This window comes from Rhinoraja longicauda, chromosome 15 (assembly GCF_053455715.1).
Source record: "Rhinoraja longicauda isolate Sanriku21f chromosome 15, sRhiLon1.1, whole genome shotgun sequence".
In the NCBI taxonomy this organism is placed as follows: domain Eukaryota; kingdom Metazoa; phylum Chordata; class Chondrichthyes; order Rajiformes; family Arhynchobatidae; genus Rhinoraja; species Rhinoraja longicauda.
Genome location: NC_135967.1, coordinates 47,352,567 through 47,609,081, shown reverse-complemented (window position 1 = coordinate 47,609,081; position 256,515 = coordinate 47,352,567). Strand labels below are relative to the sequence as shown.

At 44.1% G+C, this 256,515-nt stretch overlaps 3 protein-coding genes across 6 annotated transcripts; all 3 read right to left on the bottom strand.

Annotated features, from left to right (window-relative positions):
• Positions 1 to 46,460: 46,460 nt before the first annotated feature.
• On the bottom strand, positions 46,461 to 50,168 carry LOC144600446 (type-2 angiotensin II receptor-like). Its single transcript, XM_078412054.1, has 2 exons — positions 50,131 to 50,168; positions 46,461 to 48,367 (listed from the first exon to the last, which is right to left on the bottom strand). The coding sequence occupies exon 2, from the start codon at positions 48,325 to 48,327 to the stop codon at positions 47,209 to 47,211; it is 1,119 nt and encodes a 372-aa protein (XP_078268180.1). The 5' UTR covers positions 48,328 to 48,367; positions 50,131 to 50,168; the 3' UTR covers positions 46,461 to 47,208.
• A 5,813-nt stretch (positions 50,169 to 55,981) lies between these two features.
• LOC144600707 (U2 snRNP-associated SURP motif-containing protein-like) lies at positions 55,982 to 102,205 on the bottom strand. 2 transcript variants are annotated; one of them, XM_078412616.1, is made up of 26 exons: positions 102,050 to 102,205; positions 92,509 to 92,589; positions 91,557 to 91,671; positions 90,575 to 90,699; positions 87,131 to 87,198; positions 86,279 to 86,400; positions 85,902 to 85,981; positions 85,634 to 85,799; positions 83,694 to 83,902; positions 81,379 to 81,422; positions 79,178 to 79,282; positions 79,026 to 79,092; positions 78,755 to 78,924; positions 75,062 to 75,224; positions 74,693 to 74,772; positions 74,525 to 74,612; positions 73,271 to 73,399; positions 70,152 to 70,317; positions 66,381 to 66,476; positions 64,868 to 64,931; positions 64,351 to 64,422; positions 61,863 to 62,034; positions 59,997 to 60,107; positions 59,144 to 59,394; positions 57,962 to 58,126; positions 55,982 to 56,493 (listed from the first exon to the last, which is right to left on the bottom strand). In XM_078412616.1, exons 2-26 carry the CDS (start codon positions 92,584 to 92,586, stop codon positions 56,358 to 56,360), a joined length of 3,042 nt encoding a protein of 1,013 aa, XP_078268742.1. In that variant the 5' UTR covers positions 92,587 to 92,589; positions 102,050 to 102,205; the 3' UTR covers positions 55,982 to 56,357. The 2 variants fall into 2 exon arrangements, with proteins under 2 accessions (XP_078268742.1, XP_078268743.1); XM_078412617.1 differs by lacking the exon at positions 64,351 to 64,422.
• A 14,161-nt stretch (positions 102,206 to 116,366) lies between these two features.
• LOC144600711 (plastin-3-like) lies at positions 116,367 to 197,125 on the bottom strand. Of its 3 annotated transcripts, none has more exons than XM_078412621.1 (16): positions 196,990 to 197,125; positions 152,275 to 152,388; positions 150,354 to 150,517; positions 144,006 to 144,135; positions 142,775 to 142,907; positions 139,484 to 139,565; positions 136,734 to 136,899; positions 133,614 to 133,756; positions 128,361 to 128,456; positions 127,122 to 127,317; positions 124,944 to 125,022; positions 123,427 to 123,541; positions 123,209 to 123,342; positions 122,688 to 122,811; positions 122,011 to 122,135; positions 116,367 to 118,954 (listed from the first exon to the last, which is right to left on the bottom strand). In XM_078412621.1, exons 2-16 carry the CDS (start codon positions 152,342 to 152,344, stop codon positions 118,822 to 118,824), a joined length of 1,890 nt encoding a protein of 629 aa, XP_078268747.1. In that variant the 5' UTR covers positions 152,345 to 152,388; positions 196,990 to 197,125; the 3' UTR covers positions 116,367 to 118,821. The 3 variants fall into 3 exon arrangements, with proteins under 3 accessions (XP_078268747.1, XP_078268746.1, XP_078268748.1); XM_078412620.1 differs by lacking the exon at positions 196,990 to 197,125 and adding an exon at positions 196,796 to 196,874; XM_078412622.1 differs by lacking the exon at positions 196,990 to 197,125 and adding an exon at positions 196,608 to 196,713.
• Between the last annotated feature and the right edge of the window lie 59,390 nt (positions 197,126 to 256,515).

The following is a 256,515-nucleotide window of genomic DNA, read 5'->3' as shown; positions in this document are numbered from 1 at the left end:
CATTGAAAATAAGTATGCAGGTACAGCAGGCAGTGAAGAAAGCTAATGGCATGTTGGCCTTCATAACGAAAGGATTTGAGTACAAGAGCAAAGAAATCATTCTGCAGTTGTATAGGGCCTTGGTGAGACCACATCTGGAGTATCGTGTGCAGTTTTGGTCTCCTAATTTGAGGAAGGGCATCCTTGCTATTGAAGCAGTGCAGCGTAGGTTCACGAGGTTAATCCCTGGGATGGAGGGACTGTCCTATGAGGAAAGATTGGAAAGACTACGCTTGTATTCACTGGAGTTTAGAAGGATGAGAGGGGATCTTATAGAGACGTATACATTTATAAAAGGACTAAGTTAGATGCAAGAAAAATGTTCCCAATGTTGGGGGAGTCCAGAACCAGGGGACACAGTCTAAGAATAAAGGGGAGGCCATTTAAAACTGAGGTGAGAAGAAACATTTTCACCCAGAGAGTTGTGAATTTGTGGAATTCTCTGCCACGGAAGGCAGTGGAGGCCAATTCAGTGGATGAATTTTAAAGAGAGTTAGATAGAGCTCTAGGGGCTAGTGGAATCAAGGGATATGGGGAGAAGGCAGGCACAGGTTACTGATTGTAGCTGATCAGCCATGATCACAATGAATGGTGGTGCTGGCTCGAAGGGCCAAATGGCCTCCTACACCTATTTTCTATGTTTAACAGAGGGGAAGAAGAAGAGGAAGATTCTGAGTGGTGGAGTGCTTTCAAGCTTCTGTACCTTCTGCCAGATTTGAGCAGGGAGAAAAGGGAATGACTGGGGTAGAACAAGTATTTGATTTGGGCGGCACGGTAGCGCAGCGGTAGAGTTGCTGCTTTACAGCGAATGCAGCGCCGGAGACTCAGGTTCGATCCTGACTAAGGGTGCTGCACTGTAAGGAGTTTGTACGTTCTCCCCGTGACCTGCGTGGGTTTTCTCCGAGATCTTCGGTTTCCTCCCACACTCCAAAGACGTACAGGTATGTAGGTTAATTGGCTGGGTAAATGTAAAAATTGTCCCTAGTGGGTGTAGGATAGTGTTAATGTACGGGGATCGCTGGGCGGCACGGACTTGGAGGGCCGAAAAGGCCTGTTTCCGGCTGTATATATATGATGATATGATATGATTAAGCATTGCTATTTTATGTGTGTCTACCATCTGCCCTGACAGTGCATTCCAAGTATCTACCAGATTAGAGGGTAGCTTGATTTCTTTGCATTGGTTTTCACCAAGGAAACTGACATGGATGATAGACAAATCAGTATGGAATACACAATCCCACAGCGTTTTACAATCAAGGAGGTGGTGTTGGGTCACTTGAAAAGCATTCACCTGTGCCTGAAGGGATCTATGCCAGGTTATTGGGAGAGGTAAGAGAGACGATTCTTGGGCTGAAGATGGGTCTCGACCCAAAATGTCACCCATTCTTTTTCTCCAGAGATGATGCCTGACCCGCTGAGTTACTCCAGCATTTTGTGATACCTGTGGGGCCTCAACAAAGATCTCTCTAGCCACAGGCAATGTCTCAGAGGACCTGAGTTCCTCCGATCCACTGTTGTTCCTTTGTTTAAGGAGGTAAATAGTGATAATCTAATAAATTATAGGCAAATCAACCTCTCATCAGTGGAAGGGACGCCATTGGAGACTATTCTTCAGGATAGGATATACCTGTGTTTGGAAGAGAATGGGCTAATTAGGGATATTCACACATGGTTTTGCGTGCAGCAGGTCATGTCTTGCAAACGTGACAGATTTTTGAGGTGTATGAAGTTAGTTGATGAGAGTAGGCCAGTGGATGTTAGTAATTAACATTCAGATTAACAAACTTTAGTAAGGCATGGCCATGAAAGTTTGTGATAGAGAGGTATTAATCTGTCTGGAGTTTTGTAACCAGTCTGCAGTGTCCAGTGCTGGGACCTCAGTTTGTGATACATATGAAATTTGGGCAAAATGTAGATAGGTTGATACTTTGCAGGTGACACTGAAATTGGTGGAGGCACGGACACTGAAGAAGGTTAGAAACCTAGAAACAGAAAATAGGTGCAGGAGGAGGCCATTCAGCCCTTCGAGCCAGCACCACCATTCATTGTGATCATGGCTGATCATCCGCAAGCAATAACCCGTGCCTGCCTACTCCCCATACCACTTGATTCCACTAGCCCCTAGAGCTCTATCTAACTCTCTCCTAAATCCATCCAGTGATTTGGCCTCCACTGCCCTCTGTGGCAGAGAATTTCACAAATTCACAACTCTCTGGGTGAAAAAGTTCCTTCTCACCTCAGTTTTAAATGGCCTCCCCTTTATTCTAAGACTGTGGCTCCTGGTTCTGGACTCGCCCAACATTGGGAACATTTATCCTGCATCTAGCTTGTCCACTCCTTTTATAATTTTATATGTCTCTATAAGATCCCCTCTCATTCTTCTAAACTCCAGTGATTACAAGCCTAGTCTTTTCAATCTTTCCTCATATGACAGTCCCTCCATCCCAGGGATTAACCTCATGAGGCGGCACGGTAGCGCAGCGGTAGAGTTGCTGCTTTACAGCGAATGCAGCGCCGGAGACTCAGGTTCGATCCTGACTACGGGTGCTGCACTGTAAGGAGTTTGTACGTTCTCCCCGTGACCTGCGTGGGTTTTCTCCGAGATCTTCGGTTTCCTCCCACACTCCAAAGACGTACAGGTTTGTAGGTTAATTGGCTGGGTAAATGTAAAAATTGTCCCTAGTGGGTGTAGGATAGTGTAAATGTACGGGGATCGCTGGGCGGCACGGACTTGGAGGGCCGAAAAGGCCTGTTTCCGGCTGTATATATATGATGATTATGATGATGATGAACCTACGCTACACTGCTTCAATAGCAAGGATGCATCAAATTAGGAGACCAAAATTGTACACAATAGGCAATCGGTGCAGGAGTAGGCCATTCGGCCCTTCGAGCCAGGAACCACCATTCAATGTGATCATGGCTGATCATTCTCAATCAGTACCCCGCTCCTGCCTTCTCCCCATACCCCCTGACTCCGCTATCCTTAAGTGCTCTATCTAGCTCTCTTGAATGCATTCAGAGAATTGGCCTCCACTGCCTTCCGAGGCAGTGAATTCCACAGATTTACAACTCTCTGACTGAAAAAGTTTTTCCTCATCTCCATTCTAAATGGCCTACCCCTTATTCTTGAACTGTGGCCCCTGGTTCTGGACTCCCCTAATATTGGGAACATGTTTCCAGCCTCTAACGTGTTCATCCCCTTAATAATCTTATATGTTTCGATAAGATCCGCTCTCATCCTTCTAAATTCCAGTGTATACAAGCCAAGCCGCTCCAGTCTTTCAACATATGACAGTCCCACCATTCTGGAATTAACCTAGTAAACCTACGCTGCACGCCCTCAATAGCAAGAATATCCTTCCTCAAATTTGGAGACCAAAATTGCACACAGTACTCTACTCTCACTAGAGCCCTATACAACTGCAGAAGGACCTCTTAGCTCCTATACTCAACTCCTCTTGTTATGAAGGCCAACATTCCATTGGCTTTCTTCACTGCCTGCTGTACCTGCATGCTTCCTTTCAGTGACTGATGCACGAGGACACTCAGATCTCATTGTACGTCCCCTTTTCCTAACTTAACACCATTCAGATAATAATCTGCCTTCTTATTCTTACCACTAAAGTGGATGACCTCATCCACATTAAACTGCATCTGCCATGCATCCGCCCACTCACACAAACTGTCCAAGTCACCATGCAACCTCATAGCATCTTCCTCACAGCTCACACTACCACCCAGCTTTGTATCATCTGCAAATTTGCTAATGGTACTTTTAATCCCTTCATCCAAGTCATTAATGTATATTGTAAATAGCTGCGGTCCCAGCACCGAGCGTTGCGGTACCCCACTAGTCACTGCCTGCCATTCTGAAAGGGACCCATTTATCACCACTCTTTGCTTTCTGTCTATCAACCAATTTTCTATCCATGTCAGTACCCTACCCCCAATACCATATGCTCTAATTTTGCCCACTTGTCTCCTATGTGGGACCTTGTCGAAGGCTTTCTGAAAGTCGAGGTACACCACATCCACCGGCTTCTCCCCTGTCAATTTTCCTAGTTACATCCTCAAAAAATTCCAAAAGGTTAGACCAGCATGATTTCCCCTTCGTAAATCCATGCTGACTCGGAACGATCCTGTAACTGCTATCCAACTGCTCCACAATTTCGTCTTTTATAATTGACTCTAGCATCTTCCCCACCACTGATGTCAGACTAACTGGTCTAAAATTTCCCAATTTCTCTCTCCCTCTTTTCTTAAAAAGTAGGATAACATTAGCTATCCTCCAATCCACAGGAACTGATCCTGAATCTATAGAACATTGGAAAATGATCACCAATGCGTCCACAATTTCTAGAGCCACCTCCTTAAGTACCCTGAGATGCAGACCATCAGGCCCTGGGGATTTATCAGCCTTCAGTCCCATCAGCCTACCCAACACCATTTCCTGCCTAATATAAATCTCCTTCAGTTCCTCCGTCACCCTAGGATCTCTGGCCACTAGAACATCTGGGAGATTGTTTGTATCTTCCTTAGTGAAGACAGATCCAAAGTACCGGTTCAACTCGTCTGCCATTTCCTTGTTCCCCATAATAAATTCCCCTGCTTCTGACTTCAAGGGACCCACATTTGCTTTGACTATTTTTTTCCTCTTCACATACCTGAAAAGGCTTTTACTATCCTCCTTTATATTATTGGCTAGTTTACCCTCGTACCTCATCTTTCCTCCCCGTATTGCCTTTTTAGTTATCTTCTGTTACTCTTTAAAAGACTCCCAATCCTCTGGCTTCCCACTCTTCTTTGCTATGATATACTTCTCTTTTATTTTTATGCTGTTCTTGACTTCCCTTGTCAGCCACGGGTGCCTCTTACTCCCCTTAGAATCTTTCCTCCTCTTTGGGATAAATTGATCCTGCAACTTCTGCATTGTTCTCAGGAATACCTGCCATTGCTGTTCCACCGTCTTCCCTGCTAGGGCCTCCTTCCAGTCAAATCTGGCCAGCTCATGCCTCATGCCTCTGTAATCCTCTTTGCTATACTGTAATACTGACACTTCCGATTTTCCCTTCTCCCTCTCAATTTGTAGAGTAAAACTTATCATATTGTGATCACTGCATCCTAATGGCTCTTTTACCTCGAGTCCCCTTATCAGATCAGGTTCATTACACAACACTAAATCCAGAATTGCCTTCTCCCTGGTAGGCTCCAGTACAAGCTGTTCTAAGAATCCATCTCGGAGGCACTCCACAAATTCTCTTTCCTGGGGTCCATTACCAACCTGATTTTCCCAGTCAACCTGCATGTTGAAATCTCCCATAACCACCGTAGCATTACATTTGCGACATGCCAATTTTAGCTCTTGATTCAACTTGCACCCTATGTCGAGGCTATTGTTTGGGGGCCTGTAGATAATTCCCATTAGGGTCCTTTTACCCTTACAATTCCTCATTTCTATCCATTCTGATTCTACACCTCCTGATTCTATGTCACCCCTTGGAAGGGAGTGAATATCATTCCTTACCAACAGAGCGACCCCACCCCCTCTGCCCACCTGTCTGTCTTTTCTATACGTTGTGTACCCCTGAATATGCAGTTCCCAGCTCTGGTCCTCTTGTAGCCATGTCTCTGTGATTGCCACAACATCATACTTGCCAATGTCTAACTGAGCCTCAAGCTCATCCACTTTATTTTCCATACTTTGCGCATTTAAATACAACACTTTAACTTTGGTATTCACCTCCCCTCTCACATCGGTCACAATTGGCCCTGATTATCCCATCTAGAACTTCCCTTCCATTTATTCGAGAGTCCTTTGCAATTTCTCCTGTATTTGCTTCCCATTTAACTCCATCTTCATATTCCCAATTTGTCATCCCCCTCCCCCCCACTACTTAGTTTAAAGCCACACGTGTAGCACTAGCAAACCTGCCTGCCAGAATGTTGGTCCCCCTGCTGTTCAGGTGCAACCCGTCCCTTTTGTACAGGTCAATCCTACCCCAGAAGAGATCCCAGTGGTCTGGAAATCTAAATCACTGCTCCCTGCACCAGCCCCTCGGCCATACATTCATATCCCCAATTTCTCTGTTCCTGCCCTCACCAGCACGAGGTACAGGTAACAGTCCAGACATAACCACCCTCGATGTCCTACTTCTCAGTCTTCTTCCTAACTCTCTAAACTCACGTTGCAGTATATTCTTCCTCTTCCTCCCGACGTCGTTCGTGCCCACGTGCACAACTACTTCCGGTTGATCGCCTTCGCTACTTCCGGTTGATCGCTAGGATGTTCTGAAGCCGGTCCGTGATGTCTTGAACCCTGGCACCAGGGAGGCAACAGACCATCCTCAAGTCCCGCCTGCCACCACAGAATCTACTGTCCGTACCTCGGACAATGGAGTCACCCACTACTATGGCTCTTCCTGACTTCGGTCTCCCCGGTCGAGTCTCCTTGCCTGGATTAGAGCCGCCAACCTGCCCGCCGCTCGGACTGGAAGTGTCTTCCGCCCCGACAGCTCCCAAGAGGGTGTACCTGTTTGCAATAGGCACAGCTACCAGGGTCTCCTGTAGTCCACATGCACTCCCCTTTGAAACCGTCTCCCACCTTCGCTCGACCTGGACTCTTGGCGTGACAGCCTCACAGTAGGTCCTGTCCAGGAAACTCGCAATCCTGGATGGCCCTGTGGTAATCAAGCTGCTTTTCCAACACCACCACATATTCACTCAGGAGCTGCACCTGGACACAGTTCTTGCAGGTGTAGCTCCCAGAAGATCCAGCAGTGTCCCTACCTTCCCACATCCTGCAGGAAACACACTCCAGATGTGGTCTTACCAGGGCCCTATACAACTGCAGAAGAACCTCTTTACTCCTATACTGAAATCCTCTCGTTATGAAGGCCAACATGCCATTAGCTTTCTTCACTGCCTGCTGTACCTGCACGCCAGCTTTCAGTGACTGGTGTACAAGGACACCCAGGTCTCGTTGCACTTCCCCCTTACCTAACCTGACACCATTGAGATAATAATCTGCCTCCTTGTTTTTGCCGCCAAAGTGGATAACCTTACATTTATCTATATTACTAGACCGAGTGGGCCCGTTGGGCCCGTCCTCGTAGGGTTTCCATTGTAACCGGGAGGATGGGAGGGAGGGAAGTGGGAGGGAGGGGGGGAGGGGAGGGTGGAGTGGAGGGGGGAGGGGAGGGGGAAGGAGGGGAGGGGGATGGGGAGGGAGAGGGGAGGGAGGGGGGTGGGGGGAGGGTCTATTTTACTTTAAAATAAACAGCGTTCTTTGTTGAAAAGGAAATAAACTTATCTATAGAGCATCAGCTTTTTTAAAATAAATAAAATCAAACTTAATGAAAATCACATTCATTTTAAATAAATGTCTTTGTTATAAATGAAATCAAACAGCGGGAGAGGCGACGGCGACTACACCTCCCGGCGGTCAGCGCTGCTGGGACGGGAGGGAGGGAGGGATGAGGGAGGGAGGAGAGTGGGGAGGGAGGGGTACCTCCCCTTTTCCCAGTACTCTTCTTTCCCAAACCACCAAGCCCCCTGTTGTCCCCCTCCCCAGTCCCCATTCTCAGACCCCCCCATTCTCTCTCCCCCAGATACACTCTTACTCTCCCCCCCCCTTTCCCCAGCACACCCCTTTCCCCGTTGGGCCCGTCCTCGTAGGGTTTCCATTGTAACCGTGAGGCAGGGAGGGAGGGCGGAGGGAGGGAAGAGGGAGGTGTGGAGGGAGGAGGGGAGGGGGAGGGAGGGGGAGGGGGAAGGGGGGGAGGTGGAGGGAGGGGGGAGGGAGAGGGGGAGGGGTGGGGGGAAGGGGTGAGGGTGGAAGGGGGAGGGAGGGGGACCTCCCCTTTTCCCAGTACCCCTCTTTCCCCGTTGTGCCCGTCCTCGTAAGGTTTCCATTGTAACCGGGAGGGGAGTGGGGGGAAGGGAAGGGAGGAGGGAGGTGTGGAGGGGGGAGGGGAGGGGGAGGGGGGAAGGGGCAAGGGGGAGGGAGAGGGGAGGGAGGGGGTAGGGAGGGGGGAAGGGGGGAGGGAGGGGGACCACCCGTTTTCCCAGTACCCCTCTTTCCCCGTTGGGCCCGTCGTCGTAGGGTTTCCATTGTAACCGGGAGGAGGGGAGGTAGGGAAGGGGGAGGGAGGGAGGAGGGAGGTGTGGAGGGAGGAGGGGAGGGGGAGGGAGGAGGGGAGGGGGAGGGAGGGGGAAGGGGGAGGAGGGAGAGGGGAGGGAGGGGGGTAGGGGGGAGGGAGGAGGGAGGTGTGGAGGGAGGAGGGGAGGGGGAGGGAGGGGGGAGGGGAGGGGGGAGGGAGAGGGGGAGGGGGAGGGAGGGAGCGTGTAAGGGGGAGGGAGGGGGACCTCCCCTTTTCCCAGTACCTCTCTTTCCCCGTTGGGCCCGTCCTCGTAGGGTTTCCATTGTAACCGGGAGGAGGGGAGGGAGGGAGGAGGGAGGGAGGAGGGAGGTGTGGAGGGAGGAGGGGAGGGGGGAAGGGGGAGGGAGAGGGTTAGGGGGGAGGGGGAGGGGGGAGGGGAGGGGAGGGAGGGGGACCTCCCCTTTTCCCAGTACCCCTCTTTCCCCGTTGGGCCCGTCCCCGTAGGGTTTCCTTTGTAACCAGAAGGGGGGGAGGGAGGGTGGAAGGAGGGGGTAGGGGGAGAGGGATGGAAGGGTGGAGGGAGGGGGGGAGGATGGAGGGAAGGAGGGAGGGGGGGGAGTTAGGGGAGGAGGGGTGAGGGAGGTGGGGAGGGAGTTGGGGAGGAGGGGGGGAGGGAGTGGGGATGGAGGTGGGAAGGAGTGGGGAGGAAGGGGTTGAGGGGGGAAGGGGGGGGAGGGAGGGAATAGGGGCCCCATGCTGATCTGTGTATGTTAAGTGACTCGCACAACTTTAAAAAACTGGCAGTTGCTTTTCGCAACAATGTTGCAAACCATCTCACACAAGCATTGTGACGTCACAAGCTGAAGACCTTGAAAAAAAAGGTCAGAAAAAAAATTATGTAAATTTAAAACCGAGCTGATCTCTCATTGGTGCACGGGTGCCATTGTGACATCACGCGCTGAAGCCCCTTCAAGAAAAGGGTTAGAAATGAGAAATTTTAACTTTAATATCTCTCTAGCTTTAAAAAGGTAGCTTCAATTTGAACGAAAGTACTTACAATAGTTGCCCATGTTAATGGTGAATATGGCGGTACAAAAATCGTAGCGCTTTGGTGTACCGTCTGGGAGGAGTAGGGTTTGTAAGTTATGGACAGAAATCTTCGGAATCTTCCGTACAAACATACGGAATCTTCCGTATATACATACGGAATGTTGGACATCTGAGTTTTAGTAGTATACTAGACCGAGTGGGCCCGTTGGGCCCGTCCTCGTAGGGTTTCCATTGTAACCGGGAGGGGAGGAAAGGGGGAGGGAAGGGGGAGGGAGGAGGGGAGGGAGGGGGGGAGGGGAGGGGGAGGGAGAGGGGAGGGAGGGGGGTAGGGGGGAGGGAGGGGGGAGGGAGGGGGGAGAGGGGGGGATGGGAGGGGGGAGGGGAGGGGGGGAGGGAGGAGGGAAGGGGGGGAGGGAGAGGGGAGGGAGGTGGGTAGGGGGGAGGGAGGGAGGGGGACCTCCCCTTTTCCCAGTACCCCTCTTTCCCCGTTGGGCCCGTCCTCGTAGGGTTTCCATTGTAACCGGGAGGAGGGGAGGGCGGGAAGGGGGAGGGAGGGAGGAGGGAGGTGTGGAGGGAGGAAGGGAGGGGAGGGAGGGGGGAGGGGGGGAAGGGGAGGGGGGAAGGGGGGAAGGGGGAGGGAGAGGGAGAGGGGAGGGAGGGGGGATGGGATGGGGGAAGGGGGGAGGGAGGGGGACCTCCCCTTTTCCCAGTACTCCTCTTTCCCCGTTGGGCCCGTCCTCGTAGGGTTTCAATTGTAACCGGGAGGGGGGGAGGGAGGGTGGAAGGAGGGGGGAGAGGGATGGAAGGGTGGAGGGAGGGGGGGAGGGATTGGGGAGGGAGGGATGGAGGGAGGGGGGAGTTAGGGGGGAGGGGGGAGGGAGTTGGGGAGGGAGGGGGAGGAGGAGGGGAGGGAGTGGGGATGGAGGTGGGAAGGAGGGGGGATGAAGGTGTTGAGGGGGGAAGGGGGACCTCCCCTTTTCCCAGTACCCCTCTTTCCCCGTTGGGCCCGTCCTCATAGGGTTTCCATTGTAACCGGGAGGGGGGGAGGGAGGTGTGGAGGGAGGAGGGGAGGGGGAGGGAGGGGGGGAGGGGAGGGGGGAAGGGGAGGGGGAAGGGGGGAGGGGGTAGGGGGGAGGGGAGGGAGGGGGACCTCCCCTTTTCCCAGTACCCCTCTTTCCCCGTTGGGCCCGTCCCCGTAGGGTTTCTATTGTAACCGGGAGGGGGGAGGGAGGATGGAAGGAGGGGGGAGGGGGAGAGGGATGGAAGGGTGGATTGATTGGGGGAGGGAGGGATGGAGGGAAGGAGGGAGGGGGGGAGTTAGGGGGGAGGTTTGAGGGAGGTGGGGAGGGAGGGGGAGGGAGTTGGGGAGGGAGGGGGAGGAGGGGGGGAGGGAGTGGGGATGGAGGTGGGAAGGAAGGGGTTGAGGGGTGAAGGGGGACCTCCCATTTTCCCAGTACCCCTCTTTCCCCCACCACCAAGCCCCCTCCGCAACGACCCCTGTTGTCCCCCTCCCCAGTCCCCATTCTCAGACCCCCCCCCATTCTCTCTCTCCCCCAGACACACTCCAAGTGCTGTTTCGCAACACTTGCCCCGGTGGCCCACGAGCATAGAGGCCCCATGTTGATCTGTGTATGTTAAGTGACTTGCAATAAAAAAGACTACTTGAAAACAGTGGTTTAAAGTGGTTTAAAGTGCTGTTTTTGCTACATTCGCGGTCATTTAGTGCTTCTCACGACCACGGTCATTTAGTGCTTCTCACTGCGATCTGTTAGTGGTGCTTTTCGAAACAATGTAGCACCCATCTCAAACAAGCATTGGGAGGATGGGAGGGAGGGAAGGGGAGGGAGGGAGGAGAGAGGTGTGGAGGGAGGAGGGGAGGGAGGGGGAAGGGGAGGGGGGAACGGGGGGAAGGGGGAGGGAGAGGGGAGGGAGGGGGGATGGGATGGGGGAAGGGGGGAGGGAGGGGGACCTCCCCTTTTCCCAGTACCCCTCTTTCCCCGTTGGGCCCGTCCTCGTAGGGTTTCCATTGTAACCGGGAGGAGGGGAGGGAGGGAGGAGGGAGGTGTGGAGGGAGGAGGGGAGGGGGGGAGGGGAGGGGGGAAGGGGGAGGGAGAGGGTTAGGGGGGAGGGGGAGGGGGTAAGGGGAGGGAGGGGGACCTCCCCTTTTCCCAGTACCCCTCTTTCCCCGTTGGGCCCGTCCCCGTAGGGTTTCCTTTGTAACCAGAAGGGGGGGAGGGAGGGTGGAAGGAGGGGGGAGGGGGAGAGGGATGGAGGGAAGGAGGGAGGGGGGGGAGTTAGGGGAGGAGGGGTGAGGGAGGTGGGGAGGGAGTTGGGGAGGAGGGGGGGAGGGAGTGGGGATGGAGGTGGGAAGGAGTGGGGAGGAAGGGGTTGAGGGGGGAAGGGGGGGGAGGGAGGGAATAGGGGCCCCATGCTGATCTGTGTATGTTAAGTGACTCGCACAACTTTAAAAAACTGGCAGTTGCTTTTCGCAACAATGTTGCAAACCATCTCACACAAGCATTGTGACGTCACAAGCTGAAGACCTTGAAAAAAAAGGTCAGAAAAAAAATTATGTAAATTTAAAACCGAGCTGATCTCTCATTGGTGCACGGGTGCCATTGTGACATCACGCGCTGAAGCCCCTTGAAGAAAAGGGTTAGAAATGAGAAATTTTAACTTTAATATCTCTCTAGCTTTAAAAAGGTAGCTTCAATTTGAACGAAAGTACTTACAATAGTTGCCCATGTTAATGGTGAATATGGCGGTACAAAAATCGTAGCGCTTTGGTGTACCGTCTGGGAGGAGTAGGGTTTGTAAGTTATGGACAGAAATCTTCGGAATCTTCCGTACAAACATACGGAATCTTCCGTATATACATACGGAATGTTGGACCGCAGAGTTTTAGTAGTATACTAGACCGAGTGGGCCCGTTGGGCCCGTCCTCGTAGGGTTTCCATTGTAACCGGGAGGGGAGGAAAGGGGGAGGGTTGGGGGAGGGAAGGGGGAGGGAGGAGGGAGGGGAGGGGGGGAGGGGGGAGGGAGGGGGGTAGGGGGGAGGGAGGGGGGAATGGGAGGGGGAGGGGGGAAGGGAGGAGGGAAGGGGGGGAGGGAGAGGGGAGGGGGGAGGGAGGGAGGGGGACCTCCCCTTTTCCCAGTACCCCTCTTTCCCCGTTGGGCCCGTCCTCGTAGGGTTTCCATTGTAACCGGGAGGGGAGGGCGGGAAGGGGGAGGGAGGGAGGAGGGAGGTGTGGAGGGAGGAGGGGAGGGGAGGGAGGGGGGAGGGGAGGGAGGGGGGTAGGGGGGAGGGGGAGGGAGAGGGGAGGGGGGAGGGGAGGGGGAAGGGGGGAGGGAGGGGACCTCCCCTTTTCCCAGTACTCCTCTTTCCCCGTTGGGCCCGTCCTCGTAGGGTTTCAATTGTAACCGGGAGGGGGGAGGGAGGGTGGAAGGAGGGGGGAGAGGGATGGAAGGGTGGAGGGAGGGGGGGAGGGATTGGGGAGGGAGGGAAGGAGGGAGGGGGGAGTTAGGGGGGAGGGGGGAGGGAGTTGGGGAGGGAGGGGGAGGAGGGGGGGAGGGAGTGGGGATGGAGGTGGGAAGGAGGGGGGATGAAGGGGTTGAGGGGGAAGGGGGACCTCCCCTTTTCCCAGTACCCCTCTTTCCCCGTTGGGCCTGTCCTCATAGGGTTTCCATTGTAACCGGGAGGGGGGGGGGAGGGAGGAGGGAGGTGTGAAGGGAGGAGGGGAGGGGGAGGGAGGGGGGAGGGGAGGGGGAAGGGGAGGGGGGAAGGGGGTAGGGGGAGGGGAGGGAGGGGGATCTCCCCTTTTCCCAGTACCCCTCTTTCCCCGTTGGGCTCGTCCCCGTAGGGTTTCCATTGTAACCGGGAGGGGGGGAGGGAGGGTGGAAGGAGGTGGGAGGGGGAGAGGGATGGAAGGGTGGAGGGAGGGGGCAGGGAGTGGGGGAGGGTGGGATGGAGGGAAGGAGGGAGGGGGGGAGTTAGGGGCTGTGTGATGATGGAGGTTGGGATTGAGGGGGGAGGGAGGGGGGGAGCGAGTGGGGATGGAGGTGGGAAGGAGGGGGGAGGAAGGGGTTGAGGGGGGAAGTGGAACCTCCCCTTTTCCCAGTACCCCTCTTTCCCCCACCACCAAGCCCCCTCCGCAACGACCCCTGTTGTCCCCCTCCCCAGTCCCCATTCTCAGACCCCCCCCATTCTCTCTCTCCCCCAGACACACTCTCAGTGCTTTTTTCGAAACACTTGCCCCGGTGGCCCACGAGCATAGGGGCCCAATGCTGATTTCTGTATGTTAAGTGACTTGCAATAAAAAAAAATACTTTAAAAAAAGATAAGTGCTTTTTAAGTGCTTGTTTTGAAACATTCGCGGTCACATAGTGCTTCTCACTGCGATCTGTTAGTGGTGCTTTTCGAAACAATGTAGCACCCATCTCAAACAAGCATTGGGAGGATGGGAGGGAGGGAAGGGGAGGGAGGGAGGAGAGAGGTGTGGAGGGAGGGGGGAAGGGGAGGGGGGAACGGGGGAAGGGGGAGGGAGAGGGGAGGGAGGGGGGATGGGATGGGGGAAGGGGGAGGGAGGGGGACCTCCCCTTTTCCCAGTACCCCTCTTTCCCCGTTGGGCCCGTCCTCGTAGGGTTTCCATTGTAACCGGGAGGAGGGGAGGGAGGGAGGAGGGAGGTGTGGAGGGAGGAGGGGAGGGGGGGAGGGGAGGGGGGAAGGGGGAGGGAGAGGGTTAGGGGGGAGGGGGAGGGGGGAAGGGGAGGGAGGGGGACCTCCCCTTTTCCCAGTACCCCTCTTTCCCCGTTGGGCCCGTCCCCGTAGGGTTTCCTTTGTAACCAGAAGGGGGGGAGGGAGGGTGGAAGGAGGGGGGAGGGGGAGAGGGATGGAAGGGTGGAGGGAGGGGGGGGAGGATGGAGGGAAGGAGGGAGGGGGGGGAGTTAGGGGAGGAGGGGTGAGGGAGGTGGGGAGGGAGTTGGGGAGGAGGGGGGAGGGAGTGGGGATGGAGGTGGGAAGGAGTGGGGAGGAAGGGGTTGAGGGGGGAAGGGGGGGAGGGAGGGAATAGGGGCCCCATGCTGACCTGTGTATGTTAAGTGACTTGCACAACTTTAAAAAACTGGCAGTTGCTTTTCGCAACAATGTTGCAACAATCTCACACAAGCATTGTGACGTCACAAGCTGAAGATGTAAATTTAAAACCGAGCTGATCTCTCATTGGTGCACGGGTGCCATTGTGACATCACGCGCTGAAGCCCCTTCAAGAAAAGGGTTAGAAATGAAAATTTAAACTTTAATATCTCTCTAGCTTTAAAAAGGTAGCTTCAATTTGAACGAAAGTACTTACAATAGTTGCCCACGTTAATGGTGAATATGGCGGTACAAAAATCGTAGCGCTTTGGTGTAACTTCAGGGAGGAGTAGGGTTTGTAAGTTATGGACAGAAATTCTTCGGAATCTTCCGTACATACACATATACATACATACATACGGAATGTTGGACCGCAGAGTTTTAGTAGTATACTAGACCGAGTGGGCCCGTTGGGCCCGTCCTCGTAGGGTTTCCATTGTAACCGGGAGGGGAGGAAAGGGGGAGGGTTGGGGGAGGGAAGGGGGAGGGAGGAGGGAGGGGAGGGGGGGAGGGGGGAGGGAGAGGGGAGGGAGGGGGGTAGGGGGGAGGGAGGGGGGAATGGGAGGGGGAGGGGGGAAGGGAGGAGGGAAGGGGGGGAGGGAGAGGGGAGGGGGGAGGGAGGGAGGGGGACCTCCCCTTTTCCCAGTACCCCTCTTTCCCCGTTGGGCCCGTCCTCGTAGGGTTTCCATTGTAACCGGGAGGGGAGGGCGGGAAGGGGGAGGGAGGGAGGAGGGAGGTGTGGAGGGAGGAGGGGAGGGGAGGGAGGGGGGAGGGGAGGGAGGGGGGTAGGGGGGAGGGGGAGGGAGAGGGGAGGGGGAGGGGAGGGGGAAGGGGGGAGGGAGGGGACCTCCCCTTTTCCCAGTACTCCTCTTTCCCCGTTGGGCCCGTCCTCGTAGGGTTTCAATTGTAACCGGGAGGGGGGAGGGAGGGTGGAAGGAGGGGGGAGAGGGATGGAAGGGTGGAGGGAGGGGGGGAGGGATTGGGGAGGGAGGGAAGGAGGGAGGGGGGAGTTAGGGGGGAGGGGGGAGGGAGTTGGGGAGGGAGGGGGAGGAGGGGGGGAGGGAGTGGGGATGGAGGTGGGAAGGAGGGGGGATGAAGGGGTTGAGGGGGAAGGGGGACCTCCCCTTTTCCCAGTACCCCTCTTTCCCCGTTGGGCCTGTCCTCATAGGGTTTCCATTGTAACCGGGAGGGGGGGGGGGAGGGAGGAGGGAGGTGTGAAGGGAGGAGGGGAGGGGGAGGGAGGGGGGAGGGGAGGGGGAAGGGGAGGGGGGAAGGGGGTAGGGGGAGGGGAGGGAGGGGGATCTCCCCTTTTCCCAGTACCCCTCTTTCCCCGTTGGGCTCGTCCCCGTAGGGTTTCCATTGTAACCGGGAGGGGGGGAGGGAGGGTGGAAGGAGGTGGGAGGGGGAGAGGGATGGAAGGGTGGAGGGAGGGGGCAGGGAGTGGGGGAGGGTGGGATGGAGGGAAGGAGGGAGGGGGGGAGTTAGGGGCTGTGTGATGATGGAGGTTGGGATTGAGGGGGGAGGGAGGGGGGGAGCGAGTGGGGATGGAGGTGGGAAGGAGGGGGGAGGAAGGGGTTGAGGGGGGAAGTGGAACCTCCCCTTTTCCCAGTACCCCTCTTTCCCCCACCACCAAGCCCCCTCCGCAACGACCCCTGTTGTCCCCCTCCCCAGTCCCCATTCTCAGACCCCCCCCATTCTCTCTCTCCCCCAGACACACTCTCAGTGCTTTTTTCGAAACACTTGCCCCGGTGGCCCACGAGCATAGGGGCCCAATGCTGATTTCTGTATGTTAAGTGACTTGCAATAAAAAAAAATACTTTAAAAAAAGATAAGTGCTTTTTAAGTGCTTGTTTTGAAACATTCGCGGTCACATAGTGCTTCTCACTGCGATCTGTTAGTGGTGCTTTTCGAAACAATGTAGCACCCATCTCAAACAAGCATTGGGAGGATGGGAGGGAGGGAAGGGGAGGGAGGGAGGAGAGAGGTGTGGAGGGAGGGGGGAAGGGGAGGGGGGAACGGGGGAAGGGGGAGGGAGAGGGGAGGGAGGGGGGATGGGATGGGGGAAGGGGGAGGGAGGGGGACCTCCCCTTTTCCCAGTACCCCTCTTTCCCCGTTGGGCCCGTCCTCGTAGGGTTTCCATTGTAACCGGGAGGAGGGGAGGGAGGGAGGAGGGAGGTGTGGAGGGAGGAGGGGAGGGGGGGAGGGGAGGGGGGAAGGGGGAGGGAGAGGGTTAGGGGGGAGGGGGAGGGGGGAAGGGGAGGGAGGGGGACCTCCCCTTTTCCCAGTACCCCTCTTTCCCCGTTGGGCCCGTCCCCGTAGGGTTTCCTTTGTAACCAGAAGGGGGGGAGGGAGGGTGGAAGGAGGGGGGAGGGGGAGAGGGATGGAAGGGTGGAGGGAGGGGGGGGAGGATGGAGGGAAGGAGGGAGGGGGGGGAGTTAGGGGAGGAGGGGTGAGGGAGGTGGGGAGGGAGTTGGGGAGGAGGGGGGAGGGAGTGGGGATGGAGGTGGGAAGGAGTGGGGAGGAAGGGGTTGAGGGGGGAAGGGGGGGAGGGAGGGAATAGGGGCCCCATGCTGACCTGTGTATGTTAAGTGACTTGCACAACTTTAAAAAACTGGCAGTTGCTTTTCGCAACAATGTTGCAACAATCTCACACAAGCATTGTGACGTCACAAGCTGAAGATGTAAATTTAAAACCGAGCTGATCTCTCATTGGTGCACGGGTGCCATTGTGACATCACGCGCTGAAGCCCCTTCAAGAAAAGGGTTAGAAATGAAAATTTAAACTTTAATATCTCTCTAGCTTTAAAAAGGTAGCTTCAATTTGAACGAAAGTACTTACAATAGTTGCCCACGTTAATGGTGAATATGGCGGTACAAAAATCGTAGCGCTTTGGTGTAACTTCAGGGAGGAGTAGGGTTTGTAAGTTATGGACAGAAATTCTTCGGAATCTTCCGTACATACACATATACATACATACATACGGAATGTTGGACCGCAGAGTTTTAGTAGTATATAGATAGATAGATAGATAGATACTGCATCTGCCCACTCACTCAACCTGTCCAGGTCACCCTGCAACCTCCTAACATCCTTTTCGTAGTTCACACTGCCACCCAGCTTTGTGTCATCCGCAAACTTGCTAGTGTTACTTCTAATTCCTTCATCCAAATCATTAATATATATGGTAAACAGTTGCGGCCCCAACTCCGAGCCTTACGGCACTGCCTGCCATTCTGAAAGGAACACATTGATCCCCACTCTTTGCTTTCTGTCTGCCAACCAATTTTCTATCCATGTCAGTACCCTACCCCCCCAATACCATGTGCTCTAATTGTGTCCACTAATCTTCTATGTGGGACCTTGTCGAAGGCTTTCTGAAAGTCTAGATACACTACATCCACTGGCTCCCCTTCATCCATTTTACTTGTCTCATCCTCAAAAAATTCCAGAGGATTAGTCAAGCATGATTTCCCTTTCATAAATCCATGCTGACTTGGACTTATCCTTTTACCGCTATCCAAATGCACCGTTATTACCTCTTTAATAATTGACTCCAGCATCTTCCCCACCATTGATGTCAGGCTAACTGGTCTGCAATTCCCCATTTTCTCTCTTGCTCCTTTCTTGAAAAGTGGGATAACCTTAGTTATCCTCCAATCCACAGGAACTGATCCTGTGTCTATTGAATATTGGAAAATTATCACCAATGCGTCCACTATTTCTAGAGCCACCTCCCAGAGTACCCTGGGATGCAGACCATCAGGTCCTGGGGATTTATCAACCCATCAGTCTACAAAATACTATTTCTCACCTAATGCAAATTTCTTTCACTTCCTCTACCCCCGAGATCCTCTGTCCTCTAGTACATCTGGGAGATTGTTTGTGTCTTCCTTGGTGAAGACAGATCCGAAGTACCTGTTCAACTCTTCTGCCATTTCCTTGTTACCCATAATAATTTCACCAGTGTTGCCTTCAAGAGACCCACACTAAACTTTGCTACTCTTTTTCTCTTAACATATCTAAAGAAGCTTTTACTGTCCTTCTTTATATCCTTGGCCAGCTTCCCCTCGTACTTCATCTTTTCAGCCCTTATTGCCTGTTTTGATATCTTCCGTTGTCCTATGAAAGTTTTCCAATCCTCTGGCTTTCCGCTACTCTTTGCTGTGTTATACATCTTTTCTTTTAGTTTTATTCCATCCCTAACTTCCTTTGTCAGCCACGGTTGCCTCCTACTCCCCTTAGAATCTTTCTTCCTCTTTGGAATGAAATGATCCTGCGAATTTCGGATTATGCCCAGAAATTCCTGTCACTGCTGTTCCACCGTCATTCTTGCTAGGATCCCTTTGCAGTCGACCTTGGCCAGCTCCTCTCTCACGCCTTCATTGTCCCCTTTGTTCAATTGCTACACTGACACTTCCGATTTAACCTTCTCCCTCTCAAATTGCAGATAAAAACTAATCATATTATGATCACTACCTCCAAGCGGTTCCTTTACCTTGAGTTCTCTTATCAAATCTGGTTCATTGGACAACACTAAATCCAGAATTGCCATTCCTCTGGTAGGCTCCATTACAAGCTTCCATGAAGCGAGTGCTTGTCAATATGTTCCAATATATGCTAATGGCCCAACCCATTTTGTGAATTCACACCCTGAAACATGCCATTCGCATTTAATGATATAATAAAAGCAGTGTCTGCAGTTTGGAGACGTGCAAAGCGATCCATAAAACTTTATTTTGGAATGCGCAGGTAGTCTCACAGGTCCCCCGGCAACCGGAGCTCAATTCTCTGATGCTGCCTGCAGTTTAGAGATTCTCCCCACAACCTCATGAGTTTCCCTGGGTATTGCAATTTCCACCAAGATTACGCTTGTTCTTAAGTTAACTGGATATTGCAAAATGCACTTCAAGTAATCGGTGGCAAGAGGATCAGGGTAATTAATAGGTTTGTGTGGGAGAATTAGTTGCACAAAATAAGTTGGTACAATGGGAATACTTTAAGAGTTAGCTCAAACGTAACAAGCATATGGCCTCCTTGTCATAGGGAAATACGAATGAGAGTTGAGACATAGCTTTTACGAGGTCATTGCCAGGACTTGAGGGGCTGGGCTACAGGTTGAGGTTGGGCAAGAGCTAGGATTTTATTCCTAGAATCACAGGAGGCTGAGGTGTGATCTTATAGAAGTGTATAAAATCATGATGGGAAATAGGATGAATGAACAGAGTCATTTATCCTGAGCAGAGGAATCAAAAACAATGGGACATGTGTAATGTGGGATGAGCAAGATTGAATAGGAACCTGAGAGGCAACTTTTCACAAAGGGTGGTGCCCTGCCAGAGGAGGAAATTCAGGCTGTTACTATAACAGCATTTCAAAGACACTTGGACAGGTACATGGATAGGAAAGTGTGGAAGAATATGGGCCAAAGGCAGACAAATGGGACTAGTTTAGATGAGGCATCTTGATCAGCATGGACAGGTTGGGCAGAGGAGTCTTTTTTCATGCTACATGACTCGACAGCTCATAAACTATGAGAAGACTGGTTAATAGCCTGAACATCATTCAGAATTCAAGGAATATATCAATCACAAACAGCAACATCCCATAAATACAATGCCACATCACACAGCAATTCACGGCAAACAAAATATCAACCATATTACAATAGTACACACCAGATGCTGTAACAAAGAAACATAGAAAATAGGTGCAGGAGTAGGCCTTTCAGCCCTTCGAGCCAGCACCGCCACTCAATATAATCATGGCTGATCATCCAAAATCAGTACCCCATTCCTGCTTTTTCCCCATATCCCTTGATTCCATTAGCCCGAAGAGCTAAATTTAACTCTCTCTTGAAAACATCCAGTGAATTGGCATCCACTGCATTCTGTAGCAGAGAATTCCACGGATTCACAACTCTCTGGGTGAAATTTTTATTCCGCATCTCAGTCCTAAATGGCCTACCCCTTAATCTTAAACTGTGACCCTTGGTTCTGGATTCCCCCAACATCGGGAACATTTTTCCTGCGTCTAGCCTGTCCAATCCCTTAAGAATTTTGTGTGTTTCTATAAGATCCCCTCTCATCCTTCTAAATTCAAGTGAATACAAGAACAGTCGATCCATTCTTTCATCATATGTCAGCCCCGCCCTCCCAGGAATTAACCTGCTGAGGGTACACTACACTCCCTTAACAGTAAGAATGTCCTTCCTCAAATTAGGAACCCAAACCTGCACACAGTAGTCCAGGTGTGGTCTCATCAGGTGCCCTGTACAACTGCAGTAGAACCTCCTTGCTCCTAAACTCAAATTCTCACACAATGAGGGCCAACATGCCATTGGCTTTCTTCACTGCCTGCTGTGCCTGCATGCTTACTTTCAGTGACTGATGTACAAGGACACCCAGGTCTTGTTGCACCTCCCCGTTTCCTAATCTGACACCATGCAGATAATAATCTGCCATCTTGGTTCTTGCCACCAAAGTGGACAACCTCACATTTATCCACATTATACTGCATCTGCCATGCATCTGCCCACTCACCCAACCTATCCAAGTCACACTGCAGCCTCATAGCATCCTCCTCGCAGCTTACACTGCCACCCAGCTTGGTGTCATCTGCAAACTTGGAGATGTCACATTTAATTCCTTTGTCTAATTCATTAATATGTATTGTAAGTAACTGGGGTCCTAGCACCGAGCCTTGCGGCACCCCACTAGTCACTGCCTGCCATTCTGAAAAGGACCCGTTAATTCCTACTCTTTGCTTCCTGTCTGCCAACCAGTTCTTTATCCATGTCAATACCCTACTCCCAATACCATGTAATTTTGCACACTAATCTCTTGCGTGGGATCTTGTCAAAGGCTTTTTGAAAGTCCAGATGCACCATATCCACTGGCTCTCCCTTAACCATTCTACTTGTTACATCCTTAAAAAATTCCAGAGGATTAGTCAAGCATAATTTCCCCATAACACAATGAGGCATGTCAACAATCACAACTGCCAGTTGTACATTGCCTGTAAAACAGTAGATTAATCTGCACCACATCTCAGGAATATGATTGCAGAAAATATTGTTGACAAGGGATTTAAGTAAAAAGTAGACTGGACTGCCAGAAACTGTTAGAACCACCCATGCTCATATTTCTCACACCTTCTATTTGAAACATTCGGCTGTCTGCAAAATACATTAATAACAATCATATGCTGAAATACATAATTGCGATTACACCATTGAAATGAGTCTTAATATGATGCATAAGTATCCCCAAAGGCACTGAGAAATGCAGACTGAGCAACATATGAATCACATTTATTGCACAATAAAAAACAATGGTTGCTATCGCACCATGAAATACATCAAGCCCAATGCAATACAATAGACAATAGACAATAGGTGCAGGAGTAGGCCATTCAGCCCTTCGAGCCAGCACCGCCATTCAATGCGATCATGGCTGATCACTCTCAATCAGTACCCCGTTCCTGCCTTCTCCCCATACCCCCTCACTCCGCTATCCTTAAGAGCTCTATCCAGCTCTCTCTTGAAAGCATCCAACGAACTGGCCTCCACTGCCTTCTGAGGCAGAGAATTCCACACCTTCACCACTCTCTGACTGAAAAAGTTCTTCCTCATCTCCGTTCTAAATGGCCTACCCCTTATTCTTAAACTGTGGCCCCTTGTTCTGGACTCCCCCAACATTGGGAACATGTTTCCTGCCTCTAATGTGTCCAATCCCCTAATTATCTTATATGTTTCAATAAGATCCCCCCTCATCCTTCTAAATTCCAGTGTATACAAGCCTAATTGCTCCAGTCTTTCAACATACGACAATCCCGCCATTCCGGGAATTAACCTAGTGAACCTACGCTGCACGCCCTCAATAGCAAGAATATCCTTCCTCAAATTTTGAGACCAAAACTGCATACAGTACTCCAGGTGCGGTCTCACCATGGCCCGGTACAACTGTAGAAGGACCTACAAAACTTACAATTCTTGCAAAACATCAAATCCCTCACCTTTTCCTATGAAAAGTATGATAGATAAAATTGATCTGCTTCTTTATCTATAAATATTTCCACGATACTTGTAATACTGGTAAATACTGGAATTTGCACATTTACTTGTACTATTTACAGAAACATAGAAAATAGGTGCAACAGTATGGCATTCGGCCCTTCAAGCCAGCACCGCCATTCAATATGATCATGGCTGATCATCCAAAATCAGTACCACTTATCCCTTGATTCCGTTAGCCCTAAGAGCTAAATTTAACTCTCTCTTGAAAACCTCCAGTGAATTGGCCTCCACTGCATTCTGTGGCAGAGAATTCCACAGATTCATAACTGGGTGAAAAATGATTTCCTCATCTCAGTCCTAAATGGCTTACCCCTTATTCTTAAACTGTTGACATGCACCTGGGAGGTAGAACAGTCAGGCTTATATTTATTGCATTTAGAGGACAAACCAAGGAACATGAGAAGGTTTGGTGCAGAAACTGGAGCAATCAGGAAATAAATAAGACAAATAAAAGAGGGCAGAGAAAAAGAAAGGCAATTAATTCTGTTAATGAGAGAATTGGTCAGAGGAGGTGATGGTTCAAATTCCAGCTTTTCAGAAAAACCCTGTATATACCCTGCAAGGTATTCGAAGTTTTGAAGTAATCCACCTTGTGCATTTAGAATGATGATGTCCAGATTTTGCTGAAGTGTGGATTGACAGATTGTGGGGAATTTCACACAAAGACATTCTTTACTTGCATGATGATTTAAAATTTAATCTTATGATAGCATACCTTTTGGGGGGGGGATAACCGAGACAATGTATTTGCACTGTTTAAAGCATGGATTCTTCAAAAAAAAAGGACAGTGGAAATTAAAAAAGACATTCTAAACGATTAAGGATTTAAAAAAATTCATACACTGGATGTGGACATTGCTGACAAGTTCACAGTTCCCTCATTGCCCTTGGAAAGATGTTGGTGAGTGCCTTTGTGAACCACAAATATTTGATGAGCATACAAGGAAGTATGCAATTCATCCAATGAATTGGCCACCACTGCCTTCTGTGGCAGAGAATTCCACAAATTCACAACTCTCTGGGTCAAAATGTTTCTTCTCACCTCAGTTTTAAATGGCCTCCCCTTTAGTCTTAGACAGTTGTCCCCTGGTTCTGGACTCCCCCAACATTGGGAACATTTTTCCTGCTTCTAGCTTGTCTAGTCCTTTTATAATTTTATACGTCTCTATAAGTTCCCCTCTCATCCTTCTAAACTCCAGTGAATACAAGCTGTCTTTCCAATCTTTCCTCATATGACAGTCCCTCCATCCATTCTATGTTTCTAAGCTACAGAAAGAATGTGATTAAGCTAGAGATGGTGCAGAAAAGATTCACAAGGTTACCAGTTTTTGAGGGTTTGAGTTCTAACGGGATATACTGGAACTGTTTTCCCTGTAGTGAAGGAGGCTGACGAGTGACCCGAGAAAGGTTTATAAAACCATAGATAAGTTGGATGGTCACTGCCTTTTTCCCTGTATGGGAGTCTGAAAATAATAAGCATAGGTTTAAGGTGAGTGGGGAAATATTTAAAGGAGACCTGAGGGGCAGGTTTTTCACACAGAGTAGTGAGTGCAGGGAACAAGCTACCAGAAAAAGTGATAGAAGCATCAACAATGACAACATTTAAAAGACATTTAGATATGTTCATGAATCAGAAAGGTTTAGAGAGTTATGGGCCCAGTACAGGAAGGCACCTTTCCATGTTGTATAACTCTTTGACTCTTTGATCGAGGCAGATGCAAAAATAGATTGAAAACTTGACATTTTCAGAGCCATTCTGAAGTATTAAGAGAGTGGAATTAAGTAGAAGCAATTTTAAATAAAAATTACTATGGATACAATAAGTCAGTGGCTATTTTTTAAATATTGTTAAATTTTTGTTTTCTAAGAGGTGGCACAGTGAATGATAGACATCATGGGTAAATGTTAAATAATCCCACAAATTGGATATGGAGGAATGGCAGAGGTACGATGGGTCAGACAGTAGGACCATATTGCTAAATTTAAGGATGAGGTTCTAAAGAACACCTCAACCATTGACTGAGCAATCTGGGGTCTGGAAGCTCTGACAGTAGCCTACTGAGACACAGGAACAATCCCCTACTCCCAATTCCTCCATCTACACTGCATCTGCGCCCAGGATGACGTTTTCCATACTAGATCATCGGACATGTCCTCATTCTTAAGCGGGGGTTCCCCTCTTCCATTATAGATGAGGTTCTCACTAGGGTCTCCTCAATATCCCGCAGCTCTGCTTTTGCTCCCTCCCCCCCCATTCGCAACAAGGACAGAGTCCCCTTTGTCCTCACCTTCCACCCCATCAGCCGTCACATACAGCATATAATCCTCCAATACTTTCACCACCTCCAACGGGATCCCACTACTAGCCACATCTTCCCATCTCAATCCCGGTTTCTGCTTTCCGCAGAGACCATTCCCTCTGCAACTCCCTGGTCAACTCGTTCCTTCCCACCCAAACCACCCCCTCCCCAGGTACTTTCCCCTGCAACCGCATGAGATGCAACATCTGTCCCTTTACCTCCCCCCCAACTCCATCCAAGAACCCCAACAGTCTTTCCATGTGAGGCAGAGGTTCACTTGCACCTCCTCCAACCTCATCTACTGTATCCGCTGTTCCAGGTGTCAACTTCTGTACATCGGCGAGACCAAGCGCAGGCTCGGCGATCGTTTCGCTGAACACCTCCGCTCAGTCCACCTTAAACTACTGATCTCCCGGTTGCTCAGCACTTTAACTCCCCCTCCCATTCCCAATCTGACCTTTCTGTCCTGGGTCTCCGACTACATTCTGTCTCTGTACCGCCCACTCCCCTGACATCAATGTGGGGAGTGATGTCGACCCAAAACGTCACCAATTCCTTCTCTTCAGAGATGCTGCCTGTCCCTCTGAGTTACTCCAACATTTTATGACTACCTTTGATTTAACCCAGCATCTGCAGTTCTTTCCTACACACAGGAACAATAAGTTACACTTGCCCTAGCAATACAAATCGTTTGGAACATTCTGTGGTCTGGAATTTGGAAAGGCTGTTTTTGATGCTTTGCTGCATCTTTGGAACATTTATACATTAGAACTCTGGGGATCAATTCATGTTTATAATTTTAATTGAACATCTATGGTGTAAGCTGTGACAACATATGCGACAAAACAAACACTCCTAAGGTGCTCACACAAATCCCTATTTGGTTGCCAGACACAGAATTGCACAAAACAAGTTAATCATTTTACTCCGCACATGCCATTGGTAAGAGTCACTGATTTATCCACATGTAGTCTTGGTGGCAAAGTGTCATTCTGGTGTCAGTACATTTCTTTGTATTCTTCAACAGAGCCTTTATTCAGTACTTTAAAGATAATTTGTTCCATGATATCACAACTACGTGGGAGGTATTTACTCATCAAGCTGTTTAGATTATCAATTTGACTATTATCTACCATCAAGCATCTTGCAAAACTGTTTCATTTTGGTGAGGATGTGGATTTGACGAAAGGAAACTATGTTACCACTGTCACATACAGTAAACACCTTTTTCTGTTGGCTGAACTATTCCTACAATATGCCAAGGCTTTTTCAACTGCACTCTAAAAACTGCAATCCCCAGCACCTTGGTAGCTTACAACCCAACAGTATGAATATTGAATGCTCCAATTTCAAGTAACTAACCTACAAACAACCCCCCTCCCCTCCCTGTGTCCTCTGTCCCATCTGGATTCACACCCATTCCCACAAGCAGCTCCTGTACAAGCTCAACCAAGTAGGAATAGACAGCAACCTCCTAAAATGGATAGAGATCTTTTTAACAAGGAGACACCAGCAAGTTGTCTTGGAGGGAGAGACGTCTATTGAAACTCCTGTGACATCAGGTGTGCCACAGGGGACTGTCATGGGTTCATTGCTCTTCCTACTGTATATCAATGACATTCCAAATGCAGTTTCGTCCAGAGTTCGACTCTTCGCAGATGATGCCATAATTTATAGAGAGATTAAAACACCAGAAGACAGCTTGTCTTTACAGAAGGATCTGGATGCTCTCTGTGAGTGGGGGAAAACCTGGCAGATGTCATTCAATACAACCAAATGTCACACCATGCATGTCTCACACAAGACTAAACCTCTTTTATTGGAATACAACATGGGTAGCCATACATTACTTGCTGTCGACCATCACCCATATCTAGGAGTCGAATTAAGCAAAGATTTAAGTTGGGCGACGCATATTGGTCAAGTGTCTAACAAAGCAAATAGAACGCTCGGCCTTCTTAAAATAAATTTCCACGCATGTAGTACATCCGTCAAAGAGAACGCCTACAAGTCCTTGGTCAGGCCCAAATTGGAGTATTGTGGAGCTGTATGGGATCCTTTCAACAACAACAACAAGATCACCCTGGAGAAAGTAGAATGCCGAGCAGCTCACTTCGTATGTAATGACTACAAGTGCAAATCAAGCGTGAATAATACGCTGACCTCTCGGATGGGATACCCTAGAGCTCCGCAGAATCAGGCTAAGACTTATTGCAATTTACAAAGAGATTCACAAAATCACGCCTTCAAATCTCCCGTCATCCCAGAGCACCAACTGCCATGAAACAAGACAAAATACCGGTCCCAACATCATCAACCCGCTGAATTTCAATAAACTTTAATAATAATAATAATAATGCATTTTATTTATATAGCGCTTTTCATATACTCAAAGACGCTTTACAGAGATTTTGAGAACATAGGGAAATTAATAAATAGATAAATAAGTAAATAAATAAATGAACAGAGAAAGGAGACAGAAGGTGAGGTGACCTTCAGTGGTTGAAGGCAGTACTGAACAGGTGAGACTTCAGTGATGTTTTGAATGTGGTGAGTGTGGAGGAGTCTCTAACGGTTTGGGGTAGTGAGTTCCATAGGGTGGGAGCAGCGATGGAGAAAGCCCTGTCCCCCCAGGATCTGAGTTTGGTCCGGATGTGGGGGGATAGGAGATTGGCAGCGGCAGAGCGGAGGGTGCAGGTGGGAGTGTGCCTGTGGAGGAGGTCGGTCAGGTAGGATGGGGCCAGGTTATGGAGGGCTTTGTATGTTATGAGGAGGATTTTGTACTGGATTCTCTGGGGGATGGGGAGCCAGTGGAGTTTATAAAGGACGGGGGTGATATGGTCATGGATCGAGGTGTGTGTGAGTAGACGGGCAGCGGAGTTTTGAATGTATTGAAGTTTATTGATGATTTTTGAGGATGCGCCATAGAGGAGGCTGTTGCAGTAGTCCAGACGGGAGGTGATGAAGGCGTGGATGAGGGTTTCTGCAGCTGTGGAGGAGGGGGATGGACGGAGACGGGCAATGTTTTTGAGGTGGAAGAAGACTGTCTTTGTGATGTGTTTGTCGAAGGAGAGGGTTTGATCAAGGATGATTCCAAGATTCCGGATGTGAGGTGAGGTGGAAACTGGGAGACCATCAATGTTGAGGATGAAGTTTTGGGTGGATTTGGTGAGCGTTTTTGGACCAATGATGATGATTTCAGATTTGTTGCAATTGAGTTTGAGGAAGTTTGATTGAAGCCAAGATTTTATTTCAGTGATGCAGTTTGTCAGTGTAGAGTGTGTGGTGGGGGAGATTGACTTGGTGGAGATGAGGAGCTGGATATCATCGGCGAAGCAGTGGAAGTTGAGACCATGACGGCGGATTAATTGACCAAGGGGGAACAGGTAGAGGATGAAGAGGAGGGGGCCAAGGACTGAGCCTTGGGGGACACCTTGGGGGAGAGGAGCGGTGGGGGATTTACAGTTGTTAACGGAGATGAACTGGTGTCTGTCAGAGGTAAGATTTGAACAAGGATAGGGCTGTGCCGGTGATGTTAAGGGAGGTTTCAAGTCGGGTGAGGAGAATGGAGTGATTTATGGTGTCAAAGGCGGCGCTGAGGTCAAGTAGGATGAGGATGTTGAGGTTGCCAGCGTCGGAGGAGAGGAGAATGTCGTTTGTGATTTTGAGGAGCGCAGTTTCAGTACAATGGTTTGAGCGGAATCCTGATTGGAAAGTTTCATACAGGTTATTGGTAGAGAGGTGGTATTTGAGTTGGGAAGCTACAGCACGTTCCAAAACTTTGGACAGAAAGGGTAGGTTGGAGATTCCCTTTACCCTTTGACGATAAGGGAATGGAATGTGTTACCACCCAACACACTGATGTTCAGTCATTTAAAAAGGGGATTGAGCAACTAGATCTCCTCAACTTGGTCAAAAAGGCCCACTTCAAAATTTAATCACTACTCCACTCACTCCGACCTGCGCGGGATAACCACTTATGAGGTGTTTGTGCAGTAATCAACCAGAACCAGATTTTTCCCCTTTCACCCTCCCCCTGTCCTCTTCCACCAATATTCCTTCCTCTGGCTTCATAGTTTGTACCTCTTCAATCCTTATCTCACCCTTTTGGTCTTATAATTTCTGGCCTTTGTCCAACCATCTGCGTATCACATCCCCCCACCTGCAATTTGCCAGACTTTGTCCTGCCTCCTCCCCCTCTCTTCCAACTTTCTTCCTCTCTCCTCCACAATCAGTCTGAAGAAGGGTCCTGATGCAAAGCATCACTGCTCCATGTTAGCTAGAGATAGACAATAGACAATAGGTGCAGGGGTAGGCCATTCGGCCCTTCGAGCCAGCAACACCATTCAATGTGATCATGGCTGATCATTCTCAATCAGTACCCCGTTCCTGCCTTCTCCCCATACCCCCTGACTCCGCTATCCTTAAGAGCTCTATCTAGCTCTTGAATGCATTCAGAGAATTGGCCTCCACTGCCTTCTGAGGCAGAAAATTCCACAGATTCACAACTCTCTGACTGACTCTCTGAAAGGTTTTTCCTCATCTCCATTCTAAATGGCTTACCCCTTGTTCTTAAACTGTGGCCCCTGGTTCTGGACTCCCCCAACATTGGGAACATGTTTCCTGCCTCTAACGTGTCCAACCCTTCTTCAGACCAGTCAGGTTCTTCAGATAGCTCTGCAGAAGGGTCTCGACATGAACATCACCTATTCCTTTTCTCCAGAGATGCTGCCTTACCCTCTGAGCTACTCCAGCTTTTTGTGTCTATCATCAGTGTGAACAAACATCTGCAGTTCCTTCCTTCCTTCCTGTGCAGAGTGGATGAGAGGATACTTTCTCTTGTGTGAGAATCTCGAACTGGTGATCATTGTTTGAAAATGAGAAGTTACTTAGTTAAAACAGGTGAGATCAATTTGTTTTTCTCTCAGGGGACCATGAGTCTTTGGGGCCCTCTACCTCAAAAGAAGAATGGAAACAGTCTTCAAATTTTAAGGCAGAGAAAGGAAGATCCTTCGTAAATAAGATTAGTAAGGGTGGACAGGAATATGGAGTTGCATACATGATACTTGGTATGTGGCTTTGGAACCAGTCAGCTTCAGCCACTTGGATCGGCTCAAGGACTGAGAACAGCAGAGTGATGCAGCTGGAACAGTGGCTGCTTCACAGCTCCAGGTACTCAGGTTTAATCCTAACCATTGTTGTTTGAATGGACTTTGCATGTTCTGTTTTTGACTATGAGTTTTCCTTCAGTTGTTCCAGTTTCCTTCCATATCTTAAGGATCACAACCCAAAACATCATCTGTTCATGTCCTCCAGAAAAGCTGCCTGACTGCTGAGTTCCTCCAGCACTTTGTGTTTTACTTCATTCTAGCATCTGCGGTTCCTGGTGTCTTCCATATCCCCGACTCTCTGATTCTATAAAATGCCCTGGTTCACATGAGTGGTAGATTTGGGGGGTGGGGGGTAGTTAATGGGAAATGTGAGGAGAGTTAAATGGGTTTAATGTAAATGGGTCAGTGCAGACATATGGGGTGTGTTCATACCATATGATTCGATGATTTTGGTGGATTAAGAGCAGAGAAAATATAAATCCATACAATAATTAATGGACGATAGCATTAGGAGTTTAAAGCATTTTGGTACAGGAGCAGCTAAGGAATAGGAATCCTAATGCTAGTCTGTTTTTCTCTTTTGATAAAGTGCGGCAAGCCTTTAGAACACATTACAATTGGTTTGGGGAGTGTTAATTCTCTGCACATCTTCCATAGGGAGCCGAACCTGATCATAACAATAGAAATCCTGGTGAGTAACATATGGTCACGGTAATCTCCTGAATTACCTGAGGGAGTTGGGGAAATTGGACTAGCTGAAGGCACAGAGGCCAATTACAGGACAACTGTATATTTGTTGTTTCCCACAGTAACTATTGCTCCATGTGTGTTATTAAATTTGCAAGACTTCAGGGTATTATAATGGTCAATAGTGCACTGTAACTAGATAACAATGACATCACAAGACAATTCCATAATAACAAAATTGAATATAACTTCTGTTGATTCTACTCTACTTTACTGTGGTTGAAGATTATTTAAATTTAAGTAAATATGTGCACTAGGCCTTTCATACCTATAGTGAAACAATAGGAGTTTGCTTGCACGGTTAGTGTTGCTTATGTTTCCATGGTACCTGCTGATTTTGTTTCCATGGTAACTATTCACCATTGGAAATAACTTGACTGACTTTTATTTCATAGTTGTTAAAAAAAGCATGTAGAAATTCGCTGCTGTGCATCGAATGACATTCTAGACTAAATGCGGATTATGCAGAGTAGAATAGATAGCTGGGGTAATACAGTATGAAACATTTGTACTGTAATTGTACAATAAATGCAACAAAACTTTATGCTGACCAATTGTAAATGGGTAATATATAACCTCATGTCTGAAGAATGGTCTCAACCCGAAACGTCACCCATTGCTTCTCTCCAGAGATGCTACCTGACCCGCCGAGTTACTCCAGCATTTTGTGTCTACCTCATGTACTTTTGTCCCTTGTCAGCTCGAAAAGATTTATAAATATAACACCAAAAACAAGAACAGAAAAAAAACAAGAAAATGCTGGAAGTACTCAGCAGGTCAAACAGCATCTTGGAAGAAAAGTAGAACCTGTTTCCAGTCAAGGACCCTTTCCAATCAGGATGGAAAAAATGAGAAAATAAACACGTTAGGTTGCAGAGAGAGGGAAGGGTGGAAAGAACAAGGGGAATATCTAATGAGTTACACATTAAAATAGTTAAAATAACAATTATTTTAAAAACCAAGGGTTGGAGCAAAAATCAAAAAAAGATCAAACTGAAATAAGTTCAGCCCACCAAGTCCTCGCTGACTATCAAAAATCAATTTATGCTAATCTTGCAGCAATCCATTTATTTCCATCAACCCTCCCCAGATTCCACCACTCATATAAGGCCAATTTACAATGGCCAATTACCTACTAACCTGGAGTGGATCAGCTGGGCTAAACACACAGTCACATGCAAACTCTACATAGACAATATCCAAGGTCACGATTGAATCGGTGTTACCGGAGGTGTGAGGGGCAACAACTCCACACCCGTGGGGACAGGTTAAAAACAATGATTCGCTTTCTAATTTTCTAGCATTCAATGAAGGCCCCTGAACCAAAACCATGATGCTGTTGGATCTGTTGAGTGCTTCCTATATGTACACTTTTTATTTAACATTTTCACCATCTACAGTTTTGCTCAATTACACTACAAAGGAGAGACATTCATCTTTGAAACCACAATATAAATACTAAACTACATTCACTCCTTTAAAGGACTATTGTAACATGGTCATCACTCCACATTAGCAAGATTGTGATTCCACCAAGACTCTAGAAATGCTAAACTATGAATCCCTTCCAAAGAACCCCAAATGTCACCTATCCATTTTCTGCCTAACCTGTTGAGTTACTCCAGCACTTTGGGTTTTGCACTGTGACACTTTTTAATTTCCATTGTTGTCAGAAACTGCTATTTCCCCCCATCCACAGTCTAAGTAACTTATTTACTCCCAACTGAGGGCGGCACAATGGCGTAGAGGTAGAGTTGCTGCCTCGTAGCACCAGCGACCCAATTTTAATCCTGACTATGAGTGTTGTCCGAGAGGAGTTTGCGCCTTCTTCCTGTGACTGGTTCTGGGTTTCTCCCATATTCCAGAGGTGCGGATTTATAGATTGATTGACTTCTGTAAATTGCCCCCTAAAGTGTAGGGTGGAACGTGATCGATGGTAGGCCGAATGGCCTGTTTCCACGTTGCATCCGCGAAACTAAAACTCCAACCAGAAGAGAGGTCTCCTTTGCAAAATAACTTACATTGCAACAACCCAGCCAACTCCTACAGGAAGTGAGGAAGACTACAAAGATAATGTGGGGAAGCTTCGAGTTCAACCGCCGAGGTAAGATTTAATTTCTCCTTAGCAACAAAATATTTTTGCGGTGGGTAAATGTATTGAAGGACAGGCTTTCTTTGTCACCAATTTCTGTTTTCAAAAGGCAAATGGGTGGAATGTTCTGTCATCCCTGTAATTACACTAATAAATCACGGTGTCACAAAATGCTGGAGTACACATCTAGACCCGAAACGTCACCCATTCCCTCTCTCCTAGATGTTGCCTGACCCGCTGAGTTACTCAGGCATTTTGTGATACCTTCGATTTGTACCAGTATCTGCAGTTATTTTCCTACACATCCCTAATAAATCACGAGTCAGTACTGGGAACAAGCAGCCGTGAGCTCTGTTGGTCAAAGCAAAACTCCCGCTTTGGAAGGCTTATTAAAAAATATTAAAAGGTTTCCAGTTGTCTGACACAAGAAAAAAAAAACCTACAGCTCCTGGAAGGTGAAGTGAAAAGATTGGCCACGTACACCTTTTAGGCATCTTTTCTAAACAAGAGAGGCCTAATATATATTACTAGTGTATACCCTTCATTCCAAATGGGGTGGAATAATTTGTGGGAATTGGGTGATACATGTTACAGAAGCACCGCTTGTCGCCTCTCCCGGCAAATAATGGCGTCAGACCAGACTTCCCCAGTGCTGACTTCAGGCGACATGGTGGTATCTCAGTACTCTGGGAGAAGGAGTGGGAATTCTGGCCCTATTTCCTTACCTCCACCGTCTTCACCTGCCTTCGAATCAGGAAGAGGAAAAACACTAACAGACCCATCCCGGTTAACAACATGACCCGGCCAGGCAAGAACTCGGGGAAACGGTGGTCTTCTATTGTTGAGTTTTCCTCGAAGACACTTGGCGAACAGTATGGAGAGTTAAACAACTCGTCACTTCCATTGATAGGGAAAGCCATCTCCACACGAGCAGTGAGTGATGCGGTGAAGCCTGTATCGCTGGGGCTACTAGTGAAACCTACGGGGTCTGGGCCTTTAAACTGGGCTCAAGGCACCTGCAACGTCACAAGTGTTGAAACTGCACAACAATAATGTCATTAAAATATGTTGAAGCGGGTCACTTTCATGAGCTGTTTGTGAGGTCCTTGTTGAAGGAAGATTAAATGAGACCCTGCTTTACACGTGTTGTTAGTTTTAGCCGCTTCCTGTTGACCTTTTGTAGCAATACCCCCCTCAGAACCACGAAGGTATCTCACTAGCTCTGAAACTCCAGATTGTTGGGAAAAGAAACTGCCCATTTTTTTGTGCCGGTTACACGCAGGCAGATTTAATTAAGCAGTCACCGGAGTTGTTGGGTGAGGGTGGGGGTGGGCTTGGGATATTTCACCTGTGTCTGTACCTGTACTTCAAGACGTAAGAAAGGACCATTAAACAGAGGACTGGTAAATGGGTGTTGGTGTATACCTGGCACGCCCTGTGCTCCAGAGGCTGCGGTTAGGTTTTGGATTACACCCATTGTCGCAACAGAAGAGATCAGGGCAGCTAACGCGGTCACAGCGTTTTCCAAAAATTGCTCTGAAAATAATGAGATTGTTTTTGACTTTTAGTCACTGATGTTTGCCTCAAACATAAATGTGTGCCGGGACACCAGGTCTGCACCGACCAGTGATCCCCGCTCATTAACACTATCGCACCAATTTTTACATTTACCAAGCCAATTAACCTACAAACCTGTACGTCTTTGGAGCGTGGGAGAAAACCGAAGTTTTCGGAGAAAACTCACACGTGTCACGGGGAGAACGTCCAAACTCGGTACAGACAGCCCCCGTAGTCGGGATCGAATCCAGGTCTCCGGCACTGCATTCGCTGTAAGGCAGCAACTCTACCGCTGCGCCACCGTGCTCTTACCTCCTGAACTTATCTCCTGAATAACTCACTAAACTTCAGGATCAGCCTGCAACTAAAATGTCTGGGGTTTTCTCCACTCCAATCCTCCTTCTGACCCCTCCATCCTCATCTCCAACAATGATTGGCAGCAACTCAAGAACTTCTTTGATATTAAAGTTGGCACTATCCAAGGCAGCTGCCCCCCCCCCCCCCACCCTTTCCATAGCCCACGACGGCAAAAAGTGTACATAACCCACACTTAACAACCAAAGCTTCAAACCTTCCAAGTTCTTTCACTCTCCAGTCCTCTCCTTGCATGAGGAAATAAAACCTATCACAGGTCATTACTTAGACAGTGAAGATGACAGTGAGCCTTAAAAGTTTTTTTAAATGGCGAGAGATGAAAGGTGTTGGTGTTCAGAAAAACCTGGGTCCTTGACCATGTATCACAGAAAGTTTACAATACAATACATATCTTTATTGTTATTGTACAAGTACAACGAGATTAAGAATGCCACTTCCATATCGATGTTATAAAATATATAAAACACGGCAAAAACAAAAACAACAAAAGAAGGGGGGGAAAAAAGAAACACGGTTCATGCAGGGTCAAATGTGCCAGATGACCATGGGGGCAGAGACAGATCATGGGGGGCACTCAGCAGGTCTGATTCAGAGCAGCTGTAGCTCTATTTCTTAGTCTGGAGGTGCGGGCGTAGAAGGCCTTGTAACGTCTGCTAGATGGAAGTAATTCAAACAGACGGTGTCATGGGTGTGTGGAGTCCTTATAGATGCTGGTGGCTTTACTGAGTGGCTTGCGTTGTAGATGTCCTCCAGGGCTGGTAGCTGTATCCCAATGATCCTCTGCGCTCTGCAGACGACCCGCTGAAGAGCTCTCCTATCCGCTGCCGTGCAGCCGAGATACCACACATAGATGCAGTATGTCAGTATGCTCTCTGTGGTGCAGCAGTAGAAGGTCATCAGCAACTGTTGGGGCAGACCAGTCTTTTTCAGCGTTCTCAGGAAAAACAGCCGTTGCTGTGCTTTTTTCACTAGTGCAGCAGTGTTAGTGGACCATGTGAGGTCCTCTGAAATGTGTGTGCCCAGAAACCTGAAGCTGGACTCTCTCACCACTCTGTCCCTGTTGATGAAGACAGGAGAGTATTCCGCATTCTGTGACCTTCTAAAGTTGATAATTAGCTCCTTGTTCTTAGCTGTGTTTAGGGACAGGTTGTTCTCTGAGCGCCAGCTCGCCAGGTTTTGCACCTCCACTCTGTATGCTGATTCATCGCCGTTGATCAGCTCGATCACCGTTGTGTCATCCGCAAATTTGACTATGGTGTTGGTGGCGAATGCAGGAACACAGTCGTGTGTGAGGAGGGAGTAGAGGATGGGGCTCAATACACAACCCTGTGGTGTGCCAGTACTCAGTGGTAGTGGAGGACAGGTGGGGGCCCAGTCTCACTGCCTGAGGGCACTCCGAGGGGCCTCATGTTGTCGACCTCCTCGTGGTGAGCCCTGTCAACTGACCCCAGTCAGGCGAACGACAACAACAGAGACGGCAGAAGCAGAAAAAACAACTTGCAGCCCAAATGCAACCTCAGTCACTGCAGCTTGGCGCCAACCCGGAGCATGCGCCCTTCTTAGGCGGGCATCTACGGATGTGGAACCGGATGGCATCAGCTGAGTGCGGAAGGCCTCACCAAGGCAAAGACCACCATCATTGAACGTCTGCTACAGACCCACAAAGTCACTGCAATCCTGCTCCGAGACTCACAAAAGTGACAGCTCCCACCTGAAGATCCCTGGTTATACCCTGGCCACCTACACTGAGAGCGACACCCACAGCAAAATGGAAAGCCACTGCAGCGTCCCCTACTGACTCCGACGTGGAACGGGCGGCAACGCAAGTGGAAGGTGTCCCTGTCATCAATGTATACAAGCCACCTTCTACCAGGCTTCACAAAGACTCTATCCCCACCTTTGGTTAGCCCTGCATGTACGCTGGAGACTTTAATTGCCACAGCACCACCTGGCGCTACCGTTCAACTAACCCAGATGGCGCTGCACTAGAAGACTGGGCCTCAGCCACTGGCGTTCAACTCCTGTACGACACAGCTTCCACTCTGGCAGATGGAACACCACTACCAGCCCTGCCTTGGCTTTTGCAAACCTGAATGGACCACCCCCACACTATCACACTGGATCACTTCCCAAAATCACAACATCGTCCATCTCTGATTATCCCGGACAACCCCATCGAGCCGGTCCCAACCAAACCTGTGAAGAGATGGGATTTTCGCAAGGCCAGGTGGGACCAGTTCACAAGTCTGGTGGACCTCTGGATCGACAGTCTTCCCACCCACACCCCCACCAACCTGGACAATGCCTACTCAGCCCTCTGCAAACTCCTCATCCCCACCCCACCCCCACCAACCTGGACAATGCCTACTCAGCCCTCTGCAAACACCTCATCAGGGCAGCAAAGAGTTCCTTTCCTCGCGGCTATCATCGCCGGTACATCCCCACGTGGGACGAAGAGTGTGAAGTCGATTCTGGAGGGCGTTACATCATTTCTGCTGCCTCAAACGCAAGAAGAAGAAGGGCACTCCATCAGGAAATTTAGGATCCAATTGCATATTGACGAGCTGAGGTCTAGCTGGTGGAGTTTGGAGGTGAGCAGGGCCGTCTTTACAGCACTATGGGCCCCGGGCAAAGCAGTGTACTGGGGCCCCTACGACAACTACTCACAGTTGTCCCCCTCCCCAGTGCCCATTCTCAGACCCCCCCATTCTCTCTCCCCCAGACCAACTGTTACTTTCCGCCACCCCCCTTTCCTCAGCACCCCCATTTCCCCCACTCTCTCTTCCCCCCCACCACCAACCCCCACCCTTGCTGTCCCCCTCCCCAGTCCCACTCTGCCTCCTTCCACCCCCACTCTCTCCTCCTCCCACCCTCCCCGTCGCCCCCACCATTACTCTCCCCCACCCCCCTTTCCCTACCAGCCCCCCCCCCCCCCAGTCGTGCCGGCGAAAAGCACTTACCGAAAAGCACTTCGCGATGGACTTAGGGTGCTACATTGTTGCGAAAAGCACTTACAGATCGCTGTGAGAAGCACTTGGGGATGGAAAAGCAAAGCACTTAGGGAGCTAATTGTTGCGAAACAGATCGCTGTGAGAAGCACTTAGGGATGGAAAATGTTGCGAAAAAAACACTTGGGGACCGAAAATGTTGCAAAAAAAGCACTTATTGAACCTACATTTTTAAAGTAGTATTTATTTATTGCAAGTCACTTAACATACACAGATCAGCATGGGGCCCCTATGCTCGTGGGGCCCCGGGCAAGTGCCCATCAGGCCCATGCGTTAAGACGGCCCTGGAGGTGAGCTTGGTGGGGATGACAGTATTGAAGGCAGAGCTATAGTCTATAAATTACATGCTAAACTAGGAATGCAGTCTATCAGAATGTATTACAAGAAGATTTAAGGACAACTGTAGAATCATCTCACTCCAACTATATAGATCTGGTGTGAGATTACACCGGAATATTGTGCACAGGTCTGATTTACCCACTCAAGGAAGGAGATATTTATAACCAAGGGAATGCAGTGAGGAGGATTTGATTTCTAAGATAGCATGAATGAGATTGATGAATGAGGAGATCACTCTGTTGAGTCCAGACTCTTGAGTGTAGAAGGATCAGCACAGAAATCATTGAAACATAAAATTTTGCAGGACTTGACAGAGTAGTTGCACAGGTGATAGTTTTCCTTGGACTGGCCATTCGACTGAAATGAGAAGATATTTCTTCACCCAGTGGGGAGCGAGTATTGAAACTCTGTCCAAAAGTGTTGTTGAGGATCAAATGCTAAGCATATTCAAGTGTAAGCATCAATAGATTTTCAGGTAGTAAGAAAATCAAGTGATATGGGGTTAGAGCAGGAAAGCAGTGTCGAGGTAAAACTGTAATCATAGTAAATGGTGGAGTTCAAACAAGGAGTCAAACCCGTGCTTTTTTAACACCCTTCTAACCCAAACTCCAGCCGTTGGTCATTTTAATTCACGTAGTGTGTATGCAGAAGCATCAGAATGTATTGGAAACAGAAGGTTAAAACATCTATGTACTAAAACTCTCATTTGTTTGTTTGTTCCTGAACTACAGCCAAAACGGTACACGATAGTGCGACAATTTTAGGCTCACCTTACTCACCGTCGTCCCTTTGGTGCTAATGGAAGAAGTTTCATTGAAATCGGTGTTATATTTTTAAAGTTATTCACATTTTAAAGTTTAAATCAATTTCCCAGGGAGGGAGTGGGAGGGAGGAAGGGTTGGAGGGTGGATAAGGACGATTGAGGGGGATGGAGTGGGGGGAGCGGAGGGGAAAGGGGAGGGAGGGAGCTGGGGGGAGGGAGGGTGGGGGGTGAGGGTGGGGAGGGAAGGGGGGAGGGGAATGGGGAGGAGGAGAGGGAGGGGTGTGGTGGGAGGTGGAGAGAGAGGCAGTGGGGGGAATGGGGAGGGTGGGGGAGAGGGTTGGAGAGGAGGGGAAAGGAGGAGGGAGGGGGGAGAGGAGGTGGAGGGACCTAGGGGAGGTGTGGGGGGAGGGAAGGAGGAGGGGGCAGGGGGGATAGAGGGGGAAGGAGGAGAGGGGCAGGGGGGATAGAGGGGCGGAGAGGAGCAGGGGGGAGGAGAGGGTGCTGCACCAATGCAGGAGGAGTTTGGTCCACTTGGTCTGGTTGGTTATAACATTCACACAGCTGAAGAAGGGTTTAAAACAACTCTCACCAACTTCTGCAGATGCACCAAAGAAAGCATTTTATCAGAATGCATCACAGCATGGTTTTGGAACAGCTCCATCCAAGACCGCAAGAAATTGCAGAGAATTGTGGACACAGCCCAGACCGTCACACAAACCAACCCCCCTGCCATTGACTCAATTTGTTCCTCATGCTGCCTTGACAAGGTGGGCAGCATAATCAAGGATGAGTCGCACCCTGGCCACTCCCTCTTCTCCCCTCTCCCATCGGGCAAAAGGTACAGAAGTGTGAAAATGCCCACCTCTCGATTCAGGGACAGTTTTTCCCCAGCTGTTATCAGGCAATTGAACCATCCAACCACAACTTGAGAGAGGTCCTGAAGTACTATGTGCCTCATTAGAGACCCTCAGACCAGGGCCGTCTTAACGCATGGGCCTGATGGGCACTTGCCCGGGGGCCCACGAGCATAGCGGCCCCATGCTGATCTGTGTATGTTAAGTGACTTGCAATAAATAAATACTACTTTAAAAATGTAGGTTCAATAAGTGCTTTTTTCGCAACATTTTCGGTCCCTAAGTGCTTCTCACAGCGATCTGTAAGTGCTTTTTGCAACAATGTAGCACCCTAAGTCCATCGCTAAGTGCTTTTCGGTAAGTGCTTTTCGCCGGCACGACGGGGGGGGGCTGGTAGGGAAAGGGGGGTGGGGGAGAGTAACGGTAGGGGCCCCAGTACACTGCTTTGCCCGGGGGCCCATAATGCTGTAAAAACTGCCCTGTCTCAGACTACCTTTGACTGGCTGGCTTTACCTTGCACTAAACATTATTCACATTATTCCCTTTATCATGTATCTATGAATGGCTCGATTGTAATCATGTATTGTCTTTCTGCTGACTGGTAGGTGACAATAAACGAAACTAAATAAACTAAACTAAAGCCTCTCCAGTAAATTGCTCAGATATCGCTCGTGGCGAAGTGGAAAATTGTCTGGTTCTGCCTCAGGTGATTTTGTCTCAACCATCAGAACAAAAGATGTTATTGTCCATTATATCAACCTGCACTGATTCACCCACAACCTGCTCATTGATGACATTAAAGTCATGAGGGAAACGTTCTGTTTTGGACCAGTGACCAGATGCCAGAATTCCAGTTCCACGGATATTTTGACATTTGCAAGTGAGTCAACATACAGGAATGTTTTCAAAGCAATTCCAAGACATAGACATGTCTATTTATCTCCCAAAAATAAATGCCATCAAAATTTCCATGCCTATTTTAAGAAGCTCTTACAATTGCCACGGTTTATGTTGCAGTAATAATGCATTGCATTGACTTGGAGCATGAACACTTGAGGTTGGGTTTGGATCAACTCATGGTCACACCTAGACACATTCAGCAACATTGTCACACCTAACCCGGTCACCGCACATTTCCCAAATTAGCTCAAAAATAATGACAAGATATTGAGATTTAAAAAAAAGATTTAGTCACTCATGACTGACACTGTATTGGTCGATACAGTGTGGAAACAGGCCCTTTGGCCCAAACTGCCCACACTGGCCAACATGTCCCAGCTACACTAGTCCCACCTGCCACCATTTGGTCCATATTCCTCCAAACCTGTCCTATCCATGTACTTATAAGAAAATAACTGCAGATGCTGGTACAAATCGATTTATTCACAAAATGCTGGAGTAACTCAGCAGGTCAGGCAGCATCTCGGGAGAGAAGGAATGGGTGACGTTTCGGGTCGAGACCCTTCTTCAGACTGATGTCGGGGGTGGGACAAAGGAAGGATATAGGTGGAGACAGGAAGATAGAGGGAGATCTGGGAAGGAGGAGGGGAAGGGAGGGACAGAGGAGCTATCTGAAGTTGGAGAAGTCAACGTTCATACCACCGGGCCGCAAACTGCCCAGGCGAAATATGAGGTGCTGCTCCTCCAATTTCCGGCGGGCCTCACTATGGCACTGGAGGAGGCCCATGACAGAGAGGTCAGACTGGGAATGGGAGGGGGAGTTGAAGTGCTGGGCCACCGGGAGATCAGTGGCGTTAATGCGGACCGAGCGCAGGTGTTCAGCGAAGCGATCGCCGAGCCTGCGCTTGGTTTCGCCGATATAGATGAGTTGACATCTAGAGCAGCGGATGCAATAGATGAGGTTGGAGGAGGTGCAGGTGAACCTCTGTCTCACCTGGAAAGAATGTTTGGGTCCTTTGATGGAGTTGAGGGGGGAGGTAAAGGGACAGGTGTTGCATCTCGTGCGGTTGCAAGGGAAAGTGCCCGGGGTTAGGGTGGTTTGGGTAGGAAGGGACGAGTGGACCAGGGAGTTGCGGAGGGAACGGTCTCTGCGGAATGCAGAGAGGGGAGGGGATGGGAAGATATGGCCAGTGGTGGGGTCCTGTTGTAGGTGACGGAAATGTTGGTGGATGATATGTTGGATCCGCTGGCTGGTGGGGTGGAAGGTGAGAACGAGGGGGATCCTGTCCTTGTTGCGAGTGGGGGGATGGGGAGCAAGAGCGGAGCTGCGGGATGTAGAAGAGACTCTAGTGAGAGCCTCATCTATAATGGAGGAGGGGAAGCCCCGTTTTCTGAAAAACGAGGACATCTCGGAAGCCCTAGTCTGAAACACCTCATCCCGGGCACAGATGCGGCGTAGACGGAGGAATTGGGAGTAGGGGATAGACTTTTTGCAGGGGACCGGGTGGGAAGAAGTGTAGTCCAGATAGCTGTGCGAGTCGGTGGGCTTGTAATAAATGTCCGTCACTAATTTTTCTCCTGTGATGGAGATGGTGAGGTCCAGAAACGGGAGGGAGATGTCAGAGATAGTCCAGGTATATTTAAGGGCAGGATGGAAATTGGAGGTGAAGTGTATAAAGTCAGTGAGTTCTGCATGGGTGCAAGAGGTAGCACCAATGCAGTCGTCGATGTAGCGGAGGTAGAGTTCGGGGATGGGGCCAGTGTACGTCTGGAACAGGGATTGTTCGACGTACCCGACAAAGAGGCAGGCGTAGCTAGGGCCCATGCGAGTGCCCATAGCTACGCCTCTGGTTTGGAGGAAGTGGGAGGAGTCAAAGGAGAAGTTGTTGAGGGTAAGAACCAGCTCTGCTAGGCGGAGGAGAGTGTTGGTCGATGGGGATTGGCTGGTTCTACGGTCGAGGAAGAAACGGAGGGCTTCGAGACCATCCTTGTGGGGGATGGAAGTGTAGAGTGACTGGACATCCATGGTGAAAATGAGGGAGTGGGGGCCTGGGAACCGGAAGTTATCCAGGAGATGGAGAGCGTGTGAGGTGTCTTGGACGTAGGTGGGGAGGGATTTGACCAGGGGGGATAGGATGGAGTCGAGGTAGGTAGAGATAAGTTCGGTGGGGCATGAGCAGGCAGAGACAATGGGTCTGCCGGGACAATTGTGTTTGTGGATTTTGGGTAGGAGGTAGAATCGGGCCGTGCGGGGCTGGGGAACTATGAGATTGGAGGCACTGAGGGGTAGTTCACCGGAGTGGGTGAGGTCGGTGATGGTGCTGCTGATGAAGGTCTGGTGTTCATCGGTGGGGTCATGGTCCAGGGATAGGTAGGAAGAGGTGTCTGATAGTTGTCGTCTGGCCTCGGTGCGGTAGAGGTCAGCACGCCAGACTACCACAGCCCCTCCCTTGTCAGCGGGTTTAATTATTAAGTCCGGGTTGTTGCGGAGTGAGTTGAGGGCATGTACTTGTCTAACTGCCTTTTAAAACGTTGATAACTGCCTCTTAAATGTGGGCTACGACTTTGGATAATCTTTCGCCCAAGAACCAAGATGAAGATGAACATCGCAAGATGAACATTTCTTCACTGTTTTCTTTGCCCAATCTCTACATTGCGTGACTTCTCATCCTTACTGATGTTATCCTGTCTCAATGCACAATCCTTCCCCTCAACCGCCCCTCCCCCTCCCCCAAGTTTATTTCTCTCCCATCCTCTGCGGTTTGGGTGGAACAATCTTTGATTCACACCCACACCCCAACTTTCCCGTATACCAATGACTGCATTGTCTTTGCTTCCAGCACTTGTCTAGAACTTGAAGTCCACAGTTCAAGTTTCCACCACCTTGCGTTCACTGCCATATGCTCCATTCTAGCTCTTCCCTTCCTGGAGCTCTCCATCACCACCTCAGTGAATAGGTTAGCTCAAACACTCACCGCTAGCCCACAGGTTCCCCCAGCTATCTCCATTATTCTTCCTTACACTTTGCCCCCTGTAAGGACCATTCTCTATTGTTCCATTCTCTCCGTCTCCCTTGGTGAGACATTCTGCACAGGAGTCTCCCAAATGTCTTGTTTCTTCCACAATCTTGGTTTCCCGTCTACCTTCGTGGTCAGTGCCCTTGACCACATTGCATCTACTTGCTGCACCTCTGCTCTCACCCATTTTCCGATTGAATAGGGCAGGAACAGTTCCTTAGATCCTCCTCTTTTGTTCCACCTATCTCCACATTCAACAGATCATCCTTCACAATGTACACCAGCTCCAGCAACATTCCACACCAATCACATTTTCCGCCCCGCTTCATTTTTAGCATAAGGGATAGGTCATAAGGGATAGGATAGAATTAGGCCATTCGGTCCATCAAGTCTACTCCGCCATTCAATCATGGCTGATCTATCTTTCCCTCCTAACCCCATTCTCCTGTCTTCTCCCCATAACCTATAACACCTGTACTAATCAAAAATCTCTCTGCTTAAACAGGGTTCGTACACTTGGAAGAGCAAAACATTCAAGGACTTAAGGTCCAAAAATCCAATTTTCAAGGACCATGAGCGGCACACATCTCGATGGTGCTGGGCGGGGGGGGGTGGGGGGGGAGAGAGAGAGAGAGAGAGAGAGAGAGGGGGGGGAGAGAGAGAGAGATGGGGGGAGAGAGACAGAGAGAGAGAGAGAGGGGGGGAGGGGAGAGAGACACAGAGAGAGAGAGACGGGGAGGAGGGGGGGAAGAGGGGGTAGAGAGGGGGGGTAGAGGGGGGGGTAGAGAGGGGGGTCGAGAGAGAGTCGGGGTAGAGGGAGCAGCGGGTGAGAGCGGGAGCGCGGGGAGGGGGAGGGGGAGGGTATCAGAGGGTCCGGTGAAGGAGTGCCGCCACTTGTAGGGACTGCTCCATCCCCCTCTCTCCCAGCGCCAGCAAGATCTGCGCCGCTCCTCCACTTTCTTCCCTGCCCCTGTCTCCCACTAGCGCAGCAAAATAAGAACAAACACAAGTGTTGTTGTTCAGAAGCCCCGGGGCGAGCGACGGCGGCAAGGAGGGACAAATAGGCGACAAAGACAAATATGTCTAACTATGTTTCCCGACTTTTAATAAAAATACTCATTATAAACGATGAAAAAACGCCACATTACTCTGCATGAATTAATACTTTTATCATAAAAAGTGAATTTTCAAGGACCTTTGACAAATCCGACTTAAGGCCTTGAAAAACAGTTTCAAATTCAAGGACTTTCAAGGACCGTACGAGCCCTGTTTAAAATCATCTACAGCCTCCACAGCCTTCTGTGGCAAAGAATTCCACAGATTCACCACCCTCTGACTAAAGAAATTTCTCATCTTTCTAAAAGAACGTCCTTTAATTCTGAGGCTATGACCTCTAGTCCTAGACTCTCCCACTCGTGGAAACCTCCACATCCACTCTATCCAAGCCTTTCACTATTCTGTATGTTTCAATGAGGTCCCCCCTCATTCTTCTAAACGCCAACGAGTACAGGCCCATTGCCGACAAACGCTCATCATACATTAACCTACTTATTCCTGGGACCGTTCTTGTAAACCTCCTCTCCAGAGCCAGCACATCCTTACTCAGATATGGTGCCCAAAATTTCTCACAATATTCCAAATGCGCCTTATAGAGCCTCAGCATTACATCCCTTTTTTTGAATACAAGCTATTTTGAAATAAACGCTAGCATTGAGTTATCTCTCTTTACTACCGATTCGACTTGTCGATTAACTTTTTGGGAATCCTGCACCAGCACTCCCAAGTCCCTTTGCACCTCTGGTTTCTAGATTCTCTCCCCATTTAGAAAATAGTCTGCGCCTTTATTCCTACTACCAAAATGCATGACTCCACACTTTGCTGCACTATATTCCATCTGTCACTTCTCTGCCCACTCTTCCAACCTGTCCAAATCATTCTAACCGTCTTCACCTAATAGGCAACAAATCTTTGGAATTCTCTTTCCAAGAGGGTTGTGGTGGTCTGATGCAAGATTTCGACCTGAAAATGGTGATCATTTCTTTCCATCCACAGATACTGCTTGACCCACTGAGTTTCCCTAGAGGGTTGTTAGTTGCTCTGGGTTCTAGCATCTGCAACCTCTTGTGTCTCCACTCATAAATATGTGTTAAGAGACTATTGGATAGGGGCACAGATAGGCAGGGAAAGGAGGGATATGGATTATGTGCAGGCAACTAATGGTTGGTATTGGCATCAGGTTCAGCATAGACATTGTGGGCAGAGGACCTGTTCCTATGTTAACTGCACTCAGAGAAACCATGGTTTTTACAGCAGGATATCATGCTTTCAATAAAACAATGGACCCATTCAGAAAGAGAGTTAGAAACTGAGAAAGAGATAGAATGTGTCAAAGAAAAGGCACTTTTCATTTGCCAATGTGATTGCAGTTATCATACAATCCAAGCCAACCTTTCACTGGAAGATCACCAACTCACAAATTACAAATCATTTCACTGCCATCTGCTGTTCATGTACTGTGACACCCATTGTTTGTAAAATTGCCCTGTGCTGTGTACTATCACCCCATCTAGTGGACAGTACTATTTTTACATTCTATTTGGAGACTGATGGGGTGAACAATAAGGACCAAGGGAGCTCTATCTGTTCAGTCTGGGAGTGGTGAAAGAGGTTGAGAGCTCAAGACTAAGGAGAGTTCTGACCCAAAATGCTGCCTGACTCACATTCCAGCACTTTCTGTTTTGCATTATATTTCCATGGGAAAGTTGAAAGTTTTAGTAACTTTTAAACAATTATAAAGCTGTGTTTTCAAAACTCCAACATTGCAGGGAGGGGGGGGCCTCTAGAGGGCTTGCTGGCAAATATTTACAGCATTTTTATTTTTTATTTCATTATTGTATTTCCAATATATTTAGAAATCATAGGCTAAAAATTAAATTGCAGAGTACACTTTTTACACGCTGCATCACTGGACTGAGTTGAAAAGTTAATTGATGAGGCCGATTGGGGACTGTCTCTCACCCAATATTGGAGTGCGTGGGAGATGGGAGACCAGCAGTGGCATCAGACATAATACAACACCCAGAGCCAATGCTGCAAGAGGATACATGGTGAAAGAAGAGCTTGGACCATGCACAGGAATGCAGATTTTAATAGAAACAAGCTAGCCAGGGTATCCTTAAGGCAAAACACTTTGTCTACATGGTTCTGAGGCCATGCAGAAGACATCAATGTATCCAGTTCGGATGCGGTGTAGGAGCATTTCTTAGCGTGATGCCTTTTATTTGATGGAGGGTCAATAGGTGCTCCAATTCTCTAAAGCTCTTGCCACCTTTTCAATCTACCATTGGAGAAGTTGGGTTTCCATGGCTCTCCATGGCTTTTCATGATGGGTCTCCCAAGTTGAACTCTGGCTTCCAGCTACAAGTTCATTTGAGAAGCGGCACTTTGAGACCTTCAGCCTTGGCAGGTATGATGATGTGGCTTACTTCATGGTTTATAGTCAACTTCAAAAGTATGCTGAGCTAATTAGTAAAACCATAGAATCTTCTCATGGCAACATACTAAAATCATTCCTCAGTTGCTCTGAACCATTTGGCAAAGATCCCCAATGCAGTGACATTTTAATGCTGCTTTTGTGTGAATGTAATTCTCTAACTCCACGTGTTTTATTATTAGTTGCACAGTTCCATGGGATAATAACAGAACTTTAGCTCAGTGTCATTCTTGTTTCCTTAAAGCTCACCTCTCACGAAGGGTTAGGTCCAATATCGTTGGTGTCACTGTTCTTGCAAGAGGTGGCGGTGACCCTGGTTGCTGAGCTTCTCCGGTTGTAGAGACTGATGGACCCTCTACGAGCCATGTCAGTGAGCTGCGTTTGGAACTGGTCTCCCAGGAAGCAGTAGATAAAGGGGTTGACACAGCTGTTGGCAAAGCCGAGGCAGATGCTGACTGGCATTGCTGTTCCAATTATCGTGACCATTTGGCAATCAGTGAAGAAGTTTAACTTCCACAATGCATTCATAAAAGTCAATACATGGAATGGCAACCAGCAGATGAGAAAGGCCAGTACAACTGCAATCTGCATCCAGAGCACCTTATTGCGATTGCATGCGTTTCTGTCCGATACTTCCATCCTCATCAGATGACAGGCAAAAGAGCCATAGCATATACCGATCACAGTGAAGGGAATGAAGAAGCCCAGAATATTTTCCATCAATGACAATGCGGCAGACCAATGTCCAGCATTGATGGGGGGATATACCATTGTGCACATTGTGTTTTCCAGCCTTTTGTTATAAAGGGGACCTTGAAAATAAACAGTTGGAAAGGTTGCAACTAAAGCCACAGTCCATACAAGGATCATAATGCAGTGAGCTTGGCACAGAGCCCTTTTTGTCTGAGAATCAATCGGATGCAGGTGTACCAGGTAGCAATCAATACTCATGGACATAATAAAAAATGCTCTGGCATATAAATTCAGAGATACAAGAGAGCTGCATAGTTTACACATCACTGCCCCAAAAAGCCAGTTGTACCCGGTGGCATAGTAGACAGCCCAGAGGGGAAGTGTGGACAGGAGGAGCAATTCAACAATTGACAAGTTGATGATGTAGATGTTAGTGACAGTTTTTAAATGAATGCGGTGGCAAAGGGTGGCGATTACCACACTGTTCGCAATGAAGCCCAAGATAAAGATGATACTGTAGATAATGGGGATGAAATTGGAAAGAAACCGAGATGAGACGATGAAGTGGCATCGTTCGTTGGACACGTTATACAGGAGAGGTGGAGCAAACTCAGAATATGACATGTCAACAATTCCAGAGGTGTTGACAGGAGAGGAGCTGGAAAGCAATGGGTCCATCTTGAGGTCTCTGCTGGGAATGTTTCCCTGCGTGTTGAACCTGTGACATAAAATACATGGCAACACTTAATACAGGGAGTAAAGATTACAGAGCTCTGATGATAATCAGACCTCCCAACATTTGATTTTACAAATTCATAATTTTGATGTCCAAAATTCAGAATTTTACATCAAAATTCATAATATGGCACGTAATGCAACCTTTCAGCAAACAAAAGTACACACGCCAAATGCGCATATGCGTTGCGCTACATTCATGTGTGAAAAACGACTATTATTTCCAACAGTCTGTAGTTCTTGGACTACATGTAATGTCAGGCCTATCGTGAGTATATTCTGCTATTTATAAAAAGGTCATTGAACAGAGATACTTTTTACAACACAAAAAAAAATGGTTTTGTTTTGTTTTTTCTATTTTGCGTTTTCCTTACTCATCCCAATTCTCTTGGTATTGAGTAAAAGAACAATGGTCATCAAATGTATGAATAAGTTATGAAGAATTTCATTTAAAACTGCGCATACCTAATTTAATTGAAGACATACTATATTCTTGCCATAGAGGGAGTACAGAGAAGGTTCACCAGATTGATTCCTGGGATGGCAGGACTTTCATATGAAGAAAGACTGGATAGACTCGGCTTGTACTCGCTGGAATTTAGAAGATTGAGGGGGGATCTTATAGAAATTTACAAAATTCTTAAGGGGTTGGACAGGCTAGATGCAGGAAGATTGTTCCCGATGTTGGGGAAGTCCAGAACAAGGGGTCACAGTTTAAGGATAAGGGGGAAGTCTTTCAGGACCGAGATGAGAACGTTTTTTTTCACACAGAGTGGTGAATCTGTGGAATTCTCTGCCACAGAAGGTAGTTGAGGCCAGTTCATTGGCTATATTTAAGAGGGAGTTAGATGTGGCCCTTGTGGCTAAAGGGATCAGGGGGTATGGAGAGAAGGCAGGTACAGGATACTGAGTTGGATGATCAGCCATGATCATATTGAATGCCGGTGCAGGCTCGAAGGGCCGAATGGCCTACTCCTGCACCTATTTTCTATGTTTCTATACTTACTCCAGCAGTCTTCAACAGCAAATCAAAATGGTCCATGTCCCCCCCACCCACCCCTCCACTACCCACCCCACTCCCCCACCCTCCCACTCTACCCCCTCCCCTCCCCACCCTCCCCTCTCTCTGCCCCCAGACCCCCACACCCCCCTCCCCCTTTTGATTAAAACAAAAATCAGTCCAGTAAAGTCCAGATATAAATCGGAGGTTGCATTTAACAAACCCAGAACCTTGTTTAGCATAATCAACTTCCAAATACTGTACTGAATACCTTTGTTCTAGTTCTTCCCACATATTTCCAGCATTTTTGGTTTCTATTACTTTGGTGTCTGTTGTTTAATTGAAGCCAGCCCTCCCTCAGATAGTTTTCTTGTGCTTTTTACTGTTTCTGAGGTTCAAGGCAATCTCTGATTAATAAACTTACACTCCAAAGCTCATTTGTCGGTATTTGCCCCAAATTTAGTTCTTGACATCTTTATACTTTAAAAAATCAAGCCAAATTGCTTCCAAAGTTAAACTTATTTTAAGTATCCATACATTATCATATCATATCATATATATACAGCCGGAAACAGGCCTTTTCGGCCCACCAAGTCCGTGCCGCCCAGTGATCCCCGTACATTAACACTATCCTACACCCACTAGGGACAATTTTCACATTTACCCAGCCAATTAACCTACATACCTGTACGTCTTTGGAGTTTACTCTTTACAAAGTCTCTTTAATTTATACTGCTTTAGCTTACCGGCAGCCGAGATGGGTGTGTTGAAGTGATTTTGTATCTCAGTGCAGATTTGGTTGCAGATGTCCAGCAGAGTACTTGTGGTCCTTTTTATAATCTCACAGAGAAATCACATGGAGTCCCTGCATCCAGATGGGTTTTTAATTCACATGGGACAGAATCTTTGGCAGCATTTGTATTGACAAAGAAATCACTTTGTTATTATGTTCCTCTTGAACCTTAACCCTAAGGCAAGCGAACATTTCTGAACTTCCAAAAAAAAGTATTGGTTTACATCTTGTAAACCCTTTTAGAATAAGTGGTTGTAGTCTGAGTCAACCTATTTCACATTTTCTCACGGGATAAAACTTATTTCAACTGTTTATGTTTAAGCCAACTGCAATATCTTTACCCATAGCAAGTAAAGACATTGTACATTGAACTCCAATGAAAATTAAAGGCAGAATACTTTTGATTATTACATCAATTTACCAAATGCATTGTAAGAATGTGCCAACTGTGCTCAATAAACCCTTCCTGCCCAGTGCAAAGACTTGTTTTGGCTGTTGGATAACCATGAGATAATCAGACTGCAAAAAATAGGACACCCCAAATATTTTGCACTAAGTTAGAAGCTTGTTCACCTTGGTAAAGCGAAAACACAATGAATTTTAGCACATTATGCCAAAAACAACAGTTAGTTGCCCATCTAGTACATCCTGGAACGTTTTTACAACGTTAATCAATCTAAATATCAGCCAACTCGTTAACTATTTATTTTTCAAGTAATTGTTGAACTGGCTTTAAAGATAATTCGGAGGCAGTTTCAACAGTGGCTAGTGGCATTGAATTCAGGATTTTATCAATAAACAGGTTGGAGTAGGCCATTCGGCCCTTCGAGCCAGCACCGCCATTCAATGTGATCATGGCTGATCATCCACAATCAGTACCCCAATTCCTGCTCTCTCCCCATACCCCCTGACTCCACTATCATTAAAAGCTTTATCTAACTCTCTCTTGAAAGCATCCAGAGAATTGGCCTCCACTGCTTTCTGAGGCAGAGAATTCCAGATTTACAACTCTGAGTGAAAAAGTTTTTCCTCATCGTTCTAAATGGCCTACCCCTTATTCTTAAACTGTGGCTCCTGGTTCTGGACTCCCCCAACATTGGGAACATGTTTCCTGCCTCTAACGTGTTCAATCCCTTAATAATGTTATGTTTCAATAAGATCCCCTCTCATCCTTCTAAATTCCAGAGCATACAAGCCCAGTCGCTCCAGTCTTTCAACATACGTCAGTCCTGCCAATTGTGGAAATTGTTTTTTGAGACACATTTTGATAATCTAAAGTTTGTGTTCTCTCATCGACATCGTTCCCACAATTTAATGGATCTGTTGAGACCTGTCATTCTTTCACACGTTGCTTGGCAACCTTTGAACATTTTGCCACTTACCTACACCAAGGAGTAATGTACAATAGCCAGTTAACCCTACAATACATCTTTGAGATACAAGAGTAAATCAGAGAATCCAGTGGAGTCCCAGTCAGAGGAAGAACATGCAAAATCCACGCATACAGTACTGGAGGTCACAATTGAAGCCAGCCCCCGGAGATTGCCACACCAATGCCGTAATGCATGGTTCCCTTATAATTACATCCAAAACATTTTTGGAAAAATGTGTGATTTGGCTGTTGTATGTTTTGACTACATGAAGCAGCCTACAATACAATATATCTTTATTGTCATTGTACAGGGGTACAACGAGATTGGGAATGCGCCTCCCATACGATGCAATAAATTAATTAGCTAGTCAGTATAAATTTAGACAACCCAGTGAAACAAAATTAGAAACAGTTTTAAAACAGAATAAAGTTCAAGTAGGTTTGTGCTGGATCACTGTGCGATGTGACCATCCGGCTCAGCAGGACCGGTTCATAGCAGCTATGGCCCTGGGACTGAAGCTGTTCCTGAGTCTGGAGGTGCGGGCATAGAAGGCCTTGTAGCGTCTGCCCGATGGTAGAATTTCGAACAGACTATTGCAGGGGTGTGAGGAGTCTTTGTGAATGCTGGTGGCTTTTCTGAGGCATCGTGTGTTGTAGATGCCCTCCAAGGCTGGTAGCTGTGTTCCCAGTCTTCTGGGCTCTATGGACTACCCGCTGAAGAGCTCTCCTCTCTGCCTCCGTGCAGGGATGTCATGCGTTAGGATGCTCTCTATGGTGCAGCGGTATATTTACATAAATGATTTTGGTAAGTGCATCAAAGGGATGGTTACTAAAATTATTGTTAACAAAGGTATAAATAGAAATGTAAGTCATGAAGAGGACCCAAGGAGATTGTCAAGTTAATTTAGAAAGATGGTGAGTGGGGAATGGTGAATGGTGTATATTGTAATAAAATGTAAAGAATACTATTTTAATAGATAATATACTTTGCTTTTATTATTCCAGTGACAAGAGATGCAGAGGAATCTGGATGCCCCTGCAAGACAACTGTGGAGTCAGCTTGTCCATCCGGGGAGCTAGGTTAGAAAACGACGGAAAAACTCAAAAACTCAAGTCCAAATTCTGTGCAATCTTTCAGTTGTTGGTCTAACCAAGATAGCACTACACAGCAGTTCACTATTTACAAATTCTGGCCCTCGAGTAAAAGTACATACCCAACCATTTCACTAATTCCATTGGCCAGCTGCTAAGTTACCAATGTTAGTCTGGACTACTGTGTACTTGGCTGGCTTACATGAAATCAGATCTGATCATCCCTCTTGGGCTTTCACAACAACATATTACAAGAGTAGAAATTGTTTCATGCTGATGCTTGCATTAATATTAGTTTTTTTCAGTATAAAGAGTCTTTGGTCAATTGTTTGCAGCATGTTACTCTACAAATACCAAATTCCTATTGCAGCAATGGCCGCTTTGACAGTGCAGGACAAGTAGATTTTCTGGACTATTAGATGTTATTTATATTAATACCACAAGCACTTATATTTTTAACTTGCTACACAGTAGTAGTAGATTTTTTTATGGTGAACCTGGTAAGTTTAAAGGGAGCATGAAATAGAATTGGGTGAGTTTTACCTTGTAAGTTTCTGCCGAGATGTTTCACATTTACCCCGGGTATTCCCGAACCCAAGTCTGGTCCACACTGCATTGGGACCCACGCCTCTTGCCACACATCCCTCACAGCTCCATACATCACACTCAGATTAACGAGTCAGCCAGATGCCAAACGTACAGGTGTGCCAAACCAACAGGCTGCCAGACGTTTGGAGTCTTGTACATCAATGCCACCTCAGTTGTCACAATTATCAGTGCATAAAAGTGCAAGGGTGATTTTCTCATGATTAATATATTTAGCAGAGAAACCTCAAAAATAAAATATTCTCCATTTCGCTTTGACCTACCCAGAATCAGTCAAACTTTAATTAATTCAATTGTATCTGTTTAAAACAACATCTGGCAACACTGAAGGGTCAAGCCATCTCACAAATTCCCACCTTGGCGTCATCAATCACTGGCATAATTCCATAAGATGTCTTCTCATGCACATTGGCTATATTTGACCTGGGCTGTAGTCCAGAGTTTATATTTAAAGATCACATCTGAAGATGTGGGAACCAGTTTCAGTTTAGTTTAGAAAGAGCCAGGCAGCCAAAACACTGGAATCCGTGCAGTCTTCAGTTCAATTGTTGGACTTCTGTTCATACAATGCATTGGAAAAGCCTAATCCAAGCAAGGTTGAACACCAGTTATTTTTTCATATATATATATTGTTATATTGTATACACACATCAAGCATGCCAAACTGACAAAGATTTAGAGAACGAGTCCATAGAAGGAAAGACAACTGACAGGACTGATATTCCAAGGAACAACTTAATGTGGCTAATTAACTGTCTGTGGGATGTAACCGATGCACCCGGATGAAATCCATTGGGTCACAGGGAGAATGTGCAGACTCCACACAGACAGCACCCGAGGTCAGGTTTGAACCTAGGTCTCTGGCACTGCAAGGCAGCGGCTCTATCAGCTATGCCACTGTTATCTTTGTGCCATAATTGATTACTGAGTATCGTGAAATAGACAATAGGTGCAGGAGTAGCCATTCGGCCCTTTGAGCCAGCACCACCATTCAACGTGATCATGGCTGATCATTCACAATCAGTACCCCGTTCCTGCCTTCTCCCACATCCTCTTATCTTAGACTCTCCCACTAGTGGAAACATCCTCTCCACATCCATTGATCTTCTGTTCACAATGTCAGATGATCTGTACAGTCCAGGCTCATTGACACGCTATCATTTCTAATTTTTGAAAATTTGGGAAGCAATCTGCTCTCATGATTTCTAGAAACTGCAGTCTGTACATTCCTAATTTTGGTGTCTTCAGTGTTGAGTTATGTGGGAACACTGCACAGACTGTTATGTTCCTCACATTACCACTTGAAAGGCTTTATTCATTTGGCTTAAGTACATTGAGACAAGAAGGCATCATATATTGTCCCAAGGGGTGAAACAGTAATCAAGGAACTCTTAGATCCATGGAGCTCTTCAGGCAGCAGGGATTCCACAAATCGTCTGAAAGGACTTGCTGATATGCAAATGCAGGTGTGTTCTCATCTCATGTTAACATTGCAAAGAACTTTACATAATCCATGCATTTCCTATCACATTTGCATGCAGTCCCACAGAGATGTGGCCAAATGCCCTGTGATCACAAGGTCACTGTAAACACATTTATATAAAACTAAAAACATTATTTTTATCCTGGGAAAGTTTGTGAAAAAAGACCACAAAATACCATTATATAAATAAATGGGAAACCAAATGTAGTAAGAACCCTGAGAATTCTGTGGCAGAATAATGCCGATCTTTGCAGTTTACGTGATATACTGGCATAATTACAGTAAACTCTTTCTGTTAACTGTTCTTCCATGGCAGTTAAATACCTCGTTCCAACCTGAGCAATGGAAGAATGGTTGGAATTCTAATTTCAGCTACATGCAAGGAAAACCAGAACAGGGTGTTCCATGGAAGAGGCTGAGCAACGGGAGTGGAGGCCACCTTACTCCCAGGCTTTGGGTGTTAAGTAAATGGTGCAAAAAATCATTCCCCTTCATCACCAAACAAGTGACAGGCAACTGAACCATCCTATCACCAACTACAGGGCAGTCCTGACCTACTGTCTACCTCATTGGAAACCCTCAGACTATCTTCTATCTTTAATTGGACTTTACCTTGCACTAAATTTTATTCCCTTTATCTTGTATCTGTACACTGTGGATGGCTTGAATATAAACATGTATAGTCCTTTCACTGATTGGATATCATACACCAAATAAGCTTTTCACTGTACCTCAGTGCACGTGACAATAAATTGAACAAAAAAAAAACATTTTAGTTAGCAGTGGTGGCCATATTCATTGTTCCTCCCACCTGTTCTTAAACAGATTTTCAAACTGCACCAGATAGGCAAAACAGCGGCATCAAGACCTGCTCAGATACTGAATATAAAACTGCAGGCTCACAAGATGATGTACAGGAACGTGGCAAGTACAACAGCCTGACTGCGGGAGAAGACGGCAGGGGAAGAGAAAAGACATTCTGGCCTTCCATCACAGTGAGGAGGGGACTGGAGGAGACTCACTGTGATGGATGTTTCTTTTTTTTGTGTTTTGTGTTGGTTGGGGTTGTGTAATTTGCTTATTTTATTGCTCTATTGTTGGACTGTGGGTGACGAAATCTCATCCAAAGACTTGTTTTTTGGATGACAAATAAAAGTAATTCTGAATTCTGAATTCAGGAAATGCAAACACTAACTGCAACACGATTATTTGAGTACAGAGTGAAAAAAGCCACTGACAAAGGAGCCACAAAACTTTATTTAAATGTTGTGATAATTACTGAACAGAGATGCTTTGATGGGTCATAAAGAAAAATACTGGCCCTGTAACTCTATCTCTATATTATATTAAAAATCACAATGCTTGAATTGAAGCCAAAGCAAAACTAAGGGTACAGAGGTGAATTCTTTACAGTGGAGTTGACAACAGTTACAGAGATGGTTTCTAACTGATTATTTTCAGATCTGAATCACATTCCCATTTTAAACATGAGTTGCAGTCATCCAAATACAAAAGAAAGTATTTATTCCATCTATAAAACAAATGGAAGAGAGTAACAAAGAGCAAAACAAAGTACAAAAAAATGCTGCATCATCTTTTATGTACATAAAACAAGCCTCACGGATTGTCAGCGTTTGCTCTTCTTTGACTTTTTGTGAGACCGATGAGGAGTTCTGGAGCGTGACCGCGATCGTCTTGATTTCTTTGGAGAACTTGAGCGAGAATGCTTTGACTTTTTAGGAGATTTTGATCTAGACCAAGATCTACCAAAAATAGATAGAAATAGAAAATATAAACGTACTCCTGAGATTTGAACCCAGTTAGAATCCAACATATTAATGCACCTAAAATGTAGACACAAGGAACTGCAGGTGCTGGTTTACAAAAAAAAGACACCAAGTGGTGGAGTGTCTCAGTGGGTCAGGCATCATCTCTGGCAAACATGGAAAAGGTCACGTTTTAGGTTGAGACACAAAATGTCATCTATCCATGTCCTCTGGAGATGCTGCCTGACCCGTTGAGTTACCCCAGCACTCAGTCTTTTTTTATATTAATACACCTGCCTAGCATTAGTTTGGTGGTTGTAAGCCTGGGGCTTGCCTGAATCGGGCATCACTCAAAAGAACTACAGCACAGACTGGACTTTGAAAAGAGCACCAAAGCACGGTGCCTCAGTGCCGGCTCAGGAGACTATTTCTGTACTCTTGCTAATCGAGGACGTGCTTCGGATGGCAATACTGTAGTGGACTGTATGCAAGGAAAATAATTTCACTGTGCATTCCTATACATGACAATAAAAGCACCATTGAACCATTAATGGAAAGTCATTAACTAGGTGCGAGACGCATTATGTGTATGAAGGAACAGCAGATGCTGGTTTAAATCAAAGATAGACACAAAATGCTGGAGAAACTCAGCAGGACAGGCAGCATCTCTGGAGAGAAGGAATGGGTGACGTTTCGGGTTGAGGCCCTTCTACAGACTGATGTCGGGAGTGGGTGGCACATAGATAAGGAAGTGTACAGATAAGGGAGTGGAAGGTGTGAAAACTGGAACATGTAGAATATATAATTGTTAGTTGGGAGAAGGTAATAACAAAGCAAACAGAGATAAAATGTAGTCGGAGAACTGGGGGAAGGGGATCGAGAGAATGCTGGAGTAACTCAGCAGGACAGGCAGCATCTCTGGGGAGAAGGAATGGGTGATGTTTCGGGTTGAGTCAAGTCAAGTCAGTTTTATTTGTATAGCACATTTAAAAACAACCCACGTTGACCAAAGTGCTGTACATCAGTTCAGGTACTAAGATCGAACAGACAATGGCACACAAACATAACAGCACATACATAAACAGTTCACAGCGCCCCCTCAGAGGGCCTCAAACGCTAGGGAGTAGAGCCTGGACTTAAAGGAGTCGATGAAGGGGGCAGTTCTAATGGGGAGAGGGATGCTGTTCCACAGTCTAGGAGTCTAGGGTTGAGACCAAGCAATTATCTATTCTACATTTTCCTTGATCTCCATACCCTTTGTCCTGTTTTCACTCCTTACACTGCCTTATCTATATACTTCCTTATCTATGTACAGCCCACTCCCCTGACATCAGTCTGAAGGGTCTCGACCAAATCGTCACCCATTCCTTCTCTCCAGAGATGCTGCCTGTCTCGCGGAGTTATTCCAGCATTTTGTGTCTATTGTGAAACACATTATGTCTCCTTCTTTGATAAATGTACCCACCTTTTTTTCCGTTTGCTACTGTGCCTCGGAGACTCCTTGTACGCTGGAGACGGTGACCTGGACAGCGTGTTTTCTTTAAGCAGTGATCTCTCAGACCAAGGTGACATGGATATTTCACATCGGATGCTTCTGGAAGGACTTGGTGAGCTCGTACACCTCCTTCTCCTGAAACACATTGTAAACATTGTTGTTTAATTGTCAGGTGTACCAAAATGGAACAATTAAATCCTTACTTACTAAATATATACAGATGCCAGTTTTTCCCCCCAAGGATTGCAAAATGTGTGTGACAATGTCAATCAGTAATTCTCTCTTCCGTGAACAAGTTAAATAGAAATTAAACAAAGCCACTTTCCTGGATACATTTGAAGTACAAAGTGGTGTTGGAGCCTGAAGTCCCACACCACCAGGTTCAGGCACAGCTACTTTGCTGGCCAGATGATTGGTATACAATTTCGGAATCCATCCAGACTCTATCCAAGCCAGGATTTTCTGACAGTTTAAAGCAGATCTGACCTCTGCCACTGAAATGTATGAGGCCAGCAAGGAGTAGCAGGAGATGGGGAATGTATCTTGCTGGAACGTTGTATGTTCAAAGCAGGTGTAAAAGGTGTTGAGCTCATCCATTAGAGATGTGCTATTGCCAGGGATCACCCCCAATTACGGCTTATAGCCCATGATGGTACTCCCGCCACTACTGAAATTTACCAAAGTGTCTTGCAATTACTTAGTCCATCCCTTCCTTCTTTCGATTAGTTTAGAGAGACAGCACGGAAACAGGCCCTTCAGCCCACCAAGTCTACGTCGACCAGTGATACATTAATACTATCCTACACACACTAGGGACAATTTGTCTTGATATCAAGCCAATTAACCAACAAACCTGTACGTCTTTGGAGTATGGGAGGAAACCAAAGATCTCGGAGAAACCCCACGCAAGTCATGGGGAGAACGTACAAACTCCACACAGACAAGCACCCGTAGTCAGGATCAAACCCGGGTCTCTGGCGCTGTAAGGCAGCAACTCTACAGCTGTGTCACCTCCTTTCGTCAGAACGTTTACATCATTAGTAGCTCCACAATCATCTGATGACTTGTAGACAACTTTACTTTTGTTTCAGATGCTATTAGAATTCCAGGGACACTTTCATCTTTATTCCTTCACACTTTTATTTTACTCACCTGGAAGGTGACAAGGAATTTCCTTTATCTCTGTGCTTCTCTTTTGGCCGTGATCGATCTTTATTGCGTTCCTTTTCCTTGATTTTTAGCTTGTTCTTGTCTTTTTCTTTGCCTTTTATTTTATCCTTCTCCTTGATCTTTTCTTCAGTTCTATCTTTCTCTTTTCTGTCTTTTTCCTTGTACGTTTCTCTTATTCTCTCTGTATCAAAAACTTCTTTCTCCAGGTCTTTATCTTGGTCTTTTTCCTTTCCCTAAACAGAAAACATGGCACTTTTGACCCCTCAATGCAAATACTTGACAGGGTGATCCAGCACCTTCAGCCCATCGAGCCCGATCTGACCATCATCTGATCTACATTAATCCCATTGTTTTAATTCTCCCCACATTCCCATCATTTCTCCCCAGATTCCACAACTCAGCGACACGCAAGGAACAATGCATAGTAACCAATTAAACAACCAGCAGGTATTTGGAATGTAGTTATTATTAATGTTTCCAGATATGATAAAATAGTACAGCACAGGAACAAGCCCTTTGGCTCACAATGTCTCTGCTAAAACATGATGCCAAGACCAACTCTTCTCTACATATAATCCATATCCCTCCACTCCCTGCATATCCATGTGCCTATCCAAAAGTCTCTTAAACACCCTTGAGAAATAACAAATAATATTAAGAAATAACATTTACTTGTTACATATGAAATCAAGGATTACTACATTGATAGTACATAGTGGCTATCTTTTTGTCATTTACAGTTTTTCAAACCTGTACAATATCAAAACTTATAAAATGCCAGTTGCCGACTGCATTCATACCCAGAAAACCAACCAGCTACAGCTTACAATCTTACCTTCTGCAATAATTTACTCCTATAATGCTCAACCTGTTGTTGAAAGGTCATTCCTGACTTCTTAGTCCTTTTACCAGATTCCAATTCGTCCTGAAATTTCATTACTTTCAGCTAGAAGATAAAAAGCTCTCAATTTAAACTATTTGAAAAAGTTAGAAATTAACAAACATAGCAACATCACAATAATATTGCCAAACTGAATATAGTGTTATAGAGAATAAGATTTCATCTCTTTACACCCCATCATCAATACAATAAAATTTATACTAACAAAATTTACATAGATGAGACAGGCTGAAGACAACATGGTGTGAAAACTATCAGTGATGATAAATCATGCAAATGGGCAGGCAGGCAGGCAGTCCTCTCTGCATGGGGAGACTGACTTGGGAATAATGCCACAATGTATAACATTTTCACAGGGAGAGAGTGTGAATTATTTATTTATATTTCAGACAATTGCATAAAACTATTTTTAAAACTTAAAAAAAAGAAAACTGGCTCTTCATGCAGTCTTTTCAGAAAGAAACCGTAAAGAGTGCAGTGAAGTTTTACGAGGATGTTGCCGAGTCTAGAGGAGGTGGGCTATGAGGAGAGGTCGGGCGGGCTAGGATTGTATTCCTTGGAGTGCAGGAGGCAAAGGGGTGATCTTATTGACATGCATAAAATCATGATGGGAATGAATAGGGTGAATGCACAGTATACTTTACCCAAGGTAGGGGAATCAAAAACTAGAGGACACATTTTTAAGGTGAGAGGGGCAAGATTTAAAAGGAGCCCGAGTGGCAACCTATTCATGCAAAGGGTGGTGGATATTTGGAACGAGCTGCCTGAGCAGGTTGTTGAGGCAGGTACGATAAATGCATTTAAAAATCACTTGAACAGGTACATGGAGGGGAAAGGATTAGAGGGATATGGGCCAAAGACAGGCAAATGAGACTAGCTTAGATGGGACATCTTGATCAGCATGGATGAGGTAGGTTGAAGGACCTGTATCCGTGCTATATGACTGACATCTTCCACTGCCAACAGTCAAGAAGCTGAACACAGTGCCTCCCTCTAAATCCACCATGCTTGACGTACAAGCACTGCTCCCCACAGATAATGAGACTAAATTCTGGCAGGCAGGCTGTGGCACAGATGGCAGTTCAAAGAATCTTACTGGCGTCGTGCTGGTTTATTAAAAGGGATCTTTGAAAGTGCATCACCCGTGACTGTAACAGTTCTGTGCCCAGCAGGTCTGTGCATAACACACCTGCACCTTGAGCTGGTTATGTAGAAACATCATAAGCAGCAATATAATGCCCCCCAAATTTGCTCCAATATTGGCCTCTATGCTCATAACCTTCAGTCCTGCTCCTATTCTTTTTTTTAAAAACAATGGTACAGTGATATATCATTTTTAAACTGGTTCTCCAAACCAACAGTAATTTAATATGACATTTAATTGACTAGCTGCAAAAATATGAAGGGTTAAACTACACCCAAGATCTAAAACGAGCACGCTTCAGCGGAAGTACTGACCCAAAACTTTGCCTGTGCTTTCTGTCCACAGATGCTGCCTGAGTTACTCCAGTACTTTGTGTTTTATTCGCAGTTCAGCACTTGGCCACACACGTACAGGTGCGAGGGTGGGGGAAGTGATTGGGAGATACGAGGGATAAATGAAAAGGGCTGGTGGTGCCAGTGGTGAGGAACGAGAGGTGGCTGTGGTAGCATGTCAGGGTCAGAACATGGTCGAAGAGTTTATGTTTAGTTTATTGTCAGGTGTACCGAGATAGGGAAGAGCAAGAGAGCAGCAGGAATCACAGAAGGGGAGCAGTGAGAGCGTGTCTCACATTGCTCCCAGAGATGAGGCACACTTACTTCAATTTCCCGCAGTCTGGCACGTTTCTCTTCAGACATGTCCAACATTTTTTGACACTTGGAATCAAAGGGCTCTTCCTTCAGTACTTCCTCGTCTCCCATCACGCAACCATCCACATCTTCCTCTTCCTCCTCCTCCTCCTCCTCCTCCTCCTCTTCTCTTATTTCCTCCCTACAAAACAGAAACAGATAACTGAAGTTTACAATAGTCCTATAAATCCATTGTTTTTAGGTAAACCATTGGTTTGCAGGAAGATTTATTTTCCAGCAATATATTTAACAGAAATATATATTTATTTTGCCACTGACTGCTGCCTTTTTAGATCTATCTATTTATCTATCTCTCATCTTGTTTGTTCCCCACTTCCTGTGCGTTTGTGCCGTATCTTTGTTCCGTTAGTTTGTTTCTTTGTGCGGGTTTCATCCAGAAACAAATGGTACACAACTGTACACGATAGTGTGATAATTTTAGGCCCACCCTACTCACCATTCCCCATGGTCTGAATAAATCCACTTTCGTCACTTTTTAACATTTTACCGAATAAACTTTAATAAACGCGCTCCCCCCACCCCCCCGGGAGGACCGGCGCCCATCCCGGCTTGCCCCACCCCTGACCTTCTTCCTGCCCCACGCCTAACCCTCTGCCGCATCACGGTGGCAGAGGGTCCAACAAGATGGCCGTCGCCGGGGTTCCCCGTCGCTCGCCTTCCATCGTAGCGCGCTGGACACACGGAGCCGAGGTCAGTGGCTTTTCCCTGTCCCCCCTCGCTCGCCCAAGACCCCAGGGGATACTCCCTGCCCGGCAACGGATCCACGGGGTGGCGGGCCCGCAGGATCGTCAGTTGCAGGAGAGTTGCCCGGCCCGCAGGAGAAACGGGGTGTGTTTAATTGCCTCCTTAATGCAGGTATAAGGGAGCTCTCAGCACCTAGTCTTTCCTCCAGTCTTTCCATCACCTTTGGAAACTTTTACTGCTGTTTATCAACATGAGGACCAAAGTTGTGCCAATGATAGTCAAAGAAGCCGTTATGAGATTGAGAAACAAGAATAAAACGATTAGAGACATCAGCCAAACCTTAGCCTTACCAAAATCAACTGTTTGGAAGATCATTAAGAAGAAAGAGTGCACTGGTGAGCCTACTAATCATAAAAGGACTGGCAGGCCAAGGAAGACTTCCACAGCTGATGACAGAATTCTTTCTATAATAAAGAAAAATCCCCAAACACCTGTCTGACAGAACAGAAACACTCTTCAGGAGTCAGGTGTGGATTTGTCAATGACCACTATCCACAGAAGACATCATGAACAGAAATACAGAGGCTACACTGCAAGATGCAAACCACTGGTTAGCCGCAAAAATAGGATGGCCAGGTTACAGTTTGCCAAGAAGTACTTAAAAGAGAAACCACAGTTCTGGAAAAAGATCTTATGGACAGATGAGACGAAAATTAACTTATATCAGAGTGATGGCAAGAGCAAAGTATGGAGGAGAGAAAAAAACTGCCCAAGATCCAAAGCATACCACCTCATCTGTGAAACACGGTGATGGGGGTGTTATGGCCTGGGCATGTATGGCTGCTGAAGGAACTGACTCACTTATCTTCATTGATGATACAATTGCTGATGGTAGTAGCATAATGAATTCTGAAGTGTATAGACACATCCTATCTGCTCAAGTTCAAACAAATGCCTCAAAACTCATTGGCCGTCGGTTCATTCTACAGCAAGATAATGATCCCAAACATACTGCTAAAGCAACAAAGGAGTTTTTCAAAGCAAAACAATGGTCAGTTTTTGAGTGGCCAAGTCAATCACCCGATCTGAACCCAATTGAGCATGCCTTTTATATGCCGAAGAGAAAACTGAAGGGGACTAGCCCCCAAAACCCACAAATGCCAAAGATGGCTACAATACAGGCCTGGCAGAGCATCACTAGAGAAGACACCCAGCAACTGGTGATGTCCATGAATCACAGACTTCAAGCAGTCATTGCATGCAAAGGATATGCAACAAAATACTAAACATCACTACTTTCATTTACATGACATTGTGTCCCAAACATTATGGTGCCCTGAAATGGGGGGAATTATGTATAAACACAGTTGTAATTTCTGTACATTTTCTGTACATTTCTGTAATTTTTATTCATTTTGGTGAAACCAAAATGTATAAAAATGGCCTTTATTAATTTTTGACAATATGCACTTTAACCACATGTGATTTTTTCTATTATAAATCTCAAATTGTGGAGTACAGAGGCAAATAAATAAATGATGGGTCTTTGTCCCAAACATTACTTCACTGTAAGGGCACTGTACTTTATTTTGTTGCAGAGATTGCAAAGGTATATCACAACTAATGCACTGGCAAAATAAATATCAGGATTGAATAACATCTTGAATTCTCAAAATCTTTGGCGATTGCAGGTCTGCAATAGGAGCTGCAAAAGCTGGTAATGCTAGCCAAACAAAATAGTTCAAGTTCTAACCTGCAGGAACCTCCTTTTTGGCTCGAGTGATGTGAACTGGTCACTTTGCTATGTGGACTATTTCTCCAAATCCTGCGAACAGGCCACAATTAAAATTCTTTATCAGTTTTCCAGTTCCTACAATTCTCAGTTCTGATGCAAACCATAAATGCAGCATTTCTAGCTACAAAATATATTCCACTAGACCATAAATGTGACCTTAAAAGTGAATAGTTAAACATCATATATATAAAACTATAAGCTGTAACTATGTAGCTTAGCAGATTGACGAAAATATACAAGATAGCTTATAAATTACAGGCCCGCAGAATACTGGAAATATTTGTAGAGTTCTTGGTTGACTTAGTTTTATTCATTCAATACAGAATCAGCAGGTACTGTGTGCAGTTAAATTAGAAAATGATTTATAGAGCAAAGTTACAAAGGCAAGTGACAAAGAATATCAAATTTTGCAATTAAGAACCTGCACTTTATTTGAAATGGTTAAGGATCCAAAATATTTTTCAAAACAACTTACTTAATCTCATCCTTTTCCTCTGATTCTGTATGGTCAAGAAGGTCCCACTTTGATGTGGTAATTGCTACAAAATAAAATTTGATTTTTAGATTTCATATGCAAACTAGAATTGGCGAGTGAAAGCATAACACCATTTCTATACATTACCACAATCTGTGCATTTTAATTCTTTCATTTTTCAACAACCATTTAAGCTACAAAAATATCATACCAATTATTTCATAGTTATATATCAAAGCCTAAGACTCATTAACTGGCTATAAACCACGGATCTCTCAATAAAGATTCCAATTCCATAAACTGCACTTCTTTAATTTCAGCATTTCAAGCTGAAGATGAATTGTTTTAGCAACCTAACGCATTTTAATCATTTAAGCCTATACTTGATTCAAAGCTGCAATATCCCACAATATTTAGATATGAAGTATCTTTGAGCAATCAGCCAAGTGCAAACATACTTTAGATGAAAGGATGAGTGGGAATCTTATAGAAACATATAAAATTCTTAAGGGATTGGACAGGCTAGATGCAGGAATAATGTTCCTGATGTTGGGGGAATCCAGAACCATGGGTCACAGTTTAAGAATAAGGAGTAGGCCATTTAGGACTAAGATGAGGAAAAACTTTTTCACCCAGAGAGTTGTGAATCTGTGGAATTCTCTGCCACAAAAGGCAGTGGAGGCAAATTCACTGGGTGTTTTCAAGAGCGAGTTAGATATAGCACTTAGGGCTAACTGAATCAAGGGATACGGGGAGAAACCCGATTTTGGATGATCAGCCATATATTTTTAATTTATTTATTTTCCGGTCAATACAATACAACAAATTGACCATACAGATGTGAAAGTTAAATAGTGCGAAATCATTGTATCAAAAATAAAACATTATAATCACACATGATATTTTCTGACCAAAAAAAAGGTGTAGGCAGAAGCCAAAGCTTATTGTGCCTACCCTTAATTCTTAACAAAATATAATTTAAAAAAAAATACAACATCATAAGTCAGAAGCAGATAAACAAAACATAGAAACACAAATATAGCCAAGAACCATCATTTCTATCATGTCAGTCATTTCTCAGTGCTGATCGCATATTTTGTATCTTTCAAATATAATAATTTTGGACATTTTATTGAATTTACACATATTACTACTCTTTTAATTCATTGTTGCAACTATTCCATAAATTGACCCTTTAACAGTCACATATCTATTTTTTACATTTGTTCTTGCCCTCAATTTTTCAAATATATAATTACCCGAGCTGGCCGAATGGTCTACTCCTGCACATATTTTCTATGTTTCTATAAAACTTTGCAAATAGAAAATCACAAAATATCCAGGATATTTAAAACATAGCATGTCACATCAAGATTCGAGAGCTTTACTCTAACACTTGAATCCCAGCCAGGTTCAATAAAAATAGTAATTAAAAGTAACAGAATTCACACTGGTTTGTGGTGGAGTAGAATGATAAAATCAACATCAAGAGCGATAAATTAAAAATTCATACCATGAGCTTCCAACTCCGATTCATCCACAGTTTCCCATTTTGAAGGAGCAATTTTTAAGAATGGTTCTTCCTTTTTATGCACTAGATTGTCTTCCACTGTGAAATTAAATTAATTATTTTTAAAACTATCACCAAAAGATCAAATTGATTGGAGTATCTGGGTTTTGGGTGGAATTGAGGAAAGGATTTCCATGATGTGAAATAAATCCAATATTCATTTCCATACCTTGTACCCTAAGTGGCATTGACATGTCAATCTATTATCAGATTTTTTTCTAATTTTAGTTTTAAGAACCCTGATATGGAAATATTGAAGACTACTTATCCCGTGACAGTCAGTTATTTTTTTAAAATTTCATTAACTATAATGCGCTTTGGATTGTTAAGAAATCCAGAAAGTCACTGCCCAAATGCATGGTATTTATTTTGGGAGAAATGTTAGGCTGTTTGTGTTAATCCCTTACCAGCAGTTATGCTGGAAAATGCTGACTACTTCCACCATGCGGTACAACTCAATCGCCAATTCTACTGTACAATGAATCGAGAGAGCACAAATGTTCTCAGTATAGAGGGTGAATGCTCTTTGTACCTGTCCTCTCACCTGAATACCAATTATGTTTAGCGTAACTAGAGAGACCCCACTCACTTAGCCATGTCAAAATCAATTCCACGCAACCAGCATACTTATCAATCTTTATTTTACCACGTCTTAACATTTTTAATTAGTGTGTAGGAAAGAACTGCAGATGATGGTTTACTCTGAAGGTAGACACAAAATGCTGTCAGCAGGTCAGGCAGCATGTCTGGAGAGTAGGAATGAGTGACGTTTCAGGTCGAGACCTTTCTTCAGACTGATGTCAGGGGAGTGGGCGGTACAGAGATAGAATGTAGTCAGACTGGTGAAACTGGTGGGAGTACTGGGAAGGAGAAGGGGATGGAGTGAGAGGGAAGCATATTTGAAGTTAGAGAAGTTAATGTTCATATTGCTGGGGTGTAACCTACCCAAGCAAAATATGAGATGCTGTACCTCCAATTTGCGCTGAGCCTCACTCTGACAATGGAGGAGACCCAGGACAGAAAGGTCAGTGGGGGAATGGGAGTGGGAGTTAAAGTGCTGAGCAACCAGGAGATCAGGTAGGTTTAGGCAGACTGAGCGGAGGTGTTCAGTGAAACGATCGCTGAGTCTGTTCTTGGTCTCGCCGATATACAGGAGTCCACACCTGGAACAGCGGATACAGTAGATGAGGATGGAGGAGGTGCAAGTGAACTTCTGCCTCACCTGAAAAGACTGTTGGGGTCCTTGGACGGGGTCAAGGGACAGATGTTGCATCTCCTGGGGAGGGGGTGGTTTGGGTGGGAAGAGACCAGGGAGTTTCGGAGGGAACGGTCTCTGTGGAAAGCAGAAAGGGGAGGAGATGGGAAGATGTGGTCAGTAGTGGGATCCCGTTGGAGGTGGCGAAAGTGTTGGAGGATTATATGCTGTATGTGACGGCTGATGGGGTGAGAGGACAGGGGGGACTCTGTCCTTGTTACGAATGAGGGGAGGGGGAGCAAGAGCGGAGCTACGGGATATCGAGGAGACCCTAGTGAGAGCCTCATCTATAATGGAAATGGGGAACCCCTGTTCCCTAAAGAATGAACACATCTCCGATTACCTAATTCTGGGCGCAGATGAGGCGTAGAAGAGTCTTTACAGGAAGCAGGGTGGGAAGAAGTGTAGTCTAGATAGCTATGGGAGTCAGTGAGTTTGTAATAGATGTCAGTCGATAGTCTGTCTCCTGTGATGGAGACGGTGAGAGGAACGGTAGGAAGATGTCGGAGATGGTCTAAGTGAATTTGAGTGCAGGATGTAAATTAGTCGTGAAGTTGAGGAAGTCAGTGAGTTCTGCACAGGTGCAAGAAGGAGCATCGATATAGTCGTCAATGTAGCGGAGGTAGAGTTCGAGGGTAGGGCCAATGTACGCCTGGATTGTTCCTTGTACGCTACAAAGAGGCAGGCATAGCTGGGGCCCATGGGAGTGCCGATGGCAATGCCTTGGATTTGGAGGAAGTGGGAGGAATTGAAGGAGAAGTTGTTAAGGGTAAGGACCAGCTCTGCTAGGTGGAGGAAAGTGTTAGTAGACGGAAATTGGCTGGTTCTGCAGTTGAGGAAGAAATGGAGGGCTTTAAGACCTTCGTGGTGGGGGGATGGAGGTGTAGTGTGACTGGACATTAATATTAAAGATGAGGGAATGGGGACCTGGAAATCGGAAGTCATTGAAGAGACGAGGAGAGTGTGAGGTTCGAAGGGCCGAATGGCCTACTCCTGCACCTATTGTCTATTGACATAGGTAGGGAGAGATTGGACCAGGGGGGATAGGATGGAGTCGAGGTATGTGGAAATTAATTCAGAGGGACACGAACAAGCAGAAACAATGGGTCTGCCAGGGCAGTTCTATTTGTGAAATTGAGCGAAGATAAAATCGGGCTATGCAGGGCTGGGGAACGAGAAGGTTGGAGGCTTTAGAGGGCAGATAGCCAGAAGTAATGAAATCAGAAATGGTGTGTGATATTAAGGTCTGGTGCTCGTCTGTGGGATCATGATCCAAGGATAAGTAGGAGGAGGTGTCCGAGAGTTGTTGCCTGGCCTCGGCTTGGTCGAGGTCAGCCTGCCAGACTACCACAGCACCTCCCTTGTCGGCGGGTTTTGATTCCAAGTCGGGGTTGCTGCAGAGTGAGCGGAGGGCTGCTCGTTCGGGGGGGAGAGGTTGGAGTAGGTAAAGGGAGTGGAAAAGTTGAGTCGGTTGATGTCCCGCAGTTGGAAATAAAAAGGTCTAAAGAAGGTAGAGGGCCATCCGGGGGAATCCAAAAGGAGGGGGACCGGTGGAGAAGGGGTCATCCCTGGGTGGTGAGGACTCCTTCTCATAGAAAAAGGCATGGAGGCAGAGGCATCAGAAGAAGAGCTCTACGTCTTGGCAGACCCAGAACTCGTGGAGATGAGGGCAGAGGGGAACAAAGGTGAGGCCTCTGCTGAGGACAGGCAGCATCTCTGAAGAGAAAGAGAATAGGTGACGTTTTGGGTGAGAACCCTTCTTCAGACTTTACCCTACTTTTAATTAATGTTAGGATTTGAACTACCTTTAGCATATTTAATATTTTACATTTCTAAAAATGATCGAACTTGATTTGCATGTATTTAAATATCTTTTATCAGAGATAAGTAAAATGGCTTAAAGACTTTGGCAAAATGGCAGGGCGAGTGAGATATTCCACCTGAAGCCCAGTAACCATTCCTGGCACACTCTAGTTTATAAGATAACCCTCTACATCTAGATCAGGTTAGTACAGCAGGTGGGTACAGCAGCAGAGAGTTTGGGAAGTGTGCTGGATTTAGCATGATCCAACTGTTCTTTCCTGAAACTATTTCATAACAGAGATCAGCAAACACCATGAATGCATTAAAACTGTGTAGTGAACGCTGCTAAATATGATGCCAATTGCAAATGAATTGTTTTAAAATGTACAGTGAAAATGAATTCAAATCAATAGTTAACATTCACATAACAACCTTGAAGTTTTAGCAATATTACATTTTTCAAAAAAATGATTACTTTAATTGGCACAGGTGCCACAGATGATCCAACATTTGCATATGCGGCAAGATTTGGATTTAATGCACGACAGATCATTGTAATTCATGTTTCAACACAATATAATAAACAAGCCAATCCAAATTAAAACCAAATGCTAACCACAGTAAGTCAGATGTGCTTGTATGGTCAATGTGCTTACTTGGCATGCCATCGAGGTCATCATCAACCGATTTCAAAGGAATCCCGTCAATGTCATCTAGAAGTACTCCATCTAGTGGAATTCCATCAATTGGCAACCCATCAACATCGTCCAATGGAGAAATGTGGCCATCCAAAATTGGTGCACCATCCACATCATCAAGCACCTTAATGAAAACACATTACAGCAACACAAGGAATAAATGATAAATCATTGACTGGAATACTGATAAATATTCCAGGTTTTACTTGCATGAAGACATAGGAGTCATTTTAGAAGGACAAGAGAGATTGTGGAATTATGAACACTGATTTGGTTAAATGTACGTTCGATAAAATTTTGTGAAAAAAACCATTGTGATTCAAGGCATAAGGTGCTTTTCTTTGGATTGATATTTTATATCCAAACCTAATTCATGAGCATTCTAAAATCCATGCCTTCATGAAAGACACACGCATTTATTTACTCAGTTTCAATTTTATATTTTAACTTTATTTTAGTGGATCCAATCAGGAGCTTTGATGACAAAGAATAAATCCCCAGCTTGGTTTTGTGCATGAGCACTCAATGGGTTCATGTTGTTTGGTAATGCTGGAGACAATAGACAGTAGGTGCAGGAGTAGGCCATTCTGCCCCTCGAGCCAGCACCGCCATTCAATGTGATCATGGCTGATCATCCACAATCAGTACCCCATTCCTGCCCTCTCCCCATACCCCTTGACTCCACTGTCATTAAAAGCTCAATCTAACTCTCTCTTGAAAGCATCCAGAGAATTGGTCTCCACTGCCTTCTGAGGCAGAGAATTCCAGATTTACAACTCTGAGTGAAAATGCTTTTTCTCATCTCCATTCTAAATGGCCTACCCCTTATTCTTAAACTGTGGCCCCTGGTTCTGGACTCCCCCAACATTGGGGACATGTTTCCTGCCTCTAGCGTGTCCAATCCCTTAGTTTCAATAATATCCCCTCTCATCCTTCTAAATTCCAGTGTATACAAGCCCAGTCGCTCCAGTCTTTCAACATACGTTTTAGGGTACTGGGGCAGGGGTTGGGGAGGCAAGGATGCTGAGAGAGGGCTGAGGAGGGATGCAGGTATATAGGGACAGGAATTAGTAAATGGCAGAATACTGATATATTCATGTAAAGAGTAAATGGGAATTGGAGAGGAAGGAAAAATTGCATTTATATAGTGTGTTTCCCATCTTTGAAAATGTCCCAGAGTATTTCAGAAGCAATGAGTATTTCTCAAGTATAGTCACCATTATACAGTTGGAAAAATGTGTTCTCATCTGCACTTAGCAAGACCTAACAAACACCAGCAAGTAACCAGATAACTTATTTTAATAATATTGACAGGGATAAATATTGGCCAGGACTTTAGAAATCATTCCTTTCAAAGAAGTAGCATGGAAACCTGTAATATTCACTTGCGACAGTAAACAGGGCTTGCGTTTAACATCAAGATAGGGCAGAGAAGCTGGGGGAATAAGTAGTGTGATAATAATTATGTATAGGATGCTTGGTCGTGGAATCATTCATTTGTTCCGACAGACCTATAATTATAGTATTGAAGTACTACAAACGAGGTTCAGATTCAGATTAGTTTATTTTCATACACATCAAGGTGCAATGAAATTCCTAGTTCACATGAACGTCATGGAGTAAACAATTAACCCACCAATAAATGAAATGACCATTACAAAGCAGCGGACTAGTGCAAAGACTGCAATGAAAACTGTAGTACAAAAAAATACTAAAACGTAGGAACAGAATAACCAAATAAGATAAGAGTTAAGAGTACGTGACAGCATCACGGGGAAGGGAGTGTGAAAGAGGTAAATGGTTGAAGACAGACACAAAAAGCTGGAGTAACTCAACGGGACAGGCAGCATCTCTGGAGAGAAGGAATGGGTGATGTTTTGGGTCGAGACCCTTCTTCAGGAGTCTGATAGCCACAAGGAAGAGATTATTCTTATATTCGTATGACCAGGCTTTCAAATTCCTGTATTTTCTCCCAGAAGTAGAAGAGAGAAAAGGGAATTACCAAGGTGCATCACGCTAAATGCAGTCTTCCTGATGCAATGCACTATGAATGGAAAGAAGCGATGAGCTTGCAATAGACTGGGCTCTGTTCTCCAATTTCTGCAGGCTCGGGTATCATGAGCAGAGCCTTAGCAAACATCGCTAAGAGCAACAATTTCATATGTGGCAATTCACGGTGTGACAGAAGCCACCAGACACAAGGCTCCGACTAAAAAGTAAACTAAAAAAAATTATAAAGCCAAATGGGGCCCAGGTGGAAATCGGAGAAAATATCATGTTCATTAGTGATAGGAACAGATTTAGACCAAGTCAAGTCTACTTTATTCAACCATTTATTTAACCATTCAACTCATCAAGACTACTCTGCCATTCAATCATGGCTGATCTAACTTTCCCCCATCAACCCCCTTCTCCCCAATACCCTGACACATATACTAATCAAGAATCTATCTATCTCTGCCTTAAAAATAGCCATTGACTTGGCCTCCACGGCCTTCTGTGGCAATGAATTCCAGATTCACCGCCCTTAAACTTAACTTGGGAAACACCCATCAATTTTTGGAATATCAAGCTGGAGAAAAAGCAAGAAGATAGGTATATGCAGAATACAAACAACTGTCAACAGGAGTAAGATTATATTGAAAAGTTAAGCTTCAATGACCCATTGTCATTTTCTTATTTCTGATGTTATTTTCTGAACTAAATATCTTGGTTTAAAAAAAAAAAACCAATATTTCTATTAATGAACAAAATGTTTCGAATGTTTCCCATCGCTGAAGGCAAATAATAACTGTGCAAGTAAGCTATCAGATAAAGGCTCAAGTTCATAGTTACACGGATAATAGAACCAGTTATTTCAAGAATCAATATGAAATTAAAGCTGACCTTCAGCAATGGCTTGTGTCGCTACAGGGAAATCAGACGTGCCTAATGTACAACAATCACTAATTATTGATGTTCTAACTCAGTAACGACAATGTGATCTCCAGTGAGGTGCAAATAACTTGAAAACCCCCCTAAAGATGCTCATTCCTCATTTAACAGCATTATAAAAAGTAAGGAATATCAGCTCATACCAGTGGCCTTTCCAATCCATCCTCATCCAATTTCATTAGTCCAAGGAATATATTCTGTAGCCTAATGAGAAAAGGCTCTGGATAGACAGCCCAGTCTTCCCATGCTCGAAAACATGTCATTATCTTTTGCTAAAGAGAAACAAAATTAAAGTTTAAAAGATCAATATTTTTGTCTTATTCTTATAAATGAGTACTGCCAAGGTAGGCGTGTCAAATATTAGTATACGAATACCAGCTGTGGAGAAACGAGTTATTTACAAAGCATCACTGCTCCAACCAGTGTGCAGTTATTGCCAGACGAGTAAAATGACACAAAGGACAAATCAGATACAAATTAAAAAATAACTTCTCTTATGAATGGATAGACTATTTACAAATATTTCTATAACTATACTGTAAATTTACTTTGAACCAATTAAAATCCCTCATAATGAGAAATAGAAATATTTTAAACTGCAGTCAGACTGGACAGATTATACAGTACTGCTGCACCTATCAAAGCTGGATATGAATCTAAACAAGATATTAAAACCAACTGGAATTAGTGACAGGAAGCAGAAAACTAGCAAAAAAGGGCCAAGGACTTTTTTCCTTCATAGATGTTTTATAAGGATACTGTGACAAATAAATTTGAGCATATGGGAAATCGAACTGCAGATGCTGGAAATCTGGAAAAAAATGCAGTGTGCTGGAAATAGTCAGATCATGTAGCAAGTGTGGAGAGAGAACAAAGTTAACTCTTCAGGTCAATGGCACTTCATCAGCACTGGTAGTTCCACCATTCTGTTTTTTTTCTAATCACTCTGAGCCCATTTTCTAATTGTTCAGAAAGACAATGCACTTTGACACAACTTTGCAAGCAACAATTGGACAGGTACATGGATGGGACAGGTTTAGAGGGATGTGGGCCAAATGCGGGCAGTGAGACTAGTGTAGATGGAACATATTGGTCGGCGTGGGAAAGTTGGGCCGAAAGGCCCATTTCCACGATGTATGACTCTATGACAGATACCTTAAATAGTGAACATAAATAGGGAATTTAGGAGATTAAAAAAAACTGATATTGGCACAACAGCTTCAGTTCAGTTAAAGGAAATTGTCATCACAAATGCGTTGGATTATCGCAATCCCCCCCCACCCCCGACTCCCATAAGACACGTTAGCCAAAAACATAATTTCAACCCAAGCTTTAGCATTTTTTTCAACAAGTTTGCTCTGTACTTTCATTCAATTTTAAATTTTCCAAAACCATACCTTGAACTGTTCTGCTTGAAGCCTCGCTTGTATCACTTTGTGGGCTTCGTGTAAATCTGTAAATATCTGAGGCAGCTTGGTTTCAAAACTAATGAAAGAACAAAACCCCAAGTTACATGAGCAATGGCTTCTCAAAAATAATTTAATATCTTACAAGATGAAACTCACTATTTCCTATAATAAGATGCATTGGCAACTTTTGCACAGGAATTATACAGGATGTCGGACACCAAGTACAGTCTTGCTATCTGCAATGGAAATTGAAATATCATAGTGTTAGGTTTTTTTTTTAAATTCAAAAGCTGTCATTTATTATCAGCCATTGCCAAGTAAAATACAAAAATAAATGTCATTGTCTAAATTACTAAACATATTAACAAAAACAGATTTGTCAAAAACAATTTTAACTGCACCACTTTACCACACAAGGTTGACAATATTTTGTTACACAATTGGTGACATACCGCCTGCTCTAAATGACTGCTAAGTTCTAACATACGTTATCAGTATATGGATAATCAAATTTTTAATGTTTACCTTTTTCTGCAGTGGAGTTTGTAAAATAGACAGAGATTCTGCAATACAATCCACTATTTCCTCTGCAGCCTCTGCATTATTCAAACAGAAGACCATCGCATCACCAATGTCATTGCGATGAGGTGCCAAACCTCTCAAGACATTCTCCAATTTATCTCTTTGCCTGCAAGTTTTAGAGTGTGTTAGCTACACGTTATAAATTTACCCAAATATGCTTAATCTTGACCTCAATTTTCAATACAAACAATGATCATAACATGAAATAAATCCCTAGTTTACTCTCATGGAACCTAAAGCAAACATGTTATATTAAGTCTGAAGAAGGGTTCCGATGCAAAACGCCACCTAATCATTTTCTCCAGAGAGCATGTCTGACCCGCTGAGTTACTCCAGCATTATGGCCCGTCTCTGTTTATTCGCTTAAAGACTATAAACTGGAACAATTATGTAAAAATATATATTAATAGCAAGATATTCATAAAGTAATTAAGACAAGAACCTCGACTGATAAATTGGACTTTACCTCAATAATCTAAGAAATGACTGAAAATTGCAGAGTAAGATTCAGATTGCAACTGGTATTCTTATGAATACATACAAAAATATAAATCCACATTTTGTTGTAGTAAACAATGTTGCTGGAATGCGGTGTATCATTACACGTGGTGTCAGAGGTTATGGGGAGAAGGCAGAAGAATGTGGTTAGGAGGGAGAGATAGATCACCCATGATTGAATGGCGGAGTAGACTAGATGGACCAAATGGCCTAATTCTGCTCCTATCACTTATGATCTTATGGTTATTGTGCAAAATGGCCAGTAACGTGATGAGAACATTTTATGTCATTAACTGCCAAGCTGCTTATTAATTGTCAACTGCTTTCTCCCTTATTTAAAAGAAAAACATGTTGATAATTTTGCCAAATCTGCCATGTTGTAATCACTGCAAAATGATTAGTATGTGCCAGATTTGTCATTTCACACGGTCATAGGATAGGAATAGAATTAGGCCATTCGGCTCATCAAGTCCACTCCGCCATTCAATCATAGCTGATCTATCTCTCCCTCTTAACCCCATTCACCTGCCTTCTCCCCATAACTTCTAACACCTGTACTAATCAAGAATCTATCTATCTCTGCCTTAAAAATATCCACTGACTTGGCCTCCACAGCCTTCTGTGGCAAAGAATTCCACAGATTCACCACCCTCTGACTAAAGAAAATTTTCCTCATCTCCTGCCTAAAAGAAGGTCCTTTAATTCTGAGGCTATGACCTCTAGTCCTAGGCTCTCCCACTAGTGGAAACATCCTCTCCACATCCACTCTATCCAACCCTTTTACCATTCTGTATGTTTCAGAGGTCCCCCCTCATTCTTCTAAACTCCAGCAAGTACAGGCCCAGTGGTGACAAATGCTCATGATGGGTTAACCTACTCAATCCTGGGATCATTCTTGTAAACCTCCTCCGGACCCTCTCCAGAGCCAGCACATCCTTCCTCAGATATGGTGCCCAAAACTGTTCACAATATTCCAAATGTGGCCTTACCAGCACCTTGAAGAGCCTCAACATAACATCCCTGTTTTTGTATACAAGCCCTCTTGAAATAAATGCTGGCATTGATTTTGCTTTCTTTACAACTGATTCGACTGGCAGATAATATTTTGGGGAATCCTGCACCAGCACTCCCAAGTTCCTTTGCACCTCAGATTTCTGGATTCTCACCCCATTTAGAAAATAGGCCTTTATTCCTACTACCAAAATGTATGACTCCACACTTTTCTACACTATATTCCATCTGTCACTTCTCTGCCCACTCTCCCAACTTGTCCAAGTCCTGCAGAGTCCCTGCTTTCTCTACACACTTGCCCCTCCACCTATTTTCGTATCACCTGCAAACTTTGCCACAAAGCCTTCAATCCCCTCGTCCAAAATTATTAATATACATCATGAACAGCAACGGACCCAGCACTGACCCTTGCAGAACTCCATTAGTCACTGGCACCCAACTGGAAAAAGCACCCTTTATTGCCATTCTTTGTCTTCTGCCATCCAGCTAACCTGCTACACTTAATGCAACATGGAAATCCTATAGTTGCCATCCTCAATTAAACACTCTTTTTGCAGGCTGTGGTCTTTCAGTTTAATTACGGGAAATCAACCGATGAGAAGTTCATCCGCACCAATCTAGCACTGATGGGACTGATCGTCACAAAGACAATATCCCATCTTCAGACTGTGTACATTTACTTAATAGATTAAGAACGATATGGCAGTCCACAGCCAAGTTTCCATCAGTGTTGTGGCTATGTCACTGTAGAACTGTTCTGCACCACAATCTATAGGACCATGGCTCTGTACGCCGATGAGCCAAAACATTGACCTGAAGAGCCAAAACATTATGACCTCCTGCCTAATATGCTGTTGGTCCTCCGTGTGCAGCCCCATATGCAACAGGGTGCGATGCACTGTGCATTGTGACACATTCCTCCCATGACCACCATTAAATTTTTCTGTGACTTGTGCCACAATAGACCTTCTGTCGTTTCGGACCAGATGGGATAGCTTTTGTTGCCCTCGCATATAGATGAGCCTTGGGCGCCCAACACCCTGTCGCCAGTTTGTGGTTTGTCGCTCCATGGACCCCTGTCGGTAGCTACTCACCATTGCTGACCGGGAGCATCCCACAAGCCTTGCCGTTTCAGAGATGCTCTGACCCAGTCGTCTGGCCGTAACAATTTGGCCCTTGTCAAAGTCGCTCAGGTCTTTACTCCTGCCCATTTCTCCTGCATCTAACACATCGACTTCAAGAACTGACTGTTCACTTGCTGCCTAATATATCCCACCCCTTGACAGGTGTCATTGTAACAAGATAATCAATGTTATTCACTTCACCTGTCAGTGGTCATAATGTTTTGGCTCATCGGTGTATTTAGGATCATTGGCTTAATTGTAATGGTACAATGAGAGAGATAAGTCAATGATTCAGACTCGTTCAATAAGTGCTCAAGGGCATGCCAATAGCAGCACCCAGATAAACTTAAATGAGAGGTCCCAAGCAACTTTGCAACACAAGTCATCTTTAAAGCCAATTACATAGGTCATGTCATTTATTTCAGTCACGATTAGCACTGCAAAATGAACTTCATTTTGCTGCAGTTAGTTTTTAAAATATGAAAAGTAATTTTCCTATATTTTTCTGCAAAAAAGGCATTAATAATCACAAATTAGATCACAAATCATATCAATTGGGCTATTTCTGGCACAGAGCATGTCCACTATACATATGCCACATTGGAAAATCAAATGTCTGGTGTTCATTAATAAAAGGTAATGGGAACATTGCCAACGTCTCCTTGAAATGTTGTTATTATTTCAAAAAAGGGCATTTTGAAGCAGTGCTCTCCCCCGTTTAACTAATGACCTGTCACATCTAGTTGCTGTCTGTCAGATAAACACCATGAACAGGACCAGGTGTACCACAGAACCAAGTGCAACCCGACGGAACTGCCAAATAGCGGAAATCAACAAAAACGCACCATTCCAACCTGCATTCATGAACAGTAACTGCTTCAGACAAGTTGAATTTTGAATTAGTGAAGATAGTTAACTAATTGGTAAGACACCTTTAACAATTCCCTACAGTCAGTTACGTTAAAATTTCTTCAGTCAATTGGAAATCCAATTATCAACTTACTCATCTTTCAGTTGCCCTTTCTTCACTGGCTCCTCGGGTTCCACAGGCACTTCTCCTTCTCCGTCCTCAGGCATGCCTTGCAAATAAGGATTCATGGGTGGAGGATGCCACACTGAACCACACTTGAATATCCGGAAATCCTCCATCCGCCATTTTGTTGGGGAATCACCCTAAATACCAAAATAGCATAAGCACCTCACACGTGAAAACTAATTAAGCTTATTGCTTACAAAATATTGATATAAAATTATTAAAATACGTTATTTTTTACCTGAAGAATAGAAAACAGCTTCCACCGATAATAAATGTGTGCTGGGTCCTTGTTCTCAAAAAGGAATCTGATGAAATTGTTGAAAGGAAAGAGTCAGAAATGTCATCACATTAATAGAAAAGGAAATTAAAAAAAATATTATTCATATTTACCTAAACTGGGAGCTATTAATTTCTCTATTCATAATTATAGCTTCAAAGGCTGGACCTTCACGAACTACAAATTCGATCATTCGATGAATTAGGCACAAAAGATTCCTGATAGAATAAAAGAAAATTAAACACTGTTCAAAAATAGTCAGTTAAATATAATCCTCAAAACAAGCAAATGACGAGGTACTTTTAAAAGTGGAGTCCTTTTGACATTTCAATCAACAGAAATAAGACAAGGTTCGATGTTGATGCTGTTCCCTTTCTCAGTGTAATCCACAATCTTAAAACAATTGGGGCTATGTTCCAAAATATATAAATCAGATCAACAGTTCAACAGAAAACTTCAACAACTACAACCAACTATATTTTTACCGCATTGCTTACTACTATCAGCTACTACAGGCAATATTCTTGCAAATGCATTGAGAAGTTTAATTTTTTTTAAATATGTTGCACTAATTTTGTATATATTGGTGTGAAAGACTATTTCTGGGGAATGGAATCAATTTCTATTTTGGGCACTCAGGATAAGCACCGGGGCAAGTATAGGAAAGTTGGAGTAAAGGTTCCTCTTCTCTGTTCTGCTCAAACACAGGACTCAGCCAAAGATTCAACAGCAATATCTATTGTAGGATTTTTATTGCCAGTTGAAATTCCAGTTCATTACTTTTGTTCCAAACCCACTGGGAAACATGTTACGATTGTCCAAACCTCACCACCTTGCACCAGCAGGCAAACGTGACTGATCTGGATTTAAATCCTTATCCCTAAAGATGATGGAACTTTTCACTATACTACTCAACCTTCCCCTCTGATAACTTTAAACTCATTGTTTCTCCTAACAAACATGTTTGAAGTTTTTTTGGGCAAATTTTCTTGGTCATTTGCTTATTTTCATTTTATTTATATCAAGAACCAAAAAACTGAGAAATCATTGTGTAGAAAATCAGGAGCAATGTCAAATATTAACACCATTCAGAGCTCAATGTAACCTTTTAAAGCCACAATATACAGCTGTGATTTATTTGGCAGTAACTTTGGTGTTCTGGTGCATATGCAAAGTGCAAAATATTGATACATTCGCAGAATGGAAACTTCAATTTAGCCAATTGTTTCTGATAACTATTGCTTAATGTTCTAATAAACACCACTCAATGATTACTTGCTATTATAGAGATAAGGTTATTGAAGAAACACGTGGACAATGGATGGATTAATCCATTGTTAATCTAAAATTAACTAGTTGAATGCATTTTATTCCTGCTGTACATATTCAGGACAAAACATTTTGCTCACATACTGGATGTTCAGTGTTTTACCATCATATATTGCAGCTTTAAAACAAAATTGCTCTTATATTCACAACCTTTTAGAATGTTATAACAAAATATAACAATATCTGAAAATAACAGATTAATGTTATAAGTTGGTTTCATAAATCCAATGTAGTTGCTACATAAGTACAGGTGTAATTTATAGTGTAAGTATTACCTGAAAGTATCAAGTGTCCATAAATTCATGTGGCCGAGTTGATTACTAACAGTAAAAGCTACCCAACAGTGAGGAGCTAACAGGCTCAAACCGTGCTTGTACATCCTTGTTATCCCGCGAAGCCTTGGTTGTTCGCACGGAACAGTGAAAACCAGCACCAGGCTCCACTCATTTCAGCGTTCTGAGGCACCAGCAAGCCACCACTTCAATCCCCTGTTCCTCGGGTCCATTCATTGCGCTGTGACTACGGCACACTCTATCCAGAAATCTATTCCCTGAGTTTTGATTTAAAGCTATTACGTACCAAGAGTCCCCATTCCTCTGAGCAAGATAACACAGCACAAACTCAACCAATTACGTAGCAACAACAAAGCAGAAGTCTCCTCTGCAACAACATTTTAGCTTCTAAAACCTCTACTAATATTAGTTTAAAAAACCTAACTATAATTAATGAAACTATGTAAATACTGTACAGATGTAATAGTTAACTCTAGAGTTATTTTAGAAAAATCATCCCTATGTATTATTAATTCCACTCTCAGATCATGAATTAAAGGAACATTTCTATTGTTGCTCGCAGAAATGGGGTTCATCTTTTCAGGCACGTAAGCACGTGTAGAAAAAAGTCCTTTTGTTTAACTAAATGTCTTGTTGCAAATAGGCTGCTTAGTCGTAGTAGCAGTAGTAGTAAGAATGAACTGAAAGTGTACCTTTCTGTTGGGATAACCACTTTGACTACGGCTTCGGACAGAGTCTGCACATGAAGTCACATCAAATAGTAAAAATATAAAGAATGTGAGTATTGGCTGGTGAAACACTGCAGGACATACAGCATCAAGAACAAAATAAAAACAACAGTTGATATTTAAATGCTATGTTTAGCTGACGTTTAATTCAAAACAAAACAGACGTACAGCAGCAAATATTCCAAAACAGCTTACTCACCACGGCATTTGGCCTAACATAAAATCTATACATCTGGATTCTGATAAAAGCTTGCTGTTCCCTTGCTTGTTCTGCAGCACATATTTACTCTACTGAGTGTTGCTGGATTCAACCATCAGTTGCTGGGCCTCATGAAATATTTCTAAAATATCACTATATGGATGTATGCAGAGATCAAAATGCACACTAAAATATCCTTGGAATCGTGGGAATCAGGATGTTAAATAGAAATGATAACAGTTATGATCAACAATGTCCAGCAATATTGCAGATTTCTTTTAACAATGTGGTCAATAGCATATCTGCACTCCAGAAGATAACACAAAAAACTATTATTTTTAAAAAAAATCTATCATGCAATAATAATACAAGATTATGTTCACATAACACTGGGAAAGAGTTATCTGCAAAGAATGTATTCTGGATGTTCTGTAGGTTATATTTTTGATTGAGGGAACAATCTGCCAGGATTAGCATCTAACTAAAAGCTTGGTGCTGAGAAAACATTATCTCTCTCTTCGTCACAGAAGTAGTTATTTAAATAATCACGAAAACTGTAACGGCGCAAAATGTGGATCTTTGTTGTATTTTAGTCTATATGTACAATAAAAGTTGGCTATTAGTAGTAGAGCTCAAATTTTGCACTTTAAAAAAGTGTCTCTATAAAGTGTGGGCATTTAGTTAGCAACTGAAAATCTTGAAAATACCGCAGTTACTGTCACTCTATTGGAATAATGATACAAAGTAGAAGGGAAAATGCAAAAAGAAAATGACATGGTTGTTTTAAGAACTTAGAGAACAATATAAAGAAAGGTTTACATCCTGATTTAAAAAGTGCTAAATTATGATTAAGCAGAGGACATTAAAATTAAAAGTAATTTGATGGTCCAAATTGAAGAGAATGCTTCCACCTTTAAAGCGTATTAATCTAGAGTCCGTAAACACAAGACAAGATATAATCATTTCTATGAGGAAGTTCTAGGGTAAATAGCAAAGCTGCTTTCAAGTGGAGGTAGAACTGGGATGAAGTATATGGGAGGTGGCTTGTGTTAAGTATTAGTTTTAGCACACACAAACTAAGCCCAAAGACATGTTTCTGTAAATAAAACTATATAATAATATTGGATTATCACAAAATCAGTTGGATTGACTAGTACTGATTCTGAAGGCCAACTTATAATGAATAAAAATATACAAAAACATTACATATTTCAGATGGGCTCTTAAGATGTAGAACTGCTTTTTGAGAAATCTGATGAGTACTTGAGTTAATAATTTTAATGTGCAACAGAAAATGCTAAGGAGACAGATGCTAATTGTTTTCATGTCTAATTATTGATCGGTCCATTAACTTTATAAGTTAAAGATATCCCTAAGGATCAACAGACTGGAGAAATATTTCCATCAACCTTAGGAGATCAACATGGAAATCACAAAGTATTATTCTCATAACCAATGGCTGCTAAATAACCCTGTCAGAAAAGTGCCACCAAGAAAAACGGATAAATGACTGTAAATCCAACTTGTTCAAAGGAGTTTATAATCTTGGCAAGGCCATCTTCCATAACAGAAATGTTAACTTTGAGCTGAAATGAATTGCTGAGATGTCAAGGTTCAAAACTTACAATAAGGGTGGTGAATCTGTGGAATTCAATGCCACAGATGGCTGTGGAGGCCATCATTGGGTATTTTTAAGGCAGAGATTGAGAGATATTTGATCAGTAAGGGTGCCAAGGATTATGGGGAAAAGGCAATTGAATGGGGTTGAGAGGGAAAGATTCATCAGCCATGATTGATTGGTGGAGCAGACTCGATGGGCCAAATAGCCTACTTCTGCTCCTATGACTTATGAAGATAAAATGAATCCAAGTTTCTTTCTAGTTTGACATTTCACATTGTAGCAAAATGCCACTTGCAGACACTCCAAAAACTACTGTAATCTATAACTACAAAAAGCAGAGAACAGGTAATGAAAGTCAACATTCAAACAAATGAATACTTACAACACCAGTAACATCTTTAAACACGTATTTAACTTTTGATTCTCTAGCATGCACATAAGTCATTCATATCTTTTTACCTTCTCAAATTCCTCCTTGGAGTTTGATGGTGGGAGTGGCATATCAGGGTTCCTCAGCCTCGCTCTAGGCTGTGCATTAAAAGGTAAACCCGATGGAGGAGGAGGAAGAGTCAATTCCATCATAGCTGGTGGAATGTATATAGGGTATGGAGGGGTGGGCACTGCCTTCCCCCAACCCAGCTTCATTTCATAACCCATTATAAATTTCCCTGCAAACATGACACCACACTTGATCTTTAGCACATCAGAGAGTTTAGATTCCCTTTTAAGTATTAATTTTAAACCTTTAACAGAAAAATCATCACAAATGCTCAAACAGATGTCATTTCAAACCATCACAAATTGCTGTCTTAAATTGCTATCAGCCAATTATCGTTTTTCTTTAAATGTTCCATAAAATTAAAAAAGAACACTGATACACAAAACATTCTGCATCAGAAATTGCTGGAAATATCACATCAGGTTCTCAGTATCTACCACTATTTGTGCAGAAAAATCCCAGCTAATCGAGATAAGATAAATGTCATGAAATGTGTGAATTGCCATGGACAATTTGACGATTGTTTTCACAACTCAGCTGATACCTTTGCAAAGAGGAAAGCTACTCCATAACCACCTCACAAAGTGTCTTAGAATTTATGCCATAGAAACTAATGAAAATCTCAGCAGATATCTGGATCGGATATGCAACGTAAAAAATGTCATTAATGGTTTATGGCATAAACAAAAAGTGAACAATTAAGCACTAAGTTGCATCTGCAGCTATTGTTAACTTTATTTTGACTTTGTTCTTACTCCCTTCTATTCTTCTGAATCTAATTTAATTCTAATTTACTCCAGTTCCCTCTTCATTCTCTCATTTCCTTTTCAAACCTTTACTTAGTTAAGGAAATTAGACAATTGTTCACGAGATCACAGATGACCAAGCATTTTCCCATCTTATTATTAATTACTATTTCCAATAACTTTGAGTGAAAAAAGAATACAATTCGAAGACAAGGTAAATGTTCATTTCCACCGGTCTTTGTCAGATGGTGCACTCCAGCAATTTCTAGACCACTGGTTACCTACTATTTTGCCCCATTCACAAGAGCATTTTCTAACACTTAAAATAAAATTACATTCAGTCACACCTAAAAATCCTGTGATATTTAAATCAAAGTATGTCTTCGCCACGAATTGAACATCATTTGGAAAAGAGCACTCAATCTTGTAATACTCCCGAGTACTATATCTGTAGAAACATAGAAAATAGGTGCAGGAGGAGGCCATTTGGCCCTTCGAGCCAGCACATTGTGATCATGGCTGATCATCCACAGTCAGTAACCCGTGCCTGCCTTCTCCCCATATCCCTTGATTCCGCTAGCCCCCAGAGCTCTATCTAACTTTCTTTTAAATTCATCGAGTGAATTGGCCTCTACTGCCTTCTGTGGCAGAGAATTCCACAAATTCACAACTCTCTGGGTGAAAAGGTTTTTTTTCATCTCAGTTTTAAATGGCCTCCCCTTTATTCTTAGACTGTGGCCCCTGGTTCTGGATTCGCCCAACACTGGGAACATTTTTCCTGCATCTAGCTCATCCAGTCCTTTTATAATTTTATGTTTCTAAGATCCTCTCTCATCCTTCTAAATTCCAGTGAATACAAGCGCAGTCTTTCCAATCTTTCCTCATATGACAGCCCCACCATCCTGGAGATTAACCTCGTGAACCTACGCTGCACTGCCTCAATAACAAGGAAGTCCTTCCTCAAATTAGGAGACCAAAACTGCACATAATACTCCAGATGTGGTCTCACCAGGGCCTGTACAACTGCAGAAGGACTTCTTTACTCCTTAACTCAAATCCTCTCGTTGTGATGGCCAACATGCCATTAGCTTTCTTCACTGCCTGCTGTACCTTCATGTTTATTTTCAATGCACTTTCAAATTTATTTTACTCACCATTGAGAGATTTAAGGGCTTTATCTGCATGCTTTCTGTTCATAAAGGCAACAAAACCACAATTTCGGAGTCGAGCTCGCTCTTCCTCGGTTCTGGGCCACATAATTTTTACACTTGCCAAAGGTCCATATTTACCAAACTCCTTGCAAAGCATTTCTTCGTCCATCTAACAGCGAAACAGAAAAATTAAAAATACGTTGTTAAAAGAAATGGAGTTCCACTAGTCAGGTATATTTAGAATTACAAACTAACAGAAGTTTGACGATACCTGTGGGTTTATGTTGCCAACATACAGGTTTGTAGTATGGGGATCCCCTGAATCATATGATCCTGGAGTCTCATCGAGCACTAGATACAATGGAGAGAAATGAATCTCATAACAGCATTTTTATTTTTGCAATGTACAAGTGCTTTTCTTGTGCCTACAATGTTACAATGCTAAAGTTGCTTAAATTACAAGATATTTCATACCCCGATAAAAAAAAATGCAACTCAGTTTGGATACATTTAACACAAATTAAAAAAGAGGCTAATTCTTTTGATAACTGGTATTCAAATCAATGTCACACTACATTTAACTTTGCTTTTGAAACACTATACCATTAACAGTCTATTGTGAATCAAAATAGTCAGGTGAGGACTTACAGACACGTCTGTTCATTTGTTGTTCAACTTCAGCAGGCATTGGCTCAAATCTACTTGGTCTTAAATTTCCTTCTTTAACCTTTTTCTTATTTTTATGTCTCTCTTCACGCTCTTCTTGAATCCTGCGGGTAATTAAAGATACCACTCTAAATAATGTGTCATCAATACTCACTTCTATATCTGTTAAAAACATTTCTATTGATAAGAGTATGGGCTCTCCTGGCACAAAACTTTACGTACAGAAATCCGATTTGTAATATAATTCTTCCATATATTTCTATAGAATTTTTCAAGCTAGCAAAAATAAAAAATGGTTTCATGGTATCCATTAATGACTGGATATAGTTTAATTATGGGATAGTAAGATAATTATTCAATGAAGTGAAATAATTAATATGTATGTGAAGCAGTATGATAACAAAGATTCTCACAAGGAAAAAACAGCTTACAGATATTTCTGAGTAATGCGTCACTTAGACAATCTGGGGATTGCCAATGTTGGGGGAGTCCAGAACCAGGGGCCACAGTTTCAGAATAAGGGGTAGGCCTTTTAGAACGGAGATGAGGAAAAACTTTTTCAGTCAAAGAGTTGTGAATCTGTGGAATTCTCTGCCTCAGAAGGCAGTGGAGGCCAATTCTCTGAATGCATTCAAGAGAGAGCTAGATAGAGCTCTCAAGGATAGCGGAGTCAGGGGGTATGGGGAGAAGGCAGGTACTGGTTGAGAATGATCAGCCATGATCACATTGAATGGCGGTGCTGGCTCGAAGGGCCGAATGGCCTACTCCTGCACCTATTGTCTATTGCCCCGCCTTCATGAGAATATGACTAAATACTCATTTCATTTGACTTACTGCTTGAGCTCTTCTTTGAATATTTCCAAATTACTCTTCTTTTTTTCATCTTTTACTTTTTTGACAATCTAAATGAACAAAAGAAAATAAGTCGCTCTTGTACAGAATTATAATGAAATATACTCAAAGTAAATGGAAATCAAACATCAATCAGGTACTGCAAATTTGAAATAAACAAGGAAATGCTAGAAAAACTCATCAGGTCAGACACCATCTGTGGAAAGAGAAACAATTAACTTTCGGTATGTTCGGAAATGCTGGAGTAACTCAGCAGGACAGATAGCATCTCTGGAGAGAAGGGATGGGTGAAATTTCGAGTCGAGACCCTTCTTCAAACTGATTAACAATTAGCCTTATATGCTTGGGATTCTTCATCAAAACCAAGAAAAAGAGAAAACAATTAATCTAGCAAAGAAGGTGTGGAAAAGTGATGGGGGGAACAAAAGATTCATCCCAATAGGGCTAAATAATGCTCCCCTCCCCGTGAGCTTGCCAGACACTACAAAATAAAGAAAAAAAAGGAAGGGCCAGTTCTTGTACAAATGGATAGAAAGTGTGAGTTATGTAATGTTAACGTGGTATTTGACATTGAGCATGCTGCAGCCTGCCGGGCTCAGACAGAATATGCTGTACCATAAGCATGCAGTGGGCTTGTTGCAACATTGCAGGAAGCCAGATAGAAAACTCAGGCTGGGACTGGGATAATGATTCAAAGTGGAAGACAACTAGAGGCTAAGGATCACCTCTGCCAGCTTAGTTCATGTGCTTCAGAAAACAATCATCCAATCTACCTTTGGTTTTCCAATGGAGGCCACATTGTGCACACTAAATACAGTATACTAGATTGGAAGAAGTGTAGGTAAATAACTGCTTTACTTGGAAAGATTGTTTGATCCCTGGATCGTGGGAAAAAGAGACGAAGATGTTGCATGTTCTGCAGTTGCTTAAGAAAGTGGCATATGACAGGGAGCGAGAGGTAAGGAGTGAGGGTGGACCACGGAGTCAATATCGCAATCTCTTTGAAGTGGTGTAAGGGGAAGGGAATATTTCCAAAAAAAGAGGGGATTGAACCTTTCTTTCGAAGACAATCTGCCTAGTCCAGGTATGAATCTAGCAACTCTTATATACTTCAGTGAAACCACCAGGAGTCAGAGCTCCAGATGTTGTCCGAGGAATACCTTCTATAACCGAAGCATTACCTCCCTACATCAAAAACTTAAGATAAATATATTATTACAAATAATCTAACTCTATCCTCTTGTTCACCATTCCCTTCATCCCTGTGCTGGCTTCTAATCTGTACATTCAGGAATTAATCCTCTACACCTTTCTCCTTTAAAAACCACCTCTTTGACCAAACTTTCTTGCTCCTCCAGTATCTGTTTTGGCAGAATACACTGAGAAGACCATGCCATGAATTACACCAGCCTACTTCTCATGGACAAAGCTATGTCACATAGGTCCAAAACACCTCACACGCTCTCCATCTCTTCAATAACTTCTATTTTCCAGGCCCCCACTCCACCATATTTTGCTTGGGTAGCTTACACCCCAGCGGTATGAACATTGACTTCTCTAACTTCAAATAGCCCTTGCTTTCCCTCTCTCTCCATCCCCTCCCCCTTCCCAGTTCTCCCACCAGTCTTACTGTCTGACTACATTCTATCTCTGTCCCGCCTACTCCCCTGACATCAGTCTGAAGACGGGTCTCGACCCGAAACGTCACCCATTTCTTCTCTCCAGAGATGGTGCCTGTCCCGCTGAGTTACTCCAGCATTTTAAAGGCAGGAATAGGGTACTGATTGTGGATGATCAGCCATGAAGACAGTGAAGGTCGAATGGCCTACTCCTGCACTATTGTCTATTATTGTCTATCTTTACCATGGATGTCTGCACCTCCATCCCCCACCAGGAAGGTCTTAAAGCCCTCCGTTTCTTCCTCGACTGCAGAACCAGCCAATTTCCGTCTACCAATACTCTCCTCCACCTAGCAGAGCTGGTCCTTACCCTCAACAACTCCTTCGACTCCTCCCACTTCCTCCAAATCCAAGGCGTAGCTATGGCCACTCGCATGGGCCCCAGCTATGCCTGCCTCTTTGTAGGGTACGTCAAACAATCCCTGTTCCAGGCATACACTGGCCCTATCCCCGAACTCTACCTCCGCTACATTGACGACTGCATCAGTGCTGCCTCCTGCACCCGTGCAGAACTCACTGACTTCATCAACTTCACCACTAATTTCCATCCTGCATTCAAATTCACTTGGACCATCTCTGACATCTCCCTACTGTTTATGGATCTCCCGTCTCCAGACTATTGACCGACATCTACCAGAAACTGACTCCCACAGCTATCTAGACTATACTTCTTCCCATCATCCTTCCTGTAAAGACTCTATCCCCTACTCCCAATTCTACACCGCATCTGCGCCCAGGATGAGGTTTTCCATACTAGATCATCGGAGATGTGCTTTCTTTAGGAAACAGGGGTTCCCCCCTTTCATTATAGATGAGGCTCTCACGCGTCTCCTCGATATCCCACAGCTCAGTTCTTGCTCCCTCTCCCCCATTCGCAACAAGTAGAGTCCCCTTTGTCCCCCGCCTTCCGCCCCATCAGCCGTTGCATACAGCACTCCAACACTTTTGCCACCTCCAACGGAATCCCACTACTGGCCACATCTTCCCATCTCCACTCCTTTCTGCTTTCCGCAGAGACCGTTCCCTCCGCAACTCCTGGTCAACTCGTCCCTTCCCACCCAAACCACCCCCTCGCCAGGTACTTTCCTCTGCAACCGCAGGAGATGCAACACCTGTCCCTTTACCTCCCCCCCTCGACTCCATCCAAGGACCCCGTCTTTTCAGGTGAGGCAGAGGTTCACTTGCACCTCCTCCAACCTCATCTACTGTATCCGCTGTTCCAGGTGTCAACTTCTGTACATCGGCTAGACCAAGCGCAGGCTTGGCGCTCGATTCACTGAACACCTCCGTTCAGTCGGCCTTAACCAACCTGATCTCCCGGTTGCTCAGCACTTTTAACTCCCCCTCCCATTCCCAATCTGACCTTTCTGTCCTGGGCCGCCTCTATTGTCAGAGTGAGGCCCAACGCAAATCGGAGGAACAGCACCTCATATTTTGCTTGGGTAGCTTACAACCCAGCGGTATGAACATTGACTGCTCTAACTTCAAATCGCCCTTGCTTTCCCTCTCTCTCCATCCCCTCCCCCTTCCCAGTTCTCCCACCAGTCTTACTGTCTCCGACTACATTCTATCTCTGTCCGGCCCACTCCCCTGACATCAGTCTGAAGACGGGTCACAACCAGAAACGTCACCCATCCCTTCTCTCCAGAGATGCTGCCTGTCCCGATGAGTTACTCCAGCATTTAATGTCTACCTTCGACTTAAAACAGCATCTGTAGTTCTTTCCTACATATCCTATTAAACTTACAGGTTTCTTTGCTTCAGCAGAAATAGTTGGTGTACAAGGTTCTTCTGGCTGTGAAGATTTTATTTCACCAAACTTAGCCTTAGGTTTATAGAGTTTTGTTCTTCTTTCATTTCTTTCATTTTTATCTGAAAATTTTAAAAATTGAATTTTAAAAATGCAGATTTACCAAATATGTAGAATGTCCAAACATTCAACGTAGCAGTCAAGTTTAATGCTGCAGTAATCTTGCAAACAAATCCCGAACGTTATGTCCCTTTAGCAATGCAATGGAGCAAAAATAAGTTATAGCACTTTTCCTATGACATCTAATCGGAGAAAAAACTCTCAATGTGCAAGCTTAAATATATGTCGACATTCTACTCGTGAACCTCTTGCTAAGCATAAACATTTCTCAGGACACAATCAACACAACTCTATTTTTTTCACTTGGAGCCACTTTGCTTTCTGGTGTGAAAGAACCAAAAAGGCTATTCATGTACTCCAGGGATGCTGCCTGATCCGCTGACTGACTTCGTGTTTTTTTGCAAATCATCATCTGCAGTTCCTTGTGTCTCAATTTATAATTATTACTTAAATTTAATCAGGATTCAAAATGAACAGCAATAAGCTATGATTCAGAGAAAGAACATCCAAATATATTAAAAACTAATTTTGAAAGCGAAATAACTACCTAGAATAAAGATAAAATTGTTCCAAGGATATAGAACATTAATGACCCGAATCAAACAAGTCAGCATTTGATTTGACCAATATAGAAATGCTAGCTGAGATCAAGCAGAGTTGTCAGAGAGAACAGAAAACTGTTTAATATTAAACCTGACAATGCAAAAATAAACAAGAGCTCGTCTGTAAAATCACTGATAACCTGACCATGTCTCTAACTTGCAATTTATTTCAATAGTCAATACAATTATTTCATTCTTGTAACCAAAAAATTGTTGCCGTATTTTAACACGATCAAATTAAATTATAAAAATATTACCTTTAGCAGCATTTACAATGCCACCCCTCACAAATGTTTTTACGTTGCCTGTCCCACCCGAGTCAAACGAGGCTAAAAACTCTTCATAGATTTCAGCCGCTTTTAGCTCCTCTTCCTGTAAAAATAGTAATTTATATATTCTCTTCCAAATAACATTTCCTCATCATAAAGCAACAGTCGAACAGTTTTCTAATAGGCATGCAATTAAAATTCCGGCATTCTACTGATCTAAACCATTACCCCAACTGAAAAAAATGGTTGGTAGATGAATAACATTCTTTACACTTTACAAAATTTAAACCAAAGAACGATCTTGAAGGCATTCACTATATCCATTTACTCTCCAAGCTTCCATTCTTTAACTGGACAGTAACATCTTCAAATGAGGCTTGTCCCATTACACTTTTTTTTTAAAACTATTTTTCTCCCAAAGTACTTCCATTGATATTGAATTTCAATAAAGCCAACTCAAAAATTCTAACTAACCAAATTTTTTCTTATCCCATTAAGTCTGTTGAGTACCATGAAGATTGAAAACTGAATTATTGTGGAACGTTATCTATTTGGGATAAAACAGACATTTAAAAATAGAAAAAGACTAGATAATGTTGGGGACCAAGGTATGAAAATGCACAGGTTACTGTCGATCAACATCAGGCCACTTCTTATTCTATTGCTTTTGTTCGTATGAGAAATAGTATTTGTGCACCCATATTTGTGTACCTGTGATGCCTGACATTGATTGTGTCCAACGGTACGTATTTCCCGAACTTACAAGTTCAATGTAGATATTTTCTACAAATTACAATTCTTAATTATTGTACATCAATCCAATTTATATATTCACTACTAAATTGTTGGAGCACGTCAGATTTACTTTTCATTACATCACAATCGTCAACCGATAGAAAGAATCCACAAAATACTATCAACTTGAAAAAGCAACACAAACCTTCTTTCTTTGTTCTTCTTGTCCCTTTTTACTCAGGGTCCTCTTTGAAGCCAAGTTTTTCAGCTTGTTTTCTGCCATTTTCTACAAACAAATTAAAGCATAATTTTAAACGGTTAAACACTTGATTTAACATCAAGAATGCAAATTGCAAAACTTGGTAAATCATCAAGTGCTCTAATGTAGTTCCTACGTAGGTCATGACTGAAAACTAATGGTTAAAGAAATACTGCAAATGCCCCCAATGGAGTCCCAAGCAAAAACATAGACCTGGTGCACGTGACTCAAAAAAAAAGAATTGCCAGGAAACGTTTTGATCAAACAACAAAGGGCTGTTTTTAATGGTTATTGTATGGTAATTCAAGTTTCTGAGGGAAAAACTTACACTCTTCCCAACTTTCGACAGTAATGATGTGCTAACTGTTCTCCTTCAATGTTACAGAATTCTAAATACACAGAATTTAAGACATGCCAATCATTACTACATTTTTCAAACGATTTACATATATTTTTTGCATTAGATGATTGGATGCAAGGTCGATTCTTGCCAAGAATGCATATTTCTTCCAAGAGAACCAGTATGGAATAAATTTTAAAGGAATCATTTCATAAGTTAGGCATATTTTTACTGATTAAAAGAAATGTAGTTATTTTTTAAAAGTAGAATACCAGCATTAAATTACTAAATTTAGTCTCTATAGTTAGAGCAAAGAAATCATCCTGTACTTGAAAAAAATCTGTTTTAGTAGCAAAAATGCATGATTACATCTATGACATCAACACATCACGAGCAAACAAATGTTCACATCACTTACACCAACACATTCCCCTCCAGACATCATTTGCAACATGGAGAGAGAAGCAGATGCTGTGCAAATTTGAACTTTCATATAATAGCTTGACTTATTCGCGTCTGACCTAATGACTTCACCTTACATCTGCCATAAATTTTAATCTTTCCTTTCTGGCTAAGTAGTTGGTATTAGTCAGTGCATTTAAAGAGGAGACACAAGGAAGTACAGATGTTGGAATCTTGCTCAAAACAATGCTGGAACAACTCAGCCAGTCAGGCAGTATCTGTGGAGGGATGTCTCAGGACAGGGTTGAAGACACCTGTCCATTCCCTCTATAGATGCTGGCTGATTTGGTAGCAAGAATAGGAAGGCAGATTATTATCTGAATGGTGTCAAGTTAGGAAAAGGGGAAGTACAACGAGATCTGGGTGTCCTTGTACATCAGTCACTGAAAGTAAGCATGCAGGTAGAGCAGGCAGTGAAGAAAGCTAATGGCATGTTGGCCTTCATAACAAGGAGTTGAGTGTAGGCGCAAAGAGGTCCTTCTGCAATTGTACGGCCCTGGTAAAAGCACACCCGGTGTGTAGGAAAATAACTGCAGATGCTGGTACAAATCAAAGTATAACAAAATGCTGCAGTAACTCAGCATGTCAGGCAGCATCTTGGAGAGAAGGAATGGCTGAAGAAGGGTCTCGACCCGAAACGTCACCCATTCTTGGAGTTACTCCAGCATTTTGTGACACCTGGTGTTTTGTGCGCAGTTTTGTCTCCAAATTTGATGAAGGACATTCTTGCAATTGAGGGAGTGCAGCGTAGGTTCACAAGGTTAATACCCGGGATGGCGGAACTACCATATGTTGGAAGAATGGAGCGACTGGGCTTATATACACTGAAATTTAGGATGAGAGGGGATCTTATTGAAACATATAAGATTATTAAGGGATTGAACACGCAAGAGGCAGGAAACATGTTCCCAATGTTGGGGGAGTCCAGAAACAGGAGCCACAGTTTAAGAATAAGGGGTAGGCCATTTAGAACGGAGATGAGGAAAAACATTTTTCACCCAGAGTTGTGAATCGGTAGTAAGGAAGGCAAATTCAATGTTTTGTTTTTTCTATTTTGCGTTTTCCGTTCACATCCGAATGCTCTTGGTATTGAATAAAAGAACAATGGTCATAAAATGTATGACTAAGTTATGAAGAAAGAGTTTCATTTAAAAAACTGCACATACCTAATTTAATTAAAGACATACTTGCTCTAGTGGTCTTCAACAGCAAATCTCAACGGTCCATTTCCCCCCCAACCTACTCCCCCCCAACCCCCCTCTCCCCCCCTTTCCCAACTCCCCTGCCACCCCCACTCTCCCCCTCCCTTCCTCCACCCCCCCCGACACCCACTCCCTCCTCCCACTCCACTGCCCCCCTCCCCCGCACCCCAATCCCCCCCCCCCATCCCCTCTCAACATCAACGGGCCTCACGCTCCGCAGCGAGGCTAGGCCAACGGTGAGGCCGGGCCAGCAGTGAGAGGCGAGGCCAGCGGCGAGAGGCAAGGTGAGGCCGGGCCAGCGGCCAGGCAAGGCCGGGCGAGTTGCGAGGCGAGGCGAGCGGTGAGGCCGGGCCAGCAGTGAGAGGCAAGGTGAGGCCGGGCCAGCGGCCAGCGACAAGGCAAGGCCGGGCGAGCGGCGAGGCAAGGCTGGGCCAGCGGCGAGGCGAGGGCGGGTCGAGGCATGTGTTTTGTGGAAAAATGTGAGGCAAAATCAGAATGGCGGAAATTAAATAAGCGGAAACTTTCCGCCAAATTCGGAAGGGTTGGGAGGTCTGCAAACATTATGGTGCCCTGAAATGGGGGGACTGCTGTAATTTCTACATGGTGAAACCAAAATATATAAAAATGGCCTTTATTAAAATCTGACAATGTGCACTTTAACCACATGTGATTTTTTTCTATTACAAATCTCAAATTGTGGAGTACAGAGGCAAATAAATAAATGATGGGTCTTTGTCCCAAACATTATGGAGGGCACTGTATTTAGCTGTTAACACAGAAATATAGAAAATAGGTGCAGGAGTAGGCCATTCGGCCCTTCAAGCCTGCACCGCCATTCAATATGATCATGGCTGATCATCCAACTCAGTATCCCGTACCTGCCTTCTCTCCATACCCACTGATCCCTTTAGCCACAAGGGCCACATCTAACTCCCTCTTAAATATAGCCAATGAACTGGCTTCAACTACCTTCTGTGGCAGAGAATTCCACAGATTCACCACTCTCTGTGTGAAAAAAACCTTTCTCATCTCGGTCCTAAAAGACTCCCCCCTTATCCTTATCTCCCGAGATGCTGCCTGACCTGCTGAGTTACTCCAGCATTTCGTGAATAAATCGATTTGTACCAGCATCTGCAGTTATTTTCTTATACCCCTTATCCTTAAACTGTGACCCCTTGTTCTGGACTTCCCCAACATCGGGAACAATCTTCCTGCATCTAGCCTGTCCAACCCCTTAAGAATTTTGTAAGTTTCTATAAGATCCCCCCTCAATCTTCTAAATTCCAGCGAGTACAAGCCGAGTCTATCCAGTCTTTCTTCATATGAAAGTCCTGCCATCCCAGGAATCAATCTGGTGAACCTTCTCTGTACTCCCTCTATGGCACGAATGTCTTTCCTCAGATTAGGAGACCAAAACTGTACTCAATACTCCAGGTGTGGTCTCACCAATGCCCTGTACAACTGCAGCGGAACCTCCCTGCTCCTATACTCAAATCCCCTCGCTATGAATGCCAACATACCATTCGCTTTCTTCACTGCCTGCTGCACCTGCATGCCTACTTTCAATGACTGGTGTACCACGACACCCAGGTCTCGTTGCATCTCCCCTTCTCCTAATCGGCCACCATTCAGATAATAGTCTGCCTTCCTGTTCTTGCCACCAAAGTGGATAACCTCACATTTATCCACATTATACTGCATCTGCCATGCATTTGCCCACTCACCTAACCTATCCAAGTCACGTTGCAGCCTCCTAGCATCCTCCTCACAGCTAACACTGCCCCCCCAGCTTCGTGTCATCCGCAAACTTGGAGATGTTGCATTCAATTCCCTCGTCCAAATCATTAATATATATTGTAAATAGCTGGGGTCCCAGCACTGAGTGCCTGCCATTCTGAAAAGGACCCATTTATTCCTACTCTTTGCTTGCTGTCTGCCAGCCAGTTCTCTATCCACATCAATACTGAACCCACAATACCGTTAATACCACATCCCCCATCACCTACAATCAGGTTAACCTATTTATAGCTCCTGTTCTCCTTACTTTACAACTAACAAATCTCATCCAGCTTCATCCTTTATGAAATCCTCCCCCTCCAGCTTTTTTTATTTTCCATTCAGCTCGACTGGATCTTTTTGGGCCTTGTCTTATCTTTGCTGCTTTGTTGATGGCCATTCCTTCAACACCGAAGCACCAGGATCTGGGATGGTTGCCCTAAATCTTCCTTCTTTTACCATTCTCATTAAATCCAACCCCCAAGTCAGATTTTGGATGTCAGCTTGATATCCAATTATGAATGAAAACCTGGAGAAATGGGTCAGGATAGTTTGGAAAGTTGATTTAGTGTTCATATAGATTTCAGGATTTCAGTGGCACTGGATTCTACTGACAAAAGTTTGAAGGATGAGTGAGCTAGATATCTATTATGTTTTTGGCGGCCTGATATTGTTGCACTCGCAGAATCATCCCTTCCAGGCAATGTGCCAGACTCCTCCATTACAATCGGTAGGTACGACCTGTTCCCACTGGTAGAACAGGACCAACAGAAGTGGCAGCACGATGGAACCCTTGGAGTCCTCAAGATTAATTCTAGACCTCATGAATTCTTATGGCAGAAGGTCTGACAAGGGCTGGGAACCCCCCCCCCCCCCCTATTGATTACTAATTACCAGCCTCTCTCTGCCCATTAGTGGATGAATCAGTGCTCGCTCATGTTGAACAATATTGAAAAGCACACAATAACATGGGTACAGAACGTACTCTGGCTGAGGTACTTCACAGGTGCCTTTCTAGCATCAACTAGTAGTACATTCGTAGTGGGTAGAGTGAATTTAACCTATTACTCACCAATTTACTAGGCAGATGCATCTGTCCACAAAATCAAAAACAGTACAACTATAAAAAGCTTAAAAATCAAGACGTCAGATGGCATACTAACAAAATTCTTCAGCTGGTGCAATCCTAAGCTTAAAAAAAAGCACATTCCAAATCAGTACAGATAGAAATAATCAGTAGTGAAACATTTTTTTTAATTTAAAAAATTGGAAACTGAAGCCAAAAACTTTGGCTATCTTGCAAGTCCAGCACAATTGAGCAATAGATACAAAAAGCTGGAGTAACTCTGCGGGACAGGCAGCATCTCTGGAGACAAGGAATGGGTGATGTTTCGGGTCGAGACACTTCTTCAGACTGAAAACGGGTCTCGACCCAAAACGTCACCCATTCCTTCTCTCCAGAGATGCTGCCTGACCTGCTGAGTTACTCCAGCTTTTTGTGTCTATCTTCAGTTTAAACCAGCATCTGCAGTTCCTTCCTACACAATTGAGCAATGTCAGCTCAACTCAGACTGGGAATTAGACATAATCTGTTTCGTCTCATGCCCGGTGGCAAATTTAATAATACAACTTGGAAAGCCAAATTAATTCTTCAAAAACACATTTCAACTGATACCAAGTTACTGTCTCAGATAATATGAGGTCCTGGCACTATATTCAAAACTCTGATGAAATGCAAACACTATGCTGATGGATAGATTTTAAATTAAATTGGCAGGATGATGAGGACTCTTCAGGACTGGTGTAGAGGGGAGAAGCTGGCAGGAAGAGGTGAGGGGAAATGGTGGGGCAGGAGTTCACAAGTGATCCAATAAAGGATATGTGTCAGGAGGGAGTGAGAAGGGTGGCAATAGTCAAGGGGCTGCAGATGGTGGATCTGCAAGTCAAATCGGTAGTAAGGAAGGCAAATTCAATGCTAGCAATTATATCAAGAGGAATGGAATACAAAAACAGAGATATAATGCTGAGGTTCTATAAAGCGCTGTGCAGGCCACATTTGGAGTACTGTGAGCACATTTGGGCTTACATATCTGAGGAAGGATATGCTGGCGCTGAAGAGGAAGTTTACAAGAATGTGGCCTCATGCTGGCAATGGAGGAGGCTAAGGGTAGGCAGGTTGGTATGGAAATGGGAACTAAAGTGACTGGCAATCGGGAGCTCCATTTGACTCTGGCAGACAAGAGCACCTGACAAAGCAGCAGCCTAGTCTACATTTAGTTTGGCGAGAAAGTGGAATGAAATTGAGAATCTATGCTGATAATTATTGTACTTGGTGAACTTATGGAAATGACAAGAAATAATGAATTGCAGTTGAAAGATACGAGTTCCGGTTGTCTTGGAAGGCTGGTTGTTAAAAGGATAACTATTTGGGTGGGCTATTAAGAGATAGTTCAGGTGCATAAAAGAAAAAAATCTTATGAAGAGGAAAGGGCATTCAAAAGATGGCCAAGGCTAGAGATTAAAGTGAAACAGATAAAAAACACTTGTTACAAGCATCAAGTTTGTAATTCAGATGAGAATACAAAGGGATGAAAGGAAGAAAGAAGGGGAAAGGAGTTTGAATGGATCTGTAAAGTAAGTAAGATTTATTATCAACATAAATAATTGCAAAGCGATCAAAGGAAAGGAGGGTCGATCTGGTTCAGGAATACTTCAGGAATACTTAGTTAGAAGGCAGAAGATGTGACACCTTCAATAAATATGGAAACTGAAAGTGATAGATCAAGTTTGGAGGCATGTTAAAAACATTCAAAACCTTGGCTCTGGCTTAACTGAAAGGGCATAAAATCAACACAATGCAAAACATAATGCTAAACACTTAGCATAACACCACTTAGAATATTTTGTCCATTATGTCTAAGATGTCAGTGTCTCAGTAATATGTGGAATGTTTTCAGAGATGAAAGGCTTTTACTTCATGTGAGCATAACGATTGTAGATTGTTCTCCTTAGAGTAGAAGCAGTCAAAGGATAAAATTGAGGGATTTTCTACATTTTAAATAGTTTTGGTAGTATAAATATGGAGAAATTGTTTCCAGGAGCAGAAATATCAATAACCAAATGGAAATATTTAAAATTTCGAGGGAATTGTAGAAAAAGGATTGGGACTAATCGGATAGTTCCTCTTCACAAAGACATGAGCCACATAGTCAAAGAGCAATACATCATGGAAACAGGTTCTTCAACCCAACTCATCCATGCCAAAAGATGCACCATCTAAACTAGTGCCATTTACATAATTTGACATATATCCCTCTGAATATTTCCAATTTGTGTACGCCCAAGTGTCTTTTGAATGTTAATATATTCCTTTTATTCGTCCCAAACTGGGGAAATTTACCATGTTATTGCACCTGCCTCTACTACCTACCCCCTCTGGCAACTCATTCCATATACCCACTATCCTGAGTGAAAAACTTTCACCTCGGGTTCCTATTAAATCTTTCTCCTCTCACCTTAAACCTATGTCCTTTAGTTCTTGATTCCCCTACCCTGGGTAAAGACTGTGTATTCACCGCATTTATTTCCATCATGATTTTAAACACCTCATAAGGTCATAAGGAATAGGAGTAGAATTAGGTCATTCGGACCATCAAGTCTACTCCGCCATTCAATTATGCCTGATCTATCTCTCCCTCTTAACCTTATTCTCCTGCCTTCTCCCCATAACATCTGACACCTGTACTAATCAAGAATCTATCTATCTCTGCCTTAGAAATATCCACTGACTTGGTCTCCGCAGCCTTCAGTTGCAAAGAATTCCAGATTCACCACCACATGTCTCCTCATCTCCTTCCTAAAAGAACGTCCTTTAATTCTGAGGCTATGACCTCTAGTCCTAGACTCTCCCACTAGTGGAAACCCTCTCCACATCCACTCTATCCAAGCCTTTCACTATTCTGTATGTTTCAATGAGGTCCCCCCTCATTCTTCTAAAGTCCAGCGAGGACAGGCCCAGTGCCGACAAATTAGGTTAACCTACTAATTCCTGGGATCATTCTTGTAAACCTCCTCTGGGCCCTCTCCAGAGCCAGCACATCCTTCCTCAGATATGGTGCCCAAAATTGCTCACAATATTCCAAATGCGGCCTTACTAGCGCCTCAACATTACATCCCAAAAAGATCGCTAATTACCCTGCTGCGCTCCAAGGAAAAAAAATCCTATCTTGCCTAATCTCTCCCTGTAGCTCAGGCCCTAGAGTCTTCTTGGCAACATCCTGGTAAATCTTCTCTGCACTCTTTCCAGCTTAATAACATCCTTCCTTTGGCAGTGACTAAAACTGAACACAACACTACAAATGCGGCCTCACCAACGTCCTGTACAACTGTAACATAACGACCCAACCTCTATACTCAAGCAGACACAGTGGAGTAAGACTGCAGGTCAAACAGCATCTCTGGAGAACGGGAATAGGTGACGTTTCAGGTCGAGACTCTTCTTCAGACTGTCTGAAGAAGGGTCTTGACCCGAAACGTCACCTATTCCTTTTCTCCAGAGATGCTCTCTGACCTGCTGAGGTACTCTAGCTTTTTTTCTGTCTGTCTTCAGTTTAAACCAGCATCTGCAGTTCCTTCCGACACAACTCTATACTCAAGTACCCTGGCTGACGAAGGCCAAAGTATCAAAAGCCTTTTTCACCCCCCTATCTAGCTGTGACGCCACTCTCAGGGAACTGCCTACGTGTACTCCTAAATTGGTCTGCTTTACAACACTCCTCAGGGCCCTACCATTCAGTGATGGTCCTGCCAAGGTTCCATGAGCTATTCTTCAGTGGAGATGTGGGGGGGAAGTGAATGGAGATGGGGTGGGTGAATGGAGTTGTGGGGGTGCATGGAGTTGTAGGGGTTAATGAAGTTGCGGCAGTGAATGGCTATGCGGGGGGTGGATGGGGATGAGGAGAGGGGGATGCGGGGGGTGTGGATGGGGATGAGGAGAGGTGGATGGGGATAGGTGGATGGGGATGAGGGGGTGGATGGGGATGCGGGGGGGGGGTGGGGTGGAGATGGGGATGCGGAGGGGGGGTGGATGGGGATGAGGGTTGGGTGGATGGGGGGCTTGGATGTGGATGGGGGGGCGTGGATGTGGATGGGGGCGTGGATGTGGATGGGGGGGCGTGGATGTGGATGGGGGTCGTGGATGTGGATGGTGGGGGCGTGGATGTGGATGGGGGGGCGTGGATGTGGATGGGGGGGGGCGTGGATGTGGATGGGGGGGGGCGTGGATGTGGATGGGGGGGGGCGTGGATGTGGATGGAGGGGGCGTGGATGTGGATGGGGGGGGGGGTGGATGTGGATGTCTGGATGCGGGGTCGAGGTTAAATGGTGGCGGACTGTGGGCCCCAATTTAATTGGGGGGGGGGGGGGGGGGGGCGGTGCGAAGTAGCGTGGTGGAGGGGGAGGAATTGGAGTTGGGGCCGGATCTTTAAGGGAGGGGTCAGGAGAAGAGGGACCCCCTTCCCCCCCCCCCCCAGCCTCAACGCGCAGCGACACGATCACGGACATTGGCTCTAAAGCCACCTCTTCCCAGAGCAGCCCCGTTCCCCGGTCTCCGCCGCCGGCTCGGGCGCGGGCGTGGGTCAGGCCCAGCCCAGAGAGAAGGCCCGGACCCGGCCCTGCCGTCCGCACCGCTCATCCCGCGGTCTCGCACCGTTCGCTGCTGCCGGTGATTCTCCCCGCTACTGGCTGCCCGTTGCCGGTCTCCGGTCTGCTCTGCCCCTCAGGCTGCTCGCCGGGCCCTGGACCTCAGGCTGCCGTCCGTCCGTCCGTCCGCCCGCCGCCGCCGCCGCCGTCCCAGCAACCGACAGTGCGCGTGCGCAGAGTGTGCGGCCGGTAACACCGCCAGCGCGCGTGCGCGGGGACGGCCGGCACCATCGCGCGTGCGCGGAGGAGGCGGCCGGCAACATCGCCAGTGCGCACGTGTGGGGCCGGTGGCCTCTCTTCCCTCCACACAAGTTGAGTTTACTTTGTTGTCAAGAAGATGACTGCAGGTGCTGGTACAAATCGGAGGTATTTATTCACAAAATGCTGGAGTAACTCAGCAGGTCAGGCAGCATCTCAGGAGAGAAAGAATGGGTGATGTTTCGGGTCGAGACCCTGCTTCAGACTTGTTGTCAGGTTTACCGAGGATTTCAGTAGAAATACAATATGTGATTACAATCAAGCCATTTAATAATAATACATTTTTATTTGTCATATGTTGGTTGGCACAGGGTCAATGGTACAATGAAATGTATTTGACAAGACAACGGGTCACCTCAGCAGTAATATTCCAAGGATAAATAAGATTTAAAAATTGACATTAGTAAGGTAAAAAGACAATACCTTAAGGATAGCGGAGTGAGGGGGTATGGGGAGAAGGCAGGAACAGGGTACTGATTGAGAGTGATCAGCCATGATCGCATTGAATGGCGGTGCTGGCTCGAAGGGCTGAATGGCCTACTCCTGCACCTATTGTCTATTGTCTATTGTCTAATATTAAAAATAGGTAAAAAGACAATATTAAAAACAATCAACATATGTGATGTGAAATGCGTTTATGAGTTCAGAGGCCTGATGGTAGAAACTGTTCTTAAGTCTGGTGGTACGCGCAGCCATACTCCTGACGGTTGCTGGGTGGCTGTGGTCCTTGATGATGCTGCGTGCCTTCTGCAGGCACCGCCGGTAGAAAATGTCCTGAATGGCCGGGAGACAGTTGCCAGTGATGTGCTGTGCCGTCTTCACCACTCTCTGTAGTGATTTGTGGCTGTGGGCAGAACAGGGCAGAGTGTATAGATACAGATACAGATTACAGTGTATAGATACGTGATAAGGGAATAACATTTAAATGAGTTCCTCCAGCACTCGTGTAGGGAGGAACTGCAGATGCTGGTTTTCACCGAAGATAGACACAAAGTGCTGGAGTAACTCAGCGGGACAGGCAGCATCTCTGGGGAAGAGTCTCAACCGAAACATCACCTATTCCTTTTCTTCAGAGATGTTGCCTGGCCCACTGAGTTACTCCAGCACTTTGTGTCTATCTTTTCCCAGCACTTTATGTCTTGCTCCTCATATCTGCAATCTTTGGTCTCTTCGGCATGCTGTCTATCGATCACCTGTTAACACTGCCGACACGAGGAGAAATCTTGAGGCTAATCTACCTACTAATTTGCACGTCTTTTGGATGTGGCAGAGCACTTAGAGGAAGTTCACCTGGTCACAAGGTGAACCTGCAAACTCCACATAGGCAGCAGTCGTGGTCAGGATCTAACCTGAGTCTCTGGTACTGTAAGGCACGGTTCTACAGCTGCGCCACCATGTAGCCCCTGGATTCCTGAAACTTCAGGGGCACTATGAAGAGCTCTATAAATTTTGTGTGTTGCATTTGTCACATCTTCAGGGTTCATAAATTGCCTTTGCCCCACTGAGCCTATGTCTGCAAACTGTGACCCTCTTGTCAGTCCCTTCTTGCCTACGTCCAGGACACCTCACGTGCCTTCCACTCATTTGACAACTTTGAATTTCTTTCCCCTCATCTTCATTGTGGCTGACCAGGACTCATTCACCTCTATCCACTATCCACCATTAAGAAGATAAGGCACCTTCACTTCTTCCGGTAACAGAGATCCAACTAGTTTCCCTCCACTAATACTCCCACCTACCTACTGAACTTGTTACTCACCGTGAACAACTTCTCTTTTGATACTGGTATTGACCTCCCCACCATTGAACGGATCTAGAGGGGGCACTGCCTCAGAAAGGCAGCCAGGCTTATCAAGGACCCACAACACTCTTTTTATTCACAAAATGCTGGAGTAACTCAGCAGGTCAGGCAGCATCTCGGGAGAGAAGGAATGGGTGACGTTTCGGGTCGAGACCCTTCTTCAGACTGATGTCAGGGGAGCGGGACAAAGGAAGGATATAGGTGGAGACAGGAAGATAGAGGGAGATCTGGGAAGGAGGAGGGGAAGGGAGGGACAGAGGAGCTATCTGAAGTTGGAGATGTCGACGTTCATACCACCGGGCTGCAAACTGCCCAGGCGAAATATGAGGTGCTGCTCCTCCAATTTCCGGCGGGCCTCACTATGGCACTGGAGGAGGCCCATGACAGAAAGGTCAGACTGGGAATGGGAGGGGGAGTTAAAGTGCTCGGCCACCGGGAGATCAGTTTTGTTAATGCGGACCGAGCGCAGGTGTTCAGCGAAGCGATCGCCGAGCCTGCGCTTGGTTTCGCCGATGTAAATAAGTTGACATCTAGAGCAGCGGATGCAATAGATGAGGTTGGAGGAGGTGCAGGTGAACCTTTGTCTCACCTGGAAAGACTGTTTGGGTCCTTGGATGGAGTTGGGGGAGGTAAAGGGACAGGTGCTGCATCTCGTGCGGTTGCAGGGGAAAGTGCCCGGGGTTGGGGTGGTTTGGGTAGGAAGGGACGAGTGGACCAGGGAGTTACGGAGGGAACGGTCTCTGTGGAACGCAGAGAGGGGAGGGGATGGGAAGATATGGCCAGTGGTGGGGTCCCGTTGTAGGTGACGGAAATGTTGGTGGATGATATGTTGGATCCGCTGGCTGGTGGGGTGGAAGGTGAGAACGAGGGGGATTCTGTCCTTGTTGCGAGTGGGGGGAGGGGGAGCAAGAGCGGAGCTGCGGGATGTAGAAGAGACCCTAGTGAGAGCCTCATCTATAATGGAGGAGGGGAAGCCCTGTTTTCTGAAGAACAAGGACATCTCAGAAGCCCTAGTGTGAAACACCTCATCCCGGGCGCAGATGCGGCGTAGACGGAGGAATTGGGAGTAGGGGATAGACTTTTTGCAGGGGACCGGGTGGGAAGAAGTGTAGTCCAGATAGCTGTGCGAGTCGGTGGGTTTGTAGTAAATGTCCGTCACTAGTCTGTCTCCTGTGATGGAGATGGTGAGGTCCAGAAACGGGAGGGAGATGTCAGAGATAGTCCAGGTATATTTAAGGGCAGGATGGAAATTGGAGGTGAAGTGTATGAAGTCAGTGAGTTCTGCATGGGTGCAAGAGGTAGCACCAATGCAGTCGTCGATGTAGCGGAGGTAGAGTTCGGGGATGGGGCCAGTGTACGTCCGGAACAGGGATTGTTCGACGTACCCGACAAAGAGGCAGGCGTAGCTAGGGCCCATGCGAGTGCCCATAGCTACGCCTCTGGTTTGGAGGAAGTGGGAGGAGTCAAATGAGAAGTTGTTGAGGGTAAGAACCAGCTCTGCTAGGCGGAGGAGAGTGTTGGTCGATGGGGATTGGCTGGTTCTACGGTCGAGGAAGAAACGGAGGGCTTCGAGACCATCCTTGTGGGGGATGGAAGTGTAGAATGACTGGACATCCATGGTGAAGATGAGGGAGTGGGGGCCTGGGAACCGGAAGTTATCCAGGAGATGGAGAGCGTGTGAGGTGTCTTGGACGTAGGTGGGGAGGGATTTAACCAGGGGGGATAGGATGGAGTCGAGGTAGGTAGAGATAAGTTCGGTGGGGCATGAGCAGGCAGAGACAATGGGTCTGCCGGGACAGTTGTGTTTGTGGATTTTGGGTAGGAGGTAGAATCGGGCCGTGCGGGGCTGGGGAACTATGAGATTGGAGGCACTAGGGGGTAGATCGCCGGAGATGATGAGGTCAGTGATGGTGCTGCTGATACAGGTCTGGTGTTTATCGGTGGGGTCATGGTCCAGGGATAGGTAGGAAGAGGTGTCTGATAGTTGTCGTCTGGCCTCGGTCCGGTAGAGGTCAGCACGCCAGACTACCACAGCCCCTCCCTTGTCAGTGGGTTTAATGATTGTCCGGGTTGTTGCGGAGTGAGTGGAGGGCTGCACGTTCAGGAGGGGAGAGGTTGGAGTTAGTCAGGGGAGTGGAGAATTTGAGGCGGCTGATGTCACGCCGGCAGTTTGAGATAAAAAGTTCTAGTGAGGGTAGTTGGCCACACGGGGGGTTCCAAGAGGAGGGGGTCCATTGGAGATGGGAGAAGGGGTCATCAGTGGGGGGTCGGGACTCCTTACCATGGTAAAAGGCTCGGAGGCGGCGGAAGAAGAGCTCCATGTCATGGCGGACGCGGAACTCGTTGATGTGGGGGCGGAGGGGAACAAAGGTAAGGCCTCTGCTGAGGACCGACCGTTCGGTGTCTGAAAGGGGGAGGTCAGGGGGGATGGTGAACACTCGGCAAGTGTGGGGGTTGGGGCCGGATGGAGGCAGGGGGGCAGGTGGATGGGGAGGGGATGTATGGTGGGGGGGTGGTGGGTTAGCAGGGCAGAGGGGGGCATGAGGACCGATGTGGGGAGTACTGGGGGTCGCCTGGCTAGAGGAGAAAGGGGGAGACCCAGTGGAACCCCTGCTGCAGTTACCTGTAGTAGGGGGTGGGCAGTAGGACCCAGCGGTGCTGAGGGACTCTGCCTGGTGGGGGCTGTGGGCCCAGCGCGGTGTCTGTGAGCCGGGTGGAGCTGCAGCCTGTTGTTGGTCCCGGGGGCCGGGTACAGCGACGGCTGCGACCTGCTGCTGGGCGGTGGAGCGGTGTGGGTCGACACGGTCGCTGGGGGAGGCGACCGGGTAAGTGGCAGTCGGCTCGGTCAGCGGATGGCCGGGGAGGGCGTGGGCAGCGGTGAAGGGGTCGGGAAGGTTGGCAGCAGCAGTGAAGGGGTCGGGAAGGACGTGGGCGGCAGTGGCGGTGCAGAGGCCTTGCTCGTCGGCGACAGTGGCCCCGGGGAGGCGGTGGAGGTCGGCGGCGGCAGCCTCAGGTAAGCCTCGGCAATCGGCGGCCCCGGAGAGACGGTGGAGGTCGGCGTCGGCGGCAGCAGACCCAAACAGTCTTTCCAGGTGAGACAAAGGTTCACCTGCACCTCCTCCAACCTCATCTATTGCATCCGCTGCTCTAGATGTCAACTTATTTACATCGGCGAAACCAAGCGCAGGCTCGGCGATCGCTTCGCTGAACACCTGCGCTCGGTCCGCATTAACAAAACTGATCTCCCGGTGGCCGAGCACTTTAACTCCCCCTCCCATTCCCAGTCTGACCTTTCTGTCATGGGCCTCCTCCAGTGCCATAGTGAGGCCCGCCGGAAATTGGAGGAGCAGCACCTCATATTTCGCCTGGGCAGTTTGCAGCATCGACTTCTCCAACTTCAGATAGCTCCTCTGTCCCTCCCTTCCCCTCTTCCTTCCCAGATCTCCCTCTATCTTACTGTCTCCACCTATATCCTTCCTTTGTCCCGCCCCCCTGACATCAGTCTGAAGAAGGGTCTCGACCCGAAACGTCACCCATTCCTTCTCTCCCGAGATGCTGCCTGACCTGCTGAGTTACTCCAGCATTTTGTGAATAAATCGATTTGTACCAGCATCTGCAGTTATTTTCTTATACCCACAACACTCTAATTTCTCCCTTTGGGAAGAAGGTACAAGAGTCTGAAAACCTCCAGGTTCAAGAACACCCTCTTTCCAACAACCATCAGGCTCTTGAACACTACAAACACTAACTAAACTATAAACGACAGACGGTCCTGTTGCTCTCAGGATTTGGAGCTTTTTGCACATTGGATTTTTAAAATTTATTGATTTTTTTGTTTATTATGTTATCAATGAGTAATGTGTTTAAAGACCTGTTATGCTGCTGCAAGAATTGTTCTGAAGAATTTCATTGTTCAATATGACAATTAGACACTCTTGCCTCTCTACAAATGAAAGGAGTGGCCATGGCCATTGCATGATCTTAGCTATGCCTCGCCTTTCATTGTCTATGTGGAGCAGTCTTTGTTTCTAGCCTACTCTGGCATCATTCGCCAAGTCTTTCTTCACTGCACGGACAACACCTTTTGCTGCCTCCTGCACTGTACGGAACTGGTCAATTTTCTCACCTACGCTATAAACTTGCACCTGCCGTCAAATTCACTTGGCCCACTCTGACATGTTATTCCTTTTTTAACTCCCTCAGTCTCCCTCTCAGGAGACAAATTATGCACGACAAACCTGATTCCCACAGCTACCTAGCCTTTGCCTCCGATCACAACCCCCACCCCATCCCTTATAGGGATGCCATCCCCACCTTCCTCAAGTCAAGTCAAGTCAAGTTTATTTGTCACATACACATAAATGTGCAGTGAAATGAAAGATTACCCACAGTCCCACAATAAGACCAATAAAAATAAGCAATAACACACACAATCAAACAAAAAGAAACATCCATCACAGTGAGTCTCCTCCAGTCACCTCCTCACTGTGATGGAAGGCCAGAATGTCTTTTCTCTTCCCCTGCCATCTTCTCCCGCGGTCAGGCTGTTGAAGTTGCCACGTTCCAAGCCGCGCCGGACGGTGAAAGGTCCGCGGCGGGCCGACCCAAGCCCCGCGATTCGGGGCGGGCGAAGACGCTGCCGCTGCACGTCGGGGCGGTCGTAGCTCCCGACATTGAAGCCCCCGCCGGGCAGAGAAGGTCCCGCGGCCTATTTCAGGCCGTGCCGAACGGGAAAGGTCCGCAGTGGGCCGACCCAAGCCCCGCAATCCGGGGCGGGCGAAGACGCTGCCGGAGCTCCCGAAGTCGGCCCCCACCCAGGGGCCTGCGAGCTTCCGACGTTCCCTTGGCCGGAGCCTCCACAGGCGAGTCCCAGGTGGAGGCCGCCAGCTCCAGGTGTTTGGCCGATGGTAGGCCGCAGCGGGAACGGAGACACCACCCAGAACAAAAGGTCGCGTCTCCGTTCGGAAGAGACAATTTTATATTTACAGTTCCCATCCCCCCCCCCTCCATAGTACACAACCCCAAAAAACGACATCACATTTACACTACAATCAAGACAAAAAAAACAACATAAAAACACAAAGACAGACGGACTGCAGGTATGCCGCAGCTGCAAAAACCTCCTGTTATTGAGATTGAGCCTTTCTGTTCTAGGACCTCCGAAAAGTCTTCCAGAAATGTGGCTTCTCCTTTGCTCTGCTTGATGGAGCCCTCTCCTGCATCTCTTCCTTTTCCCACATTTGTGCTCCCACTCTGACAGAACAGAGATAGAGTTTGCTGGGTCCTTACAGTTCATCCTGCCAGCATCCACATAAACACATCACTCTTCATCACTTCCACCAGCTGCAACAGGATCCCACCACTGGTCGCGATTTCCCCTCCCGTTTTTGCAGGAACCACTTTCTCTGGAACTCCCTAGTTCACTCATCCTTCACCTCCCCACTCCTCCCTGACCCTTGGGTCTTTCCTCTGCAAAGATTAGCAAGTTTGCAGATGATACAACAGTGGGTGGTTTTGCAGATATTGCAGTCGGAGCTTGCTCAATTGGCCAGGCGGGCTGCAGAATGGCTGATGGAATTTAATAGAGAAACATGAGGTGTTGCATTTTGGTAAGTCAATCGTGGGCAGGACCTACACAGTGAATGGTAGGGCTCTGGAGAGTGTTGTAGAGCAGAGGGATCTAGGAGTACAGGTGCATGGTTCCTTGTAGGTGGAGTCGGAGGTAGATCCCATCAAAAAGGTTTTGGCACATTAGCCTTCACCAGGCAGAGTATTGAGTATAGAAGTCGAGTGGTCATGTTACAGTCGTATAAGACGTTGGTGAGGCCGCATTTAGAGTATTGTGTTCAGTTCTGGGCACCATGTTATAGGAAAGGTGTTGTCAAGGTGGAAAGGGTACAAAGAAGATTTACGGGGATGCTGCCAGGACTAGAGGGTCTGAGCTGTAGGGAGTGGTTGAGTAGGCTGGGCCTCTATTCCCTGGAGCGCAGAAGGATGAGGGGTGATCTTAAAGAGGTGTATAAAATCATGAGAGGCATAGATCGGGTAGATACACTGGATAAGCCGGGAAGCATTGTGAGAGTCATGTTTTTTTACGTCTCCAGTGCTTTTAACACCATCCGGCCTGCACTGCCTGGGAGCAAAAGATGCAGGTGGATGCTCCATTGGCGTCTTGGAGCACCAACTACCTGACTGGATGATCACAGTATGTCAGGCTACAGAACTGTGTCGTGGACATGGTAGTGAGCAACACAGGGGCCCTACAGGGGATGGTCCTCTCTTTCTTCCTGTTTACCATCTACACCTCAGACTTCAGATATAACTCGGACTCCTGCCACCTGCTGGTTTTTGGATGACTATGCAATTGTGGGCTGCATCAGAGAGGGGAGGGAAGCTGAATACAAAGGTGTAATCAACGATTTTGTTGAGTGGTGTGCTGAACCTGCAGCTCAACACTGACAAGACTATGGAGTTAGTGGTGGACTTTAAAAGGAGAGAAACACCCCTGTCCCGTCTCCATCAACAGTGTGGATGTGCACTTTACCAAGGAGTACAAGTACCTTAGAGTTTACCTGGACAGTAAACTGGACTGGTCTAGGAATGCTGAGGCCCTGTATAAGAAGGGACAGAGCCGGCTATACTTTCTGAGGAGGCTCCGCTCCTTCAATGTCTGCAGTGAGATGCTGCAGATGTTCTACCAATCAGTGGTGGCCAGTACGATCTTCCTCACTGTCGTGTGCTGGGGCAGCAGGGCGAAGACCACGGATGCCCACAGGATTAACAAGCTCATCAGGATGGTTGGCTACGTCCTGGGGGCGGAGTTGGATTCATGGGAGGTGGTCTTGGAGGGGAGGATGCTCCTCAAACTGCAGAGCATCTTAGACAATACAGCTCACCCCCTCCATGACTCAACCTGAGGAGTACCTTCAGCAAGACTGATTCCCCAAGATGCAGTACAGAACACCACAGGAGATCCTTTTTCCCATGTGGCTATCAAACTGTACAACTTCTCCCCCTTCTGTCATGGGATAGACCGACTCCCCTTCCCCTTCCCCTTTCCAATCTTCGCACATCCCCAATCCTTTCCACTTGTCACTTTAATTTCATGTTTCATGTATCTTGTGTTTGATGACTGTTGGCAGACCAATTTCCCTCCTGGGATAAATAAAGTTCTATCGTAACGTATATTGCCCAGAGTAGGTGAATTGAGGACCAGGGGACATAGGTTCTAGATGAAGGGGAAAAGATTTAATAGCGGTTATTAAGGGGTAACTCTTTAAACAAAGGCTAGTGGGTGTAGAGAACAAGCTGCCAGAATTGTTGAGGCAGGGACTATCCCAACATTTAAAAAACAGTTAGTCAGGTACATGGATAGCACAGGTTTGGAGGGATATGGGCCAAACACAGGCAGGTGGGACTAGTAGCTGGGACCTGTTGGCCGCTGTGGCCAAGTCAGGCCAAAGGAGCCGTTTCCACACTGTATCACTCTGTGACTAACTGTTGGAGATGTAACACCTGTCCCTTCACCTCGAGTGATAAAAAAACAGCCCTTCTCGGTAATAGAGATTTATGCAGACCTCCTCCAGCCTCATCTAACGCATTCTGTGCTCTCGATGTAGCCAATACACCGGAGTGATAAGCATGGACTTGACAACTGCTTTCCGAAGCAGCCTAGCAGTGTCTACTGTGGCTCAACTACTGGTTGTATGCCATTTCAACTTCACTTCCCTTCCCATTCCCTCACTGACATGTCTGTCCTGAGTGGATCAAAAGGAGAGAAAAAGGAACACAGGTAGCAAGAGTTACCTAAAATTGGGAAATTCAATGTTCATCGCATTAAGTTGTCCACTACCCAGGTGAAATAAGAGTTGTTCTTGTTCGCATTTGGCTTTACCTTCAGGGAAATTGAAATGGTATGCAACTGGGAACTTGAGATGGCCAATGTAGCTGAGTGCAGGTGTTCCATAATGGTCGTCTGGAATATGCCTGGTTTCATCGATGTAGCGGTTCTGCCAGATGCAACGGGATCGTACCACCAGTCACATCTTCCCCTCCCAACCCCTTATATTTTCAGTACAAACTATTCTCTCCATAGCTCCCTGGTTTGTTTATCCCACCCCAACTCATCCCTGGCACTTTCCCTTGCAATTGTAAGAGGTGCAATACCCATGTAATGAAGGCCAATGTATCACCTTCCTTCTTCTTGCAGCTCCTTCTTATTGCATTCAATAATGTTTAAGGAGACCAGATGCCGTTGTACATCAACATTTCCCAATCTCACTTACATGGCACAGTTCCAGGTCAGAAGAGTCCCGACCAGAAAGATGACCTATCCCTGTTCTCCAGAGATTGCTGCCTGACCGGTTGAGTTACTCTAGCACTTTGTGCCAGACATCAGGTTGGTAGATTAATTGTTGACAGATTAATTGCTGGTTTAAACTGAAGAGACACACAAAATGCTGGAGGGACAGGCAGCGCCTCTGGCTGTCACCCATTCCTTCTCTCAAGAGATGCTGCCTGTCCTGCTGAATTACTCCAGCATTTTGTGTCTATCATATCATATCATATCATATATATACAGCCGGAAACAGGCCTTTTCGGCCCTCCAAGTCCGTGCCGCCCAGTGATCCCCGTACATTAACACTATCCTACACCCACTAGGGACAATTTTTTTTTTTACATTTACCAGCATCTGCAGTTCCTTCCTACACAATTGTTGACTGTAAATTGCTCAGTGTATATGTGAGGTGTGTAATCCAGGGGAGTTGATGGGTATGTGAGGAGAATAAAATAGGATTAGTGTAGTTGACTGCTTGATGGTCAGGGTGCAGTTGATAGTCTGATGAACATGTTTCCATGCTCTATGACTGTGAAATCTAATGTGGAGCATATCATGAAAGACTGGGTCATTCAATTCAAAACCGAAGGGTGAAGGATGACCTTACCATTTTAAAACATTAAAGATTTTGATTGTGTAGGAGCCATTTTGCAGTTATTAGTTATTTTTGCTTATTAATATCACTACCTTGTATTCTGCTGTAGTTTGGACACTATAGAGTTAATGCAATGCTTGCGTAGGGGCTGGGCGGAACCAGAGTACGGGCAGTTGGGTACGTGCAGGCATAGTGGGTGAGCTGGGAGGTGCTGACAGAGGGTAAGCTAGAAGCTCCGCCAAAAGATTTATCAGCCATGATGCAATCGCCTGCAAGTTTTATTAACTAGAAGATTAATACAAACTGTGTCGAAGTTATATCTGGCAATTCGTAACGATCGCAAAGACTGAGGTAAGATATGGAATTTTACCTAGCAATTAATAACCAGTCGATGACAAGAGATATGCCAATATGTTTATTGCACCTTCAAATAAAGAAGACTAACTATTAAACGTCTGGGAGGACCTCTGTTATTAGTTGTTCGAGTTATTACGCTTATCGCTGACCCGGTCTATGCAAGTGGCAGCTTGGGAGCTAATTGAGATAGACGAGAAGCTGGCCGCTACAGATTGGCACTGTCAAAGTTAATTTACAAGTCAAATCAGTGGTAAAGAAAGCAAATTCAATGCTAGTATTTATATCAAGAGGACTGGTATACACAAACAGAGATGTAATGCTGAGGCTCTATAAGGCGTTGGTCAGGCTGCATTTGGAGTACTGTGAGCAAATTTGGGCCCCATCTCTGTGGAAGGTTGTGCTGGCTCTGGAGAGTCCAGGATGATTCCAAGAATGAGTGGGTTAGCAGATGATGAGCATTTGACAACACTGGCCCTCTACTCGATGGAGTTGAGAAGGTTGAGGGGGACTTCTTTGAAATTTACAGAATAATGAAAGGCATAGATAGAGTGGATGTGGAAAGGATGTTTCCACTGGTGGGAGACTCTAGTACAAAAGGTCATAGCCTCAGAATTAAAGGGTGCTCTTTTAGAAAGGAGTTCAGAAGGAACCTCTTTAGTCAGAGGGTAGTTAATTTGTAGAACTCATTGCCACAGAGGGCTGTGGAGACCAAGTCAGTGGATATTTTTAAGGCAGAGATAGACAAATTCGTGATTAGTGGATTAGCCATGATTGAAAAGCGGAGTAGACTCGATGGGCCGAATGGCCTAATTCTACTCCAATAGCTTGTGAAGTTGTGAAAAAGAGAATTCAATTAAATGAAGTGATTAAACTGTTAAAAATAGTTGCAGTCACACAAGTATTAGAAAATTACATCTCAGCTGTGATGCTGAGCAGTTTAAAATACTTGGGAGTCCGCATCGCAGAGGATCTGACGTGGGCAATGCACATTGCCGCACTGGTGGGTAAGGCTAAGCAGCGCCTTTACCACCTTAGACAACTGAGGAAATTCAGAGTGTCTCTGAGGATCCTTCATTGCTTCTACTCTGGGGCTGTGGAGAGCATCCTGTCCGGCAACATTACAGTCTGGTTTGGGAACAGCTCGGCCCAGGACAGGATGGCCCTGCAGAGAGTAGTGCGTTCGGCAGAACGCACCATGGGAACTACACTCGTCCTCCTGCAGGACCTATACACCAGGAGGTGCAGATCCAGAGCAAGCAAGATCATGAGGGACCCCTGCCACCCCAGTAACGGACTGTTCCAGATGCTACGATCAGGCAAACGCCTCCGCTGTCACGCTGTGAAAACGGAGAGGATGAGACGGAGCTTCTTCCCACAGGCCATCAGGACTGTCAACTTTTATAACCCCAGAGACTAAATTTTTGTCGACACTAATAGTAACTTATTAACTTTATTTATATGCTGTAACTGTAATTCTTTTTGTGCACAACCCGCAGGCATTGCCACTTTCATTTCACTGCACATCGTGTATGTGTATGTGACAAATAAATTGGACTTGACTTGACTTGAAAAAGCTCTATTAAAAATTAAGCATTCCCCATGCAGGCTAATTTTCCTCAGCCTAAATATTTTTTTAAATTATTCAAAAGGCCACTAGAGGGCTTCAATATAAAATTGGCATCAAGACACCACACGGAATTGGAAAGAAACTACATAAGATGAGATGTCATTGTGGAATAAGTTATGAAAATCAGCATAGATACATTTAAGGGGAAGTTAGGTAATGGGCAACTATGAGCAATAAATTCATGAAAAGATACTTTTTCTCTCCACAGATGCGAATCTGTCAATTTCAGATTTCAAAGTGTAAGAAAATAACTGCGGATGCTTGTACAAATCGAAGGTATTTATTCACAAAATGCGGAAGTAACTCAGCAGGTCAGGCAGCATCTCAGGAGAGAAGGAATGGGCGACGTTTCGGGTCGGTCTCGACCCGAAACGTCGCCCATTCCTTCTCGCCCGAGATGCTGCCTGACCTGCTGAGTTACTCCAGCATTTTGTGAATAAATACCTCAGATTTCAAAGTAGTTACTTGCTTTTTGAATGCATAGAAACATGAAAGTTGTAAATGTTTGAAACTATTTAATTTGACTTTAGCCTCTAAATGTCTCTGAATGTCAGAACAGAGACAAAGATAGGAATAGGGAATTGCAGCCTGTCAAAGGTTTTGGAGTAACTTCAGAGTTTTTGCCTACTCATTAGATATCCAGTCACTGTTGGAGCATTCTTGCCCTAAAGATTGGGTTCAGTGTAAAACGTGTAGATAGCATATACACCTCCTAAATTGCACTCACTCTTAGCAGTATGTCATATCGAATAGGAGTAGAATTAGGCCATTCAGCCCATCAAGTCTACTCTGCCATTCAATCATGGCTGATCCATCTCTCCCTCCTAATCCCATTCTCCTGCCTTTTCCTCATAACCTCAGACACATATACTAATCAAGAATCTATCTATCTCTGTCTTAAAAATATCCACTGACTTGCCTCCACAGCCTTCTGTGGCAAAGAATTCCACAGATTCACCACCCTCTGACCGCAAGCTGCGGCTTGCCTGCAGTCCGTCTGTCTTTTGTGTTTTTTGTTGTTTTTGTATGAATTTGTATGAATTGTAGTTTTAATATGGTGTAGTGTTTGTATGTTATGTGGGGGGGAGGGGGTGGGAGGGAACGGGAACTGTAAAAAATTCTCTCTCCCGAACGGAGACACGAACTTTGTTTCTGTGTCGTGTCTCCGTTCCCAATGCGGCCTACCACCGGCCATGCACCTGGGACCGGCGGGCTCCACCTACCACCGGCCATGCACCTGGGACCACCTGGGGCCCACGGCCCGGACTCACCACCTGCGGATGCTGCGGGAGCGGCTGCGACTCGTCTCCGGAGGCTCCGGCGCGGGCTGCGTGGATGTCGGAAGCCCGCAGGCCCCTGGGCGGGGGCCGACATCGGGAGCACCGGCAGCGGCAGAGTGTTCGCCCGCCCCGAATCGCGGGGCTTGGGTCGGCCCGCCGTGGACCTTTCACTGTCCGGCGTGGCCTGGAGTAGGCCGTGGACCTTTCACCGCCCAGCGGCTGCTCCAATGTCGGGAGCCCCGACGTGGCAAGTTCAACAGCCTGACCGCGGGAGAAGACGGCAGGGGAAGAGAAAAGACATTCTGGCCTTCCATCACAGTGAGGAGGGACTGGAGGAAACTCACTGTGATGGATGTTTCTTTTGTTTGGTGTTAGTGTATGATTGTATGTGTTATTGCATTTTTATTGATTATTCTTATTGGTCTTAGTGTTTCAACTGCGGGTAATGTTTCATTTCACTACACATTTATGTGTATGTGACAAATAAACAACTATTGACTATTGACTATTGTATGTGACAAGCCAACAAATTGCATGGGGATACGGGGAGGGTTATTTCTGGTGTGCGAGTGTGCGCACGCATTTAATAATATTCACACAATATAGTCACTGACCGCTTCTATAGAAGTCGGAAAACTGAAAAGTCCAGATGAAATCTATCCCATGCTGGCACATGCATGAAGGCAGGGTGGGGGGTTAGAAATGCAACTTTTTAAGCCTCGCTGGTCAGGAGCAGTGTGATGGCACTGGAGATTACACATAGTGTCCCATTGTTTAAAAAGGGAGATTGAGCTCAATGCAAGTAGTTAAAAGTGATTAAGTGGTGTGCAGATTATTGGAATCCACTCCAAGGGCAGTATAAATCTTCATTTGAAAGCCACTGATTGATCAGGGACTGTCTGTATAGATTGTTAAGGGATAGTACTGTTTGACTAATCTGATTGAATTGTTTAAAAAGATAACATGGATCAATCAGGGCAATGCTTTTAATTTAGTCATGGATTTGAGCAAAGCTCTTGACAATGTCCCATGTGACACGCTGATCAAAAAATCAAAAGGTCATGTAATTCAAGGGAGAATGGCAAATTGGATACAAAATTTGTTCAGCAGCAAGAACGAAGGATAATGGTTGGCAGGTATTTCCAAAGGTTGTCCTTTGGTATTTCCACATGCTAGATGTATAGCACCAGCTGGATTTGGCATCTTACTGTCATTCTTTTCATGAATTTATTGCTCATAGTTGCCCATTACAATGAGTGAGAATAATGAAGCAACATTTTGAATCTCACACGGACAAACATATTTTTCCCGGCACGTAAACTAATTGTTCTGATGGCTTAAACCTAGCCTGAATAGTTCAAGACTATCTAATGTTGCCCACTTTATGAAAATCTCTGAAAATGAGTGGATGAAATCTGTCAGGCCATTCTTTACTTTTCTGATCAACCTAGAAAGGAGAATATTTCACACAGCGGAAAAGCGCACATACACATCATATACATATCAAAACTTTTAATGTCAACTTTTGCCACCATTCCATTGAATATTAATGAAAGCTTTGCTCCGCAATTAAAAATTTAGATTAGTAAATGCTAAATCCCTGGACGTAAAACACACCTCAAACTTCTGAAACATACCTGCAATATACCAAAGCATCTCAAAGGTCCCACATTTCCAATATATTTAAATCTGACATAGTTCTCAGAACATAAGAACTTTGGCACTTCTCTGCATAAAATGATTGCATAATATTTTAAATAAAATGTATAAATCTCTCATGCAGCTTTTGTTTTGTTTTTCATAAAAAACATTAAGGCAATGAAACTTGGTAAAATGATGATTCATAATTATTCAAACTAAGGAATGTACTGAAGCCAGTATCTAGCATGGAGAGTTAGGGGGCCAGATGACCTTCACCAAAAAAAAATTGCAGAAAATACATCTCTTCATCAATCAAGGGGGAAAAATGTTTATGGTCTATAACTTTCTTTGGAACCTCAAAATTGCTAACTTTTATCCTAAAAACTGAGAGTGTTACTGAAACGTAGCAACATAAGGGTTAAATACGTGCAATTAACATTACACAAGAGAAAAATGCAAAGGGCAGTGATTGTCAAAATGTGAAACACTTATCATTGGTTTCTGCAAAACAAAAAATACCACCCAATAAACCTTAATTATAATACCAATTACCCCAAAATAAATCTAACTACAAAAATAAAGCCTAGCATGATCCATGTCCAACCACAATACATGCCCCATATTCTCGCCAGGGAGATAAAAACCTGATGGTGCTGATAAAATGTAGCATGTTGGCATTTATATATGAATACAATTCATTGTGTACTTTGCTAAATTAATGCATTATCAATTCAAGAAAAAAAAATGCAATCATCTCCTTTCCAGGCAACTTGTTCCAGTCTTGGCAAGCATAAGAATCAAAACTAGTTCTGCCAACAGCATATTTCAACCTGGAAATATCTGAAAGGCCAAATATTTGCTTTGTAATTCAATGTCTCTCTTTTACACTCTCTTCATTCCTCTTCCCATCAAACAGGCAAAAACAGTCATAACCATCTTGGACTTCACTTCCACCAAGTCTTCTGGAAGGGCATATACACGGGCTCCAATTTTCCTGGCCATTGATACAGCATACCTGTCGAGAAAGGCAACATGTGATTCCATTGTTCGTTTTTATCTGCAGAAGTCACTGAAACATGGTCAATTAACATAAAAGTACATACTTTATATTTAAACTGCTTGGTGTGGCAGACTGAAAATTCAGGCAAAACATGCACAACTCATTCGTGTCTGCTGTTGTGTAGAGCTAACTTGCATTCCATGCAGCAAAATGGCTAAGTTGTTGATTTAATTATTTATCTAGATATTATCCACCCAGAATAGGGACAGGGGTCTACCTACAGCTTAGATACTATTCACACCCTCTCCTACGCACCCAATACTCCATCAAATGAACACAATTAGCAAAGCATTCAACAAGATTCCGCATAGTAGGCTGCTCTGGAGGGTTAGATCGCTTGGAATCCAATGAGAGATAGCTGTATGGATAGAAAATTGGCTTCAAGGAAGGAAGCAGAGGGTGTTGGTGGAAGGTTGCTTCTCAGACTGAAGGCCTGTGACTCGTGGTGTGCCTCAGGGTTCGTGCTGGGTCCGTAACCGTTTGTCATCTATATCAAAGATTTGGATGAGAACATACATGGCAAGATTAGCAAGTTTGCTGATGATACACACAATAGTACCTTCAGCACCTCTTCGACCGTAACCATGACTGCTGATTAATGAAGCTCAGGATATGTACGTCCCTGTTAGATTGAAGAGCAAGGCAAGGGAACGCAAGGAAGCTTGTCTGACAAGGAAACTCTAGGCATTGGTCAAGAATAGAAAGGACGCATGGGACAGGTATAGGAGCTGGGATCAAGTGCATCCCTGGAGGAGTTTCGGGAACTGAGTAAACTAAAAAAGGAAATCAGAAGGGCAAAAAGGGGTCAGGAGATAGCTCTGGCAGAGCATTAAGAACAATCCCAAGAGGGGGAAAAGGGTAACTAACGAGAGTGGGACACCTCAGGAATCAAAGCAGTCACTTCTGTGTGGAGCCACAGAAGATGGGCAAGGTCCTCAATGAGTATTTCTCCTCTGTATTTACCAAAATGAAAGACAGGATGGAGGAACATGGGGCAGTCAATGGAAGTGTCTGGAGAGCAGTCAGTGTTATCGTCAAAGAGATGCTGAAGGTATTGTGTCTGAAGGTAGACAAATCTCCAGGGCCTAATAAGATATATCCGAGGACATTGTGGGAAATTAGAGAGGAAATTTCCAGAGCCATGGTTGAAATTTATGAGTTGTCTTTCAATACAGGAGAGGTGCCAGAAAAGTGGAGGATGGGAAATGTTGTGCATCTATTCAAGAAGGGCTGTAGTGAAAATGCTGGAAACTGTAGGTCAGTGAGCTTAACATCTGGAAAGTTACCAGAGGGTAGTCTGAGGGATAGGATATATAGGCATTTGAATGGACAAGGGCTGATTAGGGAGAGTCAGCATGGTTTTGTACATGGGAGATGGTGTGCCTCGCAAATCTGATTTGAGTTTTTTTTAAGACATGACCAAAAAGGTTGATTAGCGCAGAGCTGTAGATGTTGTATACATGGAGTTCATTAAGGCATTCAACAAGGTTCTGCATGGTAGGCTGCTCTGGAAGGTTAGATCACATGGGATCCAAAAAGAGATAGCTGAATGGATAGAAAATTGGCTTCATGGAAGGAAGCAGAGGTTGATGGTGGAAGGTTCCTTCTCGAACTAGAGGCCTATGACTAGCGATGTGCCTCAGGATTCGGTGCTGGGCCAGTTACTGTTTGTCATCTACATCAATGATTTGGATGAAAACGTACATGACAAGGTTAGCAAGTTTGCTGATGATACAAAAGTGGGTAGTTTTGCAGATAGTAAAAATGGTTGTGAAAAATTACAGCAGGATCTTGAATGATTGGCCAGGTGGGCTGAGGAATGGTTGATGGAATTTAATACTGTGAAATTTGAGGTGTTGCATTTTGGGAAGTCTAACATGGGCAGGACCTACACCGTGAATGGTAGGGCTCTGGGGAGTAGAACAGGGGGATCTTGGAGTGCAGGTGCATTGTTCCTTGAAGATGGAGTCACAGGTAGATAGGGTGGTCAAAAAGGCATCTGGTATATTGGCCTTCATCAGTCAGAGTATTGTATAGATGTTGGAAGATCATGTTGGAGTTGTATAAGCGTTGGTGAGGCCACATTTAGAGCACTGTGTTCAGTTCTGGGCACCATGTTATAGGAAAGATGTTGTCAAGCTGGAAAGGGTACAGAAAAGATTTATGAGGATGTCGCCAGGACTAGAGGGTCTGAGCTGTAAGGATAGGTTGAGTAGACTGGGATTCTATTCCTTGGAGTGCAGAATGAGGGTTGATCTTAAAGGTGTATAAAATCATGCGAGGAATAGATCAGGTAGATGCACAGTCTCTTGCCCCGAGTAGGTGAATCGAGGACAAGGACACTGGTTTAAGGTGAAGGGGAAAACATTTAATAGGAATACGAGGGGTACCTTTATCACGCAAAGGGTGGTGGGTGTATGGAACAAGCTGCCAGAAGAGGTAGTTGAGGCAGGGACTATCCCAACCTTTATGAAACAGTTAGACAGTTACATGGATACGAGCCAAATGTGGGCAGGCGAGACTGGTGTAGCTGGGACACATTGGCCGGTGCGGGCAAGTTGGGCCAAAGGGCCTGTTTCTACACTGTATCACTCGATGACTCTAATTATGTTCTAAAAGTTTTAGCACCCTTTAATAAGTCATTTAAATACCTATATGTAAATGATAATCACTACTTACATTGACTATGTTGTAATTTTGAAGCAGTGATCAGTTTTTTAAAATCACAACGCAGAGAAGTGTTTTTTGTGGGAAGAGCTACTTCTCACCAGTGGTCTGGAACTTGATCACCCTATTTATACAATGTTTGATTTTCTAAGTGTACAGAATTAGTTGCTTTTAAAAATTCAAGATGAGAACTTACAGGTACATGGATTGGTAGAAAATCTCAGATAACGAGGACAGAGGGCAAAAAATGTATATTTTGTTTCTCCCTTCATTCATTGCTGGCTTGACATGTAATTACAGGAACATTTTTATAGCAAAGCGACAATGAAGTTCAGGCTACATACTTTGCATTCTCTTGCTTATCTTCATCAGAAAGGTCTCCAGTCTTTACCAGTTCATAGGCAATAGAGTTAGGTTGAATGGCATCAATCAAATCCAGTACAGGCAAACTCGAACTTAAGTTCTTATCCTGTGTAAAAATGGTCACATTTCAGGTTAGGAATTATTGCATTTCATATTCATTGATGTTAGATTTTCCATTTTCCTTTTGTACCTTTTTGAAGCATGCTTAAGGCAAGTTGTTTTATTATATTTATGAAAAATATATATTTTTTATAAATTCTTTCACTTTGCAAGATCCCAAACTATTTAACCTGCAAATATGGTGATTTTTAAAATTAGCTTTACAGTTGTTGCTTCCACAAACATACTTGTCGGATTTCACATCATGAAAATTTAATTCATCAGAGCCTAAGATATCATCGACCGCACCGATCGGAAGACAAATCTTCCCTTTAACGTCAAAGTCCTACATTTTGAAAAATGAGGCATGGATACAGTACACTTGAACTGGCAGACAATTCCAAGATTTATCACGGCACCAACGAGATTACACAACATCCAATCGTGCAGAATTCATATCACAGGCACTTGTTGGGAAGCATCTGAGGAAGTTCCCTGCTTGCTCTTTCAGCTCAGTCATGGTATGTGGAAACAATGTCTTAACAAAAATAATGTTTACCTTAAAACTTTGGACTGTAGATGACTTGCCTGCTTCTTTCAATGTCTTATTTATCCAACTGATAATGATATCATCGTTGACTTTCTGACCATCACCCAATTCTTCAAGAACGTTCAGTGTATACCTTCCAATATATAATTGCAACTTTAGAATTGCTATGGTGATTTTATCTTAATGCAAGATGCTGAACTTCCCAATTAACAAGCCAATGAACTATATGTATTGAAAGAAGTGGAGCTGAAACAAAAGTAATTGAATACATAGAGACAATATATTCAAATACTGCCAGTTGTCGATAATCAATAAATCAGTGAAATAATATTTTAAAAGTGCAATTAATGAGCATTTCTCAATTCCTTTTCAGGTGGGCCTGAAAGCACTTTTGTAATTAAGTGCAGTCACTGTTGCAATGTAAGAAACACGTCAGTCAATATGTGCACAGTAAGTTCTGTTAAATAGGAATGATATAATTGCACAAAATCAAGAGGTCTCTTAATAGCCCTTTAGAACAGTGTTAGTACCTTCTCATCAGCTGCCAGACCAAGGCTAAAGTTAGCGTTGGGTTTCCATCATTCAAATCTGTTCCAGCAATGCCCACCAAGGAAAACTTTGCTCGATCCTTTCCCAGGACCACTGCATAATTACAGTTTTCTAGCTAAATAAAAATAATAATTTGAGTGAAATTAAGTTGATGGATTTTGCTAAATTTTGAATACTTTTAGAACATGAACTGATCTACCTTTTTCATATTAGCACCTAGTTTGGGATATGGTGGCCTGTTCACCTTGTTCCAGTCAACTGGGACCTTGATGTTTTCATACAACTGCAATATCACGAGAGCATCAACTAAGTCACTGCAACAAGAACAAAATCCACAAAATATTTCAGGAATCGGTACATGTAAGAGTTAATCACCATTTAATCCTAAATATTCTTGTCTTGTGAAATAAATATCGCATTAAAACGGGAAATGTTGGGAAGTGTTAAGAATGTCTGGCAGCATTAATGGAGAGAGAAACAAGAGTAAATGTTTCCAGTCAATAACTTTTCATCAGCACTGGAAAATATTATAAATTGAATGGTTGCAACTTAAAACATTCAATTTCTACTGAGACACAAGGAACTGCAGATGCTGGCATATTAAAAATTAAAAAAAAGTGCTGGAATAACTCAGCGGGTCAGGCAGTATCTGCAGAGAACATAGATAGACGATGTTTTGTTTAGGGACCCTTCTTCAGACTGAAGGGTCCCGATCCCAAAATGTCACCTATCCATGTTCTCGACAGATGCTGTCTGACCCACCATGTTACTCCAGCCCGATGTGTCTTGTTTTCAATTTCCATTCTTTCCTTGCTCTGCTGATGAACTGAAATGTTAACTCTGTTTTTCTCTCCACTTATGCTGCCAGATGGCAGAGAGTTTTGCAGCATTTCCATCTTTTATTTCTGACATTATCTTTTGATTAACATTACTCACGTTTGTGAAGCTCTGATCCACAAAAAGTTTATGGAACTAAAGTAGAAATAAGTTAGTCTGTTTTTAGTGCCACTTGCTTTCTTAACTGACTGTTAAAATTGGCCCAAACCACTAATACTAATACCTGTACCTTTAAGGGGAATCTGACTATTAAACCTAAATGATACAGGTCAGCCTCTGACAGTACATAACTGGGATAAATGTAGTACAGTAAACCCTTGTTTTTTAAGGACCTCTTAAACGTATTTCGGTTATAGTGGCCGGATCTACCGACCTTCACCGCCAGGCTGGGCTGCCGATACCACCGCCGGCCCGGCCCGCACCGCACTGCCTCCCCAGCCACTTAGAGGAGGGTTGCTGACGCCAGCCACACTGGCCAATTCCAGGCCGGACCTTTGTTGACACCCCCGACCCATGCTACTTCCTCGGCTGCGCCTGCCATCACTAATCTTTATCTGCATTCCGGCCACCTGCCGACTGCAACCATTGACTCCTCTGATCCTCGCCTCAACTCACCTGGATTCCAGGCCCAGTTCCAGACTGAGAGTCTGAAGGGTCCCGATCAAAACATCACCTATCGATGTTGGCCAGAGATACTGCCTGACCTGCTGATTACTCCAGCACTGTGTGTCCTTTTGTGTACTAACCAGCACCTGCATTCTTTGTTTTCACTACTTATAATCCTTTACTTGGTTATACAGGACAATCAGCAATAACAGGCGCCATCTCCCACTGCCCCCCTTGGGTCTGTTATAACCAGCATTTACTGCAGCGTCTTGCCTGTACAGATGGTTCACTGCGGGATTTACCCCTTGCGAGTTCATCCAGTTACGGAAAGTCCTTTCTTCACGGGTTTCACCTAATGTGTAAAAAAAAGTAGAAAAAAATGTTACACAGAAATTCATTATCTCAAATAGAGTTAACTTTAGTGCGTAAAATTACTGATTTCTCCCCTCCAAGTCAAATGTGCAAATTTCACTGTTATATTTTGTACTGAATGTTGTACCCGTTATCTGTGCACTGTGGATAGCTTAATCCTTTTCATTTATAGCCTGACTGGAGAGCACTCAAACAAAAGCTTTTCATTGTACCTCGGTACACGTGACAATAAACTAAAGTGAAAAATTTTTGGAAAATGGCAGAGTTTATTATTTCCCATGTTTTATTTCTCAAGAGTATTCTGTAATTGTAAGTCACGATATCATTTGGTGAAATTGAATCACCTCTCCAAGGTCAATCTTGTATTTGCATGTGTGGAAATTAACCAAGTGAAGTCATGGTTACAGTTGTTGCCAGTGAAAGTGTCAGATTTCTGCCACCAATTTGAAACGATCTAGTAAGAAATCTTTCTTTACCATTACTGAAAATAAAAGAAACATAGATTTTATGTTTGCAATATGTTACAGAATATTAGGGTCCAGATCAGAATCAAAGTTTTAAACAAAATAAGAAAGAACAAATTCCAATTGGTGTACAATTATGTGGAACTCTGGTAAGGCCAGAGTCAGAACATCATGTACATGCTTTGTCTATTCAAGGAGGGTACATTTGAAATGGAGAGAACACTTTCTCTAGATTGATTCCTGAAATGGCAAGTTTGTCACATGGAGAGGTTAAACTCAGTCAATGTTCTTGAGTTTATTAGAAAGGGAAAATAAAACATTTCTAGAGAGTGCAAGGCAGCAATAATGCAACTATTGGGAAGTTTAGAAAAAAAATTAGGTGCAGAGTAGGCCATTCGGCCCAGTACCACCATTCAATATGATCATGGCTGATCATCCAAAATCAGTACCCCGGTCCTGCTTTTTCCCCCACATCCCGTGATTCCATTAGCCCCAAGAGCTAAATCTAACTCTTGAAAACATCCAGTGAATTGGCCTCCACTTCCTTCTGTGGCAGAGAATTCCAGATTCACAATTCTCTGGGTAAAACAGTTTTTCCTCAACCCAGTCCAAAATGGCCTACCCCTTATTCGTATACTGTGACTCCAGGTTCTGGACTACCGCAACATAGAGAACATTTATCCTGCATCTATCCTGTCCAATCCCTTAAGAATTTTATATGTTACTGTAAGATCCCCTCTCATCCTTCTAAAGCCCAGTCGATCCATTCTTTCATCATATGTCAGTAGGTTAATTGATGACTGCAATTGGTTCCAGTGTTTGGTCGAATTGGGGAGTTTGTGCGCAAGAAGAATGGGATTAGACAATAGCTAACAGACAATAGGTGCAGGAGGAGGCCATTCGGCCCTTCGAGCCAGCACCGCCATTCAATGTGATCATGGCTGATCATTCTCAATCAGTACCCCGTTCCTGCCTTCTCCCCATACCCCCTGACTCCGCTATCCTTAAGAGCTCTATCTAGCTCTCTCTTGAATGCATTCAGAGAATTGGCCTCCACTGCCTTCTGAGGCAGAGAATTCCACTAGATTAATCTAGTGTCAGTGTAAATAGGTGGTTGACAGTCAGTGTGGAGTTGGTGGGCTGTAGGGCTTGATTCATGCAGTATCTCTCTACATCCTGTTATATTAGTACAACGATGAAAGAAGAGCAATATAATTTGTCGGTGATGATTTCCCCACGGTATGGTTGTTTGTTTTTCTCGCTGGTAAGAATCAAACAGCGTGAAACTAATATTAAGTTAATCTGACCATTGGGAAACTGAGTTACCACCATACAGACCCTGTCTGATTTAAGACCACTGATCCCAATGAAAAGCAAAATTATTTGGGCATGAAATAAACAGCCAGTCAATCCAAACCTGCTCTGTTTCTCTCCAGGTTTAAAATTATTGGACCCTCCCCTGTGGATCCCATCACATTGAGGCAGCAAGGTAACTAATTGTCTAAACAGTGTCTCGACAGTTTTAAATTACACTGCTCCAGAGGTCTCAATTAGGAGGAGAACATCAGATTCAAACAGCTTTCCAGAAATACACAATACTCATTTGTAACTTTACCTTCCAGCAAGCTCCAATCAATGTCTTGATTCACAGGCTTTTCAAGTGCTGGATACTTGTTGAACAGATTAGCTACAAATGCCAAATTCAGTTTTGGGTTCCCCTGGACGACGTCTGCTGGAGTAACAAACTGTCTGCACCCCAGTTTGTCCGCTTCTTGTAGCATGTAATCGGCACGCTTCAGGTCATCTTTCTCCTGCAAGGTTTAAGACAGTGTGTGTGTGTGTGTGTGTGTGAACATAGATCTGGTCTGTTATTCAGTACCGTTCACTGTAATTTACCGTCACTGAAGTTTGAAGCACAAGGGGTGATCTTTGTGTATTATTTTATTTGTTTTGTTAAACTGTCAGATGGGCAGTGTTGCTCATTGCTTAGGCTTCAGGGCAGTGTGATAAATGAGATTAAAAGAATGCAGAGAATAGATAAAAGATCGCAAAGTGCAATTTGATCGATACTCAGGCTTCCTCCCATATCCCAAAGACATGCGGGTTTGTAGGCTAATTGGCCTCTGTAAATTGCTCCTCGTGTGTAGGGAGTGAATGAGAAAGTGGGATAACATAGAACTAGTGTGAACATGTGACCGATGGTCAGTGTCGCCCGGTGGCCTGTTTCCATGCTGTATCTCTAAAAACAAAACTATATTTCTTCCAAAATAATTGACAGGTAACCCTTCTCATTTCTCCCTCAACTTTAGAAAGAAATATTACTCAGCAAGGGACAACAGAAACAAACCCATAGCTATTAGACATTAAACTGCAATAAACAGCAGAAATTTAAAATAAAAATTTACTTCAAAGATGTAAAATTCAAGTTTTATATTTACAGACTTCAAGGAACAGTCAGATCAACAAATTGCATTGTATATCTGTGGGGGAGTGGGGAGGGGCACTCTAGTTGTAGAATCCTCTACCCAGGGGATACGTCTGCGTTTGTGTTCTTGTTTGTTCGTTCCGGTTAAGGAGCTGTGCACACGGCAGCCAGCCAACAGTCGCTCGTCTTTCTATTTTTTTCCCCTTTTAATTTAATTTTAATTTCAAGTTTTCGTTTACCTTGTTGTGTGTTATAAATGTTGGCAGACCAATTTACTTCAGGGGATGAATAAAGTTCTTTCGTATCATATTGAGTACATAATTGTGGTTTACGATATTTGTTTGAAGGCTATGATCAATTCTTGTAAAGATACGAGTTCTTCGGGAAGGATTTTTATGTACATTCATGTAAAGAAACACTGGTACTTACATTGAAGCCCCACATATTGATGTCAATGCGCGATTCACCTTCTTTATTACCTTTCGGTGCAATCTGATTCAGGAGGTGATAATAGGCCCTTGAATCCTGAATTCAAACAAAAAGATGAATTAAAATAGCAAACCTACAAGTTTTGAACCAAATTTATTTATCGTTTAATAACTAAAAAGAATTTGCACATGGTGTGTACCAATCATGTATCTAGATGTTCCAAAGTGCACACAACTAGTGTAATATTTCTGAATGTAGGAAATGCATTAGCCAATTTTTGCACAGCTAGGTCCCAGAAAAAACATTGAGAATGGCTAACCTATAATCATCACACTCGGGTGAGGGTGATGCTCTTCAGCTGAGGCTGATTTCTTTCATTTCAAGCTAAAAACATATTTTCTATGTATGCAAGAAGAAACTGCAAGCAAGAGTTATTCACATGGAATTCATACAAACCCTGTGACTATGATGCAGAATCCAGAGAAAACATTTAAATCAACTTACAAATAGCATCACAAGACCACAAGATGGCAGTACTTGACTTGCCACGTCGTCAAAGATGTCCCAACTGAGATTTGTCTAAGTGTCATGGTGTTTACTAAATCACTGATACCACAGCAAGAAAGGAATTTGCTAATGATCTACTCAAAAACAGTGGAGGCAATGCATTCAAGAGATGGAACCTGGGCGCTGTGAAGGGCGAGGAGTTGGATGGGAACCACATTTCAGGGGCAGTAAGTCTGGTCACCAGAGAGCATGAGGGGAATTTATTTTTTATTTTTACAAATCTTAACTTTTTCTCTGATTCCCAGTCCCCTCGTCAGTTTGGTTTAGAGATACAGTGTGAAAACAAGGCCATGACCCACCAACCCCACACCAACCAGTGATCACCCATGTTCCATCCTACACACTGGGGCAATGTACAGAGACAATTAACCTACAAACCTGCACATCCATGGAATGTGGAAAGAAACCAGAGCACCCAGATAAACCCTATGTGGTCACAGGGAGAACGTACAAACTCTGTACAGACGGCACAAGCTGTTGGAAGGAACCCTGGTCTCTAGTGCTGTGAGGCAGCAACTCTACTGCTGCGCCACTGTGCTTCAGCACATTATGCCACATACGTTTATAAAAGAGATATTGATCAGGAAGAAAAGCTATAAACTTAATCTTTTGGCCTTGGTGCTGCCTTAAAAAGATAAACGAAGGCAAAGCAAACTGTTTACACGTTTTATTTATGTCTCTTATAGAGTTTAGTCATGAAAGACAAGTGTTGCTGGAGGGGCAGGATTATTTTTCTATTTGGTTTTCAGCCATCTTCTTGATTGCTGCATTATTGCACTGAGGTGTTAAAGACTGCATTGAAAGAATTCCCGTGGTGCACTTAAATTGGGAGGTCTAGGAGTCTGACTCACGAACAATGAATGAACAGCAAAATATGCCCATTGAGACAAGGTTGGGCAAAAAGTCAACAGTCAAAGTGGTATTCCACTGCACACCTGGCAAACATCCCAGTATACAGGGGAAAGAAAGGCACAAAGTGCTGGAGTAACTGAGTCAGGCTGTATCTCTGGAGAACATGGATAGATGATGTTGCGAGTCGGAACTCTTCTTCAGTCTCTTTTCCTCCCAACATGAAACATCACAATGTTGGCCTTCATAACAAGAGGAGTTGAGTATAGGAGCAAAGAGGTCCTTCTACAGTTGTACCGGGCCCTGGTGAGACCGCACCTGGAGTACTGTGTGCAGTTTTGGTCTCCAAATTTGAGGAAGGACATTGAGGGAAGTTAGTGCAGAAATAGCAGGGGCTATGACGGAAATATTTCAAACGTCATTAGAAACAGGGATGGTGCCGGAAGATTGGCGCATTGCGCATGTTGTGCCTTTGTTTAAAAAAGGTTCTAAAAGTAAACCTAGCAATTATAGACCTATTAGTTTGACGTCTGTGGTGGGAAAATTAATGGAAAAGATACTTAGGGACAATATATATAATTATTTGGATAATCAAGGCCTGATTAGAAACAGTCAACATGGATTTGTGCCTGGAAGGTCATGTTTGACTAATCTTCTTGAATTTTTTGAAGAGGTTACCAGGGAAATTGATAAGGGCAAGGCTGTGGATGTTGTCTATATGGACTTCAGTAAGGCATTTGACAAGGTTCCACATGGAAGGTTGATTAAGAAGGTTAAATCGTTGGGTATTAATAGTGAGGTTGCAAGATGGATTCAACAATGGCTGAATGGGAGATACCAGAGGGTAACGGTTGACAATTGTATGTCAGGTTGGAGGCCAGTGTCTAGTGGAGTGCCCCAAGGATCTGTGTTGGGTCCACTGTTGTTTGTCATTTACATTAATGATCTGGATGATGGTGTGGCAAATTGGATTAGTAAATATGCAGATGATACTAAGATAGGTGGAGTAGTTGATAGTGAGGTAGATTTTCAAAGTCCACAGAGAGACTTGGGCCTTTTGGAAGGGTGGGCTGAAAGATGGCAGATGGAGTTTAATGCTGATAAGTGTGAGGTGCTGCATTTTGGTAGGACAAATCAAAATAGGACGTACAGGGTAAATGGTAGGGAATTGAGGAATGCAGTGGAACAGAGGGATCTGGGAATAACTGTGCATTGTTCCCTGAAGGTGGAATCTCATGTGGATAGGGTGGTGAAGAAGGCGTTTGGTATGCTTGCCTTTATAAATCAGAGCATCGAGTATAGAAGTTGGGATGTAATGTTGAAATTGTACAGGGCATTGGTGAGGCCAAATCTGGAGTATGGTGTGCAGTTCTGGTCGCCAAATTATAGGAAGGATGTCGACAAAATGGAGAGGGTACAGAGGAGATTTACTAGAATGTTGCCTGGGTTTCAGCACTTAGGCTACAGAGAGAGGTTGAACAGGTTGGGTCTTTATTCTTTGGAGCGTAGAAGGTTGAGGGGGGACTTGATAGAGGTTTTTAAAATTTTGAGAGGGATGGACAGAGTTGACGTGGGTAGGCTTTTCCCTTTGAGAGTGGGGAAGATTCCAACAAGGGGACATAGCTTCAGAATTGAGGGACAAAGGTTTAGGGGTAACATGAGGGGGAACTTCTTTACTCAGAGGGTTGTGGCTGTATGGAATGGGCTTCCGGTGGAAGTGGTGGAGGCTGGCTCGATTTTATTATTTAAGAGTAAATTGGATAGGTATATGGATAGGAGGGGATTGGAGGGTTATGGTCTGAGTGCAGGTAGATGAGACTAGGTCAGGGAGAATGGTCGGCGTGGACTGGTAGGGCCGGACAGGCCTGTTTCCATGCTGTAGTTGTTATATGTTATATATATGTTATATGTTAAGGATATTCCTGCTATTGAGGGCGTGCAGCGTAGGTTCACTAGGTTAATTCCCGGAATGGCGGGACTGTCGTATGTTGAAAGGCTGGAGCAATTAGGCTTGTATACACTGGAATTTAGAAGGATGAGGGGGGATCTTATTGAAACATATAAGATAATTAGGGGATTGGACACATTAGAGGCAGGAAACATGTTCCTAATGTTGGGGGAGTCCAGAACAAGGGGCCACAGTTTAAGAATAAGGGGTAGGCCATTTAGAACAGAGATGAGGAAGAACGTTTTCACTCAGAGAGTGGTGAAGGTGTGGAATTCTCTGCCTCAGAAGGCAGTGGAGGCCAGTTCGTTGGATGCTTTCAAGAGAGAGCTGGATAGAGCTCTTAAGGATAGCGGAGTGAGGGGGTATGGGGAGAAGGCAGGAACGGGGTACTGATTGAGAGTGATCAGCCATGATCGCATTGAATGGCGGTGCTGGCTTGAAGGGCTGAATGGCCTACTCCTGCACCTATTGTCTATTATCACCTGTCCGTGTAATCAGAGATGCTACCTGACCCATTGAGTTACTCCAGCACTTTGTATCTTTTTAACACAAGGATCCGCAGCTCCTTGTTTCTATATATTGTCATAGGAGCCTTGATGTATTGCATCGGTTACCTAGGACACACTGCAGATAGTGTGCTCCTGGTAGAGGGAACAAACATTTAAGCAATTGCTCTTACAGACTGCCTCAGCCTGGCTGCTATCGGGTTTGAGTGTTGAAGTTGCGTGCATTCAGATTAGTGGAGAGTCTTCCCCTATCCTGCTGAATCAGGAAGTTACTTACTAAAAAATTTCCAGCCTCTGGCCACAGTTTACGTGTATGAATAGTCAAGAGCCTAGGTAGACACAAAATGCTGGAGTAACTCAGCGGATCAGGCAGCATCTCGGGAGAGATGGAATGGGTGACGTTTCGGGTTGAGACCCTTCCTCAGACTGATGTCAGGGGAGGGGGTCTCTTAAAAGCCACTATCATATGTCTCCACCACCAATAATTTCAGGCACCAACCACTCTGTGCATTAAAGAAAATTGCCTCACAAATCTCTTCGAAAATTTTCCGCTCCCACCTTGAAACTCTGCCCTCCATACTTTGACATTTCCATCCTAGGATAAAGTTTCAGACTGTCTACACTATCCATGCCTCAATTCTATATACTTCCATCAGATCTCCCCACAGCAGTTGACATTTCAGGTCAGGACCATTCTTCATCTGTTGTCCTCGGAGTGCCAACAGAACAACAGAAACCCCCAGGATCACATGGTCGAGTGGCGCAGTGATAGAGTTGTCGCCTTACAGCACCAGGGATCCAGGTTCAATCCTGTCTATGGGTGCTGCCTGTACGAAATTTGTACATTCTCCCTGTGACTGTGTGGGGTTTCTCCAGGTGCTCCAATTTCCTCTCACTTGCAAAGACGTGCAGGTTTTGTAAGTTAATTGGCTTCTGTAAATTATCCCGAACGTGTGGGATAGAACTGGTGAATGGGTGATTGCTGATCGGCCCAGACTTGATGGTCCGAATGACCTGTTCCCACGCTGTATCTCTAAACAAAAAACTATAATCCCTGCAGCTCAGAAAAAGGATGGACAAGGAAATAACACCATCCCACATGGTGATGATGCAGAAATCACATCAGGACCGCAAAGTCAACGAGGTGTAGGAAGCACATGGTCAAACGACCCATTGACCATAAGTCGACACAGAGATGGACGCAAAACAATTTACCCGGGGCTAAATTGATTTTAAATTACAAGCATTGTGAAACAATACTGAGCAATCAAATGTCTGGGCAATTGTGCTCCACATTTATTAAATTACACTCAGAATAGAATCTTTTTCTCAAATCAGTAACAGCAACTATCTGTTTATATATCATTTTCCTTATACAAGTACCTTGATATCCGAGTGGAAGTTGTTGATTTTCGGGTAGCCTGCATTCTCCAAGTGGTAATTAGCCCATCGTAGTAGCAGTTCTTCTGGGGACAACTTCATGAGATCCTCCAGACTCTCACCATCACGGAGCAAAGCGACCAACGCTGTGGAACAGGTTCCCATTAATCAGCGATTTAGGTTTATTATTATCACGTGTACCAAGGCACAGCGAAAAACTTATTTGGCATGCTATGCAATCAGATAAGATAATACAGTACATAAATACACTCACATCAAACTCAAGTACAATAGGTAGAGCAAAGGGGAAGAGATGGTGCAGAATATTTAATGCAGCATTGTTGCGCATCAGTTTCATAGACAAATCCAATGTCCGCATGGGGAAGAGGTGAATCAGACGGTTACCGGGCATTCAGAAGTGTGATAACAGAGGGAAAAAAACTGTTCCTGAATATTGCGTCTCTCTCTCTCTCTCTCTCTCTCTCTCTCTTTGACAATCGTTATTCACTTGTTTTATACCAGTGCCAAACATTGACATTAACTCATGGTTAATATTCTCCGTTGCTGCATCAGAGTTTTACTAACAGGCAGGCCAAGACCTCTCCAATTTGCATTCCTCCCTGATTTGCATTTCTCCCTCTTTGCCAATGAAGGATTAATTAAAATCAAGGATGCTCAATAGGTCAGAATGCACAACCAAAGCCTCATGTCATAGGTCAGGCTGTTCTTTTGACTGATAACCCTGAACTCATCATTCAGAATAAACCAATACCACCGTGCCCATCACTGGGAGCATCCACAGATTGGACAGAAGACAAAACCAGTATTACAGGAACACAACGATACAAAGGCTGCGGGCCTGCAGCAGAAGCAAACCACAAGGACTTGCCACGTGACAAAATAATCTGTTTACTTATTCCAGCATTCCTTGTTTATCAACCAGTCTAAACAGACACCAGCAGGCAAAAAAGATGCTCTCATGTTTGAGTTTGAGCAGCAACTTGTAAAGGCAGAGCACTCTTTAAAGAACCTTTTTCACTGAGAGGCTTCTACAGTGGTTAACTCCCAGACAATCAGATTGCAAAATATCCTCAGTCTACACGATATACCTCAAAGCATTAATCACTTGTGCAACTCTCTAAATAATGGGCGCAGAGGTATTGATTTAAGGTTTATTGCCATGTGTACTGAGATGCAGTGAAAAGTTTTGTTTTGCATGCTATCCATGCAGATACATAACAGTATACATAAATGCAATCAAATCAAACTCAAGTGCAATAGGTAGGACAATGGGGAAGATACAGGATGCAGAATTTTGTTCTCAGCATTGTAGTGTATCAATTCCAGAGACAAAGTTCAATATCCACAATGGGGTAGAGGTGAATTGGACAGTACCCTAGTTTATGGAAGGACTCTTCAGAAGCCTGATTACAGAGGGGAAGAAGCTGTTCCTGTGTCTGGTGGTGTGCAGCTGCAATGTTGGAAATATTTAGTGGTTTACTACTGAATTGCAAATGTGGTATCAAGTCAGAGACTCCCAGGCCCAAGGCATGAATGTTTGTATCCTGAGCATCCCCAATTTTAATTAGCCCACCAAAGGCAGTCATGAATTGACTGCCAATCTGAAGTTTTCAGTTTCCCACTTAAATATATTCCCATATTCTCCATGATCTGCTTCTTACATTTAAACTTTTTGGCACACTGTCCTAAAGTCTTACGTTTTGTGAAATTTTACTAATTTTACGAACAGCAAGCCATAACAAATGCAGGATAGCACGCAATAAAGCTTTTCACTGCACCTTGATATAGGTGACAATAATAAACTAAGCCAACAATATAGATTTATTTTGAAATAACAACAGAAGACCAGGTGATTGCTACCTTGACTTTTCATTTGAGTTTTGATAACATTGTGAATCAAAACAAAGGATTATTTGGCCAAATGGAAACTTAATTCAAGTTTTAAGATGAGATTAAAAATATTTTAAAAAGTACTGCAAATATTCATTGTCTGAAATAAATACAAAATGTTGGAAATATTCAATATGGCTGGAAGCATTTGTGGAAACAGAATTAGTGCTTCAGTTTGCTGAAAAAATGGAGACCAACATGTTTTAAGATGCAGACGGGAGAGGGGTGGAGAGAACAAAAGGGATGACTCTAATATGCTGGAGACCAAGAGAGATGAATGACAGCAGTAGTAGCCATGTTGGCTGAGAGGGTGGTGAACATCCAGTTAGTGCAGATGATCAGCTTGAAGATGCAACTGAATAAACCAGAATGAAACTTGGACCTCAACACCCAAATTACAGGGAGACATTTCCAAAACTACATTGTACACCTCAGTATTTATGTTTAGTGATTATTCGATTTAATTTTTCATATCAATTTGGGGAGCTAATGGAGCTTTTGTGGAAATCTCTCTACTCATGAGACATGTAGACCTAAAGATTACTCAGCCTTTCCTGAATGAAGCTGGGAGATAATTCTACATGGAAAATGTCTAGACATTTCTCTTTCACAAATAGTAATTGATATTATCAGTTCATTGTCAACTTTGAAATCAGAGAATGACAGAGTTTGTTAACCAAATGGGCCATTCTTAGTCACGCGAGTGACCAAAAATATGAAAAATTGTGGAATACATCTCTTCTAATTCTGAAAGTATTACAGGTATATTGTTTTGTACTGTATATGACATACAATTCGAGGTTTATCAAGTGAAAAATTTATGTTATGCTGACAGTTTGTTTAGGGTCAGAGGTCAAATATGACTGGTCACCTGTGCCCTCACATGGAAGCATTTTTATCATCTCAGTTTTATCTTCGAAGCTCAGAATTTTTTAAAAGACATGCTTTATAGTTATGTAGGTAGGAAAATTCCAATGAATAAGATTAATCTCTTACACAATTTTTTAAATGTATTACTGTATGTGATGACATCTGGTCACGTGTGTGACATGTTGGTTCACTTTCCAAAGAATGGCCCAAATGTATTAAGATTAAGAGAAAAGATGGTTACTTGAAATTAAATCAGGCATCAGCCCTGATTGCATTGAATGCTGAAAATGGCAGATGTATAACCCACTCAAGACTCCACATTCCTTTAATATTTGGTCTTACCTTCATTTTTGCTGAGTTCAATGTCTGCAAACAGCCCAATTTTGATGACCTGCCACAGAAGTCCCAAAACTAAATGTGGTTTCCCTTCTCTCAGGTCTTGAGCACCAATATTGACAACATGGCAACCAATAGCAGAAGCAGAGTTCAAGGCAAGATTCAGGTTTTCCTATGTAAATGAAACATTTGGATATATGATCAGGCTTTATATGCAACACATAAACAGTCAGAGATAGGTTGCTCAAGAGGTTATAAGTAGATCATCAACCCATAAGACATAGGAGCAGAATTGGTCGATTCGGCCCATCGAGTCTGCTCCACCATTCAATCTTGGCTGACCAATTCTGCCGACTTAATGTCATCCTCCTGCCTTCTCCCGATATCCTTTGATACCCTTATTAATCAAGAACCTATCAATCTCTGCTTTAATAACCAATGGCTTGAAATGAATTCCACACATTTACAACCCTCTGGCTAAAGAAATTCCTAATCATCACCACTAAGTGATGCAACTATATAATGCAACCTATTCGTGCAACAAGATTGTTCTCACAATAGCTGATGTTAAAAATCTGAAAACACCTAACAGAACACTATAGAAAGAGAAAAGAGAATTAATGTTTCAGGACTCCTTAATACCTCCCCCTCCCCCTCCCTAAAAATGCTGACTGAACTGCTGAGTGTTTCCAGCATTTTCCATTTTAATTTCTGCTCACATTTCCCAATACGACTTGTTACCTATTCAGTTTATTGTTACATGCAGTTGCAGATGGCTTCTAATTTTTAAATCTTCCAAAGGCCCTCAACAGAACCAAAAGACCAGTAGATGCCTGGATCTATCCTCAAAATTATAATAAGTGCATGATTTGGCCAGACAGTACTTATCTATGAAAAAGCCTTCAACTTCATATAATTTTGCTAATAATTCACCCATGGGAAATAAAATGATGTGATATGCATGCAGCTTTCCTTGTCCTATCATCTAATGTTTTAACCTCATGGTGTCCACTCATGCTGGATTACAGATACAGGAACACTATCAGTCCTTGCCAATCTAATCATATATGAGACTTATGAAATCCAAGCTTTGGAGACCATCACTCAGAAGATGATCTAACACTTCACTGGGGACCCCAAAATGGATAGGATCCAGTGGTAACTTGCACAAGAAACTGTAAACATACCATACATGAAATTCAAGATTCAACTTTCTCTCATTTCATCTAGTTTCATGGAGGCTGCAGAAGGTATTTGGTTTAGTTTAGAGATACAGCATGGAAACAAGCCCTTCGGCCCACTGAGCCCATGCCGACCAACGATTACCCATACACTAATTCTATCCTACCCACAAGGGATAATCTACAGGAGCCAAGTAACCTACAAACCCGCACCTCTTTAAGATGTGGGAGGAAACCCGAGCACCTGCCGAAAACCCATGCTGCGGTCACAGGCTGAACTTACAAAGTCCATGCAGACAGCTCCCGTAGTCAGGATCGAACCCAGGTTTCTAGTGCAGTAAGGCCGCATTTCTACCGCTCTACCATTGTGCTGCCCTTGAAAATCTAAAGAAAATTGATGGAAACAATGCCTCCCGATTCGTTTTGATATTCTGAGATCTTGGAGCCCTGGTCTACTCACTACAATCCTTACAAGACCAACACCCAATCAAGCTGATAAAACCTCAATGGAGGATTTCTCAGGAACTATGTTTGTGCTTCAGTTTACTGAAGATTAAAACAACGGTTTATACCAAAAGTCAATATTTGGACTTTCCAGTTGTGTTTAAACTCCAATGACTGCTAGGCTATTCACTCTCCACATTCTTTCAAATCTGACCTGGAAGCTGTTCTGGTGCAACAACACTTGCAGTTGTACGGTGCCTTTTGTGAAGTTGAAAATCTTGAAGCGATTTGACAGAAGAATTTCATTGGACCCATTCTGCATGTGTCATTTTCTGAAAGAGGGCACTCCTCCGTTTCCTTCACACCCACCCTATCTCCTTGGCCTTGAAAACGCCTGCTCTGAACCTACCATTAAAAGCAAGTTAAAACTTCGATCACCTCCTCCAATACAAGCAAATTGGACAAGGATCTGACCATACAATAACGAGTTACTGCCATATCCTTGTTCCCCAATCTTGATATCAGAAAAGGTTAACAGTCTATCTGCAGATGAAAACTGATTAATAGACAATGACTAGTAAGGAAGTAACATTGTTAGAATATTGGGACACAAGAAACTGCAGATGTTGTAATCTCGAGCATAACATAAGTATTGGAGGGACTCAGCGGATCAGGCAGCTTCTGTGGATAAAATGGATAGACATTGTTTCAGGTTGGGTCCTTTCTTAAAAACATAGAAAATAGGTGCAGGAGTAGGCCCTTCAAGCCAGCACCATCATTCAATGTGATCATGGCTGATCATCCAGAATCAGTACCCTGTTCCTGCTTTCTCCCCATATCCCTTGATTCTGTTAGCCCCAAGAGTTATATCCAACTCACTCTTGAATACATCCAGCGAATTAGCCTCCACTGCCTTCTGTGGCAGAGAATTCTTCTGGTTCTGAAGTCTGAAGAGTCTCGCCCAAAACGTCATCTGTCTATTTTCTCCCTGGATGCCGCCTGACCTGCTGAGCTCCTCCAGCACTTTGTGTTTTATTGTTAGAATATTGTTTGTACTATTTTAGTCCAGGAATTCAAGCATTATCGAGATTAATGATAAGCATCATGTACGATCACAATGCAATCAGTTACCTGAATGGTAAATGCTGTGAGCTTTTTTTTGTTGATAGTTCTTTCATCAATTGTATCCGGCACAGAGAGGTTGATCATTTTGCTGAAAGAGGAAGGAGAAGATTACTGATGCAGCAAATCCCTTGGTATCTTAAACCCAAATAATAATGGAATTTATGGTTGTGACAGAAGATTTTGGATTCAGTTCACACCTTCATCTGTACAAACAAGTTCAAGATTTCAAAATTACATCACAGCATTTAATTTCAGTTGCAATAGTTCCTTTGAAGCATTTACTTGGATAACTATTATTACAGTCGGTGAGAAGTTCTGATGTTGAAATCAATACAGCTTATTACTTAAAATCCAAAACAAAAATGACCCAGAAAACTGATTTAGGAATAAAATTGATTTTCCAGCTTTCTGGGATGAAAGTCTGCCTTTCATTCTCAGTCTGCAACTCCACAATACTCTCTGAAGAAGCCTAATCAAACCCTCTTTTCCAAAGGCAACTTGCTACCAAACAGGTCCAACTCATGTACAGAGCAACAAGGCATCACACTGAATATCTAACCCTGTGCACATTTTCATTTAAAAAAAAAATTAGTCAAGTTGGTGAGATAATATTTTAAGTCTTTTCCAAATTCGGTTACCAAAGATTTAAGTAGATAGCATTTCAGGAGTTGATTTAAGAGATGCATAAGCGAAATGAACATATTCAACCTGCGATTTTGGACATGATCACAATGTTTGGACAAATCATAAGTCTCAAACGACCATTTCACACAATGTCAAAGTTCACTTATGCTTTGCAATCTTGTCAGCACATTAGGTAAACAGGTCCCAATGTGGCAATGTTTGCTGTGAAATACCTTGGTCAGATTTTACCACTGTTTGATGTGGCCAGAAATTGTGGCAGTTATTTCTTTAAAGAATGCAGTCATTTTTCATCAAATCATACATCATGGAAAAAGGCCCTTCAGTACACTCCAACCATCAAGCTCCCTTTTACACCCATGATAGACTAATCCCAGTTTGCTCTCTCCAGAATTAATGGTGCTGGATAACTTGGAGGGGATACTAAAGGTGGTTCTCAGTTTTCGTAGTAGGTTGCTTCCTTCTGCAACGTGTATATAATGTCATGCACCAGTCATCTGTGGTGTGGTACAAGCTGGATCATTTAATCATTATGCTTATGTTATATATATTGTATGCATTGCATAAACATATTCCAAAAAGCCCAATATCTGCTCTCCAAATGCTCCCTTTTACATTGCAGCAAATTGATAAATTCGGTTCAGCAGTAACCCTGTTATGTTAGCACTGAAAATTCCTTTAGTTGGTGAGGGAGAATGGAAGGGCAACAACATTTTATCAATGGTTAACAAGTTGCTGAAATTAACTCTTCAGTTTAGAACGTTGGTGAATATTCTTATCAAGCTTTGTTTAGTTTAGAGTTAGTGTGGAAACAGATCTTTCGGGCCACCGAGTCCATGTTGACTATCAATCACTCTACGTAATCCCACTTTCTCATCCTACATAATCTTACTGAAGTCAAAATACAGAAATATTTCCCAATTACTCAAGGATGTGGTTGGCAGTGGCACAGTGGTAGAATTGCTGCCTTACCGTGCCCGAGAACCAGGTTCAATGTTGACTAAGGGTCTGTATGGAGTTTGAAAGTTCTCCCAGTGTAGGTTTTCGTCATATGCTCTGGTTTCTTCCCACAGTTCAAAGATGTGGAGGTTTGTAGGTTAATTGGTTTCTGCAAGTTGTACATCATCCCAAATATGTAGGATAGTGCCAGTGATCACTGGTTAGCATGGTCTCGGTGGTCCTAAGGCCCTGTTTCAACACTGTATCTCTAAATTTGAGTGATTGGCAATAGATTTGAAATTGGAAATGAGAGAATGTCTTTAGGCATAGAGTTGTAACAATCTGGAAATCAATGCCAGAAAATGCATTAAAAGCTATTCAGCAGTAACCCAAAAAAGATTTGGTTTTAAGTCCATACAACAAAGAGAGATTCGGAGGAATGAGCAGAGATATTACTCAAAATGGATGACTTTTCCAAACACAAGACCTGGGCAGAATGGTTTCACTGTGTGCTGTTAGATTTTAAGCCCTTTTCATTGAATTTATGTTGAAGGTAGACACAAAAGGTTGGAGTAATTCAGCAGGACAGGCAGCATCTCTGAAGAGGAATGGGTGACGTTTCAGGTCGAGACCCTTCTTCAGACTGAATGTAAAAAAGCAGCCCACCTTCTCCGATTTAAAAATAAAACTTTTAATTTATAGTGTAAGCACATTCATTATTTGGGTAATTGAATGGGTAGAAGACCCATTCCTTCTCTCCTGAGATGCTGCCTCTCCCGCTGAGTTACTCCAGCTTTTTGTGTCTATCTTCGGTTTAAACCAGTAACTGCAGTTCCTTCTTACACATAAAATCTGTGTTGTTGGTTAACATTTCTGGCACAAAGGCAGTTTTGATGGCTGCATTGAAATTTGAGCAGGATTCAACAAATGGCATAAAAAGCTTGATTCAAAAATCATTCTTTCCACCAGACAAAAGCAACACTCTGAGAGTGAGAGATGCACGGCTAGTGATGGATGACGAAGTACTGAGAAATGCGTCTGCCAGCAGAGAAGGATAAGTGATCACACTGCTTCAGTTGCAATTCTCTCAAAGGGATGTGCGCCGCGGGACAAATTTCTTTTAGATGACACAATGAACAAAACATTCAGTGAGTTAATAGCAGATTAAAGGTTTACACTCATTAATTCGTGTGCTAATTATAACACTGGAGTTTGAATGAGAAAATATACCCATTCAATTACCCAAATAATGTGCTTACACTATAAATTACTATTAAAAGTTTAATTTTTAAATCCGAGAAGGCGGGCTGCTTTTTTACATTCAGCAAAAGTAGTCATTTTAAAAGAAAACACAATCCTTTCTGAAACAACATCAGAGAGGAATAGTGGCAAGTAAACGGATGAATTCGAATAGGCCAAATTTCTGGTGGAGAAAAATACCAGTCCAAATAATGATCCAATCAACTGCAACAGTACACAATTTCCATAGTCCCACAAAATGTTGTTTGATTTTCTAGGACAAATATAATCGAAACAAATGTCTAAAAATATTTATCATCTTGATGCGCAAGGTCAAAATTCCATGGTTTGTTTTCTTATTCAAATTGACCCAATATAATTATGACTGGCAAAATATACAGTGTTACACAAGGATGAAAACACATACAATAGATTAATTGTGCCAACTGTATCACCAGTAAAATTGATGCAACTCACCAGAGTACAATGCCATTGTCGACAGCTTTGAATAGAGCATCTGTGTTGGGATCCATAGGCAGCATTCCACTACAATCAGGATCATTCTCCAAAGCCTTGTTTATCCAGTTAACAAATGCATACTTTTCTTCTTCTGTTCATACAAGTAAAAGAAAAGCTACTTAGATTTCTACTACTAAAGCTACTACTAAATATGGTGATTAATATTTTGTAATGTCCTACTATGTTCTAAACTCACTTATATCTTAACTGTCAGCCAGTAGGCAACAGATATTAATCACTGCTTGCTGAATGAGGAAGCTGAAAGTCATTGGACAGGTGCATTAGCCCCATAAGATCAACCCTGGCTCTGGGGAGCAATCGTATTTGTCCTTCAGTCTGAAGAAGGGTCTCGACCCGAAAAGTCACCCATTCCCTCTCTCCTAGATGCTGCCTGACCTGCTGAGTTACTCCAGCATTTTGTGATACCTTCGATTTGTACCAGTATCTGCAGTTATTTTCCTACAATCGTATTTGTTCCATTCTTCGTCCTCCTCTCCTTATTCCCCTGCAATCTATCCTCCCTCACACATCCAACCATTCTCCCTCAAACATCCGATTCTTTTTGCCATTAACCTACACAAAGAAGTAACTTACATCAGCCAAATAACTCACTCTGAAATCTTGGTAACGTGAGAGGAGATTAGAGCATCCGGGGGAAATGCACACGAACAGAGAGAAGGTACAACTCTGCACAGAGGGCACCCAAGGTCAGGATCACAACCTGGCCCCTGGTGTTGAGTAGCATAGCTCTACCAAACATTTTAAAATCTCAAGAAAAAAATAAATTGAGATTTAAAAAAATTATCAAGCAGAGGATGAAAGAAGAGCTTATTACTTACTGAGCCAAAAAATATATACTTAGAGGGAAATATTTGACATCCAATTATTTCTTCATTCACAACCCAACAAAATGTGGGAAATCTGCCAATCACGTTGCCAATTAGCTATCCTTGAGTATTAACCCAAAAGATGCCCCTGCTGACAGCCCATGGCTCGTCTAAAACATCAAATTCACTCCTGCAGATTCACAGCCCTCAAGATCTGGTTGGCAGCCCAATCTGCATGACTTTGCTTCAAGCACTATTTCTCAAATAAACATCTGAAAGTTACCTTGAAGCATTTTAATTCATTTTTAAAATTGTGCAGCTTAAGAAAAAATAAAATAGCGACATTCCAAAGAATAGGGAACCTGAATAAGAATGTTGAGTTCCTTCACTGGACTGAAGCGAGGTCCCACCAATGGCACAGATGCCTTCTCTCCTGTTGATTGCCATTCTGAACGTTTTTGCAACATGACTACTTTTCAGATCTTGAACAATCTGTGAATATGGAAACATTTGAGTTTAAATGGGTAAAATGAGGCACAGCATTGATCTTGACTAGCAAAGGATCCATGTGAATTGTTTCCCTGTGGCGTAAGTATAATTGTGCAGGTGTGCCATTTAACATGCTATTTCATAATCCGCGTACCGACAGCATAGTTCCATCCCGCTTAGCTCATTTTAGTTCAAATGATAACAAATATTTAATGCCTGTAACTTTCAATACATTTCCTTGGCGACAAATTTCTACTGATATTTTCTACATTCTCCGAGACAATTAAAGATTATATCTATCAATATCCCAGTGTCAGTTTTAATGGTTGAAAAGAAATACACTTTAATAAACAAATTCCTCTCAAAAGTGTTTTGATTTGATAATTCAATTGCAATATTAAACCTCTAACAGACACATGTAACAACACAAAACACCTGAGACTTGATTGGAATTATTTTATTCTAATAGAACACTGAAATGGATGCAAAACTAGTAATACATCTGAACTTTGACAAAATGAACACAGGGTGGATTGGCATCTATGTATTGCGAACTCAGGCATCTGTGTGTTCCTGTTCTGATGCATTAACAGAAGCAGTGGTGCACGATAAACAACAGCCTGTGTTTACACAAGGGATTTGATGAAGTTAGTTTTGTGGCCAAAATGAAAAGGCAAGCTGTACTTTGAAGATGTGCAACATCACCACATTAATTTAATTTCATTACCTTCAATGGTAGTCACGTCCTTAATTTATCTGTTATAATCAAAAAAATAATAAATCACATGATACAGAAATATAAAATGTGGGTGCAAATATAATAGAATATATAGTTCTCAAAACTAAGAATGTTATTAAGTGGAACAGCAGGGAAGGAGAGAATCTGGGTTTCTAATCTCAGTTGGTTTACATGGAAATAAGATTGTTCTTTGATGTCACAATCGCAACATAGGACACGATAAGATTCATAGAAGCACCTTGATGGATTGGGAAACGAGCAAGTGCATGGCTGCAGCCAATTCCACCACTGAATTATACTTACCACCAATTATACTACCTACTTGATATCCATCCACCTTGTCCCATCTGTCGGTGTTTCTGAGAATTTAGACACATTGGGACCATAGTATATCTGATATTTTTCCAATAGCTTAGATTTATGGCATCTCTCTCCTCCCTCAGACCCATCTCCTGATTTGATCAGTTTAGTTAGACAGTGTGGAAACAGACCCTTCGGCTCTCAGAGTACACGCCGACCAGCGATCACCCGTACACTAATTCCATCCTAAACACGTGGGACAACTGACATAAGCCAATTAACCTACAAACCTGCACGTCTCTGGGATGTGGGAGGAAACCTGAGCACCCAGAGAAAATCAACCCAGTCAGAGAGAATGTGCAAACTCCACACAGACAGTGCCCATAATCAGGATCGAACCCGGGTCTCTGGCACTGTGAGGCAGCAACTCTACCGCTGTGCTACTGTACCCAATTAGTTACCTATATTGGCCTTCTGCTTTTGCACTTAACCTTTACTGTAGAATTCTGCAAATATCTGGTCATAGAAAATAGGTGCAGGAATAGGCCCTTCGAGCCTGCACCGCCATTCAATATGATCATGGCTGATCATCCAACTCAGTATCCCGTACCTGCCTTCTCTCCATATCCCCTGATCCCTTTAGCCACAAGGGCCATATCCAACTCCCTCTTAAATATAGCCAATGAACTGGCCTCAACTACCTTCTGTAGCAGAGAATTCCACAGATTCACACTGTGTGAAAAAAAACTTTCTCATCTCGGTCCTAAAAGACTTCCCCCTTATCCTTAAACTGTGGAATTCTGCAAATATCTGGTCATCCCATTAGTAAAACTATTAACCAATAACCTAGATTTGTGACATCAAATGCTTTTGGATGCTGCATCATACTTGCAAGAAAATGCAAAGTGAAGCAAAAATGAACCATCTTTCATTCTATTTGGTCCACAAGGGACATGACCAAGTTTTAGATTGTTTGCCAAGTTCAATGTATGCTGACAGATATACAATGCTCTCAGATGGCAGATATTAGATGAGGTTTTGTTTTATTCAAGCAATTGTTTGGATCTAACCGTCACATATTCTGCAGTCCTTGTTCATTCTACAATCAATTGTCAAAATCGTAACTCTGCGCTCTGAAGTTAGTTTCCTCTAAGCTTTCTCAGGAAGGAACCTCATGGTCTTCTGTATCTCCTGAGTATGGTTTCATCACATAGTCCCGCTTCATAAGTGTATAAGCTTCAGGCCCAAGGATCTTGAATAAGAGTATTAATATACGGAATGTACACATTTTGCTATTCTTTGGCCAATTTACTGATAGCTTGATTCCACAAAGAACCGTTTGAAAGTGCCCAAGCTAATTTCCCCTCTAATCAAGAGTCTAGCCACTGCATCAATATAGACTGAAAGAAACCTGGCCTCAAGATGTGAACTGGCATGGCTGTCTCATGATGCCGCCTGGTTCTTTTTCCCCAAGCAGTATCAAAAGGAAGTAACAAAATTTCCTCCATTTGTAAGTTATTGACATTGGAACATGACCCAGGATGTGTGGGGAATGAATGGTAAATGTTTTTCAGTTGTACAATTGTTAAATGTACAGCCAACATAACTCGGAGACAGATGAAAAACTATATTGGTATCTTGATGTTCTCTGCCTTAATTTGAGACCTTTCTAATCAAGTTTAATGATGGTTACTGTAGCCTCTGTTTTTTAATACTTTTAAAATTAATCTAGGCTGATCATTTCCCCTCCTCATCATTGAGGGCAGCTTTTAACACTAGGTAAAGGACAACAGACATTACTTCTGTAGGGGGCTAATCCCGAGCTTTCATATAGTCTTGGTTATGTATTTGAAAAGGGATAAGGCATCATACCAAAATGAAAATTTGGATTGTGTACAATATATTTGACGAACAGTTAAGAGGCAATTAAAATGTTAATGTGAAGTAAACTGATCAAACCCATCTTCCTCTGAAGGCTCTAACTTACTTCGTACTGCCCAATTTAGATTGAAGTACAGCATAAAGAAAATTTTATAAAACATTTGACAGCAACTCAGCTATAGGAAGGGACAATCAGTTGGACAACCGTCAGATGCTTTTGAAATTCCTTATCTTTGAAATTCCTGATAGAACAAATCTCCTCATCTTGAGCAACGAGCCAAATCCCAATACTGATAACGTCTCCTATGTGAATCCAGAGTTCACAAATTCACAAGAGTGGAAGTGTATATAAAATGTATCCTATTTTTGAGCTGATTGCAAAGAATAATGGATTAAATTATATTTTACTCAAATGGCAGACATTTGCTGCAGTGAATTTAAGGCATCTTTTAGCATCTACTGTAGCAACAATAGTCAAACTTTTGTGCAAAGTATGGGTGACTGCTCTTCAAACTTCTTCTCACTATATCTGAACATGGAATATTAAAATATTATCAAAATATGAAGTTGATTATACAAGATATGTAGCCAACACAAGCCAGAATACAGTTCTTGCATTGTGCTTAAAGTGTAAGAATATTGTAATTACAAAATTCTTCTATTTAGCCTTGGTGAAGTTGAAAAGGCACTGATCTTATTTTTGGCTAATCCTCGAATCAGCAGGAAATGATGGTTTCCCCATTTTGTGAGACTTCGGAATGTTTTTTGAATGAACTGGAAACCAAGGTGTCTCTCTGTTAATACCAAATTTGGTAACAAAATAAACCAGACCTTAATGGCCAGTTTATCCCGGATTGTTCACTTTGGAAGCACAATACATGCAAACAGGCTTGCGCCACCAAGAATTCCAAGTGTGGATCTTGACTTTGAAAGTACCACGAACGCTGTGACATCGGCAACAAATTAAATTTGCTCAAACTGCCGAAAAAAGTTACAAGTAAATTCACACAAAATTCTTATTAAGCAGTTTCAAAATCTATTGAAAACATTAAATTCTTGTCTCCCCATAGACTTTCTATCCAACTCTGTGCCACCACTTTGTCATTCATGTTGGATGTTTTGTATATTTTAATGAAATTTGAGTTGGGTTGACTTGAGTTGAGTTTAGTTTATTGTCATGTGTACAGAGGTACAGTGAAAAGCTTTAGTTGCTTGCTAACCAGTCAGCAGAAGGACAATACAGGATCCCAATCGAGCCATCCACAGTGTACAGAGGAAATGTTGCTGTCAGAGTAGAGATTTAAGAGTAGAGTCAGAGTGATACAGTGTGAAAACAGGCCCTTAGGCCCAACTTGTCCACTTTGGCCAACAATGTCCAGAAACACTGCGCTGGTCCATATCCCTCCATGTACTGGTGGTCCTATCCATGGTCCTCGATTCCCCTACTCTGGGCAAGAGACTCTGAGCAATTGTAACGCGCGATTGCAGATCTACTTCTGTGGCGGTTGGGCATCATCTTGCCATGGGACATCCTGTCCCATGTGCCTCACAATTGCCTCAGTTAATATATTAAGTGATGCAAGTGGATTACACAGGGAACAAAAAAGAATAAGCATCCGCTCTTCTGCACAAGCAACATTGCAATATCTCAGGAAGCTTTTTCTCCATGCACATTTCAGAATGTTTCGGGAAAATAGATAACAGATGACTGAAGCATGCACTGGGAGACTGCAGACAATTTTCAATCAGTGGTCTTAATGATACTGCTGGAGATTACCATCATTAAGATAAAATATTTGAATGAAAACCCAAGGTAGATTTGGGGCTGAAAATGCTGAAACAACAGACTACAGCAAACAAAATGCTGGAGTAGCTCTGCAAGTCAGATAGCATCTCTGGAGAACATGGAGAGGTGATGCTTCAGGTCAAGACCCTTCCTCAGACTGGACAACAGCGAATCCTTTTGATATTCCCCCTCTTCTAATTTTGTCTATATTGGATTCTGATATTGCAAGAACAAGATGAAAGGTTTTAACCCCGCATACTACTTGTTTCTCTCATCAGATGCTGCCTGACTCACTAACTTCCCCCAGCAGCTCTCCTTTATTTGGCTTCAAATCCTGTATGGCCCTCTTGACCATGAACTTTGGTAGTGCAGTCATTGCTGACTTCATGCCAGAATCTGGCCCCAGACCAAATTTCTATGTCCTGAGCAACAGTCAGTCATTAGACGCTCGCTTCAGGCAATATTTGAAAATAAGTCCCAACCCCTTATTTCTAAGTAAGATTAATTAGAATCCTACAGACACCCCATTGAGACATACAACATAGTCTTTCATTATATATGAAAAAATTAGAAATAAGATACACTAATCTTAGTGTAGTGAATTACGTTTAAAATAAGGAAACTTCATCTCAGTCACAACTAAACAAAATATCTGATAAGTCATTTGCACAATGCAAGCATTGCAAGAACATGTTGGAGCCAGATATAAAACATGCAAGCAATGCTTAAAATGGAACAACCATCAACCACAAACATGTCAAAACTGCTGAGAAAGATGAAAACAAGTCTTACTTCACAAGAAAATGAAAATACAAAGCTGAACAATTATAGTGTAGATGAAAGTTGAAAAAACAGTAAAATTCAAAAACCACTGGAAAAGGAAAATAAAAATTCCTCTTGTTCAGCAATATTCATACATTGAAATTGACCATTGACACATTCTTTTAAAAGTTGTAGTATATTTTAAAAGTTAAGCAATAGCAATCTGATATTCCATAAACTGAAAGAATATAATGCAAAAGAAAGTTGAAGTTTCATAAACATCCAAGCTTCTTTGGTCATTTTCATCTGACTGTAACAAGTATTACTGATCATTTTACATACGTATGGTTGCCAGTTTCATCGAAGCAAAGAGATTTAAATCTAGTTTCTAGCCAATATATGCAAAAGGTGATGCCATATCATATGAAAACTAGTCTGAAGGCATAATCACATGAAAGAGTCCGAAAGAAGGGTCTCGACCCGAAGCGTCTCTCCAGAGATGCTGCCTGCCTCGCTGAGTTATCCCAGCATTTTGTGTCAATCGCATAAAAACTAACTTGTTTTAAATTACCAAAGATGGGACCCAAGATCCACTTATTTTATTGGTGTTCTCGGGGATAATGATTGATAGATTAAATTCCATCCAACGCAGATGCACTGCATCACTAGGAAGGGACCAACAGGGATACAATGTTCTATTGGGTTACGGCAAGTTCCTGTACAAGATGAACCAACAAACACAAGGGGACTTACAGAAACAAATTCATTGAAGCTGATCCTGCAGTCTTTGTCTTTGTCACCTACGGTCATTAGATTCTGAACGATTTCTCTTATTTTGTATCCTGGCAGTGAATGATTGGCTTCACAGAGAAGATCGTGGAGTTCAGAGTCACAAATGTAGCCATTGCTGTTGAGATCTGGCAAGTAAAAACATTGTTTCTTTTAGAAAAATAAATCGCAGAAATGGTAATTTCTGCCAATCATAAGTATAAATCAAATGAACAAAAACTTGCATCAGTGAATCAGACCACACCTCCTATGTAGTAAGAAATTATGTATTTAAGTTACTTTAACAGTAACCAACACAACTTCCTTGCCACCTTTAGGCTCAGTCTCATTGACAAAACTCAACTTCATATGATCGTTAATAGAAAGTGTTGAGATCAAAATATTTAACCAGAATCGAGGAAGATAAACTCACTAAGGCTCATATATTGCAGCTTAAATTATTTGGTATGTTGGCTAATGAACCATTAATTGACTGGTGCAGTTTTTGCTTCTTTCCATCCTGACCAATACAAGTCACTATCAACAAATTGCAATTTCAGTTCTTGTCTTTTAAGGAACCACTATAAACGTGTAGACACACAAACTAACTGGAAATTAAATTAGTAATCCAAACAAATGACAATTTTTGCATGTTGTACAGCACAAGCATACGCAAAATCGTGCATACATTATGTGTAACTTATCTTGTACCACACATACGTCACTATCTCAATGAATGAATATCAAATTATACAAGCCTTTATTCCAGGCAGTAGACAAATTTTATCAACATGCAAACACATAGGGTGGAGTTGGCCGAGGGAGCGGGGGTGTTGAGGTGCGAATGGTGAAATGGCAGTTAGATCAGGTGATTTTGATGTATGCCACAAGACTGCAAGTCACAGTTGCAATGGAGAATCAAATCAAGAAGACAAATGTGTGAACCATGGACCAATTCCCCAAAAGAGGAGAGATCTACAGCAAAACAGTTTTTGAAATTGGATAAATTTTGTTTATTCTCACATGAGATGGAACACCTGATGGGTGACCTTAAAGGAATTCAAATTATATGGGACATTGCAGGAATAGAGTCAGAATCAAATTATATGGGACATAGCTGGAATAGAGTCAGAATCTTCATTCCAGGACAGGAGAGTGTAAAACCGGAGAGTAAAGAATGGTCCCGACTGAAAATGTCACTTATCCATGTTCTCCAGAGATGTGTAAGAAAGAACTGCAGATGCTAGTTTAAATCAAAGGTAGACACAAAATGTTGGAGTTACTCGGTGGGACAGGCAGCATCTCTGGAGAGAAGGAATGGGTGACGTTTCGGGTCGAGACCCTTCTTCAGACTCATTCTCCAGAGATGTTGCCTGACCCATGGAGTTGCTCAAGCACTTTGTGTCTTTTTTGGCAAACCAGCATCTGCAGTTGCTTGTGTCTACCTAAAACTAGAAAGCACTGTTTCCCTTAATGTGAAAGGGAAGAAATTTAAAGATATGAAAAGATAAGTTTATCCACACAGAAAGGTGGTGAATATTTGGAACGAACTGCCAGAGGTGGTAGTGGAGGCAAATGCTAGTACAACATTTCAAAGGTATTTCAACAAGAACATGGATGGTAAAGCAGAGGGATACAGGCCAAATCAGGCAAAGGGAACTCGCACAGATTGGCATTATTGTCAGCAAGGATAACGTGGGCCATTGAGAGCCTGTATCTGTGCTATATATTTATCCAATTCTCTGAAATTCAAGATACATAAATTGTTTAAAAAGTGCCATCTTCTGATCATGTTTACGGTACCACATTGTCCCAGTGCAAGTCACTGGACACGTCTCACTCCTTGCTGAGAGTTTATGGACACCATTTGGTTTATATGAATTAGTCAGGAGGCATTAACACTCACCAACTTTAGCAAAAGCTTCTTTGAGCTCTTCTAGCTCATCCTTGGCAATCTGTGTAATGGTGGTGTCCATTTCCTTTCTCACCAGTGCAATCCAACCAGTTTATTAATTCAAAGCTAAAAAGAAGAAGAAAAAAAAGTCCTTTATGAGGGACTGGAATTGGCAGAATTGGTTTTTTTTCCTTGGCACCTCATGAAATATTATGGCGTTTAGGAACTTTCCAACCATCTCTTGCAAGATCAAGTGTCCTCGTCATCACAATACCCAGGAAACTATAAATACTGTGCAAAATAACTGCATTTTGGGAAGTCAAAAACAAACACTGCAGATGCTGGATGTATAAACTAAAAGCAGAAAATGCTGGGAATTCTCAGGCCACGATACATGTGTGTTTATCTTCCCACAGATGTAGCCAGACCTGGTGAGTATTACCAGCATTTTGTTTTGATTAAGGACCTTACTGCCACTGAACACATGTACCACATACAGGACTTGTGACTGTACTAAAAAAAGCAAACCCAACGAGCGCAAGTGCGATTTGTTGAAATATGCTTAATTTGCCGGAACATACATCACACATTTCTTATCACACATATTGGTTTTCATCATTGAGCTGACGGTGCCCTGGGAGGAGGCTGTGGACGAAGCATTTGAAAGGAAAAGGCTGAGATATTCCAACCTTGCAGTAGAGGCAGAGGAGCGAGGTTGGAGTGTAAGAGTGCGTCCAGTGGAGGTGGGGTGCAGGGGATTTGTAGCCAGCTCCACTGCAAGGCTCCTGAGGGAAATTGGAGTCAGAGGGCAGGCCCAAAGGAGGGCAATCAAAGAACTTGCAAAGGCCGCCGAACGGAGCAGTCACTGGCTGAGGCTGTGGCTGAAAAGATACTGTCTGGGCTGCCACGTGACCATCTAGAGGCTAACCATAAGACACACACCCAGGTCTGATCACCCTGCGGTGGGCCTGCCTCAACTGAGGGTGTCTTGTGATAAAAGGCCGAAACACCCAGTGACGTTGAGGTACACAACTGAAGATGTGTCGGAATGGTAGCAACATTACCTAGTGGTCACCCCCAAGAACAACACCAGTCAATTGTAGTGCAAACCTTGGGGATTGTAACATCTGGTCCTACTAATCAATCCAAAAATATAGTTACATTAAGCAATGAAAACAAAAGAAAACTTATTTTAAATGTAACCACCAAGAGCCTTCATGTCAGCAAAAAAAATTCTAAATGACCATCAAATTTGATTGTTCATAGTGTGCAAATTGTGGTCATTTCAAAATGGTCAGGAGTTAAGATCTTATTGGGCTTGACTTGGTAGTGAAGCAGCAGTTGTCTACTTGAACCACAGCAATCCATGTGGTGAAGACACTTGAGTGTGATAGGGTAGGGAAATACACAATTTTAATAAAATAGAACAGAATACGGATAGGATTATTTGACAGGAAGCCTGGAGGCATTAGTTACTGTGCACCTGCTATCCTTCAACTACTATTGCAACATTTAACAGACATTTGGGCAGGTACACGAATAGGAACGGTTTAGAGGGATATCAGCCAAACGTGGGCAGATGGGACTAGTGTAGATGGGGCATTTTGGTCGGTGTGGGCAAGTAGGACCCGTTTCATTGCTGTATGACTAACTCTTTCCATGAATTAAATTCGGACAGTATATCTTTCTTTATAGCAGTAAATCTATAGTGGCATAGAATGTTTTAATCCAATCACACAGCATTATTCTATACATAGCACTTTTCCAACCAAAGAGAGGATGTTCAAAGAGTCTCTGCTCTTTGCCATCAACTGCAATAGGATTTCAAATAAACATTGGTACAAAAATACATTCCATCCTTTTGAGCATTTGCACAAAAATTCAAACCAACATTGATTGTTGGTTTGCACAAAAATTCAAACCACACAGAGAGTGGTGAGTCTATGGAATTCTCTGCCGCAGAAGGTAGTTGAGGCTAGTTCATTGGCTATATTTATGAGGGAGTTAGATGTGGCCCTTGTGGCTAAAGGGATCAGGGCGTATGGAGAGAAGGCAGGTACAGGTTACTGAGCTGGATGATCAACCATGATCATATTGAATGGCGGTGCAGGCCCAAAGTGCTGAATGGCCTACTCCTGCACCCATTTTCTATGTTTCTATGATCAATGAGGTAGTAACATAGCTACTGCTTGTGTTTAACCCATTGTTCTTTATTTTAATGCTTACCAAAATGCTCTGAGTTACAACTACCACAGAATCAGACACGTCAAATGCAGCGCCGGAGACTCAGGTTCGATCCTGACTACGGGTGCTGCACTGCAAGGAGTTTGTCCGTTCTCCCCGTGACCTGTGTGGGTTTTCTCCGAGATCTTCGGTTTCCTCCCACACTCCAAAGACGTACAGGTATGTAGGTTAATTGGCTGGGTAAAATGTAAAAATTGTCCCTGGTGGGTGTGGGATAGTGTTGATGTGCGGGGATCGCTGGGCGGCACGGACTTGGAGGGCCGAAAAGGCCTGTTTCCGGCTGTATATATATGATATGATATGATATGATATGAACACTTGGGCAAGTTCCAACTATTTTCATAAAAACAAGGAACTGCAGATGCTGGTTTACAAAATAAAGGGAAAGTGCTGGAAAACCTCAGCAGATCAGCAGTCTGCAGAAAGGTGCCAAAACATCTATTCATGATCTCCAGAGATGCTGCCTGACCTGGTTAGTTACTCCAGCACTTTGACATTTTGTTTTCCAACAAATCTCATTGCACTATGTAGCATTACACTGAAAATGCACTGCTACTCTTTGAAAGATAACTCAAAGCTTTACAACTGAAGGCCAAAAGGTTTTCCATCTCAAATTGAAAAACTAAACTTGTGTTTTAAGGGAACTTATCCCTATTCATATCTATAGTGCTAGCAGCAGTGATTGATCACACTCCTGGAATAAGAGCATGTGTGAATTTTCAACAAGCCATCATAATGTTTAGAACGAAGATAGACACAAAATGCATGCAACATCTCTGAACAGAAGGAATGGGTGACATTTCAGGTAGAGAACCTTCTTCAGACAGATTCAGGGGAGAGCGAGACACAGAGATAAGGAAGAGTAAAGTGTATGAAAACAAGACATCAAAAGAGATGCAGTTCAAGGAAAATGGAGAATAGATCATTATTAGCTAGAAGGCAACAACAAAGCAAACAAGAGATAAAATGTAATCGGGGACAGTCAGACTAGTCGAAGAACTCAGGAGGGGAGGGATGGGGGGAGAGGGAAGGCAAGGGTTACTTGAAGTTAGAGGTCAATATTCATACCGCTGGGGTGTAAGCAGCCCAAGTGAAATGAGGCGGTTCCTCCAATTTGCACTGAGCCTCACTCTGACAATGGAGGTGGTCCAGGACAGAAAGGTTGGTGTGGGAATGGGAGGGAGAGTTAAAGTGTTTAGCAGCCGGCAGATCAGGTAGGTTTAGGCCAAGGGTTCCCAACTTGGGGCAAATTTGTTGATTCTGGATTTGTACATATTGACAGATTGTGTTTGGTTCTGGTATACCGGTATCTGTTCATCATTAGTTGTTCATAAATAAGTGAAATAATATTGTTATGTGCTATTATTATTGTTATTTAAACTTAAAATAATAATGTTAAAAACAGTATTTTAAAATTTCCCCTTTGTCAGTTCCTTTATTATGGTAGAAGTGTAAACTCAAATTACTGAACAAAACAAGGTGGGCGTAAATTTACTTTCGAAAAGTTGTAATGGGGTAAACGGGACGAAAAAGGTTGGGAACCCCTGGTTTAGGCGGTCTGAGCGGAGGTGTTCAGCTAATTGATATTGGCGAGCCTACAATTGGTATCACCAATCTATAGGAATCCACACCTGGAACAGCAGATGGAGCAGATGAGGTTGGAGGAGGTGCAAATGAACCTCTGCCTCACCTGAAAAGACCGTTGGGGTCCTTGGAAGAAGTCAAGGGAGGAGGTATAAGGACAGGTGTATCTCCTGTGGTTGCAGGGGAAAGTACTTTGGGGGCGATTTAGGGGTGGTTTTGGTGGGAAGGGAAGAGTTAACCAGGGAGTTGCACAGGGAATATAATATTTAGCTTGTTGCTGCTTACTAATCAATAGTGGACATTCACTGACTGCTGTCAGGGCTCCAGGTCACTACTACATGTCACAGCTGGATGTCTGGGACATAACAAGATAGTTGCCTCATTATCATTTAGAGAGGGGTTTGCTTCTGTATTAAGGAAGCAAGAGAATAGCCAGGTGCGAGAACAGGCAAGAGGTGGCTGTATAAAAGTAGTCTTGCATAGCTGATATGCCACAGGTAGTTCCACAATGTCAACTCCTTGACCAAGATTAACGCTCTGCCCACAGAAACCCAGCTGATAAAAGCAGCCTTGCAGCACTGGCCCTAACTAAACATACATGCAAACACACTACTCCGCACAGATATTTATCTGTTCTCCATAACTAGCGGTTAGATGGCAACAGATTTTATTCTCCACCTAGAAAACATGATCCGAGATTTAGGGGGTGATTCCCAATAAACTCCTACAGTATAGGATATTTAGGAATGAGCATTTTTCCTATCCCTATTGAATTATAAGGCATGACTGTCCTTTGAATGCTTGTCTTATAGCTTCATGTTATATAGCAGACCCATCTTTGCAATGACAGAAGTACTCAAAGGAAACTGGAAATGAGTGTAACTGATGCAAAATTGAATTGAATTTCCTTCCTCTTGTGACTTCTGGAAACTTCCAAAGTGTAGGACAGCAGATGAAAAGAATGAATGAAAACAGCTGGGCTTTGTAAAGCCATTTATGAACCCAATTTCATCTGTAAAAAATTAAAATAAGCACTGCATGAGAAACTGCATCATCCACGCACGCCCCACAAACATCCTGCGTGTGGCAGCATGTGGAATGTGTGCATGCCTCATGTGCAATGGTGTGGCCCTTACAAACCAAGCAGTATGACTATGTCTTCACGATCTACAACCAAAATAGCAAAATCTACTTGCAGTGTGCAAAATCATTGAGCACATTTCTGACCTGCATCTTTTTATTTGACTCAGGTACATAGTTCCTTGAAAGTGGTGGCACAGGTAGATACTTTTGTAAGAAGACTTTCAGTACATTGTCCTTCATCAGAATATTGACTAAAGAAGTTGGGATATTATGCTACAGCTGTACAAGACATTGGTGAAGCCACATTTGGAGTATTGCATTCAAGTTTGGTTACCCTGCTATAGGACAGGTGTTGTTTAGCTGGAAAGATTTACAAGGATGTTGCCAGGACTCAGAGCCTCAGGAGAGGATGATCAGGCTAGCACTTTATTCCTTCGAGCACAGGAGGATGAGGGGTGATCTTATAGAGTACAAGATCCTCAGGGCATTAGATTGGGTAAAAGGCTCTGTATTTATCCTGAGTAGGGGATCACAAACCATAGGACATAGCTTGAAGGTGAGAGGGGAAAGAATAGGAACCTGAGGGGCAACTGGTGTGTATATGGAACAAGCTGTGAGAGGAGGTAATTGAGGCAGGTAATATCACAATATTTAAAATATTAAAAATACATTTGGTCAGGTGAATGGATAGGAGTGTTTTAGAAGGATATGGGCCAAGCACAGACAGCTGGGACTGGGGTAGATGGAGCATCTTGGTCGGCGTTGGTAAGTTGGGCCGAAGGGCCTATTTTCATGCAGTACAACTCAGATTCTTGTACGATCAAGACACCTCTCTCTCTCTCTCAAACAATCTTCAAGCCATCTTCATAAATCTAACAGTAAACCATCACCAACTATCTTTAGGGCAGGAAGTGGTCACGTGACACAAGCACAAATCCGATTTATTTGCAAAGCCCAAAACTTGAAACAAATCAAGGACTCACCATTATAGGAAACCACAAGAAAGCAAAGGACAGGATGACAAAGCATATACTGAATCACGCCATTCTAATTATGCCCATGAGACTGTCATAGAATCCACTAAACCTCCAGTCATGCAGTCTGAGATTATATGAAGAAATTGCTTCCACAGGAAGTTATAATGTCCCTCTACAAATGGGTTGGAAACCACACTTTTATTATTGAGTATATTTGAGAATCAATTTATGTGTATGCAAACATATTTGTGAGGTGCAGGGTTCATGATAAGGTTGTGAACTGAAGATACAAGGCAGGTAGGCACACTCCAAAGTGCTGGAAAGTTTATCAGATTGGATTTAATCCTGAAAAGTGAAAGGCATTACATAAGATTAGGATGTGCACAGTGATTGGCAATAGCCTATGAATCTCTGAGGCACAGAGTAGTCTCAATGTAAATATCCAAGGATCCACAAGGAGATGCAAGAGACTGCAGACGCTGAAATCTTGAGCAAGAATCAAAATGATGAAGGAACTCAAGTGGGTCAGGCAGCATCTGTGGAGGGAATGGGCAGACAATATTTTGACTCGGGACCTAGCTTCACAGTCTGAAGGAGGGTATTTATTTAGTTATTTGCTACAAGTGAATAATTAAAAAGCCTATGTTATTACTTGCAGATGATGAAGTTTAGTGCAAATTAGAAACATAGAAAATAGGTGCAGGAGCAGGCCATTCAGCCCTTCGAGCCAGCATCACCATTCAATATGATCATGGCTGATCATCAAGAATCAGTACCCCATTCCCATGTCCCTTATTCTATTAGCCCGTTATGCGAATTCTTATGCATACGACTCTTATTACATTCCAAACAAAGTAAGATCTCACCCAATCAGAAAGCCACGTCTATATCCAATTTACAAACCTTGCTTAAAGCAGACTGCTTGCACTCCAGAACCAACCATGTTTCTAGCCAACTTGTTGCCGGATAATTAAACACTGACAGCTACACAACAATGCGGAAAACTGCCGAGGTGTTTCCCGTCCACAAACAGAACAGAACTAATCCAGCCAATTATCAGCCAATTTCAAAACAATAATCCGCAAAATGATTGCCATCAACAATGCTATCAATTCACAAAGTTTAATTCCAAATGTAATTCCTCAGAAACTGAAGCAGTTCATGCCTACAGAGCACGCCGGAAACAACATTTACATGTATGCTGAAAATTAACAAGAAACATTCGCAACATTTCCATCTAGAGAGAAATTAACACGTACCCTAGATGTTAGCACAACCATAGCTTCCACCTGATGGAGTTGGAGGTTAGACAAGATGCATGTGAACCTCCGTCTCACCTGGAAAGGATGGAGAGGACCAGGGAAACTCTATCCTTGTTCTTGAGGGAGTGGTGGGGGTGGGGACAAGAGCAGAACTACAGGACACAGAGGAGATATGGGTGAGGAATCCATCTATGACAGCAGGGGGAAACCGCATTTACCAGACAACAAGGACACTTCAATGGGGCTAGTTTAGATGGGGCACCTTGGTTGGCAGGGGCGAGTTGGGCAGTAGGGCCTATTTCCGTGCTGTACGGCACGATAACAAGAACATTAATTATCACAACCTCAAGTGTCTTGTCCGTTGCATGTTCAAAATCTGTCATGTTTAGTTTAGAGGTTAAGCGTGGAAACAGGCCCTTCGGCCCACCGACCCCCGCATATTAACATTATCCTGCACACACTAGGGACAATTTACATCTATACCAAGCCAATTAACATTGAAACATGTACATCTTTAGAGTGTGGAAGGAAACCCAAGATCTCAGAGAAAATCCATGCAGGTCACGGGGAGAACGTACAAACTCTGTACACAGTACCCACAGTCACGAATGAAGCTGGGTCTCTGATGCTGTAAGCCAGCAACTCTACAGCTGCACCACCATACCGCCCTGATATTTTTTCCCTCTCACTTTCACCTTTTACTGAAATACCTTATGCAGCAGATTCAAATTCACATAGCATGTTATTGAATTGATGTTAGCAGATGTTGCATGTAACATTTTTGTTAAATATCCTTTCCAGCTAATTTCCAAGCAGCTCCACTTACATTGACAATGGAGAGTGCCTTGGAAATAAGACACAGTAATTACAGTGTATTGATAATACCATGCAGTGACAATGCTTCTAGTGATAATCCTTCTTTCGTGATAAAGCACTGGTGATAATGTTTCTTTACTCTTCTCGGTAAAAAAAATGATACTTTTTTCTATTGTTTTTGGATCTGGATCCTAGAACTCTAACCTAACACTGTTGATGTTTCTTCAGCAGAACGACTGTGGTGGTTCAAGAGTGGTGACCTTTGAAATAGGGTCAATCACATCTGCACTTACTGATTCAACCCCACACCGCTTGCCTTGCCTTCCAATGTACAATGTCACAATTGATCGACTCATAAAATTCAGTTCAGAAGTACAATTGTGAAAGAAGTGCCACGTTAACAAAAGTATTTAATTGCACACTTAAATATAGGAGCAAAGAGGTCCTTCTGCAGTTGTACAGGGCCCTAGTGAGACCACACCTGGAGTACTGTGTGCAGTTTGTCTCCAAATTTGAGGAAGGATATTCTTGCCATTGAGGGCGTGCAGCGTAGGTTTACTAGGTTAATTCCCGGAATGGCGGGACTGTCATATGTTGAAAGACTGGAGCGGCTAGGCTTGTATACACTGGAATTTAGAAGGATGAGAGGGGATCTTATCGAAACGTATAAGATTAAGGGGTTGGACACGTTAGAGACAGGAAACATGTCTGGGGGAGTCCAGAACAAGGGGCCACAGTTTAAGAATAAGGGGTAGGCCATTTAGAACGGAGATGAGGAAAAACTTTTTCAGTCAGAGGGTTGTGAATCTGTGGAATTCTCTGCCTCAGAAGGCAGTGGAGGCCAATTCTCTGAATGCATTCAAGAGAGAGCTAGATAGAGCTCTTACGGATAGCAGAGTCAGGGGGTATGGGGAGAAGGCAGGAACGGGGTACTGATTGAGAATGATCAGCCATGATCACATTGAATGGCGGTGCTGGCTCGAAGGGCCGAATGGCCTCCTCCTGCACCTATTGTCTATAAACTTGCAACCTAATTCCAGCAACACTGATCACTCATTTGCAATGATTTGCTATCTAGTGTCAGCTGTGCCGTGGGTGGTATCAAACCCATGACCCTGACTCTTCCCAGATTACGTCTCATCATAAACGATGATGCAAAGATTTATGCTGGCATTGCAATGCCAAGCTTAGGAAATACTGCACGGGCTGGGGAGACGAGTCTTTTAGTTGGCAAGCATCAACAATTCCATGGTAATATTTCAAAGAAGATCAGAGGAGGCATAGTTAATGTCTCAGCCAAATTTCTGGGCAAGCAGCTTGAAAAGGGGCATCTGTCCATTACTACATGACTGTTTTAGCAACTAGCTATGCACAAAAAAGCCAATTTCACTGTTTAACTGTCACCTGATATCACAACCATGCAGTTTACTGAGAGTACTTTGGGATGAGGTCGACAAATTGAGTAAATACATCATGAGAAAGAGAGGGAGAGTGGCAAGGGTACAGACAGGGAGAGAGCAGGGGAGGCAGAGAGAGGGGGGCCAGCAGGGAAGAGTTATGTTATGTTTAGGAAGAAACTGCAGATGCTGGTTTACACCGAAGATAGATAAAAGGCTGGACTAACTCACTCATGGATGATGTTTCGGGTCTGAAGAGGGTCTCGACCCGAAACGTCACCCATTGCTTCTCTCCAGGGAGGGTTACGCAGTGATCTAAAATTGGAGATGTTTTTATGGTTGGACCACAACCAGAAATTGCAGCAAAAGGTGTTCAGATTGCTCGTAGTCAACACATGGCTATTAAATGCTATTGTTACTCTGCTTACATCAACTGTGGATCAAAATGTTATACAGCGCAACAGTTAAAAGCGTAATTGTAATAACTCGTAATAATCTGGCACGTTCACAACTTTCATGAAGTCATATTTTCTACACATCTTGGATGTTATTCCTATTAATACCTCAACTCTCCATTTTTTTCACATCTTACATTGAAGATAACTCTTCCAGAAGACCAGCAGGAACTAGGGCCGATGTGTGTTGCAGGGAGTGTGGAAACAAGGGCCACCCCGGTGGTGTACATACATTGCAGGAGCGCAGGAACTAGGGCAATTTACTGAGCACTTTGGGATGAGGATGACAATTTGAGTAAATACATCATGAGAAAGAGAGGGAGAGTGGCAGGGGAACAGACAGGGAGAGAGCAGGGGAGGCAGAGAGAGGGAGGCCAGCAGGGAAGAAGGGAGAGGGGGAGGGTTATGTGTGTTACAGGGAGCATGGAAACTGGGGCCTCATGCTAGTCAGTGTAGGAACTGGGGACTGGCAAGTGGAACAGGCATGTGGGAAGTGGATGCCTTTTACATTAAGGAACTCCCTCGTGTGAGTGGCTAAAGGAGCATGGTAACTGTGGATCCAATGAGTGCAAAGGGAAAACAGCAAATATTATCTGGTGAACCAAACCATTGGCAATTCTAAAACATTGGACAGCAAATTATCAGAATCTTGCTGCAAGCACCCTAACAATGCTGGAAGTAATGCCCATCACATCACAATTTACAATATTTACATTCAATTAAATTCTTTAATCCTTCCTTCCGGAATTTCTCATCCACAATCTCACCCAAAGAAAATGCCTTGTATTGCGTTCATTTTACTTACTGGCACAGTTACTAGACGCTTTAACCAATGCAAAGTAAAGAATAAGAGGAGGCCCTTGACTTGAAGCCTCACCCATCTATGTCCTTTCCAGGGATGCTGCTGGCCCCTTTGAATTATTCCAACACTTTGTGCTTTAGTTTAAGAATAAAAAAACATTTCTGTCAAGGGACAATTTCCATTGGAGTAGAGACCAGGCAGAAGCTATTAAAAACTCTTTAAAATAATGTACCATTTTGAATAGGAAACAGTTCATAAGTAGGAAAGAACTGCAGATGCTGGTTTAAATTGAAGGTAGACACAAAATGCTGGAATAACTCAGCGGGACAGGCAGCATCTCTGGAGAGAAGAGATGGGTGACGTTTCGAGTCGAGACCCTTCTTCAGACTGATGTCAGGGGAGTGGACGGGACAGATACAATGTAGTCAGAGACAGTAAGACTGGTGGGAGAACTGGGAAGGGGGAGGGGATGGAGAGAAAGGGAAAGCAAGGGCTATTTGAAGTTAGAGAAGTCAATGTTCATACCGCTGGGGTGTCAGCTACCCAAGCAAAATACAAGGTGCTGTTCCTCAATTTGCGCTGGGCCGCACTCTGACAATGGAGGAGGCCCAGGACAGAAAGGTCAGCTTGGGAATGGGAGGGGGAGTTAAAGTGCTGAGCAACCGGGAGATCAGGTCGGTCAAGGAGGACTGAGCGGAGGTGTTCAGAGAAACGATCACCGAGCCTGCGCTTGGTCTCGCTGATGGACATAAGTTTACACCCGGAACATTGGATACAGTAGATGAGATTGGAGGCAGTGCAAGTGTACCTCTGCCTCACATAAAAACTGTCAAGGCCCTTGGATTTGAGGGGGGAGGTAAAGGGATAGGTGTTGCATCTCCTGCAGTTGCAGGGGAAAGTACCTGGGGAAGGGGAGGGGGAGGGACAAGTTGACCAGGGAGTTGCGGAGGGAACGATTTCTGCGGAAAGCAGAAAAGAGTGGAGATGGGAAGGTGTGGACAGTAGTGGGATTCAGTTGGAGGTGGTAAAAGTGTTGGAGGATTATATGCTGTATGCGACAGCTGATGGGATGGAAGGTGAGGACAAGAGGGTCTCTGTCTCCCTTGGGGGGAGTGGGAGCAAGAGTGGAGCTGCGGGATATCGAGGAGACCCTAGTGAGAGCCTCATCTATAATGGAAGAAGGAAACCCCCAATTCCTAAAGAATGAGGACATCTCCGATGATCTAGTATGGAAAACCTCAAACTGGGCGCAGATGCAGCGTAGACAGAGGAATTGGGAGTAGGGGATAGAATCTTTACATGAAGCAGGATGGAAAGAAGTGTAGTCTAGATAGCTATGGGAGTCAGTAGGTCTGTAGTAGATGTCGGTCAATAGTCTGTCTCCTGTGATGGAGACGGTGAGATCCAAAAACGGTAGGGAGATGTCAGAGATGGTCCAAGTGAATTTGAGTGCAGAATGGAGATTAATCGTGAAGTTGATGAAGTCAGTGAGTTCTGCACGGGTGCAAGGGGTAGCATCGAAGCAGTCGTCAATGTAGCGGAGGTAGAGCTCGGGGTTAGGGCAGGTGAGTAGATGGAGGCCGAGGCGATGTCTGGTGGGGGGGGGGGGGGTAGGTGTTCGTGGAGGAGGGGGGCATGAGGACTATTGTGTGGATGGGGAGTAGCTGGGGACACCTGGTTAAAAGGGGAAGGGGAAGAACTAGTGGAACTCCAGCAAGAGTTTGTGCTGCTCATTGACAGCTACACAGTGAGGTACCTGCTTCCCTTTAAGGTGGTCATTCTCAAATATTTGGTGCTGTGTGCATAGCAGTTAATTTATACATTTTGTGGACACTCACAGCTGGAGGAAATGGACCTTTGAGCATGCAGCTCAAAGGAAGCAGTTGCATCATTTGATCTTGGTGTACCTTTGGATGTTAATTCATCTTCTCCCTGATCTCATCTGAAGGATACGCCTTATTTCACTTTCATTTTACACAATTGGAAGCTGTTCTCCTTCAGACTTCATATCTCATTCTCATCTTGAATATCTCCTATGACAACCAGCTTACCTGCATGAAATGTTCCATCATCGGAACTTCAAGTCAGAAATACTGCCAACACAAGTACCCAAATTCCCACTGGTTTGCTTAATTTAATTTAATTGCCATGTGCAATACTTTGAACAGATCTGGGTGTAGCAGACACAGCAGCAAATTAGTTGAGCCTTTCTATTTATTTTTAATGCCCAGTTTAAATGACCCAGACTTCACCACTGACTTGCTGTGGGACTAAAATATGATCCTAATCTACTTGTAACCCATTCATGGGCAACAAGACTTCCAAAACAGAGCTTTAAGCTTTAAACAGAGCAACAAGACTTCCAAAACAAAACAACACCTGTGATGAATTACTCTCAGATATAAAAGTGCAGCATATCTGCATCATTTTTTTAATAACATCAATAAGACAAATATAGAAAAATAACTGTCTGAAAAAAAATCACTATGAATATCAAAACAAGACATGGCCAGCACTAGTCCATCCCTACTCACTCCTGATCAGGCAATTTTAAGGGGTTTGCATTCATTTCCAAAATTATTTTCAATTTTAAGATTCCACATTTGTGTGTGGGAACCAACAACTTCCAAAAGATGGTTAAAAATGCAGCTGATTTAATTTAAACTAATACATCAAAGGACTACTGAATAATATAGCAGGACAAATGACAAATCATCTCAAACTTGGCCAACTGCATGAATCTTTCTGCAAGTTTATACAGTTGTAGATTAAGACGACAACTGCAAGTCAACATTTTAAAAAGTCAGTAAATTGATCAAACCCTTCTAGACTTAAACAAAAACGGGTCAATTCTTCACTGACCAAGACGACCTGGTGCACAACCAACTATTCAAATCAGCAATTGTTAACTCGCCAGGTCTGTTCTTCCCAATAACTTTCCTAAAAAAGGCCTTTCTTTTTTTATAAGAAACAGCTGGTGGAATGCTCTTCCACACCCAAATGGCTCATTGTACAACATTCCTAACTGCTGTGCACAGAACATTAAGTAGCATGTCACAATATGTCACAAAATTTCCACACAATATGATACAGAGACCAATTTTCCAAGCCACATCCTCTAGGATACACATAGACAATAGGTGCAGGAGGAGGCCATTCGGCCCTTCGAGCCAGCACCGCCATTCAATATGATCATGGCTGATCATTCTCAACCAATGCTTTTCACTGTACCTTGGTACACATGGGAATAAACTAAACTAAACAAAGTACTGGAGTAACTTAGCAGGTCAGGCAGCATCTCTGGAAAACATGGATTGATGTTTCAGGTCAGGGCCCTTTAAAGTTATTAGAGTCATCACCAGAAACATCACCGATCTACATTCTCCAGAGATGCTGCCTGACCCACTGAGTTACTTTAGCATTGTGCCTTTAGTAGAAACAGGCAACTGTGTTTGCTGGTTTACCAAGGAAAGACATAATGTGTGGAGTTACTCAGCAGGTCAGGCAACACCCCCTGGAGACATGGATAGGTGATGTTTCGGGTCAGGACCCTTCTTCAAAATTTTGTCTTTAGTCTGAAATATCATGGTGTTTTATTCAATATTATTACACGGCAAACTAAAATACAAATAAGATTTGCTTTGTGCTTTTGTATAAATGATAGGTCAACTCCTTTCCAACATATTGATGACTTTTTAAAAACTGACTTTGCCAACAACCACCTAAAAAACTATACAAGTTTCTACAGATATTAAGTGGCGCGTGTTTCCTGTAATGCAGAGGAAAAATTAGCAAGAGCCACACTTCCTTAGGTAAGCTCATCCTGTGGTTAACATAAACCTGAAAGGATATCACAAAGTCAAGAGCTATCTAATTTTTATAATGTGTTTCAAATCACCTGCCGCTCACCTGCGGTCCATTTGTCTTTGTGTTTTTGTTGGGTTTTTTTTGGTCTTAATTGTAGTTGTGATGTGGTGTTTTTGTGTTTGTGTACTATGTGTGTATGTGGGGGGGGGAGGGGGAAACTGTAACACTATAAATATGTCTCCCTTCAGAACGGAGACCCGACCTTTGTTTTCTGGGCCGTGTCTCCGTTCCTGCTGCGGCCTACCATCGGCCCAACTCCTGGAGCTGTCGGCCTCCAGGGCTCTGGTTCGCAGAGCCCGCGGATCGGACTTACCACCACCGGAGCCGGCCGTCTTCGGAGGCTGCGGGTGCGGCTGCGACTCGCCTTAGGCTCGGGCTGCGTGGATGCCGACATCGGGAGCTCCGGCAGCGGCAGCGTGTTCGCCCGCCCCGAATCGCGGGGCTTGGGGCGCGGACATTTCACCGTCCGGCGCGGCCTAAGATGGCCGCGGGATATTTCTCTGCTGGGCGGGGGTTTCAATGTCGGGAGCCATGACCGCCCCGACGTGCAGCAACAGCGGCAGCGACAGCGTGTTCGCCCGCCCCGGATCGGACTTATCATCGGCGGAGCCGGCCGTCTTCGGAGGCTGCGGGAGTGGCTGCGACGCGACGCGCCTTGGGCTTGGCCCGCTGTGGACCGTCCGGTGCGGCCTGCAACCACAACAACCTGGCTGCGGGCGAGGACAGCGGGAGAAGGGAAAGACATTGTGGCCTTCCATCACAGTGAGGAGAGGACTGGAGGAGACTCACTGTGATGGATGTTTCTTTGATGGATGTTTCTTTTTTGTGTGTTTTTTTGGGGTTGGGTGGTTTGAGTGCCTGTTTGATGTTTTTATTGTTGGGCTGTGTTTTTGGGGGTTTTAGGGTGTGTGATTTGAATGCCTATTTAATGCTTCTATTGTTGGACTGTGTTTTGGGGGGTTTTTGGGGTTGGGTAATTTGGGTGCCTGTTTAGTGCTTTTATTGTTGGACTGTGGGTGATTGAATTAACATTTTGTTCAAGATGGCCGCGCCGTTGTGTTTGGCTGCCCGCCACTGTATGTTTCTTTTTTTCCTAGTCAGATGTGCAGCACTTTGGTCAACGTGGGTTGTTTTTAAATGTGCTATACAAATAAATTGACTTGACTTGACTTGACATTTAAGTTTCCATTAAAGCTTTTTGTACAGGCCACAAAAATAATTCATCTGCCCTCTATTCCATGCATATCTATGCACTCATCCAAAAGTCTCTTAAATGCCACAATCACATCTGCCTCCACCACCAGCCCTGGCAGAGCACTCCAAGCAGTCACCATGCTGCGAAAAAAAGAAACTTGCTCGTAGATCTCCTTTAAACTTTGCTGCCTAACCTTAAAGCCATGCCCACTAGTATTTGATACTTTCATCCTGAGAAATAGGTTCTATTCATAACCCCAGATCTTCAGAAGAGTTCCGACCTAGAACATAGCCTGTCCATTCCCCACAGAAGTTTTGGGTCAGGACCCATCCAACCCAAAACTTAGTCATTTAATTTCCCTCCACTGAGGCTGCCTGCTCCACAGAGTTCCTCCAGCACTTTGGATTATTTTGATTAAGATTCCAGCATCTGCAGTCCCGAATATTGAAAGCTACAATCAAGTATGGTACAAATATTTGGGGGGATTCTAAATGGCAACACTATCTACAGGTATGCACCCACCTCATACTGTGCAATGCAACTTACAAAGTGCTAACTGAACAGAAAACTCACAACACAAAAGGGATTATCAATTCCACTAAATCTTTCATTGTCTTGTAAGAAATGTCTTTCCATTGCATACTAATTCCCGGAATTAAATAGCAGGTCTACTTCTATCCAACTCTAGAACAAAATTAAATTATTTAACCTAATGACAATTCCAGCATTAAATCTTAACCAAGTCACCCACACAAATATTTATTTTAGGATGGGAGCACAAATACCAATTTGTTCCAATTTCTTTTGTCAGTTACAAATATAATACTATACCCCAAAAACCAGAAAGAATTTCAAAAACAGATGGAAAATTTCTACGTCTCCAGTAAAATACCAGACCTGATTAACGATGCCTGGTCAGAGACAACATATGTTTGAACAAATGTTTTCTGGTGACAGGAACTGTCGACAACACATTTCCACAGGGAGCAACCTGAACAGAATTAAAGCAAGGATGATGGCAAACAAATACTTAAGAGTCTGGTTGTTTACTTAAAACTTCACAAATAGATAACTTTAAAAAACATATGTTTTTTTTCTCAAGGTCACAAAGTAATTTGGTCCATCTTAATCAACCATGACAGATTAGGAAGATATACCCACTGCAGCTGTCAATTGCTTTTAAAAACATTCTTGGGGGCGGGGGGAGGGGGGGCCTTGTCTACTGATCAATGTAGCTGGTTTACCAAGACAATCTTTAAGAGTAATTTAGTCAGTCACCAGAAAACTGGGACCTAACGTTGTGTTTAAGTACGCTCACAGCATTCAACAGCCAAATGTAGCTTTCACCATAAAGCTAAAATAATCAGGGTTGGCATCTTCTCCCTGACATTGTGGGGCTCATTACTCCTGGCAGGTTACCTTGGACAGGCCACATTGTTCATAAGCTCATCAGCAGAAGGGGTGCTGGACCCTTTCCAACATCAGCACATCCCTCCTCAGATATGGGGCCCAAAACTGCCCAGGATAATCCAAATGCGGTCTGACCAGTGCCTTATAAAGCATTAACATTACATCCCTGTTTTTATGTTCTCATGTTAACATTTGCAAATGCTGCATTTACCTTCCTGACTACTGATTTAACTTGCAAATTAACCTTTTGGGAATCCTGCACCAGCACTCCAAAATCCCTCTCCATCTCCAATTTCTGAATCCTCTCCCCATTTAGAAAATAGTGTATGCCTTTATGCCCACACACTTTGCTATACCAGAAGGACTGCAGAGATTCTCACTATCACTTTATCAAGAGTAGTTAGACATAAACAATAAATGGTGGCCTTGTCAGCAATGCCCCTCTCCATCTAAATAAATGGAAAGACAGAGGAAGGAATAAACAAATAAATAATTAATCACCTATTTGCAAACACACCACTGGGAATATCAGAAACTAGTTAACCTTGTTGCCTAGAACATAGGGAAAATGGGGGCGGCACAGTGGCGCCAAAGACTAGATTTCGATCCAGTCTACAGGTGACTGAGAGTCAGGGGAGAGGTGAGAATCATACCTCTAGTTTCCTTCTCCACTGACTCTCAGTCTGAAGGGTCACAACCTAATGTCACCTATTCCTTCGCTACAGAGATGCTGCCTGCCCCACTGAGTTACTCCAGCAATGTGTCTATCTTCGGACTGATTATTAATCTTGCTATTGCTAAAGCAGGCCATCTATTGATATTAAGGCAACAGTGTCAGCAAACAAGTGGAAGTTGGCAAAATGAACATCTGCTCTCAAAGCAGTCAATTGTGCAGCAAACAAAATCAATGTATTCAAGAAGCCAATAATTTAGTACCTGGATCCATTTGCACTTATTATGCAGAAATCATGCAAAAGTAGCCGTTTCGCCCAAAGTAGACCACACGGGAGCAATTCTCAATAAACAATAGGTGCAGGAGTAGGCCATTCGGCCCTTCGAGTCCACACCGCCATTCAATGTGATCATGGCTGATCATTCTCAATCAGTACCCCATTCATGCCTTCTCCCCATACCCCCTGACTCCACTATCCTTAAGAGCTCTATCTAGCTCTCTCTTGAATGCATTCAGAGAATTGGCCTCCACTGCCTTCTGAGGCAGAGAATTCCACAGATTCACAACTTTCTGACTGAAAATGTTTTTCCTCATCTCTGTTCTAAATGGCCTACCCCTTATTCTTAAACTGTGGCCCCGGGTTCTGGACTCCAACATTGGGAACATGTTTCCTGCCTCTAACGTGTCCAACCCCTTAATAATCTTATACGTTTCGATAAGATTCCCTCTCATCCTTCTAAATTCCTGTATACAAGCCTAGTCGCTCCAGTCTTTCAACATATGACTGTCCCGCCATTCTAGTAAACCTACGCTGCACGCCCTCAATAGCAAGAATATCCTTCCTCAAATTTGGAGACCAAAACTGCGCACAGTACTCCAGATGCAGTCTCACTAGGGCCCTGTACAACTGCAGAAGGACCTCTTTGCTCCTATACTCAAATCCTCTTGTTATGAAGGCCAACATTCCATTGACTTTCATCACTGCCTGCTTTACCTGCATGCTTCCTTTCAGTGACTGATGCACTAGGACACCCAGATCTCGTTGTACATCCCCTTTTTCCTAACTTGACACCATTCAGATAATAATCTGCCTTCCTATTCTTATCACCAAAGTGGATAACCTCACACTTATCCACATTAAACTGCATCTGCCATGCATCCGCCCACTCACACAACCTGTCCAAGTCACCCTGCAAACTCATAGCATCTTCCTCACAGTTCACACTGCCACCCAGCTTTGTATCATCTGCAAATTTGCTAATGGTACTTTTAATCCCTTCATCCAAGTCATTGATGTATATTGTAAATAGCTGCGGTCACAGCACCGAGCTTTGCGGTACCCCACTAGTCACTGACTGCCATTCTGAAAGGGACCCATTTATCCCCACTCTTTGCTTTCTGTCTGTCAACCAATTTTCTATCCATGTCAGTACCCTACCATGTGCTCTAATTTTGCCCACCAATCTCCTATGTGGGACCTTGTCAAAGGCTTTCTGAAAGTCTAGATACACCACATCCACCGGCTCTCCCCAGTCAATTTTCCTAGTTACATCCTCAAAGAATCTAGTAGATTAGTCAAGCATGATTTCCCCTTTGTAAATCCATGCTGACTCGGAATGATCCTGTTACTGCTATCCAAATGCTCTGCAATTTCGTCTTTTATAATTGACTCCAGCATCTTCCCCACCACTGATGTCAGACTAACTGGTCTATAATTTCCCGTTTTCTCTCTACCTCCTTTCTTAAAAAGTGGGATAACATTAGCGTGGGATAACATTAATTCTCGTCAGATAATTTTTCATCTGCTAGGTAATTGGTCTGAGCATTTCATGAGCCGGGTGCCCCTTACCTCACTGATCCAGTGCCACTGCCACACATTGTGTTAGGACACAATGTTGAGTAGATCTTGATACTTAAAAGCTACAAGATGGCGTTGGAAACGTGGCGACTCCCTGGGAACTGTATGCGGAAAAAATAACTTTTTTTATAGTACAATCATTGCACTAATTTACTTGTGTATCATTGTGCTTATGTAAAAGTCTTACTGGATTGCATGCAAAACAAAGCTTTTCACTGCATCTGGGTACATGTGACAATAAAGTAACTATTGAACTATGTTAGGTCACATATTCGTCTACTCTCAGCAGAAACTGAAGTTTTTGTTTTTGACGTACAACGTTAGCTTCTCACCCACCCATTCAGAAATGACTCAGCAATTAAAGAGACTGCATTGCCACATAATGTCTTGCTCACATTCGCCAGCTTCACTTTTCATTATGGACAATGCGGACAGAATGGACAGATGATGTTTTGCGTTGGAGCCCCTTCTTCAGACTAATGCAGGACGGTCATAGAAGACGACTTGCATGTCCTTTCTCACCTCTAATAACAGCGTTACCTGCTTCTGCACCATGGCTGCATTGGGTAGTTGTATGCACCAAAGCATTCCCAGTGATCATGCAACTTTTAATGGGAAACACACAGATCCTATTTTAGTTCAATCTTGTGCACAATCACCATTACACTACTTCTAAAAGACAAAGTGCTGGAGTAACTCAGTGGGTCAGGCAACATTTCTGGAGAACATGGATAGGTGATGTTTTAGTTCGGAACCCTTCTTCAGACTCTGCTGACATGTTGAGTTTCTCCAGCACTTTATATTTTTTGTAAACCAACATCTGCAGTCCCTTATTTCTACACAGCACTACTTCTAATGCACTTTACTGGGAGCACTAAACGCAGCACATAATGAGCACACCAAAGAGGGGTTACCCAACTTCTCAGCAGGCGCATTTAGAAATAGAGAACCCTGCTGCAATATCTTTCCAGTAAAAACAGGGCAATGTCTGTGGATACTAGCCTTGCTTGGAGCTTATTTGCACAAAGATGGTGTGTGTGGTAACTAAACCTAATTGTGTCGTTACAGATCTACCCCATTATGGCTGGGAATAATAATTATCAAATGCAGCCATACTTAAAATATCACCTGGAAACTCCCAGTGACTGGTAGTCATCACCTCCAAATCCCTTTTCTTCATCCAATCGATGTCACATTACTATGTAATATTTTCCATGTTAAATATGCAACAGAATTTTTTGTTAATTGGTAATAGTTGGCCTTGAATAAAATCAAGAAATAAACTGCAGGTGCTAGGTTATACCAAAGAGTGACATAAGCTGCTGGAGTAACTCAGTGGGTCAGATGGACTCTCTGGAGATAAAGGATAGATGTTTCAGGTCGGGACCCTTCTACCAGTCTGAAGGGTCCCAACCCAAAACGTCACCAATCCTTTATCTGCAGAGATGCCACCTGACATGTCGAGTTGCTGTAGCACTGTCTATCTTTGAATGATATCAATCCTTCTTATACTCATCGTTAAAATTGTGTTCTAATATTAGAACTTCTAATATTTTCTAACATTGCAAAATCCTTCTATAGTTAATTGTGTGGGAATGATTACAAACATCATCACAACACAATTGGAGGCATGCCCAATTAGCACCCACACCCTTTGTCAGATTCCGAGGTCTTGTCTTGTCCAAGATTAACTTGTAATATTGTCAGAATGTTTACAAATTCATCCTCTTGCTTAGGCACAGGTAACAATACTTTATTCAAAAAAATTAATACCATTGTTTTTGGATGAGTAACAGGTAATGGTGAGTCAGCAGAAAGGGGGGAGATTGATAATCTGATTGAGTAGTGCCAGAACAACACTTGCTCTTAACATTGGCATGACAAAGGGACCGATTGTTGACTTTAGGAAGGAAAAGTTAGGGAGCCATGAACCTGTCTTAATTGATGGGATGGTGGTGGAGAGCATCAACAGCTTCTAGTTTCAGGTGCATAGATGGGAGTAGAATTCGGCCATTCGGCTCATCAACATTCAACCTGTTTCCATGCTGTATTTTTTAACTCAGCAGGTCAGGCAGCATCAAAGGGAAATGGACAACATTTTGGAAGAAGGGTCCCGGCACAAGATGATGTGTCCAATTCCCTCCAGATGCTGCCTGGTATATAGAGTTCCTCCAGCAGTTTGATTCCAATACTATTATCACCTTCTGTTCAAGTGGGTGAAGGAAACAAGAATACAACAAATTATTCATGAGCCACGAGGTCAGGTAAATGCAAATTCCTGTTATCCAGGCATTAACTCTGTTGTGCACCATTGCACATCTCTGGGCTATCAGACAAAGCACACCATACATAGGAAGAACTCAAGAAATTATGTATCTGATGAAGTTCTTCATTACGTTTCAATCTTCAGTGAAACTGGATTATGTAGCACACATGCACATGGAACTACATATTCAAATTTCTAAGCAAATCGTTCTTCTAATTGCAATTGATGGGGCTTTTCGAGCTACTAATTGTTTAAGATTTTTCCTACAAAGTTATAATAATTGAGAACTCCTAAACAAATACGAAACATACTTTGTAAGTGAAATGTCCTTCCTTCAGTCAAACATGTCTAACAGATTCTGTTCTGGTAAGTATTCTTACCTACCATGAAGCTGTGCAGCTAATTTTGTGCAAACAAGAGAAGATAAACTTTTCTGTTCAGAATATAGTTTCTATCATTATTTTGTGTACAAAGCAACTTAGCTCAGGTGAGTTACTCTGGCTTTGGGAGCTGGCTTCCAAGTTGACACAATAATATGCGAGACAACCTGTATTTTGAAACATACATTAGATTGCAACCGCTATTTTTGATTAAAAAAATTTGACTGGAAATCTCAAATTTCGAGGTCAAAATAAATTCACCAAAATTTGGACCAATGCTAATGTCCCATGAAAAATTAGCAGCGGTAGTTTGGATATAAATGGAACTTGACGGATATCAAGGCATAACAAGGAAGTCGTGAGGCACGAGAACAGGAAAGTGGGGTTTAGGTTAAGAATTGATTGGTTGTGATCTTACTACATGACAGAGAGGCCAATCAGCCAACTACTTCTCTGGATTTTTTTATTCTTAATAGATGGACCTTGTTACTCTTGAAGAAATGATCACGTAGAAAAGTGCAGCTAGTGTCTTGGGTTAAGTGGCCTACTCTTATTCTAATGCCAGTGCTACTGATGGTTGCACGTGTCCCTTTCAAGTTGAAACAAGGCTGCAACAAAATGTAACAATTAAAACACAAGAGTCGAGAGTCCTCACCAAAATAAATGTATACTCAGTCCAAGCTGATTTAATGTGGTTACCTTCCACAAACAAGCATTCTTGCCAAGAACAAAGTACAGGATTGCTAAGAGAAATCAGCGATCACATACCCACCAAAATGAGCTTCTGTTCACTAATGAAAATCAGTCTTGTAATAGAAAACAATTAACATGATCACTATTGGGTGCAAGTTTCATTGCTCATCCAATTACCAAACACTGAACAACAGGAATACTGTATTGTTTGTGAAGCACTGAGTTATATCATGTAACATAAGGCTTACATCTGAGTTTTCTACTGGCATACTACTCAGAAGCAATCCAAAGGGAAATCTTGCAGCATTCACACTGACTCCCTCACACATCAAACTAAATTTGTGGTATTTAAATACCAGGCGCAAAACACTTTAAAAATTACTATTATTTTCAACAAACCAAAATACATACAGACATGGACCCAATTTATTTAAGTTTCAAATGTGAAGGCTTTGAATAAAGTCTGAGCCTTCCCAACCTCTTTCTATGGATCAGGCCCTCAAGTTCTAGCTACATCTTCGTAAATCTTCTGTGCACTCTTTCCAGCTTAATAACATGCTTCCTAGAGCAGAAACCCCAACAATGAACACAATATAACAAATGCAGCCTCACCTATACCATGTATAACTGTAACACAACATCCCAACATCTATACTCAATACCGTGACTGATGACGGCCAACATATCTGTTACCTTTCGTCTTCTTGACCACCTTATCTACCTGTGACATCACTTTCATGGAACTATGTACCTGCACTCCCCGATCCCTCTGGTATGCAACTCTCCCTAGGGCCTGGTCATTCACTGTGAACATCCTTCCCTGGTTTGACTAGAGTATCATAAATCCACATTCCCGTTATTCTATGGTATTGGTCTCTGTATTCTAACCAGATTGAGATGACCTAGATGTTTTACTTGTTTTGTAATCAAGAGGCCAAATAACTTTTATTAAGCAATGCCTCTGTCCTCACACTATCTTCATAACCAATTCATGATGTAGGAAAAAAGTCAACTTGCACTCAGTTGGTCCCACCAACCAGAAGAATTTTCTGCCTTCAAACAAAATTGCGATGGTATCTTTTGTGATAACCTGAATGTGCCTCATCTAATGACACCATTGCCAATGACAGAGTACTGCTTCAGCACAGTACAATGAACCATTGTCTTACATTTTCAGCTAAGCTTTGACCGTAGTGCGCTCTGGCTCAGAGGCATCAGCTGACCTGACAACATTGGTATTATCTAATACATTTGAACCAATCACCATACTGGCAGAATTCCAGTACAAGTATTACTGTTGTCAACCATTATCACAGGCGTTCTTTACTATGAAAACCTTTTGAACTCTCCATTTACACTTTGCTAAATGTATATAGATGGATGTTCAGCATGAATAATCTTTGGTTTATCAAATCATCACAAGATCACGAAACATTGGCAATAAACAATAACATTTAATTCTGAGGCTATGACCTCAAGTCCTAGCGTCTCCCACTAGTGGAAACATCCTCTCCACATCCACTCTGTCCAAGCCTTTCACTATTCGGTAAGTTTCAATTAGGTCCCGCCCTCATCTTCCAACGAGTACAGGCCCAGTGCAAACATATGTTAACCCACTCATTCCTGGGATCATTCTTGTAAACCTCCTCTGGATCATCCCCAGAGCCAGCACATCCTCAGATACAGTGCCCAAAATTGCTCACAAAACTCCAAATGTGGCCTAAGAGTCTCAGCATTATATCCGTGTTTTTGTATTCTAGCCCTCTTGAAATAAATGCTAGTGTTACGTTGCCTTCCTTACTACCAATTCAACTTGCAAATTTACTTTTTGGGAATCCTGCACGAGCACTCCCAAGTCCCTTTGCATCTCTAATTTCTGGATTCTCTCCCCATTTAGAAAATAGTCTACACTTTTGTTCCCACTACCAAAATCCATGACTCCACAATTTACTACTCTATATTCCATCTGACACTTCTCTGCCCACTCTCCCAACCTGTCCAAATCCTTCTGCAGAGTCCCTGCTTTCTCTACACTACCTGCCTCTCCACCTATTTTTGTAACATCTGCAAACTTGGCCACAAAGCCTTCAATCCCCTCATCCACATCATTAATATATAACATGAACAGTAGCGGCCCCAGCAATGACCCCCTGTGGAACTCTGCTAGTTTATGGCAGCCAACCAGAAAAAGCCCCCTTTATTGCCACTCTTTGCCTTTTGTCATCCAGCCAACCTACTATCCATGCTAGTATTTGCCCTTTGATACCATGGGTTCTCATCTTTCTTGGCAGCCTCACATGTCAAAGACTTTCTGAAAATCTAGGTAAACAAGATCCACTGACTCTCCTTTGTCTGTCCTGCTATTTGCTTATTCAAAGAATTCCAGCAGATATGCAGATAAAACGAAGGAGCTGATTGTGGACTTCAGAAGGGCTAAACATCCAAGGACATACACACCACTGGAGATAAATGGGTCTACTGTGGATAGGGTGAGCAGTTTTAAATACTTGGGAGTCCGCATCACAGAGGATCTGACATGGGCAACGCACATTGCCGCACTGGTGGGTAAGGCAAAGCAGTGCCTTTACCACCTTAGACAACTGAGGAAATTCAGAGTGTCTCTGAGGATCCTTCATTACTTCTACTCTGGGGCTGTAGAGAGCATCCTGTCTGGCAACATTACATTCTGGTTTGGGAACAGCTCTGCCCAGGACAGGATGGCCCTGCAGAGAGTAGTGCGTTCGGCAGAACGCACCATGGGAACTACACTCGTCCCCCTGCAGGACCTATACATCAGGAGGTGCAGATCCAGAGCAAGCAAGATCATGAGGGACCCCTGCCACCCCAGTAACGGACTGTTCCAGATGCTACGATCAGGCAAACGCCTCCGCTGTCACGCTGTGAAAACGGAGAGGATGAGACGGAGTTTCTTCCCACAGGCCATCAGGACTGTCAACTTTTATAACTCCAGAGACTAAATTTTTGTCAACACAATAGTAACTTATTAACTTTATTTATATGCTGTAACTGTAATTCTTTTTTGTGCACAATCCGCAGGCATTGCCACTTTCATTTCACTGCACATCGTGTATGTGTATGTGACAAATAAATTTGTACTTGACTTGAAGATCTCCTGTCACATTAATGACTTGGATGAAGGACATTAATGACTTGGATGATACAAAGCTGGGTGGTAGTGTGAACTGTGAGGAAGATGCTATGAGGTTGCAGGGTGACTTGGACAGGTTGTGTGAGTGGGCGGATGCATGGCAGATGAGGTTTAATGTGGATAAGTGTGAGGTTATCCACTTTGGTGGTAAGAATAGGAAGGCAGAGTATTATCTGAATGGTGTCAAGTTAGGAACAGGGGACGCACAACGAGATCTGGGTGTCCTAGTGCATCAGTCACTGAAAGGAAGCATGCAGGTACAGCAGGCAGTGAAGAAAGCCAATGGAATGTTGGCCTTCATAACAAGAGGAGTTGAGTATAGGAGCAAAGAGGTCCTTCTGCAGTTGTACAGGGCCCTAGTGAGACCGCACCTGGAGTACTGTGTGCAGCTTTGGTCTCCAAATTTGAGGAAGGATATTCTTGCTATTGAGGGCGTGCAGCGTAGGTTTACTAGGTTAATTCCCGGAATGGCGGGACTGTCATATGTTGAAAGACTGGAGCGACTAGGCTTGTATACACTGGAATGTAGAAGGATGAGAGGGGATCTTATCAAAACGTATAAGATTATTAAGGGGTTGGTCACGTTAGAGGCAGGAAACATGTTCCCAATGTTGGGCGGGGTCCATAACAAGGGGCCACAGTTTAAGAATAAGGGGTAGGCCATTTAGAACTGAGATGAGGAAAAACTTTTTCAGTCAGAGAGTTGTGAATCTGTGGAATTCTCTGCTTCAGAAGGCAGTGGAGGCCAATTCTCTGAATGCATTCAAGAGAGAGCTAGATAGAGCTCTTAAGGATAGCGGAGTCAGGGGGTATGGGGAGAAGGCAGGAACGGGGTACTGATTGAGAATGATCAGCCATGATCACATTGAATGGCGGTGCTGGCTGGAAGGGCCGAATGGCCTCCTCTTGCACCTATTGTCTATAAAACCATGATGACTTTGGCCTATTTTATCATGAACTAAGTACTCCATAACCTCATCCTTTATAATGGACTCTAAAATCTTACCAAGGACTCCAAAGACGTACAGGTTTGTAGGTTAATTGGCTGGGTAAATGTAAAAATTGTCCCTAGTGGGTGTAGGATAGTGTTAATGTACGGGGATCGCTGGGCGGCGCGGACTTGGTGGGCCGAAAAGGCCTGTTTCCGCGCTGTATACATATGATATGATATGACTGAAGTCAGACTAACTGGCCTATAGTTTCCACTATTCTGTTTTGCTCCCTTCTTGTACAGCAGGCTAATATTAGCAATTTTCCAATCATCTGGAACCACTCCCGACTCTAATGATTCTTAGAATATCACCATTAATGCCTCCACATTCTCGACAGCCACCTCTTTCAGAACCCTAAGGTGCAGTCCATCCGGTCCAGGTAACTTATCCACCTTCAGCCCTTTCAGTTTCCCAAGCAGCTTCTCCTCAGTAATAGCCACTCCACTAACTTCCACCCCTGACTCTTGAATTTCAGTTGGTGTCTACCACTGTAACGACTGATACGAAAAGGTTATCAAATTCTTCTATTTCTTTATTCCCCAAGTTGCAGGGTGACTTGGACAGGTTGTGCGAGTGGGCAGTTGCATGGCAGCTGCAGTTTAATGTGGATAAGTGTGAGGTTATCCACTTTGGTGGTAAGAACAGGAAGGCAGATTATCTGAATGGTGTCAAGTTAGCAAAAGGGGAAGTACAACGAGATCTGGGTGTTCTAGTGCATCAATCACTGAAAGGAAGCATGCAGGTACAGCAGGCAGTGAAGAAAGCCAATGGAATGTTGGCCTTCATAACAAGAGGAGTTGAGTATAGGAGCAAAGAGGTCCTTCTGCAAAGAGTGGGGATAAATGGGTCCCTTTCGGAATGGCAGGCAGTGACCAGTGGGGTACCGCAAGGTTCGGTGCTGGGACCCCAGCTATTTACAATATACATTAATGACTTAGACGAAGGGATTAAAAGTACCATTAGCAAATTTGCAGATGATACTAAGCTGGGGGGTAGTGTGAATTGTGAGGAAGATGCAATAAGGCTGCAGGGTGACTTGGACAGGTTGTGTGAGTGGGCGGATACATGGCAGATGCAGTTTAATGTAGATAAGTGTGAGGTTATTCACTTTGGAAGTAAGAATAGAAAGGCAGATTATTATCTGAATGGTGTCAAGTTAGGAGGAGGGGGAGTTCAACGAGATCTGGGTGTCCTAGTGCATCAGTCAATGAAAGGAAGCATGCAGGTACAGCAGGCAGTGAAGAAAGCCAATGGAATGTTGGCCTTCATAACAAGAGGAGTTGAGTATAGGAGCAAAGAGGTCCTTCTACAGTTGTACCGGGCCCTGGTGAGACCGCACTGGAGTACTGTGTGCAGTTTTGGTCTCCAAATTTGAGGAAGGATATTCTTGCTATGGAGGGCATGCAGCGTAGGTTCACTAGGTTAATTCCCGGAATGGCGGGACTGTCGTATGTTGAAAGGCTGGAGCGATTGGGCTTGTATACACTGGAATTTAGAAGGATGAGGGGGGATCTTATTGAAACATATAAGATAATTAGGGGATTGGACACATTAGAGGCAGGAAACATATTCCCAATGTTGGGGGAGTCCAGAACAAGGGGCCACAGTTTAAGAATAAGGGGTAGGCCATTTAGAACGGAGATGAGGAAGAACTTTTTCAGTCAGAGAGTTGTGAATCTGTGGAATTCTCTGCCTCAGAAGGCAGTGGAGGCCAATTCTCTGAATGCATTCAAGAGAGAGCTGGATAGAGCTCTTAAGGATAGCGGAGTGAGGGGATATGGGGAGAAGGCAGGAACGGGGTACCGATTGAGAGTGATCAGCCATGATCGCATTGAATGGCGGTGCTGGCTCGAAGGGCTGAATGGCCTACTCCTGCACCTATTGTCTATTGTACAGGGCCCTAGTGAGATCATTCCTGGAGTGTGCAGTTTCAGTCTCCAAACTTGAGGAAGGACATTCTTGCTATTGAAGGACTGCAGCGTAGGTTCACGAGGTTAATTCCCGGAATGGCAGGACTATCGTACGTTGAAAGACTGGAGCGACTGGGCTTGTATACTCTGGAATTTAGAAGGATGAGAGGGGATCTTATTGAAACATAAGATTATTGAGGGATTGGACACGCTAGAAGCAGGAAACATATTCCCGATGTTGGGGGAGTCCCAAACTAGGGGCCACAGTTTAAGAATAAGGGGTAGGCCATTTAGAATGGAGATGAGGAAGAACATTTTCACTCAGAGCTGTAAAGCTGTGCAATTCTCTGCCTCAGAAGGCAGTGGAGGCCAATTCTCTGGATGCTTTCGAGAGAGTTAGATAGAGCTCTTAATGATAGTGAAGTCAGGGGATATGGGGAGAAGGCAGGATTCTCTGATTGTGCATGATCAGCCATGATCACGGTGAATGGCAGTGCTGGCTTGAGAGGCCGAATGGCCTACTCCTGCACCTACTGTCTATTGTCTATCATCACTTCTGCATCATTCACCAGTGGTCCAATGTCCACTCTCGTCTCTTTTTTACTCTTTATATAACTTTATATAATCCGGCATAATCCGGAAGACGCAGAATCATTTCATTCCAAAGCAAAAGAATGATTCTAAGGGGAGTAGGAGGCAACCATGGCTGACAAGGGAAGTTAGTGATGGAATAAAACTAAAAGAAAAGACGTATAACACAGCAAAGAGTAGCGGGAAGCCAGAGAATTGGGAAACTTTCAAAGGATAACAAAAGGTAACGAAACGGGCAATACGGGCTGAAAAGATGAAGTACGTGGGGAAGCTGGCCAAGAACATAAAGAAGGAACGTAAAAGCTTCTTTAGATATGTTAAGAGAAAAAGAGTAGCAAAGTCAAATGCGGGTCCCTTGAAGGCAGACACGGGTGAAATTATTATGGGTAACAAGGAAATGGCAGAAGAGTTGAACAGGTACTTCGGATCTGTCTTCACTAAGGAAGACAATCTCCCAGATGGACTAGAGAATAGAGGAACTGAAAGAAATTTGCATTAGGTGAGAAATAGTATGTGTAGACTGATGGGACTGAAGGTTGATAAATCCCCAGGGCCTGATGGTCTGCATCCCAGGATACTCAGGGAGGTGGCTCTAGAAATAGTGGACGCATTGGTGATCATTTTCCAATGTTCAATAGATTCAGGATCAGTTCCTGTGGATTGGAGGATAGCTAATGTTATCCCACTTTTCAAGAAAGGAGAGAGAAAACAGGGAATTACAGACCAGTTAGCCTGACAACTGGGAAGAGGGAGGGGAAGAGAGGGACGGGAAGAGAGGGACAGAGGAACTATTTAAAGTGGGGAAGATGCTGGAGTCAATTATTAAAGAGGTAATAATGGTGCATTTGGATTGCAGTAAAAGGATGTCCAGGTGTCACAAAATGCTGGAGTAACTCAGCAGGTCAGACAGCATCTCTGGAGAGAAGGAATGGGTGACGTTTCGGGTCGAGTCCCTTCTTCAGACTGATGCCGGGGGGGGGGGGGACGGGGGGGGGACAAAGAAAGGATATAGGTGGAACTGGAAGACAGTGGGTGAACTGGGAAGAGGGAGGGAAAGAGAGGGACACAGGAACTATCTAAAGTTAGAGAAGTCAATGTTCATACTGCTGGGCTGTAAGCTGCCCAAGCGAAATACGAGGTGCTGTTCTTCCAATTTGCGGTGAGCCTCACTATGACAGAAAGGTCAGACTGGGAGTGGGAGGGGGAGTTGAAGTGTTTAGCCACCGGGAGATCAGGTTGGTTAAGGCAGACTGAGCGAAGGTGTTAAGCGAAACTATCGTCGAGCCTGCGTTTGGTGTTGCCGATGTAGAGAAGTTGACATCTGGAACAGCGGATGCAATAGATGAGGTTGGAGGAGGTGCAGGTGAACCTATGTCTAATCTGGAAAGACTGTTTGGGTCCTTGGATGGAATTGAGGGGAGAGGTAAAGGGTGTTGCATCTCCGGCGGTGGCTGGGGAAAGTGCCTAGGGAGGGGGTGGTTTGTGTAGGAAGGGACGAGTGGACAAGGGAGTTACAGAGGAACGATCTCTGCGGAACGCAGAAAGGGAAGGAGATGGGAAGATGTGGCCAGTAGTGGGATCTCCTTGGAGTGACGGAAATGTTGGAGGATAATTTGTTGGATACGCTGGCTGATGGGGTGGAAGGTGAGGATAAAGGGGATTCTGTCCTTGTTACGAATGGGGCGAGGGGGAGCAAGAGCAGAACTGCGGGATATAGAGGAGGCCCTAGTGAGAGTCTCATCTATAATGGAAGAGGGGAAGCCCCTTTTCCTAAAGAATAACTAAATTCCTAAAGGATAAGTCCAAGTCAGCACGGATTTATGAAAGGGAAATCATGCTTGACTAATCTTCTGGAATTTTTGAGGATGTGACAAGTAAAATGGATGAAGGGAGGCCAGTGGATGTAGTGTATCTAGACTTTCAGAAAGCCTTTGATAAGGTCCCACAGGGGAGATTGGTGAGCAAAATTAGAGCACATGGTATTGGGGGTAGGGTGTTAACATGGATAGAGAATTGGTCACCAGACAGGAAGCAAAGAGTAGGAGTAAACGGGTCCTTTTCAGAATGGCAGGCAGTGGCGAGTGGAGTGCCGCAAGGCTCGGTGTGGGGCTGCAACTGTTTACCATATATATTAATGATTTGGACAAAGGAATTAGAAGTAACACTAGCAAGTTTGCAGATGACACAAAGCTGTGTGGCAGTGTGAACTGCGAAGAGGATGTTAGGAGGTTGCAGGGTGACCTGGACAGGTTGGGTGAGTGGGCAGATGCAGTATAATAGAGATAAATGTGAGGTTATCCACTTTGGCAGCAAAAACAAGGAGGCAGATTATTATCTCAATGGTGTCAGGTTACGTAAGGGGGAAGTGCAGCGAGACCTGGGTGTCCTTGTACACCAGTCACTGAAAGTTGGTGTGCAGGTACAGCAGGCAGTGAAGAAAGCTAATGGCATGTTGGCCTTCATAATGAGAGGATTTCAGTATAGGAGCAAAGAGGTTCTTCTGCAGTTGTACAGAGCCCTGGTAAGACCACATCTGGAGTATTGTGTACAGTTTTGGTCTCCTAATTTGAGGAAGGACATCCTTATAATTGAGGCAGTGCAGCGTGAGTTCATGAGATTGATCCCTGGGATGGTGGGACTGTCATACGAGGAAAGATTGAAAAGACTAGGCTTAGTATTCACTGGAGTTTTGAAGGATGAGAAGGGATCTTATAGAGACATATAAAATTTATAAAAGGACTGGACAGGCTAGATGCAGAAAAAATGTTCCCAATGTTGGGGGAGTCCAGAACCAGAGGCCACAGGCTTAGAATAAAGGGGAGGCCATTTAAAACTGAGGTGAGAAGGAACTTTTTCACCCAGAGTTGTGAATTTGTGGAATACTCTGCCACAGAGGGCAGTGGAGGCCAAATCACTGGATGAATTTAAGAGAGTTAGATAGAGCTCTGGGGGCTGGTGGAATCAAGGGATTAATCTACAAACCTGCACGTCTTTGGGGCGCAAGAGGAAACTGGAACACCAGGAGAAAATCCCAGGCGGTAACAGGGAGAACGTGTAAACTTCACAGACAGCACCCGAGGTCGGGATCAAACCCGGGTCTCTGGCGCTATGAGGCTATCCCACTGATGGGTGCTCCATTTGCTGTTTATGCAGGGTTTTATCATGTGTGCAATGCATTGCCTCAAAGTTCTCGATACCTTCCCAAATGCATGCTTCTCCACCTCGAGTGTTCTAGAAGTCAGTGGAAATGCCGTATTTCTTTAAGCACTTGGAATGCAATGAGGACCCCATTGCCGGGGAGACAAGAGTTGGTGGGATTTTTCCTGTGCTTGAGATGTTGTAGGTGTCCCAGGTCTCGGAACTTCACAGGACAGAGGTCGCTGCTGCCTCGTAGACCTTTTAACGCACATACCAATTGAAACATACGAAACGTCAATTTTTTTTTTCTCTCAAGTCACACTGGCCCGCTCCTCTGGAGCTTACCATTCCACTTCCTCCTGCCATTTTTCTTCCATGCCCAATCCTATAACTCCCAAGCCAATAGCATTGTGAGAGCATCTTCAAAAGTAGAACTCCAGCAGTTCATGGCACTCAAGATCAATTAAGAATTGCCAAAACCATCCAAGAAATAAATAAAATGATATCAGCTAAAATTATTTCTAACCTCCCCACATCAACTGCAAAAATATATCCTTTAATAATGGAATGGCAAGTACTATTAAATTGGTCCCTGTACATTTTTTAATCCAATATGCTATATACTGTATTAATGGCCCTGTAAAGCTGCAGCAAATAAGAATGTCATTGTTCCATTGCCAATACACATGACAATTAAACGATCTTAAATCTCTCGACTTAAATACTGATTGTTTCTACCCTACCAGCAAAGCAGTTACACCTTACTCCCAGGTTGATGTTAAATCTTAAAAGCAATATACTGAATTAAAACATCTGTAAAAGAGATACCAACATAACCATGCTCAAGAAATGCTTGTTTAAATGTACAAGTAAAACTACATTTGAAATTTCAGATCATTTTCATGCACAAGTTGAGGCATGCAACCTTTGGGCTTGCACCCACACCGTCCGTGTACATGCACAAGGATAACAAATCCACAAGAGTATCCTGCAAGAAGCACCAAGCATTTTTCTGTAATTTCAATGTAGGCATCCTCAGAGACAAAGTTGTTTTTCATTAAAGAGATACCTGCAGCAACTCTGTTAAATAAGCTCCAAGGAACATTGTTTTGTTAACCTGATGGATATCCACACAAATTCGTACACTGACCAACAGACGATCCAGAAGCCCAAAGGGAAAGACAGTGTACCCAAACAAGGTTTCTGTTAACAGATTGATCGTTTTCAGAATCAAACTTTAAGGCACTCCTTCAATCATACACTTATTTCAGAAGCAATAAATTAGTTGTCTTAATGTCTTAGGAAGAATCATGGCATTACATTCTTTACTGGTTCCATCTGTTGATATAAAGAATTTTCTACAAAATGGATGGATGCTGGAGGGAGGAAACTATATAATTGAACAAACTTTTCATTTCTACAACTTTAAGCCTAAGATCAATTGCTCCAATTAACATTTATATTTCGGAGGAAACCTCAAATACACAGAATATATGGAATAGAAACAGATCATTAAACCCTATCAATCCATGCCTTTCCCCGTCCATCAGACAACACTCTGTCCCTTCTCCCTTAAATCCCTCCAATCTGTAAATGCATCCATTCAATTCCCTTTAATCACTCCAAGTGACTGAGTTCCACATACTCTCCTCTCTTTGGTTAAAGTATTTTCTTCCGAATTCCCAACTGGATTTCTCAGATGAATAGTGGCTAGCTGTGCTCTTCGCCACAAATGGAAACATCCTCTCTGCATCAGTCGTCATTATGTGGGCTTTGGAGAACGGGGTGCAAGGAGTCCATGGGACAATCCTCACACTGGACTTCGGCTTGACCATGTAAAACATTTCCCCAAATCAGGCAGGAGGGTGGCAAGTAGTTTCTAATACTATTCGGGGTTTATGCGTTTTTCACAAATCGGAGCTCAAATAGAATGCACGGTGGAGGAGGTCCAAAATGCTTCCACTGTTCCAGGCAACATGATCAGGAATTATTTCCAGCCGTGGCAGCTTGCACATTAAGTTTTGTCCATGAGGTGACCTCCATGAGGCTGAAAACTGGTCTGGAGATCTGGCCACATTAAAAATTAAGTGGGAATAGGAAGAATGGGCAATGGCTATTGCAAGAGTATGAGGAGCAAGTAGATACTGTGGGTGTCTTCAGAATCAATCTCACCCTCAAAAGCATTTTCCATTTTGGAGACCGTTCCTCCCAGGAGCACTATCAGATCCAAGAGTGTGCCAATGTAAATGGCTCAATTGAATAGGAAGGCTGAAAGTAGAAATGCAATATTGATCATGGATTTGCTGTTACAGGAGCACAGAGGTACATCTGAGGCTGTACACTAGAAAGGGAGGGTAAATAGCGGGAGATTATTGTCCATGTCTGTTCTAAAGAAATTGGCAGAGAAAAGGACAGGGTCCTTTAAACAGGAGCCAAGAAAGAAAATAAAACATAGAACCTCAATACTCAGTAAGCACGGACTAATGTGTAGGAAGGAACTGCAGATTCTGGTTTACACTGAAGATCGCACAAAATGGTGGAGTAACTCAGCGGGTCAGGCAGTATCTCAGGAGAAAAGGAATAGGTGACGTTTTGGGTTGAGACCCTTCTTCAGACTGAGTGGCCCTGTACTGAGAGGATCCGGACAGCTGGGACCTGTACAAGCATGGACTAATTCTGCATCACAGAAGAGTGCAGATCTGTAAATGCACAACTGAAGTGGTTCAGGAGGGAGGGCTTTAGTCTTCTCAGGCACTGGAAGAGTTTCTGGGGCAGCTGGGAACTGTACAGTAAGAAAATAACTGCAGATGCTGGTACAAATCAATTTATTCACAAAATGCTGGAGTAACTCAGCAGGTCGGGCAGCATCTCGGGAGAGAAGGAATGGGTGACGTTTCGGGTCGAGACCCTTCTTCAGACTGTACAAGTCAGGTGGGCTGCACCTCAGCAGAGTGGGGACCAGCAAGGTGTTTGGTGTCCATACTATTTGGGAGTGTTAAATCTGTCACGGCAGGATGGGCACCCTAAAGGAAACTCAGGAATGAGAGAAACAGAGCATGCAAGTAAAAGAAGCAAAAAAGTAGCTCTACCACAAAAAAAATTGATAACCTTTTTTCATAATCTTAAAGAGCAAGGTCAGCCTTTTTAAAAGAGACCCAATCTGTTCATCCGAGAGAGATATATCCTCACACTTCCTCCAGGTGCTCCACTCTCCCCCTATATCCCAAAGATTAATTGTAAATGATCCCTTGTGTAGTGGGAAAAAGAACCAAAGAGAATAAGTTGCCAGACTGCAAGAGAAAAAGATTATGAGATGGATGGGATTGCTCAGCTGGAAACAGGCATGGACCTGATGGGCCGAACAGCCTCCTGTGACATCAAGCAAAAAGGGCCTAAACATCTGGAACCAGTTTTGTGATCTACAAAAATAACAAATTAATTACTCGCCTCTCTTTTTCATTAAATAAAGGTGTCGAAGTGTATTTTACATCTTTGTTTCCAATATTTCCATCTCTGCTTATACGCACTATGTACTGAGCTGTAAAGTTGACTGATTAAGTTGTCAATAGAAAAAACATCCAAGAATATAAATCTTTGGATCTACTTCCCCCTGACAAACTGGAAGTTTTGTCTGGAGATACTGTAGGTAGCAAAAAGTATCAAATTACTGTACCTTGCATCCTGGTGTCAATTCAAACAAGTTATCACAGAAAAAAATCTTTGATTTAGACCGCAGAATTAAAAGTTACAGTCTGATGGGTAATGTGATACAAACACTCCAAAATGGCAGTAGTTGGCCAAGCTAGGGGAGGAAACAATCTACTTTAAGAAGAACAAAGTATCAATTATTTGGGGAGTTATTTTGAAAATGTGGTTAATAGTTGCTCAAACGCAGAAAGTTCCAGTAATTTGGATAGAGTGCTCATACAGTTGTTAGCAAGGCACAACAGTAGGACTCCTCTCTGAGAAGGAGGTGTGTGTGTATATATAAATTACACAAAGTCTGCAGGATAGTAAAAAGAAAAAAACTGCAAAAAATATATAAATCACAATCAGGAGGAAAAGTTTATGAGAGTGCAAGAGATAGCCTGGAGTTTTTGATTGCCAGGGTAGGATTAGGTGCAAGAACCTGATAGCTTGCCCAGCCACTGCTGTTTGTCCCCCGAAGAGCAAACACCAAGAGGATGGAGCCAGCGATGGCAACGGGTATGACGGGAGAGGAGCAAGGCCGGCAGGAGAGGAGAGTACTGGGGTCTGGCCTACCGTGCCTTAGAGGTCTAAGGGAGGCCCCACGGGGCATAAAGGTGGACGGACAAGGAGAGGACATCGGTGGCTGGTCGACCAAGAGAAGGTGATGGCTGGAGGCCCACAGCAGCCTGGGGCTTGCCTGGAAAATGGTGCCAAAACACAAAACCCCCGTGTAAGTGGTCGCAGTAGACTATTTCTGTACAATTGCTAATCGGGGATGGTACGGCAATACTCTACTGGACTGTTTGTAAGAAAATAATTTCACTGTGCATTTGCACTTCGCAAATGTGACAATAAAACACCATTGAACCACAGTTGCAGGAAAGTAGTTGTCCCTGAAACTTGTATTGAGCGACTTCAGGCTTCCGATTTCAAGATTTATGCATTGAATCTAGGCCAGTGCACAAGTGCAGGTTTTGTGATTTTGCACAAGTGGCATCTTTTGGATCAGACAAATAAAGCAAGATGCTTTTAAATGAACATAAGATTTCAAAGGAATATTCTCTCCTGCAGCACACATCCCCAAAGTTAACATCACTCAATTATCTGGCCATTTCACTGTAGTATTTGTGGGTTGGTATCACGTTCCTAATATTCCAACAGCAAGTACTTGGTGTAAATGTTTTGGCATGTAAATGTTTCTTTTATTTGTCCACACAACTCTCGCAAAGCTGAGCCTGATCGCATCCTCAGGTTAAGTCGAGTCACATATATTGTCATATGCATAAGTACGGTGTACAGGTACAATAGAAAATCCTGCTTTCAGCAGCACTGCAGGCACAGACTTAAACACACAAAAACATCATATATAAATTACATACAAGTCTGCAAGGTAGACCAAAGACTGCAAAAAAAACACTTGACAGTGTAAAATACAATCATTAAAACAAGAAAATGGATACTGCCTCAACTTTGCAAAACACTGTATCAGTGCTATTTTTGAAAAGCATTTTGGAGAAACTTGAATCTGCCACTGTGCACTCACACCCCAATCAAAAATATGGGTTCAGGTCCTACACAGGGAACGAGCTCAAAAATGCAAGCCCATACTTCAGTGCAATACCAAGGAAGTTTCACTTTTCTGCTGGTATACTAAGCCTGATGGGCACATAACACCTCGGGAGTTATTCCGAGTACCTGACTAATATTTATCCCTCAACTAAGCATCATCAACTAAGTCACAGAGTAGACACAAGGAACTGTAGGTGCTGGAATCTTACATAGAACACAAAGTGCTGCTGAAACTCAACCAGTTGAGCTGCATCTGAAGAAGGGTCCTGACCCGAAACCACCGCTCCATTCCTCGAGAGATGCTACCTGACCCACTGAGTTACTCCAGCTCTTTGTTCTACATCATCTGGTCATATTGCTGTTGTTTTGCTTATAAATTTTGAAAGTGTTTTAAAAAGGGACATTGTTATATAAATTCATATTCGTTGGTTAACAGACTAAACACTGCCACAGAAAACTCACTCTGAAAAATGAGGTGAAGGCTTGTATGAGCATACTGGCCACTGCTCACAACAGCAACTTTAAAATTGTAATCCATATACAATCAGTTCAGTAACTTAACCAATCATTGCAATTAACATTTATTATCGTGAGGCCTGATTGGGTGAGGAAGAGGTGGCTGTTTTCTTAAGGGATTATTTGAAGCACCAAATTTAAGCCTATGGAGTTACAGTGTATGGAGTTTAAACAAAGGTCCCCTTTCATCCCTGTCTATAAGTCATGTTAGTTGACTGGAGGTGTAATGCAGAAGCAATTGTTTCGTGAAGTACTTATTTGTTATTGGGCAAGGTGTGGTCATAATTCTGACATGCTAAAATCCACTTTTGAATGCTAAAAGCAACAAAACTAAGTACACTTGCAATTTTTCACAACTGCCAGCACTTGGATTTGATTGATTTGTTTCTGATGAGTTCTGTAAGAAAGCTACAGTCCTGAGCATAGTGGCATTTCCATACATGGAGTGTATGGGAAGTGGAGTAAATTTGCTCATATTGTTATTTCTAAATTCAGAACACACCAAGTCTAATTAGTGCTATACCAGGTATGCGCTAGTCTTGGAAAGTCTTGCCCAGACCAAATAATTCAAGCATCAGCACTACACAACAATGTACAGGTCCGAGTAGAAACAAGGAACTACAGATGCTGGTTTACAAAACAAAGACACAGAGTGTTGGAGTAACTCAGTGGGTCAGGCAGGATCCTTGGAGAACAATGGTAGATGATGTTTCGGGTAGGGACCCTTCTTCAGACTTGTCTATAGGTCCTCCCCAGCTTATGGGATGACTTACATTCATCCCATAGACAGGAGACCTGCAGGATGGATTTGCCAGTTGTTGCGAGGCTACAGGCATCTTCGTCCATGTTGGAAAATCTGTTAGTTACCGCATTTCCTACCTGTGTACTATTCAAGTTACTAACAGTTCTTTCATATGTATGAAACCCTGCCAGAAACTTGGGAAGACCTTGCACCAAATAGAACATTTTATTGCTATGTAAGATGCTACATAATTTCTACGCCATTTAGAACGGAGATGAGGAAAAACTTTCAGTCAGAGTTGTAAATCTGTGGAATTCTCTGCCTCAGAAAGCAGTGGAGGCCAATTCTCTGGGTGCTTTCAAGAGAGAGCTCTTAAAGATAGCGGAATCAGGGGGTATGGTGAGAAGGCAGGAACGGGGTACTGATTGTGAATGATCAGCCATGATCACATTGAATGGCGGTGCTGGCTCGAAGGGCCGAATGGCCTACTCCTGCACCTATTGTCTATAAGCCAAAGCTTGAGCTATCTAACAGAAATAAAAGTGAATGATTAATACAATTTACATGAAACACACAAGCCAAAGCATAAGCTAAATCTTATATATAGGCAACCAGAATTTACATCAGAATTTGCATCAACAAGTTATCTTGACTTAATTCAAAAGTCATCGGGTCACAATGGGTTCTTCAATGTCTGGTTGCTGAGGATCAGATTTCAAATGCTGATCCAATTTCACATTTAAAATTATTTGATCAGATAACAATGCAAAAACAGACCACGTTCAACTATTGGTACATTATTGCCACATGTACCGAGCGAGGTACAGTAAAAAAGCTTTTTAGCTGCTATCTATTTGAATCAGATCATATTTGATCAGATCACACAAATACAACACACAGCAGAAAGAAAAATACCAGAGTGCACAATATAGTGTTACAGTACTGTAATGCTATAGATAGAGGAAAAAGTCCAGCATCTACAATAAAGGTGGGTTGGAAAAATCAGGTCTACCCCTAACTTATGGGAGGACTGTTCAGGCTGTTTGTGGTACTAAAACCCATCTTACTTTCACTTAGCACTTTATACAGGGACAGTGTGGAGATAGTGTCCAGCTTCAGGTTTCTGGGCATTTCGGAGGACCTCACATGGTCCACTAACACCGCTGCGCTGGTCAAGAAGGCGCAGCAACAACTGTTCTACCTGAGAACACCGAAAAAGATGGTCTGCCCCAACAGCTGCTGACGACCTTTTACCACTGCATCATAGAGAGCATCCTAACGCATGGCATCTTTGTGCGGTATCTCAGCTGCACGGAGGCAGAGAGGAGCTCTTCAGCGGGTAGTCTACAGAGCTCAGAGGATTATCGGTACACAGCAACCAGCCTTGGAGAGCATCTACAATACACGATGCCTCAGGAAAGCCACCAGCATTCATAAAGACTCCTCACACCCCTGCAATAGTCTGTTCGAACTATCATCTGGCAGACGCTACAAGGCCTTCTACGCCCACACCTCCAGACTCAGGAACAGCTTCATCCCCAGGGCCATAGCTGCTCTGAACCGGTCCTGCTGAGTCGGATGGTCACATCGCACAATGAACCGGCACAGACCTATTTGCACTTTATTCTGTTTTAACTGTATTTAATTTTGTTTCTTTGGGTTGTCTAAATTTCCGTTGATCAGCTAATTCATTTATTGCATCGTATGGAAGGCGCATTAACAATCTCATTGTACCCCTGTACACTGACAATAAAGATATATTGTATTATATTAATATAAAGTGGTGACAGTGCTGTACAGTAGAAAAACATCCTATCTCACAGCTCAGTAACCTGGGTTCAGTCTTGGTCATCAGTGCCACCTAGGTTTGTACATTTTTCTGGTGAACTAACGGATTTCCTCCAGTGCTGCGGCTTCCTCCCACATCACAAGGACATGCGAGGGTGGTAGGTTAACTGGCCACCGTAAAAGGTCCCTGGTGTAGATGGGTAGCATGTGGGAAGAATAGATCACAGAAAATGGTAGTGTCCAAATGCAATGGCTCCATGGACTGGCACAGATTCGATGAGCCAAATGCCTTTTTTTTAAATGCCAAAAGAATATAGGAAAAAGGGCTTTGGCATGCCAGAGGCTTATGGTCTTCATGGTGGGGTTACTCATAATTTCATGATGCGCACTGGCTCTGAATTATGATCAATCCCATCATTCAGCCTCCTCCCAATAACACAACTGTAGTATTTCTATGCAGAAAAATGTTCACAATTTACTGTGTGGCTGGCACTGCACTCGATCACACCATTCACATCAGCTGCGTTCCTCTACGATCAGTCTCTATGCAGATTCATTCTAGCGTAAACCGACTTCAGCACATCTATTACAATGGATTCTCTTGTCACATCTTCACTGTCACCGAGGCCCCAGATTCCATTCCTGACCCCCTTCCTAATCTGTACACTACCTCTGTTTAATATACAATTATAGTAGTATCCATATGTATGAAGGTGGCAAATTTAATAACTACAATTCCAATAATATTCATCACCTAACTGTTGATTCATATCAAATCCAACAGTTCACTTTCTCAGCATTCATTCATGGTCAGCTGTATGTGGTCAAAAAGACTTAACAATATGCATAAAATGAATCGCAATTTCCTCTGCTTTAACATCAGGAAATGTGTCATGGAATTCAACAAAATAATTTCAAATGTATTGCACACTGAAGGACTTTAAAAAAAAAATTAAAACAAAAAAACCCTGGAGATAGTGGAAATCTAAAATAGATCCTAAAACACTCAGCAGATTAAACCGCATACCAAAGGTGAAAAACAGTTTAACCTATCAATTGTCGAACTGAAAATATTAACACCGTCCCTCTCCACAGATGCTGCCTGATTTACCAGGTAATTTGAACATCTCCTGATTTCACCAAAGGATTTGTTTTGGGCATTGACAGCATCGTGGGTGTTTCAGAAGCATTTCAACAAGTTTTCAACATAGTGTGTAATTGCTGATATTTATTGATGTAAATACTGCGTTCTGTTAAATGCCACAACCTTACCATAGATACAGATGTTGCAAAGCAACCCCACATTTTCCCTGTGGCCACATAGAGTTCTATCGAAATGCATAGCACACTCAAAGTTACTTATCCTTGGCTTATGTACGTCACTAGCAATGCAAGCATTTTATGACATTCTCCAAATGACTCTCATAAGCAGATAGTTTAAAATCAATCATATCAGTGGTCTAGTCATATAAACATAGAACAGTACATCACAAGAACAAGCCCTTCGACCCAAATATGATACCAAGACCAACTCTTACATGCCCGTCCCACCATTCCATGCGTCTATCCAAAAGTCTTAAATACCACAATCATACCTGCCTCAACCACCATCCTCTGCAGCATGTTCTCAGCACACCACCATCTATGCAAAAAAAAACATGCTCTGCTCTTGCCCTTTAAACTTTGCTGTTCTCCCCTTCAATCTATGCCCTCTAATATTTGCTATTCCTTTCCTGGGGAAAAGAAAGATTCAGGCTGTCTATCCTACCTATGCCTCATAATTTTATAAAGACCACACCAGACAAGGATCTAGAAGAGAGGGAATGGGTGACGTTTCGGGTCTCGACCCAAAAGGTCACCCATTCCCTCTCTCCTAGATGCTGCCTGACCTGCTGAGTTACTCCAGCATTTTGTGATACCTTCAATCTGTACCAGCATCTGCAGTCATTTTCCTACAAAACAGGCAAGGAAAGCACATTTAGTTCCTTCAAGAATATTAATGAAGCAGGCATGGTTTGCAAAATTACAATGCACTGAAATTAAACTTAATTCTTTTTTTTTTCTTCTTTTTTTTTTTTTTGAGTACCCGAGGTTAAATTTGAACTCGAAGTCTCTAGATCAATGGAATAGAACTTTGCCACTAATTTAACTATTATCGTCCTCCCGTGATACAGCACATTGGCTGGGTGGCACCCAACATTCCTCTACAACTACAGGATTGTTGCAACACGCACCATACTGCAGCCAATGGATCCTGTTGCAACAAGTGTGCTTTCTGCAGACACACTCAATTCTCGCTGTAAATCTGTATTCTCCCTCTGGATTCCTCGCAAAACCTGCATGGATATCCTGTTACAAATCATCTGACAACAAGCAGTAGTTTGCAAAACAAAGGGCATGAGACACAGACCTACTGCACTTGACAATTCCTAGCGCACCAAAAGAATTAAGAGGAAAAAAGTCATTTCCAAGACTATACTATTCAAAGACAGCATCAGAAACAGCACTAATAACTGTTTGTTTCACTAGCGAGGACTACTTAAAATCCCCACAAAACATCAGAGCAGCTTTAGTGAATACCCACCGATGGTGCACAGCGCGATAAACCCTCAGCTCACTCTGCACTGTGACTAATGGGTTTTGAACGGGCTGTTGAGAATTTGAGCAGCACAGGAATCTCAACCATTTCCTCTGTAATTATGAGCTCAGTTCACGGCGTATTTAAATACCCGGCGATTACATTGGTTGCAGTAAGAAAACAAACCAGTCTCGATTCTAAAAAGGTACAGGAAGCACCGCCTTCGTAAACCCTGAAGTAGTAAATGTTAAAATCACGCATGAAAAACCATTAAAAACGTGCAAGAGCTCCTTTATACTTGGAAGTGAAAGGCGAGACTTCGTGATTCAAATTATTGTTAAACACCCAAAGCACTTTCCTGAACGTAGAGAACAGCTTAAACTCGGATTTTCTCCTGTTTGCTAAAGAGAGGCACTCGCTCGTTGGAGGAGACGGGATAATACCGCTCACTCTTACTCACACTCGACAGTCTGGAAGTGAAAACGCCTCGTCTTTTGGGTGCAGCCAGACTCAAAACAGCTCCCGCTACATTTCAAGAGGGGAATCTGGCAAATTTACCCAGCAGTGAGGGGATGTAGGGAACGAGAGAGGGAAGGAGGCGAGGGATGGAGGGAGTGAGTGAGGGAGTAAGCGAGGGAGGGAGGGAAGGGATGGAGTGAGGGGGGAAGCGCTACATCAACCTAGAGTTGGTCCTTCCTACCTGTCGGGATGAACTGATAGGAGTGAGGATAGAGTGAGGGAGAGAATGGAGTGAGGGAGGGAGTGCTGCTTCAACCTAGCGCCTGCCCTTCCAGCCTCCCCACCCCAGGGGCCTCTCTACCCCCAGCCGGGAGCGGGACCACCCTGCCCGCGGACATCAGAACCGTGAGAGAGACCCGGAGTACTCACAACTCGGCGCAACTTTCTCCTCTGCAGCTCTGCCTACGGATCCGCGCTGAAGGGCGGAGATGAGGCAGGCGCGCGCCGCGCGACCCGCCCCGCCCCGCCCCGCCCCCAGCTCCTCCCGCGCCGCGCGCGACCCGCCCCGAGCTCGAGATGGGGGGGGGGGGGGGTTGAGGGAATGCGCGCGACCCGCATCCCACCTGAGGGGCGGTTGGAAAGCGCGCGCCCCGCAGCCCAGCTGAGGGGCGGTTGGAAAGCGCGCGACCCGTAGCCCAACTGAGGGGCGGTTGGAAAGCGCGCGACCTTCCCCCAGCCCAGCTCCCGCGCCGCGCTGCCCGTGGTCCTGGCCCCGCCCCTCTCCCCACCTCTCCAATCAGCTGGCGGGAGAACCAGGGTGTCGTGGGTTGATTGGTCGGTCGGGCTGTCCATCAGACGGCGGGGCCCGCCCACCGGCCCGGGCGCGTCACCTGCAGGCACGTGGTTCACGCCCTGACAGACGCTGCTGGAGCCGGTGAGTCTTCGCAGCGATCCCAGCTCACACTTTCCAGTATTATATCCCAGGTGTATTGAGTTAATGGAATTCATGGCTGATCCATCTCTCCCTCCCAACTCCATTCTCCTGCCTTCTCCCCCAGAACCCCTGACACCTATACTAATCAAGGATCTATCTCTGCCTTAAACATATGCCATCGACGTGGCTTGCTTCCACAGCCTTCGAACGGACTCATCAGGACAAAAACTTAACTGATATTTCACCTCATCACAAACCTTGTGGAAAAACGTTCACCTCAGAGAATCCAGCGGTTTGAAAGGTTGGCACCTCAAGGGGTGAACAGTAAATGCCTGCAATGCCATTTAAAAGAGTCCATAACACTTTTCTTGCCTTGTCTTGGACCATCTCAGGAATCAGTCTGAAGAAGGGTCTCGAACCAAAACATCACATCCATTTCTCTTCACAGATGCTGCCTGACCCCCTGAGTGTCTCCCCCATCCCCCCACCTGCAGATCTTCATGTCTCCATTCTTTCCTTTCACCCTTACATATGGCTTCTGTGTTCTCCCAGCACACAGACACAAGGTCCTCACTACCATCTGACTGCTTATTTGAGTGGTCATGGGCCAGCCATTTCTAGGAGTCACTGAAAATGCTTCATTTTTTCCCCGGAGAAAATGCTTCATTTTTTTTCCAGAGCACATCCTTGAACCTTTCCCTCTGTCCACCCAATCACCTCTTCTCTCGTTAAAGCTTGGAATAGAGAGTCAGGTTTGTATCTCCAGTGTTGGGCTGTGACCTAAATACTGTGGATGTTAGATTGGAAAATGACACTGCTGGTGCATTTATTCCAGTTTGAAGATTTTTTCCAGAGTATCTTGTCAGTGGTTCCTTATGATTGTCACAAATGATCTAGATGTCTGAAAAGCATGCTGACTAGCTGTACCTTCTAAGCATAGATTCATCTTGTCCCTCTGAATATTTTTCAATAACATCTGTACCACTGACATTCCATAGTGACCAGGAATTGCTTGGACTATTCCTGTTTCCCTTCTTGAATAAAGATCCTACTCTTGCTGTTCTCTAGTTGTCTGACACCTTACCAGTGAAGATTTAAAAATCTCTGTCAGGCATCCAACAATCACCTCCCATTCTCCCCATGGTGACCTGGAATATCTCTCATCAGGGCGTAAGGGTTTATTCACCTTTGATACATCTAATACCTTTTAATGATAACCTTGTTCGATAATTTTACCGACCCCTTTCTGAATTCTTAAATTACAATGTCCTTCTCCTTCTTCAGTTTGAAGAAGGGTCTCGACCCGAAATGTCACCCATTCCTTCTCTCCTGAGATGCTGCCTGACCTGCTGAGTTACTCCAGCATTTTGTGATGTCCTTCTCCTTAGAATGTACCACCAGCAAAATGATCACTTGCTTCTTCTTCCTAACTTGATCCACTTGGTCTCAATTGAAGAGCCTTTTATAATATCCTCCCGCATTGCCGCAGTAATGCACTCCTTAATCAATACTGCAGATTCCTTGCATTAAATAGTAGCTTAGCCTTGCATTCCTCCCTGTCAACTCTGCCTACTGGACTGATTTGGTCTTCCTACTGCACCTCCTCCCCAACTGTACAACTACCCTGAAGAAGGCTCTTGACCCGAAAGGGCACCCATTCCGCTCTCCAGAGATGCTGTCTGTCCCGCTGAGATCCTCCAGCATTTTATGTCTATCTTTGGTTTAAACCAGCATCTGCAGTTCCTTCCTACACATACTCTACACCATTCCCCTGCCAAATCAGTTTAAAAACACAACATAAGGCTGACTTATTTATTATTTACTAAACTATATACATAAATACTAAAAGGATAATCGAGTGGGAGCAGCAACAGAATCTATCTTTTCATATCAACCATGGTTACTCAAATCCTCATTAAATAGGAAATAATAGATTCCAACTGCTGTGATATTCTGAGATAGAAGTTATTTTCTTTTATTGTCAGTATCCATTTTCTTACTAAAGGACTTTCGGGAAGATAATATTTCTCTGCCAAAGACAAGCTCATAAATATTGCCAAAAAAGTTCCAAGGCCAAGTACATTACATTTAAAAATAAACTGGCAATCGCACTCTTACAAACAAATTTCAATGCTTGTGCATTTGATTGACTTAACCCTTTCCTCTATCTCTGAGTAACTGACAATTATACCAAATTAAGCACAAATATAAGTGCTTCACTTTTTAGCTAGTTCTAACTCATTATATATCACTATATGGAACTATTATGGTTTGGACATTAAAATCATAACCCTATTTTTCTGATGATATGTAAATGTTTCTGTAGGGGTTCGACTTGCAAATGCCCTGGCTATGTGCTCTTCTTCATAAAATTTCTACTCATTCTAAAACATTCCCTGCTTTTCCCTCCCACTGAAGTACAATACCTTGTGTTTTACTGAAAAGTTCATAACAGGTGTTTCTCAGAAGATCGAATGAAATGAGTCTGCTCCTAACCAAGCCTCGATGTTTTGATGAAATGGCTGTCTTGGTATGTTACAAAGGAACAGGAGACATACTGTAAATTAATGCTTTTATTAACTGATATAATAACATTCTTCCCCCTAGCCACACACACCAGTTTAATACCAGATTGCAATATTCACACCTTTTCATATCCATACGTCGTGATTTAAATAAAAGCATCAGAGATTATGGTTTTATTTGGAAATACAACAAAGCAAATTTGAAGTTTTTTGTTCACACCTATTTCTTTCAGCATTTTAGATTTTCCCCAGTATTATTGATGAATACCCTATGACCAGGTTTGTAACGCAGAAGCTCCAAAAATATTGTCATATTTGCTTGGGGTATGAGTGTTGTTGAAATTGTATTGTTCACATCATGCAAGTAATTGGAAATACATTGGCTGCATCCACTTACCTGTATATCGTTGCAGCCTTAACTTTCTGGACAACACTCTGGCCTTTTAGATAAAAACTGTGTAGTAATTGAAATGCATTGTACTTTATTTCTGGTCCTAATATCTTCACAGCTAACTGTAGATTATGCAAGAATATGTAAAATCCGTTAAAGACTCCTCAGAGATGAGGCTCAGTCATGTCTTCTACAGGAAGTATGGCAAGGGATATCTTGCTGTAGATAGAGCTGATCTTTTCTTGGAGGGCCGAAAAGGCCTGTTTCCGGCTGTATATATATGATATGATATGATAAGAATTGCTTGCATACTGTGTAAAATATACCACAAAATGACAATAGTCTGTTTTTGGGCTTAAGGCTCTGACTTTAAGTGTGGGCATTTCCTTGTGTGTCATGGCCCTACCAGAACATATTCATGCAAAAACTATCAGACATAGTTGTCCTATCAGAATCTCCTTCCTGTCACTTTAACCCATTCAGCCCTGACATTCCTGTATTTAATCACAGCTGAGCTGCTACAAGACAAAACTCAGGAAACTTCAGAAATAGAATAGAATGTCAAGACTTCTCTTCCAAACTCTTGAGATAAAATAGGACAAAGAAACCAAATTGCAATTAACATTAATTATCCTCTCTAATTATCCTTTTCTAGGAAGAACAGATTTCTTTATAGTTTCAAACGTTATGGATACATCTACTATAAATACAAGGCTGGTACCTTCAGAAATACTTAATCATTCATTTAACAGGGAAAAATCAGTTCAAATATGATATTTTACTGAATTGGAAAAATATGTCCATCCTTTTTAACCAATTAATTCAGCTTACAAATTGAACTGACTATTCAAATAGCTTTCAGAATATACAGAAAAAGAGATCTAATGGACTAGATTTTCCATTGCAATGATAATAGTTGTCAGCATTTACCATTATTACACTGTGAAACTACTGGTAATATCTTGTGCGATGCATGAAATCTGTAAATCACTATGTAAAATGTTTAGAAACATGGTTAACAGCAAGGATATTTTACTTCCTAACTTGCTGTTCACCTTGATAGTTCAGTGATGCCATCATAGTTGCTGAATGCCGAAGAGCTGTTATTGCTGTTTGCAACTGTTGTCAGAAGGAGGAAATTAATGCACAAAAGAATGCTAATGACAGCTTTCTTTGAGCATCAAAACCTTCCACTAATTGCACAATGTTCTGGTGACAGATGTTTTACTTTGTATAATTTAGGAGAATTGTTGTTTTCCAGTAATGGTGAAAGAGCAAAGGAGGCCAAGATCAGCTCTCCATCAAAATTGATCCCATCTCCTTCCATTACACCATTTCCCACCCCCAATCTCAGATGTCGTTAATATAATGATCTCGAAGGGATGTTGTGAGGGCAGGTATTTTGTGAAAGCTCCCAAAGGTATATTTGATCGGGTTCTGACCCAAAACACCATTTTTCCATCAGACAAAAAAATCAGAACATTTGGGCACCATATCTGAGGAAAGATGCCCAGAGGAGGTTGACAAGAATGATCCCAGGAATGAGTAGGTTGACATATGATGAGTGTTTGATGGCACTGGGCCTGTACTTGCTGGAGATTAGAAGAATGTAGTGGGACCTCATTGAAACTTACTGAATAGTGAAAGGCTTGGATAGAGTGGATGTGGAAAGGATATTTCCACTCCGGGGATAGTCCAGGACTAGAGGTAATTGCCTCAGAATTAAAGGACATTATTTTAGGAAGGAAATTAGGAGAAATTTCTTGAGGGTGGTGAATCTGTGGAATTATTTGCCACAGAAGGCTGTGGAAGCCAAGTCAGTGGATATTTTTAATGTCGAGATAGATTCCTGATTAATACGGGTGTCTGAAGTTATGGGGAGAAGGCAGGAGAATGGGGTTTGGAGGGAGAGATAGATCAGTCATGATTAAATGGCGGAGTAGACTTGATGGGCTGAATGGCCTAATTCTGTTCCTATCACTTATGATCTTATAAGAAAGCAGGAGATATTGCAACACAGGGCAACATATCAGTTGGGATCAATTTATTCTCTCCTTAATATATTATTTCTGTATTATTTCCACACAACTCCAAATGTGTTCCTTTATTTTAAAGAAGGCTACTTGTACAACAGGGCTGTTCATGTCAACTTATTTTGGAGAAGAAAGAGTTGAGAGGTTCACTGTGGCTTCACAGTGAAAACAAAAGCCTTGGAAATAGTTTCCAGATGGGATGTTTTACAGTTTCAAATGTCATTTCCCTACTTACTTTTATGCAGGTGTTAACCCAATAATTTGGAGACAAAGGAGTATCATATTAGCACATTAAGTGTTGATTCATGTGCCTTCCTGGAATTATTTTTTGGTTGTCATCAGCTTTAATTCGTACTAAGTCGGACCTCCTTTCTCAAGAAAAGTAAAGCCTGAGGAACAATCCAATTGAGAATTTCAACATTCTGGAAGTTTGATTGAATAGACATTGAAAAGTACTGAATTCAAACCTAAGGGTGATAAATATGAGACATAGAACAGTGCAGCACAAGTGCTTCTAGTCAAACTGTCTGTGCCAAACATAATGCCAAGAACAATTCTTATCTGCCTGCACATAATCCATATTCGTCCATTCCTTGCATATCCATGTGCCTATCCAAAAGTCTCTTAAATGCCACTATCGAATCTGCACTACCACCACCGGCAACGCTTTCCAGGCAGTCACCACCCTTCATAAAAACTTGCCCTGCATTTCCCCTCTCATCTTAAAGGCTGAATGCCCCTTGGTCTTATGGTCTAAAGCTATGCTTTTATTTGATTTTTTCGGTCCTGGGTTAAAGGTTCTGACTATCTATCCTCTCAATTTTATATACTGCTATTAGGTCTCCCTCTCCTCAACCTCTGGCATTCCAGAGAAAACAATCAAAGAGACATTAATAAATGTAATAAGGAATTAAGCAAAAATGTCTTTACCAGAGAATGGTAACAGTGGATTTATGGGAGGTTAGCTGAATAATTGCATGAGGGTTGAATGGAAGGTTGCAGTGGGAGAGTCAGTTAAAATAGGATGGAAGGAAATTTGTGTGGAACATAAACATTGACAGAGATTAGTCAGAGCAAATCCCTTTTTGTGCTGACAATTCCTTGTACTTCTCTGTAGAGGAGTTGTTGCAAATCTCCCTCCATTGGTAGTGGTAGCAGAGTCTGACTGTTTTTAAAGCAGAAGCAGTAGCTTCTTGGTGAGGAACTGCAAATGATGGAATCTTGAGCAAAACAAAGTGGAGGTATTCTGCAGGTCAGGCAGCGTCTGTGAAGGGAATGGACAGGCAAAGTTTCGGGTCGGGACCCTTCAGAGAGGTTATTGGTGAGCAGGGTGGGGAACGTTATCATCAACAGATGGATGTACAGAGTTAATGTTACAGCAGATCAGCCATGATCTTACCAAATGTAACAGGTTCAAAGGGCTGAGTGGCCATTTCCTTTTTCTCAATTGTATGTTTGTGTGAAGGATTTCAGACCAAATGCACATGAGAGTTCAATGAAGAGGTGATTCATTGGAATAACTATTGCCCTATGTCAATCTTAAAGATGTTTGCAGTGCAGCAAACAAAGTCACAAAGAATTTGAATTAAACAATGATGCACTAAAATTCTAAATATGTTAATATAAACAATTCACTGATTGTTTTGAACACCATATGTATAATTAGTTTAATTAATCATATGGGCTTAACTTTTTAAAAGGGGAAGCAGTATATTCCATATATTGTATATATTCTACATAGTACATTCATAATATTACATATTTTTATATATCCGTGTGCGCGTGTATGTCGTTTATCTTGGTTTGATCAAATGGTGTGACTTTGATAGATTACTTTGTCAGCTATCAGTTCAGAGTTTCTGCCTTCAATAAAATATATTATTCTATTGCTCCCCCACTGTCTATTTGATTAAGCATGCTGCAGCACAATGAAAGTCCACAGAAACCACATGTTGTAGGATTTTTTCTTGACTAACATAATCCTGACTAAACTAAATAAAGTCACTGTTGGTCAAGCAATAAGTTACTAATTTTCTTCACTTAATTGCTCTGGCATTTTGTTTTGACTGGACGATAAGTAAAAAATGAAACACTAATGGGTGTTAACTCTGTAGAGCACCACCCTTCCCCAATTCACGAAAGTTTAATTATTTCCAGTGGCGACCAGCCTTAGGCTCCTGAATTCACAGCAAGATAGGAATTGACTGAGATATATTGTGTTACTAATGTATAAGCAGGATAAATAAATGTCATAGTGACCTAGTTGGCTTAACTGTAATTAAAAGACAGGGTGAAGAAATATTCATGAGGTCAAACAATTTAGGAGCCAGTGTGATGAGTTCAGTGGTAAACCACCCTTTTCATTCACTGACAGAGAAAAAGGATCAAAATACGTAATGAATTGTGTATATTTGCAGCACTTCCAGTTGCCCATTTTCTTCACCACTCAGATCTGCCATTTATGGTGTAGGAAGATACAGCAGATGCTGATTTAAACTGACGAGACACAAAATGCTGGAGTAATTCAGCGGGACAGGCAGCATCTCTGGAGAGAAGGAATGGATAATGTTTCGTATCAAGACCCTTCTTCAGACTTGTCAGGGGAAAGGGAAACGAGAGATATAGACAGTGATGTAGAGAGATATAGAATAAATGAATGAAAGATATGCAAAAATTGTCGTTATCATCATTCGTTACTTTTTTGCATATCTTTCATTCATTTGTTCTATATCTCTACATCACTGTCTATATCTCTTGTTCCCTTTCCCCTGACTAGTCTGAAGAAGGGTCACTACCCAAAATGTCGCCCATTCCTTCTCTCCAGAGATGCCGTCTGTCCAGCTGAGTTACTCCAGCATTTTGCGTCTATCTGCCATGTACGGCTTCAGTATTTATCATAATCGTGCAAAGTATTTTTTGTTGAACCTCCCAAGCTTGAGTAATCGACCACTTAGAGAAAAGCAGTTGCTGTGTATGGTGTACGTACCCTCATTGGAGTTGCCATGCAAGTCACTCATCATTCTGAATTAGAAATATACTGCTGTTCCTTTTCTGTAGCTGGGCAAAGTATGGACCTCATTACCTAACAATACTGTATTGGCTCACAGAAGCTGACCACCATATTCACAATTAATCACTGCCAGTGATGTCTACAGCCCCAAATAAATTAAAATAAAAAGTAATTGGAAATAATTTAAAAATAAACAACAAAAAAAAGAATGCTGGAAATCTGAAATAAAAGCAGGAGATCCTGGAAATAGTCATCAGATCAGGCAACACCCAAGAAGAAAGAAAAATAGTTAGTTTCAGCCAATGATCTTTCATTTGAACTAATTGTGCAAAATTCTTTTTATGTTTGAAGTTTGCATTAAGTGGCCTGGCTCCAATGCTCTTGCTTGAAATTGTGAACTTTTGAACATCAACCCACCATGTCTGTGCCAAACATAATGCTAATCAGGACGGATGTGAGTGAGCATCAAGGTGTAAGGGATAATGTGAGTGAGGAGGGGATATGAATGAGGGTCAATGAGCGCAAGGGAGACTGTTAGTGAGGGAGATGTCAATGAGGATCAGGAGAGTGAGGGGGATGTGAGTGAGCATCAGGGGAGTGAGAGGATTAATTTAAATTGGCATCATGTTTGACACGGACATGGTGGGCCAAAGAGCCTGTTCCTGTGTTGTACTGTTTTAAGGTTCTATATTCAGGTGTGGAGAAACCACAGTTCTGCCACCAAACCAGGAGAAACCTGTTGATATTTATCATCACAGCAGACAAATTACTTTGCCTCACTATGAGAGGGGTGCTGGAATTATTACTCCAGCCACATGTCAACACATTCAAGACAGATGATGGAGAGAAAATTTCTTATGAAAGAAATATAGAGTAAATGATGACTAATTTGCTGTAAGACACATCTCGAAGCACCATTACTGGAGGAGAGACATGGTGCAAATTGGCTACAACACCAGATTCGAGCAGATTGGGTTACGTTATGCTCTTTTCCCTTTCTTCCTCTGTAAATCTATACACGTATTAATCTTTCATACTCAGCAACAGAAAAATCATTGATAAAGTGAAATCATTAAGTTATGAATAAAAACCCATAATAAAAAATTAAATTAAGGATAGCTCAAATTTTTTTGATCTGGTCAAAACAACCAATCCCTGAGGATATCTCGTTAGTAGTTTATTGATGTTGTAAACCTAATGACAGAACACAAACATCACCTTTCGGTGAATGATATAATTCACCCTTCCGTGCATCTACAAATCAGAACTATATCCACAAACCTTCATCAATCCTGGCAATATATATACAGCTTCAAAACAACACCGCATGATCCACTCATAGCAAACAACATTTGTTGGAAATCTTCCAGAAATAACAACTATCAATGGATGATGTAATCAGTTTTTTTGTCAGCTGTGCATGTGTGATAATCTTGAGCTGTTTATTAGTTAACACCCCTTTAAAGGCAGCACACAATGTAGGTTTCATATCCCACTGAAATGATATCCACGTACCTTGACTCCATCCTATCCCCCCGGTCCAATCTCTCCTGACAAATGTCCAAGCTACCACACATGCCCTTCGTCTCTTTAATGACTTCCACTTTCCGAGCCCTCATTCCCAAATCTTCACCATGGACGTTCAGTCACTCTATACCTCCATTCCCCATCAGGAAGGCCTTAAAGCCCTCCGTTTCTTCCTCGATCGCAGAACCATCCAATTTCCCTCTACTAACACTCTACCCCACCAAGCGGAGCTGATCCTCACCCTTAACAGCTTCTTCAACTCCTCCCACTTCCTCCAAATCCAAGGTGTAGCTATGGGCACTCACATGGACCCCAGCTATGCCTGCCTCTTTGTTCGGTACATTGAACAATCTCTGTTCCAGGCGTATACTGGCCCTATCCTTGAACTCTCCCTCCGCTACATTGACGACTGCATCGGTGCTACCTCCTGCACCCATGCAGAACTCATGGACTTCATTAACTTCACCACCAATTTCCATCCTGCACTCAAATTTACTTGGACCATCTCCGACCCCTCCCTCCCTTTTCTTGATCTCACCGTCTACATCACAGTAAATAGACTATCGACTGACGTCTATTACAAACCCACTGACTCCCACAACTATCTCAACTACATTACTTCCCACACTGCTTCTTGCAAAGATTCTATTCCCTACTCCTAATTCCCCCGTCTACGCTGCATCTGTGCCCAAAATGAGGTGTTTCATACCAGGACATTCAAGATATCCTCATTCTTTAGGGAATGGGGGTTCCCCTCTCCCAGCATAGATGAGGCTCTCTCTCATGTCTCCTCAGTAACCCACAGCTCTGCCCTTGCTCCCCTACCCCTAGTCCTTACCTTTCACCCCATCAATCGTCGCATACAACACATAATTCTATGAAATTTTTGCCACCTCCAACGGGACCCCAACACTAGTCACATCTTCCCATCTCCACCCCTTTCCGCCTTCCTCAGAGACCGTTCCCTCCGCAACTCCCTGGTTAACTCATCCCTTCCCACCCAAACCACCCCCTCCCCAGGTACCTTCCCCTGCAACCGCAGAAGATGCAATACCTCCTCCTTCGACTCTGTCCAGGGACCCCGACAGTCTTTTCAGGTTAGCCAGAGGTTCACTTGCACCTCCTCCAACCTCATCTGCTGTGTCCATTGTTCAAGATGTGGACTCTTACACATCGTCGAGACAAAACGTAGACTGCATGATCGTTTCGCTGAACACCTTTGTTCAGTCTGCCTGAACCTACCTGATCTCCCGGTTGCTAAACACTTTAATTCTCCTTCCCATTCCCACACTGACCTTTCTGTCCGAGGTCTCCTCCATTGTCAGAGTGTATGTAGGTTAATTGGCTGGGCAAATGTAAAAATTGTCCCTAGTGGGTGTAGGATAGTGTTAATGTGTGGGGATCGCTGGGCGGCACGGACCAGGTGGGCCGAAGGGCCTGTTTCTGCGCTGTATCTCTAATTCTAAAATCTAAGTGGGGCTAAACGCAAATTGGAAGGAGAGCATCTCAAATTTCGCGTGGCCAGTTTGCTGCCCAGTGGTCTGCATATTGATTTCCCTAACTTCAATTAACCCCGGCATTCTCTCTCTCTCTTTCCCTCCCCCACCCAAGTCGCACGAGCTTCTCACTTTCACCCAACAAACAGCTAACAATGGCCTGTTTCCTTTATCATTGTTACTTTTTTGCATATCTATCTTTCATTGGTCTTTATCTCTCTACATCATCGTCTATATCTCTCGTTTCCCTTATCCCTAACCAGTCTGAAGAAGGGTCCCACTGAGTTACTCCAGCTTTTTGTATCTATTTTCGGTTTAAACCGGCATCTGCAGTTCCTTCCTACACATTTGTTGACTGACACTATCCATCTATATGTCCAAATGTATTTTAAACATTGTCATTTCTCCCTTCAATAGTTTCCTCTGGCAACTCATTCTAGACGCTGGCTACCCTCTGAGAAAATAGATTGCCACTGAGGATCATCTTAAATCTCTCTCCTCTCACTTTAAGCCCATCCTCTAGTTGTAGATTCCTTTACCCTAGGAAAAGACTAACCTAGGAAAAGACACTTTATCAGCACCCCTCAGTCTTGCACACCTCAATAAGGTCATGCCTCTTATGCTCCAACAGAAAAAGTCCTAGCTTATCCAACCTCTGCCTATAAATCAACCCGCAAGTCCGTGTCATCCCTGTGAATCTTTTCTACACCCGTTCCAATTTAATAACTTCCTTCCTACAGCTGGGTGACCAGAATGACATCGTGTGGTATCATGAATAACTTGTACAGCTGCATCATGATGTCTCAACTTTTTTTACTCAATATCCTTCCCATTGAAGATAAGCGTGCAAATGTCTTCTTCACCACACTGTCTACCTGACTCACCATTTCTCGGGAACCATGCACCTGCACTCCCAGATCTCTGTTCTGCCACACTCTCTGTGGCGCTGCCATTTATTGTGCAAGTCTTCCCTGGTTCAGCATACCAAAGTGCAACACCTCCACTTGTCAAAATTAAATTCCATTTGCCATTCCATGGCCTACCTTCCCAACTGATCGAGATCCTGTTGTAATATAGTGGCCAGTGAGGAATATCTTTCCTCACTGGCCAATATACCACAAATTTTGATCTCAACCGTGAGTTTACCAACAACATTAATGTCAATGGTAACTAACAATGTGAATGCTTTAAATGACTGTCATGTTATTATATATTGTATATTGCCATCTCCTGTATGCAGTCCAACTGATGACCGATTGCCACGAGTAAAGATGTGTCTACTTTGAGTTCCTTGTGTAAGTGAGTAAATGAGTAACAGAGGTCCTCCGCAGTAGAGACCAATTCTGCAGAGCAGCTAATATACTGCAATTATCAATCCACTAATGCTTTATGCATCATTAGCTGTGGTTCAAAAAGGCAGATAATTCCTCTATAACACACCATTTTTCCTTCCTCTTCCTTGAGAACGCTTGGAGTCTTGTTAGACCTTTCTCCCACACTTTCATGGCTAACCCGCAAATAAAACTAAATATTGAATTCCAGTGGTTTTCGGCTGTGGGGCCTCTGGAATTTAAAAAAAGCAATCTGCCTGAGATTATCCAGCATGGCTTCAAACCATACAGATTTATTCCCTTTACTCTCATGATCCTACTCCCTTTCCGACCTTCCCCTGCATATCCCATGTCCTTCCCCTCGGTTTCTGTCACCACAGATGCCATCTGACCTGTTGAGTGTTCCAGCATTTTCTGCCCAGAGTATTTAATTGTTTTGTCTTGTTTTGTATTAGGTAGTGAGGTGGTATTACATTAGAATTCCAGGTTAACATTTATTCTAGCTAAAGTGCCCACCATTTAACCTTTTAAAATGGCAAACACATAACCAGTTAAAACTTGGGTTGTATGTCAATCATTACTTTTCAAGAATCAAGAGTGTTTAATTATCATACCCACCAGAGATAGAACAATAAAATTCTTACCTGCTGAAACTTTACGGGATCATTTATCCAAATAATGCGTTTAAACTATTAACCACCTTTTTCAATTGCACTGAAGACTTTGCCTCTGTCAACTTAATAGAGTTCAAATTTGTTTCCAGCATCTGCAGTCTCTTGTGTTTCTATTTGCAACACTTTCTATTTGGGTTTCAGATTTCCAACGTCTGTAGCCTTCATTAATTCGCAGCCCCTACCAAACATCTAGTAAACTGCTTAGATCCTTTAATTCCCCGGTGAAAAAGCTCTTAGCCCTTCATTATTGCCACAGAAAGTGAACCCACCATGCTATACCTGCTATCTCTGCTCTTTCAAAGACTTTCAGACTGGAATCTGGGGATATCCATGAGTGAGTCTCTGAAGTAATCAGATTTCTATTTTCCACTTGCAAATTTAGCACAGTATTATTTAATTCTCTGTCATGATAACAAGTTGACTTTCAATACTTTCATCTTAACTTATACCGACAGTCTTGTCTGATGGATAAGTGAGGATACTCTGTAAAACATTATTGTCTGTGGTGTGGGGGATGATCTCCCTCACAGTAACATCTGAGAGACTCCAATTAAATTCAGAAGTGTGAACTCTTGACATTATTGCTCATTGCCAGCTGCAACATTTCACTTGATGGAAAAGATGCCCCCACTCCACTCCTGAAAAGATGTCATCAAAGTGAGATCAACAGCCATCTGGAATTGCTTGTTCCTGTTAAATGATTTATCCAACACTGCGATCATGTGTCAAACAAACTAAAATTTGCTTTTCAAAGAATGAACTGGCATGAATGGGTGACGTTTCGGGTCGAGACCCTTCTTCAGACTGGTTCAAAACAAAAGGATCCATTTGACATAAGTTACTGCAGATGCTGGTTTACAAAAAAAGATAAAGTGCTGGAGGAACTCGGCGGGTCAGGCAGCATCTCTGGAGAACATGTTTGGTGTCTGGACCCCTCTTTTTCCTCCACATTCCAAAGAAGTCTGGGTTGGCAGGTTAATCGCCTCAAGTGTGTTGGCGGCGATGCAAAAGTGGAATAAATAGAACTAGTGAACAGCTGATCAATGGGTGGCATGGACTTGGTGGGCTGAAAGAGCTATTTCTATGCTGTATCTTTCAATCGATGCTCAGTAATCGCAATAATCAAGTAATCATCTAACCTGGATTCCCAGGGTTTAAGCACCAGTTTGGGGAAAGAAAACGCTTTTTCTTTCTGTCAGCATTTGTGAATTACATAATTGATATTTAAAGCAATAAAAGATATCCTTATCAGAGGATCGTATTTAATTAATGTTAAAAAACATTTGGAGAGAAGTGTACAGGTGCAATTTCAACAATTTGTAGCATCGAACTCCAACCAGATAATGCATGAACATTCCATCCTGAGAAGAAAAATGGAGAGTAAAAATGAAAAAAAAAGCTGAAAGTTCAAATTGAGATCCTGTATCGTTGTTCTGCAAGCAGAATGAGGTAATCACAATGGCGTTATTAGAGGCACAGGAAGAACTGGATTCCTGCCCGCATGGTTAATCATATCCTGCAATATGAATGCATTCAACAATGCTTTTACAGGGAGATGTGATATCACGTGTTGGCCAGACGTCATGGCAAGCCCTGGACAGATAATATCAGGGACTTGTCTGGTTTTCCTTTTGTACTCGTGCAAAGGGGGATAGGATGGTGAGAGGGTCTGCCTAATGTGGGAGAGGAGAAAGGAATGGGAAAGTACAACAATCTAATTTGGACATTATGATTACTACACTGAGAGAAAATGGATCTTAGTTCTGGTGTTTGCAAAAGAACTGGAGAAACTCAGAAACATTTCCACTCTAGATATGGTATTATAGAACATATTAAATATGGAACGGCACAGCACACAAACAAGCCCAGTCCACAATGGTCTGTCGAACATGATCCATCTGCAATAGCCATGTTCAAATAATAGTTATGTTTCTTCATTATTTACACAGAGACAGGTTTGAAACCCAGCCTTTCTCCTGGAGACTTTAAATTCATTTAATTAAATGAAGATACTGTATTGAATGACGTTGAAGTTCAGAGAGTCCAGAGTATCCACACACACTGGATGTTAGCGGTAAGGGAGATAAATAATTCTGAAGACAAGCAGCGTCTTAACCTATGTAGGAAGGAACTGCAGATGCTGGTTTACACCAAAGATAGACAAAAAATGTTGGAGTACCTCAGCGGGACAGGCAGCATCACTGGATAGAAGGAATTGGTGGCATTACCAGTTGAGACCCTTCTTCAGACTCTTCAGGCTGAAGAAGGGTCTCGACCCAAAATGTCACCCATTCCTTCCATCCAGAGATGATGCCTGTCCATCTGAGTTACTCCAACATTTGGTGTCTATCTTCAGCGTCTTAACCTTTCTTGCAAAAACAATTGGATTATAAGAGTAAAGATATTTTATTACAGTTACCTTGGGCCCTGGCCATATCTCTGGCCCTATTCGTCATTGAAGCCAACTTTCCCAATATTCTGCCACTCCCCACATACCATCTCAATCCTCACTGGAAATTGGTCCCAGCTTCTACCTCGGTGAAGATTCCTACCGTGTTCCTTCCCAGGGGTGATCTGAAGACCCTTCCCTTTGTCCCCCCCCTCCCTCCTCCCCCCTCCCCCGAATACGCCAAGCCTATTGACCCTAGTGACACTTCTTCCATGCAGACAGGAAATGGGAGATGTGCAGAAGGATCAAAGGGGAGGAAGGTCAAACTATCACGGTTTTTCATTGAAGCTGCCAAGTTTCTTGTCTCAGTTCCTTGTCCATTCATCCTATTCACTTCTGCAATTGTAAAACATAGATGTCCTGGGAGTAACCAACAATGGCCACTCCTGCGATAGTGTTGTATACGTTCTCAGGAATGCCCCTGAGGGAGGAATGCACAGTGATTGAGATCATCCTGACGTCGATAGTGAATGAGGTGAGCCTGGGTAGGAGCTGCCCTGTTGAATTTCCAGAGAGAAATAAAACAAAAGATCGGAATTGTGTTTCACTCTATGTAAGAGCAGAATAATCACCTGAAAATTACAGTGGCAGTAAAAGCAGTTACTGTAAAGTGGAAACAAAATTGTCAGATGGAAGATTAGTTGAAATTATTGACAAACTGCAGAATATGTAGATCGTTTTGCAGTTTGAGTAACACCCACTGTGCTTTCAGCTGCACCACTGATTTCTGTTCACCTGCCACAGCTGAGGTGTGAGACTGAACGTGTTGGGCGAAGATTCTCCTGTTGCCTGATTCACTGATGCATTACAGAATGTCAAGAATTTCCTTTAAAGGAAAAACAGAGGGACAAGTTGGGGAGAGTGTGCATTTATCATTTTACATCTCTGAAATTTATGACTGCTTTATAATTTTGAAGTATGTTTGAGTTTGCTATGTAACAAAATTCAAAATCCTCCAACAAGCAGGAATATTGAGCTAGACGAGACTTGGTATCTGAAGACACAAGAAACTGCTGATGCTGGAATCTTGAACAGCAAGCAAAGTGCTGGTGTAACTCAGGTATTAACAAACTGCCCAAGTGGTAAGCTTACAACCCAGTGGTATGGACGTTGATTTCCCTAATTTCAAGTAACTCCCCCCTCCCCCATCATCGTCAGCCTACCAGTTTGGGTGGTCACAGTGGCGCAGCAGTAGAGTTGCTGCCTTAAATGAATGCAGCGCCGGAGACCCGGGTACGATCCCGACTATGGGTGCTGTCTGTAAGGGGTTTGTACGCTCTTCCCGTGATCTGCGTGGGTTTCCTCCGAGATCTTCGGTTTCTTCCCACACTCCAAAGACGTACAGGTTTGTAGGGTAATTGGCTTGATAAATGTATAAATTGTCCCTAATGGGTGTAGGATAGTGTTAATGTGCGGGAACGCTGGTCGGCGTGGACCCGGTGGGTCGAAGGGCCTGTTTCCGCGCTGTATCTCTTAACTAAACATAAATTGCACAGTTTGCTTCCTTGTGTCTCTTGTTATCACACCTTCCCCAGCCAACAATGGACCATCCTGAGGTCAACTGTGGACAGCCATGAGTTGTTATGGCCTTCTCTCATCTCTAGTTTATTCCAACCACCCCCCTCAACTTTCAGTCTAAAGAGAGGTTCTGACCTGAAAAGTCACCTGTTCTTTTTCTCCAGAGTAGGACCTGGTGACTCCTGACCCACTGAGTTACTCCAGCATTTTGTATCTATCTTTGGTATAAACCAGCATCTACTCCAACACCTCTAACAAGTCAAGTTTGGGATGTAGCAGAAGCTCTTTGCAGCTCCAAGTGCCTGAATTACATCTAACCCATAGGTGCTGCCTCAAAGATATCCAGAGATCTCAAAGCACAAATCAGACTGCCTCACTGCTCACTGGACAATCCACCCCAAGCTTTCACTGGAGTCCAACATTAACCTGATGTTTGCAGTGTGTTTCATTTTCCAATGTGAAAATAGCAACGTTCCTCCTGAGAGCAAGGATAGTTGTCACCACGCACTGCAACAAGGTGATACCCATCACTACCTGGAAATGTCTTCCTTTGCTGTGTCCGTTCTCATTTACAATGGTGGAAATGCCCCTATTACTGCAATGAAGGAGTTCCCTCTACAGGACAACAGTGAGCCAGAAAGTGCCTCCTCAGTGAGAAAAAGAATGATGAATATTGACTTCCTGAAATCCTCCGATAAAGAGAAGCCCCAATCCGTTTTATGGCACAGTTCTACACACCTGCTATCCATTACTGATCATCTCATTCCCTCAATGCACAAAGCCAGAATCAAGTGATCAAAATAGCCAAGCATATTTATCCACCTCAACAAAACCAAAATATAATTGACTAAATAATGACTGTTTTCAATGCCGCTTGTGTGCCCATCTAGTTCTCTACAGTGCCTCCTTTGTGCCAGCTGCCAACCTGCTGGCGAATGTTCTGTTGGAATGAAGGAGACAGCACGTGGCTGGGAAGTGTGACCATAAGCAGGTCAAGGATTAATGATCCAGCATTTGACTCTGCCATCTGGCCAACAAGTAACAGTGAGGACAGTGCTGAGAGCCAAAGTGTTGCCATATTTTCGATATATGGTTCGATATATGGTTCGATCCTGACTACGGGTGCTGCACTGTAAGGAGTTTGTACGTTCTCCCCGTGACCTGCGTGGGTTTTCTCCGAGATCTTCGGTTTCCTCCCACACTCCAAAGACGTACAGGTATGTAGGTTAATTGGCTGGGTAAATGTAAAAATTGTCCCTAGTGGGTGTAGGATAGTGTTAATGTACGGGGATCACTGGGCGGCACGGACTTGGAGGGCCGAAAAGGCCTGTTTCCGGCTGTATATATATGATATGATATGATATTTCACATACCTGGCAACATCTTCCGAGATTCGTGTCCTCCAGAAATAATGGCTGACCAGCTGAGTTGCTCCAGCACTTTGTGTATTTTTGTTGTAAACCCACATCTGCGGTTCCTTGCGTCTACAATATCTTACAAAATTCCTGATCACTGGTTCCCCCTTCTCAAAAGGATCGAGCGCGAGGTCAAGCTGAGGCACGCCTACATTTGTTTCCCCTAACCCACCCATCCGCTACCATATTGCAGCAGTTTTCAATTTAATGTGGCCTCCTCTTGCAAGAAAGATGGACAAGTATAATTGAGCACATCACAATGTCTAGATGTGGTACGCCCAGCTTGATTGAACAGTTAGAGGCATGTAAAAATTGAGGGATGCATGTGCATGTTGGTGTCTTTTCCTACTTATTCATCTTTGCAATGTGGGTGTTGGCGAGGCCAGTGTTTTTTGCCGCTGAGGAGATGGCAATGAGTTATATTCTAGAATCATTGTAGCACTGTGTTGGTGGCACTCACACAGTGGGGTTGGGAAGGGAGTCTCATGATTCAGATCTTGAATTCATGAAGGAATAGAGACGCATTACCAAGTCAGGATGGTGTGCAACATTAAGGGAAGCACTCAGAAGGTGGTGTTCTCTTACGCCTTCTACAAAGTCCTCACTGGTGGCAAAGATGAGGTTCTGGGAGGTGTTGTTACTCCAACACTTTGCCTTTTATGAAAGCCAGCATCTAAAGTTCTTGTGTTAACATTAGGATGGAACTTTCATCATTAAAAGTGGTGGGTGTAAATGTCACCTGATAATCAGGAGTGAGTCACGGGTGGATTAAATTATTATGAAGGGGAAACCTAATGCCTGCACAACATTGGATACATCCGGTTGAACCAGGTGTAGCTTCAAAGTCAGAGGAATAACGAACTCTGCAGAAGGAGATGGGTGACCATTTTATTTATATCAGCTGTCTACTTCAGACGTTATCATCAGTTTGAATTTTGGCAGTGACATGATTTTATAGACAAGATAAGCACTGGCATGTCAAACTGAAACCTCTAAAATATTAAAAACTAGGCTTTCAAATGTTTAGAATTTTTAATATCACAAAATCTACATACTAAAACTCTTGTTTGTTTGTTTGTTCCTGAACTACAGCCAAAACAGTACACAATAGCGCAATGATTTTAGGCCCACCTTACTCACCATCGTCCCTTTGATGCTAATGGAAGAAGTTTCATTCAAATTGGTGTTATATTTTTTAAGTTATTCACATTTTAAAGTTTAAGTCTATCTCTGAGGGAGGGGAGGAGGGAGGGAGGGGGTGGTGGAGGGAGGGAGGAGGGAGGATTAGGGGGGTTGAGGGGGATGAGTGGGGGGGAAGGGGAGGGGGATAGGGGAGGGGATGAGGGAGAGGGAGGAGGGGAGGAGGGAGGGGGAGGGGAGGAGGGAGGGGGAAGGGGGGTGGGGGGAGAGGGGAGAGGGTGCTGCACCAAAGCAGGAGAGGTTTGGGCCCTTGGTCTAGTTATTACTAAAGTTCAAAAAGTAAAATGTATTAATTATATTAGGCAGTCAGGCAATGAGACGGTTTATATGACAAGCCGCCATAGACACCTTGAGCAAGACGTGATATGTGTGTGGCTCCTTTTTGTCCACAGAAACAACATTAGAGTTGGGTAGAGAATTGGGATGACTGCTATCTATCAATTCTCCTGGAAGCAACATTAATTTACTTAAGGCTGTTAATTTAGCGAGTAAAATGAACAGATTTTTGGAAAGTAGCTGCTGAATCATTTTTGCCAGAAGCACAGCAAATGAGAGATAGTTGCACACAACTTATATACTTGAATCTAATCTTAGTGTAAGAAAATAACTGCAGATGCTGGTACAAATCGAAGGTATTTATTCACAAAATGCTGGAGTAACTCAGCAGGTCAGGCAGCATCTCAGGAGAGAAGTCTGAAGAAGGGTCTTGACCCGAAACGTCGCCCATTCCTTCTCTCCTGAGATGCTGCCTGACCTACTGAGTTACTCCAGCATTTTGTGAATGAATCTAATCTTAGGTCAGTTAATGCTCAATGCAATATGTGCACCTGACTTGATTCACAGCAGAAATGCCCATTCGTAGAAAGGCATTGTTGCTGAGTGCAGCCTTGATTTTAATGGCTGTTGACTGGCTATCAGGAGCTGGGATCCTTGCAACAAAAGGAGACAAGGTAGTTTCAGTGCTTTCCTAGTGTTGCCTGCAGGCCATGGGGATCAGAGTCTCAACAAACTCTGCTCCTCCTCAACAAATAACCTCCACCCAATTCTCTTCTTGTTTCATTTCCCACCAGCCAATGGATCCCACAGCCCTCCTCCACCCTCTCGTCTCTTTTCCTCCACAGTTCTACTCACTAGACCTCTCTCATTGTATCTATGTCCACATGTTAACTCTGCCCTATGATCATTGTCCAAGTTTCTCATTGTGGTATTTCTCCTCAACATTCTCCATGATCTATTTCGAACATCACCCAGTTACCATATTTCTCTCCTTGCTATCAACCTTCCACCAACCATCTCCGCTGAATACTCTGCCCTCTGACTCTGACAATCACTTCACCTATTGATCAATTAACCTATTGATTGCCCTCGCCACTCAGTTGATCTATCAATCACTCCCCTGATTACGTTTGCTGATTAACTTTTGCCAATTGATGCTCTCACCGGTTGCAACCCTGACCCATCCAAACACCATCTTAGTTCATAGGTTATCGGAGCAGAATTAGGCCATTGAGCTCATAGGTCTACACCGTTCAATCATGGCTGTTCTGTCTTTCCCTCTCAACCCCATTCTCCTGTCTTCTCCCCTTAACCCCTGACACTGTACTAATCAAGAATCTATCAATCTCTGCATTAAAAACATCCATTACCTTGGCTTCCAAACCTTCTGTGGAGTTTCACAGATTCATGGACTCTGACTAAAGAAATTCCTGCTGCTGTCTGCAGATCGATAACACCCGTGCCAATCTCTAATACAGCTCGTAATTCCTCGTGCAATCATCACCCTCTCAGTGTAATGACTCGGGAAATCGTGGACGCATTGGTGATCATTTTCCAATGTTCTATAGAGTCTGGATTAGTCCCTGTGGATTGGAGGGTAGCTAATGTTATCCCACTTTTCAAGAATGGAGCGAGAGAGAGAAAGCAGGGAATTATAGACCAGTTAGTCTGAAATCAGTGGTGGGGAAGATGCCGGAGTCGATTATCAAATATGTAATAGCGGAGCATTTGGATAGCAGTAACAGGATCGGTCCAAATCAGCATGGATTTACGAAGGGGAAATCATGCTTGACAAATCTTCTGGAATTCTTTGAGGATATAACAAGAAAAATGGACACGGGAGACGGCAGTGGATGTGGTGTACCTGGACTTTCAGAAAGCCTTTGATAACGTCCCACACAGGAGATTAGTGTGCAAAATTAGAGCACATGTATTGGGGGTAGGATATTGACATGGATACAAAATTGGTTGGCAGACAGGAAACAAAGAGTAGAGATTAACGGGTCCGTTTCAGAATGGCAGGCAGTGAATAATGGGGTGCCGCAAGGCTCGGTGCTGGGACCGGTGCTATTTACAGTATACATTCATGATTTAGATGAAGGAATTAAAAGTAACATTAGCAAATTTGCAGATGACACAAAGCTGGGTGGCAGTGTGAACTGTGAGGAGGATGCTATGAGGATGCAGGGTGACTTGGACAGGTTGGGTGAGTGCGCAGATGCATGGCAGATGCAGTATAATGCGGATAAATGTGAGGTTATCCACTTTAGTGGCAAGAACGGGAAGGTAGATTATTATCTGAATGGTGTCAGGTTAGGAAAATGGGAAGTACAAGGAGACCTGGAGGTCCTAGTACATCAGTCACTGAAAGTAATCATGCAGGTACAACAGGCAGTGAAGAAAGCTAATGGCATGTTGGTCTTCATAACGAGAGGAATTGAGGAGAGGAGCAAAGAGGTCCTTCTGCAGTTGCAGGGCCTGGTGAGACCACACCTGGAGTATTGTGTGCATTCTTGCTATCGAGGGAGTGCAGCGTGGATTCACGAGGTTAATTCCCGGGACTGTCACATGATGAACAAATGGAGCGACTGGGCTTGTATTCACTGGAATTTAGAAGGATGAGAGGGGATCTTATAGAAACATAAAATTATTAAGTGTTTGGACACGCTAGATGCAGGAAACATGTTCCTGATGTTGGGAGGAGTCCAGAACCAGGGGCCACAGTTTAAGAATAAGGGGTAGGCCATTTAGAACTGAGATGAGGAAAATCTTTTTCACACAGAGAGTTGTGAATTTGTGGAATTCTCTGCCTCAGAAGGCAGTGGAGGCCGATTCACTGGGTGCATTCAAAAGAGAGTTAGATAGAGCTCTTAGGGCTAGCGGAATCAAGGAGTATGGGGAAAAGGCAGGAATGGGGTACTGATTGTAGATGATCAGCCATGATCACATTGAATGGCGGTGCAGGCTCAAAGGGTCGAATGGCCTACTCCTGCACCTATTGTCTATGTATCTATGCATTTATGCATCTATGTAATAGGTGGGCGATTGATTGTTCCTGGATTCCTGGAACGTTGCTTTCCCCTTTCCCCAGTGCACCAAACACTGTTGCTGATGGATGGGGTTGGAAACTAGTGTGTTCCAATGAATGAGAGAAGTTGTTATTTGAATGAAGACAGTCGTCGCCAATGTCCTGGGAAGTTTGGCATTAGAGCTCTTTTCTCACCACCACTGTTATCCATAACCACAGCGCAGAGGCTACCTTATCTGACTGACAACCAAATACCTGGACAGTTAGAGTATTAGAATATTGCATTTAGAGTATTGTGTTCAGCTCTGAGCACCATGTTATAGGAAAGATGTTGTCAAGCTGGAAAGATTTGAGGATGTTGCCAGCACTAGATGGTCCAGAGAGGTTGAGCAGGCTGGGACTCTATTCCTTGGAGCACAGGAGGATGAGGGTTGATCTAATACAGGTGTATAAAATCATGAGGGGAATAGATCGGGCGGAGTAGGTGAATCAAGGACCAGAGGACATAGGTTTAAGGTGAAGGAGAAAAGATTTAATAGGAATCTGAGGGGTAACGTTTTTACACAAAGGGTGGTGGGTGTATGAAACAAGCTGCCAGTGGAGGAAGTTGAGGCAGGGACTATCCCAACATTTAAAAAACAGTTAGACAAGTGCATGGATAGGACAGGTTTGGAGGGATATGGACCAAGCACGGGCAGGTGGGACTAATGTAGCTGGGACAGTTGGGCCGAAGGGCCTGTTTCCACACTGTATCACTCTATGACTCTATGACCTGGTCAGTTGGGAAGGGGATGCAAGTGAGAATCTTACTATAGGAGCTAGAGAGTTTTAATTCAAATACTTCAAGGTCTGGGAAACTACATATTACCAGTATATCATATAAACATGTCTGCTCACAAAGGGAAGGTAATGTGAATGCAGACCCTGTAGGAATGTGGTTACTTTTTAACTGTTCTTTAAACAGCTATCAATCCCCCTCAAAATATTATACCTTTCAGCATGCTCTGTTTAAACTGCTCAATCCTTCCCCATAACTCTTTCGTTCCAGCAATCAAGCTGATGACCTTTCCCTGAACTACCTTAAGTCAAGTATAATGTAAGGAGATCAATATTCCATGCAACACTCCAGCCTGGTCTCACCAATGTCCGACATAGCACAACTTCCTGACTTTAAAAAAATTAATCCACTGCAATATACACCGATCAGCCAAGACATTATGACCTGATGAACCAAAACATTATGACCACCTGCCTAATATGCTGTTGGTCCTCCATGAGCAGCCCCATATGCGGCAGGGTGCGATGCACTGTGTATTGTGACATATTCCTCCCGTGACCACCATTAACATTTTCTGTGACTTGTGCCGTAGTAGACCTTCTGTCAGTTCGGACCAGACGGGATAGCCTTTGTTGCCCTCGTGCATCAATGAGCCTTGGGTGCCCTGTCACCGGTTTGTGGTTTGTCCCTCCTCGGACCACTGTCGGTAGGTACTCACCACTGCTGACCGGGAGCACCCCACAAGCCTTGCCATTTCAAAGATGCTCTGACCCAGTCGTCTGGCCATAACAATTTGGCCCTTGTCAAAGTTGCTCAGGTCTTTATTCCTGCCCATTTCTCCTGCATCTAACACATCAACTTCAAGAACTGACTGTTCACTTGCTGCCTAATATATCCCACTTCTTGACAGGTGCCATTGTAACAAGATAATCAATGTTATTCACTTCGCCTGTCAATGGTCATAATGTTTTGGCTGATTGGTGTAGACAATAGACCATTTGCTCTTCTAATTTCCTGCTATATCTGCAAGCAAATTTTGTATAATGTACCGGTACCTCTGTGCAACAGCATTTTTTAAGTCTTATTCCAGTTAAGCATTTCCTTGCACCAGAGTGGACAATCTTGCTCTTCCCCGTCGCATATTCCATTGACTAAATTCTTGTCTTCGCACTTAATTTAATCAATATAACTTTGCTGATTCTTTGTATCCTGCTCATAATTAGATTTCTCATCTATATTTTGACATTTGGCACCTTCACCTGAGATATCATTGTGAATTCTGAAGAAAGGTTCAAACTTGAAATTCCTGCTTTCTGTCTTCCTCTTTTCTTGATTCAGTGCATTATATTTGTAGTTTTCCAATCCGTTGAAGCATGTCCAGAGCATGGGATCGCAGCCACTCCACCACCACCATTCAGCTGTTTCTTTCTAAAGTCCTGGGAAGTAGGACCTTGGTTTCACAGATTTGGCAATCTTTGGTCCTATTAGTCTGTCTCTAACATGCTTTCTAAAGTTAATTACTTTAGGTTCTTCCCTTCTTCTGATTTTAGAAATATTACTTGGATGCTTTTAAGTGTCCTCTACCATGCGATATAATATTTATTCAATATAAATAATATTTATTCAATATGAATATTTATTCAAAGCCTATCCCATTGCTTTGTTTTCATTATTAGATCCCGTCTCGCCCTCTGAGGCCTACATTTATCTTCAACTTTCCTTTTCATACCTTTCTATTTCATATCTTCACTGATTTAATATTCTTGCTAGTTTATCGTCACAATGTAGGTTCTCCTTTTTATTATCTCCCGAGTTTCCTGATTGATTAACTACATTCTATTTGAGGTTAGAGGACATGAAGAAAAGATTCTGATGATGATTCATTTTATAAAGTTTGCAAACAGTAGTTTAGAACTGAAGACTATTGTCACAAATGAGGCCTCATCTTTTCCATGTTGTGTCGTACACCTCTACTGAACATGGGATAGAGGAGGTGTAAGAAAATAACTGTAGATGCTGGTACAAATCGAAGGTATTTATTTCACAAAATGCTGGAGTAACTCAGCAGGTCAGGCAGCATCTCAGGAGAGAAGGAATGGGTGACGTTTTGGGTCGAGACCCGAAACGTCACCCATTCCTTCTCTCCTGAGATGCTGCCTGACCTGCTGAGTTACTCCAGCATAATGGTATAGAGGAGGCCTCATTTAGCTTTGGATGGTATAGATGAACCCATGTTACATTACAATCCACTTAGTATTGGCTTATTATTGTCACATGTACCGTGATATAGTTTAAAAACTGTGCAATCTGGTCAGATCATACCCGACACGACAAGTACAATCAAGCCATGCACAAGTACAGCAGGCAGTGCAAAGGCTTCTCCGTGGATTGTCACCTTGTGGTGGTCGAGAAACTCGTGTGGTCCTGAGATCCTGAGAGCGATGCCGCCTGGAGCTACGCTCCTGGTAGGGTCACCCATGGCGGTAAGGTCGAGGGGGAGGTCCCTGACAAAGAGCGTTCCAACCAAGACCTCAATGGTGGAACAGGCGGAGGATGATGACTGACTTTAGTGGAGCGTCACAACGGCTAGGAAAGCGGATGAAGGCTGCAGCAGAAAAGGGTCCCCGGTCGTCTTGGACTCCACGCCACTGGATCCTGATCCAGATCTGTCAAGGACCGTGTGGCGGCTGTCTATGTACCAGTCTCCCCACGTTAAACAAAGTCACGCACAGGCATCCTCAGTAGAGGACAGTCATACTCGCTTCGAGTCACCGCCAATGATGAGTGCAAAGGGAAAATACCAGAGTGAAGAATAGTGTTGCAGCCTTACTGTATATCATTACAGCTACAGAGAAAGTGCAGAGGGTGCAATGAGATAGGTTGGAAAATAGAGACCACACCCTAATATTCTCAGAACTGTTCAGTAGTGCGATAATAACAGGGAAGAAGCTGTTCCTTAATCTGCTGGAAAGTGCTTTCAAACTTTCATATCTTCCACCCAATGGGAGGGAGGAGAAGAGAGGTGACGGTTGAAAATTACCAGGAGATTATAATTCCCTTTTAAAAGAAATCTAGCTTACTCTGAAAATGTTGAGTCAACATTGGACATGATTGCAAAGGTGGTTTTGTGGCTCTTTCTTGAAAAATTAAGAAATGCTGCATTTGCTGTTTTATTAATTGAAGGTCACTTGCCAAACACTGCCAAAAAACAACGTTGCATGAATTTGCTTTTATGCTGACACTCCCTCTGGGTTCAGTGTGATGTTGCACCAAAATCCACTTGCTCAAAGTAGTGGGTGTTACCACTCTCTGTATCCCACTCACAACCAGCTAGCTCACAATCAACAGATGATTGTGGAATGGTCTCGGCTCTTTGTTTCTTGATTAGTACAGGTGTCAGAGGTTATGGGGAGAAGGCAGGAGAATGGGGTTAGGAGGGAGAGACAGATCAGCCATGGCAGAGTAGACTTGATGGGCTGAATGGCCTAATTCTGCTCTCATCGCTTATGAACTTTGTCTGTGCATTGGTTAAAGTACATCCACCAATGTCTACTCATCTGGAATCTCTGACAAACTGGAAGGACCCGTTCAATTGATTTTAACAAGAAGTTTACACTTTCACTTCTAGCATCAGAATTACAAGTGTAGGAAGGAACTGCAGATGCTGGTTTAAACCAAAGAAAGACACAAAATGCTGGAATAACTCAGCGGGGCAGGCAGCATCTCTGGATAGAAGGAATGGGTGACGTTTCGAGTTGAGACCCTTCTTGGGACTCTTCAGGGTCTGAGGAAGGGTCTTGACCTGAAACATCACCCATTCCTTCTATCCAGAGATGCTGCCTGTCCCACTGAGTTACTCCAGCATTTTGTGTCTATCAGAGCTGCAGGTGCTGACTATGTCATAGTACTGAAGTGGAGTTCTACTTGAAACACCTCTACTCATGGGCAGTGTATTATGATGGAAGGATCGTCTTTCTTATCATCCTTTACACCACCATAATGGCCATTGCTGGTTGTGACATAAACCTGATTGTACTGGATGATCTGTAACTAGGGTTACAATGTCTCGTAAAGATTGTGGAAGTTCTTGGTTCCAAAACGCCATTCTAACTATTTCTTCTTAATTTGTGCATTTTTACACTTTGTTCCTAGAGTAGATACGAACAGGTACAGACGCTTGAAAGCACACACCACCAGATCCAGGAATGGTTTCTTCCCCTCTGTTATTGATCTTCTGACCTGTCCTTCCATAACCCAGGGCACTGCCCAATTACTGGCGGGTTGCATCACAGATTGGTTTGGGAACAGCTCTGTCCAAGACCGCAAGAAATTGCAGAGTTGTAGATGTAGTCCAGTCCATCACACAGACCAGACCCCTCACCATTGACTCCATCCACACTGCCTCTGAGAGGCAACCAACATAATCAAAGACTGCCTCACCCACTCCAGTCATTCCTTCTCCCTGCTCCCGTCCAGCAGAAAGTACAGAAGCATGAAAGCGCGCACCACCAGACTCAGGAACAGCTTCTTCCCCTGTTATTTGGCTTCTGAACTGTCCTTCCATAAGCTAGGGTACTGTTCGATTCACCTCTACCCCATTGATCACATTCTGACATGACCAAACTGGGTATCGGTGAGCAGCTTTTTGGTGAGTAAATGCCATTTGGCAGCAATGTTGACAACACTATACATCACTGTGCTAATGATAAAGAAGAACTGATTGGGCGGTCATCAACTAGATTGGATTCATCCTGCGTTTATTTGAACAGACTGACTAAGGAACTGATGCTCTACCGTGCTGAAAACTATATTCTGCATTTTGTATCTTCCCCTTTGCTCTTTCTGTTGGACATGCATTTAAACTGATGGTATAGCATAACTGATCTGCTTGGATAGTGTGCAAAACAAGGCTTTTCACTGTACCTCAGTGCACATAGAAACATAGAAAATAGGTGCAGGAGTAGGCCATTCAGCCCTTCGAGCCTGCACCGCCATTCAATATGATCATGGCTGATCATCCAGCTCAGTATCCCGTACCTGCCTTCTCTCCATACCCCCTGATCCCCTTAGCCACAAGGGCCACATCTAACTCCCTCTTAAATATAGCCAATGAACTGGCCTCAACTACCTTCTGTGGCAGAGAATTCCACAGACTCACCACTCTCTGTGTGAAGAAATGTTTTCTCATTTCGGTCCTAAAAGACTTCCCCCTTATCCTTAAACTGTGACCCCTGGTTCTGGACTCCCCCAACATCGGGAACAATCTTCCCGCATCTAGCCTCTCCAACCCCTTAAGAATTTTATATGTTTCTATAAGATCCCCCCTCAGTCTTCTAAATTCCAGCGAGTACAAGCCTAGTCTATCCAGTCTTTCTTCATATGAAAGTCCCGCCATCCCAGGGATCAATCTGGTGAACCTTCTCTGTACTCCCTCTAAGGCAAGAACGTCTTTCCTCAGATTAGGAGACCAAAACTGCACACAATACTCCAGGTGCGGTCTCACCAATAATGCACATGACAATAAACCTATACCTGAGTGAAAGCAATGAGTTTCGTTCATGCAGCTTATTACTGTACCTGTCACTAACAGGACACATCACGTTGGAATTTCAAACTTACAAGAAAATAGGAGCAGGTGTAGGCCACCTGGCCCCTCATGTCTCCCCTGCCATTGCACATGACCATGACAGATCGGCCTCAGGCTTCTTCCGAGTTTATAGTTTAAAATTCTGTCTACAGTTCTAGTTATTCAACATGACCGAACACTGGTTCCAACTCAATTCAGGTGATGCCATTACAGACGGAACTAATGACTCTTTCTCCAGTATTAGTGCCAGTGACCCCTGGACTAAAAGATATTTTACAATGAACACATGTTGAAGTGTCTGATTTTATTTACACTGTGCCAAATTGCACATGCCTTGGTGGTAATCTAGAGATTATCTGGCTATTGACTTTCCACAACAGAATCTTTAGGACGGCACAGTAGCGCAGCTGGTCGAGCTGCCACCTCACAGCACCAGAGACCCAGTTTTAATCCTGATGTCAGGTGCTGTCTGTGAGGAGTTTGCACATTCTCTGCTGTTGCTGTGCGGGTTTCCCCCTACATTCTAAAGACAGCAGGTTTGCAGGTTAATTGCCATCTGTAAATTATCCCTAGTGTGCAGGGATTGTATGTCAAAGTGGGATAGAATAGAACTAGTGTGAATGGTCGATCGGTGCTCAGCATGGACTTGATGGGCCAAAGGGCACGATTCCATGCTGTATCATTAAACTCTAAACCTCTTTCTCAGTCCTCCCTTCGTCACTGATGTGTGCCCACACTGACAGAATTTCAGTGCAAGGGTGAGGCAGGAAATTGTGGCCCAAATTAACCCAGTAACCCTGACAAAACAATGGGCAGAGAAACATTCAGTCTCAGCACAAACAGAGGAAGTATGGCTAGTGCTCAATTACCACTGAGTAGTGTGTACAGGGTTGCCAACTGTCCTGTATTAGCCGGGACATCCCGTATTTTGGGCTAAATTGGTTTGTCCTGTATTAAGCCCGGACAGTGCTGTAGACCCGGACACTGTAGGCCCGGACACTGCATGCCTGGGCACTGTAGCCCGGGGGCCGCAGCCGTCCCGGATAGTCTAGGCCCGGGTGCCGCCTAATTGAGGTTGCATAGCAACCCGCCTCCCGGCCCGGGCAGCCGCCATTGGTGGAGCAGGAGCACGTGGCCACTGACTGGGTGAGGTCACGTGGGGCGCGCGGGGCGGTGACATCACCTTGTCCCTTATCTCACCAAACTTGCCCACATAAAAATCTAAATAACACCTTTGCAACCAGCACCTACGTGAGCGAAACCTGCATGAGATAGCCCAGCTATTGGCGATTGTGCAGTAGAAAACAGAAAAAGCAGAATTTGGGAGTGAGGAAGTTGGCAACCCTAAGTGTGTCGGAGCCAAACTGTCCAAGTATGGGCAACTTTGCTGTGAGCAGGGACATCTGGTAGCCAGGTGTCTAATAGAAATAATAGTTAAATGATGGATGTGAACTTCTGATGATTCCTGTGTAAACCAAACTTACATTTACTAAAATGGGTCCTTTAAGAACAATAAACAGTTATATTTTCAACCCTCTCACAGTTACATTAGCAACTCTGCAGCTATGTGCTTAAGATATAAACTTACAGTTGCAGTTTGTCTTTGGTCTTGAAGGAATGACTAGTCTAAACACTGGCACTTTGGGCTAATTTGACTTTGTTTTAAACGCTATTTATCTCTAAAACACAGATGTGATGGTAATTCTAGTTCTCAAACAGATTAAGTGTTGTTGACAGCATTTGCTGTACTCTAACCCCCTTCAGATAACATAGAGTTCTAATTCAATAAGCCAGGGTATGACATTAGTGGCAACGAGGCATTTCGAATGAGAAAGTGATTGAGAACTGCATTCCATTGAGTGCATATTTGAAGGGGCTGTCGGAACAGATTGTTTCAGCCAAAACACCAGCCTCTCACCCAGACTGATTACAAGTTCAGGCAGACATAACAAGAACCTGTGGCACAGTCTCCCAAATGGAATCTCTACTGAAAGATATTGTGCAGCAACTGAAAATTAACTCCGATAAGAAGCATCAAGCTGTCGGGAGATTGTAAAAGATCTTACGGCACCAGATATAGAGGGGCAGGAACCTAGTCCAAGTTTATTAACAGAACATTACAGAAGATAATGTCCCTCTCTTCCCCTCCTCCTTCCCAGATCTCCCTCTATCTTCCTGTCTCCACCTATATCCTTCCTTTGTCCCGCCCCCCTGACATCAGTCTGAAGAAGGGTCTCGACCCGAAACGTCACCCATTCCTTCTCTCCTGAGATGCTGCCTGACCTGCTGAGTTACTCCAGCATTTTGTGAATAAATACCTTCGATTTGTACCAGCATCTGCAGTTATTTTCTTATAGAAGATAATGTGGTCACTTATTTCAATGTTATTTGTGCAATCCTGTTGTGATAGTCTGGTCACTTATTTCAATACCATCTGTGGGATTTAGCTGTGCACAGCACTGGCTAAATTGCCACATTGATGACACTTCATTGGGATAAAATAACCAATGAGTAATGGAATGTGGATTTTTATGTCAGTTGAATGTAAAGTGGACAGTGGTACGTGTACAGTTTTGATCAACTTGGCCTGGGTGACTTCAGCTTCAACAACACTCAAGCAGCCCAACACGGTCAACACAACGGAAGACAGAGCAAGCCCATCCTCCAGCATAAATGTCCCTTAAATGTGTATATTTTAATGCTAGGAGCATTGTAAGAAAGGTGGATGAGCTTAGAGCCTGGATTGACATCTGGAAGTATGATGTTGTGGCGATCAGTGAAACATGGTTGCAGGAGGGTTGCGATTGGCAATTAAATATTCCAGGATTTCATTGTTTCAGATGTGATAGAATCGGAGGGGCAAGAGGTGGGGGTGTTGCATTGCTTGTCAGGGAGGATATCACAGCAGTGCTTTGGCAGGACAGACTAGAAGGCTCGATTAGGGAGGCTGTTTGGGTGGAACTCAGAAATGAGAAAGGTTTAGCAACACTTATAGGGGTGTATTATAGACCGCCAAATAGGGAACGAGAATTGGAAGAGCAAATATGTAAGGAGATAGCAGATATTAGTAGTAAGCACAGAGTGGTGATTGTGGGTGATTTCAATTTTCCGTATATAGACTGGGAATCGCATTCTGTTAAAGGGCTGGATGGTTTGAAGTTTGTAAAATGTGTGCAGGATAGTTTTTTGCAGCAATACGTAGAGGTGCCTACCAGAGAAGTCAAGTCAAGTCAAGTCAATTTTATTTGTATAGCACATTTAAAAACAACCCACGTTGACCAAAGTGCTGTACATTTGATTAGGTTCCAATAGAAAAAAAAATGAAAACATACAGTAGCACGCAAACAGTTCACAGCGCCTCCTCAATGAGCCTCAAATGCTAGGGAGTAGAAATATGTTTTGAGCCTGGACTTAAAGGAGTCGATGGAGGGGGCAGTTCTGATCGGGAGAGGGATGCTGTTCCACAGTCTAGGAGCTGCAACCGCAAAAGCGCGGTCACCCCTGAGTTTAAGCCTAGACCGCGGGATAGTGAATAGCCCCAAGTCGGCCGATCTGAGGGACCTGGAGTTAGAGAGGGGGGTTAGAAGATTTTTGATGTAGGGGGGGGAGTGTCCATTTAGGGCTTTATACGTGAATAGGAGGAGCTTGAAGTTGATTCTGTACCGTACAGGGAGCCAGTGGAGAGAGGCCAGAATCGGGGTGATGTGGTCCCTTTTACGGGTACCCGTCAGGAGTCTCGCTGCGGCGTTTTGGACCAGTTGCAGGCGGGACAGGGAAGATTGGCTGATCCCAGTGTATAGGGAGTTGCAGTAGTCTAGGCGGGAGGAAATGAAAGCGTGAATGATTTTTTCTGTGTCGTCGAATTTGAGGAAAGGTTTGATTTTAGCTATGGTTCGAAGTTGGAAGAAGCTGGCTTTTACCACAGCGTTGACTTGCTTATCAAATTTTAATGCAGAGTCAAATATCATGCCGAGGTTTTTGACATGCGGTTTGACTAGGCAGGATAGGCTTCCAAGACTGCCTGTTATCAATTTGATGGAGTCGGGGGGGCCGAATAGGATGACCTCAGACTTGCTCTCATTTAATTGGAGGAAGTTCTGTGCCATCCAACATTTTATGTCCTCAAGGCAGTGTGAGAGGCTGTTTAAATTTGACTGGTTGTTGGGTTTCAGGGGGAGGTAAAGCTGAGTGTCATCGGCATAGCAGTGGAAAGAAATGCCGTGCCTTTGAATGATTTGGCCAAGGGGGAGCATGTATAGAGAGAAGAGAATGGGGCCTAGGATGGAGCCTTGTGGAACTCCGCAGGAGAGGCTAGCTGGAGCAGAGGAATAACTGCCTATGTTGATGGCGAAACTCCTATCTTTGAGGTACGAAGCGAACCAGCTCAGGGCAGTGCCATCAATGCCAACCGCGTACCGGAGACGGTCAATAAGGATGGTGTGGTCCACTGTATCGAATGCTGCGCTGAGGTCGAGAAGGAGCAGGATTGCACAGTCGCCGGTGTCGATGGCGAGAAGCAGGTCGTTGTGTACCTTCAACAAGGCAGACTCTGTGCTGTGGTGGGCTCTGAAACCTGACTGGAAACTTTCCAGGATGGTGTTTTGGTGCAGGTAGGGCACTAATTGGTTAAGGATAGCCTTTTCAAGGACTTTTGACAGGAATGGCAGTTTGGAAATGGGTCTGTAGTTGCTAGGCAAGGTGGGGTCTAGGTTAGGTTTTTTCAGTAGGGGCTGGACCACCGCGTGCTTGAAACTGGTTGGAACAGTGCCAGTGGCCAGAGAACTGTTGATAATAGAGAAGGGGCAGTGTTGGACCTCCTGTTAGGAAATGAGATGGGTCAGGTGACGGAGGTATGTGTTGAGGAGCACTTTGGGTCTCGTGATCACAATGCCATTAGTTTTAATATCATTATGGAGAAGGTCAAATCTGGACCAAGGGTTGAGATTTTGGATTGGAGAAAGGCTAATTTTGAGGAGATGAGAAAGGATTTAAAAGGAGTGAAATGGAATTTTTTGTTTTATGAAAAGGATATAATAGAGAAATTGAGGATATTTAAAGGTGAAATTTTGAGAGTACAGAGTCTTTATGTCCCTGTTCGGTGGAAAGGAAAGAATAATAATTTGAAAGAGCCGTGGTTTTCCAGGGAAATTGGACACTTGGTTCGGAAAAAGAGGGAGATATACAATAAATATAAGCGGCAGGGAGTAAATGAGGTTCTTGAGGAATATAAAGAATGTAAAAGGAATCTTAAGAAGGAAATTAGAAAAGCGAAAAAAAGATATGAGGCTGCTTTGGCAAGTAATGTAAAAGTAAACCCCAAGGGGTTCTACAGATATGTCAATAGCAAAAGGATAGTGAGGGATAAAATTGGTCCATTAGAGAGTCAGAGTGGTCAGCTATGTGCTGAGCCGGAAGAAATGGGGGCGATATTAAACAATTTATTTTCTTCGGTATTTACCGAGGAGAAGGATATTGAATTATGTGAGATAAGCGAAACAAGTAGAGTAGTGATGGAAATTAGGAGGATTAAAGAAAAGGAGGTACGGACACTTTTGAAAAATATAAAAGTGGATAAGTCTCCAGGTCCTGATAGGATATTCCCTAGGACATTGAGGGAAGTTAGTGCAGAAATAGCAGGGGCTATGACGGAAATATTTCAAACGTCATTTGAAACGGGGATGGTGCCGGAAGATTGGCGCATTGCGCATGTTGTGCCCTTGTTTAAAAAAGGTTCTAAAAGTAAACCTAGCAATTATAGACCTATTAGTTTGACGTCTGTGGTGGGAAAATTAATGGAAAAGATACTTAGGGACAATATGTATAATTATTTGGATAATCAAGGCCTGATTAGAAACAGTCAACATGGATTTGTGCCTGGAAGGTCATGTTTGACTAATCTTCTTGAATTTTTTGAAGAGGTTACCAGGGAAATTGATAAGGGCAAGGCTGTGGATGTTGTCTATATGGACTTCAGTAAGGCATTTGACAAGGTTCCACATGGAAGGTTGATAAAGAAGGTTAAATCGTTGGGTATTAATAGTGAGGTTGCAAGATGGATTCAACAATGGCTGAATGGGAGATACCAGAGGGTAACAGTTGACAATTGTATGTCAGGTTGGAGGCCAGTGTCTAGTGGAGTGCCCCAAGGATCTGTGTTGGGTCCACTGTTGTTTGTCATTTACATTAATGATCTGGATGATGGTGTGGCAAATTGGATTAGTAAATATGCAGATGATACTAAGATAGGTGGAGTAGTTGATAGTGAGGTAGATTTTCAAAGTCTACAGAGAGACTTGGGCCTTTTGGAAGGGTGGGCTGAAAGATGGCAGATGGAGTTTAATGCTGATAAGTGTGAGGTGCTGCATTTTGGGAGGACAAATCAAAATAGGACGTACAGGGTAAATGGTAGGGAATTGAGGAATGCAGTGGAACAGAGGGATCTGGGAATAACTGTGCATTGTTCCCTGAAGGTGGAATCTCATGTGGATAGGGTGGTGAAGAAGGCGTTTGGTATGCTTGCCTTTATAAATCAGAGCATCGAGTATAGAAGTTGGGATGTAATGTTAAAATTGTATAGGGCATTGGTGAGGCCGAATCTGGAGTATGGTGTGCAGTTCTGGTCGCCAAATTATAGGAAGGATGTCGACAAAATGGAGAGGGTACAGAGGAGATTTACTAGAATGTTGCCTGGGTTTCAGCACTTAGGCTACAGAGAGAGGTTGAACAGGTTGGGTCTTTATTCTTTGGAGCGTAGAAGGTTGAGGGGGGACTTGATAGAGGTTTTTTAAATTTTGAGAGGGACGGACAGAGTTGACGTGGGTAGGCTTTTCCCTTTGAGAGTGGGGAAGATTCCAACAAGGGGACATAGCTTCAGAATTGAGGGACAAAGGTTTAGGGGTAACATGAGGGGGAACTTCTTTACTCAGATGGTGGTGGCTGTATGGAATGGGCTTCCGGTGGAAGTGGTGGAGGCTGGCTCGATTTTATTATTTAAGAGTAAATTGGATAGGTATATGGATAGGAGGGGATTGGAGGGTTATGGTCTGAGTGCAGGTAGATGAGACTAGGTCAGGAAGAATGGTCGGCGTGGACTGGTAGGGCCGGACAGGCCTGTTTCCATGCTGTAGTTGTTATATATATATATGTTATATAAATGTTGGCTCCATTCTTTCTCACACCAGCAGATTACTGAGGCAGCATGTACCAGCTATAAAATTCAATGCAGCAAACACACCAAGGCTTCATCAGCCCCAACACATTGTCCAATGGCAATGTCCCACACGTGACTGCAGTAGGTCAGAGGGACTTTTGTTGTCGCTGGTGTGTCAGACGACGTTCTGCCATCGCTTTGCCACAGCCAGTGCCACCCACATCTGTGCCTCTGCGGAGATCGTCCGCAGTGCATGCCTCTCCACCGCAAATCAGTAGGTGGGCCTATTGGAAAAGAACAACTGATCTTGTCATTGGCTCCCATAATTGAAGAAAAGGCCTCTGTCGGGTCTGATGGTTTGCCACACCCTGTGGGTGCTCTCTTGCATTTCCTCTCTTTCCGTCTCTCCCTCACCCTAGTCATCTTGGTAATCTCACTGTGTAGAAAGGAACTGCAGATGCTGGTTTAAACTGAAGATAGACACAAAAAGCTGGATGTAACTCAGTGGGACAGGCGGCATCTCTGGAACGCACCATGGGAACTACACTCACCCCCCTGCAGGACCTATACATCAGGAGGTGTAGATCGAGAGCAAGCAAGATTATGAGGGACCCCTACCACCCCAGCAATGGACTGTTCCAGATGCTACGGTCAGGCAAACGCCTCCGCTGTCACGCTGTGGAAACGGAGAGGATGAGATGGAGTTTCTTCCCACAGGCCATCAGGACTGTTAACTATTATAACTCCAGGGACTAAATTTTGTCTTTTCTGTATTAACTTTAATTTATATGCTGTAACTGTAATTCTTTTTTTGCACAATCCGCAGGCATTGCCACTTTCATTTCACTGCACATCGTGTATGTGTATGTGACAAATAGACTCGACTTGACTTGACTTGAGAAGGAATGGGTGACGATTCGGGTCGAAACCCTTCTTCAGACTAGTTAGGTTTAAGGGAAACGAGAGATATAGACAATGATGTGGAGAGATAAAGAACAATACTATTTTCACTGTTCTTATCCCTTTGTTTTCACCTCCTCCTCAGCCAACAATGGAGCTGTCTCTGCTTTGCTCTATAGCTTTTCATATCTCTAGTTACCCTCTTCCCTGAATCTCAGTCAGAAGAAGGGTCTCAACCCGAAACGTCACCTATTCTTTTTCTCCACAGATGCTGCTTGACCTGCTGAGTTACTCCAGCATTTTATGTCTACATTTGGTGTAAACTAGCTGCAGTTCCTTCCTACATACTTCCCTGCTCCCCTGAGCTATTGGGCAGGCCAGGACTTCACTCCTTGGAAGCAGAAGGCAGAGGGGTGATTTTATGGAGGTGTATAAAATCATGAGGAAATTTGATAGGGTGAATGCACAGTCTTTTACCCAGTGTAGGGGCATAAAGAACCAGAGGACATAGGTTTAAGTGAGAGCAGAAAGATTTAATTTGAACCTGAGGGGCAACCTTTTCACTTGGAGGGTGACGGGGATATGGAATGAACTACCAGAGAAGATCAGGTAGGTTGAGGCAGGTATGATAGCAACATTTAACATACACTTAGACAGGTACATGGATAGGAAAGGTTTAGAGGAATATATGCAGGCAAATGGGACCAACTGAGATAGGGCATCTTGGTCAGCATAGACGAGTTGGGCTGAAAGGCCTGTTCCATTCTGTATGACTGTGACCAGCTTCAGGCATGGTCCTGCAGCCAACTACAGCCATTCCTTGCAACTAATTGCATCGACGGACAACAAACGTAGTCGGGTGCGGGGATGGGGAGATGCCATTGATGGGATGACAGGGGGATGGGGGGGGATTGAAAGCAAGAAGGTCAGGTGGTAATTGGGCAAAGGATTGAGAGAGAGGAACCCGGAGAAGGGAAGGAGAAGTGAAGGGAGAAGGGAAGGAGAAGTGAAGGGAGGGCGGGCAGTGTTGCAGGGTCAAAGTGAGGTGGTGGGGAAGGAGGTGGAAATGGGTGGTGGGGGGGGGAGGGGACTGAGAGAGGGTCGGAGAAGGCCAGTGAAGTGGCAAGGTGGGAGACTGAAGAAGGGAAGTTTCAAGAGAGCAGACACAAGGAACTGCAGATGCTGGTGCACAAAAAAAGACACAAAGTGCTGGAGTAACTCAGCTGGTCAGGCAGCATCACTGGAGGATGTTTCGGGTCAGGAAACTGACTCAAGAGAAGATTCAAGCTGAGGGGGGGGGCAGAAAACAAGGAGGCTGCTGCAAGGAGGTGAGGGGAGGAGAGCAAGAATGAGGCAAGGCATGAACAAATCCCTACGCTCCTAATGAGAAACTTCTTGACTTCCAGTTATGGCCTTGGGCCACAATTTGTTGCAGCTGAGCAACTCTTTCACCTAATGGCTTTACATTCTGTCGAGCTTTTCTCTAAGAGTTACCTTTATAATCCATTAGGCATTGTTCCCCTGGGGTTAACCGAAGCTTTAGTACATGTGGAACAATCGAGGCTGCTTGGGGCTTTGCTTTGCAAGTTGATGCAAAGCAGCCAACATCAAACCCTGGGAAGTATCTATCACCAGCACGCTCAGTATAGAAATGTTCAGAGGCTGTTAAACCTGCAAGTGGGGAAACTCTTCAAATGACAAAAGACAGGATGAAAAAACTTCCTTCAGAAATGGCATTTCAGCACATCTACGATCCCATCTCTCACACACTGCACCTTCACCAATCTTTATTCTTCTCCCTACTTCACTTACAGAGTTACCCACACCACCAGACTCAGGAACAGCTTATTTCCCTCTGTTGTCTGGCTTGTGAGCGGTGCTTCCATCAGCTCGGGTGCTGTCCGATGCACCTTTTCCCTATTGAGGGCATTGGAACTGATGCATGACAATGCATCTCAATGCTGAGAACTACACCCTACACTCTAGTAATTCTACACTCTATCTTCCCCCTTGGTCTATCTATTGTACTTGAGTTTGAACTGATTGTACCTATGTCTGATATATCTGATCCATTTGGATAACATGCAAAATAAACCTTTTTAACTGAACCTTGGTACACATGACAATAATAAACCTAAACCTAGCTATCCATTACTCTCCAAGAGTTAAAAGTCAAAAGTTTTTAATTATATGGATGGACAATGCAACAATGAAATTCTTACTTTCAGCAGCATGACAGGCCTGTAAAGATCTGTAAATGCCCTTGACAAAATTGAATTTGGTTTACAGGACAGTTCTGGGATGTTATTCCTTTATATGCAGAGTCCAGGAATCGCTTAGGTGTAAATGTTGCATTTTTCCTTGTGCGGTGGCCTGAAAGGATTTGGTGGAATTCTGATCTAATTTACCATAAGCATTTTTCCCTCCATGTTTGGTCCATTAGTGCAGACATTATAATCTGCCTTTTTCCACTGGTTTCCAAGATCAACATTGACCTGATCAGTCTGAAGAAGGGTCTTGACCCGAAACGTCACCCATTCCTTCTCTCCCGAGATGCTGCCTGACCTGCTGAGTTACTCCAGCATTTTGTGAATAAATCGATTTGTACCAGCATCTGCAGTTATTTTCTTATATTGACCTGATATAATTTGGGAGTTCAGATTAACTGAGAACAGCTGCTCATGTTGATGAAAATATTTTTTTCTAAAAGCAGGAGAAGGAAATCGGCGAGGGTGGCAGGATTTTATGGAAGGGCATTCGGAAAGAAGTCCGGTCTTAAAAGCCCATTCGACATCTGGTATCGTCCCTTCACCACTGGGCCAGCCAGGCAGGTTTGTACAAGCTGAGCATGGTACTCAATCATCTCTATTGCAATCTCAGGAGGTGTGAACACAAACTGAACGACTACACAAATTAACATCATCACGATAGCTGTCTTTGAAATCATTATCAGAAGCTTCATTTTGTTCTCTCCTCTGTACATCAACATTACCAGCAAGGTTAAATTTGACAGTCATTGAAACTTCTTGCCACTTCAGTCAATATAACCCCACAAAGGATGTACATCCTGCAGCTGCTGAGAAAACACAATCTGCACGCAGGCAATGACGGTCCAGTTTTATACTGCCATCATAGAGTCTGTCCTCACCTTCCCCATCGTGGTCTGGTTTGGCTCAGCCACCAAGTACGAGATCCGGAGGCTGCAGCGCATCGTTCGATCAGCGGAGAAGGTTGTTGGCTGCAACCTTCCCCCCATTGACGAACTGTACACTGCAAGGGCCAGGAAGCGAGCGGGCAAGATCATCTCTGACCCCTCTCACCCTGGCCACAAACTCTTTGAAGCACTTCCCTCTGGAAGGCGACTCCAGACTGTCAAAGCAGCCACAGCCAGACATAAAAACAGCTTTTTTCCCCACGAATAGTAGCTTTACTCAGCAACCAAAATTCCTTTTGCTCTGGTACTTTATTTCATTCTTCACGTTTAAATTGTAATGTTTTATTAATATTTTAATGTTTTATGTTTTATTCTTAATGGTTTACTGTATGTTGTGTTGTTACTTGCGAGCAATGCACCAAGGCAAATTCCTTGTATGTGTACATACTTGGCTAATCAAATTTATTCAATTATTCAATTCAATTCCCCCCTCAGCGATTCGAGCCCTCGAGTTGTTACTCCTCATGTTTGAGTCCAAAGGCAGGAAATGATGGATTGACCTACGAAGGAGGAAGGTACCACTGGAAAAGACACAAAGTGCTGGAGTAACTCAGCGGGTCAGGCAGCATCTCTGAAAACATGGATAGGCGATGTTTCGGGTCTTCAGCACTTTGTGTCTTTTTTTGTAAACCAGCTTGTGGCGACTAGTTACTACTGAAGTAGGATGGTGAATCAAAGTTGCCATTTTAATTAGACTTTAGAAATACAGTGCGGAAACAGGCCCTTCGGCCCACCGAGTCCGTGCCGTCCAGTGATCTCTGTACACTAGCACTGTCCCACACACTAGGGACAATTCACACTTTTACCAAAGCCAATTAACCAACAAACCTGCAGGTCTTGGAGCCAAGAGCCGACTTCACAACTGTCCTCCTTCTCCCGGCATGCTGGGTCACTTGGCTCTGTGCAAACTGGCTTGAAATGCACTGGGCCATGCGGCGGCCTCGATGCAAGGCTGGCTCTCCCTCAGCAGCTGCAGCTGTGCCCATGTTGTTGTGTAAGCTGTTCTGCAGGAGTCGGAAACTGGATGGCTCAATCAGTGCGAATCGTTTACAGAACAAACACAGGATAACGTCATTGAACCGTGTGTGCTCTGCGAAACTCGATCTAAGCTCGGGCGTCCACCGACAATGTAATCCCAGGCAGTTTACTGTCACTCAGCAGAGTTTACATGCAAAATATACCCGATGGAGGTACATTGTCCTTCAGAGGACATCTGAAACTGTATCACAGAACAACATAGAACAGTACAGCACAGGAACCACAATGTTTATGCCAAACGCGATGCCGTTAAACTGATCTCATCTGCCTGTACATGATCCATATCCCTCTATTCCTTGCATTTCCATGAGCCTATCTGAAAGACTCTTAAACGCCACTATCATATCCGCCTCCACCACCATCCCTGGTAGTGCATTCCAGGCCCCCTCCACTCTGTAAAACACTTGCCCCACCCAGCGGGTTGCCAACTGTCCCGTATTAGCCGAGACATTCCGTATTTTGGGCTAAATTGGTTTGTCCTGTACGGGACCGCCCTTGTCCGGGCCGGGCCGGGCGGCCACCATTAGTGGAGCGGGAGCACGTGGCCGCTGGCTGGGTGAGGTCACATGGGGCGCGGGGCGCGGTGACATTACCTTGTCCCGTATTTGGGAGTGAGGAAGTTGGCAACCCTACCCACACATCTACTTTAAAATGTCCCCCCTCTCACCTTGTAGCTATGCCCTCTAGTGTTGGACACTTCCACCTTGGGGAAAAGGTTATGACCGTTATTAACATAATCATTAACAGCTCTTTAAATCCTCAGTGACTATTCAACCAAGTGGAGGGAAGCTCTCCTTGTGCACTGCAGAGTAGAGGTTTGTAGAGGTTTATAAGTCGTACCTGCATCAGGTGAGCTCCTTGAGAAATCTACGGCACGGTGGTGCAGTGGTAGAGTTGCTGCCTTACAGCGCTTTCAGCGCCAGAGACCTGGGTTCGATCCCGACTACGGGTGCTGTCTGTACGGAGTTTGTACGTTCTCCCCGTGACCACATAGGTTTTCTCCGAGATCTTCGGTTTCCACCCTCACTCCAAAGATGTACAGATTTGTAGGTTAATTGGCTTTCTATAAATGTAAATTGTCCTTAGTGTGTGAGGACAGTGTTAATATGTGTTGATCGCAGGTCAGTGTGGACTCGGTGGACCGAAGGGCCTGTTTCCGTCCTGTATCTCTGAACTCAACCAGCCAACTCTGCTCTTTCCTGTATTGGTGCAGCTGGTGGCACCGTTGCCTCACAGCACCTGAGGCCAGGGTTCGATCCTGATCACCGATGCTCTGGACGTGGAGTTTGCATGTTCTCCCTGTGTCCATCTGGGGTTCCTCTGGGTGCTCCAGCTTCCTCCCACATCCTAGAGATATGGGGTTGATGGGCTAATTGGCTGCTGTAAGTGCGGTTAGTATGTAGGTCAGTGGTAGAATCCAGAGGGAGATGACGGGAACGTGGGGAGAATTAAAATAATTGGATTAATATAGGATTAGAGTCATAGAGCCATACAGCACAGAAACAGGCCCTTCGGCCCAACTCATCTTTGCCAACCAAGATGCCTCATCTAAGTTAGTTCCATTTGCCCGCGTTTGGCTCAGATCCCTCTCAACCTTCCATATCCATGTACCTGTCCCCATTCGTATAAATGGGGTGGTTGATGGTCAACAAGGACTCAATGGACTGAAGGGCCTGTTTCCATGCTGGATGTCTCAATGACTCTACATATTTAATTCTGTTTTCGAGTGATTAATCCCTCAGTCAATAACTAATATATTGTCATTTATTTCATTTGCGGGATCCTGCTGTGTACAAGGCTGCCACTTTGCACTCACGAGGCAACAGTGAATGTGCATTAAAAAATGTGTCATGTCTTCCTGGCAGACCCAATAAATGATCCATGCGAGGTCTTTACTTCAGCAAGGAAATGCTGACTATAAATCACAAAGGCAGTAAAGTCTCAGCACGACAGGGAGTAAAAGAGGCACGGGGAGGGAATGTGAGCGAGGGTCAGGGAGTGAAGGTCAGGGAGTGAGGGACAGGGAGTGAGGGTCAGGGAGCGAGGGTCAGGGAGCGAGGGTCAGGGGGCAAGGGTCAGGGGGCGAGGGTCAGGGGGGCGAGGGTCAGGGGGTGAGGGTCAGGGGGTGAGGGTCAGGGAGCGAAAGTCAGGGAGCGAGGGTCAGGGAGCGAGGGTCAGGGAGCGAAGGTCAGGGAGTGAGGGGCAGGGGCGAGGGTCAGGGGGCGAGGGTCAGGGGGTGAGGGTCAGGGAGTGAGGGTCAGGGTGTGAGGGTCAGGGAGTGAAGGTCAGGGGGTGAAGGTCAGGGAGCGAGGGTCAGGGAGTGAGGGTCAGGGTGTGAAGGGGATGTGTGTGAAGGTGAGAGATTGAGTGGGATGTGCTCGAGAGTGAGAGATATGTGCGTGTTTTAGTTTTAATTTAAGAGATACAGCGTGAAAATAGGCTCCTCGGCAAACTGATGTCCGCATCGACCAGTGATCACCCGTTCACACTAGTTCTATCCTCGACACTAGGGACTAATTACAGAAGCCAATTAACCTACAAACTCGTACGTCTTTGGAATGTGGGAGGAGACCGGAGCACCCGGAGAAACCCACACCGTCACAGGGAGAACGTACAAACTCCGCACAGACAGCACCCGTAGTCAGGATCGAACCTGGGTCTCTAGCGCCGTGAGGCAGCAGCTCTACCACTACACTGCCCTGAAGGGAGTAAGAGGGATGTGAGTGAGGGGGTTGAGTGTGAGGGTGAATGAGATGTGAGTGAGGGTCAGGGAGTGCGGGCGATGTGTGCGAGGGTGAGAGGGATGTGAGTGAGAGTGGGCAGTGAGAGAGGGATGTGAGTGAGAGTGGGCAGTGAGAGAGGGATGTGAGTGAGAGTGGGCAGTGAGAGAGGGATGTGAGAGTTGGGCAGTGAGGGGGTGAGAGAGGGATGTGAGTGAGAGTGGGCAGTGAGGGGGTGAGGGAGTGTGAATCGTATGTATTGATGGTGCTGAGATGATTTGTTAATTCAGCTGATGTGAATGGCAGAGATGTAAAGAGGGAGATGAATGAGGGCAAAGGGGAGTGATACTGTGGAGTTGTCACTGAGCAGGGCCGTTGCTGAGCAGACCAGCACACTGCCACACTGTTTCTGGGTGGTATGCGTAGGAAGGAACTGCAGATGCTGGTTCCTGGGCAGTGTTTGGTTGATGCTTGCCGACGTTTCACGGTGCTACACCCATCCGAATGCTTCCCTCTGCTGCCTCCTTCCTCTGTCCACGTCTCCGTCACACACTTGCTGAACAGCTTCCCGCCTCGGTCTCTGCTTCCATCTGCCTCTGTCAGGCTGGGCCCGTTGCCAGAGCTTGCTGGCCAGTAGCCTACAGCACTCAGTAAGATTCAAGGCATCCGGTTCACACGTCTGACAGTCTGTGGAGCTGCCTCCCAGATGCTGCTCCCTCTGCAGAAGCTGGGACCTCCAGTGGTGGCGGAGTTGTAATTGGACAGGTCGGTCCCCTGGTGCAGAACTAGAGCTGCTGCTTCACAGCACCAGAGACCCAGGTTCAATCCTGACTATGGGTGGTGTCTGTACAGTGTTTGTACGTTCTTCCTGTGACCTGCGTGGGTTTTCTCCGGGTGCTCCGGTTTCCTACCACATTCCAAACAGGTGCAGGTTTGTAGATTGACACAAAATGCTGGAGTAACTCAGTGGGTCAGGCAGCATCTCGGGAGATAAGGAATGGGTGACGTTTCGGGTCGAGACCCTTCTTCAGACTGATGTAAGGGGAGGGGGCAGGACCCATTCCTTCTCTCCCGAGATGCTGCCTGACCCACTGAGTTACACCAGCATTTTGTGTCTGCCTTCGATTTAAACCAGCATCTGCAGTTTTTTTCCTGCAGGTTTGTAGGTTAATTGGCTTCTGTAAATTGTCCCGAGTGTGCAGAATAGACTCGGTGGGCTGAAGGGCCTGTCTGCATGCCGTATCTCTAAACTAAACTCTGCAACTTGGGCTGCACTATACCGAACCTATGAGACTTTATCCCAGGTTGTGACCAGTTCACGTGCACGAACCCTGCAGCAACCTTGTGCTAAGAGTCACAGACTGAGTCGCAGAGCACAGAAACGACATTTTCAGGCATTCAAGTTGCTGAATCAGGCCGTGATGCAGCCAGTCAATATGCTCTCTACGTGTGGAAGTTCGAAAAGTATTCGTGGACGTACTGAATCGCCTCAATCATCCATCGATGGGCTTTCTCTGTGATTACACCGATGTGGTTCTGCTTCCTCTCAGGCCATTTGTAAACCATAAACTACTTGTGCAGAGTATTAAAAGCTGACTGCTTCACTGTCAAACAGGAGCCCTGATGAACAGTCCCAAGGGCTGGTGCCAAGAACGACCAGAACATTAAACACACGGCTCTAAAATGTGTCTGAAGCAAACTGATGAGCAGGCACGAGAATTTCCCCGGCAAACATGACTCTTGGGAGGAGGGCAATAAAATGCATAATGTTTGTCAGCCTGACTGCCAACGTCACAATGTTTATTTTAGCCAGTGTGCAAATACTGGCGACAAAACTAATTACAGGCAGGAACAGAATAAGCACGATCTCCCTTACAGTCAACTCCTCTTACAATCGATGTACTCGTTTCTCTTGTTCTGATGGAAACACTGTGCAGTTCAGAATCATCACTGTTGTGCTATAAACAGATGGCTTCTCCTGCCTGCGTATACAAAACACAATGCCCATCACAATTTTTTTAATATTTTCAAAAATAAACTCTGTTCAAAATAAAAAATACAAAACAGAAACTGTGTTGAAGCTCTTCCTATATTCTCAGTGTCCATTCTCAGTGTCATGCTGTGTTGTAACGTTCACACTGAACGACACTGAGGGCGAGGAGGGAGACGTGGGTCGGCGGGCCGAGCCGGGCGAGGGTGACAGAGGAGGCCCTGCAGAAGCCTGGGGCTCGCCTGGATCCGGAGCCGCTCCAATGCATTGGACCTTTGTTTGTAAATGGCGCCAAAATATGGTGACTCGTGCATGTGCGATTTATGCAAAAGGAATTTCACTGTGCAGTGACAACCCATGACAATAAAACACCATTGATTTAACCTATCTTTAAACAAACACCTTGCCACTCATAGTCAATAGTCAATAGTCAATTTTATTTGTCACATACACATAAATGCGCAGTGAAATGAAAGATTACCCACAGTCTAACAATAAGAGCAATAAAAATAAGCAATAAAGCAATAAAAATAAGCAATAAGCAATAAAAATAAGCAATAAGCAATAAAAATAAGCAATAAGCATGTGCCCTGCTGTGGTGATATCCCTTCTCTTGTTTGAGGGGTGTCCCCACCAGACTCTCCCCCTCAATGTTCAGCAGTGGAGGACCCTAGACTGTGGTCCTCCCCCACAGAGCCTTAGCGTTGGCTGCACCGAGCTTCAGTGCGTCCCTCAGCACGAGCTCCTGCAGTCTGCAGCGGGCCAGTCAGCAACATTCCCCCACGGACATCTCGCTCCGCTGGGAGACCAACAAGGTTCAGGCCAACCATCGAGTTGATGGTCTTCCAGCAGCACTTGATGTCCAAGTCCAAGCCTGTCCTTGGGAATAGCCCATAAATCAGAGGGTCGTCCTTTGCACAGCAATGTGGAATGAACCGTGACAGGGACCCTTTTCGCAAATCCACGCTCAGCAAAGAGGGGGGCAACCATCTCCTCTGCCAGCAGCTACCCTGAGGGCAGTGGGCATCAGTAGTATGATCCTGCAGATCTTACCAATAAAACTGCAGATGCTGGTTTAAATCGAAGGTAGACACAAAATGCTGGAGTACCTCAGCGAGTCAGGCAGCATCTCTGGAGAATAGGAATGGGTGACGTTTCGGGTCGAGACCCTTCTTCAGACTGATGTCAGGGGAGGGGGCGGGACAAAGATAGGATGTAGTAGGAGACAGGAAGACTAGTGGGAGAACTGGGAAGGGGGAGGGGATAGAGAGGGAAAGCAGGGACTATCTGAAGTAAGATCCTGCTGGTACAAGAAGGATCTGACCTCTCACTGCCAGCCAACCAAGGTCTTGGTACCTGTTGGAGAGCTCTGGCAATGAAGTATTTCTCCAGACAAAAGGGGCGGCCTGCTCATGGAACCAGGCCACAGGATCCATTGAGTCCTTGTCCTTCAGTGGCTGTGGGATGTTCTGTGCTGACCACTGCTCGATGGACTTGTGGTCAAAGTATTGGTCTGGAAGAACCTTTCCACAAAGGACAGGTGGTGCAGCAGAGAACACACAAAAAACAAGTGAAACACAAATCACATGGTGAAGAGAAGATTTAAGAGGACTTGACAGCCTGAACAATAGGGAAAGATTGGTCAGGCTCGGACATTATTCCTTGGAGAGCAGGAGGCTGTGTTTTAAAAAATATTGGGGTATAAAATCATGAGGGGGAATAGATAGGGTGAATACACAGAGCCTTAAACCCAGAGTAGGGGAATCAAGAACCAGAGGACAGGGCCCTGGTAAGACCACATCTAGAGTATTGTTTGTGTACAGTTCTGGTCTCCTAATTTGAGGAAGGACATCCTTGTAATTGAGGCAGTGCAGCGTAGGTTCACGAGATTAATCCCTGGGATGGCGGGACTGACATATGAGGAAAGATTGAAAAGACTGGGCTTGTATTCACTGGAGTTTAGAAGGATGAGAGGGGATCTTATAGAAACATATAAAATCATAAAAGGACTGGACAAGCTAGAGGCAGGAAAAATGTTCCCAATGTTGGGCGAGTCCGGAACCAGGGGCCACAGTCTTAGAATAAAGGGGAGGCCATTTAAAACTGAGGTGAGAAAAAACTTTTTCACCCAGAGAGTTGTGAATTTGTGGAATTCTCTGCCACAGAGGGCAGAGGAAGCCAAATCACTGGATGGATTTAAGAGAGTTAGATAGAGCTCTAGGGTCTAGTGGAATCAAGGGATATGGGGAGAAGGCAAGCACGGGTTATTGATTGGGGACGATCAGCCATGATCACAATGAATGGCGGTGCTGGCTCGAAGGGCTGAATGGCCTCCTCCTGCACCTATTTTCTATGTCTATGTTTCTATGACATAGGTTTAAGGTGAGAGGGGAAATATTCAATAGGAACCCGAGAGGCAACCTCTTCTCTCAATGTGGTGGGTATATGGAACGAGCTGCCAGAGGAGGTAACTGAGGAAGGTACTATAACATCATGTAAAAGCCCCATGGACAGGTTCATGGATAGGAAAGGTTTAACATAGAAAATAGAAAATAGGTGCAGGAGGAGGCCATTTGACCCTTCTAGCCAGCATTGCCATTCATTGTGATCATGGCTGATTATCCACAATCAGTAACCCGTGCCTGCCTTCTCCCCATATCCCTTGATTCCACTAGCCCCTAGAGCTCTAACTAACAGAGGGATATCTAACTTAGAGGGATATTGGCCAAGCGTTTGAAGATGGGACTGGCTTGGACAGGGTACCTTGGCTGGCATGGACGGGTTGGGCCGAAGGGCCTGTTTCCGTGCTGTATGACTCTATGCCTCGTTCCTTCTGGTGAAATTCAAAGTGGCAGCAACTGCAGCATCTGCCATCACCTGAGCTGGCTGGAGGGGCGGGAACAGTGAGGAGCCAGCACCCATTTAAGGGAAGAATTAATTCAGGATATGCGGTCTGATCTCGAAGCATTTGCTTGAAATAATATCTCCCGTAAAACATCTGGTATGAGAGTTACTGCCTAAGTATTGGATACAGCTGAATAAACATTGTTGAAACATTGCAGCATGTTTAACTTGCGCCAGTTGTGGAGGTACGGGCTCCATCAGAACATTCAGCATTGTAAAGACACCGCGAAAGGGCAGACACTGCCATACATGGTGATAACACAATGAACCGGCAAGGCCGTTGCAGTATCAAACACATGCTTAGTGGCCAAATGAAGTCGGTCTCAGCCCTTAAAGAGACCGTACGCTACACCAAAAGCATACAGTGTGTATTTGTCAAGACAACATGGGAGATGTCGGGACCAGGGAGAATGACTGAAGGTTTATGAGGATGTTGCCTGGTCTCAAGGGCCTGAGCTAAAGGGAGAGGTTGGGCAGACTTGGACTTTATTCTTTGGAGTGCAGGAGGTTGAGGGCTGATCCTACCCTCCTGCGCTCCAAGGAATAAGTCCTAACATGATGCCGAGATCAACTCTTATCTGCCTGCACATGATCCATATCCCTCTATTCCCTGCTTATCCGTGTGCCTAACCAAAAGGCTTAAACATCTATCGTATCTGCCTCCACCATCACCCCAGGCAACGCGCTCCAGGCACTCAATACCCTCTGTTTTTAAAACACTTGCCCTACATAACTTCTTTAAATTGTGTTCCTCTCACCTTACAAGCTCTGCCTTCTAGTTTTTTATATTTCCATCCTGGGAAGAAGGCTCTGACTGTCTACCCTATCATACGTTACAGCAGCAGAATTAGGCCATTCAGCCCATCAAGTCTACGCCACCCTTCAATCATGGCTGATCTTTCCCTCTCAACCTCATTCTCCTGCCTTCGCCCCATAACCCCACACCCTTACTAATCAAGAATCTGTCACTCCTCGCCTGAAAAATACCCAATGACTTGCCCTCCACAGCCGTCTGTAGCAATGAATTCCACAGATTCACCACCAGTACCAAGCTATCTACGCCAAGCAATCTATACTTTGTGAGACCATCGGGTATGTGACTGTGCCAAGTAAATGTTCAGTGAATTCCGTAGGGAATTCATTCAGTGAGCCAATTCTCAGGGGCACAATTTCACCTGGCGCACAACAAGACCTGGTTAGATCCTTTATGTCTGCCACTCACACAGGGAAGACAGGCGTTAGTGAAGCCAGCTCCCAGGGTAGAATACTCACCTGGACTCCACAAGGTAAACTGAAGAAGGGTCTCGACCCGAAACGTCACCCATTCTTGCTCTCCAGAGATGCTGCCTGTCCCGCTGAGTTACTCCAGCATTTTGTGTCTACCTTAAGAGAAAATGGGTATCGGTTTATGAAGGTTTACCACACTTCAATTCTCTCAGATTTCACCGTACAATTACAAATACAACCCCACTTTATATCTAAGTACCATGAGTTAATCTGACAGACCTTTGCTGCCAAATACCTGAAAAAGATATGCATCACACAGAGCAATTTAGTCAACGACAATCAAACGTATTACATGCCCAAAGAAGTAGATGGAATTTTTGATAAGGTATCAGTTTAGGAGAGTCAAGAGTGTTTAATTGTGTATACCGAAAGGGGAACAATGCATTTTTTACTTGCAGCCACATCCCCACCAAGCTCATCACCAAACTCCACCAGCTAGGCCTTAGCTCGTCATTATGTGACTGGATCCTGGACTTCCTGCTGGAACGACCGCAGGCAGTGAGAATGGGCCCGCACCTGTCCTCCACTATCACCCTGAGTACCGGCACACCACAGGGCTGTGTTCTGAGCCCCATGCTCTACTCCCTCTTCACACACGACTGTGTTCCTGCATTCGACACCAACACCATTGTCAAGTTTGCAGATGACACAACGGTGATCGGGCTGATCACCAACGGGGATGAAACAAACTATAGAGCGGAGGTGCAGAACCTGGCGGACTGGTGCTCGGATAACAACCTGTCCCTAAATACCACCAAGACCAAGGAGCTGATCATCAACTTCCGTAGGTCACATAACGGGGAATATGCCCCGATCTCTATCAATGGGGTCAGTGTGGAGAGAGTGTCCAGCTTCAAGTTTCTGGGCACTCACATTTCGGAGGACCTAACATGGTCCAATAACACTGCTGCGCTGGTCAAGAAGGCACAACAAAGACTGTTCTACTTAAGAACACTGAAAAAGTCTGGTCTACCCCAACAGCTGCTGAAGACCTTCTACCGCTGCACCATAGAGAGCATCCTAACGCATGGAATCCCTGTGTGGTACCTCAGCTGCACGGAGGCAGAAAGGAAAGCTCTACAGCGGGTAGTCCATAGAGCTCAGAGGGCCATCGGAACACAGCTACCAGACTTGGAGGGCATCTACAACACACGATGCCTCAGAAAAGCCACCAGCATCCACAAAGACTCTTCACACCCCTGCAACAGTCTGTTCGAACTCCTTCCATCGGGCAGACGATACAAGGCCTTCTATGCCCGCACCTCCAGACTCAGGAACAGCTTCATCCCCAGGGCCATAGCTGCTATGAACCGGTCCTGCTGAGCCGGATGGCCACAACGCATAGATCAACTTGCACTTTACCCTGTCCAAAACTGTTACAACTGTTCGTTTCGTTGGGTTGCTGCTGTCTAAATTACCTAAATTAGTGCATCGTATGGGAGGCGCATTCCCAATCTCGTTGTACCCCTGGGTACAATGACAATAAAGATATATTGTATTGTATTGTATTGTATTGTATAGGTCCATAAACACAGTATTCATTGATAATATAACAACAAAAAGGGCAAGAAATTAAAAGCCCCAATATTAGTGCAAAAAAGCCCCAAATCCTTCGTGGAATTGTTAAGAAAGATATGGTGTTGATCAAATGTCCTAAAATCGACTGGGCAAAGTCACACCATTGTTAAAAATATTCAATCTATTAAATATTCAATTGCCCTGGAGAAATAGCAATTCAGAAAACAGAAACGACAGGGGATTTTGAAGGTGTTTAACAAAACAGCAACCGGAGGAGTTTGTTTTGGGATGAACAGCATAATCAAAGCTGTGAATGAGGAGGAATGAACTTCAATTGCTGGTTTACACTGGATAGACACAAAATACTGGAGTAACTCAGGAGGTTGAGTTAGTCTGAAGAAGTGTCTCGACCTGAAACGCCACCCATTCCATCTCTCCAGAGATACTGCCTTCCCGCTGAGTTCCACCAGCATTTTGTGTCCATCTTCACTGTGAATGAGGGGCTCCACATGGCAGTGCGTGGCTACAGAGAGCGGCAAACTTCAGAAACATAGCAATTAGGAACTGCAGATGCTGTTTTTAAAAAAGCTTTATCACCCCATCTCTTTTCCCTGTGCCTCACCTGGATGCACACCCATTTCCCTTCCCCCCCCCCCACCCCACCCTTCCACCCATGTGCCTTTTTTTGGTAAACCAGCATCTGCAGTTCCTTGTGTCTGCTTTGCTGCACTGTTGCCTGATCTCAATAACACATTAAAGTACAATCGCGCAGAAGAACAAACAACACAACCCTCCGCTCTTTACCAGAGGCACAAGAATCATGGAAGCTACAAGCTTGTTATTGAAGTCAACTTAGTCACCAATGTCCTTCAAGGAAGAGACCACCTCTGCCTGTCTATTCACAAAATGCTGGAGTAACTCAGCGGGTCAGGCAGCATCTCAGGAGAGAAAGAATGGGTGACGTTTCGGGTCGAGACCCTTCTTCGGTCGAGAAACATCACCCATTCCTTCTCTCCTGAGATGCTGCCTGACCCGCTGAGTTACTCCAGCATTCTGTGAATAAATACCTTCGATTTGTACCAGCATCTGCAGTAATTTTCTTACACCTCTGCTGCCTGTCTGATCTGCCTGGCACACGGTGTCAGGACCATGTGATGTGGGTAACCTGTAAACCCTTTCATGTGTCCCAGGGGCCAACTTCATTGCCAGGGTAAATAGGATGGGCAAGGAAGGCACCTTTGTTTGGAAGATGCTCAAAAGGTACCATCCAACGCTCAAAACCCACCCTAGAGCCCTTTATCGGGCTGACATTCTGTGTGGAAGCAAGGTAATGGGGTATCATGGTTCAGATTAGATGCCAAATCAAGAGCCTGATTGTCCTCTGATGTTTTTCAGGGAACATATCTTGCTTTCTGGCCACATGAATTTCTTAACCAATTTCACTGATTCAATTTGTTTTTCGCATCACTACAAGGGGCTTTTTTGTGGATAAATAAGTGGCACATTTCCTGCACAACGGTGACGAACGACAGTGTTGGTGGTGATGTGCTTCAGGCTACCCAGAGGTCATGACATGCGTGACGTTCCTTTCCTTTCTCATGTGATCCGACTATTCAGACTTATGGCATCAGCATGTGACTCCTGTTCACCAACTGGCCAGATCAAAGGAAGAGTGCACGAGGGCTTTATGGATATCTGATGACTACTCCATTGTTATTGCACAGTGGTAGATGTTAAGTGAACATAGCCATTTCAATAGACAATAGACAATAGGTGCAGGAGGAGGCCATTCGGCCCTTCGAGCCAGCACCGCCATTCAATGTGATCATGGCTGATCATTCTCAATCAGTACCCCGTTCCTGCCTTCTCCCCATACCCCCTGACTCCGCTATCCTTAAGAGCTCTACCTAGCTCTCTCTTGAATGCATTCAGAGAATTGGTCTCCACTGCCCTCTGAGGCAGAGAATTCCACAGATTCACAACTCTCTGACTGAAAAAGCTTTTCCTCATCTCAGTTCTAAATGGCCTACTCCTTATTCTTAAACTGTGGCCCCTTGTTCTGGACTCCCCCAACATTGGGAACATGTTTCCTGCCTCTAACGTGTCCAACCCCTTAATAATCTTATACGTTTTGAAAAGATCCCCTCTCATCCTTCTAAATTCCAGTGTATACAAGCCTAGTCGCTCCAGTCTTTCAACATATGACAGTCCCGCCATTCCGGGAATTAACCTAGTAAACCGATGCTGCATGCCCTCAATAGCAAGAATATCCTTCCTCAAATTTGGAGACCAAAACTGCACACAGTACTCCAGGTGCAGTCTCACTAGGGCCCTGTACAACTGCAGAAGGACCTCTTTGCTCCTATACTCAACTCCTCTTGTTATAAAGGCCAACATTCCATTGGCTTTCTTCACTGCCTGCTGTACCTGCATGCTTCCTTTCAGTGACTGATGCACTAGGACACCCAGATCTCGTTGTACCTCCCCTTTTCCTAACTTGACACCATTCAGATAATACTCTGCCTTCCTATTCTTACCACCAAAGTGGATAACCTCACACTGATCCACATTAAAGTGCATCTGCCATGCATAAGCCCACTCACACAACCTGTCCAAGTCACCCTGCAACCTCATAGCATCTTCCTCACAGTTCACACTGCCACCCAGCTTTGTATCATCTGCAAATTTGCTAATGGTACTTTTAATCCCTTCATCCAAGTCATTTCCCCATCTTATTGACCATATTATTTTGGATAGGTTCAAGCATATGGATAGGGAAGATTATAGAGAGATATGGCCCAAATACAGGCAAGTGAGGTTAGCTTAGATGGTGGAGTTGGGTGGTATGGATCATCTACAAGCAGATGAGATCAGTTTATCTTGGTATTATGCCCTGCACAGGCATGTGGAATTCATTGCCACAGACAGCTGTGGAGGCTGAGTCAATGGATATTTTTAAGGCAGTGATTGATAGATTCTTGATTAGAACAGATGTCAGGGGTTATGGGGAGATGGCAGGAGAATGGGGTTGAGAGGGAAAGATAGATAAGCCATGATTGAATGGTGGAGTAGACGTGATGGGCCAATGGCCTAATTCTTCTCCTATAACTTATGAACCTATGGCACAGACATTGTGAGTTGAAGAGCCTGTTCCTGTGCTGTTCTGGGTTCTATCAATTATTCTAACTATTAATTGACCTTGAGAAGGAACTGCGCTGGTCCTGGTGAGGGTTCTCCAGTCGGGAGTGCAGCCGGGCAGCGAGTTTCAGGATTCAGGTCTGATTACTTGATGAGTGTAGTGTCATGCCATTGACCACGGGTGCTGTCTGTACACAGTTTGTACGTTCTCCCTGTGATCGCATGGGATTTCGCCGGGTGCTTTGGTTTACTCCCACATTCCAAAGACGTCCAGTTTGTAGGACAATTGGCCTCTTTAAATTGTCCTTAATGTGTGGAATAGAACTAGTGTATAGGTGCTTGTTGGTTGGTGCGGACGAAGGTCGGTGGGCCGAAGGGCCTGTTTCCATGCTGTTGACCATTTGTCCAGGAGCAGTAGTGGCCATGCCATTAACCACTCAATGCTGTGAACTACAGGCCATTGTGAGTCAGGAGGGGTCGAGGGTGGGAGGAGGGGAGTGTGTGTGGGTGCTTAGATCTATTTATAGATATAAAGGGAAGTATAAAAGTCTGCTGTTTGCATTATTTCTTACAGATGTGCGAGGAAATGTTGATTCAGTCAGAAGGAATGTTCGGAAAATACCTTTTCCAGATGAACTGGTGGCCTCCATGTAGTTAAATCTTGTTTTAGACATTAAAGACGCACATCTGGTTAAATTGTAATTCTAGTCAACAAGTCTTCATGGTGTTAATTTTGTCGACAGCTTTAATCGTTGTATCCGAGGAGTCAGGGTGGTGGATACAGATCTAAGCTACCAGTATTTTGACTGAGTGGTTTAGACAGACCGCCCGGCTGTGTTTAATGGGGACAACATTGGAGTCAGTTTCTGAATTTCCCAGAATCTAAATGAGATAGAAGGACAGGCGGAGAGTCGACACACACACATGTGAGGGGTGATGAGGGGGTGATGTTCACAGACAGTGCAGTACCTTGGGGCAACGCTCCATGTTAAAGATCCTGGTTGTTGCTCCATCGATGGGACTTCTGAGTGTTTTCTGTGTTCGCTGCTGGTGGGAAATAAAGAGAAAGCAACACAAAATTATGCAAAAGATGCTGCATAGAACAGAGAACAGCTCCTAGGCCGACAAGGTTGAGTGTGAGACGTTGAAGAACATGATGCCAAGACCAACTCTTATCTACCTACGTGTATACTCCATATCCCTCCATTCCCTGCATATCCATGTGCTTGTCCAGAATTTTCTTAACCGCCACTGTCGTATCTTCTTCCACCACCACACCTGGTGAACACTGCCCAAGTCCATCCCCGGCTCTGACCTCCCCACCATCGAAGGGATTTATCGGAGTCACTGCCTCAAAAAGGCAGCCAGCATCATCAGAGACCCACACTACCCTGGCCACGCACTAATTTCACCCCTGCCATCGGCAAGAAGGAACAGGATTATTATTGTTTGTTTTTTGAGTCTATGTGTGTATGTGTGTGTATATGTGTATATATATATATATATATATCTATATATGTATATAATGTGATCATTCATCAGTTGAGTATAGGAGCAAAGAGGTCCTTCTGCAGTTGTACAGGGCCCTAGTGAGACCGCACCTGGAGTACTGTGTGCAGTTTTGGTCTCCAAATTTGAGGAAGGATATTCTTGCTATTGAGGGCATGCAGCATCGGTTTACTAGGTTAATTCCCGGAATGGCGGGACTGTCATATGTTGAAAGACTGGAGCGACTAGGCTTGTATACACTGGAATTTAGAAGGATGAGAGGGGATCTTTTCAAAACGTATAAGATTATTAAGGGGTTGGACACGTTAGAGGCAGGAAACATGTTCCCAATGTTGGGGGAGTCCAGAACAAGGGGCCACAGTTTAAGAATAAGGAGTAGGCCATTTAGAACTGAGATGAGGAAAAGCTTTTTCAGTCAGAGAGTTGTGAATCTGTGGAATTCTCTGCCTCAGAGGGCAGTGGAGGCCAATTCTCTGAATGCATTCAAGAGAGAGCTAGGTAGAGCTCTTAAGGATAGCGGAGTCAGGGGGTATGGGGAGAAGGAAGGAACGGGGTACTGATTAAGAATGATCAGCCATGATCACATTGAATGGCGGTGCTGGCTTGAAGGGCCGAATGGCCTCCTCCTGCACCTATTGTCTATTGTCTATTATCAGACCTTCCCACAGATGCTGTCTGACCTGCTGAGGGATTTCTAGCAATTTCAGACTGTCTGCAGTTTACTTTTGCTTCAGTGATCTACTTGCCAGACATCTCAATATTGGGCTTCATTTTGCTGAGCGCAGATCACTCTTTACCGTGGCTATCAGTCTCTGCGCAGACCTGACCAGCCGCTTGGCTGACCCGCAAGCCGCTCCGCCGACTCACAGCGCCAGAGACCCCGGTTCAATCCTTACCCCGGGTGCTGTCTGTGTGGAGTTTGTTACATCTCCCTGTAACCACATGGACTTTCTCTCGCTGTTCCTGTTAGAAATTTCATGTTCATAAATGATAGGAGCAGAATTAGGCCATTTGGCCCATCAAGTCTACTCTGTCATTCAATCATGGCTGATCTATCTTTCCCTCTTAACCCCATTCTCCAGCCTTCTCCCCATGACCCCTGACACCCGTACTAATCAAGAATCTATCCATCTCTGCCTTAAAGATATCCATTGACTTGGCCTTCTGTGGCAATGAATTCCACAGATTCACCACCCTCTGACTAAAGAAATTCCTCCTCATCTCCTTCTGAAAGGTACGTCCTTTAATTCTGAGACTATGATCACCGGTCCTAGACTCTCCCACTGGTGGAAACATGCTCTCCACATCCACTCTATCCAGGCCTTTCACTATTCAGTAAGTTCCAGGGTAAATTTCAGGATTTCCACTAGGAGATGTGCATGTACGAAGTCTCACGCTTGCTGGCATTTCCCTGGGTAAATATCAGTCAATCCACAAGGAATTCCGGGCATTTTCCAGCCTGTTCCCGGCCATTTATAGTCACACATGACTCCATGATCCTTCTAATTGAGTAGTGACTAAATGACTGCTCGAACAGTGTCTCATTGCTTCACTGGTACTTTATTGTCATGTACCGAGATACAGCAAAATTCCTTTTTTGGATATGATTCAGTATAAATCTTACTAAACATGACCACAATCACAAATAAGTTTAAGAGGGTAAGAATAGTAGATTACACTGGGGTAGTTCACTGGAATCGCCCTGCTTCCAGTGCCATCTTCTACCCTTTAAGTTCAAGGTTCTTAAAAATGGAAAGCTTTATCTTGGCCCCAAAGGCCCATTGTCCATGAATTTTATTAATTCGAATGTTTTAAAATCAATTCATTATTTTTTTACTGTCGCGAAATATCCCACATGGGAATAGTTATAGATACTCTTTCTGAAGTGGAAAACAATAGTGAAAAAAATGGTTTGAAATCTGCTCAAGTAGATCGCCCTGGCTGAGAAATAATTTAACTTTTACTTTTTTAAATCAAGTACAACATTTTTGCAATTCTAAAATCAGTCAGTCCCAGCTCACTAGTCAGAGTCATCCACAATTGGAGCAAACTCTCAGACTTAAACGACTGAACAGCAAGGAGATAATGGATAGTTAAGGTCTTGACATTTTAATATGGCATAAAGCAAAATTGCTTCATGAATCTTAAGTACCGAAGGCTTGTGCCAACTGCTGTGTTGTAGTGGCTTCACTGACAACTGTTCTGAACACAGTGGGAGCTTGTTAAGAGCCAGGGATGGACTGTGCAGAGGCTGCTGTCTGGTGGAATGTGAGGATACCACAGACAGTCAAACTTCAGTCTGCTGCACGCAAGGCACAAGAAAGCACAACGTACCGCATGTGTTCAAGGCAGCTGGGGAATCCCAGCGGCGCAAGAGGATTAGACCCTCATGGAGTGAGAGCTGAGTCAATGAATCCATTCAAAGCAAATGGAGACACAGGACAAGACACAGGGAACTGCCGACGCTGGAGTCCCGCATAGAACACCAAGTGCTGGAGTAAAGGGTCAGGCAGCATCTCTGGAGGTCGTGGACAGGCGACAGGCTTTGAGTTGGGTCCTTCTTCACAAGGTTGGGTCTATCCAACCCGAAAGGGCACCACTCCAAACAG

Coding starts and splice junctions, on each gene's coding strand:
- LOC144600446 (XM_078412054.1), bottom strand. CDS start 48,327: ATGGACCCATTGCTTTCCAGCTCCTCTCCTGTCAACACCTCTGGAATT.
- LOC144600707 (XM_078412616.1), bottom strand. CDS start 92,586: ATGGCAGAAAACAAGCTGAAAAACTTGGCTTCAAAGAGGACCCTGAGT. Junction 74,773..75,061: donor AAACTCCACTGCAGAAAAAG/GTAAACATTAAA, acceptor TTTCCATTGCAG/ATAGCAAGACTGTACTTGGT. Junction 58,127..59,143: donor AATTCCTTGTCACCTTCCAG/GTGAGTAAAATA, acceptor AATGTGTTTCAG/GAGAAGGAGGTGTACGAGCT.
- LOC144600711 (XM_078412621.1), bottom strand. CDS start 152,344: ATGGACACCACCATTACACAGATTGCCAAGGATGAGCTAGAAGAGCTC. Junction 144,136..150,353: donor GCTTCAATGAATTTGTTTCT/GTAAGTCCCCTT, acceptor CCATATTCACAG/ATTGTTCAAGATCTGAAAAG. Junction 123,343..123,426: donor TAGGTGCTAATATGAAAAAG/GTAGATCAGTTC, acceptor ATTTTTATTTAG/CTAGAAAACTGTAATTATGC.